Source organism: Rhamphochromis sp. 'chilingali' (genome assembly GCF_963969265.1).
Source record: "Rhamphochromis sp. 'chilingali' genome assembly, chromosome: 9".
NCBI classification, from domain to species: domain Eukaryota; kingdom Metazoa; phylum Chordata; class Actinopteri; order Cichliformes; family Cichlidae; genus Rhamphochromis; species Rhamphochromis sp. 'chilingali'.
Window position 1 is genome coordinate 23791848 of NC_137936.1, and position 288358 is coordinate 24080205.

The 288358-nt window shown below is 40.3% G+C and overlaps 13 protein-coding genes across 25 annotated transcripts in view; 7 read left to right on the forward strand and 6 right to left on the reverse strand.

The window, feature by feature from the left end:
- The first annotated feature begins 8675 nt into the window (after positions 1-8675).
- cacna2d2a (calcium channel, voltage-dependent, alpha 2/delta subunit 2a) lies at positions 8676-187166 on the forward strand. 3 transcript variants are annotated; one of them, XM_080890968.1, is made up of 38 exons: positions 8676-9100; positions 13231-13312; positions 63084-63200; positions 98115-98174; positions 118933-118977; positions 123853-123991; positions 139931-140062; positions 140296-140353; positions 154337-154387; positions 154718-154817; positions 156229-156390; positions 157919-158029; positions 158717-158795; positions 165091-165140; positions 168026-168115; positions 168846-168914; positions 169491-169565; positions 169655-169729; positions 169855-169926; positions 170085-170156; positions 170310-170371; positions 172438-172514; positions 175501-175561; positions 176212-176309; positions 177795-177885; positions 177983-178045; positions 178234-178337; positions 178440-178538; positions 178732-178823; positions 178912-178959; positions 179062-179133; positions 179225-179377; positions 179773-179825; positions 180810-180865; positions 181109-181232; positions 181535-181644; positions 181930-182012; positions 182925-187166. In XM_080890968.1, exons 1-38 carry the CDS (start codon positions 8985-8987, stop codon positions 183045-183047), a joined length of 3324 nt encoding a protein of 1107 aa, XP_080747094.1. In that variant the 5' UTR covers positions 8676-8984; the 3' UTR covers positions 183048-187166. The 3 variants fall into 3 exon arrangements, with proteins under 3 accessions (XP_080747094.1, XP_080747095.1, XP_080747096.1); XM_080890969.1 differs by lacking the exon at positions 118933-118977; XM_080890970.1 differs by lacking the exons at positions 8676-9100; positions 13231-13312; positions 63084-63200; positions 98115-98174; positions 118933-118977 and adding an exon at positions 119000-120010.
- On the reverse strand, positions 142346-144756 carry LOC308403117 (uncharacterized protein). Of its 2 annotated transcripts, none has more exons than XM_080892366.1 (5): positions 144516-144756; positions 143771-143861; positions 143559-143693; positions 143325-143402; positions 142346-143143 (listed from the first exon to the last, which is right to left on the reverse strand). In XM_080892366.1, exons 2-5 carry the CDS (start codon positions 143850-143852, stop codon positions 142968-142970), a joined length of 471 nt encoding a protein of 156 aa, XP_080748492.1. In that variant the 5' UTR covers positions 143853-143861; positions 144516-144756; the 3' UTR covers positions 142346-142967. The 2 variants fall into 2 exon arrangements, with proteins under 2 accessions (XP_080748492.1, XP_080748493.1); XM_080892367.1 differs by lacking the exon at positions 144516-144756 and adding an exon at positions 143972-144489.
- A 374-nt stretch (positions 187167-187540) lies between the features above and the next one.
- Positions 187541-196312, reverse strand: abhd14b (abhydrolase domain containing 14B). Its single transcript, XM_080890972.1, has 4 exons — positions 196171-196312; positions 195151-195365; positions 190277-190518; positions 187541-188566 (listed from the first exon to the last, which is right to left on the reverse strand). Exons 2-4 carry the CDS (start codon positions 195362-195364, stop codon positions 188387-188389), a joined length of 636 nt encoding a protein of 211 aa, XP_080747098.1. The 5' UTR covers position 195365; positions 196171-196312; the 3' UTR covers positions 187541-188386.
- A 25-nt stretch (positions 196313-196337) lies between these two features.
- mst1 (macrophage stimulating 1) lies at positions 196338-212527 on the forward strand. Its single transcript, XM_080890971.1, has 18 exons — positions 196338-196801; positions 197519-197663; positions 199953-200068; positions 200149-200263; positions 201064-201200; positions 201548-201668; positions 201808-201926; positions 203269-203443; positions 203881-204011; positions 206939-207041; positions 207382-207518; positions 207625-207657; positions 207741-207858; positions 207946-208023; positions 209309-209455; positions 209561-209667; positions 209934-210073; positions 210788-212527. Exons 1-18 carry the CDS (start codon positions 196753-196755, stop codon positions 210947-210949), a joined length of 2133 nt encoding a protein of 710 aa, XP_080747097.1. The 5' UTR covers positions 196338-196752; the 3' UTR covers positions 210950-212527.
- Positions 212528-213592: 1065 nt separating this feature from the next.
- On the forward strand, positions 213593-221761 carry LOC308403024 (uncharacterized protein). Of its 2 annotated transcripts, none has more exons than XM_080892239.1 (6): positions 213593-213893; positions 215788-216010; positions 216113-216196; positions 217592-217642; positions 217789-217827; positions 220212-221761. In XM_080892239.1, exons 2-6 carry the CDS (start codon positions 215906-215908, stop codon positions 220278-220280), a joined length of 348 nt encoding a protein of 115 aa, XP_080748365.1. In that variant the 5' UTR covers positions 213593-213893; positions 215788-215905; the 3' UTR covers positions 220281-221761. The 2 variants fall into 2 exon arrangements, with proteins under 2 accessions (XP_080748365.1, XP_080748366.1); XM_080892240.1 differs by having other exon boundaries at positions 215841-216010.
- Positions 221762-224385: 2624 nt separating this feature from the next.
- cUnh3orf18 (chromosome Un C3orf18 homolog) lies at positions 224386-228814 on the reverse strand. Of its 3 annotated transcripts, XM_080892238.1 has the most exons (6): positions 228475-228814; positions 227076-227512; positions 226947-226972; positions 226521-226650; positions 226326-226361; positions 225534-225615 (listed from the first exon to the last, which is right to left on the reverse strand). In XM_080892238.1, the coding sequence occupies exons 2-5, from the start codon at positions 227340-227342 to the stop codon at positions 226356-226358; spliced, it is 429 nt and encodes a 142-aa protein (XP_080748364.1). In that variant the 5' UTR covers positions 227343-227512; positions 228475-228814; the 3' UTR covers positions 225534-225615; positions 226326-226355. The 3 variants fall into 3 exon arrangements, with proteins under 3 accessions (XP_080748362.1, XP_080748363.1, XP_080748364.1); XM_080892236.1 differs by lacking the exon at positions 226326-226361 and having other exon boundaries at positions 224386-225615; XM_080892237.1 differs by having other exon boundaries at positions 224386-226361.
- A 7254-nt stretch (positions 228815-236068) lies between these two features.
- gnb1b (guanine nucleotide binding protein (G protein), beta polypeptide 1b) lies at positions 236069-246900 on the forward strand. Its single transcript, XM_080890465.1, has 11 exons — positions 236069-236480; positions 241091-241200; positions 241374-241412; positions 241493-241599; positions 241773-241836; positions 243415-243577; positions 243882-243948; positions 244038-244239; positions 244344-244560; positions 244698-244813; positions 245136-246900. Exons 2-10 carry the CDS (start codon positions 241144-241146, stop codon positions 244802-244804), a joined length of 1023 nt encoding a protein of 340 aa, XP_080746591.1. The 5' UTR covers positions 236069-236480; positions 241091-241143; the 3' UTR covers positions 244805-244813; positions 245136-246900.
- Positions 246901-248284: 1384 nt separating this feature from the next.
- Positions 248285-252047, forward strand: tardbpb (TAR DNA binding protein b). Of its 2 annotated transcripts, none has more exons than XM_080892655.1 (5): positions 248285-249061; positions 249614-249777; positions 249877-250026; positions 250129-250299; positions 250392-252047. In XM_080892655.1, the coding sequence occupies exons 1-5, from the start codon at positions 248821-248823 to the stop codon at positions 250881-250883; spliced, it is 1218 nt and encodes a 405-aa protein (XP_080748781.1). In that variant the 5' UTR covers positions 248285-248820; the 3' UTR covers positions 250884-252047. The 2 variants fall into 2 exon arrangements, with proteins under 2 accessions (XP_080748781.1, XP_080748782.1); XM_080892656.1 differs by having other exon boundaries at positions 249877-250017.
- A 450-nt stretch (positions 252048-252497) lies between these two features.
- Positions 252498-257735, reverse strand: cenps (centromere protein S). Its single transcript, XM_080892657.1, has 5 exons — positions 257477-257735; positions 257225-257348; positions 253290-253323; positions 253093-253159; positions 252498-252898 (listed from the first exon to the last, which is right to left on the reverse strand). Exons 1-5 carry the CDS (start codon positions 257504-257506, stop codon positions 252785-252787), a joined length of 369 nt encoding a protein of 122 aa, XP_080748783.1. The 5' UTR covers positions 257507-257735; the 3' UTR covers positions 252498-252784.
- A 1553-nt stretch (positions 257736-259288) lies between these two features.
- Positions 259289-260382, reverse strand: rbp7b (retinol binding protein 7b, cellular). Its single transcript, XM_080890645.1, has 4 exons — positions 260251-260382; positions 259867-260045; positions 259587-259688; positions 259289-259360 (listed from the first exon to the last, which is right to left on the reverse strand). Exons 1-4 carry the CDS (start codon positions 260321-260323, stop codon positions 259307-259309), a joined length of 408 nt encoding a protein of 135 aa, XP_080746771.1. The 5' UTR covers positions 260324-260382; the 3' UTR covers positions 259289-259306.
- Positions 260383-261157: 775 nt separating this feature from the next.
- LOC308402067 (uncharacterized protein) lies at positions 261158-263311 on the forward strand. Its single transcript, XM_080890644.1, has 6 exons — positions 261158-261296; positions 261384-261446; positions 261546-261625; positions 261714-261844; positions 261937-262003; positions 262101-263311. The coding sequence occupies exons 1-6, from the start codon at positions 261223-261225 to the stop codon at positions 262178-262180; spliced, it is 495 nt and encodes a 164-aa protein (XP_080746770.1). The 5' UTR covers positions 261158-261222; the 3' UTR covers positions 262181-263311.
- h6pd (hexose-6-phosphate dehydrogenase (glucose 1-dehydrogenase)) lies at positions 263301-272816 on the reverse strand. 5 transcript variants are annotated; one of them, XM_080890642.1, is made up of 5 exons: positions 272736-272816; positions 266782-267448; positions 266569-266686; positions 266171-266440; positions 263301-266066 (listed from the first exon to the last, which is right to left on the reverse strand). In XM_080890642.1, the coding sequence occupies exons 2-5, from the start codon at positions 267421-267423 to the stop codon at positions 264721-264723; spliced, it is 2376 nt and encodes a 791-aa protein (XP_080746768.1). In that variant the 5' UTR covers positions 267424-267448; positions 272736-272816; the 3' UTR covers positions 263301-264720. The 5 variants fall into 5 exon arrangements, with proteins under 5 accessions (XP_080746768.1, XP_080746767.1, XP_080746765.1 ...); XM_080890641.1 differs by lacking the exon at positions 272736-272816 and adding an exon at positions 270834-270917; XM_080890639.1 differs by lacking the exon at positions 272736-272816 and adding an exon at positions 268472-270901.
- A 5418-nt stretch (positions 272817-278234) lies between these two features.
- epha2a (eph receptor A2 a) overlaps positions 278235-288358 on the forward strand; it is a 12889-nt gene continuing 2765 nt past the window's right edge. Inside the window, exons 1-14 of one of the 2 annotated variants that reach the window (XM_080892554.1) lie at positions 278236-278434; positions 279221-279288; positions 280748-281384; positions 284813-284968; positions 285074-285406; positions 285804-285931; positions 286072-286249; positions 286367-286469; positions 286742-286794; positions 286884-287009; positions 287108-287293; positions 287381-287442; positions 287776-287985; positions 288174-288323. In XM_080892554.1, coding sequence (XP_080748680.1) covers positions 278359-278434; positions 279221-279288; positions 280748-281384; positions 284813-284968; positions 285074-285406; positions 285804-285931; positions 286072-286249; positions 286367-286469; positions 286742-286794; positions 286884-287009; positions 287108-287293; positions 287381-287442; positions 287776-287985; positions 288174-288323 — 2466 coding nt within the window. In that variant the 5' untranslated portion in view covers positions 278236-278358. Of the gene's footprint in view, positions 278435-279220; positions 279289-280747; positions 281385-284812; positions 284969-285073; positions 285407-285803; positions 285932-286071; positions 286250-286366; positions 286470-286741; positions 286795-286883; positions 287010-287107; positions 287443-287775; positions 287986-288173; positions 288324-288358 lie in introns of both variants that reach the window. The other variant, XM_080892553.1, reaches the window with a different exon arrangement.

The following is a 288358-nucleotide window of genomic DNA, read 5'->3' on the forward strand; positions in this document are numbered from 1 at the left end:
CACAGCAATCTTTGTCAGGATATTTGTCAATCGGCAGGCCACACCTCTAACTCAATCATGGAGGTGGAGGAATCACAACACAGAGTTGTTACAAGGGGGGAAACTATCTTTGTACCAGGCTGTGAAGACACCATTAACGCTATAATACTGGTCTTTTTAACATAGGGATTGACTCCTTTTTGAAGTCAGCTACAAATGAGAGTTGGGCACATCTGGACCTTCAAACACATTCTCATCCCGCACGTAACATACCGACGCTATGTGACAAATTGTCAGTATGTTACACTTTCGGAGGCTTGAGAGCCGGTTGGAATGAATGTAAATATGTTTTATATTGTGATCATGAATCGCTTTGGAAAACACTATCTGACAGGGTAAAGGTTATGGTTAAGGTTTGGGCCGGAACTGATGGCTGGAGCATATCTTACTGCCACAAGCGGCATTCTATTGGATTCGAATGCAAATGTGGTGCGTCTCATAAGGATGCAGAAGGGTACCTTTCACGTTACTATGAGATGTTACGCATTGGGAATGAGAATGCTCTGGGACCTTTGGTTGTCCCTGACCTGCCCAATGTCCATGGGAAATTAGGATTCAAATGCAAATAAGTATACCATGAAGTTTACTCCCCAAATGGCTTTCTATTTTGTGTGATTTGTGTGAAATCACAATATGACTTTGTAGCTTTTATTACGAATGGAACTGCTGTTTTTTTGGTTTTCAAATTAAAATCTACACATATGGGTTTGTGTTCAAGGATGCAGTTTCACTTGAAATGCATTTATGAGAAAGTTCGTTTGTCATCCCTAGAAGATATTAGGTCACATCAAAAAAAAGAAAATGGAGAATGTTGAGTTTTTAACAAGACATTTACTTCTAAGTATTGATTTACTGAAGTCAGAGGTAAACGTGTGTGCTCAGTTTCTGGAAAGCCGATGTTTTTAAGGGTTACAATTTGAATCATCAGTATGAGACCAAACATGCAGAGAAATACAGGAATCTGACTGATGCAGATCATGTACATTTGAACCTTTTTTTTTTCAAGGGATGGAGCAGTCAAGACCAGCTTTGTGATTTCTCACAAAATCACAAAAAACAGTAAGTCTAATGGGGTGTTTATCAAAGAGTGTTTGGTGGAGGGTGGAGGGTCTGTCACGCTAATATGCCCTGAGAAAAAGACAAAGAAACATTTGAGAAAGTGCACCTCTCCAGGCAATTCGTAACAAGACGGATGGAGGACACCGCGGGAAATATGGAGCTTCAGCTGAAAAACAAAGCAGACAATCTTGACTTTTTCTCTTTGGCTTTGGATGAGGACTGTGATCTCTGCAATACAGCCCAGTTACTCATCTTCGTACGTGGGATAATGAAAGTGTTTGAGATTATGGAGGAGCTGGCAGCAAAGCGTTCAATAAAAGGGACTAGGCATGGAGTGATTTGAGGTAAGTGCATGCTTGGATAAGCTGGGACTGAAATGGAACAAACTGGCAGATGTTACAACCAATGGCTGTCCAACTCTGACAGGGAAAATTTTGGGATTGTTGAAACAGATGCAAGATAAGGGACTGAAATAAATCCAGAACTGAAATGGATACACCAGGAGGTGTTGTATAAGTCAGTGCCAAAAATTAACTATATTGTTTATGTTGTAACTAAAACAGTTAGCAGTGAATTGCAGGTAGGTTGTTGCAATTTTGGAGGTTCTTTAGACTGAAAATGGTGACGTAGGCTACCACTGAGGAATAAACTAAATTAAATGTACAGCCTGGTGAAGGCTTACACGGGAAAATGACAGATTCTTTCAAACTAACTGGAGAGCAACATTATTACTCACTTAGTTGCTTGCAATGAAGATGTTGGTTCTCCTTGGATCGACCTTCATGTGTGAACAAACTTTCTCATTGATGAAGTTCACCAAATCAAGATACAGATCCTTCCTCAGTCATAATCACATATCTGCTGTTCTTTGCATTTCTAACGCAGATATTGAGTCTAACTTTTATGCACTTGTACGAACCAGTACTACTATAAACTGGTACTCTAACCAGTACCAGTTTATAAAGAAATAAAATTAATTTTATGCAGAACTGAGTTCCTCTTATTGGTGTGGCCTTCCATAACAGTTTCAGTTTCTTATATGGCCCCTTGAGATTAATTCGCCACCCCTGACCTCATGTGTTGATTTCATTTTTCAGTGCTGGATGGAGACTACTCCAAGGGATTGGAGCCAGCCTCAAGTGGCCATTTGGGGAACTGCAGCTTTTGGTTTCACTTTTAAGCCCCAGACTTTGGTATTTACTCAGAATTAAGTTTCATTTGAAACATTTTTAAAAGGTAAGTTGACCTGTAACGAGGTGAAAACTGCAAAATCTGCATGTTCATGTAGAAACTAATTGAAATTACTGTGTATTGCGGGTTTGCATGAATGTGAAAGTAAGCCACTTATAGGTTAACCTAAACCATTCAGTAGAACTAACAAAAAGTAAGTTATCTGCAGATAATAGATTCATCGATGTAATTATTGTGCTTTGCATGTGCTTTAGTTGCATATTTTGGTATACTGGGCACTGCAGACCTGCTCTGTCTATGAAATGCTGTTGTATGTTGTATTAATCAGTTTAAATTGCACTTCTAATAGATGCGTATCTGTTAATAGGTGAATAACCAAAACAGTTCTGACCCGACTAACAAGCATGCCATGAATCCTCTTAAAAGCCTAGAGTGATTGCAGCACATGCTTTTTCCATTCAAACCAATGCTCCAGCTGTAAAACCTGTGAAGGTTAGCTGTTGTCATGCATGGTGATGTGATGTATTACAGGCTTTCAGTCTTGGTACTGCCTCTCGCTGCAGGCCACCTATTTCCCCATGAATCCTCACTCGCTCTGTCTTGGGTTGTAAAATCTGCCCGTTTGAGTACAGCTGTGTGTGTTTGTGTCTGTCAGTGTGACTATGGCGAATAAGCTCCAGAATGTGTGTTATCTATTAATTCCTTCATTAAGCTCTTATCACCAGTTCTAATGCCAATTAAGATGCGCTTTAATGTGACGGCAGGGCGGGCAAGCGACTATGCACTTCTCACTCCACAGTGACAAGAGAAGAGGGGTAGACCACGTTCAGACAGGACCACCCGCTTGCCTTATCAAACCACCAAAGGCACCACAGGCCTGTTAGTTTTGCCTCTTTAGTACTGACACTGTTTAATGTGCTCTGTATGGCAACACCTAGCACTTCAGTCACTGCCAACATATTGAAGGCCCATTTGATGTGGGCATCCCACCGTAGAGCAGATTGTAGTGGTTCCTGCTTGAGTTTTTTTTTTTTTTTTTTTTAACATAAACTCAACACATTTCATCTGATTTTTAAAATAGATTAAACTTTAGAAGCATTTGAATGGAGGGTTTCTGAGTTTCACCAGAAGACAGAACTGGGAGATGAGTTGAAAATTGTTGCGAAGAGGCAAAAATCACATGCTCCACTTCACAACGTAGGACATGTAGAAGTCAGAGCTTTCTCTGAATGTGAGCTGACACTGCTCTGCTATATGAACGCACAGGATAGAGACCACATTTAGATGGGTACGTAGCCACATACAGACAGGTGCCTTCTGTGTTCGTACCATATGGAACAAGGCAAAACTTTTGCAAACACAGCCAGGGTCACGATGAGCACTTTTCTGTGCATTATAATTAGGCAGCATTGACAGATCTGCAATATGCAGAGTAAGCAGATGGCTCATGGACAGTGAGAGGGAGGGGCAGGGGGTGTTGTGCCACGACGGGCTACAGGTCTCGTGTTATAGCAGCTGGCTGTCAACTCTGGGATGTTGTATGTCAGCAAAACGAGTTTTTAAAAAGGAGACTGAAGAGTGATGGAGATTGAAAGAAAAGAGAATAATGGTGGATTGAGGATAAGGAGATCTAATATTGGATCATAAATGATATACTGCAACTTATGACTGTCACTATCAATACGGGGTTTTTGGCACTTTTTAAAGCGATCAATTATTTTGTCAGAATGATACTGAATCAGTCAGACTATTGTGTAATTCTAAATAAAGCCAATGTATGATTTGTATTTTCTGACAGTAAAAGATCAGAATAATATCTGGTATATTGAAACGTATGACAAATAGCATAAAATGCTTATACTTTCAGAAGCTGCAAGCAGCAAATTTTTTAGCAGTTTTGCTCAAAAATCTGATTATTTTATGGTTACAATAATTCAATTTTGTCTTTTGACTATTTTAGTATTTGGCTATTTGTTTGGGCAACAGACTTACAGTGGCCAAATGGAAGTGACTATAAGGCTGATTTTGACTGTAAAAAGTTTTTTTTTTCTTCAGACATAGAACCCAAAGATGTCAAATGCTAATTATAGTATATGTAAATAGTCATACAAGGTTATGGTCTAAATCAAGATAGCTAAAAATAGCTAAATAAGAATACAAATCTGAGCAGTCTGCAGAAACATTCAGTCAATACCAAAGGCAAACTGTCTTCAAACAGTGCTGCTATAGCCCTGGTGTACTACGCTGACACGAACCGCAAGTCTAAAATATACTGGACTGACCTTTCTATGAATGTCATAAACCAGAACTACAGCACTTCCTTTCGTGTGTTTCTTCATCTCCTCTCCCTGTGTGGCACTGATGTCTCTTTCCTCCCCTCTATTTTCACTCTCTATCCTTCTCAATCCCAGCTTTGATGTATGCATGAGGGAGGATTTCCTGAAGACCAAAGAGGCCATTACCCAGGGGCCATTAGGCCTCTAGTAGAGCATGTCAATGAGTGCTGAGTCTTGCTCTGTTTTCACATGCGACCACTTGCCTATGTGGGTGAGGCAGGGAAAGATTCTCCGGGGGAGATAAAATAAAATGTAGCTTTTAAATGCTCATATTTCTTGCAAATACATCTCTACTTGTAATATCGCAGCGCTGTTTGTGTGCCCTGCTGTAGAATTTAATATAGGGTTTGTTTACTGTACTGTTGCACGTGTTGAGGTTGGGTCATTAATTGGCGCTGTTGTTCTTTCATGCAGACTAAGAACGAGGGGAGTGAGTCATCATCATCAGGATGAAACGCTCTGACATTTGAGCACGAAAGTCCCAGAGTGCTTTGGAGCCCATCGTCTCTGGGTATGTTTGTATTTTACAGTAAGGTATACAGAGCACTGGGGCCTGAATCAGGGATTTCCCTTATTGATTTTTTCACAAAGCGGTTAGGTCGTGTAGGAAAACACTGTGTTATAGAGCCAAGCAAATAATATGGCATGGTGGGCTATATAAATATTTATGTAAAATAAATGTCTTGTTTGGAGGTTTTTTCCTGATCTTCTTAGTGGATAAAACTAAATAGGGGGATAAGCTGTGAGGTGAGCAGGGAGCGAAGTAAAAGAGACACAAAGGGAAAATAACCTTGATTACTGGAATCACTTTGCTGATCTTTTCAGTACATCCCCGTGGAAGACAAGGGCGCAGTGCCTTTTCTCTGCTATGGTTAAAAAAAATACTCTCAAAGAGAGCATGTGGCAAATGAGTGACAGTATATCATGCTGTTTTTTTTTTTACAGGAAACACTTGAGAGGATCATTGAAGTTTTCTGAGAGCCTTGGGGCTCTCTCTCAAGGGCAACTGACTCTATCATCTGCACTGAATGCGATGCACAGTCATTGTCTAATCAGAAAAATAAAATCTTAGCATTCAGCATGCTGACTAGAGTCGGTTTTACAGAGGGTGAAGCCTCACATTTTCTGTCCAGCCCACCAGAACGTCAGCACAGAGGCCACAGAAAGAGACGGAGGAGGAGGTTAAGGGAGAGAGAACGATGGATAAGGTGGAGGAAAAGTGAGATAAGAGACCAGTGCATCTCTGTGTGTATGTGTGTGTACTTGTCTGGATGTGTGGAGCGTGCCTTTACTGGTGACTTCCCCTGAGGCCTGCAGACAGGGAAACAAGGAGTGATTAATTTTACTCTAACCTACTTGGCCTCTGTCTAGGAGAGCACTCCTCAGAAAGGAAGCTGGAGTCCAATACACAGCTACGAATCCTGCCTCCTTTTGCAACACTCACAAGGATCAATAACAGATTGGCAGGTCAATCACTTCAGACCAAAACGCACGGCCAATGGGAGACACCCTATGTAGCGGAGCCCCGCCTCTTGTCTACTTTTCTCACCCTCTGAAGGCTCAGCAAAGCTTGAGGCCATTGATCTGTGTGTTTTCACTGAGCAGATCCCTTAGCTGGCCTGATCGATCAGCTATAATAAAGAGTGGATTCTCTATAAGCGTTGCAGCGTGGTCAATGAGATCCAAGGCCCCAGGGTGACAATCACCTCTTTTATCTTCCTCTCTTCTGCCCACGAACGCCACTGCAAGTACGGGTGAATTAAATTACATTTGCATTTAAGGTGTGACATTGTTGAATATGACCCAGCCAACACGCAGTGTTACTTAAATTGGTTGCCAGTGTTATTTTGGTCCCCAAAGGTATGTGTACACACTGTTATTTTATTTGCATAGATTAAAAAAAAAGTCCAGCTCTGGACAGCTCTTTTATTGAGAGAAATCTACAAACTGTTCGCTCATTTAAAATTAGTTAATTTTTCCATGTCCTGGCCCTTTGAGTCAGGTGAATTGAGATACGTTGGCCTAATGTATGTTTGAGTGGACGGATTGAACCAGGGGTGTCAGTGAGTCAGCACAAACGTTTAGTGTGAGTCAGCCAACCTACCGGTATCTGGTTGCTGTTATTATTAATGCGACGATGGGGAGTATAATGGTGTAAATTAATGTGTGAGAGTAGCCATCAATTAAGGTTATTTTTCCCAGCGTGGGGAATAGTAATGTATCAAAACATGACCGTTTCCTGACTCTCTGCTACACATTTGTTTGAATGAGAGGGAGATGTTCAATATGATTAAAAAAAACTATAGCTCTGGGAACTATAGAAGTGTATTTGTTTCCTCATTTCCTGAGAAACAGATGTTTGTTCTGACTGAATGATCCGTGACAACTATGTACATGAGCAGGGGACTGCTGCTGCTGTAGCTCTTCATCCCTGCCATCAGGTGGGTTTTTCCCCCTCCTGCTGAGGTCCATGCCCCGCAGTGTGTCCTTTCTACCAAAACAGCCCCGTCTTCTCTGTCAGGGAAGAGACAGAAATGCTGTGCAGCAACCCTGCCGACTGCTGTGCGGCTTTCTGTAGCAGAGCACCTGTGTGTCCCCTGCCGAATGACTGAGCCAAGGACAACACAGCTACAAGAACGACTGTCTCTCTGTGCCCAGCAAATGAGCTGAGAGATGCATGGCTCCCCCAGGAGCAGCCGAAGGGGACCGAGTGTCCCGAGCCTGCGCTTTTGACTGGCAGACAACTGGAAAAATCAGGAAAAAACCCCAAACCCGAAGCCCTGAGCACCTTAATCCCTAAACTCTGGGATTTTATAGTGTTGCTTGATCGCAGTAATGAGAATAAATATGAAGTGGCACACCTTAAGTCAGAAACTATACCGTTTCTATATATTGTATGAATGTATCTGAAATATGGGTTTTGTTTAGGTGCAAATGTGCCCTCCAGTTATGGAAACAGGAAGATCAGAGAACAGAGCAGTGCAGGAAAAGGTAAAAAAGCAGGTACAGGTGTGCATGTGTGCACACATACAAAGACACAAGCACACACACGCACACAGCTGATAGAAGGAGATAGTCACTTCTCCAGGGGGGGACTTCATGCTGAATTACATTTACTCTGAGGTTTCTGTGCATCTCTCCTCCTTGTTTACCTTTAAAATGAACGCTATCTGACTTATATGTCCAGAGGAGAAGTTGCTCCACTCAAATATGACCTATTAAATAGCTTATGATAATGGGAGGTTGCTATTTATGAGAAACAAGGAGCCAGACCCTGCCTTTCTGTAAATTCAAAGCCCCTCGTTCCAAATAGCCGGTGAGAGCATGAAACACTATTGCTAGGTATCTAGGTGGCTAATTTTCCTTGCATCCATTTAAATGTTCATCCACTGGACGAGAGGTCTTAATGAGTAGAACAAATATAGTTTGGGAAGCAGCCCCAAGGCCACTGCTGCTGACTGTTTATACTCTAGTTAATATAACATGGCCCTCTGGTATTATGCTTCCAATTACCCCAAATGACACCTTGGTTTCTGATCATAATCTCGAGTCTGGTGAAAACATAAGAGTATGAACTGGACATGAGGAGGAGGAGGAGGTGGCCTGATGCGCGCCCCCGTCTGTTGCACAGAAGTAGGTTGTTTGAATGGAGGAAGGGCCGCCAGTGCCAACAGCTGAGTCAAGTGTCACAGATGGACGAGGCGATTACAGGAAGTTGAGCTACCAGGCTTACAAAAATAAAATCCTACAACTCTAAAGCTTAAATCTAGCCAGAGAGCTTCCTTTAAAAAAGCAGCTAATTTTCGAAGTTGATGAAAAAAGCGCATCATATGTGGTCAAAAAATGCTCATATGATGTAAGACCGCTGAATTTCGGGTATTTTCTGATTAAAAAAAACACTTTTGGCAGGTTTTTGGTCTCTTTTCTGTTGGATACTGGCCTAAAGGCGTCACATTGTTTTATTTTGAAAGTCACAATGGGAAAATTGAAGCGGCACAGCGACCAGCTTCACCTTGTATGGTTGTTACATTGGAGACGTTGGGAGAGAAAAGGAGCAAATGTGCGCGGCGACGGAGAGGGAGGGAGGAAAGCGAGCGCGCAAATAGGCAGCCAGGCACATCGGCAGCCGCGGCAGAGCATCTTCCTGATCCTGATCTCCCGTGTCTTCAGCTGCCAATTCTTCGTGTGCGTCTCTGATTGAGATTTCACTGCCGGGCTGAAGTGTCCAGAAGCCTCCGCCAACCATCACCTCCCACTACACACTTTCTCCGGAGCTCGGTTATTCTTAGCTCAGCTGTGAGAGACTGTCCTTCCGGTCCTTCTCTTATTTATCTCAGTTTCTTGAATATTTAATGGAAAATGGCGATCTGCGCACAGTCGTACGGTGTCTTCTGCCTCTTGACAATCCAAACTGTACTTATCATATGCGTCTCCACGCCGACAGCCGGGACCCACCTCTTCCCACAGCACTACACGTAAGTACCCTGCACGGTTTTGGTGGGGAGGATAAACTGGGGGGGGGGGGGGGGTGCGGAGTGCGGAACTAGGACAGGTGGCCCCAGACGAGCCTGCACATGAAGCGGCGCTTACCTTGGTGCGAGATGAGCCGCTGTCCCTGATGCTGACACGCAGACGCAGCTTCCGTCTCCGATGCTGCGTTATGAGTGTCATTCTCACACGGCTTGTGTTGTTGTTGTGGTGGTGTTGGTGGGCACTGGCATTAAAGCCCAAAGTCTTATTCCGCTAGTGACAGTCAACATGGAGTACGCACATGTGGCGAAAGAAAAAGGAGGTGGGGGGAGAAAACACAGTGCCAGCGATAGTTAAAAATACAAAAATATTAAAGAGATAGTCCGAGTGTTGTTTTGCTGTCAGTGCAGGAGGGAGAATATCCCGCTTAGACGCAGTCCTCTACAAAGTCTCTAAAAGCACTCGCACCGTGAAAGTAATCATATCTATCTCACCTCAGGGTGTGTTTTTTTGTTTTGTTTTTGCTTTTAATGGCTCATTTTGTTTCAGACTCTAAATGTGGAAACGTCACACTCGAAATTTAGACGCACTTGAGGGCAGCATTACAAGTGACCGCAGGGCGCAGAAAGTAGTAAAGCATCCAGCTGTGAGGAGAGCACAAAAAATAAAGCAAAAATACAAACACACAAACAAAAAACAACAGCAACAAAAAAAGCTATTTCTGGAATTATTCAGCGCACATCTGTTGGGGGGAATATTTAGCATTTATACCCCCATTCCCTTCTCTTATGCGAACATTATAATAATTTCACCTTGAAGGACGCGCAAAGGCGACTGAAGCCAAATGTTTACCGCGACAGTTTACCACCTGTGCACCGTCAACTGTTCAATGAAAGTCAGTAATTTACCCCCCCAAAAATATTTTTCCCTATTTTTTTTTTCTTTCAATGGCTATTACTTCACTTAAGATTGTATTTCAGAGTTCCGATAATCCTCTTTATGCAACAATAAACCCTCGTGAGTGCAACAGTTAGGCTCACACTGAAGTATCGTTCCAAATGTCGCCCTCTTTATAATAACCATGACGTGATGATCTGATGCGAAGACTGTGTGTAGCCCGAAGTGCTGTTTAGTCAGTCAGGCTCCCAGAAATGATTCCTGTGTGATGCATCAACCAGATCATGTCTTTAAAATCTCCGGGGCTCTGTTAATTCGATGGCCAAGGTGACTTTCAAAAAAAAAAAAAAAAAAAAATCAGTTATCTTTTATTCTACTGTGGATTGACTTAAAACTACAATTTACCGGATCACTGATTTGATTGTTTTAGCTCTGTAAGTGATGCAGTTAATTTATCTTACACCCGAGTTACTTTGCAAACAAAACCCTGAAATTCAGTTTATTATGACTTTTAAGCAACCCTAATTTCCATCTCCCCCCGTTTAAAGACACGTTTATTTTCCAAAACTACGTTTTCTTTAACTATACACTATTGTTCCTTTTTAATAGAGAAACTGTGTCATTATTTCTTACTTTCCCAGTGTCCTTGTTTAAGCAGATAAAGAGAAGCTAAATATTCTGTAGGGCTGGTTATATATGCAGTCTGTCATCTCTTGAGATTTCTAAACTGGGTTTTGGGTCACCCACATCACTGTGGTATTTGCCAGAATTTGACAGTTAATTGAAGTGTATTGGGAGCAATGGTGGCAGTTTATTTGATGTATATTGCTGACACACACAGACACACAAACACGCCCATGCACGGGTCAGAGCTTCTCCGTGTTCGAGGTCTAGCTGAAGAAATGCACGTATAAGGATGCTCGCTTCGTTTTCACAGCAGTCTCCAGAAAGTGTGCGTTTTCTACAGCTTGCCATCTACCAGTATGGTCTGCATAGTACTAAATATTACACTGAAGTGTTGTTTATGCTTATAATTTAGTGTGTATGTAGGTGTCTGTGGTAGACTGAGAGGTAGCTGCAGGGAAGTTATTTCCTCATTTAAAAAAAAAAAAAGTTGATAACTGGAATCTAAAAGTCAAAATATCATCAGCACTTTGCACCAGATGATATGACCACACACAAAAATAGCCCACCTTCTGCCCTAATAGATAGATGAGAGTGGCACTTCGAATGATGAGATCCATTGCGGCCGAATGAGCGTAGTGACAGTATGGGTCTGACTCACACAGGTCTTCCATCCAAACTCATTTCATCACACTTTCTGCTTTTCCATAATGTTTGGCTAACATAAATCATAAAACAACTAAGACGAATCAAAACACAAGAAGGCAAATGGCAAAGTTGTACTGCTGCTTTGGACTACAGAGAGCCAGAGAGCACCAGTCGGCTTTCATGTAGTGCATTATGACAACTTTTGTCAATTAAAGAGAGATCACAGCTTTCATAATGCAGAAGGTCTCCGAGCACTCACTGAGCATTAGGCCACAGTAATGCATATAATTTACCAAACAACAGCGTCCTGCTATCTCTGCAGCTGCTATTGAATGAACATACTTCATACTGCAAGATATTTTTTGCCACGCAGTCTCCAACTTCTTGCTTTGTGCTTTAAAACATTGTTATTCCAGCTTTATTTGACCTGGTGCGATGCAAGTCGTGTAGTCTGTTCACACACAGAATATAAATATGGCACAGATGTTATATTAAGTGCTAAATGTATTCAACTTAGACTGAAACCAGGCCTTTGTGCATCAGTGCACGTGTGTATAAATGACCTATAGATACTTTTATCACAATATGAGACACAATAATGTTAGAGATTACACAATGAAAAGGTAAATGAAAATATTAAGTTACTGCCAAACTGTAATATAAGATCTATCTATCTATCTATCTATCTATCTATCTATCTATCTATCTATCTATCTATCTATCTATCTATCTATCTATCTATCTATCTATCTATCTATCTATCTATCTATCTATCTATCTATCTATCTATCTATCTATCTATCTATCATGTTGTGTGTAGTATCCAGACTAAAGAGGTTGCGTAAGAAGTCTGCCTGGCTCGGGGACAGAGGTATTGTCCCTCACTGTTAGTATCACTGTGTCCTGCTCAGCTCTGTTCTCACTGTAAACTTGTTTTCATTTCATATTGAATGACCTTTTTATAGTCACAGCTTCCCCCCCTTCTCTGCTCCTTTTAGAGGCCCTCTTGCTCTCCTTTAATCACGGTCCCTATAAACACAGGGAACTTGCTCACTCGCTGGCGTGTTTGCTCTGCTGTTACTCGCTAGATGAAGCCCGCTCTGGCTTGGTGATTATGGCGGGCGCTGTCACTACTTGGCAGATTTGTGCAATTTAATAAATCTGTCTCCCCTCTTGTCTTCAGAGCAAATCTGACATTTAAAGATGACATTTGTCTCCGTCATCATATTAAAAGACAAACGGCTGTGTTGTTGATGCTAGTGATTAGCTATCTGCAGGCTGCTGAAAGGAAAAAGGTTGGCATGGAATCAGCGGTTGGCTAGCAAACACATGACATAATTTATTCATCTGATTGCTGAAAGATGAGCTTTCATAATAGGTTTTTTTTTTGTTCTCCTTTTTTTCTGTGAAAATTTCTTCTTGGCTTTTCACATGAGTTGTTCAGCATGAATCTTGGTTGGCAGGTTGGCCCCTGCTGCTTCTCTAAAGTGATCTGGTAAAAATCTTCATCCATTAAGTCATTTGTTGCTTGCTGAGAGATATACAGTGATGAGCTCCAGTCGTTTGATCTCTTAATTCCAAACTTGGCTCCGTCTAACGGAGATCAGCTCCTGCTTAGGCTGCACTTCTGTCAGACCTGAGCAGTTTTATTGTAGAACCGCTGATCCCAGCCGAGCGTAGACAGGCACGTACGCTGCCGGTCCTGGACGGAACACATACATGCAAGATGTGATGGGGAGAGAAGATGCTGATGACCAACCCAGACATTAACTGGAGATAGGATAGTGATACTTCCAGACAGGCATCCCAAAAGGGGCAGAGTGTGGCAGTTTTCCAGCAGAAAGAGAGCCACACACTGCCGCCGTCTTGCAAATGCACTCACTTATACGCAGTGGTAGAGAAATGAAAGTTTTCGTGATGATGTTGAAATGATAATGTTGAAAATGTCTTAACTTTACTTTTGCAGAATGATTCACTGGGCTGGACGCATTGAGAAGGAGCTGGAAAAGGTTCTGCAGCACGTCACCGGAGCTCAGCAGATGAGATCGGTAAGTTGACGTCACGCCTGCAAGTGACGCCCCGCATTTTCCTGCATTATTAATCAGTATGATTGCACTCCTCTTCAAGGTCCAGCGTGAGGGTGTGGATATCTTTAAGGTACTGTGTTGACTTGAGTGATGAAGTGAGATAATATAGAAGCAGTGATCTTCTATATTAGTGTGACATAACTTCACGAGTGGAGATGACTGCCTTTTTTCCAAATCATCTTTTGCTGTCAAGAATTTTCCTTTGGCCGGATCCCCCTTAACTTCTAGTAACCTCTAGATTGATTGCTCATTTAATTTGAAATAAGCATTTAAAAAATCGAGACACACATTAGGCATGATTATGGTGTTGGATATTTAAGTGTCTATTTAAGTGTTTCCTTCTGGTTTTTTGCACCACGTGTCTGTCCTGTGATAGGCAGATGGTTTAGCATAGTGTGACTGACACAGTTTCATCATATTTGTGCTGCGTGCGCGTGTTGGCCACGTTTCCAGAGTTTGTCATTCACCCTGAAATAAATGCTTCATTATTGCTGTGTAGATGAAAATGATTCATCCAGCCAGTACGGAGCCTGTGGCTTTAATTCCAGCAGCAACAGTGGTTAGTGCGATAGCAATGTTGATCTGCAGGGCCCACGATCCCTTTATAGGAAGTCTGGTTCAGCTCTCTGTTAAAAAGGTCCTAGCCTCTGATCCTATGAGTCTTACCCAGTACGTAACGCAGAGTTCAGATGAAGCCGATGTGGGTGAGGGGGCTCGCCCAGTCCTGACTGCCTCGAAATCATCCCAATGTCTTCCCTTTATTCATCTGGTAAATTTTATGAAATCATACATTTTTAAAGTCAGACATTCAGAGATCAGAGCGTCCGCTGTGGCACGTCATTCCTCACACACACACACCCTCATATTTCTTAAGGCCGTTTCTACACAGGCTTTCAGTTAGGCCTGCCCTTAGAATGGTTGCTGTATTTTCACATTATTATATTGGTTAACTTAAACATAATTATACCTGTCTGGTTATATTCTTATCAGTATTTAGTATAGTGAACTATCAGCAAAATTACATATGAATCATATTTCTGTGTCTATAAATCACATAAAAACCTGGATGATGAGTATTTTACTTGTGGTTGGAGCTGAGCTGAGAGATCTCAGGCTCCATGACAGCTGTTAGTATAGTGGCGACACTGATGGATCCCAGAGAGGAGGAAGTAAGCTGACAGAAATCGCGCTGCTGTAAAGGGTAATGACCATTAGTGGATATCAGGCGCGCACTCAGACAGCATGATAGAGACAGGTTGATTTTTAGCACTCATCCAGTGTAAACAAAACACAGAGAGAGTGTTTACCTGCTAAAATATTTGCCTTTTGCTTTTTTGTTGCTCCCACTGGGTAGTGTGGATATCTATACAGGCAGTAGACTTTAAAAATAAGGCGACTCATTGTTTGAAAGTCAAAGTATCTGAAAAATGTATTCTATCTCAAGAATATTGTCATTTTTAAAACATTATTGATTTAAATGTGGTGTAGATGGGGATAAACTGGGTGGAGAAAGGCTTTTTCAGCTAAAGAGTTTGAAGAGTTTTCTCAACGTATAAAGTTGCCGATCACCCTTTAACTGATCTAAAAGGTTAATAAACTACTAAAGTACTACCCTCTTTTTAAAAAAAACAAAAAACAACTCAGCTTGTGCATTTTGGTGATAATTTGCTGCCAATTTTGATCTCAAGTTGGCCGGGTCTGTAAATCCACTGAAAAGTAACCAATAAAAACCCTCCACATTTCCCCACTTTCTTGTAGTGTAAAGACAGAAAACATTCACATTTAGTGCAGTTCAGCTGTAGCAATAAGTCACTTTTCTTCACATTCACATGTTTGCTGTCATTGAAAAGAAATGCTGCTGCCATAAATCACACAAACACGTTTGTTACTTCATGGGTAATGTCTCTGTCAGGAGGAAGGCTGTAAAACGGACAATTTGTTTTATGCCATGGCTCGGGTTTAACTAGCATTTTGGACGGCTGTCATGACCCGATCACTTCCGTCAATAATGACCTGCAACACAATGTTCCTGATGCAATATCCCCCTTAGATTTGTTGGCTTATGTTACAATTTTTTATGTTTTGTTTTGGATTTCTGATTATTGTTAAATTACTCCATTCTTTTCTTCACTAAATGTTGGAAATGGCCAAAAAAGGCTGTCATATTACTACTCATTATAAAACTCATTCAGCATGTATAGCTGAATGAACCTGAACTTAATGATTCCTAAAGCTGCAAAGTGGTGTTGACATGACGTTAAATGCTCAGTAGGATTTAAGTTCTGTGGATTTAAACTAATTTTCACTGGCGGTGACTCGAGTTTATTCTGTGGACCAAACCCAGTGAAGCCACTCTCTTCTGAAAACGCTGCGTCTGCCTGGCGATGGTTTGCGTGGGGTGCCCATATGGCTGTGCGTGCATGTGTATGCGGTGGCCTGACTGTGTGCACAGGCCGGGTGCGAAAGAACATTTATCATTGCCCCAAACAGGAGTCGTCACAGGGTGTGCTAAATGGCCCAGCATGCCTAGAAAAGCCATTTTCTAAATGGATGCCTCTCTCTATACGTGTGTCTGATAGAAATCTTCCCAGGGCTATGCCGGCTGGTAACAAGATTGCCTCCCTCTGCGCCCCCTTCCTCTTCATGCGCAGTTTATTCTCAGAGACAAAAAATGTAAAGTGTGTGCAAATTATTTTTGAGTTTGTCTTACATGGGGAGAGACAAGGGAACTAAGTTGAATGTAATGTGGCATGCTCAGTTGGTCTCGGTCGAGATTTTATTTTCTCTGACAAGCGAGGTAGTGGGTGAAAGAGAGAGAAAGGCCAAGACAGTCCGAAGTCGCACAAGTAAATAAGGAAAAAACAACAAAAAAACATGCTCCGCTCAAGCATTGCCCCGTACGCTATATGAAGCTAATATTTCTTTGTTATTGACCTATTGCTTTGTTGAATTTGGATATGAAAATTTTCACTAAAATTTTGGCAAACAGATTAAATGGACATGTTGGGTCAATTATCCATCTGGATCAAACTGGGTTTGTCCCCCAGAGGTTTTCCTTCTTTAATGTTCGAAGATTGATGAATATTATGTATCATAGGCACTGGGGAGCTTCCAAGATCGCAGTACTGAGCTTAGATGCTGAAAAGGCGTTTGACCAGGTCGAGTGGGCCTATATGCTTTGGGTACTGGAGAAGTTTGGTTTAGGCGAACAGTTTATATCATATGATATATAGGCATCCTTCTTCTTCCATTCTTACTAACCAAGATAGATCAGCGCCTTTTTTTTTTACACCGCGGGACATGACAAGGCTGCCCTTTGAACCCTTTGCTTTTCACTATTTCTATTGAACCTCTTGCAGTAGCCATTAGGAATGAGCCCTCTATTGACCCTGTCCGATTGGGGAATATCAAGCACTACATTTCTTTATATGCGGATGATGTTGTTTTGTTCTTGTCAAATCCTGAGCGATCTGTTCCTGTACTTTTAGATGTGGTGAGGTCGTTTGGGGAAATCTCAGGTTATACAATTAATTGGCAGAAGAGTGAGTTTGTGGCTTTAACTGCAAACTTGGATGTTGATTTTTTTTTTTTTAATTTTGCCTTTTAAAATTACAGACAGATTGAAATACTTAGGTGTTATTTTGCCTAAGGATCCTAAATTGATCTTCAAGTTGAATTATCTTGAACAAGTTGAAAAATTGAAAAAGGACATTGAGAAATGGAGGGCTCTCCCTATTTCCATGGTAGGTCGCATTAATGTAATTAAAATGGTTTCCCTTCCTAAATTTTTATATTTATTTTTAAACTTACCTATTTTTTTGAATAAGCAATTTTTTTTAAAGTGATCGACTCAGTAGTATTACCATTTGCTTGGGGCTTTAAAACTCACAGGATATCAAAAGTTCATCTATGTAAGTCTAAACTTAAGGGTGGATTTGCTCTGCCATTGTTTCAGTTTTATTATTGGGCTGCAAATGCTAGAACTCTTGCTTACTGGCAGGAAGGGTACAAAAAGGTCATGTCTGCCGATACCCACCTTGGGTGGTCATAGAGAGTGGTGGGGTTGAGAATAGTTCCCTCCCTGCTCTTCTTTTTTCGTCCTCTAATCCGCGAACCAAGGTCAATAATTTTACAGTTTTGAACTGCGTTAAAATCTTTAGTCAGATCAAAAAAGGTTGTGCTCTACCAGACACTTCGATCCACACTCCAATACTGTATATTGTAATCATGCATTTCCACCCTCATGTTTAGATCCCTCTTTTGAGGTCTGGACACAGAAAGGTATTATTACTCTCAAAGACTTATATATATTGACAGGCAGTTTGCATCATTTACTCAGTTGCAAAACAAGTTCTCTCTCCCTGCATCACATTTTTTTCATTATTTACAGATAAGAAACTGTTCGTCAGAGTATTCTTAATTTTCTATCTCTTCCGGAAGAGGGGTCAATTTTTACACTCCTTCTGAGTTCCCCGGATTCTAAAAAATTGGTTGTTGGTTTTGTGAAAGCTTTTTCTGAGTATTTCAATTTTAAATCTGACTTTTTGAAGATGGCATGGGAGGAGGAGCTTGGTTTGCAAATAGGAGATGAGGTGTGGGAGAGGAGTCTGTGTAGGATCCATTCTTGCTCTATAAATGCAAGGCATCAGTTAATTCAATTCAAAGTGCTTCACAGACTTCATTATACAAAAACTAAACTGCACAGGATTTTTCCTTCTATTAGTCCGATATGTGATCGTTGTAAACTTGGAGAAGGCTCTCTCACTCATTTATTTTGGACTTGTCCCAAATTGCACAACTATTGGTTGGACATTTTTAAATGTTTTTCTGATATATATAATTGAACATTAGAGCCAGACCCAATAATTGCATTGTTTGGATCTTCCTCTTCCCTTTTACACCTCAGGTCTGCTGCACAAACTACAGTTTTGTTCAGAATGGTAATTGCTGAGAAAATTATCTTGACTCTCTGGAAGTCGGATATTGTACCTCAGTTCAAAATCAGGCGATCGTGGCTCAAGAGTTGGGAGTTCGCCTTGTAATCGGAAGGTTGCCGGTTCGAGCCCCGGCTTAGACAGCCTTGGTCGTTGTGTCCTTGTGCAAGACACTTCACCTGTTTGCCTACTAGTGGTGGTCAGAGGTGGCGCCAGTGTCCGGCAGCCTCGCCTCTGTCCGTCCGCCCCAGGGTGGCTGTGGCTACAATGTAGCTTGCCACCAGTGTGTGAATGGGTGGATGACTGGATGTGTAAAGCGCTTTGGGGTCCTTAGGGACTAGTAAAGCGTATGGAGAGAACTAGGTACACATTAGCGGACAAACTTAGTAATTTCTTTGATGTGGGGCAGCCATTTTTAGACCATGTATTAAAACAAAGTCCTGTTTGATCGATCACCAATAACTTAGCCTACCACCTTAGCGTTTTATTTCTGTTTATTGCCAGTGTTGAAGTAGTATTTTTGTCTTTGCAGTGTAATCTTTTGTCTTATTTGTGTTTTTTAGCCCTTGCTGTTGTGTTGTCTGTTGTTGTTTTTTTGTGTCCCTTTTTTTGTGTCCCTTTTTTTCCTTATATCAAAAAATCTCAATAAACATACTTAAAAAAAAAAAATGCTCCGAATTGGTTGACTTTTAAAGCAGCTCACAGATGTGTGTCTCTGTTCCAAATGTTCAGGTCCCTCTGAAGATAAATAAGAAGATTCAAGCTCTTCAAATGTTTAATAAAATCACACTCTAATATATTTGGCCCAGGTTTGGTCAAGATGTTCTTCTCGCCCAGGGGAGTGAAAGAAAGCTAGAGGGTGAGTGCACTGGAGGAGTTGGAAGTTTCAAATGGAAGAGTGCAGATAGACAAGGAGAGTGGGCGGCTTTCAGAGCGGAGGAGGGTTTTTTAGAGAGAAAAGGAATGAAGGATGGCTTGACAATTGAGATTGATGTTCAGGCGATTTTGTGTGTATATTTAGTGTCAAACTACTTGAGATGGATGAAATGATAGAGGGAAAGGACGAGAATTGGTAAATTTAAATATGAGCAGACAGATGCTGTTTATAGTCCTTATCCTCCTCATTATCCTCCGTGCCGCTGCTTTTGATGTGTTACAGTACGTGGTGATGATGAGAGGCGGTGGTGGACACTGGCATTGTTTTCTTATCCTCGGGCTTATTCAAAGCAGTTTTAATAGGGAACACATGAGCAGCGCGCCCACGCCCACATACTGTCGTTACAGATGGTTAATCAGAGATACAGACTTGCAAAAATTCCATTAATCCAATAATAATAATAATTTAGATATTTGAAGATTTATTGGAGTTATTTTTGAAAGCAAAAATAAAAACGAGTTACTGGTTAAAAGTCCATCAAGTGAGAAGATTTAATATTTTGGCTGCATGCTGGGGGGTTGCTCAGACAAAATAAAACAATACACTGAAGATTTAATGGCGAATCAAATATATGACTGATTGATTATTTGTTATGTTTATAGATTGAACAAAATGATAGAACAGGATTGGTCCATATTGACATAACTGCATCACACAGTTCCTGTATCCCAAAGGTCCTCTCTTGAATTGAGACCTAGTGACCACGGAAGCTGTTTGAGTGCAGCGAACTCATTGCCATGTTCAAAAAACCAGGTTGAGAAGATCTGAGGTTTGATTTGAGCGTATTCATTCAGAGAACTGCCGCTCACTGGATATTTTATCTTTTTCAGCCCATTCTCTGTAAACCCTACAAATGGTTATGAGGAAAAAAGTCCCAGTGCATGAACGATTTCTGAAATACTCATACCAGCCTGTCGGACATCAACAACCATGGCATGGTGAAAATGACTAAAATAAAAGCCTTTCTTCCCCATTCTGATGCTCATTTTGAACTTCATCTTGCTCATGTCTACATGCCCGAATGCACTGAATTGTTGTCATTGTGATTAGATATCTGCCTTAAAAAGCCGCTGAACAGGTGTACCTAACTTGACTTTCCTCTCCCATCACTAAAGGTCGATATATCTACGTGGATTTAACCACAGCAGCTACACAATAGCCCCCTCTATGATTCCGAATGGCTAATTGCTTGCCCTCCTGCAGCCCTCGTTGGACTGATTGCTTTGTTTAAACTAAAAAAAACTGCGGTTTCATGTCGCAATTCAAGATAAACCAATCAGCTGGATGGAGTGGACAGACTCAAAGATATGGTCCCAAGCAAGAAAAAGCTGCCAATCAGTAATCAGTGACTGCAGAAGGACTTGGTTTGATTGGTGTGTTCTGCGGGAATGCCTTCGAGACATGACCACTACAAGTAACCCCCTCTGCAGGGCATACCTACTTAAGAGGAAAGTCCCACTGTAAGTAACATCCACTACACGAGACTGCATTTGTGTGTTGGTTAAGGCTAGGGTCGCAATTGGAAAATAACAACTTATAGGTATGCTTGGGTGATTCACACACCTCCAGCTACAACTTATATCGCTACATGCTCCACACTTTGGCGACTTTCAATGAGCCCTAAGTGTTCTTATTCCATATCTGAGGCTCTGAATGGTGTTAGGGAGACTTCTGTTTTAGGCTGAGTGTCTTTACTCTAGCCTGACTGAGCCCTGAATGTCTCGACCAGCTCTGCAGAGTCACAGAGGACAGGGTGTACAACATTTGGATAAATCTAGTGCAACTTGTCAGAACCTGGCCCCCATCGTGAAGTTCTTCTTTCTATTCAGTCTGCCACCTGCCTTCTTTGTGCCTTTTCTCAAAGTGTGCTGCCACTCTGATATTTACAGCGGCTGCTTAAAACATAGTTTAGCCAAAACTGGCCCCTAATTTTCCTCACCAGCAGCTCCTTCAATCTCACAATATCATTGTCAGCCATAACACGATATGCCAGCAGCAAATAAAGCTTTAAAGCAACCAGCAACAGACAATTGCACGATACAGTAGTCACCTAAATGAAATTACCACTAAAACACACCCCTGTGCTCTACTGCACACAGTTGTGTTGGTGGAGATTTACAACAAATGATAGCAAAACTGGCAACAGCGCACAATAACACAGATGAAAGCATAACTGGTTATGGGACACCTGTGCATTAACTACATTAGTCATGTCTGCACTTATGCCTTATAAAGAAAAACACAAGCGTGACACTCAGATACCTCACGCTCACCATCTCCAGGTGGTGGCTAGCATTAGCACTAGCAGGTGTGCTCACAGAGTGCTTTTAAAGAATCTGACATTTCTGTGCTCGTACTCCATTTCATCTGAGTCACCGTCTCTCTTCTGTGTAGATTTTTGCAGTTGGAGGCACGTAGGGAGATTTTTTTAGCTTCAATATGTTCACTAAGAGTTAAAAAGAATTACTGTTTGGGCAGCAGAGCTAACTAAGACTGATTCAGCCACAGCTAGTAGGTGACGGGATGTAAACAGAGGGTTTATGGAGATGAACAGGAAATGAAACAACGTGCTACATTACAAATTTTCTGTTTAATTTTTTGGGGGGGCCATTTCTTTCATTTTTTGTTTTTTTTTGTAAAATACTGAAAAATATTCCAAACCCTTTGGATTCAGATACTCATTTATAGGAATCTGAGACATGTTTGAGCAAAATCTTTGGGGTAACTATGCAGCAACTTACTTCTGGTCTGCAACAAGGCAGAGTACACTAGGTCTAACTAGACACTGGTTGTGTAATTATAAGCACAGACTTTATAATACATATATGTGTATATATTATCTTGTATTTATAAAAGAAATACATAGATGACTAAATAAACGTGTTAAAACACTTTCAGTAATAAAATTGCCTTTAATTTGCCTTAAAAATAAATGGCAAGCATCATTGCAAAATAACATTGCATAGCATAGTCACCAGTAGCTAGACATCGCACGTTTTTCTAAGTAAGCTATCAGGTCAGTTATCATAATAGCACAGTAAGATTATTTTCTTTTAAAGTTTTTGATAACCAGCTTATAAAAAACGCAGCAGCTTTAAGAAGCTCAATGCAGCTGTTCACAGAGGCTGAAAACTTTTGCAGTTGTCCCACTATCGTCTGAGTGATAGTTCCTCGAAACATGGTTACACTCTACCACAAACCAAAGAGACTCACATACTGCCACTGATGAATGTCCTTACACACATTTTGAACATGTTGGACATGTTGGAAATTTATCGCCTAAACGTCTGAGTGCAAAGTGACATTTGGGGTGTTACAACCGTGCCTGCAGATGAAGGTAATGCTTTGGCTTAAGGCGAGGTGCTGCCGAGCAGTTTAACATTATCATTAAGCTGCAAAAAGGGCATTTGACTTTTTTGTTGCCCAAATTGGACTTTTGGGTCTGGTAAAATATTGTGCATATTTGGATGTGTTCTAGTCTGCTGTGCATAAATAGGCTTATTGTATGTTATCGGCGGCTGTGTCTAAAGGAAGCCTGCAGTTCAGTGCTGCCGTACTTTTTTTCATTATGAATTTGCTCACCTGTGTGTGACCAACCTAGGCACCCTCTCATATAGCAGAAGTTTAATTACTCATATTTGTGCTATTAAAATATTGTGCTTGTTTCAATGATCTTTTTCCCTTCTCTTCGGCCAAGTATTGCATGCTTATTCTGGCCAGTTGTGTGCAGCATGCTTTGGTAGTCCCAAGACTGGTTTACTTTGATTTATTCTCCAGTTAATTAAAAAAAAAAAAAAAAAAAAGCTCGAGCTGCTCCCTTAATCACAAGGGGCGGCCACAGTGGGAGCGCTGCATGTTTGATTTGGTTTTTTTATGCTAGATGCCCTTCCTGATGCAACCCCATAGAGATTTGTGTCCATGACTACTAAAGAAAACTAAGTAAACTTTGAGGGCTTTCCTACAGCTCTGGTCCTTTTTATGTAAAATTTTAATCTCTCAAGTACATCCTGACCATGCAGCAAATGAATGCACGGCTGTTAAAACTACAGTATTTCCCACTGACTTTTAGTGGAGTACTTCAGTACATGTAATTAAGTATATTCATGAACTTTTATAAACGTGCAAAAATCACACACATGCCCATCGTGTCAGAGCAGTTTCCACAAATTCAGTTTAGAAAAAAAATAATAATAATTTTAATGACAAGATAATAATCAGCATGAATGATTTAGACTTATACATATCAGTTTATAACGCTGCACTCTGAGGATCTGACAGCTCGCCTCCACGCCCTGTCTGCCTGCCATTTACTGCTCTTTGCTGGGAACCTGATAGCAGCATCAAGATCAATATACCCACATGTTAACGTAGGGTGGAAGGACTTAATGCCAATTAATGGACATGTGATTCAATCAGTTTTCATTCAAGTTCTGTTTTGTTTTTGTTTTTGTGCTCTCTTTCTTTCCTTTCCCTCATTCTCACTCTGTTTGTATCTTTGTGCCGGATGGTCAACACTGTATCAGTCGGCACCACCGACCACATGCTGGTAGCAAGTTTATCTCAGTGCAGCACAGACCTTCTCGCCTCTAGTGCTGCCAGTGCACACACGCACACAGTCATGAGCGTGCACGTGTGCACCGGCAGCGCTAAAGCCGTCTTTTCTTTATGTTGTTGACATTGCTGATGAGCTTCTGGTTCAATTTGGTCAGTTCGATTTGGTTTTGTTATATGCAGGCCATCTCTGCTCTTCAGGACTGTTTTGAGAGCACTGACTGGAACATGTTTAGAGAGGCTGCAACTTACGGCGACTTCACTGACTTGGAGGAGTACACATCATCAGTGTCCAGCTATATCAACAAGTGCACCGATGACGTCACTGTCTCCAAGATCATCATCTCCCGACCCAACCAGAAACCGTGGATTACTGCGGAAGTGCGTGCACTTCTAAGGACCCGAGACTCTGCCTTCAAAGAGGGAGATAAGGTGGCGCTTAGAAGAGCGAGGGCTGAACTTTCTCGGGCCATCAGAGAGGCGAAGCGCGCACACGCCCAGAGAATCCACAACCACTTTAAGGACAGCGGCGACACACGACGCATGTGGCAGGGCTTACAAGCCATCGCTAACTACAGGACGACACCACCTGCCTGTGACAGTGACGGCTCCCTCCCAGATGTGCTTAACAACTTCTATGCTCGGTTCGACAGGCAGAACGACGTGGCGGCGAGGAAGACCACCCCTCCTCCGAACGACCAGGTCCTGTGTCTCACTACAGCTGAGGTGAGGAAAACTCTACGCAGAGTCAATCCACGTAAAGCTGCTGGACCAGACAACATCCCAGGCAGAGTGCTCAGAGAATGTGCTGATCAGCTGGCAAATGTTCTCACCGACATCTTCAACATCTCTCTGAGCAGTGCCGTTGTCCCCACGTGCTTCAAGGCCACCACCATCGTCCCCGTGCCCAAGAAGTCTTCTGTGTCCTGTCTCAATGACTACCGCCCTATCGCACTTACACCCACCATCATGAAGTGCTTCGAACAGCTCGTCATGAGACACATCAAGACCCTGCTGCCCCCCTCACTGGACCCAATGCAATTTGCATACCGCCATAACCGCTCAACGGACGACGCCATCTCCACTGCACTCCATCTTGCCCTGACACACTTGGACAAGAAGGACTCCCACGTCCGAATGCTGTACATAGATTTCAGCTCAGCATTTAACACGATCATCCCCCAACAACTGATCGGAAAGCTGAGCCTGTTAGGCCTGAACACCTCCCTCTGCAACTGGATCCTGGACTTTCTGACCGGAAGGCCTCAGTCAGTACGGATCGGGAACTGCACCTCCAGCACCACCACACTGAGCACTGGGGCCCCACAAGGCTGTGTGCTCAGTCCTCTGCTGTTCACACTGCTGACTCATGACTGTGTAGCAACACACAGTTCAAATCACATCATTAAATTCGCTGATGACACGACCGTGGTGGGTCTCATTAGCAAGAACGACGAGTCAGCGTACAGAGAGGAAGTGCAGAGACTAACGGACTGGTGTAAGGACAACAACCTGTCTCTGAATGTTGACAAGACAAAAGAGATGGTTGTTGACTTTAGGAGGACACGAGGCGACCACTCACCGCTGAGCATCAACGGCTCCTCTGTGGAGATCGTTGACAGCACCAAATTCCTGGGTGTACACCTGGAGAAGGACCTCGGCTGGTCCCTCAACACCAGCTCCCTGCACAAGAAAGCCCAACAGCGTCTCTTCTTTCTGAGAAGACTGAGAAAGGCCCGGCTTCCACCACCGATCCTGACCACCTTCTATAGAGGAACTATTGAGAGCATCCTGAGCGGCTGCATCACTGTCTGGTTTGGGAGCTGTGCCATATCAGACCGCAAGACCCTACAGCGGATAGTGGGAACAGCAGAGAAGATCATCGGGGTCTCTCTACCCTCTATTGAGGACATCTACACCACACGCTGCATTCGCAAAGCCACCAGCATTGTGGCTGATCGGACACACCCCTCTCACACACTCTTTACACTCCTGCCATCTGGAAAAAGGTACCGAAGCATTCGGGCACGCACATCCAGACTGTGCAACAGCTTTTTTCCACAAGCCATCCGTCTCCTCAGCAAAAAGGGACTGACTGATAAACACGCACACACACACATACACTAACATTATCACTCAGCTTAACTCAAATACCTCAAAACATTGAGACTGGACTGACTAACCAACACAAAGCGCAAACACACTGACCTACACCACCAAACCATCGCACACACCAACCTGTAAATGCTCTTTTGCACAATATTATTACTAGATATATTATATATTATTATTTTTTTTGCACTAACTTGTCTTGTAGCACCTTGGTTCCTGGTGGAACGTTGTTTCGCCTCACTGTGTATTTTTAAACTGTATATGGTTGAAGTGACAATAAAGTTGAACTTGAACTTGAACTTGAACTTGAATGCAATTTCAAATGTCTTTTCTACTTCTCTAAACCTTCTCTCTTCCTCCACTCCAAAAAAAAGAGACGGTTACTCACAGCCGAGACAACCAGCTTGGACAAACAGATATCTCTCTAAAGTGCACTGGTGGATTTACTCAGTATTGCTGACTACAGAAATTTCCAATAATCTGTCTGAAATGCGGAATCCTATGCTAGACATCTCCTGTGCTCTCACACCACACCTCCTTTTTTCCTATAGCTGATGTCAGCTTCAACCCCCCCCCCCCCCCACACACACACACACACCTCACACCTCAGTCCCTCTGCAGGCTCATCCGTCAGTAGATGATTATGTGAGGGCTGATCAATCCCATTCATTCTGTGATTTAATGGCTTCCTTGGACTACACATGGCTTACAGAAGAGTTAAAGGTCCCTCCTCTCAATGCGAGCAGTTACCTTTAAAAGAATGAGAGATGGAGCGTGCTCAGGCCTCCTCTGTCTGTTCTCCTTCTGCCCTTCCCCCTCTATCTTCTGGCCTGGACCTTACACAACAGCTACTTGTTATCTAGTTGTGTGAAACATCAGAGGCTATTTCTGAACAACAGTTGACTCTCTGGCTCTCGTATTCTTTACCCGTGGCTTGTGTTTGGCTTGAGTATCCCTGAGTCATTGCATAGCTCACGTCAGTGTACACCATAGTTTATTCTGTCCGTTAAAATGGGTGATTAATTCACTGCAGCTTTTTAAAAAACATTTTACATCAGCAGCAAAAGCTGTGGACAAATAGAGGCTTTCTCTGCATTTTTGTGGCACCAAATTTGCAGTTGATTATTATGTACGCTCAAAGTGTTTGATACTTTCCTCTTGGACCGTAATTAAAACTAAACATGCTAAACAAGTTATGGTAGGGCAAAAACAGTTAAGTAACTGTGCTAAAAAAAAATAAAATTACGCTTAGGTTGTAAGGAATATAATGCAATCATGACTTTTTCCCACTTTATAATTGAACAAATGTTTAATATTATGTATGTAGAACTTCTAAATCAGATAAGCGAACAGAGACATGCATCACTAAGTGGTTTCGGGTGTGCTGGTTTAGATAGAAGCAGAATAATATTGTAAAATAAAAGAATTTAAGCTTACGTCCAAAAACACTGAATGAACTGAACATTATGAAGGTGTTTGCATTAAAAATGCATTTTAGCCTGTTGCTTTTGAATTTTCTTGTTGCGAGAAATACGAGGTAAACACTAGAAACGCCATTTGTGTAACGGAATAATGTAATAGTAATGTAACAGGGTTTTTTCTGTAGTATCCTTCTGTATTGATGCAACTACAATGTCAATGGAATAGAAATGTCAAATCAATGAGGGTCTGCAGTTTGTTTGTTTTTTACACAGTGCTAAATTAAGATTGAGCGTGGCATAATGGGGCCATTTCGTTAGGCACTAGAGCACCGAGGTTAAGTACGGCTAATTGTGATGCATTGATACAGTAATAAATTATGCACCATTGTTTGTCTACATTTCTATCCAGTTGCGCTTTTGCCGAGGATGTACTGTTTAAACCTGGACGAATCCCCATCGAGATGTCTCATTAGCCGTCCCAGTGGTGTCCGAAGGGTTGTGAAAACGTAGAGTCTGCTAGCAAACGACTTTTTATTCTGCTTGCCTCTCTGTTTGTGTGCTTTCTCTGACAGCTACTGTGTATTTACCATGGGAAAAATAAAAAATAAAACCATGAGAAAATAACTGGACATTAGAGGCACATAAAACCAGAAGTCGGTTAAATGTTATGCAGTGTGAGGGAGCTGGTCAGCACCATTACTCCCAGCCCCAGCCTCCCCTGAGCTGACAGGAGAACAGAAGGGCATGCAACCACACACTGTTTATTTTTCTGCCTTTTTATTGGTTTTCTGACACCGGGGAAGGTTACAAGGATTCCTCAGCTCCCGAGCTTGATGGCCTGGCACTGGTTGGCGGTGTTTGTATAAATGAAAATACATACGTATATCTGCAGAGTGCAACCCTGGGCTGCATGCTGATATCTCTGGGTTAGCGTTAGGAGCAATTACTAGAAATAGCTTTGCAATAAAAAATATGACAGTTTGGAAAAAGTGGAACCAGATTATGTAGCGCCAGTCCCCCGTCTTCAGTTTCACATGAGGTCTGTTTTTTGTTTTTTTTTTAAAATTATGATTAATATTTTCCCCAGCTTGCTAAAAGCTGTTGAAAACCTCCAGTATCTGATCCAGTATGATTTTCTAATGATCGTTATTAAATCTTAACTCTAAAATATTTTATTTTGAAACCGTCAGAAGATTCTTCGACACCCTTGACTTCAAAGAAAAGCCTGTTTTTCCTTCTTGTGATGTAAACGCTGAGTCCTAGGGTAAAGTCATCTGACTGACATCAATAATGCAGGCTTGAAAGACACAGTGCTACATGCTACATCATGAAGCAGCTTACCTTTATTTTACCAGGAAGTGAACGAGATTAAGAGTCTCTGTGTTTTATACGTTTTAGTCTTTGTGCAAACACTTGGAGAACATGCAAATCCACATAGAAAGTCTCTGGATTTGAACCCTGGACCTTGTTGCTGTGTCTACATCCAATGAAATGAATTACTAGGACAGAGTAGGAGAAGCCAGCCGGGGGGAAATGGCTTCTTGAGTGTCAGCATGAAACTAACCAGGATGGTCGCAGTGTCTGATTCTCACTGACATGCACTCTGATACATTAGGGGACTATATTTGTGTAACTAATTGCCTGATGAATTCAAGGAAGACAAAAGGCCGATGCATTCATCCTACTAGAGGCTTTTTGGGGAGAAGAGAAGGCCTTGCACTTGTTTAAAGGAAGACAATATAGCATTATGTGTCAAAATAGGATTAGGGGGTCTGCTAAAGCTCCAGCCCTGTCAAAGGAAGATGCTTTATTTTGCCGATGCTGCAAATCTCTTCCCCTTGTCTCTGTCTCTTGGCATTACTTGCGAAGCGTGTGTTCACATGCTTGTGCGATTTTCATTGGTTCTTCTGTTTGATTGTTCAGGCACCACATGACATGTCTTTGGTGCTATCTGCGCTTGACAGAAAGAAACAACTGGGTACAGTTCCCTGAATGGGTTGCACTGGTAATGTGGAGTGGCGTGATGCCCTAGAAAATTCCAGGTGTGAAGTGCTTTATTCACTCCACTGCAGAGGGAGTGCTTCTGCATGTGTGAAGTGGTAGGTGTGACGCTTATTCTCCATTGTGAGCAAAATATATTTGTGTCTTTTTATGGGTGTTTGCATGTGAGAGAGTTTGGTTGCGCCGAAGTCTCTGAGGTTTTGTCCTCTTCTTCTTCTCTTCCTCCTCCACCTGCCTCGTCTGTGATTGATTGGTCACAGTTCTGAATAACTTTAATTGGCTTGCCTCAGCAGTGGGTGGTTCTCAAACACAGGACTACTGTGGAAGTCCTAGAAAACTGTTTTAATTTTTGATCATGTAGGCAGTAAGGACTCTCTGCTGCCTTCTGAGAGGGGTCTTCAGAAGTGCTACCTACAGTGTTTTAATTCTGTAAATCATCGTGTCTTCTGCCTTGTTATCTTTCTCTTCAAAAGCTGGAAGTGAAGCTCCCGCTCCCTCCGCAATCTGTCCACCCCCTTATTTGGCTTCGAGCTGGACTCGCTCTCATCTCTGCCTCTGGCCCTTCTCCCAGGGCCCCGTTGTTTGATGGGATTTGCTCCACCAGTACAATTGCTGCTTCAAGCATACACTCGTGTATGTGTACGCATTCATATTCCATATTTACAAAAAACATACAGTATAGCAACCGTGTCTTCTAAAAATTACATTTATGTAATTTGTAAGTGAAAATATGCTTTAAGAGGGAGTGCACGCGCAGCCTTACAATTTTGATGTTGATGTTTAAATATATATGTTTTTGCTATCCAAGTGAAGGTTTGATAGTTGGAGATAGTGAGTAGCTAAATACAGAACCAGCATTACTGATACTTTTAAATTTGAAAGGCAGCTTATGTAGGGGAGAGCAGTATGTCATGATTTATGAGATGAATCAACATTAATTATCAAATTCTGAACACATTTCAATGACCACTAAATGACTTTCCACAGTAATAAGTTAACACAGTAAAACACACCTATGATTTGGCCTCATGCGGAGGACAGAAACAAAATATCGGTCCTATTTGCGCTAGTATTATTCCAGTACCAATAACAGTGCTTGAATTGATACTGTTGATATTTGAATCGATCCGCCCACTTCTAATGGTGAGACGAAAGAAGTGCAATTTCAGCAGTAAATCTCAGTTTTTCTATATAATACAGAAATGCTGATGTAGTAAATGCAAGAAATCTGTCAGCACTTATAAATAAATGTGTAAAATTACAGAAGAAGCTGGTGGCTGACTAGTACTCTTGATGATCCATGTAAAAAATAGAAAGAAAATAGAATAGAAAAAGAAAATTCTATAGCAGATTGTGAAAAAATACATGAACCTTTCTGTGATTTAATTGTTATTGTTTATCTATTACTTAATTACTTTGGTGTAGTATGAATGGCAATAATGGAGGTTTTTGTCAGTAGGAAACACTGTAAAAACATTAAAGTTAAAAATAGTTAAAAGTTACAGTTAAAATTAGGCATTGTGTCAGCCTGATGGGGTCTTTGCTGGGCTAATTCTGGGCATTGGGCATTGTGTTTGTGACACAACCCTACACAACCCTTCTCCATCCTTTTCCAGCCCCCTTGTCTCCTTCACGTAAGTGTCTTGCCACTGTTTTGTAGAGGTGGGAATCACCATACATCCCACGATACGATATTATCACAATACTTAACGCACGATATAAGTCATTTATTTTTGAAAAAAAGCATCCGGCAGTGCACAGTCGCCCCGACTTCCAACCTCACAATTTGCACAAATCTGTGTGTTTGTTTATAAATAATTCTGTTTATGTTTTTTCTGTCACCGGTTTCAATGCAGCGGCCAATTGTCTGAGTTACAACCGACGTTGCTATTTACATTAGCATCAACACTGTAATTACTATCACTCAGCGTGTATTTAGAAATGACACAGCTGATCTAATTGAATTCGAGCTAAATGCATTCGTTTATTGTGAGTTATAATTACATTAATGACAGTGTAGGTGTGACTTTAAAGGCTCTGTAACTTTTGGCGAAGCAGAAATAAATCATAAAAGTGCTTGAGGGAAAAATACAACAAATGCTTGATTCGGGTTACTGACACCTAAGAGCTTAATCAGATACGTTTTGTGTACGACAGTTAAAATTTCATCCTGACATTTACTGCTGTGCAGCTGCGTCTGCTTTGCACAGGTATTGTGTGTGTAAGCCAGCCGTCTGTTGTTGCCTACAGGCTGCTTAAGCTTCCATTGTCATGTGGATGGTATGTGAGTGAATGTTTTGGGGATGCTCAAGAGTTAAATCCTGAAGAGTGCAATGGATTTGCTTCTCAACACAGCGAGGCAGAGTTTCTGATGGTGTTTTGGCGCTGTAGAATATGCGATATGAGCTGATTGATTACTGTGTGGCTGGATTCACGTGCCCACATCAGTGGTCCCTCCAGTTTTTCTCTCTCTTTTTTTAGGTGTGATGAGTATGCGCGTACGACCGTGTATGTATGTGCTGGCATGTGTATGAGTGAACCCTGGACCACCAGCTCATTTCACACGCAGGCAGACATCAAAGGCGTTTTGAATTAACCCTGCGTGTCGGGGCCGCTCTGCATGCCATCCGCAATTTCACATCTCTGCCGCTCCAGCGGCACCAAACTTACATGCCCATTCATATTGAAATGAACAGATGGAGTTTTGCCATGCAGCGAATCGCCATCCTTCACTGAGAAAAGATAAAACTTCAAAAGAGCGGAGATACATTGGGATCTGTTTTAGCAGGTGGTGAGGCTGTGTATCGTCGCAGGTGGAGTGAAGGTGTTCTGTGTCTCTGTGAAAGTGTGGGCAAAGTGCAAGTATCGTGTTTTTTCTTATTAAAGCAGGTCAATTGTGTTTACATTACAGCTCCCTTGCAAAAGCTGGCTCCCTTTCTCCTTGATTAGACACTGCAGAAATGATGTCATGGTCACGCGCACACACGCACACACTCACAGACGCGCGCACAGGTACAAACATCAAAGCATATGTGGCTCACCTCTTTTAACTCATTTCATAAATCCATAACAGGAAGCCTGTCGCCTCACCGCGATGTTTGCTTGTGTCCAAAATGTGTTTTTTGATTGTTTCGACTGGATAGCGTTACCTCTGCCTTTGCCTCCAAACACTTATTCTCACATTTTCACCTCATCTTGGCAGCTAATTAAATTTTATATTGTATTTATTGATCTGGCCGACTTCAATTTCCTGCAGCGGCGTGATTCCGCCGCGCGATGAAAGCGATAATGTAGATGAACAGGCGATGGCTGATGGTGAGGATGGGAATAGTGATGAAGAGTGTGATGATGATCATTTCTGTGGGTGATTGTGATTGCGATGAGTTTGTATGCTGATTAGAGTAGTTTCTGAAGATGGCGGGGGTCGCTGAAGTGTAGGTGAAGCCATCAGCTGCGCCGTGTATTTTTAATATCCCTGAGCCATCAGTAGGCTGCCATGACAGCTGTTCAGTAAACACATTCATTAATCTAGCCTCTCCCCTCTCCGCCCCTGATGGCCTCTTATTGTCTCCTTTAGAGGTTGTTCAGTAATCCACTGAGACCTTACCTCGTCCTGCTGTGCTACCTGCACCCACACTCCCACACTCTGCTGTAAGTACTATACGAGGAAGTCTTTTCTCATGGTTATTTGTCATACTCTTAGTGTTCTCCATGACAGCTAAATTTAACAGTGTATAGGGCCACTGTTAATACAGATACACCCACACACATATGCGTTCACCCATCCATATTTATAGCGTGTAAGCACACAGACAGGATCATACTACACACCCTCACTGACATGCAAACATATGTAAAATTACATAAAACCACTCAAATTTGTGCATAACAGACTTTCTAGTCATGTCTATAATATGTCTATGTTTCTTACTTATATTTACCAAAATGCTGTTTAAACATGTATTAGTCAGCCCTCTTGCGCCAAGTACATCATATTTGACACATGAGTTTTTGAGACCTCCACATCATCAGTGTGATTTTTGAATCATAACACTAACTCCCTTATAGGTTTTTGTGTGTTTAAGATAAACAATGTAGCAAAAAGGATACAAATTAAAACTCATATATGCACATTTATATTCAGTTTGATCTTTTTAAATATAATTGATAAAAGATTTAATAAACACTTGGTGTAAAAAAAAAAAAAAATTCTGGCCATTACTTCATGGTTCAGGTTTTACAGGGTTAAGACAGAGTCACAAAAAAGAGCACAAAATGGATAATATGGCTCAACTTAACTCTCATTATTCCAAGTTAGACGGCCTTATTTATGAATATTTGCATGGAATCATTCTTAACCTGTGCGAAAAATAAATAAATAATAATGTTTGCATGCAAAATTTATTGTTGCATTTATGAAATGTGCATACCCACCTGTTTTGCTCTCAGCCTGGTACATTCTCCATACAGTTTGCATGCTATCTGCATACTGTTCCGCCTCCATTTCTCTATATAAGGAAACACACTTACATCTAGGTGAAGCAGAGGAAGTGGTGATGATGTTGTAAGAGAGAAGCCTGCACCTCTACGCAAGAAATAAGGAGAAAGCCTGACTGTACGAAATTGAATAATAGCGTCTGAGGTTTGAGGAGGAAGCCAGAAGAGGTGCAGCTTTCCAAAGTGCTTCCACGGGAGTGACGAATGTTTAAAAGTAAATAAATTAAAATTGACTCTCAGTGAAAAAAAATAAGCTTGGACTCAGAGTTGATTGAAGACTAACACAAAAACAAGACTCAAGCATCTGTGGGAAAGTGCCAAGAAATGATACAGCAAGTGATGACATCCAGCAATGATAGTCGTAATTTTTGATGAAAGATAAGAACAATTTAAGATATGTCACGATGAGATAAGAATAATGGAATATGTTTAAATTAAACCAACAGTGCAGGCAGGGCTGGATCCAGATATGAGGTCTGGACTTTGGTCAGAACAAGACAGTAAAACTGGATCATTGTGGCTTTTACTTTGAAAAGACTACGGGAATTCTGGGAATTCTGCAGTGACTCTGACTGGCTTGTGTTTAGGAGGTTAGGTTAACACAGGACTCATGAGGAATGATAATTGGTTGGTTTAGACACCAGGAGTGAGTCAGAGGCACAGTGGAGCCAGGGCCAGGAGTGAGTAACTTTTTTTCTTTCTGCCGTTTTAATTTCAAGGGAGGGAATAATTCTTTTGTGTTTTATTTTATTTTTTTTACAGCCAGACAAGATTCAACTTCCACATTTATATATATACAAAGTAGCTTCTGTGAAAAAGAGGGAAGCTATACAAAATAAAGTACTTTACAGTTTTCAGAATTTCTGGTGTGAATTTCTTTGTACCGAATCTCTTCAGAAGTCTGGCCTTTTCTGCTGGTCACTGAAGCACACATGTTGTAAAGAGAAAAAATTCTGGACCTCATTCATTTCTAGAACAGGAACAGAACAGGAAATGTTAACATTGTACTTTACTGACAGGACACAGACTGAAGTGTTGGGGTGGTTTCCGAGCAGCCTACTAACGTTACTACGAGGTGAAATCTTATTCACATTACTTTAGCTTAAGCATTTATATAATGTTAACTGCTGCAACCATTTTAGCCCATTTCACTGCTCAGTGACATCTGTCTCAAACTAATTTAGCACTGTTGCCTCACAGTAAGAAGGTCCACCACCAGGCCGGGGCCGGGGCCTTCCCCCCCCCCCCCCCCGAGTCTCCTTGTGTTTGCTTCTCACCGGGTACTCCAGCTTCCTCCCACAGTCCAAAGACATGCAGTTAGTGGGGTTAAGTTAACTGGCGATTCTAAATTGCCTACAGGTATGAATGTGAGTGCGACTGGTTGTTTGTCTTTCTGTGTTAGCCCTACATAGGCTGGCTACTTGTCCAGGGTGTTCCAGCTACCATAGGGTGAGAGCCCTATGGTAGTACAGGTCTGCGCTCCACAGGCTCTAGTTATCACCCTTTGTTCATCCCTGACTCTTTCTTGTCAATGAGTTGGGTTGTTGTTAACTTTTACTTGTGCTTGTGGGCATCCTCCTCCTTCAGCATGTCAGGTTAGACTAGAACACTTGTGGGTGTATGCTGCCTCCATCACTTACAGACGAATTACAGCCTCGGCACATGCGCTGCCTACAGTTGCTGCCACGCGTTAAAAAACTGGTGCTGTGCAAAGCTGCCTGAAAAATATCACAAAGAACGCATTAACCCATCCTCCAAACCGTGAAAAAGATTTCAAGCTGTGAGGTTTCACCAGAACAAGCCCACTGGGCCAGCATAGATGACAAGTTCAGAATGCTCAGAATAGACCTTACCCTGTGAAGAGGTGACTCCACTAAAAAGAAAAAGCCACATCTTAGTCTGGCAAAAGTCTCTCTTCTTGTCCTTTGCAACTTTTCCTCAAAAGAAAGGATTCAGGGATTTCCTTTTCACTCATAACTCGTGTTTTTCAGGTAAGACCTGTGAGACATCGGTCTCAAACTAACTAATGTTCCTGACCTTGTGCTCAGTTGTGCACCAGGCCTTAGTGCACAGTGTTATATGATATCCTCCATTCTTTAGAAATTTCCTTTTTCCTTTTTTGTGTGGCTATTCTAAGACTGTAATCGAGCAACAAAGGCTGAGGCTCCAGACACTTAACTAGCCACATTTATTGCTCCTTTAATCAGCATAACTGTTTTCAGCTGTGTTAGCATAATTGGAAAATGGTTGTTTTAATGATCAGTTAGCCTTTTAACATGATAAACTTGCATTAGGTAACACAGTGTGCCACTGGGTGGTTGCTGTGTGGAATATGGGCCTCTGTATACCTGCACAGTCCATTTAAAGTCATAAATGGTCATCTGACTAATTATTCCATTACCCATTAATTATCTTCAACATTTATGATCAAGTTTGTTATTTTAATGTATCATTGAAAACAAATCCACTCTTTTTTCCCTGAAACCCAGTGTTGCTTCACTCTAAAAAACTTTTTGTCTTTTATTTATGGGCACGCTCAGCGATCCAGTAAGTTGTGAACCAGCTCAACCAATGATCGAGCTCGCACAACACCAGGACTTGAAAGCCAAAGCAGCTAAATGGAATTTAGCCATTGCTCTTTGTGTTATTTACGTCAGCGCTTTTCAAAGATGAAAATCACCTGCAATGGAAACATTTAACAGCTACAGTTCGATGACAGCTGAGCAAATTCCATCTGCTGATGAAGACCACTGATGTAAAAGCAAATGGAGCTACTGAAAAGTGTGTGCTTGAAAGCTCTTGTGCGTCACTGTGTAGTTCAAGGTGAGATAAGTTGTAGAAGTTGAGGATAAATTACACCTTAAGTGCTCTAGGAATGCATCAGTGATCTTTTTTTGTAGTATTTTGTAGAAAGTTAGATTTGTGCCTATTGTTTCTTTTATTTTAATGATCAGTAGTATTGACCTTAAGGGATATTATGAAGGAATTTTCAGCATTCAAACCTGGACCTTGCACTACAAAACAAGTTCAGCATACCCAGAATATTACTCTGACAGCATGGTTTGAATGTCTGTGCTTTAAACGTTTCAGTCAGTATGAAAGAGCTACTATTTTAATGAAGCATAGCCAATTTGAAGGCAGGAAGAAAAGCTGGCAACGTGTGAGTTTACAGTGAAGGAATAAAATTGCATCCAAGAATCTGTATTTATTACTCATCCTCATCTGGGAAACACAGAGACATTAGACGGAATTTCAAGAGAACTTCCAGGAACGGTGACGCTGTTTCCTGGAGATTTGATTGATCAATAGACAGTGATTGCATACCTGTTGATCTCTAATCAGGAACATAAGCAGATTAGGTTTGGAGCATTAGTTACCATGGTGATGTACCCCTGTACGAACTGGACCACATTCATAGTACAGAAACATAAAACCTGTAGTACAGGTCTGCGCTCCACAGCTCACCGAGGAGTGATTGAACAAATGAAAGAGCGAATGACTGGAAGCAATGGCATTAAGGAGAACAAAGCAGTGAATCAGAGAATTAAACAATTTTCTGCTCGTTTGAGAGTGGCTACGTTCTAAAACAGAAATACAAACACCCACACCTCTGCAAACCTTCACACTGCCCTGCAGCGAGGCTTCGCATTGCCGGATTTTGTGTGAATGCATCCGAGGCGCTCGCCGTCATCCTGTCCACTGTGGCTTCTCCGCTCTGTAAGTGTTTGCAATCAGCATCAAGCGAGCGGCCACGCAGCTCTTTATACATTCATGACACAGGCAGAGAGCACTGCAGTGACAGAGACAGTCATGTAACCAGAGACCGTACGCAAAAAAATGGACTTAACCAGCTGTAAGTCTATTTAAACACTTTGGTTGTCGGCGTCTAACAAGTAAGGTAGCAGCTTGCCAGTCACCTGTTCTGTTCTATATGGAAACATAATTTAGGACAATATAAACATTGTGTTGTAGTTAAGACTTTAACGTAGAAAACGAGATCATAAACTGTTTACTGAGGTCGTAAATACTGTGAGCAGGATTCTCAAAAGCTTCTGTATAGTCAAACTTATTTTTTTAATCAGTGCTGGCGATTGAAATTGATTGTTTTATATATGGGCTCATGTGTAACCTGGTTGCAGTGTTTTCTACTTGTTCTGCCCTCACAGCCTGGACATTGCTGCTGCCTGGTGTTACACAACCTCTCAGCAAAGGTTGCAGCCCAGCAATGTCCAAAACAGAGCAAAATAAGAGAGAAAGGAGACAGCAGAGGCAGAAGGAAGAGTCTCGTTAGATGAATATGCATACGCACTTTGAGTGGGTTGTGAGTAATGGCTGAGAGGGACTATTTTTGTATCGGTCTGTTTAGGTTTTTTTTTTTTTTTAAATGAAAGTGTTGCATACTTTACCTTTAAAGTTAATTTTGATATCTAAAAGAGGAGATGACCAGAAGCACGACTTGTTGCCTCTTCCGTTGGCGTGATTTCAGGCCATTTGCTTTATATTCAATGCCATTCATTAGTTTGAGGCTCCCGTGTGTCATGTTGTGTTTTTCTTGAATGCAAAAAGCTATTACAGCTCTGCGGAGTTAATTTCAGGCTGATTTCTGGTGTAATTTACTTCTGCATGCCAATAATATGGTAATGGGTCACTGCGTATAGGGTGGCATTTTTTTGAAGGGCTGTCTCATAGTTGTTGTACCATACAAAACAAGCATTTGTCCCTGCTCATAATGAAGGCTCATAGTAAATTTTTCCTGATATGAATTATTCAGGTGCACTCAGCTCAACTGATCTAGGTGCATTTGTAGATTGTGCGTGTGTGCATGTGTGTTTGTAGCTGTTCCAGATAAAGATGGTCTGCAGAGCGGGAAAAGGGATGAAGCTGTTTGTTATTGGGTAGGATTCAGTGTCAAATTTGGAGGATGAATAGTCCATCCAGGACTGATTGAGCCTCGTCATATGATATAGACACAAGGATAAAAAAAAAAAGTGTAGTGAAGCATGTGTTTATATATGTGCCTGGGTGGAGCTTAGATCTGAGTTTGTGTACATGAGGAAAGAATCTGGAAGCATGAAGACTGAGAGTGAAATCCCCTTTTGTTCACCAGTGTGGTGTATTTTTTGCAGAGATTTTGACAGTGAATGTAGCTCAAGAGGTTGTGTGTGTGTGATGAAATCCTAGTGATGAAAACCCCGTATGGCCTCTGGGGTCTGTAATGTTAAATTCACTGTTAAATGTGTGGACTAGTTCAGCCTTCTGCTGGGACACCTTAGCGCTTGAGCACTGCCAACGAGACCAGAAGATATGAGCTAATGACATGCAGACATGGAAGCTGCACACCAGCTCCGTGGTCCAGACTCACTCTGGGGTTTAGTCACTCCTATTTTGCCATACCAACGTCTGCATGTCTATTTTCAAACTGGCTCTTAGTCACTTCTTTCTATGGCTCTCATGCCATTAAGATACAGTTGGCTGGTGTCTCAAAAGGCATGTGTCTAACACAGCTAGAGTCTCTCTGTATGTAGTGGACTGCTGCACTCAAATTAGCAGCTTTTAGTCACAGTTCTCTTTGTGACTCAACTATACAGCCTCTGTGTGAGTTGATAGGCAAGGCTGAGGTCAACTCTGCACTTCTCTTTTTGTATACGGCACACTTTAATATAGCTTTTACTGTGAAACAGCTGAAAAAATGCATTATTTTGGGGGGGAGAGATTTACTTGCTAAATGGTTAAACTATGTTCTGGCCATTAAGAATCCATTTAAAGTCACATAATAACAGTAGGTGGGATGGTGCTTAGCACTGATTCAGTTCAGTTCAGTTTTATTTATATAGCACCAAATCACAACAGTTGCCTCAAGGTGGTTTATATTATAAGGTAAAGATCTTACAGTAATACAGAACAAACCCCGACAATCAGACGACCCCCCGTGAGCAAGCACTTGGCGACAGTGGGAACAAGCGCACTCAGAGAGCAACTCACCCCTGAAAGGCAAAGGCTATACTAAAACTTTGATGTTTAATGATGTTTTTATTACATGCTGACATCCGCCTGCTTTTCTAACAACACGCTGACCTATGACCTTGAAGCATTAGATACTAAAATGGTGTATTTTATTATTATCTTATATTTTTTGACTTTACGCTATAAAAACTTGAGATTTTAACCCTTTAAAGCCGGTCGGAGCAGGCACGCTCTGTTTTGCTTAACTATTTTAAAATCCCGGTAGCACTGCAACCACATAAGCTAGCGCAATAATTTGTTTTGCATATGAAACCAGAGGAGTTGTACTTACATCTTATGCCATCAGCTTGTCCTCGGTCACAGTTTCCTTCCACATAAAGCTTTGCAAAAACTGCATAAAAAGCACTTGCAGCAACAAAAACATAATATTCCAGAAACACGCTTTGGCGATCTGATCAGCTGTTTGTAACACTTCCTACGTCCATCAGCGCGAACTATCGCATGACCTGCCCGAAACCGGAAGTGACGCCATTTTGCGGAAATATAGTTTTTTACCATCAGGGCCTAGCGAGCCTTTACTGGTGTTTTTAAAAGTTATGTTTGACTTTATGACTTTCTGTGTCATTTCTGGAATGCATAGAACAAAAATTGCACTGCTGGAAATAGTTTATTTTGATGCATGTGCTGTTTTTTTTTTTTGCAAATTTGCAGTATAATATTTATTTTCGTTTTTCCTGCATTCCTGCAATTGGTGTATTTCAAAAATAAAACTATGAAGACACTTAAAATAAATTTCCTGTGGTGGGAAACTATTTTGTGCAACCTTTTTGTATTTACAGTTTTGAGGGATAAGCCTCTTAAATTTCTCTAACTAGAAATATATGGTAAAAAAACAAAAACGATTTTCAATTTTTTTGTAGTTTATTGCACTTTTTTGCAATTTATGTAATTACTATAAACTTAATGCATACATATTATTAAAATTTGGGCTATAATGGTTGTATTGATGTATATCAACTTGAAATGCTCCAAAAAATGGCACTACAACATGTAAAAATATGATATAAGCCCTGGAGGACTTGGTTCTATGGTAGGTCTTAAAGGGTTAAGATGTATTTATGCAGTGTGTGATTTTGCAAAACTTTATGTCGTCATGGGTTTGAGTGAACCAGCTGCCTGTGTGTAGTTAGATTGTTTTCCTTCGCAGTCCAAAGACATGTATGTTCGGTTAACTAGGTTAACTGGTGATTGTAAACTTACTGTAAGTGAAAGTATGAGAGGTTGTCTGTCTCACTGTGGTGTCGCCTGCCTCTCACTGTATGTTCAGCCCAACTGAACTGGATAAGCAGAAAATGCATGGATTGCTGTAATAATTACTCCACAAATACATTCATTTGAATTTGAAAATGGTACTATGGTATGGAGTGGTAGGGGTTTAGGAACACAATAGTTGAGTTCACCATCAGGCTTTCTAAAATAGATAAGTAAAGAATATCGAGCAGCTAAGTCATTTCTAATATGTCCAACTGAAGTAGAACAGAAAGGCAGAAATAGTGACCGTACCTCAATAGTTTAGTTTAATTTAACCCTGAAAAGAGTGTTATTAACGTTGCACGTGTTGGAGTTTTTGGAAATGGTGTTATTGCTTGTGACTTTAATCAGTGACAATTTAAGACAAAACTAGTAACTGGAGGCACCAGAAGGTGTATATGCCACAAGAGCCAAATGCAGCAGTCCGGGTTTGGCTCAAACAGACCTTCCTCTCTCCTTCCTCTCCCTGCTACTCTTCGTTGTGCTACAGTATCTAAACAAATGATTAATTGGCTGTGGTGTGAATGAGACACGGTGGGTCCAGGGATCATAGGTTTGAGCCATTTTATTCAATATTTGTCACACTACAACACCCACCAACCCCTGAGTCCTCGTGTTTTTAACTAGGCGGGCGTGATTAAGGATGCCGTGCAGGTGCGTCCGCCCTCCCTGCACGGCACCGCAGACCACGCCCCACCACATTGGCCAATCAATCATCAATATGGATCATGATTAATGCAATGGACTGAAGGGGATCATTTATAAACCAAACTAAGCTGAAACATCAAACTAAATAATGGTTACAATAAATAAGTCAATTTATGTAAAAGAGACTTTATATGATTGTTGTGCAGGTAAAAGTATCTCCACAAGTTATCGTCGAACTAGAGATTTAAAAATGCCACATTCTGCTTATAATACTCAGATAACTCATATAAAAGGAAACCACACAGTCTTGGTCAGACTCTGCTCGCCTTTTTCTTCACAGACTTAAAGACTCCACAATGACAGAGCCACTAAAGTGGAAATTGAAACTTACAGCTTGAAGAATGAGCATTTTATGAAACATTTTCCTTTGTACTGTAGCTTTTCAAATTTGTGCACCAAAGCGTAAACTTTCTGGCTCTAAAGAGGATCATTCTTTTCAGCCATCAGTCAGGCTGGTTCACAGTCGCTCTGCATCAAATATTTCTGCCACACACAAACACTCGAGCATACATATGAGACATAAATGATGAAACAGTGACATCTTTCTTCAGTATATCTCCACAGCTCTGTGCCTTGCTGCAGGAAATCAGACATTTAGCTGCAGTTTATCATGTAATATAGATGACATAGCGAGAACCAAGGCTCATCCTTATAAATAATCTTTACGATAACAAACTATGATATATTCTGTCCCAGAGATATTCATTTTGATGCTATGAGTGAGAAAGAAAATAGATTGTGACTTTCAAAACTGATCATTTTTAGGCTGAAATTAAGGTTTATTTTAAGGCAACCTGGATTATTTTGGATTATTTTGACATTGGGAATAATTCTCTGCACTTAGTTTTGTGAAAAATGTTTTTGTGAGTCAAACCCTTTAGCAGTGTTTAGCTGTGAAATAAAAGGAGCGGCACAGTTACAGACCGCATGCTCATTACTCAGGGTCTTAGCCTTGATCCTGAAAGGTTGTGTTAAATGTGTTTTTGTTTGGTTTTTAGGAGTACTAAGCAGTCGTTAGGACCCAGCATGCGTGTCTGTGTCGTATGATAACATAGTAAGGAAGGCCCTGCATTGATCTCTGTTTTAATAGTGTGTTTGTAGAGCCTTTCAAAGAGCAGCCCTCGTGTTCAAGGCATTGATCGTTGCACAGTCACACGCTTTGTACAAATGCTGATCGACAGCTCTTTCTTGAATGTTGTCTCCGTTTGGGCCACGCAACTTCGGGGGAATTGAAGCCGTCTCTCTGACTCTCTGAATTTGTTGTTCTAAATTGTCAAAATTGAGTTTCCTTCGGAAGGAATATGGCAAGCAGCGTTGGCTCCAAAAAATGGTTTGGAGTCAGAATTTTCAGGATAACACAAGGAAGCTAAAAGCTAAAAGCTCTTATGTGTGTTTCCCAAAAAAAGGGTTTGCCAGATACTATTAGTCGTGCCTGTCCCTGAGTAAGCATTCAAGTTCACTGTATTCATTGTACAGTTGTTTTAATTAATCAGTACTAGTTTTGTTTCTGTCTTGTATATTTAATCATTTGTTCTATATTTTCAGCAATAACGCATTAGTATACTGTGATTGTACATGTGAAACTATAGATAAAGATGGACAGTTACACATTATAGGTTTTTTATTGATTCATTTTAATAATTAATGTATACTTCATATGTTTATACAAAGAACTTTAATGCTGTATAAACCTTTAAGAAACCTCCTATAGCTCATATTTTTATATCTAAAGAGCAAACATTATTTGTAGGTTTTAATATAAATCTTATGTAATTCTTATTTATCTCACATCTCGTAGCTCTCGATTTAATTTCATTTATTTTTTTGATTCATTCTCGTTGCACCCTGTGGGTCAGAGAGAGATGACATTTCATTTTCCTGTGTAAACCCTGTAATTACAGCATATAGGAATTAACAAGGAAGTTGACTTTGATGATTACAAATAACAAAAATCTACTATGTAAAGCCACAGTAAGAACTCAAAGTAATGTAAAGTCAGTGAAAAAAAGACGCCTTTGTAAAATGTAGCATCACATTTGGCTGAAAGAATGAAGAAAAGGCTGGAATGAGACTATTATTAAACATTTACATTCAGGACACTGAAAGCTCAATTACACACTTCATAAAACAGGTAGACAACCAACAAAGTACGCACACACACACACACACACACACACACACACACACACACACACACACACACACACACACACACACACACACACACACACACACACACACACACACATTGCATAATGTAATCAGTTACAACCAGTTGTCTTTTTGGAAAGAACCTAAGAAACCTGTATCTTTGCCAGCCGTCTCTGGAAGAAACACAGTAACAATGTTTTACGTGACGACGTAACGTCACCCTGCCTGGAAAAAGTAATGGGCGTGTATTTGAAGCAGGCTCGTATATAATTGCTGATATTAAGTCGTTTTTCTTTCATAGCAGGGACTTGAGCGATTATCTTTTTCATAAAGCGTTATTTTAGGATCTGCCCTAGTTTTCTCTGTTAAAGGTGGTTTGTTATGCTGTTAGTACAAACTCAGTGCTTCCTGTAACTGTCAAATTAAAGGTCTGTAGTATTTCAGTGGTCACTACTCACTACTTTTATTGTGAACATTAGATGGCAAGTAGCAGCCTAATGGGATAAAAGACAGGGAAAAGCAAAGCGTATCACAGTAAATGAATTAAAAGTAAAGAAAGAACAAGAAGTATTGGAAACAGTGTTGTCATATTCCTGAATGCATTATTAAGGTAGTAGAAATGCACAGTGCATTACATTCAGTATACACTTTACATAATGCCAGGAATCTAGTACCATCCCTGTTTCACCGGTTTGGTGCCAGGCAATTAGTACCTATTTTTACGATTTAATCGTGGTTGGCAAACAGCTTACAGGTCCATTACCAGGCTCTTGACCACACCCTGTGCCATTATTGGAGAGCCAGCTTTTAGTTGACTACTGGCTTTTAACAGAGGAAACACTACAGTTTGTTCATACGAGATTGGCAGTGTCTTTGGAGGCACACTTACTCAAGAATGGAGACGTTTAAAGCTTTTTAGTTTGTGGCCACAGTTTTGTCTTCAGGTTCTGAGGGTCTAAATTTTTAATAGGATTTCAGTCAACAATTATTTTTGAATGCGTTTTGTCTCACAGGTTGCGGATGTTTTCGGAAACTAACCTAATTCACGTGAAACTTTTGCCAATCCTGGATTTTGTATTTGCAATTTTAATGGATGTGTAATTGCTTGCTTTATGAATAATCAGATCAGCTCATGCAAAGAGGAGTGAAAGTGTGGGCTTTCAGCAGCCAAACAGTGTGCTGCTTCTGTTGAGAGGGATCAGATCCAGTTATGTGGAAACCACCGACTAAGCTGTGCAGAGAGACATTAAGGTGCATGGTGTGTGTGTGTATGTGTGTGTGTGTGTGTGAGAGAGTGAGTGTGATGTGATTGGTGCTCACGTGTGAGATTTTACATCTGACCTGTCAGTGTTGTGTCAAATATTTACATATTAATGTCACACTAACAGGTCATCACTACAGGCCTCATAGCTAATGACGGATTAGGTTTATATATTCTAAATTAATCAGGCTAATATTTTCAGTTAGTGTAAAAATGCACAGAATATTATAATAATGGTTCATTTAACACAGAAGCTCTCTGGTTATCAGTTTAGTCATGCACTGGAGGTCCTAATTCCTCATGCATGCTGCAATATAGCAAATTGAAACCATTGTTTTAATGGGAATAACCACTAGGGGCCAGATTCAAAACAACATGGAAAAATATTATGGATTGGATCAGATTTGTAGTGGAAAATGCAGAATCTCATCTTTTTTTTCTGCTCTTAGATAAATTGCTGGTTCGGGCACATTGCAGATTAAGAGAATGGAAATGATAAAGAACTGGATTTGGGTTAAGATAAATATTTAAAGCTGAAGTAGAGTTCACAAAAACGACAATGCAAGGAACTGCTGCATTTGATGAAACAGTTTCCAGCTCATTAATTATTATTATTATTTATTTTCTGGTTTTACTTTGTGGTGATGGTTGGTTTTCATTGCCAGACTAATGAAAAATTCAAAACAATAGGCAAACTGACAGAGTGACAGTATCCACTATCCACGTATATCCAGTTATAGGTGCCGGTGTGGTCAAGTCACAGCTCTTTTTCAGGCCACGCTTGCTGTCGTAGGGGTGTCCCATGAAATGGTTAAGCCCAGGCTCTCTTTCTACCCTGCAGAATGGGTAGGCATTAATCTGGCCCAGCTGGACAGAAGGAAATTAATGATCATTTACACTGACGACATAATCAGGCTTCACGCTGTCTTCCGATACTAAATTGCTTCTTTTGTTCCACAAGATCTCCGTCTTTCTCTCGCCATCTCTCTCTGTCAGTGGCTTTCTCTTTCTCGCTTGCTCTCAACTCCCTTTTTTCCCAGGTCGTTCTCTGTTATCGGTCATTAAGTGCTACGTTTCCATGGAAACAGCCAGTTTGGCAGGAATTGGCATGCTGTAAAAGTGGCCCTGTGATGTTCAATATGGAGAACTATCTGCCTTCCGCTGAGAGCTTGTCCAGTTTAGTGTGTCACTGCAAACCTGTTAGGGCTGTTAGGGCTGCGAGTTGCTGAGGGAGCGAACGGGGCTGGATGCGACTCTGACATCTCTGCGGGTTAGATATGGAGGGTTGTTAAGGGCCCCCAACCCCACCTCCACCCGAAGACATCCCAGCCGTCCCTTATCTCTCCACAAGGGTTTGCGTCGCCGTATGCTTAATGCAGTCACTTCTAAGAGCAGTAACCCTGTTGGCAGGTTACATGGGGCCGTCTGTGTGTAATTAGGCTGTGCTCCGTGTGTAATGACTTAGCATGGAGCCACTCTCTATCAGGCCCAGCAGACAGCCACTGTTAGCGTCACACAGCGGGAAGGAGGGAGGAAGAGGTTTGGCCGTCACCAAGGGCAAGCCTATAGGACGTTTCTGCAGCCATGTCTCTCAGAGGGGAGGTTAAATTGAGTTCCTGAGTCAGTGAAAATCCCCCTATCACTTATCGAAAGGCAAGAGGGTTAAATATTCAGTCTGGGAGGTTTGAAATGTAATCGGCACTGTGAGTTTAAATTGTCTTTGGATTTCTCCCTCTCTGCTCTCTTCTGCCTGTGGTAAGACAGATAAGTTGGCCAGAATAAAATGGCTGTCATAGCGGCTGTCACTCAGGTAGGCGCCGGGCCTGCAGAGTCAAAAGCTAAACTTAACTCACCAACCATTTGATTTAAATTTGGTAGCTAATTTAAAGGCAGCATCAAGAGATGTGTTTTAAGCTTCAGTAGGCAGAAATCTAGAAATGGCAAGGTCTTTTAAGCTCCTCCCACCAGGTAAGGACTTGCATACGCTGCGGCTCATATTCAGTGAAAGTAAGTCAATCCTGATTTTTGGCTACCAGGGGTTTTCAAACGCTGCTCAGTGAGGTTAGAGTCGTCTCCTTAAGCCATCTTGATTCCAGTGTGGATTTTTATTCTTTATTCTTCTTTATATTACTCTGATTTAGTCTGACCTATGCTTGGCCCATTTCCTGGCCTGAACTTGATTTTTTTTTTTTTTATTATTGTTATGTCAGATTTTTAAGGCTAAAAGGGTAAAAAGGAGTTTCCGTTACCTTTCAGAAAACCAACAATATGCTGAAAGCTTATTAAGGATTTTCTTTTCATCCAATGACAAAAAAATGTTGAGTCCCCTAGCTTAAATCAAGAAGTTCACTGCATAAAACATTAATCCTCAGATTTTGCCAAAAATATATTTTTCTCAGAGCACAACAACAGATGGATGGGATAATTCCATTTGTTCGTGGTAAAAGCTTTAAAACAAGATGAAATGCAAGATGAAATGTGCCAGATTGCTGCTAGGATTAGGCAGATGTATTTCAGGTGGTTAACTGGGTCGCCTGTTAATTGTAAGGCTGCTGGTGCAATTTCCTTACTGTTCCCGCCTACATCTTTCAGCGTTCTCGAGGAAAACGGAGAACCCTAAATTGCTCCACATGCTAATGCGTTTTGGGTTGTAATCAAGTTGATTTGAAAAAAGGTTCATAAATGTAATTCAGGTGTAAGAGGAGAGTTGCAAAGCAGCTTGCAGATGTACATTAACTGTAGCAATTTAAAAGCTGCAACCTCTAGTTCCCCATAAGATGCATATGCATGTGTCAGCTGAGACATCAGCTGCTGAAGGCTAAAAGAGAACCCTGCATCCTTGCAACTATTCCCAAAAGCTCTTAAAAATGAACATTTATTTTGAAATCAGACTAAAATCATAATAAAAAAAATGACTCAGTAATAAACATTACTAAGATGCAGATTTTTTTTTCTTTTGCAAGGTTACTCTGTGTGACATATCATCTGTATTTTATGATAACGAGTACTGAATTCCACTGCTGTGCATCTTTTAAGCCATTTGAATTATATAATAGCTCCTCATTGACCTCTGCTGCTCTAATACCTCTATGAAGCCTTATCTCCAAATTATAGCTGATCCATGCTTGGCTGTTTCTGGCTGTGCAAGTTGCTTACTCTTAGCTCATTATTCATCTCATATTTACTCATGTTTTACAAGGGAGAACTTAACAGGGGAGATTTAGGTTAACTCGTCTTATTTAAAGAGCTGACAAAAGCAGTAACGCTGCCAGGAAGGTAGTATTTTTTTAATACGTATAGTCCAGCGCGGTGGAAACGGATAGTCACTCCAGGTTAAAATCTAACACTAAAGCTTGGCAGAGATGGTCAGAGACCGGAGGAGCAGTTTATGCAGCGTAGGACAGATTAGGCTTCGGTGTAACAGATGCTGTATAGATATGAGCTAACGGACAGAAACAGACAGATTGCGTGTAAAAGCAGCAGTGCCTATATTTTGTGTCACAGATTACCTAAGAACATTAGCATGAGCAGTGAACTGCAAACCAAAAATAATGCAAGTGGACATTGGATATTTAAAAACATAATGAACCAAAGCTGCTATCTTTGCTATAGTATTTGTGGATGTGCTGAAAGTCATGCTGAGAGAAGTCTAGTTCCTGTCAAAGTACATTTTCCTGCTAACCCTTCGTATCAATGGTTTAAAACAAGTCAACCTAACAGACTGATGGACAGCTGCCAGGCTTCATCAGTGGCGTGGAAGTTGCGCAGTAATTAGTCAAATGAGGAGGAAGTGGAGGAGACAATACAGAAAGAGAAGCCCCCTGGGGCTCTGTCTCCTCATCAAGAGGACCGCCGTGGCCATTCAAACACACACACAGTGAAAACACAGCCACTCAAATGCTAATTAAACCAACATATATATACCGCAACATCTAGAGTCACACACAAAATGAAGCACGTATGCCACCCAATAAGGTACATGCTCACACATGCTCTCGCACAGGCTGACACTGATCACATGTTACTTTGCTGCTGCTGTGAGTTAATGCGATGGGATGGGAGATGAAATTTGGATGATTGTATGTGTGATATACAGCAGGCCCTGACAGAGACATTACTGTGACAATATGCAGGCAGTTTTAGTGCCGCATAAACTATTGAATAGGGGGTGTTGATGGGGAGGGGGCTGAGGAAGTCAAGAAAATAAGAGAAATGGGCGATGGAAGAATTATAGGGAGGATATTTTTGCTGCTGTCTATTTGAGAAAAGCTAGTGGATGGAAAAAACAATTCCCTACCATCAGCAAGTTAATAAAAAGGCTGCAGTTTATCTCTGTCTAAAAGACAAATACCCTGACTGAGGCAGGATGGAAGGGAGGAGAGGAGCAGGGGTGAGGCTGCCCCACATTTACCTTCGTCCTTCCCCGCTCCAACAAGTCACTTACTATGAATCCCTCAGTCCGATATTTGCTAACCGGCTGGCTGGTTTTCAGCGAACAATTCTGGGATCACACACCACTTCTGCATGACCCTTTGGTTGTGTTGACAGGGCTAATTAATGAATTCATACTAAACCTGGCAGTTAAAAGATTGCTGTGGGCTCCATCTGTCCAGTTGGTCAGATTTGCGGTTCAGCATAGCGAACGTCCCCTCACATCCCCACATGCAGTATTGGCATGCATTGTTTTTTAAAAGAGTCATTTTTAAAATCTTCTTTTTTCTCTTTTTTTGAATTAGTTAAGTTGTGCGACACTTCTTGTAAAGGGTGTTTTATTCCGGGATGGTTGAGCTATAATGTTGAGTAAATTATGACCCAGATTTTTACATCACTACAAGTGCAAACACTTTGGGGACCTCCGTATCTTGTAAAATGTGACACGAGTAAGCTCTGTTCGATCACTATCACTGCACGTCCAACTAAAATGTGGGGAAAGATGGCGAATTTAAATAGTCTGATGAGATTTGTATGAGACCGTACCTGCAGGTGAATAGGCTATGTCAGCACGGAGATTAAGCGAGGCTAAGCGTATGCAAAGTCCTGTCTCTGTGGGCTGTTTGTTCACGTGTGTGTGGCTTTGGTTGTGTGTATGCAAATGTTGTTTCCCTTTGTTTAAACCTGTTTGTATCACTGGATGACAATCCCTCTGATAATGTTACAGAAGCCAACACACCCTTACCCCCAATCCCCCTCTGCCGGATTTCATCCTTCTGTTTCTTTCTTGCTCCGGTTTCAAACTCTCCCCATGGGGTTTATGTAAATATTTAGCCCAGCCTTACTCTCACATGATGGGTGCCCGGATGGAGTCTGCTCTGATTTACTTTGTGTTGGGACAGGCACCCTGGATTGCCTCTGAGGCTGTACTCAGATGTTTATTTTTCTTTCTTTTCCCCCCCGCCTCTACTCAATGCCCAACAATATCTGGCTGTGACACTTTGTGGCTGACCCAGGCTCATTTGCACCTCTGTCACTATTTTAATATTCTTTGAAAGCATTTCATGTGTAGAGCAGCTGTTTTTTCGCCAACATTTCTAAAGCCGCTTTTAAACAAGCCCCGCAAACCCGCTCACGACCAAATTGGCACGATGCGTAAAGAGTAAATAAAAACAGGAAGCAATGATTTGCAAATTATTGCCTTCAATGTTTTAATGAAAAAAGTATAAAGACAACAAATAAATGACAAAATTATATTCTAGTTTTGAAACAAAAATGTGGGCTCGTTTTCAATTTTCAGTTTACGCAGGAGGACACACACACACACACACACACACACACACACACACACACACACACACACACACACACACACACACACACACACACACACACACACAGCCTTCCCAGCACTGACAAGGATAGCCAGAGGAGCAGTTTATGCAGCTTCCGTGATTTTGCCTTCTATAAAAGTGAAAATTGAGTTTGATTGAAGTCGGAGAGCTATTAGATTTTGTGGCGTCTGCTCAGCTCCGCCCTCCCCAACACACATCTAAAGCGAGGGGAGGGGAACTTGTGCGACCATAAATGACATCAAAATGCAGTACACAGACACTTTCACTAAGCTGAAATGAAACAAGTACACTTAAATTTGGGGAATGACATTAACCAAACATTCATATGCATGCCCCCACCACTGCTTTGAGAAACTTCTCTACGACGTAATTGTTGGTAAAGACACTGACATTTTAAACAGATTTGGGTGGGGGGGGGGGTGTTTACCTCTTTTTAAAAAAACAATACACAACCGTTCACAGAGCTGGTTGCTGTAGTTTTGAAAAGTGGAATATTTTTCAATTCTTGCTTAGTTCCTTTTTTCTTGTATGCTGTAGATGTTAGAGGGGCCAGCTCAGTGTGCTGACTCTGACTACAGATGCATGTTGTAGTCTGCAGTGTGGTTGGACATTATTATGATGGGTCAGCAAAGCCTCTCCTGTAAAGCATGGAGTGAATGGCATCTTAGCATTTAGTATTAATGGAGTCTTTACAGATTTGCAGTTTAGCCATGCCACGTACAGGCACCGTAGGAACTGCAATTTAACTGCACTGGATAGTCCCTATATTTTTTAATCCAGAGGATGTTGTTATTTTTAGGCCATAAGGCCACCTTAAATAAGCTTTAATTTTGGGAATGGCTGGGGGTCAGGTGGTAGAGCAGGTTGTCTACAGGTGGATCAGTAGATCTTGGGCATGATACTGAACCTCGTGTTGCTCCCAGGGCACCTATTAGTGTGTGAGTGTGTGTGAAAAGCAGCGATTAATGTGTGTGTGACTGGGGGATGAGACTTGTTGTAGAAACTGATTTGAGCGCTCAAAATGGAGTCGAATGCTGCTATATAAGTGCTACTTATCATTTGGCCACAGAGGAGATGACTTTAGTGTTTTTTTAAGCCTGAGTGCATAAAAGAAACATATGATCAACATGTGTGAAGAAGGTAGCTGTGGATGTAGTGTAAGGTACTCGAATGAGTAAAAAAACACCAGTCCATAGTCCTGAGGACATGTAATGTTGATGTATGTGAGTAGGCGTCTGTCTCTCCTCCACTGTGCCCACACAGGTACAGAGTGGTACTCCTCCACACATAGGCTGTGAGTCTTTTGCTGACATGAAAAGTTGTTAAGGGGGACATAAAGTAGTATCCCTGCAAACACAGTTACCTTAAGCACAAATTTAAAATCAAATTAGCAGGCACGCACCTTGATTTCAAATGGGGCAAAGGTGCGACCTAAACTTGTGTGTCAGTTTTATGCAAAGATGCTTACGTTACACAATAGCGAGGCATATTTAACCGAACATGAATTGTTAATGCTGATATTGATTTGATGGATTATTCTGAAAGCGAGCTAAAATCGCCTTGATTCTCAAGCTATTGACAATCACTCAGATCTCTGGTCTCCAAGGTCATCATCCATCAGCACGGCCCTACACCAAAAAAATGTTTCTCTCAGCCTTATGCTGCTTTATGTGCAGAAATTCAAAAGCTGACAGACCTGCCATGTTTGGTCATGGCTGCTCAGCTGTGATCTGGCCGTCCATGTGCATTCACTGAATGAAAAGTGCAGAAATTCAAAGAAAATTCAACAGCAAAACATAAAGCTTCAGTATTGTTTTTGGCTCATACAGATGTATGAACCATCTTCCTGGTGTGCTACATTCTGATCTGTTTGCGTGATGCGGTGCCTGCCCTGGTATACAGGAGCAAAGAGGGACATAGGAGTAAAGTATATGTCATCAAAGCAGGCGACAGATTAATTGGGTGCGTGTTGTCCATTTCTTTTCCTCCTCTGTCTCAAAGGGATAGAAAACCTCCTTGTGTTACTAACTTAACAGTAGCAGTTAGGGTCTGCTTTTTTCTGCATCTGACTGGACTCTCAGAGTCCTATTGAACTGTAAGAGCTTTCTGGTGTGTTGTGTCTTATCGAGCTCCTCTGAGGGCCCGCTGCTCCCTATGTGTTCTTTCTTATTGAACTCTTCCTGGGGCCTCTGGAAGCCCGGTCTGCTCGACAGAACCCACTAATATTCCTTAATGATGTGGCATCAGTCTCTGTCAACTTCTGCGTCGCCGCAGCCAGACGTGGCCTATTGTGGCTGACTTCACAGAGAGATAAGCAGTCCTCTCCTTTAGACACAGGCGAAGGCACAATAACATCAGCACTGCTGAGGAACATCAGTGCTACCGGCAAACATAGCAAAAAAAAAAGAGTCAACAAACAAGTCTTTATAAAAAGTGTCAGAGGCAGAGAGAAATGGTTTTCATTTTTTTTATCATTTTCACTGTTTTGCCTTTCCTCTGCTCTGTTGATGACAGGAGGAACATTTTGAAATATTCAAGGTTTGTGTGATAACATGAGTCGGTACTGAAATGTTATGCAGCATTAACAATTTAAAAAAAAAATAGTATGGAAATTGACTTGCAGAGCGGTGGACTGCTTTTTAACAGTCTTTTTTTTTTTTGAAGTCTTGTCACCCTCTGTCTTTCCATCTGCGTGTTTACAGTGACACTTAGGGCTTGGCACATTGAAACCAGTCATCAGGGCTAATGATGAGAATGTGAGTATGTGCGACGCTGCACAGAGGGTGTGAGTTTGCAGACAAGCACATTTGTATCTCTCGCTGTGTGTGCAATTTTTCAGAACTTGAATGTCCCGACTGCCAGTGAAAGCATATTGGTGGCGATTGGCAGAGATACTGTCGTATCCTGTGTGAGCGTTAGCGGCAGAAGGTTTGACTGGCTGTCAGAGGCGCTCTGGAGAGCCACCTCTCCTCTTTTCCTGTGAGAATGACAGGCCTGCACAGAAAGCTGTCTAAGCGTCACAGATTCCAGCCAACAGCATAACTGATTAACGCTGCTAATTTGCTCCACATTTTCCAGTACGTGAATTATCATTCCTCTTTACAAAAAAAGGACGGGCACCGCTTAACAGTCACATCCACATCTTGTCTGTTTTGATTGTAATTTTTATACTGTAAAATGCTGCTCAGAGCTGTCATGTCTGTGTATTATAAATGGGACTTAACCATGCCTCTAATCTTTCAGTGGGGGGGGACGACATCAATCATCGGCCTACTTTCGTGTCTATAAATGCATAAAATGATTTGTATTTGTTGCCTTTATATTGTGGTGATGTGAACTGCAGAAGCTGCCCTATATAGTGGGGGGAAATAAATAAGTTTAAGTACTCTTCCTGAATTCAATTTAACCCTTACCCTTTACTTGAGCTTCTTTTTTTTTTACTTGAGTTGTACTCTACAATATATTGGATTGAAAGAGTCCTACTCCACATCACCAGCCCTGGGTTTTAGCCCTGGGATTCAACATCACTTGAATTGGAAACCCCTGGGGTTGATTTACACAAAAATTGCTTTGGTCCTGCAGAAGGTAAAAATGTGGATTCCTCTAATAAATCTATTGTGACACAGTGTAAGTCAGATGTAAGTAGTATACTAAGTAGTGTTTTCTCTGGAAACATTAAGTAAAAATATAAAATAACTGCTTAATACTTTAATATAACAGTAGTTAAAGTAACTTAACCTTAGATCTCATCGTAAGCTGCACAATATTGTCAAATAGTAAAACTGAAAAATATTTTGGAACTGTAAGCAGCTGCTTTTTCACCGTGTAAGCACATCAGTAATTTCTATCCACTGATGCTGTTTCTGTCAAATGGAGTGCAACTAGTGAGTGCTCCAGCGATGCTCGGTGGAGTCTTTTGTTTACTTTACATCACCAGCTGCTCATATCTCCTACTTCATAGTCAGGTTGTGCTCAAAGGTGTGCTTTTGTCTCCAGTGGTGAAACAAGTTTGCCGTTTCCACCTTTAGCGGGAACAGTTTTCTTGTATATTTTGCATAGCACTGTAGTTGTTTAGAAGTTGAAGGAGCTCCCTTTTTAGATACTAAGTCATCACGGGAGGTGACACGTGTCTCTTGCTCTCAAACAGGCTCCAGACAAGGATGAGGGACCATAAACTACACCAATGATATTGGGATATGACAGTTTTAGATCACGTAAGAATTTATACCAGTATTACTGCAGATGATGTAACATGGCAAAGTGTATTTTATTATGGGCAGTTGACAATGCAGTCAGGTAAGCATCCATTCAGATATAGTGTCATCTGAACCAAAATTCTACTTCCTTAAAAGACTGACTACAGTGACCACGAAAACAATGAGTCAGCCTTACGCAGCTATGCAGCGCTCACCTTTCCATTCGCACTGAAGGATTCTTAGTTTGTTCTTATATTTTCCAAATGTTCACATTATTGTCCCATTTAAATCAGTTTATATAACAATCTGTATTTTTATGCACATTAATCCTGATTGCAGTGGAAGGGAAGGGATTCTCCACATGATATATGTAAATATGCCAAACTGGAGCTCCAGGGGGGACTTTTAGTTTTAGTTTAGCTTTAGTATTTAGTGGTCTAAGTACTGCAAGAGCTACTGTGTAAAAATAGAAATAGATGAAAACATGGACAGGCTTTACTGCAGTATTTGAAGTGGAGAGTGTTGACCAGCATCAGTATTCAGTATTGAATTCAGTATTCTTGATTATATCTGAATAAAGTACTTATTTTGTATTTATTTTATATGAAACTAGACAAAACATATTCAAAAATCCAATTATGTGCATCAAGTACAGTTAAATTCACTACTCATATTGGTAGGCTTAGTTGGATTTCATAGCTATAGTTGGATTATAGATGCACAGCACATCAGTAAGTGAACAGACCTCTAATATTTCTGCCGTTATTTATTTTTACAAGCCCAGAGTGCCTGAAGTGGTTTGCCTCAGCTGAAACACTGCATATGATTTTCAGAAGAGTTGCCAGCGACTGCGTTTGTGTGTTTTTTTTCCTCCGGTAGCTGCCCCATTACCTGAGCGAGTCAAGCTCTAAAGCCCTCAAATATAATTTCACACAGGCTGATGTACTTATGGCCCTTCAGCGATGATGGTCACTCATCTCCAACCTCTAGGTAAAGGGTATTTAAAGCTCCTCAGGCCCTTCATGCCAGCATTACCATGCGCTGTCAGTCTACACCCAATACTCCTCCAGCACAATTCTCATTGGCCGGCCAGAGCTTAGTCTAGCTGACAGCGCTGCTCAATCCTCTCCCGGAGTAAACAGAAACCTCATCTGCTTGTTGAAGGAGATTGTAATGGCCAACCTGTCGGATAGATGAGTACCCTACACTACTATCGGCCTTTATTTGTTGTGGTTTTTTATGAGTGTATGTACAGCGATGATGGAGATAAGTTTGCCTTTCATCAGGTAAACATAATAAAAAAGTAGAGAGAAACTGATACCAGCAGGGCTTATGTGACAGCAGGGCACGATTAAAAAAAATAGGCATAGGTCACCGGAGAAGGAGACATGATGTGTAGGTGGATACAGTGCAGCGGTGTCATGCTCATTTAAACTGAAAGAGCACTTGCCAGCACAGGTATATTTAACTGACATCTAATCTGTAGACTTATGTAAATATGGTCTTGAAGGGGCAAATGGATGAAATGATAATTACCATTAACCAGACAAACTTGAATAGCTGGAAAAAACTTATAATTTCAATGTATTTAACATATAATTAATTATTAAAATAGAATTTATTATGCATTTAGACAGCAGCGCTATGGGGAATGTTTAGTGAAGTAGATCAAATTTCACCACAAAGAGAGATCATGGTAATATGTGGTGCAGCACACAGTAACCCTGTGAGGTGTTTTTCCTTGGCAAACAGCAGCGTGTATTATGGGCAACAGAATCCAAGTAGTTTGAGATTTTAGTAGGTGTTCTGCTTTTATTTTAGACCTGCACGTACCAACCTAATGTTTGCTGCACAAGCCAATTTTCATATATTTTGGACCAATGACAATAGTTGACTTAATTTCTTAATGGTTAGCCGACTCTGCGCTTTGAGGAGGTAATTAAGGAGTGCATTTTCCGACATGTCTGTTTGATGAGTATAGCAGTATAGCAGCAGACGCTGCACAATTATGCAGTCCATTTGAATGATTTTTAATTCCCTAAATGATGGCAGTTGCATTAGAGCAGTGTCTCTTTCCTGTAAAAATCCTCCCCAAAGCTATATTTTGATAAAGAGGATTCGCAAACGAGGAATGATAAAAACACTGACCTCACTATAAGTCGTGGCGGATAAAGTGATTTGGAATTTGTACATTAAGCATTATGAATTTTTATCGATCTCTCTCTTTGTGTTTTGTTTCAAGGATCAGGATAGAGAAAGTCCTGTTTGTAATGTCCCCGAGACTGCCATGAATCTTCCAGGGTGAGGCGGACCCAGAAAGTACTACCGCACATTAAGGGAATGAATATTGATTTAAAACCAAATTTGACATGGTTTTAAAATTGACTAGAAAAATGCATCACTTAAAAGAGTCAGGGGTTTGTAGTCTGTCAATGGAGCGGAAAAAATTCGCTTTTGTTTTATGGTTTAATAAGATTCCATTAACGGCTTCTTGCACCTTGGAGAAAAAAAAAGGGTCTGAAGCGGGGGTAATGAGTAATTTATCTGTGTGTGTGAATTCAGAGTGGGACAAAATAATGGTTTGGCGATATTTTCCAAGCTTCCTTTTTCAATATGGTATCAAAATCTGGTGCCCGATGCTGTTATTTCTTAACAAGTTCTTCAAAAAAGATTCCCACGGCAGCTTAACTCACCAGACTCACAAATTCATGACTCTTTCTTGTGGTCCTTATCAAACGAATGAGGGGATCGTCAATATAAGTTAACCAGAGAAGAAGAAAAACTCATAAGGATAAAATGGCAGACAACTTAAACAACTAATTGAATTGACATTTTATTTATGTCACCAAATGAGTTTCCTCCAAATGGTCTCTGGGCTGTGGAGCTCGGTATTCCTCGATATTGAAAGGAGCCAGCGGAGGTGTTTTGAGGATGCCTCCCAAGTGAGGTGTTTCTGGCATGTCCAACCCAGGGCAAACCCTGGACACGCTGGAAAGATTAAGACTCTCTGCTGGCTTGGAAGCTACTCGGTGTCCCTCCGAAGAGCTGGAAGAGGTGACTGGGGAGAAAAGTGATGTCTAAGCATCTCTGCTAATGACTGTTGTCTACATGTTGTAGCTGTTTACTGTCACCAGGGGGCAGTGTCACAAACAACCCATCTGTGGGACACTCTTGCTCGTTCTGTTCTTGGTCCTTGCCGATGTAGAGAAGAGTACGGTAGCTCCAAGAGGTCAAACAGACTGCAGCTGCAAATTATATGAATCATGCGATTACAACACATAATACCTTCATCATGTAATCCCTGACAACACTGATGAACCCTCGTGTTCTGGTTTCTGTCACTTCCACAGCTGGTTCGCCACATTATTATGTTCCCAGAAAGACTTCCGTTTTGTTTTGTGTGCTTTTGCAGGGTTTTTCTGTTTGCTGGTGTTAAGTAGCAGTCCATTTGACCTCTCAGGGCCACCGTAGAAGAGACCGTTATAACAAGCTGAGCTGAAGTAAAACCAGATATTAAAAACATCAAAAACATGTCACCTGCAGCCGTTGTCTGTGCTTCTTATGCTGTATTTTTTTTATTCTTGATGTTTTTTCAGGCTTCACTCTGAAGACTGCTCCTTTCTTTGTTCTGGCTCACCTTTCAACCAATCAGCATTTGACCAATGCACAGTGTCACCCATGTTTGAAGACGCTGTTTGTAGGTCAAATGTGTGGGCTGTTGTGTTTCTGGAGGACTGCACACAAGAATATTTGCATAGGGTGAAAACCCCTCCCTGTTGTCTCTCTGTGGCAAAATACCTTCAAATCAGACACAACCAATAGACCATAAATTTAGCATCACACTGCTGCACCTGTGACAGAGACCCGGATAGGGAGGTTTTTCTCCTCCAGGTTTAGATATGGTGACGCGTTACGTATAGCTATTTTGCAGTATTTTTAGTATCACGAAATTGCTGTATCATGGTCAAACTTTTATTGTGGGCAATGTATCACAATAATCTTGAACAGTGAGTGACTCTGTGGTGTGCCAAAAGAAGATTTCACCTTCACATTTCACTTTGTGTTGTTTGAAACTAAGCAAGATCCCTGGTGCTTGAGAGGGCGGCCAACTTAAACATCAGGCAATCTCAACAGAGTGCTCGGCTGGCATGGTTTTAGCTTCTCAGGCTTGCATGTTCAGTGGGCCAGTGGAGGGAGACTGCGTCTGGCTGCTTGCCCAGCTTTCAGCTTGACAGAGACGGATCAAATGGATGGCTGTGATTTCCTTTCCTAATTGTCCACAGCAACACATCAATCCAACAGAAATGGATTTTTTTTTAAATTTCAAGCAAGAAATCGGAAGTTCATCAAGTCTTGAATAAATATGTGTTTGGTTTGTAAACGTTCAGTTTTAACCTTTGAGCAAAAAACATTAGTTTTGTTTATGTGCATAAATTTTTGCATCTGTTATTCCAGATATCAGCAGATACTGGGTGATTAGATTAGATCCAATATTTTAATAAATTTCTCTCAGTTCTAAAGTATACAACCACACAGGGGCAATGCAATAATAGCAGGTTGGACCCCTGGAAAGTCTGTAATAGTCAGCATTTGCGGTTGACTGGTGTACAAAAGATATGCATTAAAAAAAAGTACTACTGTTCATTTAGGAGCACTTTAGTCAAAAGAAAATTGGTATTTCCATTAGAAGCAATTTAGAGGCCTCTGTTCTGGAAGAGCATATCTCTCTGCCCTTCATAACCGGAAGCAGGCAGAGTAGCAGCAGCCAGAGCAGGAACCACTCAGTACAGAGGAGGCACGAAGGACAGCCTGTCAGACACAGCATAGAAAAGAGGGGCGGGGCTGTTGGTGGGTTTTGAAGCAGTTTGTAGATGTTCGGTAACTGTGGGCAGCTTAAATAGGACACCCTATTTGAGATTTGTCAAATACAGGGAGTGCAGAATTATTAGGCAAATGAGTATTTTGTCCACATCATCCTCTTCATGCATGTTGTCTTACTCCAAGCTGTATAGGCTCGAAAGCCTACTACCAATTAAGCATATTAGGTGATGTGCATCTCTGTAATGAGAAGGGGTGTGGTCTAATGACATCAACACCCTATATCAGGTGTGCATAATTATTAGGCAACGTCCTTTCCTTTGGCAAAATGGGTCAAAAGAAGGACTTGACAGGCTCAGAAAAGTCAAAAATAGTGAGATATCTTGCAGAGGGATGCAGCAGTCTCAAAAGTGCAAAGCTTCTGAAGCGTGATCATCGAACAATCAAGCGTTTCATTCAAAATAGTCAACAGGGTCGCAAGAAGCGTGTGGAAAAACCAAGGTGCAAAATAACTGCCCATGAACTGAGAAAAGTCAAGCGTGCAGCTGCCAAGATGCCACTTGGCACCAGTTTGGCCATATTTCAGAGCTGCAACATCACTGGAGTGCCCAAAAGCACAAGGTGTGCAATACTCAGAGACATGGCCAAGGTAAGAAAGGCTGAAAGACGACCACCACTGAACAAGACACACACGCTGAAACGTCAAGACTGGGCCAAGAAATATCTCAAGACTGATTTTTCTAAGATTTTATGGACTGATGACATGAGAGTGAGTCTTGATGGGCCAGATGGATGGGCCCGTGGCTGGATTGGTAAAGGGCAGAGAGCTCCAGTCCGACTCAGACGCCAGCAAGGTGGAGTACTGGTTTGGGCTGGTATCATCAAAGATGAGCTTGTGGGGCCTTTTCGGGTTGAGGATGGAGTCAAGCTCAACTCCCAGTCCTACTGCCAGTTTCTGGAAGACACCTTCTTCAAGCAGTGGTACAGGAAGAAGTCTGCATCCTTCAAGAAAAACATGATTTTCATGCAGGACAATGCTCCATCACACGCGTCCAAGTACTCCACAGCGTGGCTGGCAAGAAAGGGTATAAAAGAAGAAAAACTAATGACATGGCCACCTTGTTCACCTGATCTGAACCCCATTGAGAACCTGTGGTCCATCATCAAATGTGAGATTTACAAGGAGGGAAAACAGCACACCTCTCTGAACAGTGTCTGGGAGGCTGTGGTTGCTGCTGCACGCAATGTTGATGGTGAACAGATCAAAACACTGACAGAATCCATGGATGGCAGGCTTTTGAGCGTCCTTGCAAAGAAAGGTGGCTATATTGGTCGCTGATTTGTTTTTGTTTTGTTTTTGAATGTCAGAAATGTATATTTGTGAATGTGGAGATGTTATATTGGTTTCACTGGTAAAAATAAATAATTGAAATGGGTGTATATTTGTTTTTTGTTAAGTTGCCTAATAATTATGCACAGTAATAGTCACCTGCACACACAGATATCCCCCTAAAATAGCTAAAACTAAAAACTACTTCCAAAAACACAGCTTTGATATTAATGAGTTTTTTTGGGTTCATTGAGAACATGGTTGTTGTTCAATAATAAAATTATTCCTCAAAAATACAACTTGCCTAATAATTCTGCACTCCCTGTAGAAATATAGGAAGGCTTCAGTTCAGTCATCTGCTGATGTGGGCTGACAGATCACTGAGATCAGATGATCTGGTGGGGGTTGCGTTAACCTTGACTTTATGGTCTGCCACCTTTGATTTTAAACCAGTCTGAAGCCTTGCTGAAAAAACAACAGGAAAAAATCAATCTCTAAAAACAAGATGATGAGTATTTAAGAAGCAGCTACTTGAGCCCAATGCTGCACCCTGCTGACTGCTGTTTTTAAGAAGATTTGGAAATTTTCTAATTAATTTTAGACATCTTAGCATCTCCTGAATTAGTTATGACAGCTTGTGTTCATGCTGCGTCAGATCCCCTTTTCTGTATTGTGGAGCTTAACATGCACCTTCATTTTATAATTGATTTGCATGCACGGTGATATGTCCTTATTTATGAAGAGTTTAGTATAAACTAAATTATTACCGATTCTTAGCTTTCAGTATGTGATTGACTGATTGAGGAAGTCAGTAGTACCAGTGAGGCCAGCTAAACACCCTGCAAATGCAGCATTTCAGGCTGACATGACTCTAATTGCTTTAACATATTCAACAACAACAACAACAACAGGCTTCTTTTTGGGCTTCCTTCAAAAGAACTATACAAAATGGTTTTATGGAGTGAAAATGGGTCTTGTGGTGTCTTAGGGCAGCAGGATAAGTGGTAATCCCTCGGGTGGTGCTCTGTTGTAGTCTACAGATCCTATAGAGAGCTCTGGCTGCTGAGTCAGCCTTCACAATTCTTCCAGGGGAGCAGACTAATCTCTGTAGCACCGTCCCTTTAAGCGGCCCAAGTATGCACAGTTCTACCTCGGGATATCCGTCCTTATCAAACATCCCATTCCCTGGTGGCATCCGAAGCTGATTTTCTATGTGTTTTGCAATGTCCGTCGCTGTTTTAAGTGTTCTTGATTGATTGCTAATTGCTGATTTAGTATAAGTACAATTCCCTTTTTCACATAATCTTCTAGTGATCATAAATTATGCATCTAGATTGATTAAAGTTAATCTGTAGCTAACACAATGGATTGAACTGCAGATATTTGGTCAGCAAGTTGTGAATACCTCTGCTTGTCTCAGAGTTAGAGGCCTAAAGGGTTAACACAGTCGAAATACAAGGTGCTCACCCAGTGGTGAGAATCCGCTGGAGTTTGTGTTTATTTAATTTGAGCCTAACTGCCAGATGCAGCTAGCTAAGTGCTTTGCCATTAAGGCTCTGTTCTGTGTTTAATTCTGCTACAGTGCCGAGGCTTACTGGCATAATGGCAGGTTCCTTACTGCCTGCTCTATAGTAAATGTTTACCATTCTCTGTGCTACATTGTGAATAGGGCAACCTGCTCCTCTGTGATACTCTTAATTAAACAAATGTCTCCAATAACCCGACCTTTGATTCCCCGTGTTTTCTTTTTGCAGATTTATAACGAGAAGAAGAGCCAGTTTGAAATCAAGCGAAACAACCCCAGGGATTTGGTGGAGAGGGTGGCACGGGACATCTCCAAGCTGCTCAACAGCAAGAGAAAAGCCCTGGAGGTAAGAGGATGATGCTCCACATGTATTAAAACACCTGTGCACAAACACATGCTATGCCCCACTGCACACATACATGGTGAGTGTTTTAGATTCTTCTGAAAGGTGAACCTTCTGTGCATACAAATGCATCCGCTGCCGTTATATTTTTCAGTGCCAGCACTCTGAAAGCTCAATTTAATTAATTAAGACTTGCTTGAAGAATCTCCTGCTTTTGTAAATCAGAGTTAGCTGTGATGGATCTAAGGAGTTTTAGGCACGCATTACAATAACGATGTCTTTTTTTGGCTGTGACTACAAATGCTAAATACTTGACAGAAACATATTGGTCAATCATCCATAATTGAATAGTTTCCTGCACATTATAAATGATGCATTGTTTTTATGTTGCAGTTAATCTTTCCTCCTACTTACTTCAAAACAACGGATTTTCTTTAAATTTGATGGAAAAAGCTGCATAGTTTTTCTTTACAGTTAAAATACAGTTTGAGCTAATTATATTTTGTCGACAACTGAGGTAACCGTATTCATGCTTTGTTTTTCAAATTAGTTTTGAGGGGTTTTATTTTTCTGTTAAATGTTGAAGGCGTATATTCTGAAATATAGTTTGTATGGTGTGTGAGAAGGTTATCATTTCAATGTCCCGCATTTTAGGATGTAATTATTACCACTGTTATGCTCAGGCAGTGCTGTGATTAGTTAAAAATGTGTTTCACTCTCCCAGTGGGAAACCTCTAACCCAGAGGAGAAGGGGGTGGTTGGGGAATAAACGCCAAGAAGATGAGTGGCAAGTAGGTAAATGAGAAAGTGGAGATGGTTAATTTTTTTAATTTAAATAGACAGAGATAAAGTAAAAGACTGTTTGTAAAATCCACCATTTCAGAATTAGTCCAATCTAATGTCTCCTGTTTAGTATTTTGTTTTGCTGAGCAGAAATATGTTGAAAAATTGTGAAAAACTCGTCACCGCTCGTTCCTGTTTGGTTTAAAGGAGCCAGACTTTCTCGCTCTTAATTAAATGCAATAGAACTATTGAGCAATAGTTCCTCAGGTTCCCTGAAGGTCATTCAAAGGTTTTCTTTGCACATTGGCTGCTTTTTCACTCACTTTCTGTTCAGTCCCTGTACATGACTATTTTCTGAGGAAGGGTTTTAGTTTGATAGGGCCACTTAACACTGGCCTGTGAATCATAAAACACACATGAACCCAATAACAGACATCTTAGCAAATTGTATCTGAAGGTACTTTGTTACCCTGTTGCAATAAAAAAAAAGCCAAACATTAACATAGTTTGACAGACATAAAATAATCTTATTACATCAAGCAGATGATTATTAAAGAGGTATTAATCTAAAATGATGAATCAATATTTGAACATTTTTATTCAAATTGTCATCAGTATGTAAAGAGGTCAGGATAGAGTTACAATAGACAGTGACAATGATCCAGACACACTGTCAGTGCAGTAAAAAGATAGCTGTGTAGAAAAGCACACAGTGGAACGCTATCAGTCATGGATTGGCCTTCCCAGAGCTGAGACCTCAACATTATTGAAGCAGTATGGGATCATCTTGACAGAGAACAGAACAAAAAAAGCTAAAAACCAAAGAAGAGCTTTAAATGTCCTTCAGAAAAGCCCGGAGAGCAATCCCTGAAGACCACTTAAAGCAATTACAAGAAAGCTGCCTAAAAGAGTTCAGGCTGTGTTGAAAAGTAGTCGGAGCTAAATGTTGACTTTGAGGCTCATCACACGTAGAGTGGTGCAAACACTGTTTTTGCTTTATATGTTGCATTTCTAGTTATACTTGCACGTTTCAATAAATTGCTGCACCTTATTTCCATTTTCCCAGCAAAATATAAAGAAACAAGTGTTGGCTCAAGAATTTTGCACTTTACTGTAGTTCTCCAAACCTTGCCTTAGATGGAGCACACTGTGTGTGGGTATGTACAAGATATACTTTGACTTTAGTCCATATGGCACATCATTTAAAGATGGAGGTGACCGAGGGACTGTCTGCTTTCCTTCCCTCTGTCTCTGCCCAAATACGGTCACTCAAGGCCAAAGCAGTGATATTTATGAAGTCCTCTGAAGGAGCAGAAGTGTATATCTTTTAAGAGCATGAGGTCTTGTGGGAAGTGAGGCACATTCATGCTAAGGAGCAAAAGTTTCTCAAAGGCACGGTTAATTCTGCAGCTTGGATCCTTAAAGCGAAGAAAACGTAACTGTAGGTCTCCTGTGGTCATGTCCAGGATTGAATTTGGAATGGCAAAAACCCTCTTCATCCTTTTTTTTTTTTGGACTATACCCCCCACCTTAACCCCTTCCACCTTCCTCAACACACACACATGCACGCACATGTACGGACACACACACTGAAGCCCCACACCCCCGCCCTAACTTCCACAGGCCACGCTGTCACCTCACATCCTGTCTGGGAGATTCAGACTCAGGAGGGAGGAAATGAGGTGAAAAAAGAGAAGGTCTGGAATGAGAATGTCTCCCTGAGGCGTGGAAAAATCAAGAAAATGATGTTCAGAAATTCATAGATTTGAAAATGAGCAGCCAGCGAGAGGGAAGGAAAGAGGGAGCAGGAGGGGTAGGAAGGGAGAGAAAGAGTGTGCAAAAAAAAAAAAAAATAATCGGAAGAAGAAAGCAGGTGGACGGGAAAAAAAGGGAGTCGGATGATTAAAGGGAAAGAAGAAATGGAGTGATTATGGCATCATAAAACATAAATGTTAACACAAAGTATGCAACAAGCTAATATGTTTCATTTAGGCAGGTTATGATTTCTTCATTATTATTATTATTTTAGCTAAAACTGAAAATTCAAGACTGTAGGGCAAATAAATTCATGTGGACTTATTATTCATACAGGGAGGAAAGTGAAAGCCATGTCTTAATGCAGTCTGTAGATAAGAAGGTCTCAAACTCCGCTCAGCGCGCCGTTGACAGCGTTTTATATTCCAGCCTGTTTCTACCCCCTGTAATGGTTATTTAGTTCCAAATATTCCCTGCCACACATTTAAAAAATGAGGAAATGTGTGCGTGTGTGCGCGCACGTGTGTGTTTGTGTGCACGAAGAAATTATTCTCCTGCAACCTATTTAAATAATGCTTCGGGTGCTTCGTTGTAATTCATGTTTATATTACTAATGAGAAAATGCACATTGACTCTAAACACTGGTTACTGATATATAAGGGAGAGCGAAGCCTTTCTCACTGCTCAGCATTGACTTGATTCGGCCTAAATTCCTAAATTAGCAGCACATTTATTCATTTAAGTGCTCCGGTTGTATAGTTGTAAAGGTGTGAAGCAAAATAAATCAGTCTACTGAGTTTTTATTTGTTTTGTTTTCTAATTCTTACTTTCTTTACCTGCGAGAGCTAACACTCGTACAGGTATATTTGGGTAACATGGTGATGCAGTGTTTAGCACTGTCATTTCACAGAAAGACGGTTCCTGGTTCGAATCTCCTGCTCAGCTGACGCTTTTCCTGTCTATACGTTCTCCCTATGCGTGTGTGGGTTTCCTCCCACAGGCCATTGACACATGCCTGTAAGGTTAATTGGCAATCAGGCGTTTGAAGTGTATAAAATAAAGCGTTGGATGAATATATGCTTGAAATTTATGGCAGATGGAATGTTTTTGGTCTTCAGGTTTTTAACTTTAATGTCTAGTAGCGTGATGTATGCCTGCGTTCATACAGCTACTGTCAAAATAGGTATTTAAATATGTATTATTTAAAGTGCACTGTACTCAGTCTACCCCATTCTAAAAATGGAAGCGATATAAGCTGACTTACTTTTTTGTCAAAAGCCTCTCCGTGTTTATTCTTTTCCTTCCCTTGTCTTAATCTCCTCCTTTGAATGTATCTGTCTGCTCTCCCTCTCTTGCCTCTGGCTTCAGCCATCTCCTCAAACAATGATCTGATTCTACGGTCTGTGCCAAAATTAAAATGTGGCAAAAACCTTCAGCTAGCTGAAAGGCTCGCATGTTGCCGGTGGACAGCTGTCTTTTTTTTTTGTGCACGAGGTACGTTGAAATTTGATACAAGAGTTTTCTCTCTCTGATGTTTTTTTTTTTTTTTTTTAATTTCAGTGACTTTTTGACTTGAACCTGACATCTAGACAGTTACTTTTTATTTGAGGGGTACAAGTATTTGTGTTTGGACTTTTTCCTGTTTTATGTGAGCTCCAACTTTTTGCTTAATGCGCATTCGAAGATATAAAAGATGTCCTTGTTCACTTGTACTCATATGAAACTAATGTATGTTAGAAGACTTTGGAAACACTTTATTTTATGCGCTGGTAATTTCTGAGTACTAGCCGCATAATTTCCTAGAATTTACTTTTCATTACAGAGAAAATCAAAACAGTTTTCACTTGACAGACTTCCATTTAGCTATTTCCAATTAGTGACATAACCTGTAGCGTCATCTAGTCTATATGCCGAGCACAAACTGTGAAAAGTTTTCTGTGGGTAAGCATGCAGTTTACTTACTCAACATGCTGTATATGGTAGATGAATTCTCCGATAATAAGCTGATGATACAAGCACATTTACTTAATGTTGTATTTGTAGAATAAAGTAAGGCAAATGACACCTTAATAGAAAAGCATAAACTTTATTTATAAGGTGCTTTAAAACAACAAGTATACGAAATAAAAATACCCCCAAAATAAAGTGTGTTAGGCTGTTTTGTCTCCATGCTCCACGCTCCAGCTTCAATACCTTTACAATAATTCTCCAAGTCTCTGGATTTCTACAGGAGTGAAACACCAAAAATTTAGTGACCACAAGATCCACGGCAGTCAGTGAAACCGTAATCTCAGGCGAGACCACTCCCTTTTAGGATACAAATGCTTCATCAAGGGACAAAGGTCATCAATTCTTAGCAACCTTGCATTGATTCTTGATAAGTGATCAAGTGGGCCAGAAGTGTGCCAACTAAATAACCCTATCAGTATAACAGTGGCGCTGGATTCTCTCACCGTGACGGTCAACAGTTCAAGCCTGTAGTGTTGTTTCAGTAAATACACACGTGCACCAACCCACTTGTCAAGAATATGTTGAAGGATGACTCATTTGACATATCACTATTTTCCACATTTCTGTAGAACAGTGCCTTTTTATTTGCACCAGTGAACTCTCAAATGTGCACTCGTCTTTGTAATGAGGGGTGTATGCACTGCGAGCCTCCTTTAATATTCCTCTTGGTGTAATTTTTGACGAACTCTTCTTATTGGCCGTCTGATCACGTCCCGCTCTGACATTCTCATTCACCTGAGGAAGAGTCGATCTTCCGTTATTCTAATTCACGAGTATCGCACGCATCGAATGTGAAATGTGGACCACGATTTACACTAATTCTCCACTAGCCGTGTTCATAGATTATAAATGGAGATTTCAATTAAGTCGGGAGTACGATTGACACGCTGGCCAGCCGAGCACTCTTTGAGGTTGAAGCTTCAGCCATCAGAACCCAAATAATGAAACTCTTCTGCAATGTGACATAGATTTTTTTACCCTTTCAATCTTGATATAAAATCAGTATCATATGGGCCTCTTTTGCATTTTATTCATACCCCACCCAGTACATGATCCAAAGTTAACTCTTTGTACCAGGGAGAGCATCCGTGTAAATGAATCTGGATTCGTTTATTTATTTATTTTTATTATGGTTTTTCCTTTAATTTGTCAGATCTTGTCATATTCATTTTATTTCCCTGAATCAGACACATTTGGATCATATTCAAACTAGTATTTATAATTAGTATCATCTAAAAATGCAAATAAGATGAGCTACAGGTTGGAGTAACTGTGTAACTGTTTAAACTTTCACTTTGGCTTGATTATCTGAGATCACATTTACTGAAATGTTGCAGTAGCATCTGAACTCCCCAGTGTGTGCATGTGCACGTCTGTCTGCTTAATATCTTCATTGTGTCTGCCTATATGTTTGTGCATGTGTTATCTGAGCAACAGGCTCACGCCTGACTGATACTGCAAGTGTCAGTCTGACAGGCCTTTTAACCCAGAGCAGCCAAAGAGAACACAGCCCTTCATGTAATCTGTCATGTGTATAAAGCCAAACAGGTGTGATAGACCTCCCAGACTGATGCTAGCTCTCATACCTTCCATTGCCCCTCGCTGTGATGCGCCATATCATTGCCACAGAGTCCTGAGATCAGTGGGGCCCTTTAGAACCAGCTGAAACGGGAAAATATCCTGTATGCTGTCAAAGATAGGCAGAGTCGAGCTGTCAGTCAGGCTTCTGCTGGGACTTTTTAGTCTCTGTAAGGGAAGACAAGGCCACGAGCCACAGGCAGAGATCATTCTACATTCCCATCAGCTGTTGCTCAGCAAAACTACCATTGTCAAAGCTCTTGAGTTATGATTTCACAGAGGAGACTGGTGAAATAGAAAAGGGACTAAGGTTGGTCTAATCCAATTACACAGATCTCAAAACTATTCCAATACCTCTTATAGGCTGAAGGATGAGTGCCTCTGGCCTGCTGGCTGTTTGATAGAAACACACCCAACACTTTGCTGGGATAGTTTTGGGGTTGGGAAAGTCAGAAAATGAAAGCATGGAAATGATGTAGAAAGCAAAGGGACAGTGTAAAGATTAAGTTTAAAAAACAAACTAAAAGTGGAAGCAGACTTAGGCAGCAAGTGCAGAGATATAATTCAAGTAAAAAAAAAGACAAAAACAATAATAATTTGTGGCTCACTTCACTGCTCTGGAAAACAAATATGTGTGAAGTGGCCACTTCTGACGGCAGCTCTCTCTCCACGTTGCTCACACCTTCTGAAGGAAAGACCTGTCCTCTCCACTCCAGCGTCACTAAAAGCAGTAGAGAGCTTGTCAGTGCCATCACCACCACCTGTTCACTCACTTGGCTGGCACCGCCCCTTGAGCTCACTGCGCCACACCTCCCCTGCAGCTGAGCCACACCTCCGCCACAATATGATTTAGTCTGAAGTTGACAGCAGATGTGCAACAAGCATCTTTTTGACCAAAGTTAAACTGATGTGTGATGCCGTTCCACCTGGCACGTTCACACCTGACGTATAGCTTTTCGAGGAGCTCTGCTGATGTCTTGCTAAAAGATCATCTACAGCATTCACAGCATCTAAACTTTTTTCCTGTTTGATAGCGTCTGTGTCAGTAATACAGTTCAGTGTGTTATCACATGTTGTATAGACTGACTTAATCCTACCTGTCACACTGGGGGAAGCAGTGGTTGGAGACCTAAAAATTATTGTGACCATGTGCAATGAACTTGTGATCTTGTTGCCTTTGAAATTGTTGCTTAGAAGACGAGAAAATGGTCTCAGCTGCCATCTTCAAAGCAACTTTGGTCTGCCAAGATGGTAATAAAATGTTGGGGCAATGAGACAGAGTCAGTCTGCTGTTAGTTTGGACTAAATTGGATCATGCAATTTGTGATAAACTGGTGAAAATCACAAAACTGTTGTCTTTCATACACACAGAAATTCATATTAACTACATACATTTAGAGTCCAGAGAAGCTCACACATTTATGACAGAACTTTAGAAAGTTTTCCACAAATAGTCACACGATAACAGCAGGACAAAATGTGTCAGACTGAGTCACCTACTGCAAAGAGATACAGTTTCAGCCATTATGCAGATGTACTGTTTATAAGGTTGTTGATACCTGCAGTCAGCTGAGACTCAAGAAGCCACTTAGATGAGTGATGAAACGATCCTCCCACTGAAAACGCTACACCTATACGTCCAGATGAAAAGAATCAGCTCTTTGTGATTTCCTTACCTGGATGATTGAGCGTGCATTGACTTAGATGTTTTGCGACTTTGCGGTCATGCTGATAGTGATTGTGAAAGATTGCAGGAGAGCTCAGATTGGACACTGTGCAGGGAAAACAAAAGAGTTCTTGACAGAATTAATCAATCGGACTGCATGGCCCTCCGTCTCTTTACTAACCATGGAAACCAAGACGACACAGGGATGGGGAGGGATCATCCGCTCCGAGTCATCTGTCATCATATTGCATCCATAAATAATTCACTAAGACAATGACTCTCATGCATGGCTCTCACTGACAACATGCATGCTGAAAGTAGTGTCAGCGTGCACGTGTTGACACAGGTGTGACCATTTGGACCTGCTCAGAGTTAAAATGAAGTATACTGACATTTTTACAGTGCTTAAAAATTACATCTGAAATACCCACTGGTATTTCTGCCAAAGAGACCGCGAATTACCGCTCACACTGAACAGTCATCAAACTGCAAAAAGGCAGCAGCAAGTTGTTGGTCAGCAGCTTTCTTCTTCTGTGACCTTGTTTTCAAGTCAATCATTCTGATGGTTTTGTATACCTCACTGTGACAAAGAACACACACAAAAGAAAAGAAAAACACACAAAAACTCAACGTCCAGTTAAAGCTTCAACATCACTCACTGACCACCACAAAGCTGTATCCGCTATATGAGGAGACAAAACCAACTGGCAGCTCAAAAATATTTATCAAAGGATGTCAAGCCTTTATGAAGATTGGAGACTGACAGCATGTTTTTTTGAAGTAACATATTTACCCAGAGCTTTGTTTTTATTTCTCTCTGTATACTGGCATATGTAGTATTCACTGGCCACTTAGTTAGGTATGCCTTGCTAATACCAGATTGGACTTTTGCCTTCAGAACTGCCTTAATTTTTCATAGCACAGATTCAGCAAGGGGCTGAAAACTTGGAGATCCATTTTGACATGATGAAATCACTCAGTTAATACAGATGTGAATCTCTTGTTTCACCCCATCCCAAAGGTGCTCTTTGGACTGAGATTTGGTGACTGTGTAGGTCATTTAAGCGCAGCGAACTCATTGTCATGTTCTATAAACCAGTTTGAGATGATTTGACCTTTTGTGACATGGTGCGATATCCTGCTAGAAGCAGTGATCAATAAATGGGTACACAGTTGTCATGAAGGGAAAGACATGGTCACATGTAGGCTGTGGGTTTCTAATCTTCTGTCCAATTTTGGTGAGTCTGCGCGGTGTAGCATCAGTTTGCTGTTCTTAGCTGACAGGAGTGTGAGCTGGCATGGTTTTCTGCTCCTTTAAGGTTAAATGTGTAGTCCTTATTTGACTTTGTGGTGTCACATTCAAAATCATTTAAATCAACTTTCTTCTCCGTTCTGATGCTCTGTTTGAGCTTCTGTACATGCCTAAATAGATTGAGCTGCTGCCATGTGATTGGCTGATTAGATATTTGTGTTAACGAGCAATTGAACAAATGTACCTAATGAAGTGGCCAGCGAGTGTATAATTAAAAGGCTTATTAGTTAACTGTGGGCCAAAAGAACAACAAAGAAAAATCAACAGTTTCATTGCTGTTACTGATGGTTGTACTCCGGATGTTAGCACAGTAACATCAGGAGTACAACCACCTCCTTAGAGTTTGTGGTTGATGACTTGGATCATCATCCCAGCGAGATCTCAAATGCTTCAGTGAGTGGCTTTAATTGAACAGGCATCCGGCACAAATAACCAATTTATAACAGCTAAATTTAGCCCTCGGTCTTTTAAAGGCTCACCAGTCCTAAAAATCAGAATCCTGCTGAAGCTGCTGTGACTAGCAAGCGCTGTCACTTGGATCTGGATTGGCCCTCAGTGGTAGAGGGTACTAGAGCTCAAGGATTAGTAAGTGTCTGGTTACTGATTGCAGTACGACTGCCGGTGATTCTTTTCAGTTACCTAGACTATTCTGTGCTACGTTGTGTTGTACGTCGCCCACTGTGGCTGTAATTGTACTGTATACATCCTTTAGAAGAGAGATTTTTTTAAAAAAAAAAGTATCGCCATAGTTTCTAGATCACTTGAAAGACTTGATTTCGAAAGTTTCTGCCATTCCAACTAGCGGCAGTATGGCACCAGCTGTTCTGACTGCAATGAATTACACCACTGGCAGAAAGTGATTATGTCCCTCCTGTTTGCATGATGCAATAACAAATGAAGGAGTTGTCTCCCACTTTGAGGGGGGAGGCAGATTTCCCTGCAGCCTTGTTTCCCTTACTCTCCATTCTGGGATGGGATTTAAGTGATTTTATTTATAAATTAATTTTATTTTTGTACGTCTGCTGTGATTATTATCTGAAGTCATCTTCTTATGTAGATACATAGCATTGTTTATTGTATATCCATATTGATATATGCATTTTTGGTATTGTGATTTGTTTATTTTACTTAAATGCCTAATCAAATACTTATGGACAATATTGTCTGACAGTCTTATTTTTATAGCTTATATTTTATATCCTTTAACTCATCTATCGTAATCTACTCTAAGTAGTTAACCTGAAGCCCTGGCCTCATCACAGTATTAAAACTTGATCCACATACTTATTATTAACCTCCTTGACGCACAGCATGCCACTCAGTAATAGCAAGCACCCCTCAGTATGGCTTGTGTTCATTTAGGGGGCTTAATGAATTACAAGGGCTTCATAATGACTGTCTGAGCAGTGCTGTGGGGAGGTCAGATGGTTAGAATAACTAATGAACCCAATCACCAGTCAGAACTTTAACATGCATGAAACATTTGGTATATGCTGTTGGAGGAGGCATACAGATACATACTGCAACCCTAGCCCACCCACTACCACCACCGCAAGCACTGCAAGAAAGTGAAGAAACTAAATTAAAGAGGAGACTCTAACAAAGTAATTTGGTTTTCCATTTCCTGTAGGCCTTTGGAGAGGCAGTTATAACTCTCAGGTCCCATTAGAGAAGAACAGGGGAAGTAGGGCGAGCTCTACTTGGGTTAAAATAGAAAAGTTTCAGTGCGCAGTGATTGGCAAATCAAATTTCTGTAGTTGTAAAAGAATGCTTATTAATGAATAAGTAGCACATTTAACAGGCTCTCAATAAGTCCCTTGAAAAAGATATTTCTCCAGATGTTTTGGGTTTTCTTAATTTAAATGTAGAATAAGTCCATTTAAAGTCCAATCATTACTGCATAAGATGTGTATTTTTGTATGTGGCTGTATTTATCCAGCATTGTCTCACTAAGTCACAGTAACATATTCACATATTTTTCTGAATGATGTGAAAGCTGCTCAGCTGTCAAGCTGAAAAGGAACTTTCATAGGTTTGATTATCAGGTCAAAGTAAAAGATTGGACCTGATAATGGTGCTATAGCACGCTTAAGTTTAATTCAGTTCAATTACGTTTTATTCTATAACAGGTGTCTGAAGGTGCTTTATATTGTAAGGTTACAATAAAACAAAGAAAACAATCATGAGCAAACTTAAAGGTGGCACAAAAACATTGATTTCATTTTTTCTGCCCCAAATTTCTGCCTATTTTTAATCAATATTCACATAATATTATGTGGATATTTAGCTCAAAACTATGAGTGTTATCCACATGTTAGAGCTACTGAGGATCACATCAGAATTCATTCTCATGGCACCGTAAATATCTGACAGTCTCTGCGATAATTAGAGTTCGGTGTGGACCAAAATCTAAGGACTAGAAGCACTAAATGGTCTACTTTCTAAGGGACCCACAGTAATTGTGCATATGTACTCAGAGATAGACACACTCTAACACATGGATGTGCACATACACACATGCACGCAAAATCACACATTCCCTCTCATAATCTCATCCCCAATCCCCTGGCCCCTGTCATTCAGATCTATGAACTTCCATTAGCAACCATCTGTTACAACCTGCAGCAAAGCTATTACACTTCAAACACGCACTCTCTCACTCGCTCTCTTTTACTCGCACACACGCAAGCCTGTGAATGGACACACTTGCTTCGCTCGACGTATGGCGGACTAACTTCGTCTAAGCCTTGAGAGAATTTGCCGTTTCCTGTTTAACCTTCAAAGCAGAAGTCACCCGTGCGCTCGCAAACACCTGCGATAGCGTCACTGCGCCGCTGCCCACTACAGATGCGTCAGAAGGTCAACAACCCTCATGGTCTCACACACGCACACTGATGCACACAAACGGGAAGGCGGGCTTAACGACACACACACGCACCCGCAGGAACACTGGAGGTCATGGCATTGTGTTGTAAAAACAGATTGTCGTATCTCTAGATTATTCTATCCATAGTATTGGGTCGTTCTGTCATTCCCACTGATAAAGGTCACAACATCGCACCCACTGCTCCTTGGCAGCATTTCACATTAGACAAAATGTCAGAACCTGATCTGCTTCATGGCAGCATGCTGCCTCCAGCACTTTTCTTCACATCTCCAATGCACACATTTATTTTAGGTCTGAATGTACAATTTTCAGCTCCATTTGAATGTTCTGCTTTTTTTTTTTCTTCTAAACAAATCTCAGTGTACAGCAGAAGATTTATATTTTTTGCTGTGTTCCTGCCTGAATCAAAATCATTCATTTGAGTGACAATATGGGTTCCAGGCAGGAAGTCGAGGGGTGGGGGTTGGGGCGGGGGGGTTTGATTCAGCATCTAATTATCCAACTTCTTCTCGAAAGGGGGGGAAAAAATGCTTTCTGTGTTTAAGCAACTTGTTCACGTAGCAGTGGCATCTGCTTCACTCCTTCATTTCCCCGTCAGCGAGAGACAAATGAATAGAAATGACTGCTTTGTGCTTTTATGCAGCCAAGCCGCATAAAACATATATTTCCAGCCTCCCATGTGCAAATTTGTATCTGCAGAGAGGGAAAAGAAAAGGACAGACACACTCGAATCAGGAATTGCTGTGCTAAAATGCCGATTTTTTTTCTTTCTTATTGCAAGGCAGTACTCTTGTCTGTTCGTTGTTTTCTTTCCTAGAGGGCACAATTGAAAAAGATCATTTTTATGAAAGGGGCCTTTGAAAAGCACCTCAGCAATCAAACCGAAAACATATGTAATACCACTTTGGGGATGAAAAAAATGAAATAAGCACTGTGCAAAATAGTGCCTGCTACAAATAGAAAATTGCATTTTGACAGACAAAAATGCACAGTGTGACCATCTGCTTTTCTTGGCAAGACCCTGCTGTAGAGTGACAAAATGATTTGTTAAAATAAAATATATCATTATTGTTTGCCATCCTAAGCAGGTCGAAATCCACTCTGCTTTTAGTCCTCCAGCCCTCTCTTGTGGCAGATCCCTTCACCTCTGCAACCTCCTCATCACCCCACTGATTCTCTGCCAGCATTATCAACCGAGAGACATTAAAGCAATGTGCTTCCTATGGAGGAAAGTTACAGTGCAAATCACAAATATTAGGTTTTTACAATAATTACATATTCATTCACTACTGTTTTCTTTTTTTGCCTGAGTGGCTCTTTGCACTTTGTTGCAGTGAAAGTGAACATTACTGGACGTATTTACAATGTTTGGCAAAGACAAGGTCTTTGCTTTTAAGCAGACGTTGAATGGAAGGCTGGATGTTGCTTGTGTGTTGTAAGTAGCTATTGATGGGGAGGTAAATAATCCCTGTCTCCAAATGCTAGCCTGATATCCATAGCCTGTCTCTGACCCTGGGAAGCTGTGCCTTAATTCCAGTGTGATGGAGTGTCGGGTTCTGCTTGAGCGAGCCCCTTCTTTTATTCCTTGTGGAATGGACAAGGCAAATAATGGGCTTGTGTCCTGACAAGGAGTTCTTAGTTCCTGACAGACCATTGATCGCGAGAACAAGGGCTGTTTTCACAGTATGGTGTGCTTACATAACCAGATACATGCACAGACACACTCACCCACACGCGCACGCACACATACAAGAACTCCAGGTTTATGTTAATCTTAGCTAATACAGACAGACAAGTCAATTTTCTCTTTACTAAGGCTTTTGAAAGTATCAACCTCACAACAGAGGATGTCAGACGGTATAGAAAGGAACCAGATGCTGAGAGAAATCTGTGCATGAAATCAGAGAATACATTAATGTGACATAGAGAGAATAAACCACCTTTTACCTGCATTTGATTGGGCATTCAGTCACAATCACAATTCAATAAAGCTAATTTGATATTTTAAAACAAAGATGCGTTTTCTTCCTAGGATGTAGTGATTACATTTGTGTAATTTTATCTGTTCTTTTTAAAGCAATACATTTTGTCTCTGTCAATGCAAATGTCATTGAATTTTATTCAGTTTTGTTCAAAATGATACAGCACATTGTCTGTCTGAGACCTCTGGCTATAACATGCACTTAGTTAGATATCGTTTTTGTTTGAGAAGGATGCTACTAGAAGATTATAACCTGGTTACTTAAGTGCATGTTACACACCAATGATGATAAATATCGCTGCATATATGTGTGTAATCTAATTGGCAGACAGTTTACTTTTTTTTGCATCCAACAACACAGATGATGTAGAGGTTTCACAAAGTACTGATGTTTTATCAGTTAAGCAATAATAGCTTTTTTGAGGAGCCAAAATGATCCATTTAGGTGTTTCATTTTAAACAAAAATCACACAACAAAAATTAAAAAAAGGTCCAAATAAAACACAATTGTTACCCGTCTCACATGATTAACACAAGTCTGTTTCAAGGGCTGAATAGCAGCACTGTTTCTCCCACCTTTTGTCTCCCACTTCTTTTTGGAGTCTTATTGAACATGTCATCTGTTCCAGGGTATGTAAATTTTTAACACTGTTAATGAACAAGGTGCATATAGGTCAGTCTTTCTGAAGCCAGAACTTTGTGATGGCTTTTTTTTTTTTTTTGCTACCTGCCAGCAGGACCTTTAGAAGGTATTTATCCATAGAGTTTAATCCACGTGGGATGTGTTCAAGCTAAAAAGAAGGATATTTATACCTACAAATAAATACTGATACATCTTTCCAAAAATGTTGAATGGAAGTCCAGAAAATGTGTCCACAATCTGCTGTGTTTTCTCCACGTTCTCTCCAACACACTAGATGAGTTCCAGTTAATTTGGGTTTGTGATTGGGAGTAACAAAAAAAAACATATTAATTTTTTTTCTAGAAAATCCCTCCAGGTCCAGGAATTAGATGATTATTGCGTCGTCCAAGCTGTTTGCCACACATCCGTGAATATCACAATGCCTAAATTCTTTCTCCCATTATTGTTTCAGTTGCTCTGTATTGTCCTTGTTCAGTAAAGCAATACTATGATACAGTTTATTTAATACTTATGTTGTTTTGACAAAGCTGTATGCATCAATAATTAGCTGTGTGATATGTGACAGTTCTTTTTTGTTCATATCTATAAAAAGGCTGTTTTGCTAACTCCTCTGATGCAAAGTATTAAAATCACATAGCTCCCAACCTTTAACCATCTTCCATATGGAGGTAATACCAAAATATATTCATTGCACAAACCTACTGTCTTGCATTGCTGGTTGTAGGCTCGCTGTCTGAGCGGTTTGTGGTTCTTGTTTTCTTGAAGGTGTAAGCATTTACACAGGTCTCCAACAGTAAGGAAAGTTTAATGGGTAAGATCTACCTTTTGCTGAGCCTTAGCACTCAATCTGCAATGATCCAAGAGATCAACGTCACGGCTCCACTACAGTTCTTGCAGAACCGCTCAGTTTTACCTGCAAACTTCTGTCTTTTTGTAATTCCTCTGCTTCAACACTGAATGGGCTTAGACAATTAGAAGTGATCTTCAGAGAAGCCTTTTGCTGGTGCACCCACCAAAGCTATTGTATGATTCTCTGGTGAAAGACTGCGGGAAAATGAAAAGTCTGACTCTAAAGACAAAAAGGGATGAGTTTGAAAGGCTGTGAGGGGTCGTGCAGCTCCTATTCCACACAGGAGGAATGTCATTCGTTTCTTTCTGCCTTGGCTGTTGTTGACTGTTTAAAAATTCTCATCATGGTTATTGTGCACGATCCCCACCACTTGTCCCCACTGAGTAAGGACACTCATGCAGAGAGGCCAAGGGAATCAGAGGTCGACTTGCCTTTATTTTGCTCTTCCATCAGAGCAAGCAGTTAATCTTTGGTTGGCCCCAGCTTATCTGGGTGCCTGCCACCCTAGCCCTGCCCAGGGAGAAAGGCATCATACGCCTCAGCCCTCTCTCCTCCTCCTCCGCCTTCCCCTCAGCTCAGTTCTCCTTGGCTGACTGGAGGAGGTGGCTGCAGATTGAATTATTCTCTCCGTTCCATTTCTCCCAAGTATGCATTCATTTGCAGTGCGCTGTCACTTCTCTTCTGTTGTGTTTGTTTCTTAAGTGGAAGCCATTCAGAGTCTGTCTCAGCTTGTTGCATCATCTCATATCAGTTGTGGCACTGGTCTGCAATAGCGGTTAGACAAAAAAAAAAAAAAAAAGAGCGAATCAGTGCTGTTATTGGTGTTAAAGCACATTTGCAGAAGCAAATGCCCAGAGCTTCCCTTCTGTTTTACACATGCTCTTTTTATGTGTGTGCGAATTGGTAGTGGTAGCGAAGAGGTCACACGCTGGGACCGCTTCGACTTTCAAAGTCTTCGACATAACGTTTGCCAAATGCACCTGTTTAGGGGTTCAAGCTTTGGTTTGGGTTAAGAAAAATGTATATTAACTTTTTAAATTAGATTTAACATTTATTTTCAATGCTAGTTTGCTGATATGTAAAAAAGAGAATTGTGGCAGAACCTTAAATTGTGTGTTTCTACCTGTTCAAGAGGAATTAGACAGTTAAATAATAACTCATTTAAAATAACTGTTTTTGTCATGTTAAATATTTGATTTATTTTGGACGCTTTACCACGAAATTGCATTTTTACTGTGTATTACTAAATGTTTGGAAAAACTCTTTGTTAGATTTTTCAATTAGTTTGTTCTGCATTTAGTGGTGATTGAAAATTTTAGAAATGATTTAGAAATTTTGGTGACCGTTAAATGACGTGTGCACATTAAGCGTAACATGTGGAATAACCACAAATGGAGAACATGAGATTGCATTTACGGGGAAATGATAAAATGAACTTACTACAAGGAAGAATTAAAATAATTAAAATGATAACATAATAAAAATATCAACACATTGAGAATTCCTGTATGTGTGTAGATGTTTGTGCAAAGTTTCACCGAGACTGGCCGGCCTGATTGCGCTAATCTAGGAAGAATTATACAGCAACAGTTCTCAACAGTTATTCATGGCACTTTATATTGAAAACTAACATTTTACCGAGCCCTTATGGTTCAGTGATGCACTAATAGCCAGCACTTGGTGAAGGTGGGGAGGACATCATTTGGAGGGTGAGAAGAAAGAGAAGACAGTGAAGAAAAGTGCACTTTCTCAAATATTTATCAGTCTGTTGTTTTGGGAGTTTAGTAAGTTGGAAAAGTTTAAAGACACTTAAAGTTATATTAGTCCTGTATGTACTTTCGAGTCTTTAGGATGAGTTTTGAATTCATGCTGTCAAACTCTGGTTCACCGGCCCCTCTTTTGCAGCCCGTTGCCCTTTGTCCTCCTCCTTTTCCTCATTCGTGTTTTCTGCCCCACTGTCTTGAGCTTTGACAGCCTGTCATAACTCTGTCAGCCTGTTATAGCCTGTCTTAACATAATGACCTAACACTTTTCATGATTGGCAGGTGTTTTTCCTTACAGGCCAATGAAGTAGGGGCTGAAAGATGTGGTTTGATGCTCAGTTACCTTGTTTTTTTCCCCTGACTGACAGGTGCCTCCTCAAACTACACAGAGAAATGGCCCAGTGGTGTGTTTATTGACCATTTAATTTGTCCTGTGTTTGAAAAGCTATGTGGTCGCTGTCAGCTGTAGCTTTGGCTCATTCGAAGAAGTGACCAGAGGGATGGGACAGTTTTCCTCCACTGGATGAGTGACAGAGGAAAGGCGCAGAAATTGAAGAAGAAGGGAAAGGAAGATAGGAGTGTGCCTGGAGGCAGTCGAGGAGAGAGGAGGTGCTGGAGGAAGCTCGGGGGGTTGGGGAGTTATACTTTTGAGAGACATTTGAGGAGAATCGCAAATATTGACCTTGGAAAACCACCTCTGTGATAATAATTATCTCACACTGTCTCTTCTTGTTCACTTCTCTTCTCTACACTTGCCTGTTTTACCGGCCTGCTCCCTTTCTTTTTTTGCTCTCACTTTTTTGTGTTTGTCCTTTGCTCCTGTAATCTTAGCGACCTCAGATAAAAGCAACCCAGCTTCTTTTCTTCTTTTTGATACACATTAATCCCTATCATTGATTACAAACTTACAAGCTCAGGTTCAGCTTATCACAGTAAGCCTCAAACATTTGACCCCCTCTCCCCCTGCTAAGATTTATAATACTGAGCACGATACAGTGCATTAAACACTGCATTAAGTTTTGATTTTCCAAAGTGTTCTTTGCAAAATAAAACAAATGTCATGCAATTACTATGAGCCTGAATATCAGGCCTTCCAAAATAATGGTACCTTCATTGTGAGCACCATCTTCTGCAAGTAGCAGAAACTTCAAAGGCAAGTCTGTCCCCTTGACCTGCATCGTAAAAACATGTCTACAGCCTCAAACAAACACATTTTATGTCTCTATATAGCTAATTTACTTTGAAGAAGGTGCAACTTTTGTATAACTCAACTATTTCTTTGTATTAAGCTTTAGGGCTATGCGTTGTTAAGAAATTCAATGTGTCAAACTGGACCGTTCGGGTAGGGTTATGGTCTCTCTGTCTTCTAGAACATAATAATATGATAAATAATACAATATGCTATAATAATACAATATGAATAATTGTTTTTGTTAATTAAATTATATTATTATGTATATATTAGCACTAATGAGCAGAACTGCACCACTCGAACGGCCGGGGACCAGAATCAGCCGATTTCTTGCATTCCCAGCCCCGATGGGTGACCAGCCAATCCTTGTGTAAGTCAGATTATGATCTGATTCATTTCGTGCAACACACACAGACTAAAATGTCATTAACCTTCAATCTCCTCACTATGAGTGAAGACACAAAGTCAGCCGGCACGGAAACATTCGTAACATCAGACCTAATCAGAATAGCCCATCTGCAGCTGAAAATTGGCGTTTCAAAAACGCCTATAAAGGCGAAGTAGCTAAAGCTAAAAGAAAGAAAGGAGTCAATGTCCTGTTATCTGGTAAAGTTATAAACATATATACTCCATTGGAAATGGTGTAACTGACATTTGTTTTGTCATATAAAACCTGTTGGACCTGCTTTTGTTTGGTAAATATGTCAGGTAACGGTGGGCGTACTGCAACTCGTTTGTAGAGCATTTTATTTCCAGTTGAAAATAAGAAAGAGAAGATCCTGTAACTTACTGAAGTTTGGGAGAAAGTGTTCAATAATTTCTTTTATTATAAATACAAATAGCATTTAAGAAAATCTGAATTTTCTTTCTGTATGCTGTCAGTTTTAATTCTTAGAAAAAAAGACTGGGATTGACAAAAATTGCACCTTTTTCTCCAAGGTAGCTAGCATTATTCACTCGATCCTCTCGTTCAAATATGGCCACTTCTGGCTCGCTCAACATGCAGTACAAACCTCCAGGCTGTAGTAACCAAACCAATGGATGACGTCACAGTGGTTGTGCCCATCAGGTGTTTACAGTCTATGGTTAGTTGCAATATTTCTTGCTAACTAAATATGCAAGTTGCAAGCATATTTACAGCGTAGTTTTGAGCAAATGTAGGTATTTAGTGTGTAAAAGCATGCAAACCCAAATAGTTTGGAATGCACTATAATATGAGTGCTTATAAATGCAAATAACAAGCAGACCTTTATAGAGAAATATTAGTGAGTAAAATGAACTAAAATCAATTTAAAAAATAGTTCTTTGTCCCATTATGTCTTACAGAACCTGAAAAGTTCAGGCTACACCTCTCTCACACACTCTCACACAGGTGGCTTAGTGTGAATGCCTAACACGATACTATAATCATGGTCTGTATACATGATAATCACACACTTTAGAGGCTTTTTTTTGTCCCCATTCTGTTTTGAGATCTTGCTTGCTGCACTGCCATTTCACATGACACAGTGGTGGTGTTTCTTAAAATCAACCACAGCAAAGTGTGCTAAGTGAAGGCGGAGTACATCTATTCATTTAAATTGGTGCTAATGGCACACTATTTAAAAGTCAATTAATTGCTAGGGGCCAAATGCACAGTGGCAGTTAATGCTGTCACAACGCTGAGTAGTAATTGGATGTGTTGATGGGGTGTGCATGTGTGTGCTAGTGTGTATTCCTTTTTTCCAAAACTGGGTGGCCACCTGCTGTACTAAAAAAATGCTTGTAACAAAAGGATTTTCTGTTGTCCACTGGATAATATTTGCCATAAAGCAAAGCATCACGGGGAAGCGGCATAATAGCCCAAATTCTCTTTGTCTTGCAGTTTTGTGGATATGTATTTGCTTTCTTTGTCATAAAATGTTTCTTTTCAATTTTCTCTCGCTTCGTTTTCTTTTTACTTTGCGCTGCTGTTTCTGAAATTAGCTTTTGAATCTGTATCATTTTTGTTCTTCTCAGTTTGGCACTGCCATCTCCATTCTCTCGCACCTTTTCATCGTCTTCCTCACTTTATCACGCTCGTCTGTACGACAGAGGGGGGGAGGCCTGAGATCGATGTTAGGCCTGCGCACACAGAGACCGGCAGCTGGCTGAATCGGAGTGATCGATCAGGCACAGAGCATTTACTCTGCCAGACTGCTGGGCCTTTGTGGATGGAGATTATTTCTAAATTATTACAGGAGGCAGATGCTTGTCAGAAGATGCACTCTGTCAAGGTTAGACTGCTCCAGTCCTACCTACCTCGCTCCCTCTCTCTCCCCTTGAATCACACTTTGTGCTTTTTAAATGATTCTACTTCGCCGTAGAGTTTTTTTGTTTTTTTTTTAATCTTTCACCCCTTTCTTCTTTCCTTCAATGGTTTTTCTGTAATTTAAGATATTCCACATTGCCTTTTTGTTTTATGGAGTTGTCTTTCTTGCAGTGTGTTGTTTCTCCAACAGCAGATATTTTTAGCACGTAATAGGTGAGATAAAAGGTGCGCAGTGTATACCACTTGGGTAATGAGAAGCTGGAAATGCCTTCTTCTAAATTGACTTCATCCACACAGACAGACCAAATGGGCTACCCGCTATAATCTTTGACCAATGTTAGTCTGTAATGATACTGAATATGCCATCAGACCGCTGTGTGCATGACACATTTTCAAAAATGAGTTTGTTCTTTTTGAAATGATTTAAATGAGGTATTTTCAATCTCTGCCTTTGCACAGTGCTTAGCGCCTAAGAAACAGATGTATGTGAATGGATTTTTTTGCGCGTGTGTGTGTGCGCTTTTGAGTTGGGGAATCTGTACGTGTGTGTGTTTAAAACTGATAATTCAAGTATGAGATATCTCTAGTATTTGTAATTCAGCCGTGTTAGACTGATTAGACTTGGTAGCGTTCTTGTAGGCCCAGGGCTCTACCCCTTGTGTTATCAGTCATTTATCCAGAGCTGTGTCTTATTCTCGTGGTCAGCATAAATGATCCAAGTTCTCCTCTCTTACAGTATATCACAGCCACTGCTATCTTTATTAAGTTTTTTTTTAACTTTAATTCTTAATCCAATCTCTTTACAGCGTCAGTGGATTGATGTATGTGGATGTTGCTATCATACACTAAAATAATCAAATCAGATAAGATAAATAAAAGATCCCTGACTTTAGAATAAAAGAAATAGTCTAGTTGTTTTGGTTAAAGGTACAATGTATAAAATCTCACTGCTAGCCAACAAATTCTGTTTTCTTACCACTCCCAATTCAAGTGCTTAATCCTAGCTACGGTAGCTGCTGTAGGACAAACGTGTTTAGTCTGCCAAGAGAGATCAAAAACATTACATTAGGACTGCATCCCTTAATGGCCTGGCCAGTCACTTAGTGTTTCCCTATAACTGTGGCCATGTTTGTTGGCATGTTTTTCCTACTGCTTGTGTATCCAATCATTTTTGTACGCACTGCATTTTAACATATTTGAATAACTTAGCTATTAACTTATGATAGCTATTAACATATTGCTAATAACTAATAACTAACTAATAACTTGCTAATAAGCAACATGTTTTAATTATATAATTTGTGGTATTTTACATTTTTTCCCCCGAGTCCACTTGAAAAGTCTAGCTACTGTTCATCTGTAGTGACTGTCAGCTGTCAGTCTGATATTTAATTCACAAGGTGCCCATGTTTATTTACTCTGTCTGTAAAACTTTGCGAAGGAAGTCCAGATACGAGTCAATGAGTTAGTGTAGCTCACTTTTGTCTGATGGCTTTCTGTGCTGCAGTAAACACTGCTGTATTTGGTGCTTGCATTAGCTAGCATAATGTTAGCTTATAACCAGCTGTCGTTTAGTCAGCTTGTTGTCAGCTGTACAGAGACGGACAATAACTAATCGCGAGAATATTGGGCGTGCTATGCATTTTCCTGGTCTTTAGCCACATGTGTAGTATGAGCACAATCTTTTTTGTAGATAATCTAAAAAGAATTATAAACGGTACCTTTAAACCATTACACTTTAGCATATGCACACAAAGCCAAATCATTTCCACTGAGAGAAAATGTGAATATTGTCAAGAGAATGAGTAAAGTTTAAATGCAGGAATAAATCGAGCACGATTTCACTTTTTTTTTTTTTGCTTTCTCTGCTTTTGCACTATATCAGTTTATTGAAAAATGCAGTCTCTTCTCTGCTTTTAAACCCATTTACAGGCCTGCAAATAGTTGATTGGTCTGCAGCATGGCACACACTGTAGAAGGGCACTTACTCCCATTGTACCTAAAACCTGGGTGTAGCTCTTGGTCTAAAAAGGCCAGCAAGCTGCAAACACACAACTCAATAAACCTGATAAGGTGTGGCTACTTTGTGAATGACAAATCACAAACATATGTCCAGTCTGTGCTTAGTCAAGTTCGGTTTTAAAGATGACTATGGCCAAACTACTTGTTGAGGCAAGCCGAGTAGCGAGACAGCACAGCTCTGTCTACAGCGTGTTCCCCAACACTCACAAATGCTTTCCCATACTACTTACATATTTTATTTACACCAACAGTTCACAATCCACCACTGTGTTTTATACACTCGTGCACTTTGCACTCAGGGTCAGCTTCCTTGGTTGTATTGTGGCTGCGGCTACACCAGCCGCTGTCTATGCTTGCACAGGTTGCCCCTATTGTGCTCCTGCATCAATTATTATGCATTATCTGTGCAACGTAGCATCTCATCACTTCTAACCTCTGAACCAAAACCACACCCCACTGCCACATTTGCAACACTGACAGGCACACAGAGGATGATCATGATGGCTGCCAGCATCTTTTATATACAGTCTATGCTCTCTCCATATAAAATACTCACTGTAATCTGATTTTCATGTTAAAACACAGTTATGGATAGTTTATTTCATTTCTGCCCATAGATATCCACCACTCTGATCCTATGGTAGCTATTAACACTGTAATGGTATCTTTCAATAATTACTTTTTGGGTGATAATTTGCTCTTCATCAAGCCCAGGTTATGGGCAAAATGCCATCTTATATAGGAAAAGTGAAAAATCAGCTCTCCAAACCCCACAAAGATGTCTTATTTACATGTTTATTCTGTTATCTACTGTTAGTCTCAGCTGAATTCTGAGCATCGCTGCTTGGTTAAATATTCAACACATCATGTCTCAGTGGCTGAGGAGCATGAACTGCATGAGGACAAGCCACAGCAGACTGATCAAACATTTACATAGTTAGCCAGATGTTATTTGACATTATCATACGAAAACCTGCGAGCTTATTCTTATTCTCCACACAAGGATGACAGTATCATTTATGTGTTAGTCAGAAGGCACATTGCCAGTTAAAGTCATTTCATAGTTTTACTTGTAGTAAACCTGATTATGAATCCATGTAGTATTGGTTTTGCTCTTTAAACAAATCACACCAATTGTGGGGCACTGACTAGTGATTATAAAAACTTAATTTTGTGTCCACTTACACAGCTCAAACATCAGGCCACTTAGCTCTATTTCTCTCTAGTAAAAAAAAGAAAAGAAAAAACAGAGAAAAGAAGGCAAGTTAAGGCCTGGATGGGGAGTGAGAGAGAGGGTGATGAGAAGAAGGGAAATAAGGGGGGATTAATTGTTCACCCAGGAGAGCGAGATAACATCAGATGTTTAAAAGCCGCCACAACTAATCCTGTCATTTCTTGGACTAGAATAATGAAAATGGTGAAATGATATCTCGTGGAGAACTGGAAACTGAGCTAATCTGTATGCCTGTAACGAGCGCATGTTTGTGATTGCTAAGTGGTCTACAGATAGTATAATTCTACTTGCGTGGCATCAGTTTCCAGTGTTAAAGCAGTTTTTTTTTAAAAGAAGTGCTTTTATTATTCAATGAAAGAACATTTTCATTTCAGCGTTTTCATAGTGTTGTAGTTTTTGTTGCCTTCTCAGATAATTATTTTTGAATAAATAATTACTTGGTAAGTTGTAAAATATACTACGTTTAGCAGGAATTCCATTGGCGAAGTCTTGTGAACTGTAGGAGTTTTGCATGTTTTACTCAATTAATTGCAATACTTTGTCCCAAAGCATACCACATGGTTTCAGAATGAGTTCCAAACTTTTAGAAGCTTTTCTTTTTCCCATTACTTTTATTAGAGTAAGGAAAGCTACTCATATGGATAATATTGTCGGTTAAATAATACAATTTGGGTCTCTACACTTTTTTTGGTGGGGGGTGCTGTCACAGTTGCAGTATGTCATTGACAAAATTTTATATACTGGATAAAAAGTGTTGCTCAGCAGATGCAAATGTGAAATTTTATGGTAAACATTTACTGTTTTAAGCAAAGCTCCAAGTTAATTCCTGAAATTATTATACAGACGATGCCAAATCAGTCCAACAACATATGGCGTGTTTTCGAACGTGTCTGCAGTGAACTTGAGCTAACGCGTTCTAAACCATCTGAACCGTCCTTTAAATCTCGGTTGAGTTCATTCCCGATGCTCTCTGCGTGGGACCAGCTCTCTGCCCCACTTCTGTCTATTTGCTCTTCTATCCAAGTAGCTTTCTCTTCCTCTCTGACCCACACCTGGCGTTCTCTTCATCATGTCTTCCACCCTTTGGTCCCGCAGCACTCCCTTTCCTCCCCTGTCATATCTGTCATAGACATTCAGTCGCTAGTGTTGCTCTAGGCTTCAAATTTAATTTGGTTTCAGTCTGCTGTAATTGCTTTGAGAGACAGCCGTGTCTGCATGTTTTTCCTCTCTTATGTCTGCTGGAATACTGGATAGGGTATGTGCGCGTGTGTGTGTCCACGTGCGTGCGTGCGTGCGTGTGTGTATGCATGGATAAATATGACTGAAGGTTTGTATTCATGTGTTCACATGTGTAAATCCTCAACAACTGACCTGCCGTGCGCTGTCAGTGATATACTTTGTCAAACACCAACTGCTGTCATTGAGCTTTCTTGCACTCTGACAGTGGTTTTGTCAGGAAGCATACATTTTCCCTTTGTAGCCGTAAAGACGAAAGGGAGGGAGCAAAGTAAATCTGCAAGACATAAAATAGCTTTTAGGAAACGCATCGTGGCCTTTTAGTTGAATTAGAACTGCCCTTATAAGCTCCCGCAGTATAACTCTTTTCATTAAACTATCAGTAATCTTCAAGTAAGAGGGAAGCTGATTGAAGTAAAGGGCAAAAATAGACAGAAAAAATATACAGTTTGCCCTTGAACTGCAGACATCGCTGTGGAAAGGTGAGGTGAGACGAGCCAAGCTAAGCTGATGGGCTGAGATTATATTGGTATGGCTCTAAGCAAAAAAATAAAAAGAGCCTTTCCTCCTCTTGTTGTTCTTTCTTTTCCCCCGTCTTTCTTATTTTTTCATCTCTGCATCAATATATTTAAAACATAACATAAAAAACTATATTGTAGTACATTAGATTCAATGTTGATGCAACCCTAACCTCCAGACATTAACTATATCAGGTGATGATGTTAGATATTAGTTTGCATTTAAGAATAAGAGCTGGAGAATGGCTTTATGGGCAGTCCGATGATTCCTGGGAGGCATGGGGGCAATAGGACAGTGACATCCTCCCGATATATTAGCTATGTGGCAATACAGTATACTGGTGTCTTTGTTTATATTGGCAGATAAATGGACATTTTAAAAACTAAGGAGGAGGCATGAGAAACTGCCTTTAGCCATGTCGCGAGTGTTGCTGTTACACAGTTTGTCCACCAGAGGCCACTCATTAATTTTCAACAGCAGGGCTAATTGGATGATGATAACAATAAAACAAGATTATTTTTAAACTGTCCTCTCATATTATTTTAGTAAGGAGTCCTATGAAACACATATTAAAAAATCATTTTATTATTTTATCTTTCACGTGTCTGAAAGGAACAAAAATTTCGGCTGTGATATCAGATTTTACCAAATATCGGTATCGATCTTAAAGATCCTACATCGATCGGGCTTAACCTGATTGGAGCCCATACATAATAACTAGAGATTCATCTCTTAGTTAACGGGTAAGATACACGTTGTGCATGTCTGCTAAAAATCTTTCGAGGGTTATTTAGTCATATTAACCAGAAAACTACAATCTGATCAAAACAAGCAAAAAACTACAACTATGTGTGGGAACTGTTTTGCTTGCTCTATCAGCAAACGAGGACAAAATAACAGTAATTATATGGCAACTGAATCAACATTATGTTCATGCAAACTTAATGCTGATTCACCCACCCAGATCAGATGTGCCAATAAAGCATCGCACGCCCAAACAAGTCCAAATATGTTTTATTTTGTAATTATTTTCAAATAGTCCACAGCACAGTGATCAAAACATATGTAGCTTTAGTATTTCACAAAACAGATTTTGATGCTTATTAACTGAGAGTCTAGTGATGTCAGACTGCCCCCCCCCCACTGCTATTGCATGTTTCTGCACAATTTCAAGCTTTGGTTGTTTGCTCGTCTCCATCCCATTAAATGGTCTACATTGTCTCATTTGTTTCAGCAACACACATCTGACTGTCCAACTGTTTTTCCATCCAAGCCCAGCACTCAGCGTACGTCTGCCAGAGAAGGGACACACAGCATACAAATGCTTGTATAACTGATTGCCTGTTGATTAATGAGGGCTCTTTTGGTCTGATTGCAAGTGTACAGTATGAACATACATCTCAGTGGAGTCTGTGTCGGTGCGCCGCGTGACCAGTGGTGATTAAAAGTGCGCCTTAGCGTGTGCATGTACAATCATGCTTGTCTTCCATTCAAGATGTCAGCTGCCGCTGTTTTCGTGCTCATTTTAAATGTTTGCGTGTGTGTTTTTACATAATGTGTGCGTGTGTGTTTTGGCAATGATTGGGGTTTTTGTCATGATGCGACACAAATAACAGATTGCTGAAATATAGAACAGCGGCGGAGTACAGACATGAGCTCTCTGTCTTGTTCTGTTGTTGTTGGTTGTGATGCCGCATGCTTATGTCACTCTAACCTCTGAAGACATGCTTAATGATGCTGTTCCCACCCACTCCACCTACACAGGAGGAGGTGGACGCAACATGTGGGTCGTCTGTGAAGCCCCATGAACATGTTAACATTTGTGCATCGTAAAAGGGAAGTGATGTGCTCACTTTTTCTCTTGTGGAACGTCAGTGGGCTTCTTCTTTTTGACTTATGGATTTTATTCACCACTTTTTTTACTAGACAACAAGTATGCAGCTTTCTTCGTCTAAGTCACCCACAAGGTCAGTGCTTTATGAGCTGCTGGAGAACCTTTTTTCTGAAATGTTACTTCCTCCCTTTCTCTCCCTCTCTGCTCCTGTGTCTGGTTGATGCCAGTAACAGCAGGAAAGGCTGGGCACGTCTGCGACTATCTGTCAAACAATAGACAGTGAGCCCAACCAGCCAGACACTCGCATGTCACTGAGCTGATCCTGGCCCCATCAACACACTGCTCAGTCTGCACGCCCACCCTGAGCCCCCTGCTGGCCTCTGCATGTAGGAATCATGGCTACCTGTGAGCATTCAAGGCTGCAGATCTCTATGGCATGTTCTTGCAGTGACCTTGTTTTACCGTAACGCACGCGTGCTGCATTGGTGCACGGTGACTTGTGTGGATTCATAGTTTTGAAAGCATGCGTTTTATCTACATAGAGCTTGTTTGTAGCAGTTATACCATAGGAGGTTTAATTGAAATTACAGTGGTAGCAGCTCCAGTGAATGATAATGTGTAGCACAATGGTCTTTGGCCTCATTCTGTGCTATGATGAGCCTGCCACTTAGCTTCAAAGGCACTGTGGTTTAATGAGTGAAATGCATATTATTTTGAGTGTATCTCAAATGAAACAAAGAGCATCCCAATTAAAAGAGAATTAGTTTTTAGCGAGAATTGTTTTTATGGAGATACTTCAGCAGTCAGTAATATATTAGATTAGCACGTTTGCTCCTGTGATATTGCTTCTATCATAATCGTATTTTGATTATATCCATATCATAAACTTAGAAGTAGATCTGTTAGCACACAAGGGTTTATGATCAAGGTCGATCCCTTTGGCGTAACGCTGAAGAACCACTGTGAGGTTACAGGAGCTCTTTGCAGCAGCTATTGTTCCAGAGTAAAGACAGCTGCCTTTTTTGTCTCAGTGAACTACACAGAAGCTTCCGCACAATGCTGGCAATCGTCTTTGGAAATGTAGTGTTTCCGCGAGGCTCTGTGGAGTGTAGAGAAAGAAAAAAGAATGTTTGATTTTGAAAAGCTGGTGAGCTGATGCTTCTGTGGGTAGGTGACATCTCACATCTTCCAGATCCAGCCTCTGTGGAAACAGAAGTGGAGTTGGGAATGCGCTGCCATGAGTGGGGAAAAGCAAAAGACAGTGTTAACATTTCCGTTGTGGTGGAGGAAGATTATGGGTGAGAAACAAAGGCAGGGATTATCTCAGCACATGCTACAATAGCACTACACACACACACACACACACAGCCTCTGCAAACTGGTCTGCCACAGGGTGCTTTGGATCACAGAACAAAGGCAGGGTCTCCCACCCATCCATGCACATCCTCTGTCAGAGTTAGCTAATAGCGGCTACAATACCCAGCTGCCAGTAGCTAACCAACCAGGGACTTGGAATTAAGGGTCATTATTGCACCTCATTATGGACTTTTACATTGTTTGGCAACTCTAAAGGGGGAACGTCTATTGTTATTATCAGTGTCCTCCTCGGAGGAACTTTGCGTGGCAATCTTGAAATTTGATAGTCTGTCAGAAGGCTGGGTTGCAGTCAAAACAAGTTATAAGTTTTCCAGCTCTTTCCCAGTTCAAAGTACTTCACAGAGGAAATTCTCCAATCTGTGAAGTCAATTAAACTTTTCTGCAGTTGATTTGAGTGTGTTGTTGGAATTAATATGGCTTTAGTGGAGGGAGAAAGTTTGGGGGCAGTAAACTGAGACAGATGGAGAGAAATGGAGTACAGCATATGATGGCAGGATAAAACAGCCGAGCGGAGAGGAGAGATAAAAGGATGGTGCGAGAATGAAAGATGGTGGCGGCGGTGGGGGATGGTGGCGGCGAGGGTGCGAGGCCGAGTGAAAGTGAGTTTGTCTGTGATGTTTTAAAATTCTGGAGTGGAAAGTCCCTCCATCTGTTATTGTGGGACGGTTCTGACTCAGTGATTTCTATGATTGGCCTTAATCCCGGCCGAGTGGAGAAGACAGAATGAAGAGCTTAAAGCAGACTGCTCTCACTCTGACAGGCTCCACTGGCTGCTGCTGCTGCTGCTGCTGCTGGCGCTCAGTCTGCTGCCCCCTAATGGACTAACTGCCGCATGACATTACGTCTCCCTGCATTACTACAGCACACTGAGCAGCTCTTAGGGCCATGACACATCTGTGACCTTGTGAGTGCAAGAAGTATTTTATCAGCAGATATAACAAACAGCAGTCTGTACTCAAACTCTAATCATCATATCGTACTTATCTCCTAATACAACAATATTTTATGGAGCTGTGACATGCCTTTCAAACTGTCTCTTGGTAGATCTACCAGTGCTGGAAATTCGTCTCTATCATGCATGTGTCAGAGGATACTTGGGAGGACTATAGAGATGCTGTGGTTTGATGTTTAATTCAACATTGCTGGAAGGACCCTTGAGAAAACGGTTCTATATTTAGAAATAATTTTTTTGTTTGTTTTCAAAGAACCCGGCTTACCTTTATGTCTGCAGCCAGCTGTAATTTAAAAAAAAACTCTCATTGAAAAATGTACCAAGGGTCTTCCCTCGCTGTATTAGTCGCAGTGAGAAGGTTAAGTGACCTCAGCAGAGTCATTTCACAGTCTTTTGGTCTCCAAGGTGACTTAAGTGTTCGCATAAACCGAGCTAAAGGGGTCATTTGAGAATGTGTCGAGTACCTTAGTCAAAGCCGCCATCACATGTACAGTCCGTGTCGTGTTTTCTCAAGTGTCCTCGCGGTCAAACACACGCATTGTGAGGCTGTTTTTTAAGATCACACAGGCGGCAATGTGTTGAGTGCCCTTTAAGTTAATGCTCAGTGGAAAGGCCTAACAGGCTACGGCGGCCCAGTGTCGAGTTGGCGCTCACCACAGCATGACGCTGTCCGTCCCTGGTGTGCTGTCATTCCTTTAGAAATAACATGACTTTGACTGATTAAACCGCTCCCCTCTGGAAGAGAGGAAACTTAACAGTTATGAATATTAAAGATCCTAATCGTCTCATGCTGAGCTTTTCGTTACTTTTTTTCCCGCTCTCTCTCTCGCCGTCTTCTTGCTCTGTGAGTTCACAGTGAGGGACCGCGGCTCTTCGCCGGCAGCGTTCTACGACAGCGGAGGCATCGGCAAGCTGCTGCTGTCTGCTCTTTGGTTGTTTGCACAATTACGCTGTCACCTGCGCTATTACGTACAATGTTCCCATACGTGACAGATTCCATTGCGTGTTGTTTAAGTCTGCAGAAGTGGTAGAAGCACTTCAAACGCCACTACAGATCGCAGAGTTGTGTTTATGGTTCTTGACCTTGCCCGACGACTGCGTGACAAATGGCCCAACATGTGAGGCGTTTTGTGTCAAGGTTACAATAGCGGTAACATTAGCGCTTCACGCTCATGTTGTTGACTGTCCTGATGTATTTGTGCCTGCATGCTGTAGTGTAGCTGAGTTTCTGTGTTGTGTGGGCCTGTACTGGGCTTATCTGTGCTGTACTGCGCTGATCTCACTATGCTCATCCAGTGCTCTAAGCTGCTTGGGCTCCAGCCACCAGCATAGATGATATATCCCTGCCCCCCTCCTTCCCACATCTCTCACTGTGATTCATTGGCTGTTTGTGTTGCCCATCCATCTGGGCCAGCACAGAGGAAGGAAAGACACATGAAGACACATGGCTGTTTTGGAGCGGGGACTGCATTAAGCAGCGAGAGAAGCGATAGGATCCCAGAGAAATGTTTGCCTACCAGGATGAGAGGAAGGAAGAAGACCAGGAGAAAGGCAGCTGGAGAAAACAGAGAACTGGAAAAACAAGATGTGTTGGCCACTCATGGGGTGGGAAATGGATTTTCTGAAGGAACAAAGTCGAGATTCTTACTGACAGACTAGATCCTGAGGGGAATGGCTAGATCATAGATCATAAGAGAGGACTGAGAAAAGACTGCTAAGAAAATGCAACTTGCTACTATATCTTCACAAATATTTGCATATTAATGAAAAGCTTTACGTGTACCATGTGTTGAGACAGAGTTTGAAATCATGTGGCTAACCTCTGAGCTGCCACAGTGTAGTGAAATCTTTGTTTGGCTCCTCTGTTTGTCCCGAATTGAATATGGGAGTGCTGATAGCTATGAGATTATTGTTGTGGTGCTGCCCTTTAGCGAAGTTGACCGTCCTTAACAAAAAGCCGTGCAATTACTGCTTTTTATAATGGACTCTGGTAATAATTTCAATAAGCTAATTAGATCCTTATTTCTTTGTTTTAGCTTTCTATTGTCTCAACAGGAAATGAATGAAATCATTATTAAAAGCTTATTCAGGTGCTTAATAGCACAATGCAAAAGTGGCTTTAAAGATCCAGATTTATTGCTACCGCACGCCACAAATGATGCTAGTGATATCACATTGTGTACATGCTTAGAGCGAAGCAATTATCTTTACTAACATCCCGCATGACCACACATAGAGCTTGTGTGCGTGCATTGAGATGTATTGTTTCTGCAGAAATGGGGTGGGCGGGGCACTTAATAGAAATAGGACAGCTTCCACTATAATGACAGTTTATGTCTTGCGTGTTTTTTGTAGATAAAAAGGCTCTCATAGCAGGGGACAGGCTCCTTCGGTGTAGCTCCGCAAATGAATGAGATCTCTTTGCAGCAGGGGTCTAAATTAGGGTTAGTAATTTTTCGAGCCTTGGGATTTGTGGCTGATCACACTATTCTGTGACGAAAATAACATCGCCCCCTAGAGGGCTGGGGAAACCTAGATACTGAAGCACAAGAGGGAAGGAGGGTGAGTTTCACTGTGGGGTAGGAGGCGTATTTGTCACTTGGACGACTTCCTATAAGAGAAGTTTCTACAGGGATGAACCACATCATAGCAAATGATGTTAGAACATGAAAGAACATCACGGGCAGTGGTGCTAAATATCAGTTTAAGATGATAATATTATGTGTATGTCAGCAGAATAGTAACAGAAGCTCAAGTTAAAACACTTTATATTCAGTCAGACTTTTGACTGACATTTTATGACACGATTTTCAGCAACTCTTCTATTTGGCCGTTGTTGTTTCACTGCATGAGGGGAAAGAAATCAAGTTTCATATTTGACGTTATCACGAAGGTGACCCTTGTCTGTGTTGATGGAGAGTATTTGTGCATATTGAGAGAGAAAAAAAAAACAGTAAAAAGAAGTGTGTGCTGCCAGGGTGTTCGAACTTTTAACAAGATAAGCATACGCGTTGGTGTTTAAGAAATGTGCGCATTAAATATAAAAGTCGTGGTGCACAGAAACTTCTGTTGTCAATATGGACTAAATCAAATAATGCATTCTTAACTTGACTGCAGCTGAAGATAACAATTTTAAATCATAGCAAACACTGCCTTTCAAGTTAATGTCCATCTCTTATCTGCATGCGTGGAAAAATATGGATATTATTGACAAACAGCCATTCAAGATGAGTCTTTGTTTGGAGCGATGAGGATCAGCACCAGTACTTATTGTAAACATCGTATGGTACTATGTCACATTTGTTTACATTGTGTCTCAGCTCTCAAATAAATGGATACACTTGCAGTATAAGATTATTATTACCTGTGCAATATGTAATAACATCTTATATAAAAATAATAATTTTATAATAAAAATCATCCATCCATCCATTTTCTATGATCTTTGTCTTTTTTCATGAACATCTTTTGAGCCCTTTGAGGGATTTTCTTCAAATTTGGCTCAAAGGTTCACCTGGAATTAGTTAAAGGTTATCTTGACTTTTTCCATCCTTCTTCTTATCTCTGGGCTACTGTTATAGATGGCGCACTTCCTAATTTAAAGTGTGAATCTACTGAAACAAGGAGCCAGCAGCAGCATTGTAGTGCAATAGCAGTGACTCAGCAGTATTTCCAGTAACACAGCATGAAGGGAATATACGCACAAAAGTAGCTTTAGTAGTGTTTGCCCTGGAACTATTTAGTGAAAGCATAACATAACTATGTAGCACTTCAGTTTGACAAGAGCTAAAGCAATTAGCTAACTCTTCAGGATCTGCACAATATTGTCACATAATAAAAGTGAAAAATATTTTATAACTAGGATGTTGTATCTTGGGTTGAGATTTTTAACCAGTTGCTTAAAGCTCTGCTTTTCCATCATGTAACCACATAAGAAATTTCTATCTACCATTTGAACTTTCTGTCGAATGGAGTGCAACAAGCGATGTTTGGTTGACTTGTTTACGTTTGGGTTGCAAGTTTGCAGAACTAGATACCTAATTGCCGTTGGAGACTGACAAGCGGCTCTTGCTCTCAGACATGCCCGGGCTTGTCTCGTTGTTGTACACACCATGGAACATATGCATATGTTTGTTATTGTAATGTGACACTTTCATATCAGGTAAAAATGTATCAAGTATTAATGTGGGCAATATGATATGGCACAGCCTTAGCCTTTCAGATTTCACAAACCATGTCCAGTTATTTACAAATCAGTACCTATTACCCATTACCCACTCCTACATAGTGTTTGTGCAATCAAACAGTGTGTCATATATACGTTTTTACTGCACTACGAACGTCTTAAAGTACACTTAACAAGAACAAAGAAAATTAAATTAATATATACAAAATATGATACTATTGCCTTAAATTATCACCAGAGTGTGAGTTGCCTTGGTGGGGATTTGGACTCTCGGTGTGCTTCTTGGCAACAAGTGTGAATATTATTTAAATATTAAATCCTAAAGTTTTGACTACATACAGTATGTCAATTAGACAGACATGGATTTGAAGATACAAGTGCAAAGTGATATTTTCTACACTGTAATACAGAGAGTGCACTGTATAAGATTAATAAAGCATTAACAAACTGAACAAACAGTTTTTAGGTTGACTGAGACGATGAAAATTGGATATTTTCTTGCTTATAATTGTTATTTCAGTGCAGATAAAAATAATAATAATAACATTTATTTTTTAATTTGTCTTTTAAATTTTATTTTATTTTTTGTAAGTTGGAGAGGATATAGGGCAGTGGTAGGGGAAACATTGAATGCTCATCTCCTGGTGCTGTGAGACCGGTGCTTAAAGGAGGACAGCTGCCGTTCTAATCATCAGCTTTTATAGGGAACAAGGTTACCATTTCCATTCTGTCTGTTTGTCCGTGGCACACACAAACACGCCCACACACACACACACAAACAAATCAATTTTCTATTGACTTCTGATACTGACACTGCTATTTTTTTTCTCTTTTTGCTACCTTGTAGAAACTGGCCAGAGAAGCAGAGCAGCTTCAGAAGGAACACGTCTGGCAAGATGGTGTGACGGTAAAGTAGGACACCCGCTCCTCTCCCTCCTTTCCAAGACTTCTGCCTTTTTCCCTTTTTTCTTTTCTAGGCAAACTGGTTTATCTTCCTGTCATCTGCTTTCCAATTTCCCCTCAATTTAACACCTTTAAAGGTAACCCTTTGATGACAATGTGATCAGCATCACAGAGACAATGTGGTGATTAGTACAAAAAACAGTAATGCACATTATGACCATAGCATTATATCCATACACCCTGAAATTGCTTACTTAAAATTGCTTGAAAATTACTTCTGGGGTTGTTATTTTTATGGTATATAAAGCTTTTGCTCTTTTTGTTTTGCGGGCCGTAGTAACTTGAACATTACATTCTCCTGCAGCTGACCTTTTAAAATACTAGACATCTGCTCTTGAAATCTAAAAAAGGAGAAACGGTATTACTCTGGCTTGTGTGTCTTTGAGCCGGTGTGCTCCAGTGACTCTCAAATTTGCAAACATTCAGATGCCCTGCACACACAATGCACACATATATGCATGTATATATAGCCTCACCCGACGCATGCACACTCCCTACTGTCACATCCTCTGTCTCCAGGGAGACAAGCTCGATGTCATGGTACACTTCTCACAAATGGATTTTTAACCCCACGCCTCCTGGGGGATATTTGAGAAAAGGCTTTAACTGATTTTAAAACGAATAATTATTATGAAGCCTACTTCCCTGCAAGTCCATTTTTATTCATGGTTGCTTACACTCTAAAGCGGTACTCTTGGGGTGGGGCTGGTTCTGCAATCCTCCGTCTCACCCTGCTGGTCCAAGGGACAGAGCTGCAGTGTGGATGTCCCTTCATCTTAGACCTGAGTGGGGTTGATGCCTGCCTCTCCCTGCCCGGATCTGATGCACCTCAATGGGATGTGTAGCCATGCAGGAAGTGAAGCCTGGGTCACAGGGACCAAGCACAGCACACCTGTTCATAAGTAGCTCCGTCCAATATGGCATCAATACCTCCTCGTGTGGAAAAGCCAGCACTCTCTTTAAACTAACCCTCCCCCTCCAGAACACCTCTCTCTGTCCCTCTGTTTCGACTCTTTCGCCTTTTCTCCTTCATTTTTTGCATCTCTTTCTGTCCAGTCACCAGTCTCATTCGCACTCTAACCTTTAGCACTTCCATCACATTCATAAACCTTTTTTTTCCCCTCCCTCTGTGTCTTTAATCAGCCATGAAAACATTTGGAATATACCATATTGTTGCAAATACTGCAAATGAATCCTAATAGTGTTTCTCTATTAATAATGTATTGAGCTGATTTCATTTGCCTTTATAATTAGAACAGGTAATGAATCTCAGCAGGGGCAACTGTGAAACCATTAAAAAATATCACAAAAAGGTGGTGGCGGTGGTAGATATGCCACATCCCTGCAAGATTTTTTTTTTCTCCTGTTTGTAGATTTTGTGCTCTCCTAATTTCTCTTTGGGTGAACACTCTGCTGACTGACACTCTAATTAGATTAGGGCTGCATGCTCTTTGGGTATATTAGGCGAAATGTGTTGCATCTTAAACTAGCGGGTGGAGCAGTCTGTCAAATGAAGAGAAAAGGTGTTTATGCATGCGAGACGGTGCATTTTGGTAGAGCTCGTGTGTGTGGGTGCGCGTGCTCTCTGCTCTGGGTCGAAAATGCATAATGTGGCTGTGTTTGTCAGCGAGTGGGTATTCATTTGTATGTGTTTATTAATGGTAGGTTCTGTACCTGGCCCAGCCCATCTGCTTGCCTCGCCAAAGAGTGACATCATAGAAACTCAATGACACGCTTGTTCCTCATAGCGGCTGCCATCGCAGCTGTTACCCATGCAGTGGGAAGACCTCACTTCTTCTCTCCCCGCCTCACTCTCACACACACATTCAAGCATTTTCCCGGTTTAACTGCAGAGGCGATGCCTGACCACCCCGACTGCTGGACATTATGGATGTCAAAATGTTGATCGTAACAACTGTTGAAATGGTCGTTCAGGGTTTTAAATCCATTGGAATCAAATGGTGTGTGAAATAGACATTAAAGTGTTGGATTGCCGCTGATTTCTCAAGGTCAGGTGCCCATCGCTCTGTGACACCCGGCTACCGTGTTGGCAACAGAGTCATCCCCAGGCGACTCGAGTCATTTCAGTGCTGTTGTGCTTTTCTCTTAAGGGCAAAGAGAACCAACATCTTTAGAGCCAAGTATCACATATCTCTGTTTTGTATACTGAAAATTGGCTGCGTGACAGTGGAGCACTATGAAACTGCTCAGAGTAACGTCAGCAACGTCTAATATTTCTGTATCAGAATGAAGTGATTAAGCAGTCCCGGGTCTTACAGCTTTGACCACTGCTGAAAGTCTGCATGCGAGGTGTTTAGAGTGTCATTTAAATCCCGTCCTGCAGAGGAAAGTGCATTTTTCTTGGTAATATGATTGCCTGGGTGTTTACCCGCTCAAAGTAGCTGCTGAAATGTTTTATTGCTTTTAATGGTTTTTCTCCCAGAACACCAGCGAATACATACCCCGTGTTAGCGACTTTTGAAGCTGAATTTGCAGCTAGAGGGGTTTTGGAGCAGCTTGGCTTCACACTAAAATTGTAATCTTTTATATAGAAGCGCTTTTATATGTTTATAGCATGACAGAAATGCAAAAATTATATTATATCCACTTACATGGGACATAGTCTCGTCTAAAATGTGCAGGGAGGTTTTCCCCAGTCTTTATACCCCATCTCTTCTGTCAGGTTATGCTGCTTAGACTGCAGGCACGTTAGGCTTATGGACAATGGTGTTGTTGAAACAGCAAAACTACTGCCATTATCAAAATATAGTGTATTAAATGAGACATAAGATATGCTGTTGAAAGACAGAGGCTGTATTCTGTGATTATCTGTTGTATTTGCATAGTTGGAAATGGTAATGTGATTTTGAATTTGGCTCTCTTTCAGAAACTGGGGGTGGGCAGTAAAAGGGCCAGATGTCCTGTTTTAGGTTCTGTCCCATACATAGCAAAATCTGGAAGTTCCTGATTCACTTGAACTTCATATATGATAAAATGACGTAATGAGGCCTGTAATTTAAATGTAGACGTAGATATCTGGAGACGCAGCACATCTCATTGTAGTTCATGCAGTAGTCACAACCTCTAAGTCATATTTCCAGATACAGATCTAACACTTGTTTATGGTTTTTTTTTTCTGAAACATGAATTTCCCAAATTTATTTTGATCTACTGATTTGTGAACTGATTCTTGTCCATGCAGAGAAAATGAGCATTTTTCGGATTTAATAGGTGAAAAAGTCACACTTAAGAGGTCAGAGGGGTTGGTGCTGGTGGGGCAATTCAATCACTGCTCACACCAGAGAGCCAAGTTAGCATTATACACATCAAAGATTTTTAATGGAATTTCTATTTTTAATACATTAATAATTTTGTTCAATTCATTAATTATCATTAAAAACTACTTGGTTAGTTTTAGGCAATACAAACTACTTGGTGATTTAGTTGAAAATATTGCCACTTTTTTGAAAAGTCAGTTTCCGTAGTTGCCATGGTAAATGGCCTGTATTTATATAGCGCTTTACTAGTCCCTAAGGACCCCAAAGCGCTTTACATATCCAGTCATCCACCCATTCACACACTGGTGATGGCAAGCTACATTGTAGCCACAGCCACCCTGGGGCGCACTGACAGAGGCGAGGCTGCCGGACACTGGCACCACCGGGCCCTCTGACCACCACCAGTAGGCTACGGGTGAAGTGTCTTGCCCAAGGACACAACGACTGAGACTGTCCAAGCCGGGGCTCGAACCGGCAACCTTCCGATTACAAGGCGAACTCCCAACTCTTGAGCCACAATTGCCCAGGATGGTGATGTATCCTCTGCTAAAGGCTCTGGAAAACATATGTGCTACAAACATGAAATATATCTTAGTTACTTAGTATACCTCAGTTACAAAACAATGCTGACTGTCATGAAAAAAACATTTCTCTTAGGGCTGTGCGATATGACCAAAATCTCATATCCCGATATAAGACATCTATCATCCGATAACGATATAAATCACAAAATTTTTACATTTTCTGTAAATTCTGTGAATCTCGGGCAGCTCGACTTGCGGGAAGTGTTTCCAGCTGCGCGTCATGTAGCTGGAGTCGAGTGTTTTAACAGATGCATGAAACGATACATTTTTAGACATAGGTTGTAACAGCCGCCGTTTTCTTTGTGAGTATTTATTACTCAGCATGCTGCGGGTAAAAGCCTGTTCTAACGTTTGAGTAAGGTTTATTTTTTAGCATCTGACGGCTCTTTTTTGCTTCTCATCCATAAATACTCGGCATAATCTTTCACGTGATTCAGTTTATTTTGAAAAGTCTCAACAGGATCTTGAGCTTTATTGTGAAAGGTTTATGTGGAAAATAAACAAGCGGACACGCTATGGTTTTACCGTCGTTGTTGCTAACTACAACGCATAAAAACAGGCGCTTGTCCGTCCTTAGTGTGGTTATATTAAATATAAGAGAAAGAGAGAACTTTAAGAAATTAATATAGCCACTACAGTGACCATCAAAACGATGAAACAATATGGCTGTAAACAGTTTATTTTGCGAAACAAACGATAGTGTAAAATGAAACGATAGACGTTTTTATATCGTCATCCGATATATATCGTTATATCGAACAGCCCTAATTTCCCTTATATTTCACATTTTGCTACTGGCAGAGACGGGGCTGGGAGATGGACAGATATTGTTCCAACAACGTAATTATGACTTCATATTTCAGTGTGGATATTAGCGAGTTAGACATTTGTTAAACACTTTTGGGGAGTTCTACAATCTTCTGGCTAGAGCTAAAAAAAAGTTTGGTTTTAGTAGTTTTAATGTTGGGACGCTGTGTAACAAGTAAATAAAGAATGCAAGAATTTACAAACCTCATACAATGTTTTTCCAGTCATGTCTGAGAGGATTCGGGATCCATCATCTATCTATCTATCTATCTATCTATCTATCTATCTATCGATATATATATATATATATATATATATATATATATATATATATATATATATATATATATATATATATATATATATATATATGGCGAGCTACTTTGTAGGTATATTAGCAATGTTATTATCAGCCACACGTCCCATATCACGTATAGAGGTTGCTGTTGATGACCACTGTCATATATCTGAGGAAGAGTTGACATTAGGACCGAGACACAAGATTGGATGAAGAAAGGACAGAGATTGGAGAGATTGGAGGAAGACATGTCCTTTCATTCAGATTGCGATGTGGCAGCTGCTGTATGTTTGAAATGCATTAGTACTAATAGCTGTGCCATTAGGAGAGAGAGAGAAAGAGGCGCTGTGTTGATGGGTTGCCATGATGAAACCAGGGAGAAGAGGGGGTGACAAAGAGAAGCACGATGGGAATGAGAGAGAGAGTGAGAGAGGTGTAAGTGAGAAAGCAAGTGAGTGAGGGAAGAAGGTATAAGAGATGGAGAAAACGGGAAACAGAGATGGAGCCATCTTCCAGGCCATTTACTGCAATCATCACTCTCTAATCAATCAAGCCTTTCATCATAGGACAACACAATCTCTCCTTCTCTTTCTCTTCTTCTCTCTCTCTCTGCTTCTCTCTCTTCAACTCCACTCAGCCACCCACTCTCATACATAATAGTGGTATTCATGTGACCTCTTTATGGCTCTCAGCACATGTACATACAGGTGACAAATTAAAGGAAAAACCTGACCCCCCTCCACCCCTAGCCCAGCAGCTTTGTTATGCTGTCGGGGCATTTTGCTGCCATGCTTATAATCTGAAAGGAAAGGATTGTGCAAATCAATATAAAGTGTTTCTGATCGTGCTGGGAGGGGTCTCTTCCAGGATGACAGGGCATGAGGGGTCTTGAAATGATCTGATAAGAAAAAGCACACTGTGTGGCCTTTTTCAGTCATCAGACCTAAATCCAGTTAAAAATCTCTCCGTCACCAAGGATTTGCAAGAACAATATTTCATTCTTATTGTAGCATTTCAGATACTCATATTAATCAACACCAACAGACATCACTAACATACTGTGTTTTTTTTCTTTAATTTGTCACCCTTCTATAGTAGCTACATTTAGTCAGTATTTCCAGCCACATTAAATGTCCTTAAATCACTATAGGTCCCCTTAGAGGTGTAACATGACCTGAAGTGCTGGGAGCGCGAGCTGCAAGGGTTTGTTCACTTGACCAAGTTCGGCTCCTTTAATAATGCCTCTATTTGAGATAATTGGCCCTTCAGAGGAAATGAGTGAGAATCATTGTGGCGACTCTCAGCCCAGCCCTCGAAGCAACCAGCTCCATTAACCACAGAATACATTAGTCTTATGAGGGCTGCCTTGGACACATTCAAATTCTGGTAAAATAGACAGAAATGAAGGGTGCCTGTCCCTGGCTCCTCTCTACATGTTAATCTTATGTGTTATTTCTCCTTTTCTGTGGTTATCTGAAAATGTTACTTGCCTCTTGTTATTATCTCTTCATTTTACTGTATTAACTAAAAGGAAGATGTTTCGATTTTTTTTTTGTTAGCACACACTACTGTGCCAACAATTAAGAATTGTTTATATGTGCAGGAGTTAGGAGTAAATTAGTAATTTGGCATAAAACAGACCAAGGTTAATGAGTTTTAAAAAGAGGAAAAATTATATATTAAATTATATATAATTTAAGTGGACTGATATTAAAGTCAAAGCTGCCACTCAAGATGATTCTCACATTAAATAGTCTTCAGGTAGAAAGCACATTTTAACCTTAGCTGTTATACAAAGCACTCGACAATGCTTATATCTCTGACAGTAAATTAGCTTGTTATAAATGTACAAAACCAATAATAAACATATTGGGATGTTATCTGAAAAGCAGAATGGAATGATATGCACAACTTTACTCACAGTGGACCACAGAAAACATAGAAGTTTGTTGCTATTTCATCAAAAATATTAGTGCATTTTGAATTTCTGTGACACAACACATTTAAAAAAAAAAGTTGGAATTAATTTGCAACAGGTCAATATGATTGGGTATAAAAAGCATATTTTGGAGTTTTTCTGAAGTAATGATAAGCAAAAACCAGTTTGACTAAAATTGTGCAACACTTTCAGAATAGTGTTTTTCCCTTAAAAGTGGTGAAAACTAAAGATTTTGTCATCTGCAGTGCATAATATCATCTAAAGATTCAGAAAATCTGGAGAAATCTCTGTGAACTAGGGACAAGGCCAGAAACTAATATTTAAATGCCTATTATCTTTGGGCCCTCAGGTGGTTTCACATTAACATTTTTAGAAGTAAAATGTGACTTTTTTGTGGAAAACATAGACACCGTATCCTCTGGACAAAGGAGGGTAGGGACCAAGCAGCTAGGGCTGCTCAATTAATCGAATTTTAATCACGATTACGATCTGGGCTTTCAACGATCATTAAAAATGACTGAGCCGATTATTAGCCCCTCCCTCGTGCTTTACTCTCGCGCTGCTCCGTGTGGCAAATCGAGCGCACCTCTCTGCATTTCGAACACCCGTCACAACAATTAAGAGAACCCAAGGGAAGCTCAAAAAGCTAAGCAGAAGTTATTTGGAGAGGAGAGTGACTGCCGTTGGTTGAAAAGAGAGGTAAAAAAACCTTCAGTGGTGTGTAAACATTATGGGATCGCAGAGTCAGACATCAAGTAGACATAGTGTGTAAACGTTGCCACGGTGTAGTAGCTGCACCACAGAGCAACACTGCAAAGTTCACTAAACATAGATGTTTACATTTTTCATTTATTTTTTATATTACAAACATTTGCACTGTTATCAGTATTTGCACACTATTTTATATTATTTTTTTAAAGTCATTATTCAATACATTGTTATTGTTAACCCTTTAAATCCCTGTAGAACCGGAACCGTGTAAGCTAGCGCAATAATTTGTTTTGCATAAGAAACCGGAGGAGTTGTACTTACATCTTATGTAAATGGCCTGTATTTATATAGCGCTTTACTAGTCCCTAAGGACATATCCAGTCATCCACCCATTCACACACTGGTGATGGCAAGCCAGTGACAAGCTTAAGTCATCAGCTTGTCCTCGGTCACTTAATGCATACATATTATTAAAATATGGGCTATAACAGTTGTATTGATGTATAGCAACTTGAAATGCTCCCAAAAATGGCACTACAGCATGTAAAAAAAAAATAATATAAGCTCTGGCGGACTTGGTTCTATGGTAGGTCTTAAAGGGTTAAATAAATATCGTCAAATAATCGAGATCTCAATTTCAGTGAAAATAATTGTGATTATCATTTTTGCCAGAATCGAGCAGCCCTACATGCAGCTTGTCATAACTGGGCCTCTCTGATGGGGATGGATTACTGCCTATGGAATTGGCTGCTGGTACATCTGGAAAGGCACCATCAGTGCTGACAGGTATTACAGGTTTTAAGGCAACATGTGCTCCTGTCCAGATGGATTTTTCAGGAAAGGTCTTGCATATTCCACTAACACACTGATAAACCGCATACTATATCTATTACAGAAGTATGGCTTCCTAGATAAAAAGTCCAGGTCCTGAAGTGGGCTGCATGCAGTCCAGACTTTTCAACAACTGAAAACACTGGCTGCATCATGAAATAAAAAATACCACAAGGAAGACCCAAGAGTCCTTCTCAGTCCCCAGACATTTATGGGCTGCTGAAAATAACAAGGAATGTTATTTCAACTTTTTTCAGACATCAAATTCTGCCATCAACTTGATGGGACAGTGAGTCTTGATTAGACCAGGACTTTTTGTAGTTTAATATCTACAAATCATAATCTGACAGCATAAAGCCTATTTTTCCTGTAATTATAGCTTTTGCTATTCAAAACAGTAATCAAACTGTTGGTGTGGTTCTGTGTTTTATGGGATATCCAGTCCTCTTTTCAAACATCAGCTACAGACCTTGTAAATAAAAATTGAATCCATCTTGTGTTAGCAGAACCAAACTCAAAACGTCTCCGCTGCAGAGGGCTGATGGAAAAAAGTCTGGAATATAGCCGTGTGAACCCGTTTTTTAACGCACAGTTCTTATTTCAAACACTGATAAGCATAGTCACAAATAAACTGCATCTATTTCCATTGTGAGCTTTCACCCCTTCCACTTCCTTATAGCTACACTGAGACAGAGTGCTCGCAGGCTGCCGAGCACGTAATGGAACTCGTAAACAGTGTTATCACTGAATCCTGAACCATGGAACGGCCTTCCATCTGCTCATCACTGGAAGGGAAAAATATGTGGATGGGATATATGGACAGAAATTCCTACACATTTTGCTTTTTCGCTGTTTGAAAAGGATGTCTCTTCCCTTTCAAACGTGATGGTGTGAGGGGCTCAGTAGAATAAGGATTAAACATAACTCGTGCTCATACTCAGTGACAACCACAACAACAATAGGAATAGGAAATTGGATAAAAGGGATAGGATAGAATTAGGGGTGCAACGATATTCGTATCGATATTGAACCGTTCGATACAGTGCTTTCGGTTTGGTACGCATATGTATCGAACAATACAACATTTGTAATTTATTTTATCAACTTTCCTTCCGACGATGCTGTCTGTGTTGAGCGCTCAGTGAATCTGCGTTCGACTACTCCGCCTAGGCTGCACTGTCGAGCGCAGATCCACTGAGCACTCAACACAGACAGCATAGTCAGAAGGAAGAGCGCAGGGCAAGCTAGCAAGACACATGGACCTCCCCCACCCTCATTCAGATCTGGCGTTTGGAATTATTTTGGTTTTCATGTGATGTATGACCCTGAAGGTAAGCGAGTCATGGACTAAAGTAAAACAGTATGTTGGATGTGCCATGCAATGCTCAATTACATGGGTGGGAACTAGTGTGTTAGCGCAGTTAGCTCGTTGGCCGTCTAGCCCCACACAGGGGGCGATCGGCGGTAGCTCGTTAACGGAGATTTGCCGTGTTGTGGCGTTAAGGTCATTTCAACGAGATTAACCTGAAAGCACTAGTGGGAACACAACGAATATGACTGCACATTTACGCAGACATCATCCTAGTGCAAAGACCAAAACAACAAGCATGCTACTAACTTTAGCCAAGTCATTTAGACAGCTGTTAGCACATGATTCTCCTTATGCTGCTGAGAATATAGCCCAGAAGAAGCGGATAGTATAGCTTTTATTTTGGAAAGAGACATTTCTCTGTAATAAACTCTCTTTTCCAAAGATGAGTGATTCCTCAATCAGATACAGGGCTTGCAATATCGCTAGCCCGACGTCCTGGAGCTAGCGATTTTTTTTCAGTCGGGCTACCAAAATCTATCTCTTCCCTGCCCGTCGGGCTATTGTAGGAAGGAAAAATATATGTCAATGCTTTTGCATTCTTTCAGAAATGTAGCTGGGTAATTATGTCATTGGCATCGGTGAGCCACTGTCAATATGTGAAATATTGAAATCGCGTTTGAATTTGCGCTTGTTTTTTTGCTTTCACTTTGCAATCGTGCGAACTGTGTATAGAGAGCGACAGCACTGATCTGTGAGTGATGATAATTTGTGCACCAATTCCTCTGACATCGTCTTATTAATTGTTAGCTTACTATGCAAACATGACAAGTGAAATCTCCCGCAGCTTAAACATGTGAGAGGTTGATCGCGCAGAGAATCGCTGAGCTTATGTGAGTACGTGTGTAAAAGCATTTCAGTTCTGCTGAGCCAAATAAGACAGGTCAGGGTGAAGAAGTGACAGCCAAAGAAAAGCTTACCACAAAACGGAGAAGTTATGACAAATCAGACTATAAGGCAAAAAGAAAGTGCAGCTTTATGGTTTCATGGACAAAAGAATTTCTGTGGCTGCGATATGAGCTATATAACCAGGGCTGCACATAAGTGGTCCGCAGGTGCGCATTCGCTGTCAAAATAAAAAACACGCACAAGGGTTAGGGTTAAATTTAAAAACTGTACTTTTGAGTTAAAATATATATTTATAATTTTAATAAATGACAAATTAAAAAGGCATGAACATTTTTTTTGTATCGAAAAAATATCGAACCGTGACACCAAAGTATCGAACCGAACCGAACCGTGAATTTTGTGTATCGTTGCACCCCTAGATAGAATAGGAAAGCTGGTAATCTGTGCTTGAAGAATATGTGCTGATTAAGACACTCCTGATCAACTGATTTGTTAGTCTTATGCCAGTACAGTTAAAATCTAAACCTGTGTTTTGACCGCAGTTTCCCTCGTCTCCTCAGCTCTCCCATCCCTTTAGCACCTCCTCCCCTGTTACCTCCCTTCATTTTTCTATCAACTGCTTTGCTGCTCACAGCTTTGATCAGACTTCTGGTTGCTGTGGTGACCCAGCAGTTTGGTAATTTCAGCTCCTTGATTGCAGACCGTTGTAATTTGTTTAAGTGGTGCGCTCTGAGGTGGAAATGTCCTTTTCACCTTTTTTTCCCCTTTTCCCGCTCAGACTCTTTTCTCATCTCTCTGAGGTATTTTCCCCCCCACGTTTCATAACTAATGTGTTGCTGTTACCTTAAGAAACACCTTTTCACAAAAACACGAGCAGGGGGGACATCACAAAGTGTAAGGTGACTCAGAATGGAAGAAGCATTAAAGTGCAGAAACATTAAGAAAAAAAAAAGATGACAGAGAAAGAAAAGTTCAGAGATGTCAATAAGCCTTCTGTCAGGAGGAGTTTGCTCAACTGTGATGCGGCATGCAGGCCAGGAGGGAGGGCTGAGAAAGTGGCCCCCATGTCTAAATCCCACTGATCGATCCCTCTGCCTCTCAGGAGATGGGAATCAATAGTCAGAGAAATCCACCGAGTTATGCTGCAGAACTTGATTTTCCCATTTGAACACATGGCTAACGCCCATGAAATGTTATTTTAAAGGGTAAACCTGCTGCCTGTTGGCTCTTCTGGTCAGAGCTCAATAGTAAAAAACGAAGTCACAATGGACTGATAAGCACTTGAGATACAGCTTTCTGTATTCAAGTATTCTCACTTTTTGAGATGTTGACGTTTAGTCTTAAAGACTAAATGAATAGATCATATACTGATAGATAACTATTCTACAGCAACCCTGGGGACTTGAAAAAAATACATTTCTTTTGTTATAGAGCTGACAGTGTAGAGATGACTAGAAATTAGAGGAGAGAGAGATAATATTGATCACCTACTGTACATCCAGTTAGAGTTAGGCACTGTGTATTTACCTGCAAGTCCAACAAGTGGTAATTGCTGATATATTAACATAAGTGTGATGGGTACCTTTCTTTTTCTACTGCACTTAATATTGATCATATATTCATCCATTCCCTTCAATCCTAGTTACAGTTCAGTGTCAAATCCCTATTCCTCTATAACAATTTTTACATCTGCTAAATCCTAAAGTGATAGAAAAATATCAGAAACTTTATTTATTAATGTAAGTTTCAGCTTTTCTACAATGTAACATTTAAGGTTGTCATAATACTAGAATTTCAAACTCAATATCAATAGCCAGGAAAATACTCAATACCATTTCTGATACCACAGAGGGAAAATAACCTTTTAACCTTAAATAAGAGGTATAGTTTTTGTAAACAAAGATTAGTACAATATTGTCCATGCACATGTAATCAGCTGCAGCTCTATTTATTTCCTGTAATTCTGTAATTAAGGTAAGTTGCTGTTGTTTCATTCTAGCTACTGATATCTACCTTTCTCAGCTTCAGCCTAGAAGCATAATATATTTTAGAGGCACATAATTGCATAATCCTGTTAAATTAACATGTCTATTACCACTGCAGTTCAAAACTGATAACATCTGCTGCTTAACTCCCACATCAAATTTATTGTTTTATTATTAGTCATAGTGTCATGGGGGTTTGGCAAAAAAGAAGCCAAATGCAGGACTCACAGACAAAGCAAGGTAACCTTTATTTGGTTTAAAGCTGATAAGCAATACCTTTACGATCATTTAACAAGTGGCTAACATGAGTAGCTGCCAATAATTAAACAGCTAACATTAACATTAACGTGTGCCCTGGCCAAGTCAGTATTTATGACAGTTGTTTGATACTTGACTGTTGTTGAAACAACTTTACTGATATCATGAAATTCTTCATAAAGACCGGGCTGTCATTCTTTAAGGTGCTTCACTGAGTTTGCTGTGCTGCTGTCCATGTGTTCAGCTGCTAGTGAGAGGCGGGGCTAGCTAAAGTTGTATGTTAGCTGGAGGAGGCCAAGGCCGCACTGTTGCAAATAAATATGTAATCAGATGGTAATTTAATATCAATTAGCCTCCAAGTATGAGTATAGTTATCTCTAGTTATCTAGTTATAGGTATCTCTAGGTTTTGTCCAAAATTTTGTACACAAGAAGCACTCTTGCCTTGATCTCTGGTGATACCCATTTATTAACTGCAGAGGTACAGCCCCATATTGTCTCATTTTGCCTCCATTAGATAGGATGTTTGCAAGAAACCTGCTCATTTTCTCTCTGTGTTTGAGGCCACCACAGCTTTCCAGGAAAGTGATGCCTCTCATCAGCTAGGCTGTCATTTTGTGAGCGGTGAGAGCTTGGTTATGCTGCAGCTGAGGAAAGATTCCTGCTTGGGTTTTAGCACTCACTTGATGAATTCTGTCCCTGCTGTCCTTGGTTCCTATCTGCAGATATCTTAAAGCAGGGTTCCCTTTGTCATTTCAATGTTCAAATCATTGTGAGGTACAGCAAGGCATGTGATGGAAATGATTATGGGGTCGAAAATAACAGGTTTCCTTTGGCTGGCGCTGATTGTTGATTGGGCACTCTCAGTCAGGCTGTAAAGAGGGGGTGGTGACTTTTAGGGACTCTACGGACTAGCGGTGGTAAAATGGCTGAAAAACATCAGTGAAATGAAAAGCAGCATTCAGCCCTCTGAGAAAAATGCAACCTGGAAACATTTTGCTAAGATAAGCGTAGAACCAGTGTCATACCAAGCTGCAGTGTGATTGGCGGGGCGGTCCACACAGAGCGCTGGAGTGTATGTGATTGGTCACTTCAGCTATGGAAGCCGTACAATGTTAGACGCACGTAATTGCATTTGCTTTATCAAATCCCTTGGGAATCCAATGATAGCGTTAGTATTGTCACGCCCTGTTTATCTTATTTGTCTTTATTTGGTGTTACAGCACCTCTTTCCTTCTTTTCCTGTGATGATCAGATTGCAGGCTTGTTTGGAGGTGTGGGCATGCGTGTGCCACATTGGATAGGCTTTTTATCTGGCACTGTGTCCATGCAGGGTGGTGATGCTATCAGCGTTAAAACCTGCTACTCAATGGAGCCCTGTCAGCCAACAATGGAGTGCAGCATTACCCAGAGTGCAGCAGGACAAAGCCTTCTTTCCTTATCACAGGATTGAAATATTCACAGACTGATTTAACTGCTTTTACCGAGGGAAAGTGTCAGGCTCTGAAAGAAAAAGACAGCACAGCAGAGATGTAAACGAAAGAGGAAAAGAGAGGGAGGAAGGATATAAGAGGAGAAAAAAAGTTGGCATCTTTGACCTGCAGGGTGTTTACAAAGAGAGACTTAAAGAAGGGAATTTACAGATTCATGGGCCAAATTGGGGGGGACATATAACGTAATATAATGTATTCAAATAAACTATTTCGTTTTCATTTTAAAATAATCAAGACTCTTCTCTTTCTTCACTCGTTTCTTCTAATATCTCGCGGATTTTTGCCCATCATTGCCAGTCTTTGAAGTCAGCGTGCAGTTCGGAGGAGGCATGGGGTTGTGCGTGAAGAGGAGCAAGACATTGATGAGTTGTCCATGGAGAATGTCATTCACTTTGCTGAATTTGCACTGTGTATTGGAGCTTTAATCTGGAGGCACATTTGTTTATTGGCATACAAATGAACATCTGCATGGAGCTATGCTTGGACGCCATGGTCTCAGCAGCTCCCTAATCGCTTAAAAGCCTCGAGATACAGAGCATGCCAATGAGAGAGCAAGAGAGAGAGAGCGAGGCAGCCGCGCCCAAGGCCTCAATCATACACCCCTTTATCTGAGTTTCACTTCAGCTCAATAGCTCTCTCCTTCTCTTGTTTTCTTATTCTTCCGGGCCAGCGGTTTAATTTCCAGTTTGCCTGTTGACTCTTCTCATTGACTTGGAATTATAAAGAGCCATTTTTCTAACCTTCACTGGTTAAAAAAAAAAGGACCTGACACATCAAACAGCAGTCTGCCTTGAAGAGCTGAAGTTAAAAGGCATTAGCAATACTTTGCCTTAAACCCACAGAAAAATACATAAATGAAAACATGTTTGCACCTCTTATTTTTAGACTTTAGATGTAGTTTGCTTCTGTTAATGAGAGTTAGGGTTTTCTGTGCATGTGTGTGTTTGGAAAAATGTGTGTCTGCCTGTCTGTATTCATTCTGACTGGAGAGTTGGCACACATACAGAGACAGAACAGGAACTACTCAAGCTGATGACCACTCGTTATGTTACTGTAAGTACAACGAAGGCTTCAAGCCACAGCACTAATAGCTCCCACGCTGATAACTCTACAGCTGCATCCCACAGCAAGCGCACTAGGACTGGCAGTGCCCCGCACCAACCACCCCTCCCCCAGAAATGCAGTCTGCTATAGGTGGAAGTCCTGCACTGTAAAATGTTCCATGCATTTTAATTACAAACGTCCACATACTGTGCTTTTTATGAGCATACAGTGAGAAGGAAAAAAAAAACACTGCCAGCAGCGAGAACAGCTCCCCTAAAGAACAAAGTTTCATATTTTATTCACAGGCAACCTCTGCAGTTCAAGATCAAAGTGGTAAAAGGCCCCTCAGATTTCTGACAATTTTTTTTAAATGTCTATGATTAATATAGTACTAAATATATACTAAAGAAAACGAGCTGAACAAATTAGTTTCTGATGGCGTATTACGATTTAATTTGGATGTCTCTCCTTTTAGTATGAATGCCCTTGTGTATGTATTTCCTCTGTCTCCATAAGAAATTGGATGTCAGTCATTTCTTGCTTAATATACGGAAATTGTATTATGTGTGTGTGGTGTGCGCACAGGAGTTGACGTGTGCCAAACACGAAGGGTAGCGTCTCTTACTGCAAAGAATCACCTTTTAATATTGTCCAGTTTTATCAAGTTCAAACGTCTGGAGAGTGAAGTCAGGATAAAGTCTGAACATGTGACATTTCACATATGTGACGTTTTAGATGAGATGTGCTGCCTGGGTAGAGCGTGCAGGAGGTGGGAGACATGATGCTCGCACACTTGCTGTGAATTCTCCAGACAATTACCTGCTATATTCTCATATAGGTGCAATCAGACTGTAATAGCGAGCGTCCAATCTGACTTAGTCAGAGATTTGTATTCTCACTCATCACCCAGCCGGATAATGGACTGCAGTTCATGTGCTAAACTGGTATCTAGCTAAAGATAGGAGTGGAAATCAGAGCCAAGGAGATATGAAGGGGGTGAAAATGTAAAGCATCTTAACTGGTTTCCAGCAAAACTTCACAGATTAGTTCTCTGGAGTCGGATCACATTGTATCAGCTTTCCTTTTTTATTCTACTTCAATTTTCACACTAACTGAGCTGTGTGCGCATGTGTGCATGTGTTTGTGTGGTAGTGTGTACCTTATGGGCTGATGTGCGTGGGTTAATGAAGAGCAGTAAATGAAAAACTTTATTGTGTTTGATATAATGTCAGCTTCCATTAGGGAAACTGGTGCTTGGAATGATTGCAAGACTATCGGGGCCAAGAGAGAGGTTCACAGTGTGTGCGTGTCTGTGTGTGTGTTTGTGTTACTCCATGCTTGTGTGCACACCCCAGGGCACAGCAGAAGCACAAAGTGTGTTCTGTAATTATAAATTCATTAGCAGGTGTCCAGAGGAGATATGAATATGACTGTAATCTGTCCCCACCGATGATGGAGCGCTTGTCTCGCATTCAAATGTCAACCTGTCGCAGCCAGCATGCTGAGAGAGCTCACAGATTCAAATTCAGAAGATTGAGCCCCAGCGACCGTGCTCAGTCATAACATGTACCCCTACATTTAGCATCCTTTTATAGGTGCCAGCCATTTTTCAGTCAGAATTGTTATGACGCACTTTAGAAGATGAATTATCTGCCAAGCTCTTCTTCACATATCATGAAATTTTGGGCTCTGACCTTCACCTGAAAGTGGATATTGAAGTTTAAATGTGTAACTACAAGCAATAGCCGAATTTGAAATAGCATGCATCACCTGTGAGAAGAAAACACAATGAAGAAGAACAACCTTTCACAGAGACATTTAAAAAAAACAAACAAAGCAAAGATAGGCAAGCATGTATCTGGTCAGACATAAAAACGAGCAGGCATAGGAGCCCTGGCGAGGAGACAAAGTCACATTGTGATCTAGAGCACAGGGGCGGTTTCTATAGCAACAGTAGGCATCTAACCTACGCGCTGCTGCTTTTGGTGAAATCAGAAATTGGCAAGAGGAGGCCGGTATTGAGGAAAGAGAGATTGGAAAAGATGAAGATAAGACGGGGCAGGGGGGAGGAGAAGGGGAGATGGGGCAAAGGGAGAAAAGAGGAAGCAGATCAAGATAACGGTGAGCGGAGGAGGGCGGTAGGAGATGAGCAGGGGAAGATTGATGTAGGGGAGTGGCTGGAGATCATCAGCTGACCTCAGTGTTTGTCTCCTGAATTTGTTGGTCCACTCAGCATGATAGATTTAATTTACTGATAGCACTGTGTCAGTGGGAATTTCTCCTACTTTGTGTGTTTCTGTTTTGTGGGTATGTACATGCAAGCTATAGTTTGCATGTACACACCCAGTTTCTGTAGACATAAGATCATACATTTTTTCGTGCATGTGTAAGCCAGCCGTGTGCAGAGGGCAAGGAGATCAGTGAGGGATAATTGCTGGCTTGGTGTTGTATGAGATGTGTGTTTAACCCAGACCCTGAGCCCGTGGAGGCCTGTGACCAGCCACAGCAGATGGCCATGTTACCCTAGTGAATGCTCAAAGGGTCATGGTGGCCTCGGACCCGTCTTCTGTGCGCGCTTGTGAGTGGTTGGATGTGTGGTGGAGTAGGCAGGCTCTCATAGTCAGGAGTTTGATTTTTGGTGGTGTTTGTGATCATGAATCCGATTCCTGATGGGTAAATGTCTGTCCCCACTAGCTGCTGCCTCTACCACAAGAGGTCGAGCCTCGGCGCTGTCCAGGATGACTCACATCTCTGGGAACTTGGCCATGGGAGGCCAGACAGAACCTTCTTATGACTTTTAACTCCTTTACTTAGATCTTGTTTGCCAAAGTTGCCAAAGGCTCTTTGTCATGCAGCTTGGCTCGAGCTGAACTAAACAGTGAGTTTGGGCTTTTAGGCATTAGCAGTCGCTGCAACAATGTAAAAGAAAAAGGGTGTGCTTGGTTTTTAGGAATACAAAACAATGCTGCTGCAAAACAGGAATGCAGCAAAACAATCAGGATTATGATGTTTACCAGCAGCAGGATTATAACAGATGTGATACGAATATCATCAAAAAGACAGAAAATTAACTGTTAATTTTTTTTAAATGAGCCTCAGAAAAGCTACACTACTCCGTGGCAAAGACTATAGACACTTTTCTCCTTAAACACAATACTTCATTTGGAGTTTGATGACATTGGCAGAGGCTGCTGTTCAAAATAGCCCAGATGCATTTAACCAGGTTGAGGTCTAGTGACTGTATCGTTTTTATGAGTGTTAAATTAGTGACCCCTTGTGTCCTATATGGAAGTATGTGCAACTGTTATGTAGTCACATATTTAGTTTTTACATTTGAATTACCGTCTGACCTAATAAGGGCTACATAGCAAAACAGCAGTTCAAATGGTAATCGGGAAGTAGGCAACTACAGTTTGAGTAAAGATGCTGGACGGTGTCCCTTGGGTGTGAGGAACCAAGCTTTTATTTACAGGAAGCAGTTCTGAATAATGACTTGTAATGCCGCAGCAGTGAGAGTAAACTCTTTAGAAGCATGGGACCAGTCTAAGCAGGACTGGGCTCCGGATCAATCCAGCTGGCAGACACAACAATCCTGTTGCTTTGCCATAGTCCCTCTCTCGCTCTCACTTCATTTCTCTTCTCTCTCTGCAGAGGCATGGGCTATTTTTAGCCCTGGCAGCTCTTTCCCCACTGCACCCAACCACAACCACCCATCGCTCGTCCTCTCTCTCTCTCTCTCTCTCTCTCTCGCTTCACAATTCATCCCTTCATATCAGCCACGTGCACTTCCAACTTAATACACTTCCAACTTAACCCAGTGTACTCCCTGAAAGATCTGCTCTGATCCTCCACTCAGCTCCTTTCCTTACTTTGCTCACTCCTGATGTCTGAAAGAGCTGGGCGCCACAGGGAGTGCTGGTAAGTTGAGGAGATGTGTCGGGAAGGAAATCCTGTTCTTCCTCTCTCTTGTCCTCTCTAATTTCCCAAACAAGCTGAGCCCAGACTCACCCACCCCATGTATGGTGTCAGCTTGAGTTTTGATCTTTTTTCCTTTTTTTTGGTTTTGTTTTGTTTTGCTTTTTTCTTTCTTTGATGGATTGTTTGGTACTGAGCTGATGACTGACTAGCTGATTATCGCTGCAGGCGTGCCAAGACCTCGGCTGTTGTGTGTAGAAAGGCTTTTACATTGAAAGAGAATGACGGGATGATTAGCGCTGGCTGAAAGAGAGGACCTGTCCATATAGATACATGCGAGTGTATAGGTGTGTGTTTTTGTCTTGAGATCAATAAATGCACAGAGCACCTGAGAGATGCGAATAATTATGTACCAAACAGTAGGAGTAAGAAAGAGCCTAATAGAAACTGAGTAAATTAATCAGGCTGAGTACTCATTGTTTAGGACTTTGTACACCTGTATAGAAAACTCTATTTCTCTGTCAGCTATCCTCCTTCATCAGACCATGACCAGCTCTTACAGTGTGGGCGAGGCGGTCACTGGGCTGCCCTTGAGAGTGCATCCTCAGCCAGCCTTCTCATGATAATGAGGCAGGCCACACGGATCCTGGGCGATACACGCAGCCCCTGCCCGCCCTCACGCCTGCCTTTGTGGGAGATAAGCATGCCATTTCACTGAAAAAGCGCGGCAGGGAAGCTAACATCCTGGGAATAGTGCCAGGTAAAGGCTGAAAACTGAATTTGGGGCTTCAGCAGGTGACCACAAACTTTACTTGTTAATTAAGTAATGCAAATAAATTTTCATTCTTTTCCTTTTTCTGTTTCTTCCCTCCCACGAGAGCTGTTTGCCTAGACTGAAAACACAACCAGCAGAGGTTGATAAGACTCCCAGAGAGAGTAATGTTTTGAGTTTATTTTTGCTCGCACACGAACCACTTTACTCCATGTTACATCTGAGCTCATGCCACAGCGCCACACAAGGGGACAACAGTTTCCACAGCACCAGAAACTGTTCCTATAGCGTCTCAAACAAAGCGCAAACATGTGCCACGTACATTTGCATCTTATTAACAAAAGCATCGTCCAGATGCAGCACATCCTACAGCTATCTTCTCACCTTCTCATGACATTCCACATCACACTACTCCTCTGTGTTCTGTGATGCTGATTATATTCTCATGCTGAACAGTGTGATTGAATATAACCATGAGTCTCTTTACCTTACCACCGCAGGTCCGGGCTGATATAGGCACTGCTATATCTTCTCTCATCATCTTTCTTTTTACTTTTCTTTTCTGTACAGGAGAATGCCATTTCATACTACGATTCCAAAGCGGATTCAGACTATGTGAGTACAGTACGGACTGCTACCCCCTCCCACGCACACGTCTGCCTGCCTTAAACCCCAAATCTTACCCACTCAACTTCCTACCCTTGCCACCGTGTCCTGCAACCCTACCCCATCCTTTCCCTTCTTGGTGTTGATGCACCCCTCCCCGCCTTCCCCTTCCTCCGGTCATAGGCCCCTGGGCTGTCTGTGTGCGTTAGCGAGGTGACACTGCTATATGGTGAGCTGGTGTGACAGAGCAGGGCTAGGCTGACATGCATGTGACAGTGATTTTAGATGTCCTCCCTCCGGTCTAATTTCCAGAGTTTTCTCCTTCCTCTGGACCACGATGGTTGTCAGACCTCTGTGCTCATCGAGACACCTCAGACCTAAACACAGGTCACATCGCAGTTTCATACAGTGGGAACAATTTCTATCACTCGTGCCGTTCACACTGAAGAATATGAGTGGCATTCAAAGAAGCAGAAAAGCCCAGCAAATCATTGGTCTCACCAGGCCGCCACTGCAGGTTGCAGCCTGCAGTTCCTCCTCAGGATGGGGTGCACTTGGAGCCCGTGCCCGCTGATTGATTAAGTTTCAAGGAGGAGTGCAAGAATCCTCTTTAGATCACCAAAGCACAAAAAAAGGATGGGAAGAGAGTGAGAAAGGGAGGCAGAGGAGCAATAAATCATGATGTGATTTTCTCTTTGTGCACGCCACTTCCTTGATTAATGACACAGCGCTTTAGGGCCTGTCAGCGCATCTAATTGGAGAACATCGGTCATCATTAACATGGCACGCTGAGGCCAAACCAGCGACACACCTCTGACCCCCACATCACCAAGTCCACAACCACCACCACCCCCAAAAAAGACAGGATAAGTCAGGCAGAGGTCATTCCTCTCTAAAATCCCAACAGTAGTCCACCAGTACTCCCTTGTCTGAATCTTGATTCCTCCCTCGATGACTTTTTCTTTCAGTTAAGCTCCACTTCTTGAGTAAAAACCTTTTAATGATAGAGCAATGGGATGTTTGAAGACTGTTTTCAAGAATGGTAAGTAACTGGCAGGCTCTTTTCTCTCTTCTACACTGTACCCTGTTAACTTCTCCTGTTGTCAGTGTGCGCTTGATATAAATGTGGAATGCGATGATTCATTTTAAGTTAAAAACCGGTCATGTCCCAAAGCATGTCTGATGTTCATTCTAATGTGGAAGCTGAAGAATGTTTTATTTGCCTCTTTAGATATGTTCAGCTATCGAGCTTTTTAAATAGCGAGTTTGTTTGGATGTGAAATAACACTGTGACTTTTGGGTCCCGTGTGGCCGTGAGTTAAAACACTTGTATCTTTGCAAAAACAAACAAAAGCAGCTCCCTCTCACCTCCTAAAAGATTATAAGATACGCTTCGGCAGAGAGCAGACAAAGCATCCCGGGTGAAAATGCAAATATTATTTGGACTGCGTGATCCCGCTTTCAGCACAATACTTATATCTGCCTGGCTGAAAAATATTGTCAATCATGTCTCACTAGGTTGTAATTTACCGGAGGACAAGCATCAGACACATAAAATATATTATTACAAGTGTGATTAGTGTAATTGTGACTCAAAATTGAAATGGTTTTTCACAGTTTTTCAGATGTGACGTGCAAATGCAAATAGCACTACTTGTTAAGCATGTTAAACATCTGTTTAGTGCTCATATTGTTGCTTTCTGTGAAGCAGCCATTGTTTAAAAGGATTATCTTAGTCTTAGGTTATCATAGTCTTTTTTTCTTTCCCTCCACCTAAGCACTCTCTCGTGCAAGCACATACACAGGGTCACAAGCAGTATGTCTCAGGTTAGCCCTGGTTGGCTGAAGGTGAGATAGAAAGAAGCTTTAAAATGTCATCTCTGGCCTCTTCAATCTTTAATTAAACCTTGAGAACGGGTAGATAAAATTAACAAATTGGGTAATGAATGGGGCAAAACAGGTGGTGGATGGTTGAAGAAAATGAACCAATCAGTCTTTCCTGTGTGGATTTATACAGCTCCTAATTAGACACTGCCTTGGTTAATTATGATTGGGCTCTTCTGAAGAAAGGGGAGGAAAAAAAAGAGGCTCCATGCCCGACATTGACAGAATTAGTGTCACACTGAGTGATAAACAAACTCAAAGTTAGTGCCGCTGAAAAGCCAACATCCCTAACCCAATCAGGTTCACTGTTGTTTGATAGTCAAAGCTCAAAGCATTTCAGATTCACAGTGGAAACAATATGTTAAACTGACATGAATCCAGCAGACATCTATTTGCTATCAAACCCCTGTGTAACCAGTAATATTATAGTGTGATCATGCTTTTACAGTAACTAATTCTTATGTGTTTTCCTTCTTAGAAAATTACCTCCCTCTCTAGCTTAGCCTCAGTTTATTTTTCTTATGAAGTTGGAACATAAAAAGCCCCATTAAACCAGGACAAGAGGACAACATTATGTGTATTGTGTATTTGTTGTTGTTGCCTGATAGTGTAAGAATTGTGTTTGTAACTTTTAATGAACTGGGAGTGTTTAAAGAGAGAGACTTTGAAAAATCCTGGCACATGCCAATGTGGCTGACATAGGCGGTTGCCTGTGTCAGGGTTACAGTAACAACATATCAACAAAAACAGGTTTTTAATTACAGTAATGAACATAGTGCACCCCCTGAACTGTCAGTCACAGGTTGACAATATGAAGGAATAAACGGTGCCTGCTATCAAAACTGATACATGTAATCAATGCACAACAACATGCGCTCTATTCATGCTGCCAACTCAGTGATTTTTTTTTTCAGGGAAAAAATACAAAACAACTCTGAACATCAGGGTTTTTCCACATTTCAGCTGCAGCACTGGTTAATTGGTGTTACAAAGAGCATAAAAAAGCACACACAAGCTTGTCTATAAAGGAATTAATCCTGGTTGTGGTTTTTGCTTACTGCTGTTTGTAGGTGTCTTTCTTTTGACAGTATTAAAAACCTGAAGCTTCACAGGGTTACCTCAAGCAGCAGGATCCATATGAGCACTGTGAAAATGAGAGAACTGTTTGCATTTACAATATGAATTATTCCAAAAGTAGACAGAATAGAATAGGGCAAGACTCGAAGCTTTTACAGACAGGATGCGTTCAATCATAGTTCTTTTTACACCGCAGCAGAACTTCGCTATTTTATTACCAGTTTACTAAATTCAAAATATTTTTCACGTGAATTGTATTTTTATAAGTCTTTCCTCTTAAATTCAAACTCAAAATTTGTGGTAGACTTTATTCTACATTTGTTGTGTGCAACAGATCTTCAGTATAACTAAACAGAGGAGGTAAACTCTCTAATATTAAAGAAACAATGGGTATAGGTGACCTTGTAACAAAAAACATTACATTGTGCCATGAGTTTAAGTTGAATTAGTAATTTAGTTAGTGGAACTAATACTCATTATTAATTGATTTTCTAAAACATTGCCAGTTAGGTAAATTAGATTTAACTAGACACTTTTTTGAGAGGTCATTAGTTTTAATGTTTAACTATTTTAAAAACACAAATAAAGTAGTGGTCTATGGGTTAAATATCATATGTGCAAGCATACTGTATATTTCCCAATGTATATTTTTCCTGTGCTATAATATATTATTTATAGTAATGAAAACTTTCCCCTGAGCTGGGGAACAATACTCACAATACTCATCGTCTCTTCTGCTGTCTGTCAATGGGGCTTCAGCAAAGCTATCGCTCGGCTCATTTCGACAACAGTTTGTAATTGCATTTTAATAGTCAATTAAAGTGTGCCCATCAATCAAATTTTGCTCTGGACGTGGGGTTTTGATTTAATTTCTTCAAAAAACAACCTTTTTTTTTCATGTCAGGTCCAATTAACCCGTGCTGCTTTATCAAAGCGATGCGATGTGAAATGCTGCTCTTTGGCTATTCAAATGCACGAAGAATGATCTGAGATATGAGTTTTTTGTTTTGCAAGCATTAAGTGAATGAAATCAAATGAAGGATCACTAATAAAAAAGGAATTAGAGAAGCACGATGCCTGAGTTTGCTGAGGGTTACTTCTGTATCACAGGTTGGTGCATGAGTACACATAAATTTAATATTTCTTTTTACTTTGTAGCAAGGAGTCAACGACGTTGACTTGTCAGCTTTACCTGTTTTTTAGAAAGTGCATCTAACAGGGCTTTAGAGGGCACACACAGTAATATCAGATCAAGATGAGCTAATAAACAGAGTCAGGCGGCAGGCTTATATCTTGTTTTTTTCACAACCTAAAATCTCTTCATCCGGTGTTAACAGGCACAGATTGTACTACAGTGATAACTTATCAAGATAAAAAGCTCAAATGTCAGTTTAGCTCTTTTTTTAATATTCAGGCTCTCTTTGATATCTAGAGTTCCTAATGTAATATGTGTCAAGCTTTCTCATCTTTACTCTCGGCGCTGAACATGCTATAAGTAGAAAAATTAGATGCTAATTATTTATTTCTTTAAATGTTAAATGTTCATCGGTGAGAGAAGTGAAACAGCGCTGCTCTCGTTCGTCCTGGCGGTATACTAAACCGTGATTAAGTGGTGCTAGGTGCTAGTTATTGTTGGGGTTAATTTGTGCGACACCTCATGTGTCTGAGATTGTCATCAGGAGTACTAATGAGTACCTCCGTTTGGTGTCTGCGCTAATACCTGCTATTGTTCTCCTACGAGAACCGAAGCATCTAAACCAGGAAGCAGACAATAGGTCCTGTAAAACCACAATAAGCGAGGTGACAAAATACGGTTCTACATTAGCGTGTTTCTCCATCTTTTTCCTGTCTGTTCTTATTTGTGTTCTCACTTAGATTTGTGTGTGTGTGTGTGTGTGTGTGTGTGTGTGTGTGTGTGTGTAGACCGAGGACGGGGAAGAGGAGAATCCACTGGAGACTTCATCGTCTTTGGAACTGGAGTTTGTGGACGATCCCAATTTTAAAAACAAGGTCAACTACTCTTCGAGTGCAGTCCAGATTCCTACAGACATATACAAAGGCTGTAAGTTACAACTTTTTTGCTGCTATTGTTTACATTGTTGGTATGTGTGTGAATGGCCAGTGTGAGATGGTGGCGAAACGGTGAAAAGGAAGGCAAATTCATAACACTGAATGCACCTTCGGATTTGCACAGCTGCCAGCAGCTTTCACATATGTGCTGGATGCACCAAAAGGCCTGTTTTTCGTAGGTAGCAGTGGGTCACGGATAGATGACAGTCTGTTTTAACTTGATCTCTCTTCTTTTTCTCAGCATGTTAACACAATCTCTCCCTCCTCCACTTTAACACACTAACATGATTTTTGATGACAGTCACTCCCTCACACCAGATCTGCACTATTATTTTTTTTTCCTTTTGTCATGAGTGGGCACAGTCCCCCCTGCTCATGGACCTTGCCCTTCCTGCTTGGCACTGTCCTGCCCTGTAGACATAACACTCTCCTTACTCTGTCGCTGCCAAATGGACAAAAGCGAACACGCGCACCTTCCGGGACTCTGATTTCTCTTGGCATGCTCCCTCTGTTATCCACCTCTAACCTTTTGGATATTCTATGCCTGTCTCTTTAAAGACTCAAAAACCACAGCATGTGCAGACAGACAGCCATTCTCACAGTGGCAGCTCCCCCCCCCCCCCCCCCCCCCCCTTTTCTGTTATTGTCTAGCTCTTCACTGTCTTTGTTGAACAGGCAGTATATGGCACCTGTCTGTAACAATGCCCTCCAGCTGTGTCTCCAGACAAATCTTGTCAGAATTAGACACTCTTGGTTCAGGAGGAGATGTCAAAGGCCACAGCTAACTCACAATAGAGCAATCAGGCCTGCACATTGTTCCCGGAGCCATTTTGTTGCAGCTCTGGTTCCCCTGACTGAAGATATGAGTCAGAGAATAAAGCCCTCTTGATTGAGGCTGGTGGAGACTACAGGAGTAGAGTGGTACTGTGCACAGAGTTAGTTTTTGCTCCGCTGTTCTGTGGAAAATGTTTACTATTAATGTTGTTTAGTTAGCTCCCATAGTGCGGTCTGCTGTGCAGAGATTACCAACTGCAGACTTTGTGCCAACTCCATTATGAACATGTGTGCTGTGTTTTAGCTGCGGATAAATACACAATTGAAAAACACGTTGTTAAACAAATGTGCATTAATTCTTTAAAAATGTCCTGGAATCAGTCTTTAGATACTAAAGGTAGAGCTTCCTTTAGCTAATGTTAAAAAGTAAATTCAATCTGCTTGATCTATAAAATCCTTGCAGCTCTTAGAGCAGGAGTGTCCATCTAATATTACATCATGGGCCACACCTTGTGAAGCCAAGTGTGTCATATTTGACACATGAGACATTTTTTCCCCAAAAAAGCCAAAAGAAATTACACAAGCAATAAATTGCAAAATTGCTATATCATATTTTTTATTGATGTAAGTTAGAACTCATATATTTGAATTACCATCATTATTTTAATTTCATCAGAAAAGAAGTTTTCATGGTTCAAGCTTGAAAGTGTTAAGCGGACCAGACAGGACAGTGAAACTCTCCTTTCTTACAGTGTAAAGACTTTTAAATAAACATTTAATCTCTCAAATATCTTCATATAAAAAGTGCAATTTTGTATGTCTCAGTTTTTCGACATGACAAATGTGTAAAATTACTGAAAAAGTTCTGGCAGCTCATTGCCCAGTTTGGTTCATTCACAGAAGATAGTGAAAAACAGAAACCTTTCTGTCATTTAATTGTTTATCTATTGCTTAACTGCGTTGGTGTACTATGAATGACAATAGGTGAGGTCTTTATCAACAGTAAAAGCTGTAAAACTTATCAAAATACCGTTAACAGTTTAAATTTTTGTCATGTTCCTGGGTCTGTTGACTCAGCGTTTTAAGTTTTAGTTTATTTGGATGTTGATGTTTAAGTTCTTTAGGTTAGCTAAGTTCAGTTGTTTATTAGATTCCTTTTGTGTTTTTCTACCCCTGTGTTTAAGTTTCCCCGAGCCCTTTATGTGTTTCATGCTGCGTGTCTTATCTTGTCAAGTTCGTATTGCCATGTCTGCGTCTCATATTTCCTGTTTTATTTTGAAGGTATGTGTCCTATGTCAGTGTAGTCAGATTTGCTTCCTTTGTCTCGTTATGTCAGATTACTGTCAGCTGTTTCCCCGTGTGTTTCCACTTCCCCTAATCACCCTTGTTTAGGCTACGTCCACACGTAAACGGGTATTTTTGAAAACGGAGATTTTCTGTTTTCGTTTTTTTTTTTTTTTTTTTAAATCCCGTCCACACGTAAAGGCAAAAACGCTGCTAGGAACATGCCAAAGCAACGGGTGGCGATATATACCTAACCGTGTAGAAATGTTGGCCAATCAGAAGTCTAGAAGCCTCGGTGGGAAACAGTAAACAAAGATGGCGCATAGAAGCAGAACCGAGTCCTATGTGTGGAGGGACAGTAACTGTGTGTGTATATGTAAGCATGTAAACACTGCAGAGAGTAAAATTAACAGTAACAGTATTTTGTCTAAGTCCGCCATTGTAGAAATCCATTTCACCGAAACAATAACGTGGCGCACAGCGTTGCGCTGCATTTTCTCCGTTTTCTTCGTCCACACGAAAATGCAAAACCTGAGTTTTTGAAAATGTCCACCCTGGCAGGAGTTTTTAAAAATCTCAGTTTTCAGTGACCGAAAATGCCGTTTACGTGTGGACGAAAGGATAAAAACGCATAGAAAAATCTACCCGGGTACCTGTGGACGTAGCCTTAGTCTGTGTGTTTCTGTTCATTTATTGTCAGGTTGTGTTGTCCTTTGTGCCACGTTTCCATGTTCCATGTATCTTTGTATCCATGTCAAGTTTCATTTCTTGTTTTTTTTAATGTTTAGTTTCTCCAGTTTAAGTTATCGTTTAGCTTCATCTCTGCCTTTTGTTTTGTAATCTTTTATCAGCCTTAATAAACGGCTCACTTTCTGTTAACATTCAAGTTTTGTTCCACGTTCCTTGGTGTCCGCATTTTGGGTCCTCTTCGTCACTCCACACAGTCTGCCTCTCCCAGACTTTGACATCTATGCCTTCCTTCACTTTTTCCAAAGCCTTTGCTGGGCTCATTCTGGCCCCCCGCCTTATGTTTGATACCCTGGTTTTGCATATCGCTTCAGACGAAGCTGTGGAAAGTCAGATCAACCAGCTTCTGACAATTTAAAGACACAGCTTTATTGATTTTGACACCGTTGTCTTAAATAAGAAACCGAAAACAGAAAAAAGTGCTAATTTATGTTAATTAGTACATTGTTTGACCCTTCTGTGCTGCTGGCAAACTGGTGTACTTAATCACAATAAGAAAGTTAAAAATAAATAGTTTATGTGGAAAAAAATGGGCAATTTTACCCTGTTGCCAGGTGATTGCTAGGTATGTATAAATCAAAGCTGAGTTAGTGTTAGCGCTGTGAAATTAAAACGATAAGATGTTTTCATAAAGTGTTGTAGCTGCATAAAGGCTAAAAATGTGTCATTGCCAGGCAATTTATTGGCGTATAAAAATATAATATATATGCTGAGTACAGATGAAGTCCTGACAAAAAGTTTTTACTTTTTGAAACGAGGATCAATCTTAAGGTAAAGTGTGTCACACGTGAGCACAGTTCAACACTGTATGTGTGTTGGTGTAGTCTCCTTTTAATGTGTGTGTAAACTATCCACATGTATATGTATGAGTAGATAACTACTGAGCTGGTGGAATATTTTAACTAACACTTAAAGGAATTTACATCAAGTTTTTATGACGGCTCTACAGACACGGTCAGAGTGGATTGTTGTCTATATGTCATGCTCTGCTGTGGTCCTACCAGTGGGAGCCTGCAAGGTGCCTTGGATGTCTGAGGAAACTAATGTGGGCGGTTTGTTGTCCTCTGGGTCTGAAGTGCAGAAACATTGTATGTGGGTAGATTCAGTACTTATTTCTCAGGGGAGGCCAGAGGAAAAAGAAAACACTAGGAAGAACAGTGTACAGTCCAAAGAACAGCATAATGTTCAACAGTTGATCGAAGATAGTGTGCTATTTATTAGCATGCATGCCCTGTGTAGTTGAAGTAGCTTGCTTTGATTTGCACACATTGTTAATGCACTGAATAAATTGACTATTTTACAGAAAATGGCAGTTTGTATTCTCTATTGCATCCAAATGGGTGTCCTTAGAGATGGACTTTGAGAGAGGTGTAGATAGAAGAACAGATAGAAGGAAAAGAGGTGAGAGGAGAAGAAACACTTTAATAATAGAAACCATTTAGTGAGGGGGAAAAAAAGAATTTTCTTTCCTTTTTTTTTATTGTGATCCTTTCAGCAAGTAAATGAGGCGAGGTATGCGTCTTGGTTTGATTTGTCTGCTAGGCCCCATGTCCGTTTATTGAGATTGAGAGTGTTCCCTGAGCGCAGTAATGAACCATTTTATGATTCATTATCCCGCTGCTGATTCCTGCTGCCAAGTCTGCAAACTTTCTAATTAGCTTAGGTCAAACATTCATACAGTTTTCTTCTAATTATCATTGCCTATTACAAAATGGACATCACAACACAACCACTGAGGAATAAACTGAGGTGGCTGGTGTTGCCCATGGAGGAAGAGGTTGCAGAAGTAGTGGGGTGCTGCAGGGAAGAAGGGCTCTCATAATCTCACATAACAAATAAGCACAAATATTGATTAAAAAATAAGTATAAAAGCAGTGAGAGGATATATGCAGGGGTTAAAGAGGCCCATAATGATCCAGAACGGCTTTTGACACCTTCACATAACAAGCAATTAAATCTGGTAGGCAGGTTCCTGCATATTACTGGTGAATGAATGAATTTTGCGTGTGCTGCAGCCCAACGTTGCTTTCAGAGATACCTGCTCAGTAATAAGAAAATAATGAAATGATTGCATTTTTTTCTCATCCCTGTGATGTGTTCATGGTGCAGATGTAAAGTTGCGGTCGCTGTACTTAAGCGTCTAGCTAGCTAATGAAAAGGCACAAACATAAACAGAGTGCATTTTTCTAAGTGGCAGCTAATTTCAAATGCAACTATTCACGCAGCTCAACTAACATCAGCAAACATGCAAACTGTTTCTGTGCTGTCGGTCACAAAGATGTGCTGGTGTTTGTTCTGTGTAGGGGTTAGAAAATCAGCAACAGAGCTTTTGACACATCTGCTTATATGTTGAAAGCACTTGGCTAAATATACAAAGAGCAGTAAATAAAAGTTGATCACAGACTCACAAAAACAAGTTATTATGTGACTTATTCCTTACTAATTCTTTTCCCATGCTGCATTGCTCCCCCCCCCCCCCCCCCCTACATATTTATAAATAGATAGATAGACATTTGTGTTCAGTGTTGCATGTTGAAATTTGAAATTATAGGATGTTATAAATGAGACTTTTTTTTTTAATTGTGTGCAAATGTGTGTGTATTGTACACATAATTTGGGAATACATTAGTGCTAGTTGGAGAATAAGCAGCCACTGTTCCCAGCAGGGAATAAAGGAAACCACCACTGAATGTGGGAAGGCCTTTCATGAAATTTGAAGTTTAAATCCGCCGCATGCTGCTTCTTTTCCAGCAGCCTAACGTCATCTTGTCAGTTTGCTATTGTAGTCAGGCACAGTCACAAACTTGGTTATTAGAAATGAATGGCTACAACTGGCTGATTGTGTGTGCAGATGAAAGAGCAGAGCTTAAATGTTCTGCATGGTACGATTAACCCTCCCACCCCATCCCCCACACACACACACACACACACACACACACACACACACACACACACACACACACACACACACACACACAGCCATTGTTACCACCCCTTTCTATGCTTGGTTGTCTGTCTTCCACCCACTGCTTCATTCAAAATTGCAAATTTTGCTTTGCACTCAACCGATATTTTTTCAAAGTACGCCATACTTTTTAAGGCGAATTTTCTACCATTTATGCAGCCACTGGCTGCATTGCAACCTTCTGGGTGTACCCAACCTGAGATAACAAATTGCTTTTATCAACAACAAAGGCGAGAACAAAAACCTGGTTATAATGAAGGTTTCTTCCTGTTAAAATAGAGTTCTTTCTCCCCAGTGTCAACGAGTGCTTGCTCATAGGGGATTATCAGATTTTCCCTATAAGATAAACATGTCAGGTGTGTTGTACAATGGTTTTTCTCATCTGTTAACAGTGTCAGTATAACAGCGAAATAACCATACCTGCTTTTATTCCATCAAATTTTTTATCTTTTCTCAAAAGAAGCAGATTTCCCTAATATTTGTTATTTTTATTCTGCAAATTCTGCTTGGATCAGCTGGCTGCTATATTTGTGGCATTTCAAAACATGTTGCCAACATTGCTGAGTGCCCTCTGGTGGACAATCTATGCAATGTCAACACTGATAACAGGGTTGAAGGGTGTTTTTTTTCCCCCATTTCTCCTTTATTTAATTTAACTTTGCTTTATGTTAGGATGACACTTTTCATTTATCAGCATTTATAAATGCTTTTACAAAAAGATCAGTAAATGGCTAACATCTGCAATAAAATCAGCCCACTGATTAATCGATCCACTTCTACTTGAGATCTGAGCACGCTGTTGTTAGCGTCAAAAATAAGCGAAAGACCCACCTGTGCAAGCTTGATTTTGCTTAGTTTGGTCTCTTTTAGTTGTTGTAGCTACACATTTTTATCTATTTTATAGTATGCTGTGAGGCTCTCTATGATTTTTCTTCTTGAAACAAGCTATATAAATACATTTGACTTAATTACCTCACAGTCTAAAGCACCTTTTAAATGACTGCAGTTTTTAACTTGCACTGTATAAGTAAAATTGAAATGAACTGAATATTTATTTGCACACTAATACATTTCTGTACTTCTCAGACTCTGAAGTAAAATGCCTTTCTTAGACATCAACAGAAATTATCCTTTGGAGAATATTCAGGAATAGTATAAACTATAAACAATGCGCAATTGACAACATTTCCTTAGGTATACAATTTAACAGGAGGAATTACAGTTTTTTGCCTAAACTAGCTTCTTCTGCTCCTCACTGTTTAAAAGTTACAATACACTAGTCTGTGGTTAGATCCGCTCTGGAAAGTGGTGATCCTGTTCACCTCTGCAAACGACAAATTTCACAGAATGTGTATAATTTGCAAACTTTAATGTGCATCAAATATATAGAAGTGAGCATCAATGCAAAAGAAATATTTGTAAACATCTGTCAGTCAAACTGCTGCTGATGTTGAAAATGAACATGGAGAGGTGTATATGAAAGGGTCATAGCTGAGTTCTGGCTCAGTTTTCTTCAGAAAGGAAGAGGAAATAATAACGACCCCCGTTTAATTTTGTCTTTGCGTCAGATAAGTTTAAATAAAAAGCTACATTTGTCATCTTAAAGCAAAAAACTATCACGCTTGCGATTTGCCTCAGTTAAATGTAAAATGTCATCGCTGTCAGTGAGAAGTTATGTGTGTGTGTGTTTGTGCACATGCAGTACATGCGCTCTTTATTTGTTTCTCACGCCCCAGGTTCCTTCCAGTAGAGGAAGCTTCGCTGTCAACTTGCTCACACCACACTGGAGATCAACTCAGCCCCTCTCAACATCAAACCAGATTTAAATGTGTGGAAAAGAGCAAAAGTGATTTGTGGGGAAAAAGGGAGAAAGTGGGGAAAAAAGAGGAAGGGATTTAAAGTTAAAGCAAAAAAAGAAGAAAGGCGTATAAACACTGCGGGCTCTATTTTGTTCCCAAATTTACAGGCTCCATCTCTCGCTCTCTCTCTGCCGACCCCTCCCCCCCTCCCCGATCTCACCCATCCAAACCCTATAGTGTGTGCCCATTGAAGGGGCACTATCATTTACCTGCACACTAATTAGAACAGTCAGCACAGCAAACTCCACTTCACTCACCACCAGGCTCACAAATTACATTTCATGTGTTTGTTATTTACTGCTCTTCTTTAATTAGAAAAAGTATTTGGAGGAGCATTCTTGAGGTACGGTGAAATGTTTTCCTCTCCCCCCTGTTTTATTCTCCATACTGAATAGTCGTCCCTCCTCAGAGAAATTCTCTTTTGTTTCACTCTCTATAGGCACTTTCAGACCAATCTGTTTATCATGTCTGCATTGCATGGGCCGGGGTCCATTGTGGTTCTTGAAACTGTTTTTAGATTCTTTTTTTATGGTCCTAACATAAAATAGGTACATTTCCAGCATAGGAGTAAATTTAAGCGATGCAGGTGTACTGTGATTGGTCCATTGGGGTATATTTACCGCTCAAAATTCATGAATGCAGCAGCAAGAATAACTGTTTTAAAAAGTGTTAACCATATTAAATGACTTCACACAGCACCTCTTAATGTTAGCCTTAAGATAAGAGCAAAAAATGAGCTGACAGTGAAGTCAGGCTTTATTGAGATACGACAGAGGACTCATCACAGTAAAACAAAAATCTTAGCTGTCAGTTTCCCCGAATTGCTGCTAGGCATCCACTACACATTAAAGCAATGTAGAGAGAAAATGAAGAGGCTGCTTTACCGAAAGATTCAGTCACTGAATCTGGTTACTAAGTTCACTTTGTTTTACTTGAATTTTATAGTACCCCATATCTAGCAACCACTTCACCATACAAGTTTTTTTTTTAAATTGATGAAAATATTGTATTTACGCTGGTTTTATTTAGCTTTTTGGGTTTCTGCATGATTGTGTCTTTTGTAAAGCAAGCCTTCACCCACTGTGTTCCTTTCTTAGGGTCTGCCTTCGAAAAGAAAATAGTATTTGGAGCTACCATCTTCACTTTTGTTGTTGCAAGTACCTTCAATTTATCGTTTTACTAAGGTTATGCATGGGGATTGGAAAAAAATACTTTAGCTGATGATCTTGCGAGCTCAGTGGTAACGCTCTGTTTGCACCTCCAACTCGATGGCTTTTAATCTGCACAGAACTGTGAACAGAGTGTTGCATCGCTGTATCTGGAGATAAGTATGGAGGACGCTGCAGAAACAACAAGAAGCAGTCTGAGAGCACAAGCCTCCACCAAGGAAGCTCACCATCTGGGCAGTATTTACTTTTAAGTTGCCATAACGATCAATGGCAGTAAGAATTATAGTTTTAATAGTTCTACATAGGATTATGATTAAAACTTTGGCCTTCAGATCATTCTATTGACCTTGTAGGAGAGGTCAAAGGTTAAATGTAATATGATATTTTAAATTTTTAATGCGGTACTTGTGGGGCGATTGTGGTTCAGGGGGTTTGGAAGTTCATCTTGTAACTGGAAGGTTGCCGGTTTGATCCCCAGCTCTGTCTGTCTTGGTTGTTGTGTCCTTGGGCAACACACTTCACCTACTGCTTACTGGTGATGGCCAGAGGGGCCGATGGCGCGATATGGCAGCCTCGCTTCTGTCAGTCTGCCCCAGGGCAGCTGTGGCTACAACTGTAGCTGCCTCCACCAGTGTGTGAATGTGAGAGTGAATGAATAGTGGCATTGTAAAGCGCTTTGAGGATCTGAAAAAGCGCTATATAAATGCAATCCATTATTATTATTATTACTTTCTCTATATTGACTATGCACACCACATTTGAAAGAATCATAGCTTCTAAGTTATAAGGCTTTTCAAGGCTTTGTCAATTTTCAACTAATAAGCTATTAAGTCGACCCTGAAAACCTTGGTGGATATAAACCAAATCTTAACAGATTGTTAACAAAACGCCACTCTACATGATAAAAAGAAGGGACAGGAAGAAAGCAGGAGAGAGGAAGTAAGAAAAAGGGGGCATATGGAGTAGCAATTTGGGTTGACAAGACGAAAAGCAGGAGAAGGCAGGCGGTGGATGCATCTGAGATTACCTTGAACTGTGCAGGAAGCTTTTTGTTTCTCACTTAATGTACATTTAGTATGCTTTTTTTATTACGTGCTCACTGTGAAGTCTTGAAATTATCCAGCAATATTGTTTCTCAGCATACACATTGCTAATGAATTTTGTAATTGAAACGCTTCAAAAATGTGAGCACGACAAATAACATTTTATTCATCTGAATTGTTTTGGTATGAAAACAAAAAAGCTCACAGGTGGATATCTGAAAGTCTAGAGAAAAAACAAACATACCATTCCAACCATTTTCATGGTTCGAACCCATTCTTACAGCTTCAGCTTTTACAATTTAGTGAAATACCTGAATACATAGTGCGTAAAAAAAACAAAACAAACATATTTATATTTTTCTTACATCTTAACCCACTAATATTTCCATGCATATCTCGGTGTTTTGCTTAATGAAAACAGTCTACAGAGAAGCATAACTACAAACTACAAAAAAAAAAGAGGCATAAACAAAAGCAGGAACATGAGAAATAAATGGTTAACATTTAGAGAACAGAGGCAGACGAGCAGGCAGAGAACACATTCACCCTGAAACTATAATATAAAGTGGAAACGTCAGGGTAACAAGACACAGCTGAACTAGAAGATGAGACACAGGGCAGTAAAACTGATTGCAAGGTACAGTTAGAAGGTGAGTAACAAACTAAAGCAGGAAGTAACTGAGAGTAACTGAGTAATGCAGCAGCATGAGACCCACACTGAGCGTGGTATAGTACAAAGGTGGGCAAATCCAGGCCTGCAGGTTTTAAATGAGTCCTTCATCCATCACAGCTGATTTAAATGGCTAAATTACCTCCTCAACATGTCTTGCAGTTTTCCAGAAGCCTGGTAATGAACTAATCATTTGATTCAGGTATGCTGACCCAGGTTGAAACCTGCAGGACACTGGCCCTTGAGGCCTGGAGTTGACACCCCTCATATACTAGAACACTGGGAGGGTATATAATCTCTTTGTTTAACATGATCGTTAAATTAAAATTTAAACAAGAACTAAAAGACTCAGAATACAAGTTCTGCTATAGCTGGAAAAGGCAAAATAATAAACAAAATCACAAGGAATTAAAACCCAACTAGATTAGCGAAGTGACTGAACAAAAACTCAAACATGAATGAAACAAAGAGAAAATTTCCAGAAGCTCAAAACTCTGCCTCCAAAACACAGGAACCATTCACTAACATTTAGTCGCTCTGTTTAAAACACAGAAATATATAATGCTTATGGTCATGACGGCGTTGATGGTTATGGCTCTTCAGAGGGTCTCTGGGAATAGATTTAGCTCCATTACAATTATGGATTTCTTAGAAGGCGCCACTTGTGTTGCTTGATGATATACTGCAGGTCATTTTTCTGCTCTCTATGCACAGCAGTGGTGCAACGACTTGTTTCTGAATGTTGGATTAACACAGAACATAAGGGACATATTGTTTTAGATGGGGGTTTTTTCTTTTTTGTTTGTTTGTTTATCACAGGTACATCACGGTGAGTAATGTGTGTACTTGGAGTTAAGGGATGGGGTCACAGGATCGAGGTGGGAGGAGATGAGGAATGATCTCACACAGAGATGCTCCATAAATCCCACTCATAATTGTTTCCCTACTTGGTGTGCAGTCTTGCTTCATAAAGGGGGCAAAGCCAAGGGTGCTCTAAATGTCAGGGGAGCGGTGCGCTGATGAATTACCTTTTAAAGATATCAGAGAGAGGCGCATTTCATGTGAAAGATGAGGCCAACACAGTCCTCTTAGGCCCTGTCTGCCTGTGTGAGCATATTTCCCCCCCAGGGGAAATTTGTCTTTTTATCAACTGTCCAGAGAAGTCACAGCTTATCCTAACTGAATAAATCAAAGAGAATTAGTTTGCTAGCTTCTCTTATCTGGGATGTGCCTGTTTTTCTGCAGAGATCACCTGCAGATGTGGGTAAATATGTGTGTGCGTGTTTGCTGAATTGGCCTGACAGTAGCGATGGCTCAAATATGAATGGTTTAGTTTCAGCTGGCAGTGTGAATGTACTGCTCTGTCTTTTTTAGAGGAACAAGACTGACCAACAGTAGGGTGTAAACAAAAACTCATACATAGCTGCTGAGTTAGCATGCTTATATGTGTGCAAAGCAAGTATGAAGTAGTACATCGTGTGTTTGTGGGTGAGTTGAGCAAAGTCCTGTACATCTAAAATTACCAAATAAGATAAAACATAGGTCAGAATGACATGACAGAGTTTAAGAAAATAAATATGAGACAAAACAGTAAAAACAACACAGATTTGAAAAAGGTCAGAATTCCTTGTGATTTAAAAACCAGAGTTCAGTTACTACCTTGATCTTCGTCGAGGCAGCTGAAACGATGCTAGTTTTAACAGAGGTCACCGGATGTCTCGTTGCCCTTGGTCTGTCTGGGACAGCTATCATTACAGAACCGGTGCTTCTTCAGATAAGAGCACCAGGACTTCACAGCACATGGGCTGCCGCTGCAGTAACCTGCTGTGATAGCTCATGCTTAAAGGATAATACTTTTTTACACATTAATCAGATGGCTCTTTGACCACAGAGTATTGCACGGCACAGGTGAAATTGAAAAGCGTGGTTTGGTTCCCTGATAATCTCCACGCAAGTATCAGTAGAATATAGCCACTGGTGTCACTGAAATGCTTCGGAGTCTTGGAAGCGATGACAGCAAGTTTGAAAATACATGGTTATAATGTCAGACATACTGCAATTCGCACAAATTTCGCTCTCCGCTTTAATCTCTCTGGCTCTTCATACCATCTGGATTCTTGGCGAATGTAAACACTGAGTTATGAGAGACAGAACAGAAAGCTCTTTTGCTTTCTAATTCTGGTAGAATGCAATTTATTTTGTAGCAGGCGTGTTAGTGGCATCATTCACAAATGAATCATCAAAATAGCTACACACACACACACACAGACACAAAATAACTGACAAGGCATGAGAAAATAGAGTCCTCTAATACAATAATGTGCATAATTCTTGAACCAACCCTCAATTCTTTATATTTTGCAAGGAAAATGGGAAAGAAGTGCATTGATTGATTGAAACATAGCTAATCATAAATGGAAATACAGCATATATGGCAAAAACAGAGCTTGGAAGGCAGTACTTGGTATGACCACCTTTGTTCACGCACAGCCTGAACTCTCTTAGAGAAGCTTTCTGGTAATTTCTTTAAGTAGGCTTCAGAAATAGTTCCCCAGGCTTCTTGAAGGACATTCAAAGCTCTTGTTTGGATGTTGGTTGTCTTTTGTTCTGTTCTTTCTAAGTTCCCACACTGCTTCACAAAGGCTCTGAGGAGGCCAATCCATGGCTGATAGTGTTCCATTGTGTGCTTCTCTATCCAGATATGCTTTTACTTTTGCCTATCAGATGCTATCCAGATGGTACTGCATGGCAGATCAAACTCCAGTGCCATCAATTTCAAAGATCCCTATTTCTTTTTTTTCTTAATCATCTGTTATTTGGTTAACACTGGTTCATCTCTTGAGTTAGATGGCTTTTTGTGCCTGAATGGTTCATAGGTCATTGGCTTAACAAAAAAAACAACAAAACAACACAAAAAACAACATCCGTCTGAAAATGGTCATGAACAAGGACCAGACTGAAAATGTATGGATAAGCAGCCAGTTTAAAGAAGTGTCAAGAAAACCTTCCTGAAAGCCTGTTACTGTTCCTTAAGACCATTTAGAACATTTTAAAAATTACTAAAAATGTCTGACTCCTGGAAGCAAAACGTAAAGACATGCATATATCATGTATGCATCAAAATATTGCTGAACTCAGACCTTATAACTGAACCTCTGAAACTGTGTTTAACAACGTCAAAGGTGATCCGTCATTTGTTCTTTGCTGTTACACGATCTAAAAATAAACCGAATAATCAGTTCTTTGACCTAAATAGCGTCTTAGGTTTTCAATTTAACAGTTGAACATCAAGTTTGTTTTGGGTATTTTTTTTCCTCTGCCCCCATGGGCGAGAAATTGCTTTCTTTCTTGCTGTGAAAGCAGCCAGTCACTCGTGTTAATTTTTGTGTTTCTTTCCATCAATCACCCCCCCTCCCCCAAATGTGTTTTTATCTTTGTGCCCATTTGCAGGGCCGCCTCTATCCTCTTCCATTCTTCTTTTGTGTTTGTGTCTATGAATTTCGAGAAAAAAAGCATGTCGAGGAGCTGCCTTTGGTGATGGCAGCAATTTGGCCTTCATATCCTCCAAACGTTGCTTAGTGCTGCGTTATGGTGTGTGTGTGTGTGTGTGTGTGTGTGTGTGTGTGTGTGTGTGTGTGTGTGTGTGTGTGTGTGTGCGTGCATTTTAGGATGCAGGATACAGGTTGTTTTGAGCCACAATTTTAAAAAGACTTTGGCAGCTTTCAACTAAAAACAATAAACAGTGTTATATTTTTCTATAATGTGTGACAGCTCACAGTAAAGGAGGTGAGAAGTGAATGATGGAAGGCTAGTGTCATATTTCTTACCTCTTAAACTGACAGGTTGTCAAAGACTGAGCAGTAATTGAAAAGCATGGAAAAGTGGATAATGATCGTTTATTTGTGTGAAATTCAAACGTGGGGTTGAGAAAAGCTGGACTTGTCGGTTCAGGGGCTTATCTAGCTTTGGTTGGCTGAGTAATTAAATCAGAGAAGCGAGTGAAGTTCTCCTCAGCTCAGCGCCTCGTCTTGTTTCCTCTTTAATCAGGTGGCTATTAAACCTCTGCACTCCCCATCTTCTGACTTCAGCTTAGCTATTAAACACAGACTGAAAGCATTTTTTTTGGCTTATGTGTGTGTGGATGCACATTGCGTCACGCAGGGATATGCACGAATGGAAAGCATGATTTAGATCACGAGTGCAAGCAAAACAACGACAGCGTAAAAACAACAGAAGACAGGCGGAAGCAGAAAAGATGCGCGTTTTACACTTGCGTCGTGTTCCTCCACCTATTGTTGACTAGATGATAAATGCTTCTTTCCGCAGTTATAAATCCATTTCTGTCTGACATGTGCGATCTATGACCTTATGCTTCAGCTCAGAACATGCACAATAATGCATCTGGTCGTGCATGCACAAGCATTTACTTTACTATATAAAGCACCTTGTGATTTGGCACTATATTAATAAAGTTGACTTGAATAGTCTTTTTCCTTTTACCTGTTTCTCCTCTCCAAATAACCAAGCACCCGTAAATCCTCTAACACCCTAATGGATGTCTGCAGAAACAGTTTATGGGCCCCTATTATCAAACATTCAGCAGTTGTTTCTCTCTCCAAAACCTGCTAGTGACAGTATGACTGTACGACCTCCTCCAAGGTCATATCAGATCCTTCCCCTGCCCTCCAAAGAAGATTTCCCAGATTAGACTAATTCCATACTCAGACGTGACCTCCGGCCAAGCCGCCTGCATACATGCATTCTTATGTTTTAAGCTTTCTTTGCTGGTGTGGACAAGGTTGTTCAGCAAGAGAGTTGACCTTTGGGTTCGTAACAGAGAAAAGCTGCAGTTATGTTACACTCAGGTCCACTATCTTTGCAGGCAACAGCCATTAGGCTGGTGTTGTTTTCACCTTGTACCTGTCTTGGTACGTGTGTCATCTGAGCAAAACTTTATCCAGGAGACACCTGCTGAAAAGAGAAAAAGCGCAATGGTGTTTTTGATTACTTTGTAGAAATCTGTGTTTCTGTGGGGGTTTTTTAGCACTGCAACCTTGCAACAGACCATAACAAAACTATGGAGAGCAGAACTTGACCCCTGAATACCTGCAAATCATGTAATCATGTAATAATATATAGTATTGACAAGTGACTACTTTTTTTTTTCTCAGAAAATCAGCATGCCGAGAGGCATTGAGAGTTGCCCTTAAATAATGGGGTCTACTTACATCTTTGTATTTCTGCAATTTGATGAATAACAAAGCCTTTGGTGCCTGAGTTGCATCTATTGTGCACCACAAAATGCAAAAATCACTAAAGAAAAGAACAAATCAGTGTAAGGCTGAAGCCTGCATAAATCTGTTCCAATTAGTCATAATGAGTCTTTTCTCATGTGCTTTGCTCTCTGTGTTTTCCCTCAGCCCCCGTCATCCTTAATGAATTAAACTGGACCCAGGCACTGGAGAGGGTCTTCATTGAAAACCGTAGGGAGGACAGCTCTCTCCGCTGGCAGGTGTTTGGGAGTGCCACGGGCATGACACGATACTACCCAGGTAGGCTGCAGAGTACTGAGTCAACAGTGATGCCTCAGTCATAACTTACTGCATGATAGAGTCTAAATTGACCCTAGGGCTCCTCAGCTGGAGAACATTGCCAATCTCTTATCAGATGGCTCTACTGGTAACTTGATAGAGAGACTGAAATTATGATTACCTTGATCTAATCTGATCTGAAACATCCAACAGTGCACTGGATGGGCTATAATTTGTTTTCTTGTGCTCTCTAGCAACTCCATGGAGGGCACCCAACAAGATTGACCTATACGATGTCCGCAGAAGACCATGGTAAGTGCCCTCTTTATAGAGAACTCCTGTCCACAAGTCATTATTTGCATGCTTTGTTGCACTATTATTAATGCCTGCTGGTGTTTTTAAGAAGAATAGGAAAACAGCTGCCTTTACTTAGAGCCAGATATGTAAGTGGTGAATGCAAAAATTTTATTATTGTCCTATAACACTGCACAGTGTTGCACATAAATAATTTGGATCATCATTCAATGAACTCAGCTCGGGCCAGCTGAGCGGGAAGTATTCCTGCTGTGTAAACACATTTTACCTGTTAATGAAAAAATGTAACTATTTTTAACGTCCTCTAAATTCTTAGATAAAGTTGTTAGACTTTGAAATTTGCAGGGTGTTCCATCTTTGTATTGAATTTGAGTGCTTACCAGGTGAGTCCCATTGAACATTGAGGGGCAAAGAGTTTGCTCAGGTGACTCCTAACCTATGCAAAAATCAGCAGTAGCAACAGAGTGAAATTAAAAAGTGAAAAAAGCAACAGCTTTCCTGCCGTACTATCTTAAGACTATGGCAAATTGTGTTCTGTTTTCAACCTCTACATACACACACACACGCGCACTGTAACCATTTTCAATTTTTAATATAACAGAGGCAGCGGCCTGTGTCACTTCACTGCATATGCCTTTTGTTTTTATATTGAAAATAATCTGTGGTAATTTCATCTTCATAAGCCTTATAATTATTTGCTCGGTGAAACAGCATAACCTGTGATTGCATTTAAAATGCTCTTCACATTGATGCAGCTATTATAAAAATGCTCAAAATACCCCGTTTGAATTTAAAAAGGACATCATTTTCAGAGGATTTCCCTAACTGGCTTCACATGAAGAAAAACAAACAGAAGAAGTAGGAGTCCTGTGCTCAGCTCAGAGCTAAGAGAATAATATTTAACTCAATCAGATCATTGACTGTTTCCAGACTTATCACAGTAGTATACATATAGTAAGAGCATATATGATGCCTTTTCTCGGGTGCCCACTTTGACGTGTGTTCTGTGTTCAAATGCTAATACCTATACAGAGTGATGAGCTGGACAGAAATAGGCAGCGTTGGGCTAAACACCCACCCGCCCGAGCTTTCTGTCCAACCCTTGACTTTCTGTCTACCTGCCACTGTCACATCAGCTTTGTGGTAGCGCTGCCTGTTGCCTGGTTACAGGTTGGAGTGAACTGGACATAATCATGACAGCAATGTTGATTAGACCTGACCCCATTTTCCATCTCTGTCTTCAGCCAGCTCAAAGTGAGTGGCTGTTTGAGGTCAGGCCAGGCTGGCAGACGAAGTCAACAAGAACTACCTCAGAACTAAACAAACGCCAGCGACCCTTTCTATTGTGCTACTGTTTATATGAAACTCAATATTCCACAGGTAATATCTTAAAATGTATCCGAGTCTAACGATGACTCAGGCAAAAGCCTCGATCTTCTAAATGAAATGAAATGAAACATAAAATCAGTTACTCGTTTCATGTTCTAGTGGAGTTTTAAGGTCCCATCAAGGTTCAGTTTATTCATCCGTGAAAACTGAGAGATTACTCTGCACCCAACCTGATCAACAAGTGCAGATTGCATCAAATAAACACATCCGGTGGCTCGTAAAGCTATTCATATTCCCTCAGACAATTATTACTACTGTATTTGCAAGTAGTCGATTTAAAGCTGAGTCTATACACAGCAAATTCTGGTCTTTGGAATAAACTCTCAGGGAGTTCAGATTAACTACATTTGAGTGTACATGCGTGACCATCGAATGAACTCTAGTGCAGAGTTAGAGTAACTCTTTTCCGGGAGTTGATTTTTCAACTCTTTATAGGAGTTAAAACTAAACTCTCACGGAGTGAAATTTCTACTACCATATAGAGTAAAATTTAACTCATAACTAGAGTTAAGTTTGATATTAACTCTTTTGTAGTGTTACTCATCAATTGAAAAAAGTTTTAGGTTTTTGGTGCAAATTACTACAAAAACACAATAGTGATTATTATGAATGTATGGATTTTATTTATCAAAAATAACATATTCAAATATGAATGCTGCATGGATTAACATACATTCTGTGTAACAGTACTGTAATAGCATAATATCCACCATTATTGGCAGCTAAACAGTTGAGGTCAGAAAGGCCTAACATTGGGCGAAAAGAAAAAAAAAAACAGAATTAAAGGAAAAAAATGACTACAGAATAAGCACTTCTTGTAATGCAGTGTTAACGTGAGGAAGACTCTGTAAAGTCTCCATCAAGCCAACAAATTAAGTAATGCAACTCTCTCACAGAACATAAAATTGTGAATCACACCCATATGACATTTGGGCATCAAAACATTTGAAATGTCTTACTTTCTCCCTTTCTAGGACCAGTATCTTCTTAAAAATGGTTTCATTTACCTGAAAAGCAGGACACTGATCATGGAAACACGTTTCATGGTTAACATGCATAACAAAAACAGAGAGAGAGCGAGAGAGAGAGAGCAAGTCTTATTACACACTACAGTTGCAGAGCAAACTACATGAAATACTATATTAAATTATTTTTCTCTAATCTGTTTTATCTTCGTGTTTAAGCTTTTTCAAGTAATGGCAACTAAAGAGTCAAGTATAAGTCAATTAAGTACTGTATCTACATTTCTTTCATGTATGCTGTCCAATAGAGGCTGAACCATTTGAAGTCCGGCATCACTTGTGTCACTGCTCTGACTGCTGGTGGTTGAGACAGACAATGTATCTGTTAGACTTGGAGAGGAGGGCTCTTCCACATGTTGCTTCAGGACAGTCAAATCTGAGGGTGACAAATAAAAATATTAGAATACAAGGTATATACAATCAAAAACACAACACAACAAAGATACCATTTATGCACACAGGGCCAGTAAATTGCACGGTTTGATTAAATTATACTTTCTCCCAGGAGAACAGATGGTTATTTTGTATTTTATTATGGTAATATACAATTTACATACCACAAGGTGTGAGTGTCACATAGTGTGTTAGGTCTGAGCAGTCACGCAGCTTCTTGGATGATTGTGTTTCCAGGATGTCTGAAATGCATGTGATAAATCCAACTTACTGTTGAGCCATGAAAACAGCATTTTGTGATTGTTACCACAGGATATTAGACAAATTAAAAATGTTTATTTAAGAGTAACTGTACAAATCAAATCCTTCAAAATCTATCAGAGCATATATTTACTTACCTTCAGCTGTATAGATGACAAAACACACCTCTTTGACTGCTGCAAGTTCAGGAAAGATATCCTCATCCACCTCTATACCCTGCTCATCCGTGACTTTCAGTGCTGCATTTTCTGGTATGAGAAACTTCTGCTGCACTGAAGTAAAATCATCACTTAGTTAATAACAACATTATCATTTCTTCTTTAATGACTTAGTACAAACCATAACTTACCTGCTCTCACAAAATCTGTGAAGCTGACTTCTTCCAATTTTGCATATTTCTTTGTCTCTCTGTGTTTTACTTTTATCAACATCTTGGCCACCTACGGAAAAAAATACCTTTACTACTATGAAACACAACACAAGAAGAAGAGGTTGTTTATGGTAACTCTATGTAAACTGTGTATAACTTAATCAACGAACACTGTCTTACATTGAGTTAGCCTGTCCACACTAAATATTGCTTAAAATCTATTTAGCTAGGCTGGTTTAGCAGACAATGTGACTGCATGTTTGCTGTGTCCTTGTCTTTACAGTTCTGGAGACAGGGTTGTGTGCATGTCTCAGTGTGCAGCAGGACTAACTAACTGATGTTAATGGTACCTCAACATCTCATCAGTGCAGGCTGCACCTCTCTTTGGTTAAATACGGCCATTACCATGAGTCTAAACAGAATATTACTGTAGTTAGCTAACGTTAAATTAAACGTTGGTGTTAAAATTAAGAAATAGAAATAAACGTTTTCATTGACAACGTGAAATGTGTATCTTAAAATACAGTAAGATAAGTAAGTTAGCTAACTTTTGACTAGCATTAGCCTAGCTGCTATCTCCAAATCAGCATAACATACAGAAAACACATGTAGTGCTAGTTAGTTAACTTTATATTTTACTTGTGCATCCATGTAACTGAATATATATATATAAATAACATCACTACACTCACAGAAAATTCCAAAGTAAATAAAGTATTTTTACCTCCTACATGTCGGAGTCCAAGAAAGAAACACAGATAGGCGCTGTAACGGTCGACAGACAAACAACACCAGCAATGTGTTGAATTAGACTCCTTAGCACCCAGTGAATGAACACCTAAATATTACACCGCTTTAGAGTACTCCCCAACACTGACTGTAGTATAAGGTGAAAAATAAACTCCCGGAATGTAACTCTTGCGCACTTTTATGCCTAACTCCAGAATATTTAACTCCAGTGATTTGCTGTGTAGGATGTCTCACAACAATGCAAACAAATAGAGGCCTGTCCCCAAATGCAGTGTAGGGATCGTGTTTACTGTTCAGTTCCTCGGGTTGGTGTTTTATTTATCTTCAGGCCACATGAGAGAACCAAGCCATGATGCTGTAAATGCAGTCTGTGTTAGCACAGGTAGATCTGCACATGCAGAGAAACTCAAACTTTCTATTAAAGGTGAGTCATGGCTTTCTACAGAAACCCCCCCCCAAAGGAACTTGTGTCTCTTGTTTTGAAATCTTTAAAAAAACAATAAAAAAAACTGGTCTAGCTATTTAATAAATTGCATCAAATCTATATGCAAAATCAGAATTGTTAACAAAAAATGTATTTTAAAAAGGTACATTTGAATATTTGATGATATATTTGATAATATTTGAAAATAATTGAGTTTAAATGACTGGTTGTGACCTGGCTCAAAGTTGGTGCTCTCTTTAAAATGATTAACACTGGATTCATTCAAGTACTTATAACTATGACTTATAATATCAGCTAAAAGCAAAAAGCATGGAGGCAAGAAGTGGTGTCTCTCACTTCAAGCCACCCTCGGGCAAGCCTTAATCCTCACCTCCTCAGGCGTAGACAATTAGCAGGTAACCCTTAGCAACACCCAGAGACGGCACTGCCGCTGCAAGGTGAGCAGGGGTGGCAGACGGGCCTAACACTCAAGCAAGAGCAGATTTTGTTCGGGGTGACACTTCTATTTACAGTAAGATCACGGATTGTGCCTCCGAATGAAAACATTAACATCACAGTGTACAAACATGAGACTAACAAGGTGTTCCCCGACAGTTTAATTAAGTTAACACCAGGCTTAAGTCTCTAAAGTTGTGCTGCACTGTCACATCAGGCAACACTAGAAACATGTAAAACACTGGAAAACACAAGGCAGTGTCTAGCGGGACATGTTAAAACAGTGATCCTGTCGGTGATCTGTCAGTGCAATAACAGAAGTAAACCTGATTTTAATTCTTGCTACACATGTTGTGACTGGGGGACTCTTCCCAGAGACAGAAATGAGGCGGATGAGAAGGTTGACGAGGACGGTGCAGCAGGAGCATGTGTGATGGGGTGGACAAGAGGAAGTGGGGGGTTTTTGCAAAGAGGAACACCTTGTCACCCACCCACCGCCCCGGTTGTCCATGTTTGTCACTGTCATTTCTGTTGAGCTTTTACTCATGTTGGAGATTTCGACATTCCCGTTGCCTGTTGCTTAGCAACTTGTGCCCAGCCGCGCTGAATGGCACAGCCGTGGCAGGGAGTGTCATGATATGTCAGGTCAGACTTGTGTGATTATACTTTAACGTGCTGTCTCCCCAACTGACATTCTCCGGAGAGGTCAGCCAATCACGCATTTTCCAAAACCAGTCTCCTGGTGTTAGGTAAGCCCGTCGTGTGGCAGCTGTAGATAGCGGCATCCGTTGCGACGACAGATGCAAGGTGTACAGAAGCTAAGAAGAGCACAATATATGTGTCTGTGTGGCATTTAGGTAGGACTAAAATCCTTCCCTTCTTTTTTTTTTTTTGTATATGTGTAAAAAAATATGAATTGTGCATTTGTAGCTGCTGCTATGCACATTTTCTAAGTTTTATTTTACAGTTGTTTCTACGCTTGGTAGTCCAGTCGATAGGCGCCAAAATTTTGTGATACATCAACTGAAGGTAGAAAAAAGCACATAAAAAGCACATAAACAAAGCATGTTTTTCATATTCTCTAAGATTTGTAATTTGAAAAACAGATAATAAACGAATATGATGGAACAGAAAAATGGCACATGCTACACCTGAACTCATGTTATTTCCTAATAGAAGCTCTAATTGAGCTTAAGTTAGGTGTGACAGTGGGCAGAGGTTCCTCTACATGTATAAAAAAAAAAACCTACAGAATGAATATCTTGATGCACAGGAAATACAACACTACAAACACATATGGTGAAAATTTCAAATCCGAGAATATATTGATTCATCAACTATAGTCTTCTATTTCAGTGTGAGAAGCTAACTAGCATTTGAAAGCCTGTTCAAATTGCCACCTTATTTGTTGAAGCACATTAAAGCTCTGTCAAGTCTACCGGTGTTCATACAAAGGTTTTCCTTTTGTAAAGTGATCTCGCATCTTGAGAAACAGAAGCTCATTTGGGCAAATGTCATCCAGTAGCTTCACAGTATAATGTGCAATATCTAGAGTTAGCTAATATAAGGTGCTGGCATTTCTGATGCTATAAAATTATTCACGTTAAAGACTTCATAAGAAACAAACTTGAACTTTTGAACAATCACCTTAAAAATAGCCTATATAACATGAATATTTACACATTGGTATATGAGAGACAGCAGCGTGAAGCAGTAAAAACATCTACATCTACTTGTTAAGGGAAGATGTATCAACCCTGTTTCTATTGGTTGAGGCTGTTTTGTTTATATTTTTAACATTTGCAGCTTATACACATTGTACACCACAGCCTGTGGATTCAGAGTGTAGCAGACACCAAATATTTGCACTTATCTGCAAAGACTCACTCACAGGCTGACTAAAATCTTAGTGTGGATATCAAGCTTTGGATCAGGACTTTTTCACAGTGAGTAATCCAAACCACACAGGAGCATATTAATAACTACCCTTGTGCTGTGGATGGATCACTTTAGATTCTCTTTTGGCTGAAGTTTAGCCTGTTTTTGGCATTTTCTCCCTGTCATATGATCCTTAACATGAAGATTATTGAGAAAAGTTTAACCTTCATCCTACATCTTCCCTGTGGTCGTGTGTTTATGTTAGCCTAGTTCCCCACCAAGGAGCACGTCATTATATGTCAGCTTGCCTAATTTCATTAACCCTCCAGATTCCATTAAAATGTATTTTTGTGTTTTTGTTTAACTGAAAACATATTGCAGTGCTATATGTTTTAGTCTTTTAGAACTACTCTGCTCAGAACATGGCATATGCTAACTTCCTGCTAACTCGTGATTCCTCTAAACCTTATAAATTGACTTTTTCATGAAAGCCTTGGCAGTAAAAATTTCTTGCCAAACCAGGGAGAAAAGCTACTCTGTTTATTTTATTGGAACTGAAAGAATTTGGACCGTCTTTGATTCTCAGTAGTGCTTCAGAGTTTCTTTGATTTTGGAAACCAAAGGAGCGTTTGGACCCAGATACATCGCTATTAAACCCTCACTACGTATTGCACGTTAAGATTCGTTGCACAATTTGTTGATTTGTTTGGCTAGTCACCATTTCAGTGACCTCAAGGAATGTCGAGATTTGGCCCTTGGTTCCAAATAGGACAAATGCTAGATTTGAAATTTTTGATGACAGTAATTATCCCTGTCCAGTTGTCTCAGTAGTTTTTAAATTGCCTATAATTTTACATGACGAATGGTGCAGTGGCTGGCTTTTCAGTTCTGGCCCTGAAATTCAACTTTTCTATCATCTCATGTCAAGTCACTATGACTTAACTGTACTATTCTATGTAGTTTTGTGCTCATCTCACATCATGCAAGGTACAACTTTAAATTGCTTTCATTTACAGCAACAGCAAACCCACAACACAGAGGTGTACCAAAAGTAAATACACTGGCATTGGAGCTTCCTGCAGGCTAGAAAATGTGCACAAATAGTGACTAAAAGTGACAAACACACACTTTCTACTCACATACCGACCGGCCCTTTTCCTCCTACACATAAATCAGATCACATGCTGTGATACCGGTCAGATGCTATAGATTCTACACCTTTGCAAATACCAGTAAAGCCAGAGAATACACAGATCTAATCTCAGTACCATCCTTCAGTAATATAAGGAGTGATGTCGTCTATAAGAAGAGTCCCATCAAAGAGCAGCAGCTCTTTTGTAGTGTAAACCTGTAGTTTTACTGGGAGTAACTGATAGTGGTGTGACTGACCTAGCCAGAGCTGTCCAGGTGGTCTTCTGTGGAAAGAAAACATAATTAATTAATAAATTTTAAAAAACAGAGGGGCCGCCTTCCTTTACAGATGGTCTTTCTCGCCTTCTGCTCCCCTACCAACAGCCCCAGGAAAATTAATGGTCCAGTCAACACACTTAATTGTCTCCAATTGCTCTGACATTAATTATTAACATTTGTCCATTATAATGTCTGCACTTGTTATCAAGGGAAGCGAAGCAGAGGTTGAAGTGAGGGAGAGGGAGATGGGGAAAGTGAAAGGCGAAGAAAGAAATAACCAGAGACAGGCGTGGAGTCCTGTTAGCCAAGCGTTGCAAAGATCCCATTACCTCCCAGGTTCACAACAGCATGTAGGCTGTATCACATATTGATTTCTTCAAGAAGTCAATCTAACCTCTTTATAAATATTATGACTATGGCGGTCAATCCGCGAAGCTGAAGCTCCCGAAAACACAATTCTAATATATATAGATCCCCGGGCTTTGCCCCCTCTTTTCTCTTTGTTCTCCCGACTTCAGGTAGAAGCCGGGTCAAAAGAGAGGCCTACTGAAGGTGATGCAGCAGGCTTTTATCAGAAGGTTTGCACTAAAAAAAGATCTTTCATCTGCTAAAACAACAATGTCAGGCTGATACTTGGTTGCTAAACTTTACTATAAAGAAATGTGCATGACTAATTCAATATTCAGTATTTATTTCAGATTGAAAAGTGGTGAAAGAAAACCCAAAACAAAACAACTGTATTTACAGGCATATCTGAAAATATGCACACGTGAATCATCTCGGTGCCAGCACTTCCAATAATCAACAGAAAGTGGACTAAATAAATGGCAGACAACATCTTTTTCTCCTGCAGGCTCTCTGGGCGCTGTCCTCCTATATTGTTATCTTAATTCAATCTTTATTTGCCTGCCACATCCACAGGAGCACTAAGAGAGCAGCAGTCCATAAAATAATAAGCCCATCAGCACAACACAAATCCACGCGCATAAGGGAGCAGACACGCATCCACACACACACGCGCGTGGACACACACACACACACACACACACACACACACGCATAAACAGACTTTCCCTGTGTTACAATTCTCCCATTAATCTGTGGTTATTCGCCATATATCTATTTTATATGATGCATCCTTATCAAGCGTATCGCGGTGAGGAAAACTCACGTTTTGTAGTGTCAGTTTCATTATACAGAGTATGTGTGTATGCATGCAGCTCATTATCAGCACAGTGCGTTTAATAAGCACAACTCACTTCAACAATACAGAAAACCTTTTTTTCCCACTCCATGGATCGTGTTATATGCATGTGCATGTTTCTGAAATGTATGTAGAAGATGATTCCTCCAATTTAAATGTAATGCACAGCATTTCGGTGAATGGGTCAGGGTGCATAAACACAATCTCCTGAGAGAGTTATGCACACATACACGCATGCCCCTCCCCCCACGGCACAGTTAACGTATTGATTTTACAACGTGGTGCCTCGATACAACTACTTCATGAATTCCAATGAGACTCCCTTTACTAGACTGTTACAAAAGGAGCAAAACACAATCACCGCAACGTAGAATATGTCATTGTGTTCATTGCTTGTGTAATGCATTTCTTTTTGATTTATTTATCACTTAGAGCAATACCTCCTTCCACCTCAGTGTAAAGAGCACATGTCTGCTGCACGCACAAATCAGGCTGTGTCTTGATTTTCGATATTTGTGAGTGTATGGATGCATTTATGTAGAGTACATGATGTGTTTTGTGATTATGGGTGTTAAAATCAATACTTTTGCTTTTTATTTAAAATAACCACTAACCAGTTAAACCTCGGCAGTTGCAATTAGCTATTATGTCACATGTCATGCATGCTTTCCTAAACGACCGCTCCAGTGATTATTGCCTTACTGATTAATTTAGGGTTTCTGCTTTTGATGAATATTTTATTCAACAAGACGTCGACAACTAGAAGTAATTGCTCTTCACGTGTTCTCGGAGGTAATGTCAGCCCATTAATTGTTTTGTCCAACTAACAGTCAAAAAGATAAATTTTCCAGCAGCATTATAAGGTAGTGATTTCAAAATAAAGGACTGTAACAAGGTGCAAAATCCCTTTTATTAATCATTTTTTCAAGTTTACATAATGTCACAATGTTCACAAGTCACACTAAATGGTCTATTACCACCATACAGTGATCCTTGCATGCCTAGTAGCCATTTCTATATGACATTTAATATTTTATGAGGTGTAATATTTTACTTAGCATCCTAGATGCAATGGACAGGTGTAATGAACAGGCTGAATTAAATTTGGGCTCACGAGGTGGACTCAGAAGGAGACCTTTCGCATTAGTTTATCTACTGTAATGAGCTGTTCACGGGTAAACAAGAACTGACACCTCGTCATATGAAATACATGTAGTAAAATACCCTCTGTCACTATTTCTGATGGGTCATTGTCTGTGGTAAAATATTGACCATAACTAAAAGAGAATGGACTGCTAGGACACAGGCCGAGATGTTGTGTCTGCTGGCTGGCGGTCCTGTCGCCGGGGGACAGAATGGGCGACAGGGCTCCGTTCAGCACCAGGCAGGCCCATCTGCTTGTCACCTGGCCTTGGCACGCAGGAGACTGGGTAATGACAGGGAAAGAATGGCATCAGTGGGCAGAAGCTGAGAGGTAATTACTGACTGGAATCCATGCAGAAACAACACATCTGGATCCATGAGTCAAAATGTGGAGAATTATATAGTAATACCGGCCTCGATTTATGATTTTTATCTGTCAGAACAGTAGAACGACGTATCAGCCCGGAGACTGAAACTTCTTGACTCCATTGCACTCTCTCTGATCCTGTTGCTCTCTGCTCAGAGGCATAGAGAAAATTCATTTGTACTTCAGGCACTGGAAAGGCTGAGAAAGAGAGGAGTGCTGATACACTAAGACAATCTTTGTGGAAGATCAGCCATGGCAGCACTATAGCTCCAGTGTTGAGTGACGCTATCCTTGCTCATGTGTTACTCTTCCTTACTCTATCACTGCGTGCACATTCTTCTTAAACCCCATTACTGCTGATCAATGCTGCCTCTCTCACAGTTAGGGAGAAACGATCTGCTTGAAAGTAATATTTTCTCGCCATATTTCACGTCCAGAACTCGCACGGTTTTCCATTGTGAGATTTTACATTGGTGCAGCTGAAGATGACCTATAATGACTAAGTAATAGAGGTCTGCATTGCATTACAATTAACATTTAGCCCCCTTCAAAATAACTCCAAGACCCATTGAAGGACTATTCTCCTCTATGAGAAATAGACTGACCACAGAAGTTAATGAAATCCTGCAGTAGGTCTGTGTTCATCAGCCGTCACCAAATGACCCTCGCTCAATCTCCAGACAGGGTGTCTCCATCCACGAGCCTGAGGGACTGGAGACGTGGGCCACATTCTGACCGAGTTTCGGTCCTGCATCGATGATCGCTTTCACAAACCCCTTCCGCTCAAAAGAAAGTGGTGGAGTCTCAGCCCCCCTGCCTCTGCCTCAAATTAAGATTTCAGTAATTAAATTGATAAAAGTCATGCATGCCAGCATGCCTCATGGTTCCAGGCCTGATTTCATATGCCACACACTTTTGGAGAGCTGTGGAAGTTCTACCTTTGATGTGGCATTCTTTATTATTGAAAATAATTGGTTTCTCCCTCCTCCTACTCCGCTCTCTCTCACTCTCTCTTTTATGCATGCATACATTTTGCCTATGCTCACTCTGGGCATGCTCAGTTAATCGACCTCACGGGAGACAGTGCTGGTACATCGCCCTGGTTCCATCTGGGAGGTTGCAGAGTAAGGTCCAGATCGTGTCTTAAAGTGGATTAGAACCCAGGCACTGTGATGGGTAGATGTCACTGCAGAATGGGTCAGAGGTCATTCTGCAGGTTGAAGTGGCGCCTGCCAGTGAATGGGAGCACTGGGACTTGCGGCGAGGCCTACCGAGGCTCCGCTGCTCTACCTCCACATCAGCTTGGCCGAGCATAAGAAAAGAGCCTCTCTGGCCCACAGGCAGCTGGCTTCTCTCCACACTCAGTGGAATGGCTGATTATCAGCTGTAAGAGACCCCTGATGATTACGCTGCCGAAGACGGCTGCTAACTGCTTGCCTGCTCGCTTCCCAGAATGTCAAACTAGTGCTCACATTTGAACCCCCCCACCCCACCACCACCACCACTCCAACCCCCACCGCTTCCCTCGTTCCAGCGCTCCACAGAAAAGCATATAATGTCCATCAATCTCAGCTCTCTTTGCATCAGTGGTAAATGTGAATTTAATTGCCGCTGGAAGAGACTGAGGGGATTTCAGATTTCCTTCTGTATGTCATCCTCTATCAACGCTGGACAGATGTTATGTGCGCGCCTCTTCCAGGACGCAAGTTGTCTGGGCAGCTAGCTCACTGCTGCGTCTGCCTTGTGGGCTTGTGTCGTGGCAGACGCACACATCAGAAAAGCCCTATTTTAGAAGTTGCTTTGCAGATGAAGCACAATGGTCTTAAGCTGCTTGTGCACCCCTCCCCCACCCCCAATAAATAAATAAATAAAAATAAGAAACAAAGGGCCTGCCAGAGTAAATAATGTGGTTTGACGCCCAACTGATGAGTCATCAAAGGAACAGAACATCAGCTATCTTCTTTTACTGACAGCACTTAGCTCAGCACAGGCTCTCCACTGAGCAGGTCAACACTACTCAGGCTGCTCCTTTACAGTAAATATCAAGTGACTAAATATATTGCACGGTAGATTCCATGAGTCACAGTAGCATAACAGGATAAATAAAGATGTATTTTCTATGTGACTCCTACAATTATTTGATGAAATAATTATCAATGAAAGCTGCAAGATTACTAGCACTACAAAAACAAATTGTCTTGGAAATTTTAATGCTGTTGGAATTTAGTGACACAAAGTGTGATTTCATCTAAACTCTACTTGAAATTCAAGACTCCAGCAATCTCAGCACGTCTCCAGCACAGCTTATGGTGACCTGACTGATATCAATTTAAAAAAAAAAAAAGAACAACAAGAAACTTGCTCATCTATGTCGAAAGTAAAATAAATATCTGTAGCAGTAAAATAGTATGTCTGAATATCAAAACAACTTAGCCCTTGTAAAAATAGTAACTCGGCTACTGGTACTAATTAATAATTGAGTCAATCTTCTGGTGATACTGAATACATTTTTATTTTTCACAGGTCTTTTTAAAAGTGCCATCTTAAAAGGGGGTTGTGCAGATCAGTACAGCCAGTTGTACTAAATATGTTATTATACACTTAGTCTGTAAACTAGTAATTACTTTGTCTCACGCAGTAATTATTTAGAGTGGGCATTGTTGTTCGGCAAAGAGGACTATCTGTGTTGAAGTCAGCTCGCAGAAGCTGTAGCCAACACTGAAGTATATAACAACTTATTAACTCTTCTAAGCACATAAGCCTTTTCAGTATTCTGTAGCTTAAGTGGGCTGAGCCGTGGTTGCTCCATATTATGATGGCTCAGCTCATTGTGACTTTGGCTTCTTTTTAAAGTGCAATTTTCAGAGATTACGGGAACAAATTAAAGCCCATTCTTTGTCTCCCTTTGTCCAGGTATATCCAAGGTGCATCATCTCCAAAGGACATGGTCATCATTGTGGATGTGTGAGTGTCTCGCTTCTCTTTTAACCTTTTTTTTTTTCTTCTGGTATGAGTGTGTGCCTCCTTTGAAGGGTGCTAGTGCCACCTGTTGGTCTGACAAAAGACCAAACATAAAGGAAGATTCATATTCTCCTTTTTTTAGCTTTAATTACTTTTATGTTGGTCTTATTCCTAAATATGCATGTCATTTATTGAATACATGTCCAAATATGGAGTGATTTTCTAAGTATAACCCACAATTTTGATTTAAAAAGTAGACACGACCAAAAAATAAAAATGAAACGTCTGTCTATAACTTGAGCGTGCAAGTGCTTCGTTGCTTCTTTTCTGCAGGAGTGGGAGTGTCAGCGGACTCACTCTGAAGCTCATGAAGACCTCCGTAGTGGAGATGCTAGACACTTTATCAGATGATGACTATGTGAATGTGGCTAGTGTAAGTGGAAGCTTGCAGACCACATTTGCAGTGAACACAAATACGAATCTCTTCGGAAAACAACATCAACACAAATATTTGTGGCACTCATTAAGCAGGTGGTACTCAAGCAGGGAGTTAGTAAGCTGGTCATTCAGCTCCCAGTTGTTGTGGAAACCATTCTCTTTCCTCATTACATTGTCTGCTTGTCCTCCCTCACTGCTGTCCCTGTAGGATTGAGGCCGTCTGCCTCTTTTACTCTACTTATTACCAAGTTTTCTATTGAGACTTATGTGTAGGGGAACCTTAGTGTTATTCTATATTGCAGGGCCGATAACACATAAACACACACACACGCACAGAAACACGTCCTCTTGCTCGGTGTGGTGGCTCTGTTTGTCAACTCCCTTCAGTAATCCCTCATAATCCATTGCTCTTAGCCACTGTATGCCTCTAAATCCCAGCTCTAAGAGCAATAAATGAGCATGGTAATCTGGGTGGGAAAGCATCTGATTTTCCCCTTATAAATAAAAAAAAAAGTGTGGGCTTAGAAAAACTTGCTCTGAATTCCTTCCAAACCCAAAATGCATTAAAAAAAAAATACAAATGAACCAAAAGTAATCATCTGGTTTCACTTGTAAGGGCTTGTATAATTAGTTATAATAATATATGGTAATGTATTAGCACATGTGACAGATTAATTTTGTCTTGATCATATGGCGCAGATTAGAATAGAATAGAATAGAATAGAATTCAACTTTATTGTCATTGCACATGCACAGGTACAGGGCAACGAAATGCAGTTTGCATCCATCCAGAAGTGCTTTAGTGATATAGATATTACAATATATATTAGCAATAATATAGATATGTAAGATTCTGCTTTCCCTAACATTTGAAGAAGCAGCACTGTAATTCTGTCTGTCTTTGTCTGCCAGTTTAAATATGACATGATACCGACCTAATCAAAATGCCATCTTTTCTCTCATGTAGTAGTTTACATCAATCTGTCCTGAAAACATTAATTGATTCTGAAGCTGACCTTCGAGAAGAAACATCATTTGAAACATGCTATTACAAACATGCTGCTAATAGCGCGCAGAGATGCCACACACACGAGCACGAGCACATGCATATACACAGGTTTAGGCTAATTTGGTAGATGAGATGAGACAGATTATATTACCTTGGCTGGGTTTCTGTTCAGTGTAATGCACTGGCGTTTCAGGTGCACCTGTTCTTGGTGTGGAAAGTTGTAATTACCAGTGTTTACTGCCAGCCAGGAGCAGGGTAGCTTACATCTGCACACACCCACGTCTGCATCCTGTCTCCATGAACTGTGCACACATGCATACGTTACATAGAAATATGCACTTTTACAACTGTTTTTTAAATGGGCAAATCATTCAATTCTTCTTATGTCTCCTTCCAGTTCAATGAAAAGGCCGTTTTTGTAGTTGATTGCTTCAGGACTTTGGTCCAGGCCAACGTTCGTAACAAGAAGATCTTCAAGGAAGCCGTCATGCGTATGCAAGCTAAGGGGACCACAGATTACAAATCTGGCTTCACATTCGCCTTTGAACAGCTTCTCAATGTAAGAGCCAACAAGCCTTTCAGGGAAAGGTGATCCTCGAGCGCCTTGTTTGTCTGTGGCTGACGTTGCTGTCTAATCCAATTAATAAAACAGAATTTACAGTGATAACACAAAGCTGACAGTGAGTGGCTGAGGTTTGCGTAAGACATTTCCAGAGGGCTGTCAGTGTTGAAGGCAAGTCTGATTATAACTGCGGTAGCAATGGAGTGACGCTAGCTTTTTCAGCAGCCAGCACCGTGGCGAGGTCTGTCAGCAGCAGGGAGCCACGTGCTCCCGACACAGGTGCTGCCTCAGCTCCGTATGCTGCTGTGTATTTTAGGAGGCTGCCACCCTAATGGGCTCTGATGGGATGATTGATGAGCGCAGCCCAGAGGATATCAGCCACAGACACTTTATATTCCTCTGGTGGGCTCGGAGGCATGGAGCCAAGTGATCTCCCCTCCATACCCGCACCCTCACAACTTCCCTTTTGCCGGCAGAATGAGAAATAAAAAGGCCCCTTTTAATCGCTGTCTGTAGATGACTCACTGCCGTGATTGGAGACAAAAGCACAATAAAAATATGTAATTGTCGCAATATTATTTGTCTTTATTAGAATCTTGTCAGATTGACTTGCTGCTTGTCTGCATATCAATGACAGCTGCAGTGCAGGAGGGTGGCGGGGACTATAATGCCAGTGAAAATGTTTTCGAGACAACCAGATTTAATGCTAGAATAAGGTTGTATACTTAAGATGCAATCCTAAAATTACGCCAATGTGAAGAAGCCTTTGGCTGCCAAGTAAGAAATCTATAAATGTTTCAGTAAAGCAATGAGTGGATTAGAGGAGGTTTTTTTAAACAGATGAAGGAAAAAAAGAAAAAATATAGAAGAATTAATACATGAAGAGGAAGGGAATAATAGATACGAGTACTGGTCGGATTTGATCACATATGGACTCTTATTCAGAACTCTTGGTTTTACAATGATGGGCAGTGGAGCGGGTTGTTTAGCAACTGAAAGGTTAATGGTTCGATTCCCACTTTCTCTAGTGAATATGTTGAAGTGTCCTTTATAGTTTGATTTTGAGAAGGGGAATGTTTTAACCTAAAGCACAATCTTTTCCAGAACTTAATCAAGTAGCTTTAGTGGTTGAAACTCAACCACAAAAGGAGTGAAAATGAAATCAAAGAGCGAAAGAAACACAAACCGCAGCGCCCAGGTCAGATTTACACCCCTGGCAATATACTATCCCATCAGTGTTAAACTGTTTAATAACCATTTACAATGTTTTATAAACCTCATTTCCAGCTTTACAATATCTAGCAGCTCAAATATATGGTTTAAAGACCAATTATTAACCAATTACTAAGCACTTTGTAATCATTTTGTTGTTAACATAACTAAAGCTAATTAAGTACTTGTAATTATTGCATTGGGATCATACAGTGGATATGTTTTAGTAGCTTGCCCCTTTACTGCTGCATTTTTTAGCATATCTCCCTGCCTTGTTTCCCTTTATCTTCTCATTTTGTTTCTTGTGCCACAGGAGAGCAATGCCCCAAGGGCCAACTGCAATAAGATGATAATGATGTTTACAGATGGCGGGGAGGATCGCGCACAGGAAATCTTTGAGAAGTACAACTGGCCCAACAAAACAGTGAGTTTGTCCCTATGAGGATGTTATCTGTTCAGCCCAAGAGATCACGCATCTCTAGAAACAGCCTTTTCTCTCCCTGTTTCCATTGTTTTCTGCTGACATTGTCTGAATATAGCATAAACAGATCTTTTAGCTAGACAGTCAGACATGCCTAGCCTTCCAATCTGTGCATATAAAGTGCTCTCCAAGCTTCTTCACTCCCATTTGTTTTGTTTTTTAAATCTCCTTAGTCTTTCTTCAACTCGCTCCTCTCTCGCATTCCTTCCCTCTTATTTCGTCTCTTTTGTTGTTTAGCTGCTGGTGTTAACAGCTCTGACCTGCTGACTAATTAGCCACTTTATCATCAGAGCCTGTAATATTACAGCCAGTAGATACTCCACTAGTAGCTTGTTGTCACTTCCACCCTTCATTTCCCTGATTTCATAGTTCTACCATTATTCATTACTCTGCGGTTCCTTCATGACGAATGCTGTCATATAGGATTAATCTGCAGTTTCACTTCTGTATCACTGTCGTCTACTGTTGGAGATGTTTGTGAGGTCAGTCAGTATAGTTTATGTACATGATGCTGACTTTATTGCCAGTAAGTAAGTTTGTGGATTATTGTCAGTTACTTTTTTATTTATATATATATATAAATTTCCTTGATGTGATTCGTCTCTTTTATCTGTTGTTTTCGTCAATCAGGTTCGTGTTTTCACTTTCTCTGTTGGCCAGCATAACTACGATGTCACCCCTTTGCAGTGGATAGCATGCGCCAATAAAGGTAAGTGGAGAAGTTCATACTTGTATGCAAAGTCTAAGAAAAGGGAATGATTTGTGTCACCCATTAATCACAGTGTAGGCATCTACATACTTGATGTGTGCTTGAAAACATGCAGTGCCGTGATTATACATCCACCACATGCCCTCGAATCAATATAATGCTATTTATTAGAACACTTTTGGACCCTGATGAATGATATTGTCTTAGTCAAGCCATTCTGAGGGGGGAAGTGTAAAAAAAAAAAAAAGCAAGAAAATAGCTAAATTTAGCGTGCCTAGTTTATTTTTCAGAACTTCCATGCTGTAATTATTTATACAGATAGGCTGTGTCCACTTGTTTGCAGAGCACAATTCAAAATACAGAATGCCTCTGTAAACTTATTACTTAAAGTTATATGAAAAGTGTGTTAAATGATCGTTTTTAGAATAATTAGGGTGCTGTTCTTGCCAAAGAGCTAACATGTCTAAACAGAACATCTACAGGGAATGAGACTGTGGGGAAGTCTGAACTTTCCATGTTGTGAGGCGATACTTCTTACTGTTAAACTAAAATTCTGAAAATAAATTTGGTGTATTATGTGTAGAAACCCTTGTATTATAATGAAACTGTCAAAATTGTATTACCTTTCAATTCTGTTTTTTTCTATGAAGTAAACTGGGAGATTTTTTTTAGCTTTTAGTTTAAAATAGAATAGAGCGACAGCATTGAAACTACCAGCATCATCCTAAACCAGCTGTGGTTTAGGAGGTCTGGTTAGTGGTTTGGTCCCTCTAGTCTGCATGTAGAAGTGTTCTTGGAGAAGATATTGAACCCTGATTTTCCCCGATCCACCCATCAGAGTGTGAATGTGTGAATATTAGGTTTAAAGCACTTAGGCATAGAAAAAGGCACTTGTATGAATGGGTGAATAAGGCTTATCGTGAAAAGGCTTTGAGTGCTCAACTAGAGTGGAAAGTGCTTTACAAGTACCATTGCACCAAAAGTCTGTTTATCTGTGAATTCTGTTACAAAAGTTATTACACATGCTGTTCACAGTTTTTGGATTTCACAAGATTTTAAAGGAAAACTCCACACGGCTTTCTTTCTTTCCCTCTTTTGTCCTGGGATAATGAAATACAAACTGCCTGAAGATGTAAACCCCTGAAAGCTTGTCGGCTGACCTCAGGAGTGCGTTGGTGTACAATTAGCAATTTTCACAACCATATATTGGAACAACAGATTTTCGTAAGAATCTGCTTTGGCAGTCATCAAACCACTAAGCAAAGGACTTTTCCTTATGAGAGGGCACAAAATTGCGCAATTACGCCTTACAAAAGAAAGCCTGATGAGTACAAGCAACACATTCTTTATTCAGATGAAGCAAAAAGCCATTTGTCTGGATTTCAGTGTTTGGTGTGGACCTGGCAATGAATGCCAGAGTGACTGCATAGGTCTGACCTTGAAACATGGAGGTGGGAGCATGTTGATATGGGTCTGCAGTAATGCCAGAGGTTTAGAGGAGGTGGCGTTTGCAAAGTGAGCTCACTCAAATGCAGAATAAAGAGTGGGCTCGTAGTGTCAAGAAGCTTGGCAAAAGACACAAACAATCGCACATCTTTTGTTTGTTTTTTTCAAGAAAAGTGAACTATGACTTAGCCAAGTATGTCTTCTGACGTGAATCCAACAGAACACCCACATCTGGAGAACTTAAAGTGCAACCCCTGCAGCAAAGAGGATCTGAAAAGAAACATCTGTGAATAATGGCAGAACATCTCTTCACAGATTTGTGCCAGACTGATATCATGCAGAAAATATTTAAGCATGGGTGCACTGACTTGTGTTGTTGTTCCTTAATTAGTTAAAAGATGAATTAGTCAAGTAAATATTCAGTTATTTAAGAATAAATGGTTTAATTAATGAGATTAACGTTATTAACCCTCTCAAGGCAGGTGTTGCAGATTTGCAACAGTTAAAAACTAACAACCTGATTACCCCACATACATATTTTATGAGTTCTTTTTACTCAGAAGTACCACTGCAGGACTTGGTTGTGCATTACCAACAAAAAGTTTAATTTGAGCCCCAAGGGTTAATGTTGTCCCAGACCTTCGTCAGTTTTGTTATACATTGTGTATACACAATCACAAAATTTGGCTACTTCACCCATAGTAATCAAAAACCAAGCCTGATATTTTTTGATAGCACCTTAAGGGTCCCTTTCTGACCACCAGTGCTTAACAAATTGATATTGCAGAAAGTCCAAACTTCCACCTTTTACATGAAACTGAGCCAATTTAGGCAAGGATCGTCATTGCTGAAGGGAGCTGGATCTCTAGCTATAGCCCAGAGATGTAGAGGAGGTGACATTTATAAAAAGGCCGTTTTCAGCTAAATCGGTCGCAGTATCCAATCCCGAGTGCTTCACGGGGTTGTGCACCTTGAACTTTTCCTGCTGGGTCTCAGACTGTCGACACAGAGTTCTGCTGTAACATCCACTGACGACTGAGGAAACAAAAACTCAGCTCACAGGAGCTGAAAACCCAGCAGATTGAAAATCTGGAGTTTTTTGTTTTTTTTACCAGAACCAGTAGCATCTTGGTAGATTTGACTCCCTCCAACAACATTGTTTCCCCAGAATTGGAATTAAAGTTAATGCGTCACTGTTTTGATGGGAAATACTTGAAACAATCCAAAAACACTAAGAGCTAGAGCATTGCCCCAGGAGACTATAAGTTCAGTATGACAGTGCAACTTTGTAATCACACGTTGTCACTTTTATTTTTTAGACCCTGTTGATTTAACCTGTTGCCTTGCAGCAGTGATAAAAAGGTGTCCACCGGGACAGTGTGACTTCACATCCGAACCCAACCACGCCCATCAGTGATGCTCACTGTGCTCTGAAATAAAACAGGTTTAAAGCTTTCAGAAAGATAAGGTATTAAGACACTGCCTTCCATCTGTTGTTGAGTTGCTTTAAAATAATGTCTTCTGGCATATGATGCTGAGATCAGCAGCCCTGAAATAACCCAGCAAACAGGCAGCTCTGCCTCTGACCCTCAGTCTGACAGCCCACATGACTCAGCTGGTCTTCCTGTGAGCTACTTTGTCTTCATGCATCTCATCTTGACTTAGCTCATTTGTCTCCAGCCTAGTTTGCTGTTGTTGTCGAGCTCACTCTTATGTTTTTAACCCGCTTCTCTTTTGGCCTGTTGTGGTTTGTTTAATTTTGTTTCTCAGTGTTGTGATTTATCTGAAACTGCTCCTTTATGTGGCCTTTAGTTGTGTGCCGATTAGCTTATTGCCAGTGAAGCCACGTGCTTCAGAAGTATCTCCCCAGAAGTTGTTATTAATTAGCAGGAGTCTGGTAGCAGGATGATTACCATGCCATCTCCCTGTCAGGCTGGGGAAAGTCCAGGATTATGCCTCTGTGCCAACAAGCTCTCCTCTGTTCATGACTGTAGTGATTACCATGCTACTAAAGTCTATGCTGGCATAAGACAATAGTGTTGACACACAAGCCTCAATGGAGCTGTCCTCTCGTATCTTCAGTACTTATTACTCTTTGGTATCTCACTCCAGCAGAGCTAGCTCCCTGACACTTCCAGGCCCTAACCCTTCACCCATGACACACACACACACACACATTCGACAAACCACATTAATGCACACCAACAAGCACAAACATGCACAACTAGGGCACTTGAAGATGCTAGTTGTTGCCTCACTTGAGCTGCAATCCCATTCTAAGAAGAAAGCAACCTCTCTGTGACTCTGAGGACAATGGGACCATTTCGGCATGCTCTCACACAGTGTAACAAAATCCAAAACAGAAAAGAAAGTTATCTCCAAAAAACAGGTGAAGTCGAGGATACAAACAGCAAACGTCACATGCCGCGCGGGTGATCCTAATACTCCCACAAAAGTGTTGAATTTAATCCAAAGTTAGAAGTACAATATTCCACAAATCATAATGCCCACCACCAAGAGAAATAAAATCAATTACACCATGAAATTAGGTGCACGGGTTTACTGGGTAAACTTCAGTTTAAATACTTTGTCTCAGTAAAAGCATTAAGGAAACTGGATGTCATCAGAAAGCTGTTTATTCTGTTCTTCTGAGCAGGAGATTGCATTCTTCTTTACACAGTAAAAACTATCAGGCCCAAAAGAAGTCACCACCTCGATTTAACTAAGAAAACAGGAGAAGACGAGCCTTCCATTGAATAATTACTGCAGTGGTTAATATGTTTGGGCTGGCAACAGTTTGGGTTATTTAAACCCGAACTGATGCAGTGAGTAACTTCTCATTACTTAAATATGTTGGAAGGCACATTGGAAAGATGTTATTCCATTTTGGAAGCTTCACATTATCAGCAAAGAAAACATCTAAGGGCATTACTGAAACTACAAAACCGGGTTAAGACCTGTTCAGTGAATTATTGAAATCTGGAAAGATACTGTGAACCATCATCTGTGAGGACGGCTGGAAAAATGTCTCGAATGATTGTGATCGCGAAACTACACGACTATAATGAATAACCAGGTTTTTGTCATCAGTGGATTCTTTTTCTTCCCTGATGGATATATTCCAGGAGAACAAAACCAGGATTCATCAGGGTCAAAGTGGGACAGAGACATAATTTCACCCATGGATTGGCCACCAGAGTCCACTGAAAATGTTTAAATGTGCTGGGGAAGACTTTACGCGGTGGTCTGACTCTCGCATCATCAATACAAGAGCTATAGACAGAAATAAATGTTGTGACACTGCATATATTTATCAAAAAGGATCAAAGCTAAAAGTTTTCTAGTGTAATATTAGTGTGGATGTTTTTGGCCACGCAGTGTTTAAGTTTACATCAATGATTAGTTTTTTGTTTTTTATAGAAATCAAAGTTATTTTTAATAGAAAGGCTTGATATGTATTTGGTAATCAGTGTATGTGATTTCTTTAGACTCCAGTACTTAAAACATGTATTAGACCATGACTAAACATAAGGTTTGAAATGTCACAGCTGCCCTAAATTTACATTACTGGTATTTAACAAAATCATTTTTGTATTTTTCTGTGATTGTTAATTCCCCGTTATGCACAAGCACATGTTAAAATCGAATTATTGTTGGATTATTGTTGTAATACATGATTTTTGAAATTCACCATTTAAAAAAGCAAAATAATAATAATATTAAAATAAATGAATAGAAGAGCACACTATTTATTTTTTACTAAGATGCCAAATTACAGTTATTTACTCAGATTCCTGAACAGAAAAATTAGTTTGAGTGCTTGAGTAATTTCTGACCACTCCAGTATACCAGCTCAAATTTGTGTGTAAAACACAAACTCAGTTCATTGAATTCAGTGTTTTTTTTTTTTTCATTTTAAATAAGTTTTTGGCACATTTCTAAAACATTTACATGTTCTTATTTTTTATGGCAGGGGAATAAAAAAGTGTGTTATCACCAAGCACTGTATTTGTTTAACAGAGACCCAAATTACTTCCTAAATGTGAAGAAGGAGTTTGAGGAAAACTGAATTATAGTCAAAGAAAATAAATGATTGATAAAGCCCGTAACTGAAAATCTTCACTGAACCTGTAGCGCAGAGCGGAGATTTACATTTTGGTCACTGCACACATTTTCCTTTTTTCACCCCTTGCCGTGCTTTGCTCCATAACCACTTCCCTGGCACACAGTCAGAAATCACTTGGACAATGGCTGTTATTAACAGAGCAGTAACAAATGGCTGTGCCCTGCGTGTGTGCACATGTGAACCTCAGTCTGAGGGTGCAGAGATGTGTACGGATGAGCACGTGCGCTAATGAATGAGACACAGGAGACAAATTTCAACGCAGACCAGGCGAGTAAAAAAACCGCATAATGTATCAAAATAATGAAAGTTATCTCCACCTTTTAACATTCTGGGGATGCTGCCTCCATTTCGCAGCTCTTTGTATAAACATTCATGGCTTTAATAACTTGAGGAGCAGCGTGGTTATTGACCCAGTCGGGCATTCTCCTCCATTCCTAACTCAGCATTCCCAATGAGCCACCACATTTACATCCTGCAACGCAGCCACGAGTCTGAAAGGCTCCTCCATGCCTGCAGTGCCCAACATCATCAGCTGAAGATGGTGTTATTAAGTGTGCCTCATAACATGAAGAGATTAGACCAATCTTTAATGGATCACTTTACTGCACACTGTGACTGTTTAATTTTTGAAAATATATGTATGACACGGGCTGCTCCATGAAGCAGACTGGATGCAAGCTCGGCGTGGAGATAGTGCATTAATTCTCTCCTCTTAATCTTCAGGTTACTACTTTGAAATTCCATCTATTGGAGCCATCAGAATCAACACTCAGGTAAGATATAAAGAGTTTGTATTAGCTGCAAAATGGTGTTGGGAATACTACTTTTAAAATTAAAAGTTAGTAATGGCACCACTTCTACAGGCTGTTGATTCTTCACCATCTTTGACAATAGGAGCACAAAAGATCTTTGTGTAATAATTTGAAGGAATATCATGGAAAATTCTTGGATGTAGTGAATGACAATATGAAGAGGGTTGGTGCAACAGTAGAGGATGTCAGGAAGAGGGTAAGAAGGAGGCAGATGATCTGCTGTGGTGTCCTCTAAAGGAAGCAAACGAAAGGAGAAGAAAACAGTAATGTGAAATCCTGTTTCTGATGTTAGAAGAAAAATGCTACTAAAACGTTAACAATGAAAGTCATTCTTATCCTATAATTTGACCACTAGCCTTAGCGTGTGTGGCTGGTCACACGCCTGTTGAGTTTAAGTTGCTTAAAGCAGCAGATGTTTATTTGGCAGATAAAAAGCTGTGCAAATTCAGAACGTTGCTTAAAAACATCCTACCAGATGAAAGGAACCAATCTAGCTCCGTGTAAGATATCCTACCCTAAAATTTGATTCGTAAATTTGATCAAATGGCTTTTGCTGATCCACCTGTACAGAAGAAGAAGACAATCTGCCACAGCAAAGGGATGCAAATGTTTATACATGCAGATTTCCAGAAAGATCTGTACTTTAGCTTTACTTTAATTTAGATGCATATTTTCGCTCAGAACTTCACCTGATTATTTTGTAGGTTAATTATATAATTCTGCTACTGACTCTCCGAATCCTTTCATGGACTCAAAAGTCCACAAAACGATATTTTAAATGAAGAACTTAGTTTACTTTTCTGCCATGCTGGCTTTGATGATAATTACACTGTAGCTTTGCTTTCAAGAGTTCCTGAGGAACAGAAGAAAGCACAGCTGGATGGCAATAAATTGGAAGTGACACGAGTTTAGATGTACCGATAACAAATGTGGTCTTTCCATGAGAACATACCTGAACGCTAAGTAAAGTAGAAGGCCCGCAGACGTCCCCTGCCCACCCCATGCACGCACACATACACATTTGCTTAAGGCACTTTGGGCTTCGAGAGGCCCTCGGGATAACCTCATTCTAGCTGGAGAAATTGACTCCATTGTTTGGTGGTGGGGGAGCTGCTCCAAACCCCTCCTCCCCTATGCTCCGCTTCCCACCCACCCCCAGTGCCGGTGAGTGATCAGGCCCTAGAATAGACTGTCAGCTGTTCCATTAACTCTGGCATATTTATATTCTGAGAGCCGCCACTTACTCTAATAGGTTTTCTGAAGGTGGGTGACTACAGCTTTCTGTGCAGGCCCAGAAGACACACTGGGGCCAGATGTTATTTAACCACCGTCTGCCCTTCAGTATCACACACTCATCGGGTAGTCTTGCTTAAATATGATATGATAGTACTATTCAAATAGCAGATGGACTACAGAAGGCAAAAAATTATTATTATACTCACCATCCTGAGTCATACTTTTATGAATGAATAGTTGGAAATACTTTGACTTATATATCCTGGCTTCTTTGTATGGGATCTCAGTGGAGCAACAATAACAGTGCAGGCATTAGTTTGGATGTTTGGCTTCTGTGTGACCAGACTGGTGAGTTCACTGTCTGCATTTGTGTGTGTGGGGGGGGTGGGGGTGGGGGTGTGGGGGGGGGTGGGGGTGTGGGGGGGGGGGGGTGGGGGTGGGGGGGGGGGACCAGATATCTCCAGTTGCTGACTTTTTATGTTTCCCAGATTGTTGTAGCCGGGCAGAAAATTCCCCCTCTCTATCCTGTGAAGAGGTCTGGCTGTCACTGTCCTGATGGAATATCTCCCTGTGGCGCATTAAACCGGACTTTTATTGAGCTAATAATAGAATAGGTTACGCTTGTCAGCACCTTACTGTTCAGACGCTGGAAAACAAATGGTCAAAATCACGATACTGAAGTAGCTGCATGCTTATACAGGTCACGCCTTTTGTGTTTCAAGGGTAGATGGTGTCAGGGGTCAGACCTTTGCAATATCATTTCCCCTTTCGCTGCTGAAGGGATGGAAATTTGTCGTTATGTGCAAACTGTTAAATTAACATTTAACCCAGATGACCTGCTGGGTTTTTTTTTTTGTTTGCTTTTTGCTGATCCTGTTACACTTAATTATATTGTGGTGATACATGACTTTATGGCTCACTGACTGCTGAGTAGGATACTCAGGAAAAAAGAAGCTATTATGGCAGAAGTATACAGTTAGTTTTAATTATACAACAGTTTTGCCTTCTTCTTCTGGTCTCTGTGAGATTATATTTCTGGCATCCATTTCTTTCCTCTGTCATAAGGTGACTTTTTAACCAGTTAAGCATCTCCTAACAGACACAGATCAATCAGTTGTTTTCAAAAAAGACATCCCAGTTTTTGTTTGAGGTGGCTTCAGACGGCAAAAAGAAAATAATGAATATGATGTATTACTAGTAGACTTAACCCCTCACCTCTATTCACAATTGCTGTGGGACGCTATCACATTCCTAGCATTGACAGGAAAGCCTCTGGGAAAATGGCGTGGTTGCACGTCGTGCCATTGACACCCTTAATGTGTTTTTAATAGTTCCTTCATAATGATGAAAAACGGCTTTGAGCGGCTCAGGACTGGAGGCTTTATGGCGCGGCAGGACCGGGACACGGCTGCTGCTGGTGGCCCGCTGCTTTATGTGGTGATAGAGACGAGGCCGGTCAGGGTCTTGTAGTTTTATGACAGATGAACGTCGGAAGGCTCTTCAAGTTCTCTGCTTTAATGGCAGTACATGACACGCACTATAAATGGCTGTTTGATTATGTGTGAATACTGTAGGCAGTCGTACTAGCATTTGTGGTTTTGCTGGTGCAGGAGTACCTGGATGTCCTGGGCCGTCCGATGGTGCTCGCCGGGACTAAAGCCAAGCAGGTGCAGTGGACAAACGTCTACCAGGATGCACTGGTAAGCAAGAATTTATAATCATAATGAATTTATAAGCATATCCTGTGCACGTATAGGCTAGGAGTTGATACACTGACAGTACAAAGCAGTGGTGAAGTCATACTATTTTTAAAGCAGGGGGTACTTTCATTGGCTGGCATATAAAGTGGTTTATTTTTTGCAAATCGCTGTAAATCGTCAGTACACTTTTATTCAATTCCATTTCACTGTACCGGTAGTTTTATTTATATAGCATCAAATCACAGCATTTAACCGCCTATGAGCAAGCACTTGGCGACAGGGGGAAAGAAAAAGTCCAGTTTTTCACAGGAAGAAACCTCTGACAGAAGTTTTCTCTGGGAAGACCAGCCATCTGCCGCAACCTGTTGGGGGTGGGAGGTCTTATCATTTACTAAATCGGGCATGACTGGTATGTAGAAACACGGTGCGTTCGAGATATGTTGGAACTCAGGACTCATGTTCCTGAAAACATGAGTTTGCCGTTAAAAGAATTCATGTGGCAACAACAGCGAGAAAGAAATGGAATTTTGCAAAACAAACAAAAAAAGGGGGCTATGACGTCGTCTATGTGGGGTGTCCATACCTTGGTTTATGGTGGGATTAGTCACCCATCTGGCCACCTCTTGCATTTGCCCCTGGTAAACAGTGTTCTTCATATTTTTGTTGTCATCTATATCTGGGCATGTGCTTTAAGGATACAATTAATTTGATTTCTAATGTGTTTTATTAGGGTTTGGGCCTTGTCATCACCGGCACAATGCCGGTCTTCAACCTCACTGCTGATACTGCAAGCTCTCGGGTAAAAGCAACACTGCAACATAGCATGTGACCTTAAAATAGCTGTGCTTTTGCACTTTATCATTATTATTTAGTAAATATAATGTTTTGGGTTGTTGTTTTTTTTTACATCTATCCAGGCAGGTAGGGCTGTAAAGTTACTAAAAACAGACACAAGTTGGAGGAGCAGAAGGATTTGAGGTTTTATTTCTTGTTGTTGACCATCATCAATCATTTGTAACGGTGTCCGCCCAGCTGCTCTTCTATGCAACACCTCCCCCCTGAGGTGACGACAGACATCACAGCAACTCATCTGTACTATCTACTAACATCCATAGATGCATCCAGCTTTCAGTATCCATGACCAAAGTATTTACTCTGAGCTTATCACAAAGGCTTAAAGCAGCAAACCGACTCAGTTTAAGATAGACTGTGAAAATATGTGCTAATCAGATTGCGCACAAAGTGATAAGTCAGAGATGGCATAGAGATGTTCTTAGCACGCTCACGGCACAGCCACCAGCCCCGTTTGATTCTCTGATACTAGCAGCGGCTGTGGATAAAATGCTTATAATTGCTTTATGTCTTCTGCATACAGAACCAGCTCATCCTTGGAGTCATGGGAGTAGACATTGCAATCAACGAAATCAAAAAGAAGACACCTACATACAGAGTGAGCATGTCGCTGAAGATGTCTCTTGTGTTACTTTCAGATATGTGTGGTTTTTTAATAATTTCAAAATTCCCTTTTGTGCTGTGCAGCTTGGAGCTAATGGCTATACCTTTGCCATCGATCCAAATGGTTATGTACTGCTGCATCCCAACCTTCGGCCTAAGGTAGACCCAGTTATTAACACTTCTGTGCATCTAAAGAGTTGTCAATGTAAAATTTTGGACATTATTCCTGCTGACTGACGTTCAGCCTCCTCCTCCATCTTCCACTGCTTTGTCTCTCTGTGCAGATCATTAACTTCAGGGAGCCCGTCACTCTGGACTTTTTGGATGCAGAACTGCAAGACAGCAACAAAGAGGAGGTGCAGAACTATTCCCGTGCAATATCATGACTGTCACCACCTGTGTCTCATGCAATTTGTGTTACATTTAACCTTTTAACTGTCACTTGTTTTCAACCATTTTTGTCTTTCATTATGAACACTCACGCCACAGCCTCTGTGTTTCGCTTGCCTTTCAGATCCGCCGACAGATGATTGATGGCAAATCAGGGCAAAGGAAAATCAAGACGCTCATTAAATCAGTTGATGAGGCAAGTCATCAATATATGAAACTCAATCATGATCCGAAGTAGCACCTTACTGGTGTTGTAATGAATTTGAAGCGCTCGGTATGTTTAGTGTCTGTTGTTACTCTCCGATTATGGGAGGAGGTGTGAAGGTTACCTTTTTGTGGTTGCCAACAGAGGTACATCGACGAGGCCGTGCGGACGTACACGTGGACCCCTGTGGAGGGTACAGATTACAGGTAGGTTGGAAATGCAAACATGCATCACCTGACCGTCAGAGAAAAAGATGGCGCAACTTGAACCTGTGAGTGAAGTCCAGATTTTACACTTTAAATTGTTGAGTCACAAGTCTCAGATATCTGCTTGACAGCTTCTGCCTATGAATGTTTGTGAACAGTGGCTTCCCTGAATTAATGGCGGCTCGCTAATGAATTTGACTGAAAATTAAAAAGCCACTTCTTTTTCTATCTTTGCTAACATTTCTGAGGAGTAGCGTAAATTAACTGCTTAGTTTACTCATCTCAAAACTCGGTTGAACATTTGAAGTTGTATCATAATGACATTTCCTCTAGGCAACACTCTGCAAATTACAGTTTATGACATTCGGTAGTCCTACAAATGCCTGATTTGTGTTTTTTATTACGTCTGCTGGCTGCGTGCCTAGTCCTGGCAGAGTGCATATGAGGCTCTCGCTGCACAGTCCTATTAATATCCAACTCAAATGGTTATTCCAGTGTATTTAAGAATCTGTGTGAAACTCAAATAAACCGACATCCAAAGCTCTGCACAGTAGTGTATCCTACATTGTGCAGTTCAAGGCTCATAGAATTTTTTTTCTGTTTGAGTTTTAATCTCTTCCTATTATATCTGTGAAGACTTCTATTTTATGCTTGCGTGGCAACAAAGATCAAGAAATGGGACATCTCTGTCCCGTTTAAATTCTGCTTTCGGCGATGACTGTTTGTACAATTTATGACCTATTATGTCTTAATGGTGATGTATTGCAGGGTAAAAGTGACGTACTTTCACAGTGGCCTCACTAGTATTGGATAAAAATCAGGCTCTCTGAGGTGTTTTCTATTTTTTCCATCTTTATTGTTTAGGGTCACTCTTACTGCGTTTACCTGCGTCATTTGTAGCTTCAGATGGCAGCTGTTTCCCAGAGAAAAAGCTTTGATGAACTGATTGTACACAAACTGCTCAGAGCCACTCAGCAGACAAATGCTTCCTGTATTTCTTGTTTCATTAGTATTTCATACAATGCAGGGGTACTTGGCGATATGATTATTATTAGTTTAATTGTTCTTTATTTATTGTTTTTCTTTTTTATGCCTTGGATTTTATTATCTTATTTGATTATGTGAGATTTTATATTGTAATGTAATTATTATTTATGTGGAGCCCAGGAAGGACTGTTCCATCTTTTTTATAGATTAAGGGGAATTCAAATAAACAGTAAACAAAGAAAGCAAGTGGCTGGTGAATATAGTGGATCTTCATCAGCTAAACTAGTGATTTTCCCTAAAGAAGGTTGGCCACAGTTTTAATGGTAATTGTTATCATTGCCAACAATCTATAGTGTCAAAACTCCCATTAGCTGCCTCACTTTAACTCAAGAAGAAATACAGCAAACTCACAGTTTCCAGCCAATACGTGAATTTGATTGTGATGCTGGTTTCCAACTCTATATTTTTAATCATGGACTACACCAAACTAGCTTTGGATGATTCAAAGTTCCAAATAATCCTTATTTACCTTTAACAGCCCCATCCACTGTCTGAAACAAGTCATTTGAGCTCTTTCCGCTCCTTTCTTTCGATTGGCTACCCCTCTCTAACAGAAGGGTTGAACACAGCAGATGGCGCTGTTTTACTGAAACCTAGAGTTGTGTATTTGACAGTACAAAGAGCTGTCTGTTTGAGCATTAGAGCCTTATCAATTTATTGGCAGGCCGATATTATCATCAATATTAGCTATAAATGCTGATCGTTAAATTACTAGATGCAGGTAAAAGATGCTAGGATTTTTTTATCTTTTTAAATTTTGTGTGTCTTAAAAAAAATGTCGGCCAATGTATCAGAATATTGGAAAATTAAATCACCAAATACTTGTATCAGCCTTAAAAATCCTTTTCTGAACTGAGTGGTTTCCTCTTGCATATGCACAGACTTGATTTTTTTGAGAACAGAAAATAAGCAAAAGCAAACTAGGCGTGCAGTAAAGCACATATGTATTTTGTGTATTTGTGGCTTTTAACATAATCTTGCATTAAGTGTTCCTGTTTTTTTGGATCTTTTCACCTCAGTCTAGGGTTGGTACTGCCTACATATAGTGAGAACCACATCAAGGCCAATCTAAGTGACCAGATCCTCCAGGTGCAGTGTAAGTACTCTTGGGTATACCCAACATCCTTCACTCTCTGTCTCTACTACTCTGTCTCTCTTGCCTCTCTGCTCTCCGCCCAATATGACCTTTACGCTCTGGTTCAGTCCTCTGTCCCGGGTCTTCAACATCATCATAGAGAGTGTCCGAGCGGAGGCACCTGCCCAGTCCCCCCCCTCCCCCTCTCCTTCACTCCTTGTCTTCGCTCTATCTATGCTCTCTGATAGGCAGGATCATTCCTGAGTCCCCCCGACTCCTCTTCTGCCCCCGTTCCCTCCTGTCTTCATGCTGTGCTGTAAAAACGGTGATGTTTTTTCTTCACACTGGCTGAAGAAAAAAACAACTGAACTAACAGAAAGGTGAAAGCTGTGGTCTTACTGTGTTACTCAGGTGAAAATAATGGTGACCTTTGTGCTATTATTTTTTTTGCCAAATGCTCTCGCCTCTTCTTCCACCAAGTAATGATTCTGAAGCGTCTGTGTTCAAAGTATTTGATGTTATGGATAACTGTGAAAACATGCATGCTTTTCACTCCTTATGATGATTTTTTAAAAATAATTTTGGGAACTTTTCCTTGTGTTATGTGTGTTATTTTTGATTTGATTTAATTTTTTTGTTAGACTGTGTGAGATGTTTCTCGGCTTTGGAATCATTCGACTGATAAACTCCCACATGGCCTGGGATACTGGCTTGTCAACTGTGGGAGTTTGGGTTTTTTGTGGGTCTGAATGGGGACACGTGTTGTCTCTCTCATTCTTTCTTTGTCCAGACCCCATTACTTCCCTCTTTTCCTGGTGCATTTGATTTTTTTCCCCATGGTTATCTCTCATAATTACTGGTTTGTCTTTGCTGTTTTTTTCTTTTCCTAGATTGTCATGTTTGGTTTTGTTTTTCCTTTCTTCCGTTGGTTTCCGTTTCCTCGTTTGCTCTTGCAAATAAGTTGTTTGCTCTTCATTTCTTTTTTCTCTCTTGTCTTGTTTGACTTTAATTGGTTTCTTTTTTTCAAGAAAACAATATTTTTATTCAAACAGTAATTGAATAAAATATTGTCTGTGATCCTCCCTTCCCACCCGATCCCCTGTTTCTTTTCTTGCTCACTCCTTCTCTGATGGATCCACACAGTGTCATACACCAAGGGCAAGTATACTCCATATTGGTCCACGTTCCCTACCTCTACTTCCTACTCCCTACCGCTTCCTCCCCTTTCCTACACCTCTCATCCTAAACCTTCTCCCGCTGACCCCCCCCCCCCCCTCCCTTCCCTCACCCATCCTAGCCTGCTTGCCTCTGTTCCTGCCCGTCTTGCCTTCAGGATTTCCTCCCCTTTCCCTCTTTTTTTCTCCTCCACTTTCTCCTCTAATCCCTCCTTCCTCCTCTTCCTTCTCACTCTCTTGCTGCAGCTCAGATCCCACATCTCTCACAGTGGCTCCTCCAGTCCCCAACCTCGACCACCTTCTCTCATATCCACTGCTCCAGAATCAGAAATAAATAAATAATTAAACAAACAGCTGTACCCGAGGAAGACAGATATTCATGTTTTCTGTTAAAACTTGTCTTTTGCTCCCTGCACCTCAGTCCTTTTCCTTTTGTAGATAGCTCCAAACACGTTGTCTACCTTCTTTCCTCTGCCTCTCTCTTCCACTTCATTTGCTTTGACTACATTTCTCTCTTTCCCTCATTTTTCTCTTCCTCACCTTCCCCATTTCTCTTTGGCTCTCTTCTTCTTCTCTTTCCGTATTTTTCTTACAGTGTAGTTTATAAACGTCTTAAGTAAGTCTAACACTAAGACTCAGGTATTGATAGATATTTAATTAAATAAATAAATATGTATACATTTTGTGGAATATCTATTGTTATTTGGGCACATCGAGCCCTACTAAAAGATCTGTAATTATTCAATGTAAGTCTGTGCAAGTTACTAGCTATAATAATATATCAGCTATTGATAGTGATGGCATTTTTTACAGTATAATAGGGATATGTTGAAGTCATGATTTTTTTAAAGGCATCTATATATAAATACACTGTTTGTTAGCTGCAGCAGTATCTCATGACTGGGAGCATTGCAGCTTGCAGACTGCAGACCTACAGTCTGAGCTGTGTCCTGCCCTCTCAGGTCCTCCCATATTGTCAGGTGTCAGGGTGCCAGTCGGCATGGCACCTCACTTCTATGTCGTCCCTCTGTACCCCCTATCTCCATCAGCTTGTCTCCCTCCCTCCTCACCCCTCAGACTGCCAGGTGCACGGCCCAACGCTTCCTCAATAAAGCTGACCCCGGATGTGCATGGCATTGTGGGCGGAAAACTACCTGGGCACTCTATTTTAGCTCTTCAAATGAATATTTAATTCCTCTTCTGGACACAGTTGCAGGTCACGACTTAATGAGAAAATGACATGTCTGATTCATCGCAGACTCACCTGCTGGTTGATATTTGTGTTCTGTTTTGTCTGTGATAGATTCACTGAAGTTGCCCTTTTGACATGCCCTTCACAATGCAATGCATTTCCTCTGATTATGTGTCTCTCCGAGTCCTCTCTCCTGCCAGTCTGAGGGGTGACCACTTCCATCAGGACCTTCACCCACCCCCCCTGCAATAGTTGGCCATGTTGATGCCTGCCTGATCTAAAAGCACTCACCGTGGATAACCTGTCTGAGAACTCACTTCCTGACAAATCAAGTCAGTTCTCCGACATCCCAAATATGTTAGATTGAAACCCGACACAATCAGCAAATGTTTGCCGGCAAAATAACAAACCAGAAACCAAAAGTGTGAGTGCTTCTGAAAGTAAAACGGTCTTCCATTGAGTCAGGTTCCTTTTTAGGCACCATATTGGCTAACGCTAGTGTTCCCATGATACCTCAGTGTTGCTATGGTAAACTCCCTTCTGCGTCCCCGCACCTCTGAAGAACAGCTGCTGTTTATCCACAACTCCCCACTGCTCTGCCCACTGCTCTTCCTGGATAATCTTCCCCTTTCTGTTGCAGATTTTGAGTCACTGCTGCCAAACACTTTTGAGTCTGAAGGACATGTATTCATTGCTCCCAGGTAGCCTTGTCTGTGATTGCTGCCTGTCGTTAATGGTCATCGGTTTTCGGTGCCGTCTTTGCATCCTGTTTTCTTTCCACCTCGTATTTCAAAGTTTCTTGTATGGTTTGATTTTACATTTTGAGTGGTGTGTTTACTCATAGTTAAAAGTTCATTTGACAAAAATTACATTTATGAGGAATAAAATTCATCTGGTTTTGATTTTTTTTTCATATATTATTCATAAATTGTATTCCCCAAGTTACACTCATTACACGAGACCACTGAAGACACATCAACCCTTCTTGCCTGCTGCTACTGTGGTGCTGCATGTTTTACACAAATTAAGCATTATTAATGCATTTGCACAATGTATTGTAAGGATTACTGAAGCTATTGGGCAAAAAATATCATCTGCATGTGCATACAGCCTATAATATGCTCGGTATTGCAGTACAAGTCCACCTTTTGTTTTGACTGACACCACTATAGCACATTAAAGCTTTGCCATGTGCATGCGGCACACAATAGCATCAAGTAATGTGTGTATGGGTTTGTGCATCTTCATCTCCATTGTGTGTCCATCTATGAGGAGCAAGTGAGGCAGAATAAGAGTAACGAGCTCTATTTTTGCCTTCTCTTTGAATTAAAACACTGCGTCTCCTCCTCAGGGAGTACTGCAATGATCTGGAACTGTCCAACAACAACACTGAGTTCCTGCTCAACTTCATTGCTCTAATGGAGAAGGTGACACCAGACTCCAAACAATGTGAGTTTCATTTTCTTTTCACCCACACAGTAAAGTCACAGTTTGTTCTACATTAAATAATTCACCATGAGCTCGTCTAGTGATATTCTGTAAACATATCCCATAAAAAGGCAAAATAAACAGCAGTGATCCAACTAATAGGTATTTTCTTCGTAGCCAGAATCTGATATAACCTATTGCCTGTTGCCTAGATACAGTTAAAAAGCATCAGCAAGCCTCACTTCTGCACCTGATGACATGTTTCTTTCTTGTGACGAGCACAGTTTATTTCGAGATAATCCCACATGCTTTATCCTGCTGTCGCAAATCCTCCAATGATGAAAATGTGTATTAATTCACAGCTGTAAATAGTACGTAACAAATGCAATATTAAGCTTTCGGTGAGAAATATTTAGTAATAACCACAGCAGCTCGGTAGAAGAAAGTTGTTAGGTTGTTTTGTTTTGTTTGCCAAGGAGGTTATGATTTTGGCAGTCTTTGTGTCTGTAAATACGATGGCCGGAAAAGTTTTGAATGAATTCTGATAGAAGTTTGTAGCGGTGCAGAGTGCGGTCATGTTAAAAAATCCAGCATAATTCTGTTTACATCCACTAAAGTCTTCAAAGTCGACTTAATGATTTTTTGACCAAAAGCCTATTTAAAGGTGTGGTGTGCATTATCGACATATAAAAAGTACCACAATTAAAAATATATCACATTTGATCTTTGACCTGGTGTTCAAGGTCAAAAAGGCCAAAGTGTTAATAACAATATATAGAGCTATTTAAATATTTGTTTCTACCTGTGGTTGTTTGTATTGACAGCATATAGGTAAATAGGGAATTATATATCACATTTCAGTTTGCATCCAAATCATCTTATGTTTGACCTCTGACCTCACTCTGACCTGCCTTTCTTTCAAATGTACCACAAAATGTGCTGCAAGTGTTTTCAGGAGAAGGACAATGAGCTGCCTAGTGGTGCCTATTATCCATTACCTACTCATACATAATGTTTGTGTAATCGAAGTAAGCGAATGTCTTGCTACCCATATCTGATTTTAACCCTTATCTGAGGGCTTCCTGTTTGTGCTAAGGGTTAGTCCTAGTAGGCTTTCAAGGAGGAAAGAGTTAAAATCGGGATTTGGTCCACACGTTCCACATTGGGCATCTGATATAGACCATGTGTCGCCTCAGTGCAGCTGTCAAATATGCCCAAATTGTTGTTGTTTTTTCTTCTTTTCAAGAACCATAAAATACGCTTTTTCATCGGGTTTTAAATGTAGAAGAACTGCTGAACTAATGATCCAGAATACCTGACATCTGCTATTAATGCAGTGTCACCTCAAACACCATCACTGTCAATCAGACAGTTACCAGTCCTGGATTACTACCGTGGTGTTAACACAATCTCTATATTTCATTTTTTGAATATAACGACTATCATCAGCTGCTATATGGCAGCACCCCTAATGTGGATTAAACTCTCTAATCTCTCTTATGCCAGGTGACAATTTGCTCCTTCACAACCTCATTCTGGACACGGGCATCATCAGACAGTTGGTCGAGAAAGTGTGGAAGAATAAAGATTTGAACACGTGAGTGTGACCAGCCAGTATTGAGGGAAGTGCATTTTAAGATTTTTGGATATTGATTTGAAGCCCCTTTCTGTCTTTGCTTCCACCTGACATTTAGATACGGCTTCCTGGCTGTGTTTGCTGCAACAGATGGAGGTATAACAAGAGTGTTTCCAAACAAGTGAGTGCACTCTTCATCGAGGCCCATGTGTCTGGACTCCAGCTGCTTTGTAGTTCTGATACATTTTTCTCTTTGTTCTCTTTTGAAGTGGTATGCTGTTAAGTTTCAAAAAACATGTGGGATAGGCAAAGCAGGCAGCTTATACGTGAGACAATTACAGCTCTGGTATCTCTCGTTTTAAACCTTAGGGCTGCAGAAACCTGGGAGGAAGACCCTGAGCCGTTTAATGCCACCTATTACCGCCGCAGCCTCGACAACAAGGGTTACATCTTCCGAGCGCCTTATCGAACAGGTGAATGATGCTCTTAGTCTTGAGTTATATAACTCGCCTCGTAATAGAAAAGGCTGTTTGTTTCTAACCTCGCTCTCTTGGCTCGTTTTCCCTTTTTTGTAGCCAGGGACGAGCAGCTGAACCCAGAAAATGACACCGTAGGTATTCTGGTCAGCACAGCTTTGGAGATGACAATAGGAGGGAAGACCATCAAACCTGCAGGTGGGTACTCTTCTGAAAGAGGAAACAAATTGTTGTGATATAATGATAGAGAAAAGCTTTCGGAGCGAGATAATTACACGTCTGAGTTTGTTATTTTGTCACTTTGTGTTGGCATGTCTCTGCCCTGCATATATCTATTCTTTTTACACACCTGTCGTTTTCTTCTGTGAGCTTTTAAACTTTCTTTCCTCAGTTGTCGGAGTGAAGCTAGACCTCGAAGCCTGGACGGATAAGTTTAAGATTCTTGCCAGCAACCATACAGACAGCCGACAAGGCTCAAATACGGTAAAATACATATGTTTAATATAATATACGTAATATATAAATCTTTTTTTATTTGGCTAACACTGTTTTTTTTCCTTGTCTGTGACAGTGTGGACCAAACAGGGGCTGTGAAATGGACTGTGAAGCCAACAGTGATGTAAGTATTGATGCAAATTTTAACTGGACCTTCTGAATCTGAGCACTCCCCAGCTTATCTCTGTACTTCCAGTTAGCAGTGCGTTTCTGTGTCTGTCCGCAGGATCTGCTGTGTTATTTAGTAGATGACGGCGGATTCCTAATCATGTCCAATCAGAAGGACGACTGGAACAAGGTTTTATTAAAAAAGAATTCGTTCTTCCGCTGATCGTAGCCTCGCGCTTAGCTTTACACTGAGCTTGCCCTCGTTTTTTTTACCCCCACAGGTGGGCATGTTCTTCAGTGATGTTGACCCCTACTTGATGTACGCGCTCTACAACAATTCTTTCTACAACAGCAAACAATCATTTGATTACCAGTCTGTTTGTGAACGGATGCCCAACAGCGAAGCCGGAGCTGCACCCAGAGGAGTGTTCGTGGTAAGATAACACTTGAAAGAGAGATACCGTGAGTGAAATGGAGGAGGCAGAGTAGAAGACAATTAGTTTAATCAATGCATGGACGTATGGGGAAACTATAGCTGCATTCACACTGCAAGTCTGTGTGCAAAAATCAGATCAGCTACTGACTTTTTAAGAATTAGTTTTTGTTTAATTGGACTAATATCAGATTCCAGGGTGAACTAGTGAGAGATATCACTTTTATATTAAAGTGGGTTCCATTTACTTTATAGACTTTCTCCACACAGGTGTCAGTGGATATGGCGTCAATGGCAGGAATAGTTTGATTCCAAAAGCAGCCCGAATGTAGCCTAATGGGTGTTTGATTGAACTTAAATATTGATTTTGTTTTTTATTTCCCTCTGTATCTGTAGCCCACTATTGCAGATTTTGCCAACCTGGCTTGGTGGACATCAGCTGCTGCATGGTAAGATTATTAATGTATAGTAACATACAGCAAGTGTTATACGTATTACAAACTGATAATATTTGTTGTTATTAGCCAGCATTATTTCATAGATCCATAATTTGTTAATACAAAAAAAAAAAAGAAAAAGGTTGGGCCAGGTGAACCCTCCTCACATAATATTTGGATTTAATTCAAAGTGTTGAATTTATATTTTACTTCTCTTCACTGTTATTTTAAATACCCAAAGACCATGATTTGGACAGATGAAACAAACATTAACTTGGAAACAAAGCATGCCACATCATCTGTCAAACATGGTGGAGGCAGTATTATGGCATGAACATATTTGGCTGCCACTGGAACTGGGCCAGTAGTGTTTTATGATGCTGTGACTGCTAAAGCAGCAGGATGAGCTGTGACGTGTACAGGGCTACACTCTCAATCTCAGATTCAGCTAAATGCTGCACAACTTATCAGACAGCGCTTTGGGGTGAAAATGGATAATGACCCGAAGGATAGTGCAGAAACACGAATTTCTCAAGGAAAGAAATGGTATATTCTTCAATGATCTCAGCCCAACAGAGCGTATTTTTCACACACTTAAAAAAGGCTGAATGACTACATTTAAAACAGTCCTTATATTTAAAATAATGTTAGTTTATGCCTCTCAAAATTTGAGACTATGTAAAACAATGTGTATAATACCTGAACAGTTACTGCACATATTTTTGTTAAATTACTTGAATTAAAGCTGAAAGTCTGCATTTCAATCACATGTTATACTGTACTGTATTGCACTGCCATCATTTTCATAGTTATTTCTGTGGTCAGGTAATTGTGACTCGTTTTGTAAAGTTTTACGGCCTGCCATACTCATTACCTGGACTGCTGCATGTGCAGTATTCCTGCTAACAAAAAAGCTTGACTCATGATTTTAATCATTGCACAATGTTGCATTTTTTTGTCCACAAGTTGAATTAAAAACAAATCCTGTCTCCTCAGGTCTTTATTCCAACAGTTCATATATGGACTGGCATACCACAGTTGGTTTGTCACAGGTGGGTGACATGTTTTATACGATACCATTTTTATACAATATTGGAAAAAAGGTTTAAAAGTGCTAAAAGTAGATTTTGATCAAATCTATTTGGAGCTTTAAGCCAACAGCAAATAAACCTTAAATCCAAATGTAGTGAAAAAATTACACATGACATACATCTTTGGGCATTAAGCTGAAAATAAGATCTGAGAAATGAGTTAAAGAGATAATCATCTCTTTTTTTTTCTTTTTTTTTATGCAGATGAGGTGGATGCCGAAGGAATCGACTCTAAAGAGAGAAGCTGTGTAATGATCCAGACCCAGTACTTCTTTAGTAATCTCAGCAGTTCCTACTACATACTGCAGGACTGTGGCAACTGCTCCAGGTCTGTATGCGTGACGTAGTACTTTTAACACTCACACATAATCAGACATGCATATGCTTAGACAAGTAGCATGAAGAATCGCGGTGTGACAGCGACGCAGTTAGTGAGACAGATTCATCTTTCTGTTGGAGTTAATAAACTCTGCTGATGATTAACCCATATCAGCTCTAATGAAATCGTCGTATCATTGGCTAAATGAGCCTTATAAGACTGTCTCATGAATCTCGCTCATCCATTAGCAAATGAGTCTGTGATGTAAGTGAGCAGAGGGGGGTTGTTGACAGAGCTGTCTCTCTCTGCAGGCTGATTCATGCCAAGAGGATAAACAACACCAACTTGCTGTTTGTGGTAGCAGAAAAGATGCCATGCAACACCTGCGAGATAGAGAAGCTATCCCAGGAGGAGAAGGAGTGTATCCTTTTTTTCCCCCTTCACATTGTACACCAGCTGGCACTGGAGAAGAAACACTCTGTCATCTCTAGATTTTCTCTCCTCATCACCATACCTGTGGAAACGCGAACATTTCACATTCATTTTAAGGCTATTTTTAAGATTGATGGCATGAATTATAGCCAGTCATTTACATGTGTAGGGCTGCATGAGGAATTGGTGCTCAGGCGGATAATGAAAAATTGCACAGAAGAAAGAAAAAGAAATACAAAGGAGTTTCATTTTCCTTAATGGAGTCAATTTTCAGTCAAGGAGGAGGATCCATGTAAAGAACCGCCTGAGGCACGCTATCGAAAAGGACCCTCCACCTGCTTCGACAGTAACATCGCTGTAAGATTTTCAGATAACACAACACATGAATATCCACCTTACTGTGAAGAAAAACAAAAACATTATTTAGCATTGAATCCTGGTGCTTGCTAGTTAAATATACTATGTTTAAAATTTGTCACCAGAGCATAGCTAAAATCCTATCGCTATGTTCAGTTGGCTCCAGCTGGGGTTTTGAGCTTTCTCTGATTTTCTAATGCAGCTGGTAACAGTTGGTTCATTATGTAACACAAAAAAATATCCTATTTTTATTCTGAGATCAAGTATTGACCTGGTAATTATATGCCGTTAGGCCCATTATTTGCTGGATAAAGACCCAGTTTTTGTAGATTTGCCTCTGTACACCACAGCAGTGGATTTCAAAAATCAAACAATCAAGATGCTTTAATTCAAGGGATTTTGTGAAATTTGTTGCATTAAGTGTACTGAGGCAAAACTAACAAAAATTGTGTGTACACTTTTAAAGATTTACATCTCGCTCACGCTCAATTGCAGTTCTTGCTGCCAAAGGTGGCACAACCAGTTATTAGGTTTAGGGAGGAATTACTTTTTCACATCAGGCGAGGTAGGTATGGATAGCCTTTATCCCTTAATAAATGAAATCTTCATTTAATAAAATAGTTTTTATCTAATACTAAAATTTGTTTGATGAACTGTGGCAAATACAAAAACACTTCAACGACACTAAAAACTGAGGAAGGGGGCGATTACATTTTCACAGCACTGTATAGTCAACTAAATGAAAATTACTTTGTTCAGACTCTGTTGGCAATATAGAGCTCGATGCAGATAGAAGGTAAGATAAAAGTGTTACCAGAGAGCGATTATTGAATGTAAGTGTTTATTTGATGGTGGAAGAACTTTCATATAAACTCAGTTTATAACTCAAGCTTCCTTTCTGTGGTTTTGCAGGAGAACACGTCGGACTGCGGGCGAGGTCACTCCTTCCGCCCATCCCTCTACACTTTACTGCTCATTCAGCTGCTTCTGCTTTATCCAGCTGTCAGTCCTCACCTTCTCTCCCTACTACATTAATTTCATTTTCCTGCACTTGTCCTCCTTTTCACCCTCCTCAGCTTCTGTCCCATCCTAAGCCCCCCTCATCCACCTCCTAGCCCCTTCGCCCTCCACCTTGGTATAGTCATAGGTAATTATGGGACTTCCCATCATGGTGAGTTGGAAGCCCTGAGCGCTGCGCTACCCAGCTTGCTTTGGTCTGTGTTGCTTTGTGAAAACAGAGACATTTGCGTCCTCACCTTCATCTGCGAGATGAGCTAGGGTGGTGCTGGACCACTTGGATCATCAGAGGCAATGTCAGAAAAGAGATATCAAGCCACCCAACCACCCCGTCAAGCCTACAACCATCCCACCACCTTCTCCATCCAGACAAGGGAGGGTGAAAAGGACAGGCCGATGTCCTCGTCAAAGACCTCCCACCACAGACTGGAGAACTGAGTTTGCGTGTCCACCTTCACCTCTGTCTGTCAGAGGGACAGCAGGACTCCTCCTCCTTCTCCTTTCCTCCATCTCAGAGTCTCATCGCTCTGTCATTTGCCTCTTGTAAGAGGCTGTGGACCATTCAGCCAGTAATAGCCACCATAGAAGAAAAATAGCAGAAAAATAAAAGAACTGTTAAGTATACAAAATGTCACATATAAACTGCTGAAGTGATGAGTATTCTAAACATACAGTATATTTAGGTTTTAACATGAAAAGGAAGTTAAGTGTAAAAAAGACAAGAATTAGTTTATGCGCTATATCTACTTGCCAAAATGAGATATACTTTCGTGTGGTCTTATTTTTATAGCCAAAACACGAAGATGAAATGGATTTAGATTTAGGATAAAGCTCGAGAGGAAGAGGAGACACTCGGCAGCTGAATGCTGACTCATAATTACAGATTAATGCTTTTAAAAGACATCCACTGGGGATTAATGTAATTACACGATGGTAATCTCATTTTCTTGAAGTATTTTTCCTCATACTTACTATTTGAGGTTAGTGCTATCTGGCTTTTATTGTAAAATATGAATCAGTGTTCGGTTGCTGCAGGAACTTGTTGTGTAGTATTCTCCTTTACGATTAATCGACCACGCTGACCTCGGCTTTGGACTGATGTTTAAAGGGGAAAAAAAAATCTCTGCACCCTCTGATGAAAAAGCTCACCTCTGCCACTCCTCATGAGGCTTCTCCAACAACCTCGACTAACGCTCCTAACCGCGATTTGTATTCGTGCTTTACTTTTGTCACACAGCAAACACTCAAATCTCCCCGCCATAGTAGTTCCAGTTTTTTTTGTCCCTTCCTTTCTTCCTCATCTGTGCTTGGGTTGGGGGGGGGTGCTAATCATTTTTCTTTTGGTGTGTGCTTGTATTACCTTTGACTGATGCTGTTCAAACTTCAAAACCATTCGCTGCTGGGGGATAGGGGCTTATCAACATTTCCAACAAAAGTGCAGAAGAGGCCACTAAATATGGTGATCATGTGCAGTAAGTAGTGTGGTTGTAATCCATCGCAGTCCGTCATTTGATCATGTGTGAAAAGTCATTTTAGACTCCCATGTTTAGGAGCCGCTCTGTTTCATAGTGCCTTGATGCACTTTGTTTTGGAACGCACCGGCTGTATAAGAGTAGAGCTACTGTATAGTACCTTTATAAAGCAGCCGTCTTTGAGGCTTTGGACACTACAGGAGCCTAAGACTGAATCTGTTGGTTAAAGAAATAGCTTTACACAGAGCCATCGAACTGACTGGCTCGGCTTAATGTATTTTCCCCTCTTGGCTGTTGTTGCTGTACTCCTCCAACGCCACCTGACTGTCATCATATGGAGTTACTATACCGTTCCTTTACAAAGCCATGTATAGAGCTACACTATCAGTATACAGCGACTTAACTGGCCATAGAGCTTTTTTTTGTGTTGTTTTCTTTTCCTTTCTTTTAGGGCCACCTGACTGCTATAGTTCTGCCTGAATCGTATGTGTTTGTGTGTGGATGTATGCGCGTTAGTTTAAAAACCCTCAAAGGGAATGTCTTTTTAAATGAGTCGTGGAGTGCTCGGGGGATGGCAGTTGTGCCCGTGTAACTGTTTTTCCTCGGCGTGTTGCGACAGACAAAAAACAAATCCAGTGTTGCTGTGGAGAAAAGGGGGGGATTTTATGAAAACAAAAGGAGATCCATGTTGACTGCTTAAATATTAATATACGGGGGCAGAGGAGGCAGAAAGAATGTGTAGTTCATCAGTGTTTTCTGTTTCAAAACCTCGCTAAATGCCTTAGTGTTACACGTATGGAGCTCCGATACCCCTACATAACCCTCTTTCTCACACACAAATCGATCCTGAAGTATTTCCCTCCCCTGGGCTTTTTTTTTTCTTGGTGTTATGCAGTAAATATAGTGAGCTCTGATTTTATATTTTTACGTCTCGGAATGATTAGTTATCGATCGATGCCTGTTTGATTAAATGCTTGAAAGTGGGTGGAAGTTTTTAAAATTAAAAAAAAAAACAAGACAAAGAAAAAAAAGCCTCTGACCTTCGATGTTCACATCCCACCCGAGACTTGCCGTAGTATTGCTCAGGTGGGATGATTCACTCGACATTTTGAAGCTTAACTAGACACTCTGTACAGTCGTAGGTACTATTTGATGTGACAAATGTTGCTGGCACAGTAACTGCAGCTCAGCTCTGGACAAATCAGAGGAAAAACAAAATTCATACTGTTAAAGACAATGAAAATCAGAATGAGCATTTCCAATGTGGCCCGTTACTATCTGATGCTGGATGCAGTTTCACTTTTCTGCCATCTGTTTGTCTCTGTCCTGTGCCACTATTCTGTCTGTATTTCTCTATTTCCACTGTCTGTAAATGAACGCTACACGTGCCTGTGGAAATGTACCCCCTGCAACTTACTCTCCTTTTCCTGACTGTGTGCGCACACAATCTCACTCCCAAACTGAATACACTCTGTGCACCTGCACTCAGACATTATGCACACACACACGCACACACCTATAAGCAACCATGTAATGACACTGACTCATCCCCCGCTGGGAGATGTCAAACACCAGGAAGAAGTAAGCCAAGGACGTCACCTTCCAGGTGTTTTTATTTTATTTTATTTATTTTTTCGTGAGCGGACGGGATGTCAGAGGCAAGCTCAGGGAGTGGGTCTCCACAGAGCATCACGAGCCTGGTAAACAGAAGGTCGTGGGAGAGACATCTAGTGACGTCTGTGTGTGCATCCTGATGGAAAATAGCTTCCGAAGGGACACACATGTCTGATTTCTGTGGTTTGACAAATTTAATTTTGCCAAAAAAAAAGGGAACATAAATAGATAATTGGACCAGCTTGGGGGACGAGAGGGAGGGGTCAGCTTTAAAACATCACCCTAAAGTAGATTAATGCGGGTTTTCACGAAGCGTCTCCCTTCCCCTCCACCGACCCTCGCTGCGACCCTTTGTGTTGGTGCGTCTATGTGGGAAAGACACGTGTGTATGTGATTCTGTAGTCTGTAGTCTGGTGCTATGTGACCATGTTTGACACGTGTGTGAAAAAAATAACAGCAACAATTTAGAGAGAAAAAAAAAAGAGTAAATTCAGTCAAACTTTCAGTGAAGTTTAAAAAAATATAGGAATACAGCACTGTTGATAAGTTTGAGATCTGATGTCAAAATGTTTTCTCTTTTTTTTTTTTGGTTTTTCTTTTCTTCCTCGTACGTGTGTGAGTGTGAATGTTTGTATGTGTGGAAGATTTAGCTCCTTCTTTTCTGGGCACTAGTCCATGTCGTCGCTCCATTCTTTTGTACAGATGAAGCTTAAAAAAAAGAAGAAGAAAACAAAAAAGAAGAGGGCAAAATTTGTAAAATATTGTGTCTGTGACTCCTTGTAAAATATTTTCAAATTGTTTATTACAGAGAATCAGTTATTAAATAATGTTCATATTTTTCACTTCATTTTATTGTGTGGTGTTTTGTTTTTTGGGGGGGGTGGAAAAATTCCCCAGTAAAAATTCCAATCTGGCTGGAAAATGTGAACGAGTGCGTAGATTTTTAACTGTTTTTTGTGGGTTTTACAGATTTTCCTATTGATAAAGACAGCACCACATTGCTATTCATACTATTCTAAAGTCATTAAGTAATAGATAAACAATTAAATGACAGAAAAGTTCCCGCTTTTCCACAATCTACCCATCTATCTATAGAAACATCAGCTGGGTAATGAACTAAACTGTAATTTTACATGTTTCTCATGTACTTTTCACTGGGCTGACCCACTTGAAGTCGAAGCTGTCTGTGGCCCGTGATGTAAAATCAGTTTGACGTTACCTGCTTTAACTCCTCGGTTAAATAGAAAACACAGTCTGTTGAGAACCAAGCAAATATATAATAATTATGATGCTTTATTAAAAATATTCACTTCTAACGCTGGGATGAGACGATTAATACAACCCTGGTGTGTATGAGTGCAATGTGTAGGCAGCTAGCATTTGGCAAACGTAACATGGTGCAGAGACATGAAAGTGACCTGCAGCCTGCTCTGTTTGAACTTTATTCTGTTTGTGCCATTTAGACACATCACGAACATTTCCATGTTCATAACATGCTCCCTTCTGATTGCTTCATAATTACAGAGTTTCAGTGTGTGAGGCATAAAGTGTCATTCTTTTATTAAAACTTGGGTTCAGTTATATTGAAAAATGGTCTTTGGCGAATTTAAGGCATCGTTCGTGCTGATTTCAGGCAGTTCTGTAATGATTACTGCAAAGTCAGATAAACTGCATTAGGACAGAAACACTGAGACATAAAAGCGACACATGTTTAACACATTTCTATCTTGCTTCGCAGCCTTGACCAGGTGACCGTTGGAAGACTTGCAGTTTTGTGTGCACTCAAACACTAAAACAACCACGGTCATTTTATATGATGTTAGTGAACTGTAGCTTCAGTCACCTAAATTAAACCAAAATTACTCAAACGAAATATTTTACAACAACGAAACAGGAAACAAAGTTTCCAGAGTGGAAATACTGGACGCTGTTCAGTGATGTGGGTGAACCACGTGTCGTAATCCTACACGCCTGGGTTCAGTAGTCGGCTGCAGACTTGAGCTTTGTGTTTAGTGTACAGATTCAAGACTGACATCAGGTTTTCTCATTTAAGAAACAATATTTCTCAAAAAGCTTCAGGCTTCAACCTTTTAAGGAAAAGTTCAACTGCTGTCACCATTAGAAAAGGCCCGATTTGCAGACGTATCAAAACATACAAATCAGGTTAAGCATTGGGAATACGTGAGTTCAATTCTTCACAAGTGATTAATGTGTTTGCCTATGCGTGACCGCATTCTTGGCGATCGCGCTGCTAATGCACAGCAAAGAGCTTCACAGCGTGTTAAGGAAGTCTGTAAGAGCTTTGTGCCAAGTGTCTGGGTCGTCCAGGTAACAGGGGTGGCCTGCTCCCTTCATCACCACCACTTTGTGATTGGCCAGATTGCTCAGGTTACGGAGCGACACCTCCCCGAGTTGATGGTCCTGGTCACCGTAAACGATCAGCGATGGGACCTGGACACAAAAATCACAACAATAATGAAAGAAAAAAAAAAAAGAGCCCTTTGCAGAGTGATTTCCACTGTCCTTTTTCTGGCATTTGAAAATCTGTCTCTCTTTTATTTGTTTTTAAATTCAAACCCATAGCTAAAGGGATTTTGCAGATGTCCTAAATTTCACCTCAAGCTGGAAAAAAAAAAAAAAAAAAAGGAAAGAAGGAAATCAAAACAAGTCCTGTGAAAAGCTAAGACTAAAAGATTTTAGGTGTAACAGATTTATGTGTCTAGTAGTCAATAAGAATTATAAAAGTGAGAAAAACTACAGTCTTAGTTTTTCCAGCCTGAGAAGAGACGTTCAGATCTCTCATCTTATTAAAAAAAAATACAGCAATATGAACAAACTCTATTACAAGTAAAAGGTTATAAAAAGCATTTATTTTTGTACCAGTTTTTTTTTTAACTGGTACAAAACATCGATCAGATTACTTCATCAGAAAACCTGAAGAACTTGTGAATACAACTTAATCGTTTCCCACATATTCACTGCATCATTGCAGAAATACACATGAATGCAGTTACTCCGGCTTAGTTATTTTAGTTGTAACACACTTTGACACTTAATGACAGCATAAATGTTTGTTTTATGCTTTTTTATCATCAGTAAGTTGCATTTATTACTCTATTGTCCATCTTTTGAGTTACTCTGCTGCTCCGATGTCTCTTTGTTTGCTAAGAGATTGCTGAAAGTGGAGATACAAATACAGAGGCCTGTAACAACCTGTCACAAAAGGGACAGAGGAGCAGGTTCTTTGTATCAAGCGCAGAGACCCTTTGGGTTTTTAATGATTTCAGAATCAGAATCAGAAAGGGTTTTATTGCCAAATGTTGAGCAGGTTTACAACATTAGGAAATTGCTGCGGTACTTAGCGCAAACATACTGTCAGAACCAGATTTGCTCTGCTCCCTGGGTTGACCAGCTTCTTTGTAATTTCTTAAGCAGTTATGATGAGTGTTTTCTAATCTCCATCTTATTTCTAAAATAGCTAAATTTCATTTATCTGATTTTTTTTCTTAAAATCTTTAGGATCTTTCTTGTAAAGTAAAACTTGGTCACTTAACATTCCCCGTTAGCTGTTTAACTGTTATTTATAAAACCAACAGTGTGCCTTTTAAAACACTTAATAAAAGATTAAATATGATATCCAAAAGTATTCTCTGCAAAACATCCTTTAAAACTAAAAACACTCATTATACAGAAAAACTGCTCCTGTTCGTGCCAATCTTCTTGCTGCGTTATAATTGCTGAGACTTTAATGTGTGAGCTGAGTCTTTAGAATATTGTTTGGATTAAAATAAAAAAAGAATGTACAACTTCTGCATTTAAACTGTTTATAAAGGAAAGCAAATTTTGTTAAGGTAAGTGCTTGTTCTAAATAAGTAAATTAGACAAATCGCTTTTCAGGCTAATGTGCCTACAATTGATTTCCCATTAAGACAATTCTGAGCTGGATGAAAGCCAGTGGCATCTGTGCAGGTAAAGTCACTGTCTCTTTTAAAAAGAAGAGTTGGAAAATTGGATGATATTCGCAGCTGCTCAAGTTATCCTTTAAAAAAGGAAATGACAGTGCATATACTATACCAAAAAAGAGAAAAAAAAAAACTTTTGCAGGAGAGGAACCTACAAAGGAATATCAAGCAGAGGCATATCCTCACACACAGACTCTACCTTTATGCTCTGGTACTGCTCCGCTGTGAATTTGTCCGTACAGATGGGAGCGACAGGGATGTAGGCTCGCACCAGAGCCTGGTGCTCGAGGAGGAAGGGCAGGGAATACATCCCGCTAAGGGATGGGCTGATCACCACCGCCGGGGTTAGATTCAGCTGCTCACACACCTCTTTGAGGAAACCTGCAGGGGCGGGTGTTCCCACTGCCGCTGGGGCTTTGGCCGATTTAGACTGACCAAGTTCTGTGGAGAGAGGGGAGGCACGAGAAAAGAAGAGGAGGAGAGGAGTAAGGTTTGTTGATGGACACTGACTTATTAACGTAATTACTGTCCCCAAGGCAAACATTTTTCTTTTGGGCCCATGCTGCCTCAGTGATCTATATAAATTGTAGAGTGCCTGCCAGATCATCACTAGAGGCTGTCAAAGCATGAGACAAAAATACCAGATTCTAAAAACAAGCAGAACACGGGCTGTAACAATGACTCATGGAAGCAATTCAGTTCACTTCAAATTTGAGCCCCCATGCACATTTGACTTTCCAAACAAAGCCAAAGTCCTGATGCCAACTGCAAATACATATCCATAAATATAATGCAAAAAGTTAAAGTTTCACCTATGAAAATAGGTAAAACGACAGGACACAGCTAGCTTAAAAAAAGCTCTCATAAAAAGTTTAGAATATAAACAACAATAAGAAAGTTAAGAAACAGAGTTTTTGAGACTTTTTGTTGAAAAACTTACATTTTAAAAATAAAAGTTTTAAGCAATAAATTGCAAACAAAAAATTAAAACAAGTTATAACTCATATATCCCAGCTTATATTTAATTAATATGTTTGTTTTTCATTTTCAGAAGGGTTAGCATAGGGCCACACAATTAGGTATTACTGTCAATTAGTGATGGCCCGCTTGAAGCTGACGCTCCGGAGCGTGTGTCGAAAAAAACAACACACTGGTTCAGAAGCACTGTGTCGAGGCTTGCTTCGTTTGGCAAAAGTCACGTGACCAGTGACGTCCGAAGCTTCATTACGCACGTAACTGCTTCGGTACCTGATTCAAACGGATATAAGGAAGTGAATCGTCCACGGGATTCGTGGAGTGTGTTGATGGTGACAGATAGCGACGAGGTGATCATTCCACTGACAGATATGGAGCCAGCGAGGAAGAGAGGACGTTATGGCGTGTGGAAATATTTAGGGCCCGAGCACCGAGAGTGCGAAGGCCCTATTGTATCTGCTCCGTTTCTTATTATTATTATTCACCCCAAACAAGGGCCTTTTTGAGGGCCTAAACATGCTCAAAAACTCATGAAATTTTGCACACATGCCAGGTTTGGTGAAAAATTTTGTATTTTAATGGTTTTACATATGAGCACTGGGAAATGGCTCTAGAGCGTCACCTATGCCTTGTTAAATGCAGCCCTACGACCACACGGTTTGAGCTACATGTATGAAATTTGGCACACATGTGTATCATGCCAAGACGAACAAAAAAGTCTGTGGGCCCATTGACGCAAACCCAACAGGAAGTCCGCCATTTTGGATTGAAGGTGACATTTTGGCTCTGATTTTACCGTTTCCATGCCTTGTACTTTAACGAACTCCTCCTTGGGATTTGGTCCTATAAACTTCAAATTTGGACAGTGTCAACTACACCCTTGTGCCATGTTAAATTGCGGAGCTTTTGAGTTTTCACAATACTATGAGGCCGTGGCGCCATGGCGAATTTCGATGACTCGCCATGAAAATCTTATTGCCTCTCATTTTGTCATACATTTTCTGACCTTGACCAAAGTGAACACATATGATAAGGCTCCACCCCTGAACATATTTCAACTGCCATATTTGACATCAATGACAGCGCCACCTAGTGGGAACAGGAAATGTCATGTTTTACACTTTGGGGTACAGTATAGTGATGGGTGACATCTGCAGCCTCAAATTTCTCCAGGAAAGCCTTAAGGAGTTGGTCTTGGGTTACAGTGAAAACTGTGAGTTTTCGCGAAAGGGTGTGACCCCAGCAGCATGGCGAACTTTGATGTCACGCCATGAAGAAACAAATTAGTATAACTCAATGAAATCCAGTCTGATCAGTACCAGACTTTACAGGCATGATGTCAGACCCGCCCTGAACAGATTGATGTGCCCATTGTCGGAAATACGGACAGCGCCACCTAGTGGCAACAGGAAATGTCATGGCTTTAACTTTGTTGTACTGATTTTCACAGGTTGATCGTGGCCACCTCAAAAGCGGTGAATATCACCATCAGTCCCTCGTGATGCTTCAGTGCAAAAATTGTGACTTTAAACTGAACGGCGCACCCTGGTGGCAACGCGGTTCACCATGAAAGATGAAGTGGCTTTTGAGGGGCTTGGAAAGTTTATAGAGGCTTGAAATTTGGCACACACCTCCAAATGGATGAAGGCATTGTTGTTATGTAACCATTTTCCTTGAATAGCGCAAAATGGCTCCACAGCGCCCCCTACAATATTTCAAAACATCAGCCCCTGCTCTGTGTTTCATCTATGAGTCTGACACTTGGTAAGCTTGTGTAAGATATCAAGATGTACAAAAAAGTCTCTTGGAGCAATATCCCAAATCCAACAGGAAGTCAGCCATTTTAAAATTAATGTGTAATTTTGATGACATTTTCCCCCCTTTTCAGGCCTCATACTTTGACGAACTCCTCCAAGGGATTTCATCATATTGAAGCATTCTTCAGTGTGTAGAATCTAAAGACCTTTGTGATGTTAAATTGCGAAGCTTTTTCCGTTCAGGGAAACGGGGTGGTCATGGCGGCACGTAGAGTTTCAATCACTCGCAAAAAGCAGTAATCTGCTGTCACTAAAAAACACAATGTCCAATCTCTCCCAAAGGTCGCAGGTGTGATGAGACTCGAGCTTGGAAATGTTTGTTATGCTATTTGTCAATAATGGTTAGAGCGCCACCTAGTGGCATGACTATAATCCTGGTTGAATAAGATGAAATGTTAGCTGGTGATTAAAAGCATGAAATCCATCAATGTGACATCACATCGGACGTGCCGGTTTGAGGTGTTGGCAGTGGCTCGACGTGCCGGGGGTGCGAGGGCCCTCATAACGCTGCTTGCAGCTTTAATTTGAGTTGATTTTGCTCAATTCATTTTATCTGCCGAAGTGAAAAACTTGAAATGTCCAAAATCATGTTTTCATAATGTAAATATCATTACAGCATATGACTTTAGGAACACTTCCATGTGAATTAAAGCTAATGAAGACTACAAAAATGTATTTGGCACTATACGTACATTACATTGCTACAGTTTAGAAAATCATTTTGTTTATTGTTTTTAGGTGATAGTCTGCAGGACCCAGGAATACCTGCATATCTACCAGCTTGCAGTGTGGTTCCTGCACTCCACAGCCTCTTCTGTTCCATGCAAGTGGATTTTCTCCAGGGCAGGAGAAACTATTTCTAAGAAAAGAAACAGACTCAGCCAGCGCACAGTAACACTAATCCTCTTTTTAAATGTAAATAACAAAAGGGCTACCTTACATAGATCATGTTTTTACTTTGCAAGTTCTTGATTAGGGGTGGGTTTTGATTATCGCTTTTCTGATTACAATCCATGCTAAATTGAATAAAGTGATATTGATTCATTAAAATCCCGTGTCGATTTGTAAATTAACGTTATTATGCCTGAAACGCCAGCATCTCAGGTTAAACCTCACAACATGTCGTCAAACACCATACAGCTAAAACAGTAACTGGGAGCAGGTTCACGGATTCTGCATACAAACGTGAACACAGAGCGCGGACCCGACGCGTCAGAGTCAGATTTTGGTGCGTCGTCGGGTCCGCGCTGTGTTTGCCTCTTTTTTTCCCCGCTGGCTTCTGCAGCTGCAGGTTTCATAACTCTCTGTTTACATCTCTAATTAAGTCTCACATGTGTCAGCTTTCTTTTAATAGATACGAAATTATGGATATATACTGTTAAATGATCAGAATTGTAATATTTCTGACTGAGCCAAAACTTTCCAGATTCCAATCAAATTGAATCGGATCCTGTATCGAATCAAAAGGATTCTACAAATCAGTGACGATGCAGCCGTACTCAGCTTCCTAAGCATTTTCCCTTTCCAGTTCACAATCAATCCCACCCCTAGGTCAAAAATATGTATAGGAATTGGCCTAATCTAATATTTTGTATGAACCTGTCCAGCTGTCCAGTGATTAAACGACAAGTAGATGGAGGCAGGACTTCACAGCAGGGGCATACTCCATAATGTGCTGTGCATTATCATATGTATATTATATATATTGCTCACTTATTGTATTTACCAACATCAAGGAGTTATGAGCAAAGAAAGGCCACCATAGTGCATGTTTAAATAGGGAAAGTTTATTGATCAAAATGTATTACGCAAATACGCATTACATTTTTTTCAGCCCCCCAATCGAGAAAACAAAACCAATTACATGTTCAAAGCAACGGAACGGTGGCCCAATATCAGAGAGAACTCCACTCTTGAGTGAGCACTGATAATTGAGCAGTCCGTTTTATTTTGCAGATTCAAGCTGCTCTTCAAAATTTTCACCACCAGATGTCACCGGAGAGGACTGTGTTGAAAAGCTTCGAGTAATGAACCGTTTTTCAATACAAGCTTCAGTGCTTCGGAAAGCTTCATTTGGCCATCACTACTGTCAATAGTCCCAATTTAATATTTGCGAGCATTCAAAACAGCGAAGAGCCAAAAGTTTGACCCTGAGACTTTTAGGAGCTCTTTATGTGCCGGTGGCAGCCTGTTGCCTTGCTGCGTTTCATTGGTCATGCTGACTTTTCAGTTAAAAGCTGAGTGACGGAAGGAGATGGTGTTTGTTCCCTGACAAACGCACCTGGCAGGTCGATGGCGACCGCGCGGCAACCCGCTTTGGCCAGCGTCTCCAGAGTGCCGATGCTGAGCCAGTTTTCTGAAGAGAAGCGTATGCCGTGAAGAAGCAGAACCGACACTTTTGCTCCTCCTGTCACAGGTTCGCTTTGTCTGTAAAACAGTGGCGCGTTGCAGCTCTCCACCTGCACTGTACCCTCCGTCATTTTAACAGCTGCCATCCTGAACAACAACAAGAAAGAGAAAGCAGTTATTTCACATGGGTTTCCACACTGTTATACCTCCCATTTTTCCTTCTCTTTAACAATATTAGTTCCTTCAGGTGGAAAACCCAATCATCTTCTATGCCGCCAGTTTCTGTGAAGCTCTTCTCTTGTCTCTTGACAGAATTAAAGATCACTCCAAGAGAGGACCATATTTCTTTGCAGAGAGAGAAAGTCTTGTGGAGATGCTAAAAAATAAAATTCCCAACCATAATGGGTGTACGCCATAAAAATGCAATTATGTAACTTCATTTGCTTTGTTTTCCTTACAAAGTGCAAGCACAGAAAGATAAACTTCATGTAACTTTATGTAACATTTTTCAGCACAATAATGATCCCAAACACACTGTCAGTCTGGTAAAAGCATATCTGATAACACTATCAGTCATGAATTGGTCAGACTTCAACATTATCGAAGCAGTGTGAGATCATCACGATCGAGAGAGAACAGAACAAAAGCCGACATCCAAAGAAAAGCTTTGAATGTCATTCAAGAAGCCTGGAGAACTATTAATAGACTATTTAAAGAAGTTTGTCCACGATCCCCGTGCTTTCACAGATCAGCGTGGACTTAATCGGATGTTCCACGGACGCATAATCAGCAGACAGAAGTGTGTGCGCAGCTGCGGGTTAAACAAGTCGGATCAAAGTCCAGATTAGATCATTTTTATTTTACATCGAACTCGCCTATCTAGGTGCTTTATGCTCATCATTCAAAACACACGTGGCGACAGAATAACAACCCCCTCCTTCCCTTTTCTTACCCGACTGTGAATCCCCGATGATTAAAGGTGCAAAACAGAGAAAGTCAGACAGGTTCTTGAACCAGCTGCAGCTTAGCTTCAGTTTATCTCCCCCGGAAAACAAGAGAAAGAGAAAAACCTTTGGAAATCGTCCTACTGACGTCTAGCGTTTGTGGCGAGAATTGCGTTCATTGTGGCAGAAAAGAAAATCACAAGTTTTCTTTTTTTTTCCAGGATATTGAGCGTAATCCTGATGCAAATATTTATATATCTGAGGGGCATGAAGAAGGTTCATGAACAAGGACCAATGTGCCACTCCTCATTAATGATTAACACATGTATTGATCGGCTGTGTTTTGGGGATTAGGGCCACTGTTTGAGCAAAGGCGCGACGCTGGCGTGTGGGTGGTCGTGATTTAGACTTTTTGTGTGGATGTTTAACATCGTGCTGAGCTTCTGGGGGTATTTTTCTGCCTGTCAGGTCGAGCTGTTCGTTGTTTGAAGTTGACCACGGCATCAAAATACAGGAGATTTTAGAGCAGAGATCTCGTTTTGACCCCCATAACGTGATTATAATAGTTTTATTTTCCACCGATTCAAACAATGAAACCGTTTCTGCAGTGCATTCTCCTGACTGTCGGAGTGGTCACTGGTAAGTTTGATTAATTCCTTAGTTATTCTGTCTACTTTCATTATTTTTGGTTGTTTAAATCTATTTGGTTAAAGATGATGAGGCCTGACTGCCCAGATAGCAAGGAGACATTGAACAGATGTTGATTTTCCATCGGAACCATCAGAATCGTCAGGATTGAAATGTCAACACAAAACCAATGTTGAAACAACATTGAAATACTGATGAAACCTGACACTGACATTGAAATAACATTGATTCACTGTTGTTCTGTCATCGTTGATTGTTGATCTATTTATAGTTGACAAGGTGACAACAATCACGTTGAAAAACCATCGATTTATGGTTGAGGGGGAAATTAAAGCTGCACTGATGAGCACTTTCAAAACAAATAAACTATTTTAAAAGACAGCTATTTTCATTTTGACAGCACCACTATTAGTATGTGATGGATTTTATCATTTCATTAGTGTATACTGGCAGTATCTGTGTTAACGGGGGCCTGTTTGAGTTACCAGTAGTGTAACTGTTGCTGTTCAAACCTTTTCTGGATATCTGCTGTCTCAAACTAGCAGCAGAGCGTTGGTCCAAAGGTTATATGTGTCCAGGCTCCTGCCCAAATATTCCATGTGGTGCCACTGCTCTCCAGTTAAAACCAGGACTAAACAGATGCAGATACTGCATGGTCCCCACATCAGTCTGTAAGCATTATGTTTGTGGTTTGTTATACATGAACAGGGTACCGCAGTCCTCTGAATGACTTCCAGCGCTCGGAGGGCCGAGAGCTCGTTCCTACCTCCTGGAACTCTGCTCGAGTGCAGATTTTACCAGGCCTGAACCTTGAGGACTGTGCCACACGCTGCTCACAGACACTGGACTGCAGGTAAACAACACACTTAAACTACTTAAAGATTACAGTTTGCAAAAGGACTTTGCTTATAAATTGGCCAAGAACTTAAAACATATTCTCATAATAGATATGGATGTCATTGTCACTTTGGGAATTTGGAATTGGGCGAAAAACTTTTTTTGATATATTTTGAATTCTCTCTAATTCACACAGGGTCAAAAGTATACACCCCCATTAATAGTTAGTCAATAGAAGGTGCTTCTGATTGAAGTGCAACTTGGCAAATTGCACTTCAATTAGGGGCTTTTTTTGTTTTTTTGCCATCAACAAGCTTCTGGGTGCTGGTTTAGCTCAGTGGGTTAGCAGGCAACCATTTCCCGTATGACCGCAGAGAAGTACACCGAGGTTCGAGTCCCACAGCCCTCTCCTTGCTTTCCTGCCTCTATCCAATAAAGGCTAAAAGGCCAAAAAAATCATCTGTAAAAGAAACAGGCTTCTGGCATAATTCTGGATCAATATTTGACCACTGTTCTTGGCATAAATGCTGGAGTTCATTTAGCTGACTTCTTGGTACGGCCAAGGCTTTTGATTTCCTTAGGGATTATTCAAGTTTTCTGATTAAGCATAGTGCACAAATTTTCAGTAGGGTTAACATCAAGGCTTTGGAAAGTCCATTCCTGAAGCTTAACGGAGCCATTGCCAAACAACTGCACATTCTAAGATCATCAGTTTAAACAATTGCACATAAGTACAAGCTTTTCTGATGTGTCACAATTTTACTAAGGTCCAGAACAATACCTAAACTCTTATCCTTAGATGAAAGGAAATTAATTAGGATGTTCAGAAGCAACCCAGGAACCGCCAAGAACACCTGACTCACCGTTCACAGTTATATCGCCAAGGACTGAAACAGTGTCAACCAAGAAAGAAGCCCCCGTTTCAAAATTGACGCTTTCATGCTGACTGAGATGTGCAGCTTTCCATACAGACGAGCCAAATGCCTTCTCGATTAAAGTTTTATGGTTAGGTGATACAGAAATTTAGCTGTTTGGCTAGTATGACAAAGAGGAGAAGGTGGTGCTAGCATCATCCTCTGGTGCTGTTTTACTGCCAGTACAACTGACACATTGCAAAAAGTGGATGGAATAATGAAAAAGGCACACTACCACCAAATTCTTCAGCTCAAATTAGCAACTAGATCGTTGAAATTACCAGCAGGACAAATTCACATGAAAAGTTTTGGAAGGATAAAGCAGGCTGACATTAAACTTCTGGAATGTTTTTCCACAACAAAGTCCTGACCTCCTGGACTATAAAAATTTGTGGACTATGCTTAAAAGCCGGATCCATGCCAAGAAACCAACCAACCATTCTGAATGAGCTCTACCAGTTCTACCAAGCAGAGTGGTCAAATATTCAGCCAGAATTGTGCGAGAAACTTGTTGATGGAAACCAAAAGCATCTGGTTGAGGTGCAACTTGCTAAGGGACATTCAACCAAATATTAATGGACTCAGGGCTTTGAGAAAATCTAGAGTCAATTAAAACCTGTGCACCCAATTCTTGTTTTTTAAAGCCATTAAAGATGTATGCTGCACAACCTTTCCACCCTGGAATGAATGTCTAGCCTTGTAGATATTTATTAGTAAAAGGCTAGATGATGTGAGGCTTTCCACCACAGAATGAGTCCTTATTCAGTCTGGACTATCAACATTGTCATTGCAGCTTCTTTCCCCATAGTTTTGCCATCTTAAGACTAGAACAGTAGATAATAATGGCGGGCCATTACTATCTACTGATATTAGGTAATCGCCAGCAACATCGACATTTATAAATGCCAATAAATTTAAAAGAAAGAAGAAGAAATGGGAGAAACACTCTTCAAACACATCATGTTGCTGTTTCATAGTTTCTAAATATGAACTTAACTGTCTGCAACACATGTTTGGAGCACCAGAAACACAACAAACAGTGAATTGTGTCCCTGAAAGAAAAAGAAATCAACCGATATATCAGAATAGTCTTAAATGATTAAATATTGGTATTGATATCAATATTAAAATCTGTATCTTTACCAATCGGGGTCTAGTTAAGACAGCATTTATTTAATAATGCTGACACAGATATATCGGCAATCAGCTGACATGTCATCCCTGCCAGTATATCAGTCGGGCTTTCATTATACTGTCTGTTAAATGTTAAACGTAATATTCTTAAAAATAACTTTAAAATGTTCACCGATTAATTTAAAAACACTTTGCAGACATCAGGTTTATCCTCTGAAAGTAAAGAGCTTTGACGTGAAAATATTTCTCAACATTAGAGCTTTCAACTATGAGACTCGTCCAGTTGTCACCTGTAAACATCTGCCCTGGGTGGGTGATGGCACCAATGCAGAAGTGAAGAGAAACGTGAACTGTGATCTTTATGAGAAGAAGGGTAAGACTCACATCGGTGATATCACAGAGATCAGTGCTTCCCATCGATACTGTAACCACTGATTGCTTTTTTTTATGCAGTCTATGTAAGGAAGTGCATTGTGGGTAAAGGGGAAGACTATCGAGGCAAAGTGTCCACCACAAGAAGCGGACTCACCTGCCAACAGTGGTGGTCCAAATTTCCTCACGATCACAGGTGAGTTACATCTTCACTGTACTAGAAAAAAAGACATTGTGAAGATAAAGTGCTGCATTTCACTTTCAGTTCAGGGGTGAACAACAGCACAGCTCTATTTATAATTATTTTCCAATTGTGGGAGAGAGATGAAGAGGTGGGAAATTCAAGAAACTTTCCTGAATAACCATGTCTTTCATTTCCCTTAAAGCCAGACTGAAGGCAGAAAGCCAGAGTGCATTACTGCTCGTACCCCTTTCACTGTTGTGGTATCTCTAAATTTCACTGTTTTTAAGCCTTATTTCCACCAGTGTGGGTGCCTGTTTTCTTCAGAAAAACTGATAAGCAAAATATCATAAGCAGTCTTCAGAGCAAAGTAAGGAGCCAGATCTTTTCTCTGTACCTGACAGCGATTAAATCGTGATGAATATCTGAGTAATAGCCATCAGGTGGCCAGCAGTTCTCTAACTACACCACCATGAAGGAGGTGTACAGGTGTGCCTGATAAAACTGCAAATGATAGCAGATTTACATGTGATAACCAAAACAAATTTATGTCAGATATGTGTGCTCTTCAGCTTGTAAAAATCCATTAATACATCTGTAAGTGTTTAAGATTGAACCCAGTCACTTTCTGTCATAGTTGTCTGAATCCATCCCTCAGGCTTAAGAACAGCTGCAGCGTCTATATTATTCATCCACACTAGAAGTTGACACTCCCAGATTTCGGAGTTGTCACTTCAACTGCATTGTTTGTTTTATTTTAAACGACCAGTTGTACCAAAGTGTTTGACTAACTGAAAATTATTTTTTTTTCTCAGGTGGACTCCTACAGCTACCAATGGTCTGGAGCTGAACTACTGCAGGAATCCGGATGGGGATCGGATCGGTCCGTGGTGCTACACCACCGACCCGGAGCGACGCTATGAAAGCTGCAACATTCCCCAATGCAAAGATGGTACATCCCATAAATTACCACACATCATCCTGCTTATCTAAACTGCAAATGTGAGATTTGTAAAGCTTTACGTAAGCTTTATTTCCTCCAAATGTCTCGTAATTAGCACTTTAATTTGGTGGAACTGGAAAACTTGTTACTCGTTTTTTGGCTTACCTGCTGATAGCAGTGCACTTACAATAGTTACTGTTTCAAGTTGCCTCATGAATAGCTTCAAGTTTCATTCTTTAAATGTGCTTTAAGAAAATTATTCAGCAATTATAGAAGCTGTTAAAAAGTGCTGTTAAAAAATGTGTGTTTCTCTTTACTTCAAGCAGCTTTCACTTTGTGAGTCATTCTGCTTGCAGAGGTGTGCATCACATGTAATGGAGAGGACTACAGGGGCCAGGTTGACCACACTGTGAATGGCAGAGAGTGTCAGAGATGGGACCAGCAGTACCCTCACCAACACATCTACCAACCTGAAAAGTATGCAATCATTACTACTGTTTTGTTTGCACCTGAGTTAGCATTGTACAACATATTTTGCTGTTGCACCTGAACTATTTAAGTCATTTCTTTTTTCCATTTCCAGGTGATTAAAAACCTGCCTATGTGTATTTTTCAGGTACCCTGATAAGAGTTTAGATGACAACTACTGCCGTAACCCTGATGCCTCTCCGGTGCCTTGGTGTTACACCACTGACCCTGAGGTGGAAAGGGAAAACTGTGACATCAGCCGATGTAGTAAGAGCTTGCATTTATTGGACCTTTACTGGACCAACTCCTATAGTAGAGTCTTTACTTTTACTTTTTCAGAGAGAGGAAAAAGGAAAGGCAAAAAATCTCCATCCTTTCTTTCTTCTCCAAAATTCAGTATCTTTTGGAAATGTTTATAGGCAAAATTGCTGGCTTATATAGCGAGTAAGATAATTACTAGATGTTACTGTAATGTTTTCTCTCACTGTATAAATTTACTGGATTAAACTTGTGGCTTATTTGTTTGTTCTGTTCTTGTCAGTGGGTCCCTCAGGCAAGAAAGAGGAAGCCAAATTGATTCCTGTAGTACTCTGAGACGGTGGGATTAGAGAGTCTCATTAAGTTGCTGTAATTAAATCTAGAAAAATCACCTTTTCTGTGTTTGTACAGATTGCGTTCAGAAATGTGAGACATTTCAGGGCAGACGATGATTCTCTTTAAACGAATCAATTTTAAAAAGTGTTTTTTCATTGATTTAAGGCTGTATAACAGGCTGTGTTTGCCAGATATAGTGGCTTCAGTTGTAGTAGTAATAGTAGTTTTATTACACCCCCCCCCCCCCCCCCCCCCCCAGCCTTTTTTTTCTATGCCTTTTTGTACTGCTTTTAATTCCAGTGTATTTTTGTAGGTCTTTGTAACTCTTGCCTATGAAAGGCACTTTAAAATGTTGCTTACTTTTAACAATAGCTAAGAGTTTTATTGGTTTTTTTTGTTTGTTTGTTTGTTTTTTAAATTACATTCATGACATACAGGCCCATACTTTAAAAAATAATTGTAATTCTAAAGCAGGTAGATGATGGCCACGTGTGTTTTTTTTTATACACTCAAGGACTAAGAGAGAACGTGAACAACCAGCAAAACAAATCAAATAAACAGGGCATTAGTGTTCTCCCAAAAATTTCAACAGAAGTTGTGTAACCTGGGGATTTCCAATGAGAATCATTGACACAAGAGAAGATCACGATAAAACAGTGCCATCCTGTGGTGTGATTAGTATTATGTAACATGTTATTATCCTTCACACGTGGAAACCACGGCTTTTTCCTGAGCTTCTTGTGTTTTCACCGTCACTTTCACATCTTAATTTTCTCATGATTTTTATCCTGTTTCGTTAGGTAATTATTCTCCTCTTTTATATCTGTGTTTATTTGATCCTCCGCGTAGTTTCTCTCTGCCGCTGTAAATCAGCATCATTTGGTCCTTAAAGGTGATTCATTAAAAAATGAGGTCACGTTGTTCTTTTATCTCATGAGACTATTCCAACAAACTTTCGTTTTCTCCTGCATTTTGTTGATGTTTATGTCATCTTTAACCTGTTCCTTCTCTCCAGCTGAAGTTCACGTAGAGAAGCGCCAGCGCTCCAGCTTCACCACCAAGTGTTTCCGTGGGCGCGGGGAGGATTACCGCGGGAGAGTCAACGAGACCACGTCAGGCATCCCCTGCCAGCGGTGGGATGCCCAGCAACCCCATGAGCACCCCTTCTACCCAAACATATATGAGTGCAAGTAAGCGTTGATCGCTGTTAAGGTTAACCTTTTCATTTAGTCTTTTTTTTTTTTTGTCACAACTTGTTAGTTTGATAGTGCTCTCGCTGCATTGCACATGAATATTAATGTCAAAACGTCATTGCAGTGAGATTTCTTGCATCTTATTTCTCTGCTGACAGTTGGCAGTAGATGATGGATAGTCAGTAATTCTCCATTAAAAGCAGATCGCTCTCAGAGTGGCAGCATGCATGTGAAATGAATATTAAACTTCTTTGTGATGCTGTGATCGCTCATCATGCCAGAAGTGATTAGCAGCATTTCATTCACTCAAGGGTGGGGGGACAAGAACTTAGTTATTTCAGCGTGATCTCTGTGTCTCTACACTAACCCGGCACAGTGTCAGTGACCAATAATTTAATGCATCAATGATGAGCTGAATCTTACATTTCATCCAGGGGTTTGGAGGAGAACTACTGTCGTAACCCAGATGGGTCGGAGGCTCCCTGGTGCTTCACATCTGTCCCAGCGATGAGGACTGCTCTCTGCTTGCAAATTAAACGCTGTGCAGACGACATAGAAGCTGAGGGTATTAGCCTTCTTCTCCATTTTAATATGAATCCAGCGAACAGGCTCCTGTTGGCATTAATGAATAAAGATGACCTTACGATGCATCGACTGTATGAATATTCATATGAGGACGTGCAGGGCTGTAATATCAATGTGATGAAGACCCCTCCAGCGAGAGCCCCAAATCCCTGGAATATCTGACGAGTCGCCAGAAATTGTTTCTTTTTTTCTTTTTCTCCGTTTGAACATTTAACTATAGATGAGGACAGAATTATTAGCCCTCCTATGCAAATATACTTTAAAAAAAAAAAAAAAACAGCAAAGAGACAATTTTGGATGCTTACATTATTTTACTCTGAAACAAAACAACGAAATTATTTCTCAAAAAGCCAAAACTACTAGGGGCAGGATTATTATTCACTTTGGTCTTCAGTTCTCTCTCCACAGACCTTCAGTGGGATTAAAGTCAGGACTTTGTGCAGGCCACTCAGTGAAGTTCACTTTGGTCTTCTCGAAAAACGACGTTTGTTTTAAGTTGTTGTCATCTTGGAAGACAAAGCGAAGTCTTCACCAGAAGTGACATTATTACTTGATCTGCCACACGGGGTCCATTCCTGTGCAGGCTTCTAGTAATTGTCTTCTTTTAAACAACAATTCCTAACTTGGTTAAGTCATTTACTAGTGTCTTGGTAGTTGTTCTTACAGTGGGGCAGAAAAGTATTTAGTCAGCCACCGATTGTGCAAGTTCCCCCACTTAAAATGATGACAGAGGTCAGTAATTTGCACCAGAGGTACACTTCAACTGTGAGAGACAGAATGTGAAAAAAAAATCCATGAATTCACATGGTAGGATTTGTAAAGAATTTATTCGTAAATCAGGGTGGAAAATAAGTATTTGGTCACCTCAAACAAGGAAAATCTCTGGCTCTCACAGACCTGTAACGTCTTCTGTAAGATGCTTTTCTGTCCCCCACTCATTACCTGTATGAATGGCACCTGTTTGAACTCATCATCTGTATAAAAGACACCTGTCCACAGCCTCAAACAGTCAGACTCCAAACGCCGCCATGGCCAAGACCAAAGAGCTTTCGAAGGACACCAGGAAAAGTATTGTAGACCTGCACCAGACTGGGAAGAGTGAATCTACAATAGGCAAGCAGCTTGGTGTGAAAAAATCAACTGTGGGAGCAATCATCAGAAAATGGAAGACATACAAGACCACTGATAATCTCCCTCGATCTGGGGCTCCACGCAAGATCTCATCCCGTGGGGTCAAAATGATCATGAGAACGGTGAGCAAAGATCCCAGAACCACACGGGGGGACCTGGTGAATGACCTGCAGAGAGCTGGGACCAAAGTAACAAAGGTCACCATCAGTAACACACTACAACAGCAGGGAATCAAATCCCGCAGTGCCAGACGTGTTCCGCTGCTGAAGCCAGTGCATGTCCAGGCCCGTCTGAAGTTTGCCAGAGAGCACATGGATGATACAGCAGAGGATTGGGAGAATGTCATGTGGTCAGATGAAACCAAAGTAGAACTTTTTGGTATAAACTCAACTCGTCGTGTTTGGAGGAAGAAGAATACTGAGTTGCATCCCAAGAACACCATACCTACTGTGAAGCATGGGGGTGGAAACATCATGCTATGGGGCTGTTTTTCTGCCAAGGGGACAGGACGACTGATCCGTGTTAAGGACAGAATGAATGGGGCCATGTATCGTGAGATTTTGAGCCAAAACCTCCTTCCATCAGTGAGAACTTTGAAGATGAAACGAGGCTGGGTCTTCCAACATGACAATGATCCAAAACACACCGCCCGGGCAACAAAGGAGTGGCTCCGTAAGAAGCATTTGAAAGTCCTGGAGTGGCCTAGCCAGTCTCCAGACCTCAACCCCATAGAAAATCTGTGGCGGGAGTTGAAAGTCCGTGTTGCTCGGCGACAGCCCCAAAACATCACTGCTCTCGAGAAGATCTGCATGGAGGAATGGGCCAAAATACCAGCTACTGTGTGTGCAAACCTGGTAAAGACCTATAGTAAACGTTTGACCTCTGTTATTGCCAACAACGGTTATGTTACAAAGTATTGAGTTGTATTTTTGTTATTGACCAAATACTTATTTTCCACCCTGATTTACGAATAAATTCTTTACAAATCCTACCATGTGGATTCATGGATTTATTTTTCACATTCTGTCTCTCACAGTTGAAGTGTACCTCTGGTGCAAATTACTGACCTCTGTCATCATTTTAGGTGGGGGAACTTGCACAGTCGGTGGCTGACTAAATACTTTTTTGCCCCACTGTAAATCTTTAGAGACATCTCTCACGAGTCTTTAAAATCTTTTCTCCCTCTGCCAGGCTTGTTCTGTGCGGCTCTTTGAATTTCCTGATGATACTTCTCACTCTAATTCTCGACACTTAGAAAGATTGTGAATCCATTTTGTTTTAACTTTGATTTTGGCACAATGCTTTCTCAAGTGGCAGCTCACTTATGGGTAAATTGGAAGAGGTTTACCTCAGGTTTAACTTTATAAAGCTCAAAGCTTGTAATATAAAAGTTAAATCACACCATTGCACAGCAGCGGTTTGTGCTATGGCTCAACAAAAAGGTCAGTTTTCAGGGGCTCATAATATGTCATTCATTTTTTTCCCTTTAATAATTTAATTACCGTGTGCTAAAAGAAATGATTTATGCATTGTAAATAAAACTACCATGTTGAAAAATTCTTTCTCTGTTAAACAATTAAATAATTTCTCTGCATACCATTATTATAAGGCAGAAATAAGAAACTTTGTAATGCCCAGACTTCACCTCAAATGTAGCTTTGATTCTAAATGAAGACAAAGTGCAGTGTTGTTCTGTCCCATTATGCTCATTTGACAGTCTGCCATACTTAGTAATGGCCGTTGCAATGATGATGAAGTCTTTCGTCTTCTTTCCAGACTGTTACCATGAAAACGGAAGAAACTACAGAGGCACTGTGCGTAAAACTCGTAAGGGCATAACCTGCCAGAAATGGAACGTTAACACGCCTCACAGGACAAAGTAAGATAAACATTTAAGCTATTAAACAGCAGAGGATTTATTTTATGCACATGTATGACTATGACCACTAATTGGCTTTATATTGAAAGTGTATCTGCACTTCATACTAACATCGAGTGGATTTTGTTTTCTGTTCGAACCGATGAATACATTAGAAAATGTACTATTAAAAAATAGGCTCTATACTTTATATTTTATTAAGGTGGTCTGTAACATAATAGCTGGTAACAGTGTCTTGAGCAAGAAAAAAAGAATAATATTGTTACAAACAGAAGGACTGTCGTGTTTTCAGCATTTTTAGCATGCCTATATATTTTAAGAGATCTGTGTGATCTTCCAGGATAAACCCAAGAACGCATCCAGATGCCAATCTGACAGAAAACTATTGTCGCAACCCAGATGGTGACCATCACGGACCCTGGTGCTACACCACAGACCACAAAACAGAGTTTGACTACTGTGCCATCAAACAGTGCGGTACAGATCTTTTCTACCTGTCTCTTGTAGCACTTTATTGGGCTGTGTGGTGATGGTTCATCCAGAGTTTGAGTTTAACATTCAGTCTGTTGGTGTTTTTACACAGCTGGGGAGAAAGTGTCTATCACTGAACCAGTAGGTTAGTTGAGCAGGCTTTCTAATATATTTCAAACATCTGCAAAATATGTTTTACAGTATTGAGTCGCCTTTTTGTGATCACAGAAAACGTGGAGTTTAGTGAGTGTGGAAAGAGAGAAGACCGGGCCCATTCGAGTCCCATAATGCGTATAGTGAATGGGATTCCTGGGAACTCACCTTGGACGGTGAGCCTGAGAGACAGGTGAGTCTGACAGCTGATGGTGTTTAACAGTTATAGTAAAAGGCTTTCTGCTATGTTGGATGTAACCTCTGACCTGTGTGTGTGCAGAAAAGGAAACCACTTCTGTGGAGGATCCCTGGTTAATGCTAGATGGGTGATCAGCACCAAACAGTGTTTCTCCTCCTGGTAAGTCTGGTTCTTTTAAAAGTGCTCTCTGATTTCACACATCTAAAGTTTTTGGCATTTTTGCAAATGTTTATTCTTAATAAGCGTTAGATGAGAAAACTGATTCCAGTTGTATGTCCAGTCACAAATAAAAACAACTCCACGTTAGCATTTCAGCGTGCAGCTTGTCTGTACTGGTTTAAACCAGATGCAGAGGTTTTCTTACTTGTGTAAAATACCACAGAGAGAACAACAATGGCAAAAGACCAGAGATTATTTTGGTGTTTGTGTGTTTAAAGTAGCACGAGAGCATGAAGAAGACTGGGATCATTGCAAAACATTCATGCAAAGATATTAGAGCAGTAAAGAGAGGCAGCGTTCACCTGTTCAACTGCTCTTGACACAAATATTCAATCAGCCAATTGCATGGCAGTAATTTAATACATTTACACATGGACAAGGTCCAGATGACGTCGTTGATAGAAAGACAACGGTAACTCAAATAATCACTTGTTACAACAACCAAGGTATGCAGCAGACACACAGCAGCCTGTCGACAGCAGACCACACCGGGTGCCACTCCTGTGAGCTAAGAACAGGAAACTGAGGCTACAATTGATACGGGCTCCCCCTAACCGGACAACAGAAGATTGGAAAAATGTTGCCTGGTCTGCTGAGTCTCAATTTCTGCAGTGACACTCAGATAGTAGGGTCAGAATTTGGAGTAAACAACATGAAAGCTTGAATCCATCCTGCTTTGTATCAACGGTTCAGGCTGGTAGTGGTATGTAATGGCACACTCTGGGCCTCTTAATACCAACTGAACATTATTTACGCACCACAGCTTACCCGAATGTTGTTGCTGACGATGTCCATCTTCTGATCAAACTGGTTTCTTGAACATGACTGTGAGTTCAGACTACTCGAATGCCCTCCACAGTCGCCAGAACTTAATCCAATAGAATCTGAATGTGGTGAAGGCAGAACGGGTCCTAACACAGTTTTAGGAACCTAATTACTACCTAATAAAGTGGTTGGTGAGTGCATGTAAAAGTGTGAAATTTAAATTAAATCTCTAATAGGTCTGACTTACTGTTAGACTTTGGATATTTCTAAGACATGTCTAAATTTCTCAGTTTCTCAGTTTACAAAGCCTCAGATTTACCATCCAGATATGATAGAGAGAAAAAGCCGTTCATTTAAATCTCATCAGGAAAGTAAATAAGTAAATAATTTCCAAACTTTCAAAACTCAAAAATGCTTTAATATATATTGATAGTGCTTAATCATCTGAATGTGTGCATAGCTACGTTGACCTGCCTGGATATTCAGCCAAGATGGGAACTCTGTTTCGTGATCCTCAAGAAGGAGAACCCGGTGTGCAAACCATCCCTCTCACTAAGATTGTTTGCGGACCTTCTGAGTCTCAACTGGTCATGCTGCAACTGGAATAGTGTGTACTGTCAAGTCCCACCAGCACACACACACATGCATGCATATGTACACAGACATATACCTAAAAGTCCTCCTGACTCTTTTTCCTCCTCCCTTTCTGTAGCCCGGCCGAGTTTAATGCGCGTGTCTCTCAGATTTGCCTCCCTCCTGAGCGCTACATTGTAAGCGAGGGGACGAGGTGTGAAATTGCAGGATGGGGCGAGACAAGAGGCAAGTATAATCCTTCGGAAGTGCCGACTTCATGCAGTACCCTTCTACTTCGAATAATTAATAAAAGGTGTCTTCCTTAGAACGAGCATCTTGTTTCTGCCCTTGAAGTAATGTTTCTTCTAAATGAGGGCTATCCAGGCTACTGAGCAACAGATGGCACTGCTATTTTCAAAATCTTTCAACAGCTGTCCAACTTCCTTTTCGTTTCACTGTGCCTCTAAATACATTAGCTGCTAACTAATTCCTTCTTCTTAATCTTTTTCAAGGGACTGGTAATGAGGCTGTCCTCAATGTGGCCCACATGTCTGTTATTAGTAACAAGGAGTGCAACAAATACTTCAGAGGTCGTGTTCGTGAAAATGAGATGTGCACAAACGCCTTCCAAGCTGGAGTAGGCGCGTGCGAGGTACGTATCTGCGTAAAAGTGGTGGACCATTTCAAAACTTTGCCGCTGTGATGTTACAGGAGAAATGCAAGGTCCCCTGCTTGAAGTGGTTTCTTAACCAAGTCATAACAGAAACACAGCACTGACCATCTTTGGTATTAATAGCTGTAAAAATTAATAGAATAGTTTGATGTTTAAAAATGGGAAAGTACGTGCTTAAACTGTGAGTTTAAGAGACACTGTTTAAATGTTCTCTTAAGCTGTGAGTTTATAAGGTCCTGGTAGGTGGATTTCATTACCTTTGGGCAGAGCCGATCCAGCTGGTTCCACCAGCTGTTTCCGCCGCTGTTTGTGTTAAGCTAAACTAACCAACTGCTTGTCTAGCTTTGTGTTAAAAGTGCAGATACTTGAAACCCCCTGCAAGAAAGTGAACACAAGTATCTTCCCAAAGTGTCAAACTATGTTCCTTAAGTGCCACAAAATAACGGCGTAACGTGTTAGGACTTAACGCTTCAAATACTGATGGTTGGGAAAACTGTTTGATAATGAAAGTTACTTTAAGCAAAGCACATACAGTTATTTATATGTTCCTATAAATCAAACACAGTCACCAGTTGGATAATGGAAGTGAACTGGACAAGATGTGACTGCAAGATGTTTCTAACTTCAGCAGTGACAGTCAGTCATAACAGAGACAAATAATGACCCTGGAGTGTTGTTCCTGTGTGTCTGCAGCGAGACTATGGCGGACCTCTGGCGTGTCAGAACACGGACTGTTGGGTACTCGAGGGGGTGATCATCCCCATGAGGCGCTGTGGACACCCGGGGCAGCCCAACATCTTTATCCGCGTGTCTATGTACGTGGACTGGATAAAGAAAGTCATGGAGATGGCTTAGAAAGAGAGAGCGCCGTTAAACACAGAACTGATTATTCTGAGTGTTATCAAAACTTGCGAGACCTTTTCATGCGCTGAACATGTACACGTTTCCTCTTCTCAGATGCCTCTTTGTCTATAAAATCTATCCCTAACACAAATCCAGATTTATAATTAGAATGTGTTATATGACTTGTATTACTATTACATTACTATATTATGAAAAAAATGTTTTGTAGTAATGCATCTTTCGGGATTTCTTCTGTTATGTCTGCATTACATCTGCATGATTTAATGAATCCTTTCAGTCGCAATAACTAACATTAGGTGGATCAGAATCCATTTTTTTTCGTTTTTTTTTTTTTTTGTTGCTGCTGGCAGCCAGAAACCAACAGATATGCCAAAATGATAAGAACTCAATAATCACGCACGCTGACATGCAAAATAAAAAGCCATGCGGAAAAGGTTCATCATAAAAATGTGAGCTGCTTTTCAGTTTTACTTCGATGAGATTTTTCATTTTTATTACCACTACTTTTCCAGTCTTTATTCGCCTTTACCCTGATAAATGTTTATCTGCTCACAACTACTTTTTCTTTCTTTTTTTTAAAACCTTTTTTTGTAATGTTTATGCATCGCAAACAGGCATTAAAGGGCTTCTAATTTTGCCCGTTTTTGCACCAACTTCTAAAAAGATTTAAAAGCTTTCAAATGAATCAAATCAAATATAGCCCCCGAAGAGTCAGAGGAAAATATCGTCCCTAATTAACTTCCAGTTAGAGCAGGGGTGCAGAGGTTTACGGCACAGTTTCGGAGTTCCTAACATCCCCTGGAAATGCACCCTTTATTGCAAAACTGTACGCCTCCCCTGCTCTCCCTGGCAATGAATGGAACTCCGAAATACCTTCTTTGCCCCCAGCCTCTAAAGAAATCCCTCCTCTGCCTGTCTTTTGATGCCTGCCCCCACCTCTAAAGACATGCCTTTGTGCCTTATGCAGAACTGTATGCGCTGCACATTCTTTCTAGTTCTATAGGAGGATTTTTGTAACGCGGTCCTGATGAGCCCATGGAATTCAGCTTAAATAAACCTCAAGATCAGAGTCCAACCGAATCTCAGACACACCACACGCCGCGGAAGGCCAGTGAACTCTCTCATACATTGACACACACACACACGCATAATTTCTCTCTCGCGACCCCCCCCCCTCCTCCCCACCACCACCACTACCACCTCCTCCCCCTACCTCTACCTTCTCCCCCATTCTATCTTTCTGTGTCTTTCTCAGTAAAACTTAAACTTTTTTTTTTTATCTCAGATAATCCCAAGATTTATGTTTATATTTGTTTGCAGAAATAGAACCCGATAAGAGAAAAGCTTAGACCGCGTTCCTGTCTAACTGATGATGGCCAGTTATGCTCCTGTTCTATAGAGTGTTTGGAAACAGCAGACTGGCGGTTGTGATTTCAGAGTCATCCTGTTCACTTTCATTTAGTAATATTTATAGTAGATGACTAATGAAAATTTGTATATGACTACCAGTTCTAAGTAACTGTTGACAAAAGCTGCTGGGAAACCCGACTGAAATCTGTAATAAATGCTGCCATAAAAAAACATGCAGATGTTTTCTTCTTTATTTTGCTTTTGTGCATTTTATGGTAATAACCTGAGACATATAGGCTACGTTTGGTTGAATTATTATTATTTATTTTTATCTGGTTTTGCAAGATGTTCAGTTTAAGAATGTATTAATTACATGATGAAAGTGACACTGCAAATCACCCAAACTAATCTCCGTGCTTCATCTTTTTTAACTTAAAGCTTTATATTTTGGTCGTACGCCAACGTGTTCACCTGACATGACTCCGTGAGCGGTCCAGTGGCAGCAGCAGCTGCCCCTGGAATGTGTATTCTCTGCGGTGGTTCAAACATTTCCATCCAATTTTTATCAGTTTGTGTAAATGCAAAAAGTTACATCTTGAAAATATATTATTTTTAGGGTTTTTTTTCCAGCTGCACACAGGCAGCATGTAAAGCAGAAATCCACACAGAAAGGGACCTTTTAATCTAAAAATGCTCCATGTTGACTTATTATTATTTCATTATTATTATTTGAAAATAAACAGTTGTATAATTTTTTTAATAACTGGGCTACACTTGTTAAAAGTACTTGATTACAAAATCCAAAGATTGCATCTAATCGCAACTTTTTGCGTGCTCTATAAGTTTTTCTGCTGATGACTTCAAATGCTCTTTGCACAGTTTTTGAAATGAGCTGAGCCGGGGTTACATTTTCCCCTAAAGAAAATGTATATGATAGTGCTGCTGAGCAAACTTGGTCCTTCTGAAACTCCATTTGATGTTTTATTCCTTTATGACACAGTTAACATCTCTTAGCACTGTAGGTGGGGAGATAACAGAGGGACAGAGAGTGAAACTTTTTGCTTGAAACAGTGCAGACAGTCTGCTCTCACAACTCTGTTCTGCTGAAACAAACTGAACCTTTTCCTCCCTTCTTTGGGGAACTTCCCAGCCCCCAAACCCCACTTTGGGAACCCCGGAACCAGACCCTCCTGTCTGATGCCCGACTTTCTCCCTCTTAAGTGGGTGGTCCAGGGAGCTTTTAGGGGCGGGGTCCGCTGTTTCAACCCTCCTACCCTCGTTCTTTCTTGAAACATGCTTTAATAGAGAAAGTATGCAATGCATACAGCTCTGCTACAACCCCCCACTATACTGCATCTGGGGTATTCGTGACTGGACGTCTGGGGGATCACACACATTTCCGATTAGGAGGAGGGAGGGAGAGCGAGAGAGCGAGAGAGAGGGAGAGAGAGAGAGAGAGAGAGCGATTACCCTTTCATTCCAGCCAATGAGACGGTCGATACACTAAGATTTTCATAGTTGTGCAGGAGCACAAAGTGGAGTGAGTGTGTGTGAACTTCCAGGTAAAACTGCAAACCAACTTAAGGTAAGTCGAACCGCCTCTGCTCCCTCTGTTATTTGGCGCTGGCTGCATGGGCAGGATTGCTCAGCCAGAACACGGAGCCTATAGCCTAAATGTATGTCCTGCTTTTGAAAGCAGAGGTTTTGCACCTGTGTTGCTTGCCTTTGTCCTTGGCAATGTTTTTTTTTTCCTTCTTCTTCCTCCAGCTCTTTCTAGCACACGGTTCATCCACTTTGGCGAACCTGTTATCGGTCCAAAAACCCAAACACATTAGAGATCGATTGCGCAAGTGATGGAAGCAGGGGGATGTTGTTTGGTCAGCGTCGACTTTACGCTTTAAAACACTGCTGGCCTGTTGCTCGACTGTTGTTTTGGCGTTTGCATGTGCCAGTTACCAAACTCAAGTCGACGCTTTGGGCTCACGGCTTCGCTTCAGGAGCGCCTCGCGCACCTTGGTAAACGCTGTAAAAGAATGTGTTTTTATGGTTGCAATTGCCGCCCATATGCAAAAAGTACATTCAGTCCCGTACTTGACTGCCAAACGCGGACTAGTTGAGCGGACGGTCTGCTGCTGCAAGAGAAGTGCACGTCGCCTGTTGAGCTGTTTGGAAACGAGTTTTAAAAGCGACGAAACGACGTCGTGCGTCTCGTTTGGCTTTAAATCGTTTCAAGCGAGGACGTATTTCTCAAATTACTCCGACTTCCTGCTTCGGTGCAGCCGTTTTTGATAGGCTGTGTTGGCAATTAGTGTTTGGCACATTCCTCGCAGAGCTGCCCGTTGTGGTAAGCGACCACCTTGGGACATTACCAAAAGTCAGTTTTAAGTGGTTATTTATTGTTTGTTCTACCCATGGAAATAAACCCATCACGTTTACAAATGGTTCGACCAGTGATCAAAGTGGAATATACAATGTTTACAGTACCAGTGCTATTAATCAGGCCCGTGATGGGCTGCAACTAGAGCTGAAACAAGTCAGTCGACAAAATAATTCACCAATTGATTTTTTTTAAAATTAATTTATTAATTTATTTTTTACAAAGACTTAACTGGCAATTGTTGTGAAAATCGATTTAACGTGAAAAGTAATTTGGGTTTTTTTTTTTTTGCAAATGTATATAATGCAAACGTTATAGCCACCTGAATGTTGGTCAGGCAGTCCAAGCGACACGAAGACGTCCTGAAGGGCTGCAGGAGCTGTGAGGGCCATTTCTCGCCATTTTATTGAGTAGACAGTTAATCAGCTGTAAAGGCCTATTTAGAGATTACAGATTTACTTTGTAAATCTATCTTTTTGACCAAACCAAATACATTCACCTAAACCTTACACATTACTATAAGAAATTAAATGACTCTTACATTATCCAAATAGCTGTAGCTTTATTTCCCAGTTTTGCACTACAGGCTCCAAACTGTAAATTTACTAGCAGTTTCAATTCTTTTTGTTAAGTTTTTGCATGTAGCGTCTTTCATTTCTTGCAAATCATTGTCTGAGTTGCACAAGTTTTATGTCGCATCACCACACATACAACATGCAACGCCTAGCAGAGGGCAGATGGAAGTGGGGAGTGTAGTACAGTAGATGCAGATTTTGGATGGTAGATTGAGTTGTGAATATCTGTGCTACTTTTAGTCTCTGCACACCATTCTCATGTTTCCTTGCATTTGCCAGACCCCTGTCTGTGTTCCGATGAACTTGGTGCCAAGGCTTATGTATAAGCAGTTCCCACGCTTGCTCTTGGAAAAGAGTCCTGTGTGATCCTGAATTATCCTGTTAATGATGTCATTAAGCACTGATTGGAACTCATTGTGGTAATTGTGCAAAAAGAAAATTATTTGAAGTGGTATAATAGAGCTGATTATGCTAAATTTGTCAGAGACGATTGCTGCGCTGCATTCAAAACGAGTCATTTTTTCCAGGTTCCTTTGCTCGCATCTCCAGCTCCTGATACTCAACTCTGCTCCTCTTTAAGCCCTCGAGGCCGCTGCTCCAGGCTTTGATGCCCACACAGTTTGAAGCAGGTGGACAGACGCAGGCATGAGTAACAGTGGGACCAAAGAGCCATCTCCTCAGCCAAGCACTGCCCAGTCACCTCCTGAGCCTCAGCGTAGGGGCAGAGGTCGACCAAGGAAACAGCAGCAGGTAGGACTCCATTTATTAAGCATGTGAATGTGATGAGCTTTGCCTTACTGAGCCGATGGCGTGTTTACATCTACTAGATCCGCATCTAATGTTTCTTCACAGGAGCCTGTTGGACCACCAACTCCAAAGCGGCCAAGAGGACGACCAAAAGGCAGCAAGAACAAAGGCCCCAGAACTGCACTGAAGGTTGAAACTGATCAGAGTATAATTTCATCACAGTTAATTTGTTTCAAATAACCAAACATTACATAATTGAAATTGGCATAATAAGAAAGCTGAAATGGATGCAGATGCTTAGGGTTTAGTGGCAGTGTCTGCACTTTTTAAAAAATAATTCAGACTTTGCAATCTTAGTGGGCTTAACTTTGCAATGTACCTGTGTTAGTGAGGGTTTTTTTGTGTGTAATACAATTTAATTCAATTATACTTTTGTGGCTACAAAGCAGCCATCACAGGGGCAAAAATGAGGTTGCAAAACAGACAGAAAGAAGGACAAGCTCAAGTTAAATCACTGCAGTTTTTATGCCTCATGCGTTATTATTCTGACAAATAAAACATTGTCTTGTCAGGAACAACGATTACATTACATAAGTGGTTGGAAGTATCAGAGTGGATGGACTTCCTTACACCACCTTGCTTACACCAGCTTTAAAGACTTATTTTACTGTAAAGATCAGCAATTTTCTGGCAATAGACTCGTGAATGATTTGATTAGTCTTTTCCCATATAAACCAACCAATATTCATCGTTTTGCTGCTTGTAAAATTAGACAGAAATTTGTGTGCATATAAAAAAATTAGGTTTCACTGTAGTTTAAAAATAAAGTAAAGAAAACTTGCTGTAGAAGGTGTGACATCATCATCATCATCATTGATCCACATCTTGTAGTGGATCAACTATTTGGCTAATCATACAAAAATATGCTGAAAAATATCATTTGAAAATTTTCTGTTTTGTCAGGAGACATCAGACTCACAAGATTTCTTTTTTATTCTTCATCACTAGCTGTGAGGGGGAAGTGTTATTGTCAGGCAACTGAGCTTGTTAAACTTGTTACAACATGGCAGAGAGAGGTATTTCATGTGTAAGCCTGCAATTAGACATGGCAAATCACACAAATCCATCCTTTGTGTTTTCAACCTGAACATTTCTCAAAACAGAATGATTTTAAAGAAAAGAACTCCACGAATATTAATTTAAACGTTCCTCTTTAATTGTTTAAAATCATTTTACTTGGTTGCCAAGTAAACTTTGCACATGCTGATGCCTGCGAAAACTTTAATTTGGCATATTGTTCATCTGTGCAGGCACTGTACATGCATACAACTCCTAAATTCTGAAGTTTTGTTTCAACTGTTGACTTTACCAACAGGAGTTGTACAGCCCCATCAAAGTATTCACCAAAATGTTTCTTTAATTAAGGAAATGGTGCCACTCCTGAGAGGGGTGTTCCCCCCTTGACCTACAGGAAACTGTATCTAGCAAATAAATATGGCTGCTGGATTGAAGATTGAAAAACTACAATACTCTAAAGAAAACCACAGGATTTGTGTTTTCAACCGTTTTTCTCTTCCTCTGCAGAAAGTAGAGCCCATTGGAGAGAAGCGACCACGTGGGCGACCAAGGAAATGGGTATGAAGCAATCACTGACATTCATGGAGTTAATTGTAAATGTGTGTCCAAAGCCTCCAAGGTGTCTGTGTATGCTGGAGCTGAGCAGTCCTTGAGGGCCCGTTTTCCTTCATGTTTAATTAATTCTGCTGCCTCTCTTTTCACAGCCCCAGAAAGTAGTGCTAGAAGTAACTGAAGAACAGCAGGTGAGGAAAACGAAATCTTTAAAGGGCAGTAGGGTGGTCCGGTTTTGTTTTGATGTAGCACTTTGAGACGCAGGTTCCCACAACTGAAACGCTGTTGTTGTTGTGAAAGTGCCGCTGTTTGAATAATGGAATTAGGGCCTGTGTTTAAGATACGCTTGAGACAACTTCACAAAATAAAGTAAACCACTTAACATTCACAGCTGCGTTCCCCACTATATCAAATTTATGGCTTAACAAACTTAGCAGTGGCTTTGCGGCGGAATCCTTAAAACATTTACAATCATCAAATCATTGAAGTCTCTTGCAGTGTAATCTGCATTATTATAAGTCACTTTCAGAGTTTGTGACTGGTGTAATGTGAGCCCTGCTTCAGTTGGGCAGAAATCTCATTTTGTGTCATACATTTACCTTTTGACTAATGTCAGTTACATTTATGTTGTGAGACCTGCAGTGCTGATTTGCATAGCTTATCTTATTTATTAATATCAAAAGTTCATCATCAAAGAAAAACTACATTCAAAAGTCCCTTGTACTTTTTAGTGAAGCTGCAACTAAAACAACACGCTATAATCTGGCCCGCAAACTCTACAGGGTGAGTAAAAAACAACAAAACAAAAACATTAACAGTTGCGCAAGTAGTGTATGCACTGTACATTTACATAACCAGTCTACTCACAAGTATTGATAAATATCTAAAACGAAGAGCAAAATACAAAAAAATGTCTAACATTAAGTTTTAAAATATTGAATCTGCTTGAAACTAGTAGATAAAGGTTTCTAGAAAGTTGCACCAGCTAGTGATGAATATTTATATAATACAAATAAATATTTTCTACTAAATGTTATTTGCCCCCTTTAAGATATTTAATATAGTATACTCAGTAACTTACAAACTTAAGTCCCTAAAATGACATGGTGTTGACATGTCCTCCATGATGCTGCAGATACTATTTTTTTTAAGCTGCCTTTAGTCCTGGTAGGATTTACTGATAGCAATAAAAGTGAGATAGAGAGAGAGACATGATGGAAACACAGCCGCTAATCTACTAGGATCCGCGGGTTATATAAAATTAGGCTTAGTGATGTGCAGCCTGTTGACTTTAAACTGGTCGTGGCACAGAATCCCATCCTCTGGCTTTGTCATTTTAACAGTAAAGTCCTTTATGCTATATGTATACACTCAGCTGCCACTTAATGCATTAAGTGTCACCATAACGCTCATGGTCCATATTCTGAAAAGTGTCCAGTTAACTGCCTGATAAATTTGCAGTACTGTTGATCTGTATTGCAGTACTGGTAAAGTAGCAAGTGACACCAGTGACAGAACAGAAATGCCTCTTAGTGTCAAAATAAAGCCTTTCCTTATATTTTTCTGTATCTGTTCATGGAAGAACATCCCAAATAATTCCATCTTCTGAAAAGTGCCCCAAAATCTAACAATTGTAAAAGGGAAAGACTTTCAAGAAGCGAAACTGCCTTGTTTCCAGGGTACTGAAGCACATTGTCTTTAATTAATCCTTTTTACTCCCCTGCATGTTGCGTATCTGCTCTTTTTAAATATATGGATTTCACTTTGCGCAATGCTGTGTTTCAGTTCAGTACTCCTAGGATTTGTGTATGTTATAACCTTCTCAGGCCTTGGCACATTTTTACTAAAATGCAACTATAAAACCACTTAAAAAGTCATTACCTTAGCACATTTGATAGCAAAGCTGCCAATGCACATGCTTCTTGCGCTTCATGTACACTGACTTCATGAGGATATGCCAAATTCTTGAAAATTCACAGATGCCGTTGCTAAATTCCCCAGATAAACCGCCAGAAACATCGTCTTGTGACACAAAGTGCTTCTCTGTAACTTTGGTTTGTTTAGCCCTTTTTTTTCTTCTTCTTTTTTTTTTTTTGAATTTCAAATGAAGTTGCACAACAGTTCTCACCGAAGCGGGGCAGTTCTCTTGATGCCCCTCGTGTGTCTTATCGCATCCTCTCCACTAAGCAGTTTGTCAAAGGGGTTGAGATGCTTTAAGAACTGAAACCGTTGAGACAGACTCCATTTCTCAGACGCACACACATGAAGGGGAAGAATGAGTCAATATAGTGAGGGGAAACCTGCTCTAACTGTTCTCTTCCCCTGTCTTTTTGGTTTCCTGATGTAACCGTCATCTTCCTCACATTTCTGGGTCTGACAGCTGGAACCTGCTTCCTCGCACGCAATCGCTCCATGAGATTTTAACAGTCATTCTTGTATTCTCGTGCGTTTTCTAGTATTGATTCATGTGCTTGAGCATCATGAGTCAGTAGACCAAAAGAGATAACAACAAAGTGAAAAAGTGTTTTGGGTTTTTTTTGTTTTTGTTTTTTTTTTGGGTGTCCTGCTGTTCCAGGGCGCTTCAGAAGAGGCTGAGGAGGGTCCCTCGTCATCTCAGGCGGCAGCACAGGAGGAAGGGGAGTAGATAGGGCACCTCTCTACCTACCTCAAGGTTTGGCCTCCGATAAACAGGGGTTTAAATCTGACTCCTATCTGTGATGGGGATTCAGGAACACACAGACACACACACACTCAAAAGTAATTGCAGTCAGTAATTTCTTCTCCTGATGTGATACCTTGGATTTGTTATAAATTTTTTAAGAGTTTTGGATTTTTGGTGAGCAAACTGTGTTTTAACATTGGAGTATTTGATCTTTCAGTAAGGTTTATTGAATAGGAATAGTTCCACTTTTTGGGAAATGCACTTGAGACATACCATTTTCACATATAAATATGCCGTTCATACCTGCAGCATCTCTGAAGCTCGCACACACATATTGTCTCATTTCTGAAATCTAAAAATGTAAAAGCAGTTTTTGTGGTCGTTTTAGACGTGCCTGCTTCTCATGTGACTTTAAGCAGTGAAGGAAAAACAAAAAGGGTGCATTTCCCATAAAAATTGAACTATTCCTACAAGTATGCCAGCTTTCCTGAGCCCCTTAGTGTGCATGGTTGCGTGTGAGCGAGTGTGAGCGCGTATGTGCGGCGGTTGCATGGAGAGGGGACTAGGCTGCTGGCTGAAATGAGACTGGTTAAGAAAAACAAAGGAACCAAACTGAATTGTTTTTATTGAAACATGTTTCTAAATCAAATATCACAAACCCTCGTATGAAACATCGTTACAATATAGACATGGTGCGCTGAAGTCATTATGATGAAAGTTGTGTGAAAGGTTTAAACTGAAAATGAAATATCAAATTATTTGAGGTGTGGGGCAGGGGCTCCTTACAAAAAAAAAGAAGATTAAATTGGATCCAGGGTTTTGTTTTTCTTCAATCCAGCAGCTGATTTGAGAGAAATTGTTTGAATATTTCATTTAGAAAAGAGAAACCCTTCACACATCATTTAGTCAACAAGGATGTTGACATGTCATTTTTTTTCACTCAGGATTTCACTATTAACAGTGCTTTTACACCATATTGAAACCTCAGGTACAAAACTATTCAGGAACATGTTGTCTACTCAGAAATAATTATGGTGCTGTGTTTGTTGTGCATTTCTGATCTGTATTTGACATTACCAGTATGCCTTGACACAAAGACCTCATTTAAACCTCAGTTACCTTCAGCTTCTTAATCTCTCATTCTACCTCAGTAACACAAAATGATCTCCTGCAAAGTAATCCTTCGCTCCCTCAACAGTGATATACACAATTACTGTACACACACACACACACACACGCGCAAACACACACAGGTTTTTGTGCAGATATACAGTACGATTAAACACGAGGTTTTCAGGGCTGCAGGCCAACATGTGGAAGCAGATGTTACACTCCAGTCGGGGAGTACAAATAAAAGCATCAGTATAATTTTTTTTTTTTTAACTGTATTTGATATAAACTGAAGTGAGATTTTGTTTGTTTGCTCTCCTGGGAAATAAAATGCAGCCAATAGTTTACAACAACCTGATGAAATACTTGCTTTTTAGGGTGCAGTTCCTCATGAAATACTTGTTTTTGTTTTTTGGGGGTGGGGTGGGGATTGTTATTCTTTTCTCATTTTTATTCTATCATGTATTTTCTGATTCTTACACTGTAAATTGTATGTGTGACACTCTTAATACATGGCAGCAAATAACCACAAAGTGCTGAAATACATAAGCGTTATGGCTAACTTCAGGCACCGGCCATACCAGACCGACTAAGGCTATAGCAACAAAACGCCTCGTTGTACTGAAGGTATTGGGAGTGCATTTTATGGTCTATCAATTAAACAAGTTTAACTTTATTTAGTTTCATAGAGAGGAAGTGCATCATATCTTGTTGCAAATTTTACAGTCTTCCTTTAAAGGATTGTTTCACTTACCTCTAAAAGCATGCAGCTACATAGCTACAGTACGTACACCTCAATGCAACAAAGTGCATGGGATTTATTTTGTGGTGCTTAATGAACATTTTCTGTTGAAGCTACTTTCTACTTAAGAAAATGTTAACAAAGTGGTTTAAGACTTGTCCACACTAACATACTGTGGTAACTCCCAGTCTGTAAGAACTCTATAAATAAAACTCAGTTCATCTCCATTGCATTCAGAAATCTTTAAAAAAAAACAAAAACGAAATGGGAGATTTTCAAATAGAAACATTAATTCAGAACTAGCTGCATGCCACCAGAAAAAGTGAATGTAGTATTTTTCACCATGAATACAGTACTGTGCAAAAGTCACCATCATTTCTATATTTTGCATACAAGGAGCCAGACTTTCTTGTAATTTTTTAGGTGGACTTGAGCAATAGTTCTCCAGGTTTTCTGAAGGTCTTTCAAAGTTTTTCTTTGGATATTGGCTACTTTCAATCCAGTCTTTGTAGCTGACCATTTATATAGAAATGTTTTTGTTCGTTAAACCACTAAACGCTGTGCTGGGAATCATTCACGCATAAAAAAGGCACCTAACTCAAGGGATGAAGAGTGCTGTGTCTACACATAACAGACAACTTGGCAAATAACCAATTATAAGTTCTTTGTAAGTATCTTTGGGCGCTTAAAAAGAACAAAGACTTCTTTAGTTGAATCTACAAAATATAACAGTTTTTCAGGCAAATACTAGTTTTGCTCCAACAAGGTGACTCCTAAAGATCTACTAGAAAGAAAATCCAGCAAAGCCCTGATACAGGACCTGAAGGGTATACCTGACCCTTTAGCTCAGGGGTGTCAAACTCAAATACACAGTGGGCCAAAATTCAAAACTGGAACAAAGTTGCAGGCTAACATTAATATTTATTGAAAAAAAAATCTTCCTCCAGATATAAGAATGAATCTTTTCTTATGGATCAAATAAGTTTTGCTGGAAAACTGAATATGGAACAAGCAAAGCTTAATACTAAACGATATATATATTAGCTGTATAATACCAGTAGGCCATCTCTAATAATAATTTGGTATGGCTTCGCGGGCCAAATGTAATTAGGCTGCGGGCCAGAGTTTGACACCTATGCTTTAGCTGATTTATTTAGTGTTCAAGCCTCATCAGAAATGGTTTTCTGCCCTTCTTAAGGCAGAAACGAGGAGAAAAGGATGAGGTATGCCAAATTACACAAAAACTGGACCAAAAATCGGTGTCAATGGGGCTTATGGATTGATGAATACAAATTAGAAATTTTGGGTACAAATCACAGAAAGGAACACTATCAGTCATAGATTGGCCTCCTCAGACCCCAGACCTCAACGTTATTGAAGCATTGTGGGCTCATCTTGAAAGAGAACAGAACAAAAGAAGAGCTTTGATGTCCTTCAAGAAGCCCGGAGAACTATTCCTGAAGACTACTTAAAGAAATTACAAAAAGGTTGCCTAAGAGAGTTCAGGCTGTGGTAAAGAATAAATGTGGTCATACCAAATATTGAGTTTTTTTCCTTAGAAACTGTATTTCCATGTGTCTAAATGTTTCAGTAAGTTGGTGCACCTATTTCCAAATTTCCTAGCAAAATTTAAAGAAATGAGTGACTTTTGCACAGCACTGTCTCTGGCACCAGACAGTAATGCAGGGAAATGAAATTTACAAAAAAAAATGTAATTGAACGTTAAAGGTATTTTATATATATATATATATATATATATATATATATATAATATATATATATTATATATGTTCGTAGATAGTAAATCTGGTTTCTATCATGAATCAACATAAGTAGCCACATAGATATATAGAATAATCTGGAGAGCTCAGGATGTCTTTTTCCCTCATGGAGATGTTTCTCATACAAATGACTGAATCCTTTATGTCTAAAACATCAGAGGTTAAGAAATTTCCTGCCTCCATGTAGTTTAAAAAATGTTTTGAGAAGTCGTTTTGTGAACATTTATCCAAATTAGATATCACTTACAAGTTGCTAATTACTGCACATTACTTGAATATCACCATTATTTACTGTATATATGTTTCTTCCACGTAAAATGTACTCATATTATCACTGATATTTTGTATTTCAGTCATTTCATGTATTTCAGCATTGTTGACAAAATTGCAGCCGGATTAGATATTGATTCAGTGTTCATCTGCATTGACTTTAATTTTGTTTTTTGCTTTTGGGTTGTTTTTGCTTTTTTTTTTTTTTTTTTGACTATGCTCCCTGGACTACCTCTGAAAACCAACACGCCGGGGTCATCTCTGGGGGAAACTCTTGGTTAAATATGTCTAATAGTTCCCATTAGACCTGCAGGTCATGTGGATCATGAAATTTTGAAGTAACTGTCAAACTAGTACTGTTGTAGTCCACATCACTCATCTCACTACATTCATATGACCATAAGTGAATGGAAGTCAGCCTTAAAGGGTGCCTTTTAATTTAACTACAGCTGAGTCAATGTGTGTTATTTTACAAGAGCTGTCTAGATATTTACTCTCTAAATGGGGACAATGTTTTGTGATTTTACTGATAGTTATATAGTTACATACAGTACTTGATCCATTTTCAACTCTTGAAAAGGTTGAAGTGTAACTTGAGAAATCAACTTTTTATGCCTTACTCTTAACACCATTTTGTAGTTATGTTATGTGTTGATGTGTCCTCATCCACTTCCTTAATAGAACTCACAAACCTGTGATATATATTTTGTTTTGATTCTTTACCTTGTGATTTGTGTTACTCAACGTCTGCGCATCACTTATTAATAAAATATCACCTATCAACTCCTTTGTTCTAGATTTGTACAACAAGAACATTTCGTTAGAAAAAGGTTTAAATAACTTTAATGTACACACACGCAGAGAGACAATCCTTAAACGCTCACAAAAGAATAAACCGACTGGGGAGAAACACTTTACTTAAGGATGGAAACACATCCAGCTTTGAATCTTGTCAGGAATGTAGGACCAAAAAAAAAAAAATCACTAGAACACAGATATACACTTCTCTTTTATGAAACATAGACGTAGATGCTGAAGCTCAGAAGAACTTTCCTGACAAGCTACCGAATATTTTAACAGCAATGACATGACATGATTTTTTTCCCTTAAAAAAAGTGCATCCCACTTCATTTGTGTGCCCATATGATAACAGTGCAAGATCATACGTGATGCTTCCCGTTGCCCTTCTCCACCATACATGCAACCGCTGCCGTTCCACGCATGGTGACGATAACCTTCATCAGAGCTCCAGTTGCTCCGCCACACAGTCTGGTTTCCCTTTATAGAGGCCAGCAAACCTCGCAAACTGATTTTATCCAATGGAAGAGAGCTGTTAAGCGTTGAGAGCTTTGGCTACATCTGTGAAGACAAGACGACTGGGCCTTTGTGTTGTCCCTTGGGAGCTTGTAAGAGTCTGCAGGAAAGCGGTAGCAGAAAGCAGGAAAGCGAAAACCGTTACATTAAGATCATGTGATGACACAAGCTTTATAGTGTCATTAGTAATAAAAGACAGAAGGAAACTATAACAATAACTAAATTATTCTTTTCCCAGTAATGTTTTGCTACTTTTAGAACAATAAGATCACCTACACAGACTGTGCCAGAAGCCACAGACCACAGATGATGTAAATCATAAAATCCGGAATTATGAAAATACCGGCATGTGTTATAAAACTGATTGATGCCGTTGTCCTGGTTGTTTTACACAGCCAAAATAACGTTTTGAAAAAAATATTAAGGTTTGAAAGCCATTTTTAGGCTTTCAAATGCATTTAATGCACAACATCAACAAGGACACAGTGGGATAGATTTAGTCGACATCTGAAAACTCTGAAAATGTGTTTGCTTCATGTGGCCCCTGGGGTAGTTTATGTGTAAGGATTTAGTTGAAAGAGTGAGAAGGAAAGGATGTGAAAGGTAATATGAATGTAGGTTCAAAGGAAAAGGCAGTATGATGTAGCGCTGTTTGTCCTCCATGTACATACTCTAATGCAGATTAGGTCAATGAATTAGAGGTTGTAGTTTATTTGAGATACAGATACAAAGACAGCATGAAAGAATAAGGGTAGTGAGAAAAGGGGGTTTTAGAGAAATGGTTGAAACGACACACAGGCCATACTTTACCATTTTTTGCCTTTTATAACTATGCCATTGTCAAAACTTAAAAGGAATTAAAGAAAATAAAGAATTATGACAGCGAAAACACTAAACAGGAAAGCAATGTCATAAGAAAAACATACAAAAAATCTGCACTGAAATCTTCAGATTATACATAAAAATAAACACAAACAGTAAAAAAAGAAAAACTGTCAGTCCTACCTTGGCGTTGGGCCCTGTGATGCTGCCTTCCCGACCGTGATCCAGTAGTTCCTGTTCCAGCAGGTCATCTTGTTCTTCAGCTGGATCGAAGTTGTACATGGGCATGAGCTGGTGTCTCAATTTCTCCAACCTGTGTGATGACAGGTTAAAGATGAGTAAGGGGGAGGAAAGACTTTGAAATTAACATAATAATCATGTTGAACACACACTGAGCCAAACTTGGTGCCCTCTGTGTGATCCTAGTGGTACTAATTTGAGCAAATGATTTGCTTTTTTCAGGAATGATTATGCACTAGATCTCAATGTAAGCTTAAACCCATGAAATACCTAATAAAGATATGTTTTAGTTGAGTTAATTGATTATTTTCCTTTTGTGAAGACTCAAAACAGATGGTAATCCAGCCTTGCTTGGTTGTGGCAACTTACCGCTTCCGTTTCCTGATATACAGCATCTGGAATGGAGAAGCAAAGATATGACGGAGAAAGTTAAATAACTTTTATGTTTTATACTGTGTGAAATGGTTTTGAAGAGACCATGTTTAAATGATTCCTTACTATTGCCACTGCTAAGCCAATGACTGTGATGATGCCAAAAGGTACAAGCAACATTCCCATGCCTGAGCTCTCAATCACGACTTCTGGCAACGCGGTGGCATTCAAATTGGTCTCATTTGTCGTTATAGTCACAGTCATTAACATTCTTGAGGTGATATTGTCTCTGCTTCCAGGACTTGTCGAGAGGAAGGGGATCGTGGAGGTTGTAGGGGTTGTGGCAGTTGTTGAGAAAAAACTTGTAGTTGTCCTAGTTCCATTTGCAGCCATGTTCGAGTGTAGCTGTTCCAACTGGAGTGTGGATCTTCACTATTTGTGTAGATGCTGTTATACTGCTCAGCTTCTAGTGTGTGTCATGATCAGCAAAAGTGTCTTCGTGCTGGTCCGACGTCTCCTGAGGCATCGACGGTGCTTTGGCCATAAGATCTGTAAAATAAAACCTAACACACGAAGGAGAAGCTGATAACTATTTTGCTACAATGAATCTGTAGAAGGTTTCATGTGATAAAATGAATTGAATGAACCATAACCATATATATGAAAATGCTTACATCCTATTTTCTTATTGCTTTTTTACTCATGATTTAGTTAGATCTTTAAAAAAAAGAAAAAAGAAGAAGAAGCAAAGAATTAACATTTCACTTTTGGAACCCTCACCCTCATATTTACTCAAACCATGGTGATTGTGCCAGTGGGTTGTGGTAGGTGTTTTGGGCAGGATGTGGGTCGTAAACGCACAGAAGGAAATCGGTATGCAGAAAAAAAAAGCTTCATGAATTTCAGCGGAATGGTAAGCGTTCAAACTTCAATATGCACTGTGAGGAAATGTGTTGGCAGCGTATTCTAACATCAAAATCAACTTACATCCACCCCCCCACACACACACAAACACACACACACACAGGTTCCATAAATATCCTCTGCATCCAAGACTTGGTACATGTACTATGCACATCCCATGAGAGTGCAAAGCAGTTTTTCCTTAAGATTTACATTATATGAGGAGTGCTAAAAGACGAACATGCTTTCCATTTTGTTATATGGTGACACAGAAAGGCATAGACATATGATCCATTCCTCCCTCCTCATCCTGTCTGCTTGTGCTCTTAATGAGGAACATGTGCAACTGAAGCCAACCAATGAAAAACAAAGACTGGATTCAGTCATTGCTCTTGTCCAGTTAGCAATTCCTACACTCCACAAAGACGGAGCATGCAACATTTTACATGGTCTTTGTGAGGATGATTGTATGATTGTATTACCATGTGATACGGATGCGTGTTATGTTCAGTTAACGTGTAGTGGATCTCAGCTGTCCTGCACTAACAGCTGAAGCTAATAATCCTGCCACCAGGACCAGGTCTTACTTATGTGTCCTCTCAGATTAGAGATCCATACGTACCTTAACATACAACATGCATGCTCAGAGGTGACCTGCGGCAGACTAGGGGCAGCTAAAGACAGAGAATTTTCACTGTAAGAGGCAACATTTGCTCCAGTATTTGCCCCTCCTCCTCTTCTGCTTCCCCCTTTAGCAATGCAGGTATTGGACAAGCTGTTTACATTGACAAAACAGCCATTTTCTCTGAAGATGGTTTCCACACGTCAAAGAAACCCTACCCTGGTAACCCCCAAGATCTTCCTTTCCAGTTCTTTGATAGCCTCCTAGGATCTACTCCCGTCGTCTTGCCCTTTCTTGTATTTCACACAGCAGAGGTTGCTCTGGGGATGCTGCAAACAGAGATCAGTGCGGCAAGCTCCCTCCCCCTTTACCCTGCAATTGGTCTAATGGCTTCAAGATGATAAATGTGGTTGGCTCCCTCAGCTGTCTGTTTGGCTTTGCAAGGATGAGAATGGGATTTAATGGGACTGCACACCAGATGCTGTCAGACCCGTGTGAATGACTGCATCCGGGTGGCAGGTCTGAGGAAATTAACCCTGTGATGTCTTCTGTCCGAACCTCAATGACCCGAATTCCCCCAGGAACACATGAACAGAAGAAGAAACCAGCAAAGAAATTAGCATTAAAAATTTGTTTCACTGGTAAGGATTTGCACAGTTGCACAAAAATCATCACACAGATAAGTGACTGAACACATTTTATTTTCCATTTTTTTGTCGATTTTAAGAAAATCTGTAGATTCTTCAGGTCATTTTGAACAAGTTTCCAGTCATCATTGCCACAAATTCTGAAAAAATAAAAATAAGGACCCAGATCTGTCTCAGGATCTCCTCTTAGTTGGATATGCCTAAAATACCTCACAGAGTAAGCACCCAAGAGGGACCCTAGTCAGATCCCAAAACTAAATAAGCCGGATCCTTTTAATTGTGGACTGTTAGGAGTTTCAAACCCTTCATGAATTACTGAGTTCCTAACTCAATGTCTAATAGACCCGGCAGCCACCCTTCAGAGGAAGCTCATTTGTAGATTTAGATAAAATGTGTAAAAGCAATAATGACTTGATACACTAAACATTTTCTGATTGATTTGAACAAAATAAAATTTATCACAATCATTGAAATGATAAAATATAAAAGAGAATGCATATAACATGCCTTCATAATCAGTCTCCATCTGCCTACATTGATATTAAACATGAAAAAAATACTAAAGACAAATTCCAATTAACACTAAGTGAAACTACGATGGCGTATTAGGGCCACATTAAGAAAATTATAAATTATTGTCCAATTTGAGAAAGAAGATGAAATGTGGAGGTTAAAGTTGTTTTTTTTTTTCAAGTCAAACACTGCCATGGCTGATATACCCTCTACAAAATACCTTGTGTATGATGAGTTAGTGAAACAACTTGATGAGCTGTCTTATTGTGTCTTGTGATGCAACACGACTGGATGAGAGTGTGACCATCGACACCCTTGCATCTGTCCATTTCCAGTAATTTTATTTTGCAAACCCGGCCAACTCATTCAAATTTGTGTGTTTTTTCCTTCTGACCAGAAGCAGCTTTCTGCACCATCTCTTCAATGGTGTTATACTTCTCACACTGTGTGTATGTGCTAAAAATAATAATTATTTTTTACTAATACTGATCCCGAAGTATGATTTCACTAGCTTGTCTACACAGGGCATTTTGTAGAGCGTATAGCAGTCGTGGCAACTTTAATCTCCACATTTTGACCTTTTTCCTCCCTTTATGCTCAAAATGAACAATAATATTTTTATTCTTAATGTGACCCTAACACTCCCGTGTAGAAAACAGTCTGATTAGCATATCCATGCTTACTGTGTTTTTCGCAGAATATGTTATAGCTTGATTTGAATTAGGGAACTTTTGTGCCGTGTAACAAGAGTGGAGAAGTATGATGTCTTTGTTACAACTTTGTTGTGTTTTACTTACTTGAGCGTGTTCAGGCAATATATTTCTTACCCTCTTTATCAAATACTCTAAAAGCAGCTCTGAGTTCAGAATCCTGGTTCTTTGTTCTTTCATGGTATAGAACCATGAGACCCAGAAAGCTTTCATAGTTAAATACTCTTTTTCCTGAAACATCGCAAAAATAATACATTTTAATCTGCTCCATGTGTGATTTTTATGCATATATAAAAAAAATCAATACATTTACATGTATAGGGGCTACATATACCCTTTTAATTACACAGTACATAATAACTACACCTAAAGAAGATCCTCTCCAAGCAATATATCTCCTTTAAAGGGATGTATTCTACAGATATATATCAAAATTGTGGGTATGTCTCAGCTTGCATTGGTTCAGACAGAAAACGGAGGAGGGAGGTGTAAAGAGAGCAGGGAAGACAATAGGAAATCGGAAACAGGAAAGGAAATTGCAATATTTCCTCCAGTTCTTCAGATGAAATGACACATAACATAACTAACACAGTTTTGCTAAGTTAAAGTGACATGAAAACTATACTTCAGCATAAGTTAAATCCCAGGAATGCAGTGTTTCAGTGCATCACAGGTCATATAATGGTTAATTCATTATATCATTCATTTCACAAATGCAAGAAACTTTTAAATCACACTAGGAACAACTGAGGAACAATGAGCATTTCATTTCTACAAAAATTAACAAATAAATGTATAATTTAATAGTTTAAATGTTGGACTCTGTGTGTGTGTGTGTGTGTGTGTGTGTGTGTGTGTGTGTGTGTGTGTGTGTGTGTGTGTGTGTATTTTCGGTTGCTTGGGAGATTCGGCAATGCAAATAATCATAAAACCACTAGACACTTCTCAGGTTACACACTGTAAAACAATGCCACCTAGTGATTCACAGAGAAACCTGCAGTAAGACTGCGGCATACATAATGTTTTTAAATGCATTTTGGAATATTATTGTTCTCTGGGAAAGCTGCTTCATAAATCCTTAATCGATTAAGATGTGTATTAAAATTCTGGGCCCGAATAGGCACAAAGGATAATACCACAAATATCTTAAGATTAATTTATCAGATCAACAAACACCAAACAGCAATTTCATATCAGCACTTTTCCTAAGTTGAATAAGCCACATTATCGCTACAGCATTTTACTTGTCTGGTTTGGGCTGATTCTAAAGAGATGAAGCTTCCACTAATGCGCACATTAATGTGCAGTGGATGTAGAAAAAGACATTTCTAAAGTATGTAAATAGAACCGGTTTACGTGCAACACAGTATAATAAAGCATAACAACTGCAACAACTTGATTAAAGCTCAATCAGCAGACAACAGAAGTAGAACCTTAGAAAGTTCTATGTCCACTTGCTAGATAGATACAGTACATTGCAAAAGTCTTGAGCCATGCCATACCTAGCATGTTTTGCTAAGAAAATGATGAATAGGTGCAGTGATTTATTGAAACATGTTCAAACATAATTTGAAATTTAGTATATAAGGCAGAAACGGTGTTTGTACACTTGAGAGTCAATATTTGGTATGACCACCTTCATTCTTCCACACAGCCTGAACTCTCTTTGCCAGGTTTTCTTGTAATTTCTTTAAGAAGTCTTCAAGAAATGTTTTCCACGCTTCTTGGAGGACATTCAAAGTTCGTTTTTAGAACAAATTTTGCATTTTTGAGAAGAGCTGCTAGTAACAAAGTGCCCAAAGATACGTTGTCTGTTACATGTAGACACAACACTGGTTCACCTCTTGACTTTGGTGCTTTTTTAATGCTTGAATGTATGTTGAGGTGAAATGGTTTAACAAACAAAAGAAAAATCCTATGAAAATGGTCAGGGGCAAGAACTGGGCTGAAAATGAGTGAAAAAGCAGCCAATGGCCAAAGAAAATATTTGCTATTCTTCAGTCTAAGATCACTATAGAGAACATATGGAGAAATTATGGGTAGCTCAAGAACTCTGCAGAGTAAGACAGAGGGTTTTTATTCCCATAGCAAGGAATTTTGCAGGTATCTTCTTTGTCCACATCTTTGGCCATCTGGATGAGCTCGCTCTTGGTAGGATTGATTCCAGTTAAACTCATCATCCTCTCTAGCTCTTGTGTCTTCACTTCTCCATTTCCTTCTTCATCAAACATCTCAAAAATTACATTGTATTTTTTGATCTTGTGATAATTTGCTGACCTGGAAGGAAATGAAAATGGGGAAACTTTTTAAGAAGCTGCAGTTTTATGCTGCCAACAATATTTATTAGAGGATTGTTAATCATGATCCTAAAACCTCTCATTTCAAGTTAGTCATTTTAGATATTATTCAAATTAATAACTATTAATAGTTAATTCTCAAGATAGCATACTCACCAATTTTTCAGGATTATATAGAAACGAGTCAGTGCAAGTACTGTGTGTACCAAAAACACTTAATGCACAATAAGAGGATGTCTTAGCCTCATCATTTCTAAATGTTTAATGCTCTTTCCCCAGAGTTTAGAAAAGCCTGCCAAAAGACCATTTATGGCACTTAGAGGGTGGACTTGCTAATCACCCATGAGGAATAATTTGATACTGATCTCACCCATCAAATGCAACACAGCTACACTGGAAAATAACTAGTTTGTATAGCTTTAAATTCGTCAAATATCCGTATTTTTAGAGAAAGTAACAGCAACGCAGCAAAATATTGTAAACAATCAGATGCATTTTTGTGTGACCTCAGTGTCACATGACGACACAGTTATGGGAACTGCAATTAGCTTAGTGTGGCCCATTAGCAGGTGTTTGCACAGCCCCCCGGTGACTTTTATGAAAGCTGACATCCAAATAAGGAGGCACTCAACTGCAAGATGTTATTTTCAACATTACAATGGGAACATTAAGAATTTCACATTTGTTAGCTGAGTGAAAGAGCTGTGTATCAGTGTACACCTCATTCCTCTTGTGGGCTAATTCAGTGCAGAGTGCAGAATTTAAAAGGACACAACATAGAAATCAAAATTAAAAGTTATGTGAAGCTATTAGCATTTAATCTGTAGATTAGGTAATAGGCAATGAAATAATAGTTACTTTTTAAAAAAACATTACTACCAGCTGTCAGGTGAATTTCATGAGCTGAATTTACCAGGTTCCTGTCCTTCTAGTTAAGCAATTACATGGGTAATAGATCATTATGACATTTGCAAATAAAAATAATATGACCGGGAGAATTCACATACTTTGAATTATAACTTACACAGCAATGTGGGAATACTTTTCTTTCTGTATCTGCATGTTGAAATCAAATAACTGCTTTCATTCATGATCAAAATGTAATATTAAAATGATACTGACAAGCCATAATAAAGATGGTCATGATAATCCAAATGTTATGCCATTTGTTTTTATTCCACGGGGTCACTCAGAGGTATGGTACTAAAGAGATTCTATGTATTCTTCGTTTTGCTGATGGCAAAGATTATAGTAGATAAATCCTGTCGTAAAATGTGAGTCTAACAAAAATAAAGAGGGAAAGGTAAACACAGTGGCTTTTCACATGCTGTGTATTAAGAAGAGATTTGTCAAACACTATTTTCAATGCAACCGATTCCCATCTTGTCTTTATATTTTTATATATATGTGGACCATCAGTACCAATAATCGATTCAAGGTTTTCAAGGTTTAGTTATGCAGGGTAGTGATGGATGATGAATGGATGATGCGAGAAGGAAATGAATGTAGGAAGATCAGGTCTTATGTCATCTGAGCCTACTTTGAGCTCCAGATGGTATCTTGAAAATGGAGAGAAGGGAGAGTAGTCTGATTGAAAGAGGAAGGATGGACAAGATGCAGCGAGGGCTTAGATAATGAGAGGATGTGGTGACGGGTATGAATAAGATGGAATTTGTGAGGCAAGTGAGACAAAGAGGTTGGTAGTCGCTAACTAGGTAGCTAAGAAATTTGCCTGACAGGTGATTACATGTGGAACTTTAGTTAACGTCTTTACTACATTTACTCAACCAAATCCATTGCAGGTTTTTTTTTTTCTGTATGACATTCCTGAGCTACTTATTTTTTCTGGTATGGATTAATTGGATTGTTATATTCTAGTTTGTCTAGTATGTATTTCTTACATGAACTGGGTCCAATTAGGATTTTTTTACGAGTGTATTTGTGCATCAGATGACTGCTTAGTATGACTAAATTAAATATCAAAACCGCTCATGCCACCAAAATAGCTTTATTCTGTCAGGTCATGAAACGGGACCTCTGGGGGTGTCCTGTGGTATCTGGCACTGTGAAGTTGACGGGGGATCCTTTGGGTCCCATGGATTGTGGGGTGGGAACAGATAAGGTTTGTTTCATGCCATCTCACAAATGCACTATAGCTCACATGGGTAAAATAATGCTCGAGGGCAGGGATCAGCCTTGAACCATCTCAATCTAACCCCTGATGTCCTAAGAGAAAAGCAAAACAAATGCCAGTGAAATCAGAGTGTAATCACTGATGAAGGAATCTTGAGGTGAATGACTGCACTGGGTCCACACAGCTATTTAATTTTAATTCAGTGCTGTTTTTTTTTTTTTTTTTTTTAATATCAGTGACCTAGTAGTAGTGCAGTAGTACATATCATACAAATGGCAAGATGTAGGCTAATTTAAAATGTATATAACAACTTTTCATTTGGATTTTTTAAGCCTGTGCGGCCCTCTGGGAAAAAAAATCTTACCTACCCCCTACTCTATCAGTTAGGGATTCATGGAATGTTGAGGCAGGGTCAAGTAGCAGCTATGTCATTGTGTCTTTGCTAGGGTGTGTATACTCACTCTGCAAGAGCATTTTGGCTGCTGGTGCAATCAAAGTAGCATTGATATGTATGCTCACCAACAAGATTTTCCAGCAGAAAATTGCATTGCATCGCGGCATATGTTGAAAAAGTAATCATACAATTTTTGTGAGTGTTTTTTCCCCAGTTGCTTTCTTATTTTGAATCATGAACTTTGACCTTAAGTGCAATAACTGAGGCTTCCAGTTCTTTAGATGTTGTAATGGGTTCTTTGTGACCTCCTGGATGAGTCGTTGGTGCACTCATGGAGTAATTTTGACAGATCGGCCACTCATGGGAAGGTTCACCTCTGTTCTACGTTTTTTAAATTTGTGGATAATGGCCTTCACCGTGGTTGACTGGAAAAAAAATCTTGGAAATGGATTTGTAACCCAGAATCATAGATGTGAGTGGCTTTATCATCTATTCTTGGGTTGCTTTTGAGACCTTTTAACTTGCTATTTAATTACTTGATGTCTTGATTCTGCAGGTCTGGCAGTAATCAGGCCTGGGTGTAGCTCCTGAAATTGAGCAAATGCCCCCCCCTACAGTACTGTACTGAAATCATGATTACCACTTCCTACTTTAGAAGCGAAGTTGGGGCCCTGTTTACTCGATCTTTAACTTGGGCTCCTTTGCTGAGAACATAAGCGAACACTGTGCTCTCTTAAACTGTATTGTGCTCGAATTAAATACGCGTGTACAAAATTAGACGTGCTAAACATCGCTGCAAGGGGGCTGATGATAATTGTAGCATCTCCAGTTATAGAACTCCAATCGAAGGTTCTCTCTCCCTCTCTGCTGCAACGTGGGGTTTCCCAGCGCTAACTGCAGGGTTACCGCGCCCATCTCATTGCTCGGTGGCCGGACAAGAGTGTTACTACGGAAAGGGCAGATGTTAAGCTCGGCAAAAGGGAGACAGTAGGCTGTCTTGTTGGGTGAGCTTTAGTGAATTTAAAGATTGGCTTTTTATCTGCCTGGGCAGTGCCTTCATTAAAGGGCTTTAGTGGGTGTGATTCCCCCCTCTCCGTCCCCTCCCCTCTCCGGTTGGTTGACTGAGGTTGTCAAGCTCCCCCAGCCGTAGCCTGCGTTCGGGAAGGGCTACTCCTCGGAAAACTACGCTAGCTGGCTTAAGCTAGTTAGTAAGCTAGCGTTGTGGTGTTCGTTGATGCGTGGATCGGAGATACACACCGTCCCGTGTTCCAGTCAATGCCCAAACTCAAAAACAGGCGCAAATTGAATCAGGTAAGGCAAAATGAAGCGACCAGCACACTGCTTTTAGAGCTGTAATTGTAACTGTTCTACCTTTAGCTAATGAATTGTGGCGGAATTGAACTGCCCGGGGGTGGGGTAGCAGTAGCCTAGCCTTCTAGTTAGCAGGGGTTAGCTAGCATTAAGTTGGCTATTTTGCCATAAGAGTGTTTGCATCGGTGGATCCCGGTGTAGAGTATTAGCTGCAAATTAAATGACAGAACTTAACTAGTATCCAAGCATCTGAGCAACGTTAGCTACAATTAATGTCGGAGGAAGCTTCTGGCTGGCGTTTAAGTAATAATGTTGGCCCAGCGGAGGTGCTTCTTGATATAAAATGCATTGATAACCATATGATATAAGAGACAACTGCAGTAATCATGCTTAAATTTAAAGCTTCACTGATTGCACTGACTTACATTATAATCGAAATGGTATATTTAAAGATTTTGTGAGTTGATGATGACATACTGGGTTGGGCTGGAACAATAAACGTCCCGTAATAACAGCAAACAGTGTTTTTCTTGTGATTAAAAAGAGTGGGTTATAGCATCACTTAACTCTGCGCACGCTTCTGTGGATTAAATTGCAACACTTATTTAACGTAAATGCCATTGCCGCGTTTACACCCTGTTTTTACCAGCCGAGCAAATAAGTTAGCATATCGGTGCCTGTCTGCAACAAAACGGCCGCATCGATGCAACGCCTTAACTCGTGTTGGGAACATTACTTATAAACAGCCAGCTAACTTGCAGGTTTCATGGATTTAGTTTATTTTTTCTTTCTGTATTCGCTTATTTTCTGAAAGGTCATTTGCTTTATGAAAAACACCCAGCCCCCCCTCCCCTTTTTTTTTTCTTCTTGCATTTGTCGCTTGCTGGAGTAAAACAGGCCATCGCCGCCCGACCTTGCAGTTTTACAGTCTTCCCCCTCCCTCCGTCTGCTGCAAGATTAAAAGGACCAAATAAATTTACGCGGTAATCAAATTAACTTGGAAGTACTGCGTTTAACAAGATTGTTAGTATGTAAGTAAGTGGATCTCCGAAGGCCAATCCACAAGCCAGTTTTCTGGTTTACCCACTGTTGCTTAAAAGCTAACTACATAGCACCCTGTATAATTGCGGAAGAGCGGCGGAGTCTTCCCTGAAGTGACTGTGGTTACGTTATTTTGCATTAGATAATTCTGGCTATTTGGTTCGCGTGTTATGAAATTTTGCGAGTGTTGCGTTACATTGACTCTGCTCGTTTCCAGACATTTTTAACCCTTGTGTGTAACTGTTCTTAATAAGGTGACTTTAATTTTTTGAATATTAGCTCTGCCCTGCCTGCAGGCCTACTCTGTCGAGCTTGCTAACTAGCGGACAGCAGTCTGCAAGATGGCGTTTAGCTGCATCTTCAGTGCAAGTCATATTATCTTTACACTGTGCAGCACTCAGTATTTTTGCCACCTTATTGTGCAGAATTGCGTGTAATTTCCTCCTGAAATGTGCGTGCAGCCTCTGTAGAGTAACCTACTAAACAAATTCAAACCAAAAGCGGAGTTAAAACAGCTATCCGGCAGCCATTCAAATGCAACGCAAAGTCCAATGCAAATGATTTCATTGTGACTGTTGTAGGCAAATCACAGTACTGCACACAATGTCTGTGTCAACTATCAGTACAACCCGTACACTGTTGGTTAAACCTTTGCACACAAACACGTTAGTTCATGCTGTTGATTTATACTAGTACATTTTATTTCTGTCACAAAGTCTGTTTGCATTGTTGTTAAAACTACCAATAGTGTTTTGAAGTTAATTGTATGTTACTGGATTCCTTCAGAAAGTAGTCCTACTTGTATCTGGTCACAACTGCATGAGAGGATCTGTAATATGGTTGCGATGTCATTGGAAGCTGAAAATCCTGGCAATTTCTCAAAGCAAGTGCCTGGATTAGTTGTGTGTAAAAGAATTAAGATTAATCTCATCCTTTTATGATTGGAAAAACATATTTCTAATGCCTGGACAGGCTTTGCCAGCTGTTTACATTTGTGGACATGGATAGGATTAGAGACTCATTGACTGAGGATTTTAGCTTTTAGGATTATGGAGTTGCTCAGTGATACTGCTGGTTATGGCTTTTTCTGTGATCCAGCTTTAGACCTGTGAAATATTGCATTATTGTTATTATTTAACAGTACAGATAAGCCGGTATGTTCTTGAGAACAAATGTTTGTTTATCTAGTGAAACATACACATTTAACTGAAAATGTAGAAGACACCTAAAATAGCAGACGCAATCTACCCTTAAGGGACTTGAAAACTAGTGAGCTGCAACTTCAGGCTGTTTGCCACTGCTCATTGTTTATCATGCAGTCAGCTGACCCTGATCAGGCGCTTGGAAAGGAGAAGTGATGAGGGAGAGGAACTCCTTAACTGTAAGCATCCACAGAGGTCAACAAGATTGAATTTGTATTTTATTTTTTTAATTTCTGAATGTAGAATATTTAAAACTCAGATTTATAACATGACTTCAGGCTATTCCACATTAATATTTGCCACTGGAATTTATTTTTATTTTTTGGGGAATTTGGCAGTTTAAGAAAGAACAAAAAGATGTAGGTGTCTTATTTCATCTGACTCAAGTTTGAATTTAAAACATTGAACATTGAGTAGCACTTTAAAACTAACAGCTTTTCATAGTTTAGTTGTGATAGATACTCATCAGTTTAACTTAAAAGAATTTAATTTAAATTCATTGGAAAAGTTCAAAATCAGGCAGAGTTACTTATGTAACCTCCTTTTTCTGTAGTTGTTTCCAACTCTGTGTACTAAATAAAAACTCTTGTTTTATTTTTGAGTTCATGGGATTAATTATACTTAAAGTTAAGACAGGAAACTCTACATTAGTGTAGTAAATATTTCTAACTTCAATTATTAGTTCTTTTATTTTTCTCAGGTTGAGAGAAGTTGGGAATATAGTTTTAAAATTATGTTTTAAGAGGTTTTCAAGGTGAGAATGGCATCCTGCTGTCACTGGATGATGCTTAATCATGATTACTTTCCATGACACATTTATTATAAGATTAATGAGCATAAGAGGATAACTTGAGTTAGAAAGGCCAACCAGTCAGACAACTTAGACGATTGTGTAGATAAGGTTGAGAAGACTTTCAGTCTTGTCCTGCAACTTCCAGTAACATAGGTGAGCTGACGGAAAAACACAAGGTAAGGTAACTAGTAGGGCAGTGCTAGTTAACTTGATCTTTAGTAACTTTACAATCATATTTAAATCTGTATTGCATTTTGTTTTTAATTTCTGGGTTAATTAGGTTTGGTAATGTTATTTATTTTTCACTTTTAAGCTGTTACATGTGTAACAAGTAAAAATTCTGAGTTTAACTTTGTGACCGTCGTCTTCAGTATCCGTATAATAGAAGGAAGTTACAATTCTTTAGAAAAAATTTGGCTTCCAAGCGTTCACATGTTCTAACAATACAATAACTCTTGAATCTGTAGAAAATTATGGCTGATCTTACATTTGGTCAAAACTGAGTGTTTTCTCCACTTCAGGTTGGTAACTTATTTACTCTTTGCAGTTCAATACAGAAGTATCCGTTTCCCATTTTAAATGCAAAGAGATGTCCCGTGTGCAGCTTCAGGTTGGTTTTGTAAAGTATTTTTGTTCACCGCACTTTCATAATTCATTAGATGGATTTTACCACAAGGTTATTTGTCTTACAGGATAACTGGAGTCAGTATAAGAACATTTGTCCAACTAATAATCCTCCTACTGACCTTATTATTAAATTCAATACTATATTCATAAATCCATTCCTACCTGTTGATTGCAGCCATCTTTTAGGTGTTTCATTCTTCTACCTTAGGAAAACCTTACTTTTCGTTACTCTAAGTATGCTGACGTGGACGTTACTGAAATGGACAGTTAACAAATGTTCCAACCATAACAGAAATTAAAATGGTAGATGAATCTGTCATGCTAAATGCAGTTTTTAATTCAGTATTGCATTGCTGAGCTTTTGTCTTTTTCCTGATATCTTACATGTGAATGAAATCAGTGCTTCATACAAAGAAATTTCAGACACACTAAGAATGCTATATATATATAGATATATATATAGATATATCTCATCAGTAAAATTAATATGTATATATTTTATTAGCTGAACTTTGAGCGTGCTTTGCGGCTCTGTATTAATATAAGTGGCTTATTGATCACTGAAATTCTGAGTATCCCAGGGATTAAGGTCAACAGGATAATGACTGCTTTTCGGATCACTGGAAAGTCATGCGTTAACAAGATTTGTCTGGCAATATGAATTGTGTGTCAGGATTTAGCTGGTGACATTGAGGTGGGAAAGTAAGGTTGAAGCATGAACTGCACATTGGACATATTGTAGGTAAACAATTTTTATTTTTATTTATTTATTTTTTTGCCATCAATTCAATCAAAACAATCTTGGTGAAAATCTTTATCCACTGCAGGTCTGTGAGCTGCGTTCAGACCCATTTTGCGTTTGTCTTCATTACAGCTTTGATTTTAAAATGGTTTGCTTGAAAGATTAAAGTTCCTCATATTTCCTTTGTTTGTGTTGCTTTTTTTAGAGCAACAAGTGCCCGTGGTAGCTGGAGTAAGGTAATTGAAAAAGCAGAATAAGATGAGTGAACTGGACCAGTTACGCCAAGAGGCAGAGCAGCTCAAGAATCAGATCAGAGTGAGTAACAAAGTATCACTTCTCCACATAAAAGCATACAGACGTTTATTCTGAAAAATCTGACAGCCCTTCCAGTCGAGACTGGTGTGAGATGGAAAATGTCTGACCAAAGTGTTGACACCCCCCCCCCCCCCCCTTTTTTTTTTTCTTTTTTTTTTTTTGTGTCTCCTCAGGATGCCAGGAAAGCATGTGCAGATGCCACACTATCACAGGTAACATTTAACTTTTCATAGTGTTTGGGTTGAAAAGCATTTGATGGGAAATGAACCTTATAGCACTTAATGTTTTACAGATCACAGCTAATATTGACCCCGTTGGCCGAATCCAGATGCGTACAAGACGAACGCTGCGGGGCCATTTGGCTAAAATATATGCCATGCATTGGGGAACAGATTCTAGGTAAAACCTAACAGCCAGAATATGATTTGTGGAGCATAGTGAACTTTGTGTCTTTCAGCAGTTTATGCATATTTTTCTATTGTTTTTAACTCTGGATAAAAAATAGATGCGTGACAACCCCTGGATACTGTGTTAGTGATGTTCATATTACTGTTCTTTTCTTTTTTTTGTAGGCTCTTGGTCAGTGCCTCTCAAGATGGCAAACTTATTATTTGGGATAGCTATACCACAAATAAGGTAATTTTCTTCATTATTATTTTATAATGAGGACTAATGGAATAATAGGCAAACCTTGTGTTTAATCTAGTTGAGAGTCAGTAACAACACAGCCTTACAAAGCGCAGACAAAAAAAGTGCGGTCATCTTCATTCTGATTTTTTAAAATGTTTACATAGATTGGATACTAAGTGATCTTGAAATTAATAAAACTATATAAATTTAGTTTACCTTTTAAGTTGTTCCTTTTGTACTATGTTGTACTTCTTTATGGGATAAAACAATTTTTTTGAACCTATGAGGCTATGTTGAATTGAAAAGAGGGAAAACTTATATTTAAAAGTGTTGCAGATCAGCTGAGCAAGAGGCATTTGTGCCCTTTCCCCTGAGGCTGATGTGTCTGGTGTGCAGTTGTTGATATCGGAGGAATGAGTACACTGTTTTAATGCCTAAAAGGTAATCTGGCTTCTCCACCAAAGACAGAAGTTTCTTCGGGATCCTTAAAAAGCTTTCTGACTTGTTTGGGATACTGAAGAACCTTTTGGGATAATATAATTTAACATGATACTGTGGACAATGATCCAGCTGGTAATAAAAAGATTAAAGGGTAATTCTTCCAACATTAAAGGGTAGATAGAGGTTTGATTTGTTTATGGGATACTTTAATGCAAGGCTGGTTATTTCATCCTCTTGTTTAATTAAGCTGTTGCATTATGGTGTCCCTAAGCAGCAGATTATTGACTAATATCATGTTCCCATTGAAATGGAAAAATTACGGCCGTGATTTTTACAGGATGCTGTCTAATATCTCAACAGTGCAGCCTCTTCTGAGTTGTAGCTTGGGTCACAAGAACTTACTTTGTGATCTGGCAGTACCTCACAATAGCTTATTTTTATAGTTTAGACTTGAAAAGAATTTGGCAGTTTTTTTTTGTTTTTGTTTTTGTTTAGAAACATCTTTTGTTCAGTTTAAATTTCAGGCCTAGGCTTGTCCTCGAAGGAACCATTGGAAACTTGTCAGCAAGCCACCAGAGCGTTCTTTGCTGTAAGCTTTGGTTCACTGCTGCAGTCAGGTTGTTGCGCTCTGGAGATTTTTTTTCTTTTCTCTTTAAAGGAACCTTGTGTTTGGCTTCTGTCTAACTACTCTACCATAAAGACCTTTTTGATGACGTGCTGACATGATTGTCTTCCTGGCAGAACTTTCTAAACTGTTTAATCCAATAATTTTGACATAGGTCAACTCTACTGAAGCCCTACACACAAATTTTAAGGACACATTAAATCCAGCAGGACACAGCTGACTACAGCGTTGAGTGCTATAGCAAAGGGTCTGAATACTTGTTTAAAAGAAAGCTTGAAACTTTGAAGTGTAAAAAGTGAAGGAGTTGCAGTACTTTCTAAATTGTATAAATAAGTATTGACATTTATTTTATGCTTTATAAAGGCAGACTGACATTGTTGTGTGTTAGTGTTTAAATGCCAAATTTAGTTATTGTAACATTGCTCTCCAAAAGGTATGTAATCCTATTTTGAAGATTTTGTTTCTTTGACAAAATGGAACTTAAGTATCTGTGCATGTGTCTGTTTGTTACTCTATAGGTTCATGCCATTCCACTTCGATCTTCCTGGGTCATGACTTGCGCATATGCGCCTTCAGGAAACTATGTGGCCTGTGGTGGCTTAGATAACATCTGTTCCATCTACAACCTGAAAACACGTGAGGGGAATGTACGTGTGAGCCGTGAGCTCGCTGGACATACAGGTAAATGGTTGTAAATGTCTTCTCAAACAGCAAAGTATCAGTTAAAACATGCTTCTTTTGCCATATTGTCTATGTTAACTTATAGTTGGATTCAACAAAACAGTGGCATGATAAGGTGTATGTTGCTTTAAAAATTTGTTAGTCTTTTTTTTTTTTTTAATTTTCAATGAATTTTAAATAACTGATCTATTTACTGCTAATTGATGATTAGTCGTAACTGCAAGTAGGGGTTAAATGTGCACTGCTAGTTCTACATTTGTCTTTCACTTGTGTATTAATGACTTCTATTGACTCTCAATATTAGGATACCTGTCCTGTTGTCGCTTTCTTGATGACAACCAGATTGTTACAAGCTCTGGAGATACCACTTGGTGAGTGAAAAGATGACATTGAGTTCCGTTAATGAGCAGTTAACGTGCTAGACAACAGGCAAACTGATTCTAAATCCTTTATTTCACAGTGCACTTTGGGACATTGAGACTGGCCAGCAGACAACCACATTTGCTGGACACACCGGTGATGTCATGAGCCTGTCACTCGCCCCTGACTCAAGGTTATTTGTCTCTGGTGCTTGTGATGCCTCTGCTAAACTCTGGGATGTTCGAGAGGGCATGTGCAGACAGACATTTACTGGCCATGAGTCTGACATTAATGCCATCTGTGTAAGTTCCATACACATGTAAATACAAGTGTTTTGCTTGCTAAATTTGTTTCCTGTTTCAATCAATAATTGGACAATAATTATTTCTGTTTTTGGAACTTGCAGTTTTTCCCTAATGGAAATGCCTTTGCCACGGGCTCTGATGATGCCACCTGCAGGCTGTTCGATCTGCGTGCTGATCAGGAATTAATGATCTATTCTCATGACAATATCATATGTGGCATCACCTCTGTGGCATTCTCAAAGAGTGGCCGCCTTCTTCTGGCAGGATATGATGACTTTAACTGCAATGTGTGGGACACACTAAAAGCTGATCGTGCTGGTTAGTATTGCTGAAAAAGCCTTTTATCTCCTTAGTGTTGGTAAATCCCAAGAGCACTTTGTAACATCCAAATTGATGTGACCTGTATTTCCTTAGTGCACTACTGTTAACTAAATGACAATTATGATTGCTTATAGGTGTGTTGGCTGGACATGACAACCGCGTTAGCTGCCTGGGGGTTACTGATGATGGCATGGCAGTTGCAACAGGATCCTGGGACAGTTTTCTGAAGATCTGGAATTGAAGCCTGAAGGTTCTTTTACTGTTTGATTGTTTTTGGGTTTTTTTGTTGTTTTTTGTTTTTTTGCATATATTATTATTATTATTTTTTTTGTTATTATTATTATTTTTTTTACATTTGTATCCAAATAAATGCCAATTTCCCTCCAAAATCCAGTTACCTTTACGCTTGTTCCACACTTGGTTGTTGTTTGTAATGGGACACAATCAGTGCTTGATCTTTGTCCATCAAGTTTTAAGGTCTTAACCTGGCAGAACATTAAAAAAAAAAAGGCTAAACAGTAGGTCAGATTATATTATTCAAATCTTAAATTTAACCTTTCTTTGTTTCTCAGATGTTCATTTAACTCCAAAGTTGACTGGAAGACCATTACAACTTGAGAATGTTCACAGCATCTTCTTCAACACTGTTTAAACTGACTTGGACACCACAAAAACGAAGGGAAACCAATGCCTTTCCTACACAAAGAAGAGCACAATTGTTTATCACCTAGTTAAGAAAGGATCTCCTGTGGTATCAAATCCAAAACTTGTGCATTCCTTCTTGGACCATTTTATGTTACCTTGAAAGAGAAAACAACACTATCATCCCATGCAAATGTGTGCGTCTTGAAAGCAAATGTTGGAGTGTAATTGTACAAATTATTTAACTTTTTTCCTTTTTTTTTTCCTTTTTTTTTTTCTTTTTTTTCTTTTCTTTTTTTTTTTAAGATTTCTATTCTGATGGTTTGTTATTCTTGATGGCTTTTTTTTTTTGTCATATTTCTTTAGTGGTTTTAGATATGTTTGAATTACAGCTTGTCTTTCTAATCCAGGTGAATCATATAAGACAGATGAGAAAACCATGCAGAAGTAAAAAGCTTGGATCATATTACACGAGCAGCTTTCAAAATGTCCATGATGTATTTATATACTAGCTGTTTTTGTTTCATCACAGCCTTTTGCACATGAAGCTTTGCCTCTCAACTAATACTGTGTTAACTAACCAAGCACATGCTATAAGTTATGAATGCTCATTCCAGTACAGAAAGAGTTATTACCAGTAAATTATCCAGTTAAGCCCCTTAATTCTTGTACATGCCTTTGACTTTTGGTGGGAAGGGTTTGGTTTAGGGTGCTGAGGTAACTGAGGCATGGCTCGATTTTACTATATGAAAGGGGATTTGTGTTTCGTATCCACTTTGAGTGAAACACCTCACCTGACTTAATAGACACTTCCTTTGCTTGGGACTGCAGTTGCAACTCTGTGAATGAAATGTACAAAATCAATGTCTGAAAATAATGGTCTGTTTTAAGTTAAGACATTTAATTTTGTCTGCCACGAGTTAATTTAGATGTGCATGCTGTAGACTTGCTTTCAATGGTGCAAAAATCCTAGATTTTTCTTTTGTTTCCAAAAAGGAGAGTAACCTGTTGATTGAACTTAATAGAGGCCAATTTATTTTTGGCTCAAACTCTGCATACATACATCATGTACTAATACTGGTAACGCTATGCACCAGAATGAGCAAGAATGGAAACAGACTTATTATTGACTGCATACTTAATGTAAATTATGCTTACCAGTTCTATTGATGCCAATTTTGTAATAATTATTACAATCATTGTGAGAAATCTATCCTTGAAAAGTCCTCTCTCCTTCAAATCTTCACACACACAATGGAACAGAAATGTCCTCACACACTGTCCATACTAAAACTTTTTGTACACCCCCCCCCCCCCCCCCCCTCCCTCCATTGGTCTTAAATTTGAAAATCAGAACATCTGAATGACAACATTTTCACTGTATACAGAAGCACTTTTGTTAAAGTTGACATATTTTCACTTTTTTCTTTTTTTATTTTTTTTTTCCTTTCTGCGATGATGTACAATAAATGTGATGTATTCGTGTATGGCCACAAGTGAAAATGCAATTCAACTGAGGTGGATTCCCTTTTCTCTTTCCATTAATATTATAGAGCTCTGCACCCTTATGTACCTATTCACTTTTTGTATTTCATTTCGGTCTGTTGGTGTTCCACGGTGAGCTGGATGCAAGATAGATACTGTACTAAATTGTACTGTTATTGATTGGAAAATGTAATAAAAAGCTGTTTGAGATCTTGCTTTGTGTTTTTGTGAGGGTTCTGTCAGAATCTTCTGATGTGCCATTTAAACAATTCACTGCTTTGTGCAGCTTTGAGTTTTTGGAGGGAGCCTTAAAAAAAAAAAAAAAAGAACTAACTTGTATGCAGTAATTGTATTGTGTTCACTAAAGAGAGACCGGATTTGTTTTTCTGATCTATGCAGAAGGAATTGTGATGCATCTGGATGCAGAAATTTTTTTGAGTTTTTTTAAAATTGTGTAACAGTGCTTGTATTATTACTCTTTATTGTCAGATTTCAGCAACATAATTTTATATGGTACTTTTTTTTTTTCCTTCCAAGGATTTCAAAGTCACTTTCATATGACTTGAAGTAAAAATTTTCATTTGCACCCTGGTTAAAAACCAAGAAGAAGGCCCTGCTTCTGCTGGTGTAGATGTCTGTGCTGGTGGGGCTTTCACCGCCCTCACCAGAGTACTAGCATACCTCAGGTTCATGAGAAAGAAATGGTGTCCCTTCGTAAGTAGGTAGCAAGTGTTATGGCTCCAGGTAAAGTTTCCAATGAGATACACCAAGGTACCTGAAAGTGGAGGCCACTCCCACAGATGAAGTGCAGAGGAGGAGGGGAGTTACCTTTTCTGCCGAAACCAATGATCATCACCTTTATTATCCCTGCACCAGCTTCCGTTGCTTTACCTCTTGTCTGTAGTCAGTCAATGTTGATCCCCAAACTTCTAAAATTGGTTTGTAAAACTGCTGCATGCACATGGAACTTTAAAGTTTCACTGTTCAAGTGAACAACATCCTATTAGGGAGATAAGCCATGCAGAAAGACCAATTATCTGAAAATGACTTAATATTGAAAAAGCCAGTCTCTTCATCATAACTGGATTTTTTTAAGTTCACCCCAAACCGACGCAATAATGCATTTTACATTAACATGGGCATGACAGCTATGCTTTAGACACGCTCCAGTCTTCTGAAAATTGAAAGGCGGGGGCGCATTTACCTACAATTTAAAAATGTAGGTAAATACTTGTGATCCTAACTTATTATCTGTCTGGCTTTCAAAGTTTGTATAGCTCATTCAAACCGCCATCTTCCAATCTCCAGCCAACAAACGGAAGCTGTTGTTGTAAATGACACACACTAGGCCTTATCTACTCCGTTTACGGGGGGGGGAAACAAAATTCACAATTAACTGTTAAGTTTAATTGTTTATATTGCATTTAATCAATATAAACCAGTAAAGTAAAACATAAAATATTAGCCTTAGAATGCATTACGTAGGTACTTACTTACAACTGCTACTTACTTTTACCGACACAGACAGGACACCGGCCCCCGCCTGCCTGGGTGAAATGAAACCTTCCAGTTTAGTGACGTAGTTCCTTCTTCGCTTAGATAATGCCATTTTGCTCGCCTTACATGGCGCTGTTATTTTTCGCCTCGTGGAAAAATACTCGTCTGAGCTTTCCTTACTTTGCATGTTGGACGAGACAAGCGCTTTATTTAAGTTGCACCACTCCTCTGGGCCGAGCAAACTATTTTTAGGAAAACGTTACATCTTTTTGTTTAGCTGACGGAATTTGCGCAGTTTTCTTTTCAACAGGCACGTTAGAGCGGTCGTCGTCCGGTGTTGACGGCACAGATCCCCGTCCCAGCAAACAAAGGAGCAGTAATATCGTTGCCCGCTTTTTAGCGCAATCTAAAAGTAGCATTATTGATTAAATCATTTGGATGTAAACTAGCCCCGACGCCGTTTTAGTTTTTTGTATTTGAGAAGTCTTTGTCTCAAGTATAATAAACAGTTTAGCCTGACTCATTCAGTCCTGTTAGCGTCATCGGCTAAGGTTAGCCGATTCTGTGGACAATTAGCGAGCTAACCGCTAGCATTGTTTTGCTTCTGCGAGTAAGTTTTATTTTTGCGGGGAAATGGCTGAGGTGTACATTCGAGTGGCGGAGGAAGAAAATGAGGAGCCCATGGAGATTCCCTCCGAAGACGACGGCACTGTTCTTCTTTCCACCGTGGCGGCTCAGTTTCCTGGGGCTTGCGGCCTGCGGTTCAGGAGCCCCGTGTCTCAGTGCATGAGAGGAGTGCGACTCGTGGAAGGGGTCCTGCACGCGCCAGAAAATGGATGGGGGAATGTCGTGTACGTGGTGAACTATCCAAAAGGTAAGGATTGGTGTTTTTCCTTGTTCTTATTTAAACCTAGAGACTTTATCCGAACAGGTGGGCAGATGTTATTTATAATTCATGAAGTAGCTTCAGGTTACTGAAAATAGATAAGTGACGTGACAAGTGACTTGGTCACGCCCACCAGAGTTCGGGCACTAAATCCATTCATTAAAAAGAGCACCAAAGGATTGATTTTGTTCCTTAAAGTCCTTCTGCCAAACCAAGTACCTATATTGCTGGACTTTGTTTTGAAGGGCATGATTATTTTAACCTTACCATTTGGTGGTGTTTTTGTTTCGCCCGATTCCATTAAGGAACTTTTTAATTAAGATTTAATTAAGAGCTGACTGGGTTTTCACCAAAGGAATATCACCAGAACTGATTTTAAATTATTATTGTTCAAGTGGTGTGCAATTTGTTTTATTAAATGTCAAGGGAAAGAGGGAAATGCATAAACTACTAACTATATAAGAATTTTATATTTTGCATTTTGGTTGTATAGCTTTTAAAATATTAACCCCCCCCCCCCCCCCCCATCTTTCCATTTAGACAATAAAAGAAAAATGGATGAAATCGATGCCTCTTCTGCCGTGAAAATGAAGAGGGGAGATATGAAAACATCGGACCTGATTGTATTGGGTCTTCCTTGGAAAACGACCGAACAGGACCTTAAAGACTACTTTAGCACATTTGGTGAAGTCATCATGGTTCAGGTATTACTTGGATAGTAAAACATTTGCGTTGATTTGCAATTTTTTATTTGTTTTATTTTATTATTTTTGCTGGTGTTTTATTTTTTTCTTCTTTCATAGGTGAAACGGGATGCCAAGACCGGAAACTCTAAAGGATTTGGCTTTGTGAGGTTCACAGAGTATGAAGCTCAGGAAAAGGTGATCTCTCAGCGCCATATGATCGATGGGAGGTGGTGCGACTGCAAGCTCCCTAACTCGAAGGTGAATATGGTAATGCCCATGCATATACCCACACACTATGGGAATCAAAACTAAGCCAATACTGTGGTTAACAATCTGTAATGCTAATGCACCCTCCTTTCCTCTTTACAGCAAGGTCCTGATGAGCCACTAAGAAGCCGCAAAGTGTTTGTAGGCCGTTGCACGGAAGACATGACCACAGATGATCTACGACAGTTCTTTATGCAGTATGGAGAAGTCACAGATGTGTTCATTCCCAAGCCATTCCGTGCTTTTGCCTTTGTTACATTTGCAGATGATCAGGTAACGTATGAAATATGTAGACGGTATTTCTTTCCTCCTTTGTTGGTGTTGCTTGCGTCCACATAATCAAATTTTTTTTTCTCCTTTCACAGGTTGCCCAGTCTCTCTGTGGAGAAGACCTTATTATCAAAGGAGTCAGTGTTCACATCTCAAATGCTGAGCCCAAACATGGCAATAGGCAGTTTGATCGCACAGCACGATTCGGAAATGGTTTTGGGGCTCAAGCATTTGGTAGCAGCCGTAGTGGGTTAGGGAGCAGCACTAACAGTAGTCTGGCTAATTTTGGTTCCTTCAGCTTGAACCCTGCCATGATGGCTGCTGCACAGGCTGCTCTGCAGAGTAGTTGGGGTATGATGGGTATGCTGGCTAGCCAGCAGCAGACATCCACCTCAGGCAGCACCTCCAGTGGAACGAGCTCTAGTAGAGACCAGAGTCAGTCTTTCAGTACAGGCAACAGTAACTACGGCACCAGCTCAGCCAGTCTTGGCTGGGGAACAGGGTCAAACTCTACAACCAGTGGTAGTGGGTTTAGCTCAGGTTTTGGGTCCAGCATGGAGTCAAAGTCATCTGGGTGGGGTATGTAAGTTAAGTGTTTGTATGGTAAGTACTGCGAGAAAGACGAGTCATTTCGAAATTTATTTCTGGTGTTGATGCGTATCTGAAAACTTAACACTTTTGCGTGAAGATGTTTTGTACATTTGGAAAAAAATGCTAAAGATTTAATTTAGGAAGTGTTGAAGTGAATTGTTTACCAGGATGTCTGAGAAAAGTGCTATTTTTGATGTCTCATTTGTTTGTATCCATTTCAACTGGATTCTCTAATGCATGTATTGTGAAATGTGATAACCATCTTTGAAAATGCATGAATGTTCGTGGTTCACCATTATCCGGCATTGTCATCGACCTAAAAGGCAATCTTGCATTGGGAAGAATCTGGTTGAAACATAAATGTTTTAAGTGCAACTTTATTTGCAGTCAAGTTCTATGGAAAAGCCTTCATTGAAATCTCTTCTGCAGTTCACCTCTCTTCCATTTCCCTGCGAGGAAGCTCCTCTTTGGCAGCATTCTTGGGGTGATATCGGTATCATTCTCCCTCTTCCCACCTGTAAATGCTATGCCATCAAAGAACGGCTTCACTCCGCATGTTCTAAGAGACGGTGGGTGTTTTCACTTTTATCCACTTTTACATGGAAAGAACAGCGCAACTGACATTTTAAGAACTGATGAGTGCGATTGAGGATGGCTTGTGGCGAAGAGTGAAGCGATGAGTGAGCGAACGGAGAGAGACGCGTGAAACGGACTGGTTGTGCAGTGAAAGAGCCCAAGTTGACTGCTTTCTGAGTGTGTGAGTGGAAGCTGCAGATGCTACGAGCGCCTCCCCTAACATGGACATTGTTTAATTAGTACTTCAAGATTTTTTTTTTTTTAATCTTTGCAAGTTTTTCCTTATTCTTAAGTATGTCTGTCAAGTGCAGAAATATCGAAATGTAGTGGAATGTTGTGATGAATATTTGTATTGCTTATATTATCTGATTTGAATGCCGTATGGTGTGTGCTTCCATGTTAATGAACTGATCTGTAAGTGTGTACTTGATGTGGATGTCACCTGCTGAAGACACTGGGGGACGCGAGTGATGGTGTGCGAACGTGGAGTGGTGTGTCCAATGGTTCCCAGTAGATTTTGTTTGTGAGGTGTTTATAAACATGTCAAATGAAGGGAGTTCTCTAATAAAGTTCATTTGAATAGATGCTTAGTTGATATTACTTGAGTCAAGTTTGTCAAATCAAAAACCATCTAATTCGATTCACACATCTAGGGACTTTGGGCTCTGCTGGTCGAGGTCTCCGTTTGAACCCTGACTGAAGTCTGTTCTGAAGGAAGAAGATGGAAGTTCCAACACTTTCAGTGTGTGGCCTTCTCAGACATGGGGTAGTACCTGTCTTTTTGCTGCTTTTGATGGCTTGTTCGTGAATGATCCCCTTTTTTTAATTATCCACACTTATGAGGTACTGGGAAGGTAAAACAGTCCAGCTCAGCAATGTGGCTTTGCTTTCCTTCAGCAATATTCTCTCTCTCCCGAATTGGCTATTATACTAGAGCTAATGTCAGGTTTCTGTGCCTTGGAATTGGGGATTTGTTTTAAGAGTCTCACTGAAAAACATGAAGGGAACAGTTTCTGTAGGGTCCCTTTGGCGAATGCTTTAAAAATCAAGTTTAATGTTTCATTCATACATGGTAACAAATCAGGTCAAAATTGTTACATGCACTAAAATTCAACATCACATTAGCAGATCCTGGGATGGAACTTTTCACTTATTTGCTCCAAATCTTTGCTACATAACTGTTTTGACAGGCACATGTCCCATGAAAGAACTAGGACTTTTGTTGGCTCTTGGCTTTATCAGATACATGTAAGTCAGTCTTCATGTTTATTTGATTGATTGGGCTCAAGTCAGATACCGCAGGCTTGCCTGTGTCCTGTCCTTATTCTCTGCTTTCCTCCTCAGTTTCTGTGTTCTTTCTCTTTGCAGTAGTCTTCTTTTTTAAACTCATGTGCTCCTGGGTCAGTTCGTCACTTTTATTTTGTATGTGGATGGACTGAAATAAATAAAGACAAATTAAACATTAAATTTGCTGTCTGCTGTAGATTATATACGCAATACACAGGTTCAGTAAACAATTATTTAAATTATTTTAGTGGTTAACATTGGCATGACTACATGTTTGTTGTACTGTAAGTTAACTGTACAGAAATCATGTCACTGAATGTGTTGTTTCTTTGAATAACTCACCAAAGCAGTACTGCGGCGGGCTACAAGTTTCACATCATCTACAGACACTGTGCTTCTTTTAGCATGCCTGAAATGAAATTTGGGATTGGAAGCCACGTGGACATATTTGAATAGCTGCAGTTTGAGTAACAAAGTATTTTTGGTAAAGTTGTTAATATGGTGCTGGGACAAAAAAAAAAATAAAAAAAAATGCTTACCTTGCAAAAGCCTCCAGGTCTTTGGCAAATATATCTGTTAAAAACAAAGAGTGAAATGTTGATTTCAGTCTGTTGCAAAACTGCATTAATGTTGACTGTTGTGGATCCTTGGTCCACTTGAGTTAGAATCATTTCAGATTATAACTCCATTCATTTCCATAGATATTGCTCAAAAGTTAAATAAAAATAAGGGAACGTGAGCACAGTATAACAAGGCATATTGCAGTTTTCATGTAAATGGACCCTTTAGAAGCCATATCATCTTCTTTGATGCAAATGAAAGGGAGAACAGGTTCACTAGAGGTGAAACAAGATGCCCCCAAAAAGGAAATGGTTTTGCAGGTTGTGGCTTTCTTCTTATCCTTATCTGACTGATACATATACGTGCTTCTCGTGATGCCTGTCTACAGCTCTGTCCAGCCCTCCTCCTCTAATAGCCCATCTCCTGGTTTCTCCTCCACACTATGCTTGGAAACAAAACAAATCTTGTGACAGACCATATGGATGTGCTAACCTGGACTGCCTGTGCAACCTAAAAAGGCTGCAGGTGCTGTTTCATGTTCCAGTAATGACAAGGACATCAACGAAAAGCAAAACTATATGTTAAAAATAAATAAACAGAAGAGAAAGAGTGAGAGCGCTGCCTATGGCCACCACCTGTATTGCATTTTTACCTTGATAAACCTAACACACCACAACAAAAGACTACTGTACATGGACCAAACTTGACTCCATTATTGTTTTGACACAATTTTTGAATTCAGTGACAACTCATAATTAAGTAACTGCACTTTATTCCAGGAATGGGGTTTAGGGTAAGCTTAGGAAAAGTGTGTTTCCTGTTCTCTTTCTGAACTCAAGAAACCCAGAGTTTACCTCTGTCTCTTTTCCTTTTTGATGAAATCTAAGGAGTTCTGTAATGTCATTTCATTTCTACAATCCACACCAAAGAGCATATTAGCACACTGAGTTGCAAAAAGTTATATCAGGAAAAAAAGCTGGAATTGTATCCCCATATTTAGACTAAATTTTACATGCTTGCAAATTGTTGATTTAATCTGAGCCTGGAAGGAAAACTATACAGTCTTGATAATGCAAAATAATTTTACATGTGACTGGTCAAATCATATGATATATATATCATATATGTTGAAATATGCTCATTAAAAACAAAGAGTGAAAACAACTACTTGAGTGTAACTGAATTACAAAAAAGAAGCAGCTAAAAACTGAATTTCACAATAATTTCATATGGAAAGGTATATTAAGTTTTCTAAACAATAACTGTATTATGGGTTTAAAAATGCAAAACTGTACATTATGAATCTGCATGATATTTTATATATCCGTTATTGAAAAATGTGTTCCAACACAGTGAGATAGAGCTGCTGTTAGGCAGGGTATGTAAATACCGCCACACTTTGTACTGATGTGCCAGTAAATTTTCATATTTTATAACATATACCATCAGAGGATAAACAATGTTAAAAAACACACACACACACACACACACACACACACACACACACACACACACACACACACACACACACACACACACACACACACACACACACTTCATTATGTACACCATGCTATAGTCCTGTGTTGGACCCCCCTTTTGCTTTCAGGACTGTCTTATTTCTTCATAGCATAGATTTAATAATGTGCTGGAAACACAGAGATTTTGGTCCATATTGACATGTTAGCATGATATAGTTGCTGCAGATTTGTCACCTGCACATCATGATGTGATTGTCTTTTTCCACCACATCCCAAAGGTACTGTTGGATTGAGATCTGGTGACTGTGCAGGCTATTTGAGTACAGTGAACTCATTGTCATGTTCAAGAAACCATTTTGAGATGATCTGAGTTTCGTCACATGATGTGTGATTCCTTTGGAAACCAGAATAATGCACTATGTCATACAATGGATATACTATTGGCATAAAAGAGAGGACATGGATATGCAACAATACTAACAGTACTAAGTACTACAATCAGTACTAACAGACTGACAGTTCATTCATTCATTTTCTACTGCTTATCCAGGGCCAGGCAGCAAAAGCAGCAACCTAAGCTGAGAAGCCCAGACCTCCCTCTACCTCAGCTAACCAACTGAACCATTGATACAAGACAGGATAGATCCATGCTTTCATGTTGTTTATGCAAAATCCTGGTCCTGCCATCTGTTCCAGCACAAATTGAGAATAAGCAGACTAGGCAACATTTTTCAAATGTTGTAATGTACAATTTTAGTGACTCCATGTGAAATGTAGCTTAAGTTTTCTATTCTTAGCTAGGGATGGGTACCGGTATCCAGTGCCATTATGGCACCAGTTCTGACATAAACGGTAGTACCCAGACCGAAAAGCAGCGCACATTTCAGTGCTTTATTTCTGTGCTTTTTTTTTTTCTTGAGATGTCATACACTTTGGATTCTAGCCAATCATTTTACCTTTCCAAGGATAGTAGGCAGGCCCAGGTATGTACGTTCTTTTAGAGCAGAGCTGCAGATTAAAAATGCCCAAGGCAAAGCAGTTAAAAGTCTGGCTGTACTTCACAGCAAAAGATGCAAACTCAGCAGCCTGCAACAAGTGCTTTAAGCTGATACTGTGCAAAGGAGGTAAAACCTTGAACCTGATGAAACACCTGGCGACACATAGCGTTTTGTTTTTTTTTTAAAAGCCGAGAAATGCACCGTATTTGATAGCTTGCTGCAAGACCTCACACCGTGCACATCTACTGCGGGAGTGGTGCCTGTTATCGGACCTGGAGTTAGCAACATCCCCCAAAAACCGAAGAGGAGAGTCGTGGCCCCTAGCCCTGCCAGTGTAGCAGAAATGATGACGGATGATGATAGCAGCAGCAGCCGTTCTTCTCTGGGCGAGTAGCTTAATGTTGCTCGTGTGTAATACGTTGAGTAGGCTAACCACGTTATTACATTAATGCATGTAAGGTGAACTAGCAAACACCGTTGTAGTTACATGCGGCTGTCTTCTTGTTTGACAGAGTGATACCATATATGCCCTATAGCTGCAGAAAAGACAAACATTGTTATCTTTTTACAAAAACAAAAACAAACAAAAAAAAAAACAAAACAGCTAAACATGAGAGGTTTTAGGACAAAGTTTGTGTTTTCCATTGTTTAAGCACCGGTTCCAACCAAAGGAGGTATGTTGTATCAACAGAAAAGGCTAACTTGGTTATCATTTTGCAGAAAAAAAGAGACTTCTAAAAATAAAAACGTAAGAGGTTTTTGGACAAAGTTTGTGTTCTCCATTCTTTAATCAAAGGAGCTTGCAAAGAAAAGCGTCTGGACTTCTTTAAGTTACTTGCAGACATTTCACCTCTCATCTGAGAAGCTTCTTCAGTTCTTAGGTCAAATGGTGGGGAGTCCCAGATTAAGTCAGTCCCAGGTGGGGAGTCTCCATTCTTTAAGCACCAGTTAGAGCACGGTTTAAGCACCGGCTCCATTTCAAAAGTACCGGTTTGGCCCCGGTATCGGATAAAACCTAAACGATACCCATCTCTATTCTTAGCTGACAAGAGCGAAAGCTGGTGTGGTATTCTACTGCTGTAGCCCATCTACTTTGATATACTGTGCTGATGCGCTTCTGTATGTTAGTTGAAATGAGGGGGTATTGTGTTATTGTTGCCTTCCTATCACCTCAAAGCGATCTGGCCAACAAAGCATATTCACTCAGGGAAATGGGCTTCCTGTATATTTTCTCTTCTTCAGACCATTCTCTATAAACGCTTGAGATGGCTGTGTGCGGAGAAAAAAAATCACAGTAGTTTCTGAAACACTCGGAAAACTAACCACATCACGTTTGAAGTCACTTAACCCCTGCAATCTGATTGGCTGATTAGAAATCAGGTATACCTAATAAAGTGGTCAGTGAAAGAATATCCTCATTAGTTGAACACCTACCACACTGTCTGAATGTCGTCTCGGCTATTGCCGCTATAGCTTGTCGGCTGAACGGTCTCCGGTGGTCTTCACCGATCTTCTGGCAGAGACGACCCACTGTATAATGAACTGCAGCTTTTAACCTCTAAAACCCCAAAACACATCACGTTAAAACACATCATAACGGTCCTGTGTAGTAGCTTTCGCAACGTCCCTTTGTGTTAGCTAATATTAGCCAAACAGGCAATCAGTGAAGAGAACTGAAACACTTACCTGGTGAGTTTCCTCTGTATCCACTGACATTTTCAAGCAGAACTGTTGACAAACCAAACCGAAGATTTCCCAGACAACCACAACAAAAAGGAAAGTCACAAACTGAAGATTAACTACTGCTGAAAACACGATATGTAACCTGTAAACTGATTTTTAAGCTATTTGTTCAGAGATAACTGTCTGATAGCTACAAAATTAAACTCGCGGCATAAATGCGTCAACAAACCAACGAGTCCGCCGCTTCTTCTTCAGTGTTTTGCTTCAATTGGTATCCACAGTTTCCGCTTACTGCCCCCTCCTGGTGTTATTAGTCTTTTACATTTCAGTTCACTTCCAACCAGTGTGCTTTGACTGTGGAAAAAATGACGTCCCCATTGTTTGACTTCCCTAAAGTGAAGCCCAAACGTCTCTATCGCCCCCTGGCGTCTGGCTTCCGTAAAGGCTATTAACCCCACACACTCAATGTTAGCGTATGGGCCAGGGGGGTTAAGTAAAACACTCAAGTCCACCTCAGATATACATATAACAGACACATTCTTCCATGTTAAGTAGTTTGTGTGGTCAATGGGTCACTTCTCCCAAAAGTCTGATTTTAATTAATAACTTCTAAAATTGTAAAACTGTGGTCTGACAGGGTTATGATGACAGCTTTGATTGATAGCTGTTGTCCCTGAAAATCTTGCTTATCTCAGTTCAGGAACTAAAGCTGTTAAGTTTACTTAAACATGGGTTAGATGCTTTATTTAATGTTTGTAGAAGATAACAGCAATGATCAATGAAAACATCTTCAAAATGAACCAGCCAACAATTATAAGTAACCCTGGACGATCTTTTTCTGCTCATGACCTCATGAGATTTTGTGATGCATTAAAAGAATGAAAGATAACCCCAACGCTCTTTTTTTTCATGTCACAGAAGGAGGAAAATCAAAAAGGCTTTTCTGGAGCACTGATGGTGCTCTCTGTGGACAGCACCCTCCAGAAAGAAATCGATCAGCTCTCCACCTCCTCCTGAGTAATCACAGTGCATGATCATGCAGTCAAAGGAAGTACATAGTTTACAAAGTCCAGGGTTTGAATGAGATCTTTCCTCAGCTTGTACTTCAATTGCCAATCAGCTTGAGAAGTCTGACAGTGTGTCATGCTTAATTTCTGCAACTTAGGTCACAGTATTACAGTCATGCTGATCAGTTGGGCAAAACCTCAGAGAGAAATGCTGCATGTGCACACGTTGAAATAGTTTTAAAACGTCTAGTGCTAACATGATGCATGTGTGTCGTCTGTCAGATGGTGCCAACAAGGACACTTCATCAGCGAGCAAGTCTAAACAACATCATGTATTTACTGTACTGGCAGACATGTTTTGGTTCTGTGATACTGGAAGCCGAAGGGCACCGTTGCTAAAAGTTAACACCTCCCCCCCACTTTACTATAAAACAATCATTTCTTTCATACGTCCACTTCTTTCCTTTATCTTTTTATAAAAGTTATTTAACCTCCCTCTACTTTTACTGCTTTTTTTTTTAAAGCAGAGAAATTTAATCTCAACATCTGTTAACACCATGTTTTAGAAAGTGAGAAAGCTTGCCATTTTCATTATGGCAACATGAAATGAATCTGTATGCGGAAAGACTAGCATTTCGTTTGATAAATATCTACAAAGGTAGCTTTAAATTCCTAAGAAAGCTTTAGTATAAAACACTTTAGGATTGTGGAAAGTGTTTTGTGCATCATTCTAAAATATAAAAAGGAAAAGATATAGTTTTTGTTGTGTTATGATGTCAGTTAACGAGACAATAAACACACAATGCACTTCATTTTGAGAGTTTAATCACATAGTCCTTTTATAAATTTGTTTGCAGACTTGATCCCCACAAGTGAGCTCCTGAAAAAAAGAAAAAAAAAATTGTAATTGAAGATCAGTTTTAAAAGGGTAATACAAACAACAAACAAACAAAAAACAGCAGGAGTTCAATGAATGGCATCAGTGTTCAGAGGGAGCAGCATTTTCATTTGTATGGTTACAGTTGTACACATGTACAATCACAGGATTGTGAATGTTATAAGTTAAAATATTAACAGGGACACCAGCATAAAGTTCAGAGTCATACCAGATGAAGCTCATCTCCCTCAAGCCAGTGAGCCCACCCTCGGTTTCTCTTTTCTCCTTTTTGGACACACACCAGCTTTTCATTTTCCCAGTTGACCACAGACTGTTAGAGTAACATAAAAAAATAAAAATAAATAAAAAATGAACTACACAGTTTCCCCAATACTTAAACATAAATGGAGTTTACACTTTGTAAAGAGGCTGATTTTGTTTTGCACCACTGATCACAAATCTAATAGCGACCTTTAAAACTGGAGGTTACATTTTGGTAACATTTTTACCTTACAGGTGCGGTTGTCCATTCCTTTCGTTACCTCCTCGAACTCCTCTCCGGTCTTGAATGAACACTCGTAGTTTCTTAAACTACTAAGTGTCTGAATTGTGAAGCAATGTCCGTCCTGCTTAATCACTTTCTGAGGCTTCAACATAGAAGCAATCTTGCGCGTTGCAAAATCAACACCTGCATGTCAAAATGAGAGGGATAAGTGACAACACTTTCTACAAAATGTTTACACTCCAAAAAGAGTAAAAACTATAACCTGCCATATATAAGTTTTACGTACACCCAAGTTCAAGAACTCTAAACCAACTAAATATGAGGTTTTCTACTCATCTCATTTTCTGCACGCAGTCTTCCAATTTGCTTTAAAAAGGGTGAAACTTACCAAGTGCAACCATGTAGCCCTCAAAATTGACATTGCTGATCATGTTCCACGTCCCACTGAGGTTGGCAGGCATTTTGGATGTTAGGTGGCCTCTTTGGAAGACGCAACAGCAGAATTTCAAGAGTGGAAGGATGCGAAGTTGTTGGGTGGGCTCTTTTTATTGTGTGTCAAATGTGGGGTAAGGGTGATGCGTTGCTTATGCTCTAGTTAATTTGGGCACATACGCAGGAGGGTGGAGCAAGACTTTTGAAATAATGTGAGGAAACTATCCTGTTCCAAATAGATTAACAGCCTTGCACGACGCAAGGTTTTTTACTTTAATTTTAATATACTCAGTTTTATTCGTACTTTTACGTGGGCTTTGTACTAAAAGAGGACTTGTGCGCAGATGTGATAATAGCGTAAAAAGCTCGAGGTAATTAAATCTGTAAGCATGCACACCTGGAGTCAGTGTTTCTTTATGAATCGTAGTTTGTGTGGAGAGGATCGGCCTCACATCCAGCCCTGTATCCGCCCAGTTTCTACCATACATGGTCGATGCTAACCTCATGAATAGAAAGTTACCGATCACTGTATTTCTCTGTGCCAGTGCAGCCGCCATGAGTCAGTATAATGCAGTAAGCGATTAAACCCAGTAGCCAAGCATCAGAAGTTCAGGCCTGTGCATTCCGGGAGTGGGTGAGGGGGTAAAAGTGATGGCGAAAGGGCGCTGAAGAAATCTCATACAATTTCAGAGTGTTAGCGAGTTTTAACAAAAATAATTTATAAGCGTCTAAAATGTTAAAACCAACTTTAAAAAAATTTAAGCATAACTTATTGGGGCAAATGTTCTGAGTTCAAGGAGTAAAAAGTGCAGGCTTGGACAGGATGAAATACAATCCTTCCTCTGGTCAACAAGGGCGTTTGGCACTTTAATACAACACGTGCCAGGGACAGTGTTACAGTACATACGCGTCTGGATGTGCAGCATCCATGTTTCTTTACTTGCTGGTCTTCATGGCATTTCACAGCAGCAGATGGATACCAAAGAATCAGAGATTAAGATTGTAAGTACTCTCATACATAAAGATTTCAGAATGACTTTCTGTTTACTATGACCTTAATCTATTTTCCGTTCACTTCCCCCTTCACAGTCAACTACTGAATGTACTGTTCATCACAATTGTTCTGGTTCCTCAGTTCTACGTGATGGGAAGGTAAGTGGGACGCAGGCAATGGCATCATGCCATACAGCCCGCAGGTTACTCATACAAGAAGGAACATGAAGTTAACAATGGTTTCTATTTTGGTTAAAGGCCCAAATCCTCAAGATACTGCAGGCAGCCCCTTCTGAACAACCTGTCAGCCTCAGTTGCTCTGTCCTTGATGGCTTCAGGTAAGTCTCCTCAGCTCAGCAGTCCCAAAGCAGATACTCTCACAGCATTTACACAGGTTTAATAGGAACAGTGATTGTTTTTTTCAAGGTTTTGCAGTGATATTCACACTGACAGACCCAGTTCATCAGAGCTTGTGGGCTGCCTACCATGTGTTTGGTCTACTGTCATGTGGCCAAGGTTTGTGCACTACTATCCTGACTCTGACAGCAGCAGCATGTGTAAGAAAAAAAAAAAGCAATATTAGCCAGTTCAACCCCTCAAAAAAACTCCTGCAGCATATCAATGATTTCTATGTACGGTATGTTCACAGGCCAAAACCACCCCTGAGCTGTACTACATGTCCCTTGTCCTAACAGTGGTCTCTGCTATCAGTACAGGTGAAAGACAACTCTCCCTTTCTCTTGCACACTGGATAATTCATTCATTCATAAAATCTTCATTTCGAAGGACTAACACCTGCTTCTGTCCGTTCAGGTTTTTTCATGGTCAGAGGAGGACTGTGGCTAACCAACAGGCACTCTGTGACAGATCCAAGCAGAAACAATGAGTTATAAAACACTCCAGCTGTCCCACAATGATATGTGACACTACACATGTAAAGAATTCATGAGGGCTCCTTGCCACCAGCAGCTTGTAATTTTAAACCAGGAGAAAGAAAAAGGGAAAGTGACTTAATCCAGCTCACATTTTTTTAATGCACACTTCAGAAAAGCAGCTGTTGATTTTCTTTTTGCACCGAGGAAATGTATTTCATGTAACAATTTATTACTAAAAAAAACTATTTCATACAGTAGATTTGACATGATTACAAGCAATGGTGTGACTGTAAATTCTGAACTGGATTTTTATCTTATTATTGAAGCTACAATAACTGACTTCTCACAATTCAGTTTCCCAGGTGAAATTTTGAAATTAACTGTAAATTCAGTTAATCGTTTGCCTATTAAATAAATTTTTTCTGTATTGTCTTGTTTTTAAATGGCAGGTGCTACTAAATTTGTTAAACACCATATTCACAACAGACTAATATAGCTAAAGAGATGACGGATGTGTTTAGCATGTTTTCTTACTTTGTTCCTAATCTTGAGGCACAAAGACAACACCACTGCTGACACTTAGTGGAATTGAGCTTTTATTTAAAGATGGTCTTCAATAAAGAAACCAAAAATATGATGTAGTGTTAATGTTGTTTTCAATCATTTTGACTCAAAAGCACCTCCAGGTTACATTAATAGAAGAAAAATGTGATCCGAGTATGGGAATGTGATTATCTCTTTAGTAAAACACATATTTTACATCACCTGATTGTGTATGTATGGCAGTACCACTCCACAGAATAAAACATTCATCCAATAAGAGCAGATTATACAGTAAACTGGATATCTTTAAATTCACCTGAGATCAGTTATAATTCACACATACAAACACCTTAATTCATCCGTGTGTTGTAACTGTCTTCCAGCAACACAACAATCGTCTGCGCTGTGTAATTTGCAAAGGAAACTTCATATATTCCTCTAGATTCCCACTTACTTCACACTTAGACTTAAATGATCAAAAATCTTCATATGCATTTCACTCACACACACACACACACACACACACACACACACACACACACACACACACACACACACACACACACATAAAAAAATACTCATATGAGGTTAAAACTTTTAAGAACATGGACCAATGATTTCATTAATGACAAATTACATACACTCAGCATCCCTTCTAACTCATTTCTGGTTTATAGTACCGTGTTAAACCTACGCCATAACCTATCCTTTGGCCTGACATGCACTGTCAACAGGTGTGACAGGTATGTTTGGTAATATCCTCTGTAAACACAGATTATTGATTAGCACCAGTATAATTCCTCTATTTAACAAAATCTAATAGGCTGTAATTGTATAGCCTGCTTATTGTGCTAATGAAAGTGGATACATGCTGTTATTCTTGTTTCCCAAGCTCCAACATAACTTTTAAAAAAGTGATTCTTTGCCTTCATAAACTCAAATAATTTTGAGTAAAATGAAACTAAAATATATAAAAATATATATAAAAGGTTTATTTATTCATATAATTTATCATTAAGGAAAATATGCTAGGTGCTAGGTTAATGCTTGGTATAAACTAAATGTGTACCAATCAAGTAATTATGTAACAAATGCTTGGAAAATATACATGTAATCAAATTACCTAAAGTCAGCATTTTGGGCATAAATATTTTTTGGGTGCACCTGTATAGACTGAGTCGTTTCTGAACTCTTATCTACTTCTTGCGGTGCTGTAAAGCTAACTATTTATCAAGATTTCCCATATGGAAAAGATATATATAAATCTTATAAAGTTTGTATCTGTCTTGTGTGAAACTTGTATGAAAAGCATACAAAAATTATATAATGAAACTTGTATGTTTTGGATACTTACTAAAGCAATATATGAAAATAATGAGAAAGTGGCCACTTTCATGAGTAAATCATATAAGTTTTTACTATTTCTTTTCCATATGGGTTATTATCTCCAAGTCCAACATAAACGGCTCAGTTTCACTTGTAATGGAAGTTCAATGCACCAGCGTACAATGCAAACTATGTCCGCTCACTATGGTTGCGATGCAGATTTATTGCAGTGCAATAAACTAGGCTTAACTCTAAAGTTAGGGCTATCGTCACATTATAAAACACTTACACCTTACATTCACCTTGTGGAAAACTCCTGTTCCATTAGTCAAGCCTTACTGAAGACGAGCAGTTCTTTAAATGTAAGAAACCACAAACGTCTTCGCTGCTTCACAACCACATGGACACCAACAAAGGGCTGTTTTCAACAATGTTCTACTGATTTCCTATTTTGATCAAGTTTGGTCTATGTATACACTGTTATGATCTCAAACGGTGCGCTGGAGGGAAATAAATTAGAAGCCTGAAAGAGTTTAGCAGTTCTACTCAGTACATGTGATTTGAGTTAATAACCTTTCCTATATGGTCCTCCTATATGTGCTGGTTCATATATTCTTTCTCATCAACCAACAGTCCAATTAAAGCAGCTCCAAAGACATTTGTCTGATTGCAAGGTAGAGATTACATTCTTATCCTAAAAGTGCATCATAGTCTATGTACCAAACAAGGTTACCATTAGTAGGCTTCACACCAGTGACAGGCCATTTGTCTGGGTTGTCCTTCACACGGCTCAGCTGGGTGATCAGCTCGTGTTTGCCTTTGCCCATCACCAAAAGGGCAACTTTGCGGGCTCGATTAATGACATTAAAGGTGAGGCTCATACGCTGGTGTGGCTTGGAGGGGCTCTCAGTGAGGGCCACCAGACTATCGCCAAGTTCATCAGCTTTGCCACCGGGGAACAAAGAGGCTGTGTGGCCATCATAGCCGACACCCAGCAGTACAAAGTGGAAGCTGGAGCTGTTAACCAATTTAACGAGTTGCTTCTCATACATTAGCGCTCCTCCATCTTCCTCCACACATAGGCGCTGGTTGAGATGCACTGGCATGGGGTGGATGTTGTAATACGGGATTCTCACATGTTGCAGTAGATGGTCATGCAAGTTGCGGAAGTTGGACTCCAGTTCCGTCGGCAGCACGCAGCGCTCGTCCACCATCCAAACATGTGTGTTCCTCCAGGGGAAGGTGAAATGGTGATCGGCCAACCTGTGAAACAGAGCAAGGGGAGTAGATCCACCGGAGAGGGCGAGATGGAAAACACCACCCTCATAAATAGCTGCCTCTGCTGCTTCCTGAATATCTGCAGCGAGCTTGTCAACAAGCTGCTCGGCCCATGCAGACACCATTTCAGAACTGCGAAATTTACCTTGCATCACTTGGAAACCATTTGTGGATGTGCCACCCAAATGATCAGTACTGATTATCACCACCTCATTGTTGTAGCTAACGTCTTTCCCTTTCAGATGGATGTCCAGCACGTCTGCATTATCAGCACCACCTGGGTAGATGCGCGGAAATGTGCTGGCTAAACTGCTGAGCAGCGGTGTCCATAAGTCCCAGGAAGCCAACAGGTTCTCTGTACTAATGAAGCTATTCTTCTGTCCCAAAAAGATGTGAGAAATAAGTTCTGCATAAGCTTCCTTCTGCTCCATTGGAATCTGGATGTAGAAGTCTGAAATAGGCAATCCAAAAACGTTGACGTCTTTGTGCTCCGTCACTTCCTTCCACTCACTGTCTACTAGAGCTGGCTTGAACAAATTCTTACTAACAAGAATTGCTGGATATTGAAGGCTGCCATGTCCAAAGTAGAAAACTATCTGCTTGGGCTTGCAGTGAACGTTATTGTGGTTTTGAACACAAAATATGTCATTTTTAAAAAGAACACGTGCGTATCCCACCCGCTCATCTAGCATCTTCCCTGAGATCAAAAGGATCGGCATGCCTTCATATTGTGCGTCATCAATCTGTGCAAGTACAGCTAAAAAATAGAAACACGAGTAAATATTAGCATCTAAACAGTGAAGGAGATGTAATGCAGCACACTTACAGCAGAATGTAAGGAGACAAACTTTCAGTACTTGCCTGCAAATGTTGGAGTGTGACTGACGTGATCTTTGGTCTTATTCAGCTCCTGCTGAACTTCTGCTTTGTAAGTTTGGTACTGACCGATCACAGCTTGATTCTTTCCTAAAGGAAGCATGGAACTAAGGATCTGCAGCTTGTTTCCAAGGACTTCCTCACTTCTGCTCACGTTCTTGGGAAGCCTCATGGTCAACAGTGTCATGACCTCAGTCAGGTGGTTCTGTAGCACATCCCTGATGACCCCATACTGGTCATAGAAGGCAATGCGACCTTTTGAGGAGAAAATAACAAAGACAGGGTAAGAATACATGATTCAATCACCAAAAAAAAATGTCTATGATTTACCCATGTCTCAAAATACCGTAGTAATTAAGAGAGTTGATAAACCCTTTAATCACCTTTAACATCCAGAGTCTCTTTCAGTACAATCTCCACTCTCTCGATGTGGTGCTTGTTCCAGATGGGATCAAGTAATTTTTTGTTTTGTATTCTAAAAGGAAGCATCTTTGAAACCACCTTTGGAAAAAAGGAAACATAAGATGTTTGGATTTGGATTCAGATTCATTTAAGAGTCAAGGGTGGAAGGCATGCACTGTGTAGGACTTCCATACCTGTTTCCCCAAGTAGTGGTCAATTCTGTACATTTCTTCTTCCGTCAGTGAGCTGCGAAGTTGAGATGCCAGTACCTGAGCACTCCCGTAGTCATGTCCAAAAGGTTTTTCAAGCACCACCCTCAGCCAAGCCCCACTTTTTGGCCTGCAACTACTATTAATCTTCTCAGCAATATCTGCATATGCAAAAGCTGGTACAGAGAGGTAAAAGAGCCTGCCTGCCTCCGTCATTCCCTCTTCTTGAAGCTGTTGCTCAATGTGCTTGGCCAGATCCTGATAGTCCTCTAATGACTTTAGTTGGCGATACTGTGCGAGCCGCAGAAACTGGTCTTTCAGCAGAGCACAGCGCTCCTGAGAAACATCCTTTGAGCAGGAGACTGCCTTCAGAATCTCAAAGAGCACTGGTGTGGCCTTTTCAGTGGGGGACTGTCCCCCGCCATAGAAAGAAAAGGTGTTTCCACTACTGACTTGGTTGATATACAGCTGGAAGAATCCCTGCCACAGGTACTTCTTCGCCAGGTCACCCGTGCCTCCCACTATGACTACCGAAACATGGCCAGGTCTCTGTGCTTCCTCGCCCTCCTTACCATTTCCTCCCTGGGTGCACAACGCAACCAGGAGGAAGAACACAGTCAAAAACATTGTCCGGTCCTAATGGTCCAAACCCCTGTATGAACACAGCAATGAAAGAAGGGCATTCATCTCAGGAACACTATGCAATAGCAGATTATATTAAAGCTAGACAAAGTTTGCAGATTGTTTTCATAAGCTAATCGTTCAAGTGAATAGTTGTCTGTGTCTATGTGACAGCCCTGCAACAGTATGATAACTGGTCAGCTGTGACACACAGTGGCAGCCACCGTGGGGAATATTTTCTTGGCACACTTTGTACCAAGCATGTTTTAAACACCCTAGCCTACCTGAATATTGTTGCTAACCATGTCCATCCTTTTAAAAGCTCATTGTACCCATCTTCTCATGGCTATTTCCAACAGGTTAATGTGCTATGTCAAAGAGCTCAACTGGTTTCTTGAACATTGACAATTAATTCACTGTATGCAAATGGACTCCACAGTGACAAGTTCTTCATCCAGCAGAGCACCTTTGGGATGTGGTAATTCACATCATTGATGTGCAGCAACAAATCTGGAGCAATAAAACCTTTACACCACCATAGATATGCTATGAAGAATTAAGGCAGCTCTAAAGGCAAAGGAGGATCTGACACGGTGCTAAGAAGATGTAACTAACAGCCAGTGGGTGTATTTGTGACATACAGAGTGCCGTCTGACAAGAAAAGCCCCCAAAACGGTCAGTTTTACTAACCTGATGCATAAACAAACAGTTAATCAGAATATTTGAATATTGATTTTCTGTTCATCAACTTTCAGCTCTGAGCGCTTCATAAAAGAAATTCCTCTGGTTACAAAGTCAAATGAAATATTAACAGAGACATTAATGCAGTTACACTCGTGATGTAATATACATGCAATGTCTGTCTTTGGTCATATCGACTGTCCAAAATATCATGTGCAAAATAATGTTTAAAGCATATCACTTAATACAGTACACAACCATCAACTTGTATGCCAGAAATCTAAGAAATATGCCAGACAACCATTTTAAAAAGCAACAGTTAGCAGTGGTAAATGTATATAAATAGAGCTAAAAAAACAACAACAACCCATACTTAGCAAAATCTCTGTCCTGAGCTTTTCCGAAGTCCCTTGAGAGGCAGAGATACTGTCATGAGTGTAATGATTACCGGATACTGGTGGATAAGGGGCGTAGCTTTTGCACTTTGCTCGGGGCGTTGAGCTTCCAGTACAAGAGCTGAGCTGTTCTTGGCGTTTTGGGGAAATCCAAATAACTTACTGATGATTTTTCAAGGACCTGCAAACATTTATTGAGCAAGTAACACATTTAATGGGAGCAAAGGGGATCCCATGCTCTGCTGGATGAACACAGGGTCACAAACTGTAATCAGAGGGGAACAGTCTGAGAACAGGCAAACAATCCGCACTCATTAATATCCAAAACACCGCTATCAGGCACACGAAAATCTCTTAAAGGTATCTGTTGAACTTTGTTTTCTCACCGCAAAATGTGACTATGACGGAGAGTGAAAATTATTCACAGTGAACTGAAAACCAGCAGAAAGAGGCTGATTTTATTACGGAGTGCAATATCTGGAATCGCTGCAGCTTGCATGTTTGCACAATGCAAAGCAAACAGCAAAGGCCACCCTCATGAAGGCAGGCTGCTTCAGCGGCAGCTGATTTTTTTGTTTACTTTTTTTAGAAGTACTGCAGTCATCAAAACTGTTGGTACTATTTCTTTGTAGTATTTTGTTTATATTGTAATCCTCCCTCACAGATCAGCAGCTTTTTAATATTTTTTGCTTCTTTAGGGTTCTTCTGTAGCTCTGACCTACATGTGACACTTTGTTCCTCGTCAGTCAAAAGCTACTTTCATTTTCTTTCCTCTTTAAATCAGCACAGACAATCTTCCTTGAGTCTTCCTGACTCATCTATCCGTGAAACTCTTTATAAATAGCAAAGGGGAAAAACAGGGAAAGACTGCATCTTCTGTTCTACCGTGCACATACGATCAAGTGACTATCCCATATCTTATATTCAAAAACCCGCCAGGCACTGGTGAAATTCTGTGGACATGAAGTGCTTTTTCCAGGTGCCAAGTTAAACGGCATTAGACAGAGTCCACTGACGATCAGCACAATAAAAGATTTGTCTGACAACTGAGGAGTATTGATGAGGACTGGAAAAAGCACTGAAGAGATATCCTGTGTTCGCTTTCTGTCATTGTGGTGAGATCTGTCACAGTCAAGCCTTAAGAAGAAACTCCAGATCAAACTGCTATTAATACTAATTCAAACGCTCACTTATGGATATTAAAAAAAACTATAGAACCTATTCATTCATCCTATATTACCAATAAGTAATTTCAGTTACAAAATATAATGCGAACACCAAAGGTCACCTCATGAAAGGAGCTCTCAGTATAGCAGGACTTATTGAAATGTGGTCTGACTTTCATCTAAACTGCATGTAGAGACAAAACTCTACTCACTGGCACTTTATTACGCACACCTTGCTAGCACTGAGTTGACTGTGGGGGGTATTTGGGTACAAAGAATTCATTATTGGTGTTTAGGAAACCAGCTTGAGATGATTTGAGCTTTGAGATGTGGTGAGTTATCCCACAGTCATCAGAAGATGGGTACACTGTGGTCATAAAGACACGGACATGGTCAGCAAGATTTCACAGGTAGACCACCTGAGTAATAAAAAGTGTACCAAGAAACCAGTTTCTGAAATGCTCACAACAACAACAATTATGTCAACTTCAAAGTCACATAAATCACTTTTCTTCTCCCATTCTGATGCTCAGCAGGCCAGCCCCTCCTGACCGTCCCTACACGCTTAAAAGCACTGAGTGGCTGCCACATTGGATTGGCTGATTAGATATTTTGAGTTAAGGAGCAGCTAAACAAGTGCACTTAGTAAACTGCCCGGTCCATATGAGCACTTTCAGCAGCAGCAATCTGCAGGGGGAGTTTTAGATCACCCCCTTCTTTTTTCCTGAGCATTTTAAACGGCGAAAAAGCAAATACAATAACTAGTCCAGTAAACATAAATGCTGCTGACAGAGCTCAGCTGCCACCAGCTGTGTAACGTCCACAGGGATTTGATCCGAAATTCACAAGCCATCGCTACAAACTGTAAAACTGTACATAGACACAGATGCTGCATTGAAGCCGCCTGCTTTCCACACAGTCGCTCGCCTTCCTGGCACAACAAGCAAAAAAAAACCACGACGTCACATGAAGGGTGGACAACATGTTTATCCCACGAGTCCACCTGCTAGCTGTCCCACTTCACTTCCGCTACCTACACACAATACACACGGCTCTGCAAGCGTCTCGGTAAAAGTACAGCCGTGTCGACGCTACAAAAACACGCGAAGCAACTAAAGCAGAAATGTTCGCAACAGACGCACTCTTTAAAAAGTTACAACTGGAAACGACGAACCTGCCCGGTGGCGAAGGCTACCGCGCGCTCTTCCTGTACCAGTCACGTGACACCCCTCAATCCAAAGGCAGGCTGCTAACATGATAAATACATGTTTTCCAAGACTTTGAGCTTCCTCTGCGCAGTTCTTTTGAATGATGCCGTTTGAAAACATTACCATGTTGACTAGCGTGTTGCAGGGTGTCATAAAATACAATTGTAAGGATGGTTTGTTAATGAGTGTCCCGAAAACCTTGAGTTGAAGTCAAGGTTGACTGAGTTTACGCACTGGAGGCATTAAAACATCATGGCAAGTGTCAAGGACCAGACTCACGGTCAGAATCACTTTGAAACTCGATTTGTATAAACCAGCTTATATTTGGAGAGGTAAAGTAGGAATTAAACGGTTCTTTGATTTACCTGAAAATGTCATGTTTTAATTTTAACCAAATACTTTCATATATGTTTTAGAGTTTTTTCTTTAAGAATAACACACTTTAAAATCTGAGGCGGTCTTAAATAAACTATTAAACATTAACGCCCACAAAACAACATGTTATATTGTTTCAATCCAGCATGAAAGTTGAATGAAAACTGCTTTCCCCCCATTTTTCAATACTTTCACGTTAAAAAGTAGTCTACAATTTTTTTTTTTGCATTATTGTAAAATTTAACTAAATGCCGTTCAGAAATTGGCACTAATTATCTTTTGCAACATGAACTTTTTTTAATTATTATTATTAGTGAGTTCTCAAATGTGGGACAGGGTGGTTTTATGGCCTCCATATTTTAACTAGCCAGAAACTCACACTATAGATTGTAATTCACTTTGATGGTAAGAATGACCTGTCCTTGATATATGAAGTAAAAAATTTTACTGAAATTATTGTATATTGCCAAATATAAAATGAAACAGTCCCGTTTGCCCTTTATTGCACTTATATTGATTTCATAAAGAATCCACAGTTCAGGGTCAAGAGCCCAGCGCATGAATATCTCACCGTGTTATATGACTTTTATCAGCTGTTCTGAGTCCCTGTCTGTTGCTCATGACTTGGTGGCAGATGCACTCTGCAGCGTTTTGCTGTAACAAGGGCGACCCCTGTTGGTGTCTGAGCGATACAGCTGTTCTACTCGTGTCCTCCCCTTCACCCTCTGAAAACTCAAAATACTTCGTCTCAGACTTAAAAATAACGTGGTTAAATAATCTGCCTTTCATCTGCAACTATAGAAAAATAGAATTACTTAATTAAGAGATTTTAACTGGATGGCATTCACTGCATTATTCAGCTGTCTCATGTCATCACGCCTACCTCGGACAAAGCAGGTGTCCTTTTGGCTGAATAATGATCTGATTGTTGTGGACCACACTGCCAGTAGTCCTTTCTGGTCCTCCCTTGTATTTTGGCTGAACAGATGTGGTTGTTTCAGCAGCTTTGATTCAGCGGGGTCATGTGTGTGTGAGTTAACAGCTAGTTAACTTCTCAACCTCTCAGAATCAGATTTAAAATCTTACTTTCTAACTTAGCTGGAAGTGTTTGTATTGCATGGATTTGGACACTTCTAGGCAAAGTACTTGTTAAACAATCTCACCACAGCATCCTTCAGTAGATGTTCAGTAGGAGTTTTGGAGCGTTTCAGCACAAAATCTTCCTAAACTACTTTTCCCAAGGTTATGGAATAATTTTGTTGTTTGATCTGTTGTACCAAGTGTGAAATAAATAAATAAATGAAAATGAAATGAAATGAAAATGAAATTTTCAACCTCAGCTTTTAGAAGATTTTAACGTGTTATTAAGCTAGTAGTTAATAACATAACAGGGCTTACAGAAAAAGAATAAATAAATAAATAAAAGAACCACCTAAACCTACAATTATGATTACGACAGGAGGCACACACAAACCAAATAACCTCACTACTACCTTACAAACAGCTGTAATGCCGGTGATCAAACCTCCCAAGTTGGCTGGCTACTGTGAAGTGTAAACAGTCAACAGGATGGAGCATCCTGTGTTTGTGTGTGTCGCAGACTGTGTGTGTGCGGAGGGGAGGGGAGTTTGTTGCAAAAGAAAAAGAGCCCATGCAGAGTGTGCTAGGCCAGCTGTCACAGCTATAACCTCGACTTGAGAGCAAGCTGGAGGGCCACCGTCTGTGTGTGTGTGTGTGTGTGTTGCCACCCCACATCCCCCAGACATTCCCCACAACCCCTGGCTTCCTTCCTCCCCTTTGTTAAGCCTGCGGGGCAGACTTTGTCAAGCTGAGCACACAAACTGATGCATATGAATGCGTGCCGTCATCTTTATTAGGCCCCCTTGCCAACACCCATTACATTTAACACGGGTCTTTACTGAAGGAGATTTCACTCTCAGTCATGCTCTCATCCCCCAACTCACTCTCAGGCATGTAGGATTAAAGCAGCCGCAGTCTGGGAGAAATCCGAATACACAACCTGTTGCATGCTAATAAGGAAACTTAATACTGAGCAATGAACAAAGGCTCATATTTTTTAAATGACTGGTTGTTCCGGCGAGTAATTTTAAAGTTGGTTCAGACTTGTTATTTGATGTTTAGCTTTAAAGGTAAATTTAATTACAGACGGTTTTATATTTCAAAGGTGAGACAAAATGTGTCAAACTGTATTACTTTCTGTTCTTGCAAAAAAAAAAAAAAGCCCGTATTCTGTGTTGATTTTTCTGCAGCTGCTCTTTGAAGCAGGCAGTGCTGATTGATTGGGGCTAAGTCACAAGGAGACATAACCTATGTATGTATGAGTAATGCTTCTGTGTTTTAACCACATTCTCACATTTCTTTTCTTCATATTGCAAAACTTGTCTGAGCGTGTTCTTTCCTTTTGTTTCCAAGTGCTATGTTGCACATAACATAGTGCACAGAGACACCAGACACCCGCCCCAAATTCCAGTTCAGAGAGGCAGTATTTCCAGTGGTGGCATGTGGAGCTTTAAAAAGGAAATCACTGAGGACATGGGGGGGGGATGCACAACCTTTTCAGATAACAGACAGTGAAGAATAAAGACATTTCCATAGCATCTATTCACTGTTTGTAAGACAGATAAATGGGTGTTTTAAAAAACACAACCCCCCAAAAAAACCTAATGTGAGATTATGAGGTTTTGTGGTTTTTATTTAGTTTTCGGTGACATCCTGCCCCTTGCTTGTGTGAAGACATACATACTTTGTGCTCTTGTGCGGAGCTGAGATAACTCCTGTATTTGTCCGTACATGATTTTTGTTTTATATTCTTTTCAAGCTGTGAAACACAACACACGCATGGTGCAATTTTTCTTCCATCAGATAAGTTAAAGGATTTTAGGCTCACAGAAACCCTTTTGAAAGCAGCACGATTATCTCAAACATGTCTCTCATAAAGTGGTAACTGAAACTGAAGTGATTTTCCTGTGATTCAGATTTAGTCATCTCAACAACCTCTTTAAAAAAGCAGCCGTTTCACTGAAACTGTAACCCACATGTTTAAGTAAACTACTGGTTCCATTTAAAGCCAGTTATTTTGACTATAATAATGCAGCAAATGAATACAAATTTTGTAAATGTATTTACCTTAATATTTCCATTTTATGTTACTTTGTATTTCTACTTCACTGCACTTAAATTATTTGGTATTTTGTACAGTATTTACTTTACAGCAGTAGTAATTAGTTACATTTCAAGTTGAGATTTAAATACTTGGATGCTAGTACAGATCAGTCCAGAGGGCGACCCATATGCCGAAAGGCTACAGCAGGGGTCTGGGTTCAGTTCCGGCCCAGGCCATTTCCTGCATGTCATTTCCAGTGTTCTCTGCCCCTCTCTTCCTGTCTGCTTTACTGTTCTGTCATAAAATGAATTAAGACCAAAAAATACAACAAACACACAGGAAATAATAATGAAGAGTGGTTTTAAATTAAACTACCCAGTGGAACAAATGCAGCTCGCAAATAAAGTAAACAAAACAGTAATTTAATCATGTAAAACTGACAATGGTCTTTATTATGTAAGTTCATATTGTTGGTCATTAGTATTTACACTTATTTAAAAGAAAAAGTGATTTTTCACAGGACTCACCCAAGATTAGCTTGTAGGACCACATACTGAAGCAATCACTTTCACTTTGATTTTATCAGTCTCTCTTGTTTCAGTTTGTGAGCGTTTATTTATGCCCAGCTCTCTGAAGGTTGATGTCCGGACCTTCACAGGGCCATCACAGCACCCTGATTCTTTTCTTTTTCAGACATTTGGCTGTAGATTTGCTGCTATGGTTGGGATTATTGTCATGTTGCATGATCCACTTTTGGCCAAGCTTTAGCTGACAGACAAATGGCTTCATATTTGACTCTAGAATACTTTTCTATACAGAGGAGTTCACGGTCAACTACAATGTGCCCAGGGCCTGTGACTGTAAAACAAGCCCAAATCCTTATCCGTTCACTGCCGTGTTTGACGGCTGGTTTGAGGTATTTGCACTGATATGCTTTGTTGGGTTTTCTCCTACTTGGCATTGTGCATTATAGCCAGAAGTCTTGCAGTTAGTTCAGATGCAACTTTGCAAACTTTGCAGAGAAGAGGCAGTGAGTTTGCTGGGATGTCCACTTTTTGAAAGATTGTGGCAGTGTATTAACACACACCTCAGTGCTCCAGAAAACTGCCTTGACTTGAGTTAATCAAGTGCAATTTATCAGCAGCACTTTGCTACTAGTCTTAATTCCTATGGAAGCAGTAAGGATGTGCTTGGTTTTTCATAGAATTGCATAGAGTCCTGCTACTTTATTTAAGTAAATGATTAGAGGGCTTCCTTCACTGTTAGGTGATAGACATAAAAATGCATGCACAAACGTGTGAACTCATCATTTCGTAACAAGGGTTTTGGGGGCTCTCACTGAGAGTGTGGTGGAAAACAGTAGGTGTATTTCATGTTAGTGCTACACAAAAACACCCCAGTGCTTTCAGTGGTGTTCCACTTCTCTGTTTGCTGATACGACAAAAAGTGTAAGGAAAGCGAGGGTATGGGGGAGCCAGGTTTGAATGACATGGTGTTGCTGCCACGACTGTTGTTCACTGACCCACAAAATGCAGGCCCAGCCCCCAGTGTGAAGTACTTTTGTGTTGTCATCACCCTCAGAAGCCTGGGACCTGTGATGGGAGGGTGTTTGAGCGATCTGAGGCGGCAGTCCACTCTCCAGAAGGTTACATGCTCTGTTCGGTGGCTAAAAAGAAGCCTGTATTGTAATGAAAGCATTTGCATACTTTTGTATTAGAGAGGGTATTAACCTCTGACACCTTTGAGAACTGGTTGACAAGAGGCCACTTCTCACAGTCTAAGCGTTAACACACTTGAATATAACACCTAAGCGTACCTCAGTGTGTATCAAAATCAATAAAGAGAGGAGGAAAAGGTCTGCTTAGGTTTTTGAGATTGAAGTTGGCTTCAAGTGGCCGTTCACCCTCAACAGAGAGTGTTGGAGGATTTGAAAATGAGAGATCTTGTGGATCTTAAGCATGATGTTGGCTCTTTGAGACTGAAAACCAGACCAAATGTTTTTTTTCTTAAAGAGAGTTGCAAAACTAAAGTCTCTTGTGTTGAGTGACTGACATGAAGAAAGTGTTTGGGGAGTCATTAACAAATTGCAGATGGAGAGAAACCAAATGGAGGGACATTTAGAATACTTTTTTGAAGTGAAAAAACAGTGAAAAAAGTTCACTGTTAATTGTTGTAAGCTGTAAAAATAGCCTAAAAGAATTACTCTTATCAGCCCAAAATACACTTTGATTTATAAGCAATTGAAGGAGGGTCATAGAGTCGTAACTCAACCCGCACTTAACTTGTTAATCTATTTCTTTCAGTGGTATCTTTCATTTTGTCTGTTGTATGATTAATGGCCGTGTAGGGTAGCGCTGGACAAGACATTGTCTGACTCTTCAGTTAAATTTTTTTTTACAGGGGTCTTTGTGAGGACCGTTGGCTGTGTATGGCTCTAAGCCTGAGGGGCTCTTCTCTCCAAGTACATGCTGCTTCACAGAGAAGACTTGACTCTGAAATTCCTCCAGATAAGAGTTGCTAGGTGATGTTATTGTTAGATCTTCTTTGTGGTCGCATATTCATATCCAAATTATAAGGTTCTTTATGAGGACTGTCTCATTAGTAGTCATATATTCATACCAGACCACCCCCCTACTTGACCCCTCCTTTACAAGTCGTGGGAAAGACAAGCCCTGGATGGGATGTGGAGAAGGACTCAGGCAATTACTTGGACGATGGTCAACTTAAACTCACTTTTAAAAAGGCCAAAAACATTTGTAGTGTATTATTGACATTTTATGGAAACATTTGAAATCAATGTAAAAAACAATTCCAGAACATAATCAAACATTGGCTATACATCTTTTTTTAGACAAGATTTAACATCAAACACAGCAAGAAAGAAAATAGAGAAAAAACTATTAGCTGTTTATCTACATAGGTTGATGCTTAATCTTTAACTGAATTCCTATATCATGTGCAAAACTCTAAAGCTACATTAGCAACAGATGGAAAGAAATAAAAAGAGTTCAATGCAAATTTTGAATCCCCCAAAACAAAACAAACTAAAGCTAATTTTATATGTATTCTTTGTTCAAATTTGCTTAAAGCATGGCAACTATAGTATAATTAGGAAGAGATAAGATGGATTAGTTCTCCCTGTAGTAAAGACTTTAAAAGACACTTTTACAGATATAATTCCAACACAATATTTTTGAGATGGGATTTAAAGATCAGATGTAAATTTAATATGTCTTAAATTTGTGTAGACCCATTTGTTGACATTGGTGAAATATACTAAAATGCCATTTGCACTACTGTTTTGCACAGTATTTTACTTCAGTATCATTTTTAATTTGAACAATTATTCATTATGAAAAATAAACCCTATAAAATCCAATGTACAGTCAATATTATAGTCATTGAAACATCATTTAAAAATAAATAATAGGCATTAGGTAGGCTATTGAAGCATAAACATCCAGAGGCTGCCAGGATTATCGGTGCAAAAGTGTAACAATAGGAATAGACGCTGAGTTGTAGGATAATTGGTATTGTTAGTATGTGTGTTTGCATATTAATATTTATGTTTATACTTAACACATATATGATCAACAATAATTAAAAAGAAGTGTGCATTTACCCGGCTTTAACGCTGACAGAAACTGAGAGATATAAGCTATAAAAATTATACTGATTAAACCAATACTTAAAGAAGAAGAAGAAGGAGTAATAGTTGAAGAAGAACCTCTCGTTCTCAATGAAACAGGTGCTTCAGACGCCTAGCCCCAAACGCCAAATATGGAAGACTTCCACATTCCAAAGGACAAGGGGGGCGGGGCGATGACGCCACCTGTTTCTCAATGGGCTCGAGGACTGGAGAGCTCGTGCTCAGCCGGTGGAGTGAGGAATTCTGAGAAGTGTCGGCCGAAGGGTGGACGGAGGAGCGAGCGAGCGAGCGAGCGACTGACTGTAGGATACACGAGCAGGACTTTTAAAAGTTTTATGGAGCTATGGAGCTGCGTGGACTCAACTTATTCTTGTTTTTATTTATTAACCGAGTATTTCTCAGCCTCCAGTCGAAAGAACGTAAGTTACTTTTTCTTTTAAACTACTTTTATAAGAGATTAAAGTTTAGCTCGGCTTTACCGCATCCCGTGAATCATTCGGCTGGAATTTGAACTCTTTGAGTTTTGTCTTTCATTTTTGTCCTTATCAATGTTTTATTCTTCATTAAAAATAAATAAATAAAATAGTTTCACTGTAATTTTCTTTGTCAGCCAGCTGTTTAAAATCAAGAGCGATGTATTTTTGATGTCCGTTCGCTATACGGTTCTGGAAACAAATATATAGATTTTTCAAATCTATTATTACTTTTCTGTTATAGGCCTAAGTCTTATTTTATTTATTTTAATTAAAAAAAAAGATTTTTATTAGTGATACTGCTAAACCTTGGGCCTAAGGGGCACCTGTTGAACTTTTTAATTCACTTGTGCAGGAGATACATGTATTTCTCTCGTCATGGCAATTTAACTGCCCACGCCTTTCACAGGCATTATTAGCCCTGAATCCTGAACCTGGAGGACACGGTCAATGAAGTCTTGAATTAAGCCGATATGCTGGATTAAAACGTCAGAAAGCATGGCATGCGCCCCCCATAAAGCTGCTGGCACCCAGAGATCAATGCAGACAATGTTACTGTACATGCAAAAATAAAAGCACAAAGCCAATAACTAATATAAAGACACACAGTTGTCTTTTCCAGCTGGGAATTAAATTGGTAAAATTAGTTAGCTGCACTTTTTTGTTGTGTCTATCTTAATATCACTTGATTATGTCCCTGTTGTAACAATTTATTCTTGTTTCTTCCTGCAGAAGTATTGCTGGATATGAGAGCTTCGGGATCAGAGTTGGGATGGTTGACATCGCCATATGAGAACGGAGTGAGTATTTATACCTCAGCAGGCATTTTTAAGACTGCAGGTTCATGGATCTAAGCTGCCTTTCGCTTTGCAGAACAACAAGCACACAAATTTCCCTTCAAGAATTTGAATAACAGAAGGCCTCTCCTTCTCTCACTCTCTCTGCTCATTCAGTCCTCTAAAAAAGCTCTCTGGGAGAGGTGGAATGAGTGGCAGCTAGATGAGGTTTGGCACATCTCAGCTTAGTCTTGTGTTAACGCTACCCTTTCATAAAGAACTTATGAATGCAGTTAAAATGTCAAGGCTCAACCTACATTTAAATTTACTGTACCAAAGACAGTTTTACACAATAGCTGCAGATTGTTTTTCACTCCAAGCCCAAACCATAAAACCAAATTTTAGGATGATTTTTTTCCCCTCCCTCTCATGATTCCTTTCTGAATTTAGAGATGACAGAAACAAGATAATGTGTACAATATGAAGAGATGACTAAAAGAAAACACAAAAAATGTGGTCCATATGTGCAGAACCATCCTTCCTGCCTATCTATAGTTCAGTGGCTTTTTGTCTTAAAAAAGCAACAGGACATGGCCGGTTCCACTGTGTGGGCTACGTTTCTTCTCAAAGATCTGAAGATTGTTGCTGTTTTGGATAGGATTTCCCGTTGTCTGTTAAAGCTGACGGTTGCCGTGAAACTTTCTCACGCTTAAAAAGTTTATTTTTAATTTGTACCAGGGATGGCTTCTTGTCTTCAGCAGTTTTGTTTTTTTAACCAGCCAGACGTCCTCAGTAATAAGAACTAAATACCTAAAAATTTGACTGAAAATTTAAGAGATTCAGTGAAGGTACCTAAAGCAGTGTTCTTCTAATGTACTGGCACAAATTACCTTTCTCCAAACATTTGCCACCTCTTTTTTTCCCCCAACTGCTCCCAAAGTTGTCTAAGTGGGAGAATTGATTTAGTTCCTGAAACCCATTCCCAACTGCTAACATATGAGGTGTTGAATTTTAATGGTTAATCTAGGCTTTTAATCCCTCTGCTTCTCTCTCTTAAAAAACTCTTAATAGCTGCCAATTTTGCTGCCATGCCTTAAGCAGGACTCTGCTCATAAAGCTCATTTAGCTGCTGTAAATGTTAGTTGGTGTTCTACAGTAGTGTTTGCTGGATTTATGTCTCACACACATGCAGGCTTGTGCGTTAGTGGAAAACCACACACGTCGTGAGCGCAGCACATGTCCAGGCCAATAATCCTTAAGCGTGGAAAAAAAAAAAGCTCCAGCTCACTTCTGCACTTTTACAAGCTTCTTAGTAAGCATGAAAGAAGAGGTGTCTCATCAATGAAAGTGGTTTTTTTTGGAAAGAACAAAGCTTCTACTTATTTCCTGAAAAGATGCCTTTTCTCCTTTCATCATTGTGTGCGACTTTACCCCCCTTACACTGATCCCTTTTGCTGTCTCTTTATCTTCTTCTGTTCTGCAGTGGGAAATTGTCCAGACAGTGGTGAATGGCACACTTTTTTACACTTACAGTGTTTGTAGCATAGAGACTACAGAACAGGATAACTGGCTGCGCACGACGTTTATTCAGCGGCGCCCGGGCACAAGCCGTGTCTCTGTGGAGCTCAGTTTTGTCGTGCGAGACTGCAACACTTTTGGTGGTGCGTCTGTTGGCTGCAAAGAAACCTTCAACCTATTCATCTCAGAGGCTGATGCTGACGTGGGAACGAACTTCCGTAAAGGACAGTTCCGCAAAGTGGCCACCATTGCTCCCGACGAGGTCACTCAGGGCCGGGTGCTAAAGGTGAACACAGAGACGAAGACTGTGGGGCCGCTGTCAAAGAAAGGCTTCTACCTGGGTTTTCAGGATGTGGGCGCTTGTGTGGCGCTGCTCTCTGTCCGAGTCTACTACAAGACATGCCCATCCACCGTGCAGAGCTTGGCAGTTTTCCCAGAGACGGTGGCAGATGCTCTCAGGGAGGTTGAGGGAGCCTGCGTAGAGAATGCCGTCAGCCAGGCCACCCCGCGCATCTACTGCACAGCTGAGGGTAAATGGGTGGTTCCCATGGTTCAATGCCAATGTCTCGCAGGCTACGAAGCCACAGGAGACTCCTGCCAAGGTAAGCACTGCCAGAAATATGCAACACTCTTGTCTGAGACGTGTTTGTGTTATTCTGTGAGTTAAAGCAAATGAAACGCCTTCAACCACTTACTTGTCATGGTGGAAATAATGAGTGCACGAGAATGTGAATTGTCTTTGTTTGCTTCGAAGTCTTGTGCAAAAAAAGGCTCCATATCATACTGTAGGTAAGGTACAGCAGGCAGGGCTGGGCATGGGAAAAAACGGAAGAAACGGATATCCAAACCTGTTTTGTTAAGCTTTTAAGGCAATCAAACATTTCTCCATATCACATTTCGTCACTTTCCCACTGATACCTCATCTTTATTGTCTTTATTTGCTAATGGCACATTATTTCCCCTGCCTTCCACTCAGGTCTCAGGAATGAGGCTTGGGTGAGACATTAGTTTATGGATAGCTCAGTGACTTTAGGTGATAATGTACAGTAAAAGAAGCTGTGGACTTTGGTTGTTTTACTACACTGGAAGCTTTTAAATGCAATTAAGAGTGGAAACTTAAAACATAACAGATTTTTGTTAGCAAATTTTTTTTTTCCAATTTAAAAAAACAGAACAAAAAAATGGCTTTCATCAAAATTATATTTCCTTTCAGTGGATATACATAGCTTTTAATCATTTAAGTGTTAAAAAAAACCCTACATAATTTTTAACCTAAGGAGGTTTTGCCGATTCAACCAAGCTCAGGTAAAGTGTGCAAAAAGTTTGTGGTATGTACTTGGAGAAAGACGGCGTGTGCGTAAAGTCAGTACAAAAACACACAGCTGTGGGGTTCATAGTGTTTGTGCTCATGCTGGTCATGCAGAAGTTGGCCTGTGCGTTGGCATTCTGGGGTGTGGTGCACTGGACTGTCTGGAGGAAACGTGGGAGGAGAGAAGCTGCAGAGAGAAAAGGAAGGAGGAAGGGCACGATAGGCTGTGGGGATTTCTGAAAGGAATTCTTTTATCCTGGCGTCACCTACAGAAGTGACTGACTACAGGAAGGGCCGGGTGAATGTGAATGTGTCAGAATGACTACCTTAATGGTATGTCTTCTCCTCACAGGAATTTGTTTTGAGCAAGTTGCTAAGGCGACAGGAACCACAGATTACAGGGAAGAGGTTGACACGCCTGTTATAGTTTAGCCTGAGTCAAGCTGCGGTTTATGACTCTTGATGGTCTGAGCCACCTTGCCTGGCAGAGATTGGTTTCATTTTGAGTCTTTTCCAAGAAGAGCACATATTAGTCATACCAGGTGACAGAATTAAACTGTCATTAAGATGGCCATCCATCAAAAAATAATTTTTTGAGTGAAAGATCTTTGGATTTTTAACTTCTGGTCATACAAACAATGACATTTAATAGCTGTGAAACATTTACCACCATTTTTTCCACACTATATATTAATGAAACAAATAACTGATTGGAAGCTCTTCAAAGCATGAATCTTATTTATGGGTTAGGGAGTTGCAGGAATGTTGCAGCCTGAGCCAAGCACCTGAAACGTTGGCACAAGAAGGCAGGAAATCTTTATGACTGCAACAATTGTTCACGTTTCTTGTATAAATAAACAATGCTGTAGCTTCTTCTAATATGAAAAAAAAACAAAGCCTTATTCCAGTTTTTTGCAATAACTAGAGAAATTGTGGCCTCGAAGGGAAAAGGAAGTAAAGTGAGATGAGGAGGAATGCTGACTGACACAAATACGCAGGTTGCCCGTGTTTTGAGTCAGAGGGTGGGGAGTGCGCCGACAGTTGGTGTGTGAGGGATGTTAGCTTCGTGGCCGCTTAGTTAGGTGTGGAGTGTAATTTGGTCAAAAGGATTAGTAGAGCAACAGGACAGCTGTTAGCCAATGACATGCTCTTCTTTTTGCTCTTTCATCCAGTTGTTAACACACGCAACGAGCTCCCTAATCCATGTTCCCACTCATTAGAACAATGGGCCGGTACAAAGAGTGAAAAACGGATTCAATTAACAGATGCATCAGTGCGGAACATAAGTCCTTTTCACATGCATGGCAGTCAAAGAGAACCTAGAACAATTGGAAGCACATTTTTCCATCAACAAGTGAGGACAAAAGTTGGGCAAAAGTTTTATTTTTTCTTAAACTAGCCTTTTTAAACATGAGCAAAACACGTTTTTAAGCCAAAACTGAAATGCTGAAGTACTGACATGAAAATCTGAAAGTTTGCATTAATGATGTTTGTATTCTTGCACGGCACACATGCTGCTATTTGTGAGCTATATAATGAGGAATACAACATATTTATAGCACCACTCTGTCCAATTTCAGAGACAATAGATGAATGGGGCTGGGGTTTCTTTGGTACGTGACAAAGGTCCTGCTGCTCCAGCTCAAGATAAAATGGGCTGGCCTCCTTTTCTTATGCGGAGGGGGGGAAAAAAGCCCCTCAGCTACACCCCCACTGCCGCCAAGTGACTCCCCAGAGAGAACTTCTGTTGGTGCTCCAGACCTTTACCCCATCCCCCGTCTTCTATCCATTCATCTCTATCCCTCCTACTCAATCTCAATCTGCACCTTCGCCTCCAATGCAACAGTAGTTGGGGTGCAAAGGTCCTTCTGCTTTGGCGTCTTCAATCCAGGGTTCACTCAGTTTTTTTTTTTTGTTTTTTTTTTTTCTTTTCTTTGACCACCAGCACAGGAGCCAGATGAAAGACTGCACCACAGGGAGACTGCAGAATCAAACCAGAGACAGGAGCTCTTTCATAAGATAAAATCTATTTTTCTAACAGTGCTCAGTACCTCAGTTAGAAAATATGTGCATCTGTATCCATGAAAGAGCAAAAAATATTCCTGTCCAGCTCTTCCTCTTTCCTGATTCAGAATGGGTCGCTGTAATTTGTGACTGATGTCGGGGGTTAGCGGAAGGAAGAAAGGGAGGAAACATCAGCCTTAGACGGAGTTGCAGTTCTAACCCTGCGCTCTGATTTTTGTCCTGTCTGCATGTTCATTAACCTCTCATGCCCTGGAAGGCTGTTTATCTATGTGGCGAAATGCCCGCTACAGCATTGCACCAGTGTCCAATGTGCCATTTCCTTTGGAAAGACCGTAAATGTTAACTGCCAGAGAATATGAGCCAGGGGTTCACAGGGGAAGGGAAGATCAGATCACCTGATGGATTTAATGCTGTCATCCGGTTGACACTGGCAGTGCGACCTGAGATTAGGCCTCAAGGCAAAATAGGCGAGTGAAGGCAGATCGTCAGGGAAATCCCTATTCATTCCTCTGGGTACAAAGACTCTGTTATTATGGGTTACTCACAACAAATGCTTCCTGTCGGGTGGAAATGGCTGGTAACACAGAGAGAGCCTTATTGTTTGCATTTTGATCATTCATTCCTTCCTGTGTTTGTCTGATTCATATGTCATGTTTAAACCAACACACACCTTCTCCCCCTCTCTCTCACACACAGCATGCAAACCAGGATACTTCAAGCCCTCTGTATCAAACAACTTCTGTCAGGTTTGTCCTGATAACACCAAGCCCTCTGCTTCCGGAGCCATTGAATGTCTGTGTGAAGAAGGTTTCTTCCGGGCTCCTTCAGACCCTCCTACATCAGCCTGCTCCGGTAAGACCCTGACTCAGATTTTTTTTTTTTTAATTACTTTTATCACATGGAAAGTATTTTGAAGTATTTTTCTGACTGTTCTGTGTCATTTATTTATTTCCCTAGCTCCACCTAGTGCCCCTCGTGACCTTACCTCCATGACTCTGCCAGGGGAGGGCAAGTTGCAGCTGTTCTGGAGCCCACCACTGGTGACTGGGGGTCGCAGTGACCTTATGTACAGTGTGGTGTGCAAACTCTGTGACGAGGCCTCTTGCATCCCCTGCGGCGAGAAGATCCGCTTTGAGCCAGGACCTACGGACCTGCAGGACCCCACAGTTGTTGTTAGTGACCTGGACTCTCATCTCAACTACACGTTCACTGTAGAGGCTCAAAGTGGCGTGTCGCAGTTCAGTGCCGAGAGGCCCACTGCAACCATCACCACTGCTCTGGACTACACAGGTGAGCTTTTCTTTTTCGAACATTGGCTTTATATGATTATTGTTTTGGGGCTGTATGTGTGGCAACCACTGTTGTATGGTAAACACTGCAATGTGACATATTCTGTAATATTAATGACGTATTCCCAGAAAGTCATCTTTCATATATCTTCTGAGAGAAGGGGTATCCAGGTTCCTAAACCGAAGAGTAGGGTTAAAAGAGTGACAAACTTTGGAGCTATTTTCATGTAATATCAGAGCTATAAATTAAAGGGTTTTGCAAAAGACAGACTCAATCCAGAGGAGAGGACTTCAGTCTGACCCACTGAATCCCAGAGGCTTTCATCTCCACATGTCCTTTCCAAAGACTATGATTAGTCACTAACCATTATTTTGCTTTCTGTCTCGCCAACCGTTAGATCCCCCCAAGGTGACGGAGATCCATCTGGATGATCGCAGCCCCACCAGTCTGTTTCTGTCCTGGACTCCTACTCGCCGACCTCCAGCCCACATCAATCATCGCTATGAGCTTATGTACCGCAGAAAAGTACGATGGAGAGCTTTGGGCTCTTTTGTTTTTTTTTTCCCCCTCCTTTTTTCAAAATCGAGGCTGTTTTTTCATTTCAAATTCTAATCCATTTTCCTTTTCCTTTCTTTTTCTTTCTTTCTTTTTTTTTTAATTTGTAGGACGACAGTACCGAGGGTGATGTGACCACCTACAAAGTCCTAATTTTGGACAAAAGCTTTGTGCAGATTGATGGTCTCATCCCAGCCACTACTTACACATTCAGGGTCCATGCTCTGGGCCCCGAAGGCAACCCTGGCAGCTACAGTGCCGACCATGAGTTTAATACTTTTCCATTAGGTACCAGCAGCCTTAAAATCTACAGTAGCCAAAACAGTTTCTCAAACATCTCTCTATACATGTGTATATTTTAATTACTTGAGTTGATACAGGTCTGTATTTCTGTCATTTATACAGCTGAGCCTCAGTTTGGGAACAAGCCCACCATGGTGATGGTAGCTGTATTCGGAGTAGCGGTTATTCTGCTTGTTGTGGTGGCTGGCCTGCTGCTGCGTAAACGGTTGGTAACTGTACACTTCATATCCACGGTCAATGTGTGTCATTCAGATAAATATTATCTACAGCCATGCAAACTGTGTGATTATGTGCCACAAGTTCAAGTAAATGAAGGATACTCTGGCATGACAGCTCAGGGAGAGGTTATGAGTAATAGCTGGTGCTGCTATTGAATACACCCTTTGTCTTTGTCAGCTCAAGCTGACCTGCAATTGTTTAAAAAGCCACTCTGTATTCTACCTAGTCCTCTGGTGATTAATCTTGTTTTCCTCTCAGGCGACTGAACGCTCGCAGGCGAGGAGGACCCGAGGATCCCTACTTTTCAACAGGTTTGCAAAGCTCAGCTGCAGTAAGAGTCAGAAAGTAGGTTGACTATTGAAACTGTAGGCTTATTTTTTGATTATGATCTTCTCACCAGATCAACATAAACCTCTCAAGACGTACATTGATCCACATACCTATGAGGACCCTAATATTGCCATCCACAAGTTTGTCACTGAAATTGACCCCAGTGTGATCGGCAAACAAAAAGTCATCGGTGTAGGTGAGTAGGTGTTTTCAAATCTCCTTCATTCCTTCACTTTTATGAACTCTCAGATCGGACTTTCTAACATTTCCACCTGCTGTTTGACTGCCAATCAGGAGAGTTTGGGGAAGTGTTTCGGGGTGTAATGAAGATTCCCGGGAGAGGCGAGGTGCCTGTAGCAATCAAGACCCTCAAGCCAGGCTACTCGGAGAAACAGAGGCAGGACTTCTTGAGTGAGGCCACCATCATGGGTCAATTCTCACACCCGAATATCATCCACCTGGAGGGAGTTATCACCAAATGTGAGTCAATGTTCTCAAAAGCCGACATATCTGTTAACTTCTTGTACTCATTTCCTCCATTAAACATATTTGTGTTTATATTCTCAGTTAAACATGCCATGATAGTGACTGAATACATGGAGAACGGAGCTCTCGACACATATCTGAAGGTAGGTGCATGCTAGTGGAAAAATAGCTTCATTATTTAATCATCACTTCGTAATCTTTTATATATATATATATATATATATATATATATATATATATATATAAATAAAAAAAAATTAATTTGTCTCAAGCCTGACTCACTTTCATGTACAAACAGTATACACAGTACAAAGGATAACAGACAAATGAAACTACAACATTTTTTTTATCTATGCTTTTATGTTATATCACCCAGTTCTTTCCACGTTTTGTTTCATTCCTCTACATTTCCCCAGTAAAAACAAGAATGACAAAGAAAAAACAATAATATCGCAATTATTTTTTGTTCATTTTAGGGCCGTGATGGAGAGATTCCTCCGTACCAACTTGTGGGAATGCTGCGTGGAATAGCCGCTGGCATGAAATACCTCTCTGACATGAACTATGTCCACCGTGACCTGGCAGCAAGAAACGTTCTAGTCAACAGCAACCTGGAGTGTAAGGTGTCTGACTTTGGATTGTCACGTGTGCTGGAAGATGATGCTGAGGGCACCTACACAACCAGAGTAAGTCTAACAGCTACATTTCACAATGCAAACGTAGCAAAAGAGAGTTAAACTGGATTTTTTTGGTCTAGTAAGAAATGCCTTATTGTTAGCTGTATTTCCACTCTTAAGTATCCAGACTGTCAGCATGTCCTGTTTCCACTCTTTTCACCCATTAAATATGATTTGTTAATGTTTTTTTCTGTCAGGGAGGTAAAATCCCCATCCGCTGGACTGCGCCAGAGGCCATCGCATACAGGAAGTTCACCTCGGCCAGCGACGTGTGGAGCTTTGGTATTGTCATGTGGGAAGTCATGGCATTTGGAGAACGGCCCTACTGGGACATGAGCAACCACGAGGTATGTTTCATTTGCCACTTTTCGTGGAGATGAGG

Coding starts and splice junctions, on each gene's coding strand:
- abhd14b (XM_080890972.1), bottom strand. CDS start 195,364: ATGGCAGCTGTTAAAATGACGGAGGGTACAGTGCAGGTGGAGAGCTGC. Junction 190,519..195,150: donor GGTCGCCATCGACCTGCCAG/GTGCGTTTGTCA, acceptor CTCTCTCCACAG/AACTTGGTCAGTCTAAATCG. Junction 188,567..190,276: donor AGCAGTACCAGAGCATAAAG/GTAGAGTCTGTG, acceptor TTTTGTGTCCAG/GTCCCATCGCTGATCGTTTA.
- LOC308403024 (XM_080892239.1), top strand. CDS start 215,906: ATGAGTAACAGTGGGACCAAAGAGCCATCTCCTCAGCCAAGCACTGCC. Junction 216,197..217,591: donor GCCCCAGAACTGCACTGAAG/GTTGAAACTGAT, acceptor CTTCCTCTGCAG/AAAGTAGAGCCCATTGGAGA. Junction 217,828..220,211: donor AAGTAACTGAAGAACAGCAG/GTGAGGAAAACG, acceptor CTGCTGTTCCAG/GGCGCTTCAGAAGAGGCTGA.
- h6pd (XM_080890642.1), bottom strand. CDS start 267,423: ATGTTTTTGACTGTGTTCTTCCTCCTGGTTGCGTTGTGCACCCAGGGA. Junction 266,441..266,568: donor AGAGACTCTGGATGTTAAAG/GTGATTAAAGGG, acceptor TCTCCTCAAAAG/GTCGCATTGCCTTCTATGAC. Junction 266,067..266,170: donor TCACACTCCAACATTTGCAG/GCAAGTACTGAA, acceptor TCTATTTTTTAG/CTGTACTTGCACAGATTGAT.
- rbp7b (XM_080890645.1), bottom strand. CDS start 260,323: ATGCCTGCCAACCTCAGTGGGACGTGGAACATGATCAGCAATGTCAAT. Junction 260,046..260,250: donor GGGCTACATGGTTGCACTTG/GTAAGTTTCACC, acceptor TTTGACATGCAG/GTGTTGATTTTGCAACGCGC. Junction 259,689..259,866: donor TGGACAACCGCACCTGTAAG/GTAAAAATGTTA, acceptor TTACTCTAACAG/TCTGTGGTCAACTGGGAAAA.
- LOC308403117 (XM_080892366.1), bottom strand. CDS start 143,852: ATGTTGATAAAAGTAAAACACAGAGAGACAAAGAAATATGCAAAATTG. Junction 143,403..143,558: donor TGTCATCTATACAGCTGAAG/GTAAGTAAATAT, acceptor CATGCATTTCAG/ACATCCTGGAAACACAATCA. Junction 143,144..143,324: donor TGTGACACTCACACCTTGTG/GTATGTAAATTG, acceptor TGTCACCCTCAG/ATTTGACTGTCCTGAAGCAA.
- gnb1b (XM_080890465.1), top strand. CDS start 241,144: ATGAGTGAACTGGACCAGTTACGCCAAGAGGCAGAGCAGCTCAAGAAT. Junction 241,837..243,414: donor ATAGCTATACCACAAATAAG/GTAATTTTCTTC, acceptor GTTACTCTATAG/GTTCATGCCATTCCACTTCG. Junction 244,561..244,697: donor ACTAAAAGCTGATCGTGCTG/GTTAGTATTGCT, acceptor GATTGCTTATAG/GTGTGTTGGCTGGACATGAC.
- cUnh3orf18 (XM_080892236.1), bottom strand. CDS start 227,342: ATGGCTGCAAATGGAACTAGGACAACTACAAGTTTTTTCTCAACAACT. Junction 226,973..227,075: donor TTGGCTTAGCAGTGGCAATA/GTAAGGAATCAT, acceptor TCTCCATTCCAG/ATGCTGTATATCAGGAAACG. Junction 225,616..226,520: donor TCACAGGGCCCAACGCCAAG/GTAGGACTGACA, acceptor GCTTTCCTGCAG/ACTCTTACAAGCTCCCAAGG.
- LOC308402067 (XM_080890644.1), top strand. CDS start 261,223: ATGTTTCTTTACTTGCTGGTCTTCATGGCATTTCACAGCAGCAGATGG. Junction 261,297..261,383: donor AAGAATCAGAGATTAAGATT/GTAAGTACTCTC, acceptor CCCCCTTCACAG/TCAACTACTGAATGTACTGT. Junction 261,626..261,713: donor TCTGTCCTTGATGGCTTCAG/GTAAGTCTCCTC, acceptor GTTTTTTTCAAG/GTTTTGCAGTGATATTCACA.
- cenps (XM_080892657.1), bottom strand. CDS start 257,506: ATGTCAGTGGATACAGAGGAAACTCACCAG. Junction 253,324..257,224: donor GACGACATTCAGACAGTGTG/GTAGGTGTTCAA, acceptor TGTTTTTAACAG/ATATATTTGCCAAAGACCTG. Junction 253,160..253,289: donor GACCTGGAGGCTTTTGCAAG/GTAAGCATTTTT, acceptor ATTTCATTTCAG/GCATGCTAAAAGAAGCACAG.
- tardbpb (XM_080892655.1), top strand. CDS start 248,821: ATGGCTGAGGTGTACATTCGAGTGGCGGAGGAAGAAAATGAGGAGCCC. Junction 249,778..249,876: donor GTGAAGTCATCATGGTTCAG/GTATTACTTGGA, acceptor CTTCTTTCATAG/GTGAAACGGGATGCCAAGAC. Junction 250,027..250,128: donor CTAACTCGAAGGTGAATATG/GTAATGCCCATG, acceptor TCCTCTTTACAG/CAAGGTCCTGATGAGCCACT.
- cacna2d2a (XM_080890968.1), top strand. CDS start 8,985: ATGGCGATCTGCGCACAGTCGTACGGTGTCTTCTGCCTCTTGACAATC. Junction 179,826..180,809: donor TGGACATCAGCTGCTGCATG/GTAAGATTATTA, acceptor CTGTCTCCTCAG/GTCTTTATTCCAACAGTTCA. Junction 181,645..181,929: donor ATCCCAGGAGGAGAAGGAGT/GTATCCTTTTTT, acceptor GTCAATTTTCAG/TCAAGGAGGAGGATCCATGT.
- mst1 (XM_080890971.1), top strand. CDS start 196,753: ATGAAACCGTTTCTGCAGTGCATTCTCCTGACTGTCGGAGTGGTCACT. Junction 196,802..197,518: donor GACTGTCGGAGTGGTCACTG/GTAAGTTTGATT, acceptor ATACATGAACAG/GGTACCGCAGTCCTCTGAAT. Junction 201,927..203,268: donor CTGTGACATCAGCCGATGTA/GTAAGAGCTTGC, acceptor CCTTCTCTCCAG/CTGAAGTTCACGTAGAGAAG.